Source organism: Schistocerca americana, chromosome 3 (assembly GCF_021461395.2).
Source record: "Schistocerca americana isolate TAMUIC-IGC-003095 chromosome 3, iqSchAmer2.1, whole genome shotgun sequence".
Taxonomy (NCBI): domain Eukaryota; kingdom Metazoa; phylum Arthropoda; class Insecta; order Orthoptera; family Acrididae; genus Schistocerca; species Schistocerca americana.
In genome coordinates this window covers 780596308-780840100 of record NC_060121.1, presented here as the reverse complement: position 1 = coordinate 780840100, position 243793 = coordinate 780596308, and the positions used below count along the sequence as shown (strand labels likewise).

General features: G+C 43.0%; 1 protein-coding gene across 1 annotated transcript; it reads right to left on the bottom strand.

Moving 5' to 3' along the window:
• Positions 1-4471: 4471 nt before the first annotated feature.
• On the bottom strand, positions 4472-226187 carry LOC124605579 (NADPH--cytochrome P450 reductase). Its single transcript, XM_047137360.1, has 15 exons — positions 225912-226187; positions 107723-107908; positions 94693-94882; positions 57449-57598; positions 31174-31298; positions 30271-30459; positions 28887-29014; positions 25733-25840; positions 25239-25372; positions 20533-20730; positions 12782-12942; positions 6666-6769; positions 5799-5905; positions 5568-5689; positions 4472-5478 (listed from the first exon to the last, which is right to left on the bottom strand). The coding sequence occupies exons 2-15, from the start codon at positions 107905-107907 to the stop codon at positions 5334-5336; spliced, it is 2046 nt and encodes a 681-aa protein (XP_046993316.1). The 5' UTR covers position 107908; positions 225912-226187; the 3' UTR covers positions 4472-5333.
• Positions 226188-243793: the final 17606 nt, after the last annotated feature.

Sequence of the window (243793 nt, the reverse complement as noted above, 5' to 3'; positions counted from 1 at the left end):
TGTTACAGGCATTATCTTACATTTATTCATATTTAAAGAGAACATTTGGTCATTACAGCCAATCCCCTTAAGATTGTCCTGATGGCACTTTCCTGTACACAACAGTATCATCAGCAAGTGATCTTATAGTACTGCTAATCCAGTCTGATAACTCACTTATGGATACTGAACAATGGAAACTGCAGGTTGGAATATCAACAATGTTAGCAAAAAGGATAGATTGCTACTCATAGTAAAGACGACATGTTAAGTTGCAGGCACGCACAATGGACTGACTTTTACATATTTAGCTTATAGTCACAGCCTTCTTCAGAAAAGAAAAAATAACACATGCACATTCACAAAAGCAAGCCCACATCATACACACGTGATCATCACCGGCACCTCAGATCGGAATGCAATTGTCACACTGAGTGGCAATCTGGAGTGGGGCAGAAATGGGGGAGGGATAGTAGAGCATGGGTGGGGGAGGGGAAGGTGCTGTCTGGCAGAGGTGAGGGGACTAAAGGGAGGTATGACAAGACTGCCATGTGCAGTGTCAAGAGGCTGTGGGGAAGGTAAGTGTGGAACAGAAAAGGAGAGGAACAGCATAGAGGAAGATGGGTAACTGCATTGGCAGAGGGTGGCACACAATGACAGTGAGGGACATGATTAGGGAGAAAGTAATAGGACAGGAGGGATGGAAAGTGTTGGGTGGAGGGTGTGGAGTTAGTAGGTTACTGTAAACCAAGGTCAGATTTGGGAGCAGAGATTGGGTGTAAGCGTAACTCCCATCTGTGCAGTTCAGAAAAGTGCTGGTCGAGGAGAGAATCCATATATCCCCTGTTGTGAAGCAGCCACCAAAATCAAGCAATTTATGTTCTGCATGTTGAGCCACAGGGTGGGATACCGTGCTCTTGGCCACAGTTTGGCAGTGACCACTCATTCTGGTAGACAGTAGTTGGTACCTGTACCAGCATAAAGAGCTCTGCAATGATTCCAGCAGAGCTGGTATGTGACATGACTTCTTTCACAGGTGGCCTGGCCTCTGATGGGTTAAGACAAGCAGGTGACAGGATTGTAACAGGAAGTGCTGGTTGGTTGAATTGGGCAGGTCTTACACCTGGGTCTTCCATAAGGACATGATCACTGTGACAGGGGTTGGGATTGGGAGTGGCATAGGGATGGACTAGGATGCTGTGGAGGTTGGGTGGGTGATGGAACACAATTGTAGGAGGATAGGATGTCCATTTCAGGTGATAAGACAGATAATCATAACCCCGGCGAAGGATGTTGTTCAATTTTTCCAGTCCAGGGTAGTAATGGGTGACAAAGGGGGCACTTCTTTGCAGCTGTTTCTTGGGGGTGGTGGGAGGATTGGGGGTATATGGGGATATGGCACAGGAAATCTGTTTGCGGACTAGGAATGGGGGTAGTGCCTATCTGTGAAGGCCTTTGTGAGATCTTCAGTATACTGACCAAGGAAGTTCTTGTCAATGCAGATACACCATTCCCTGGTGGTCAAGCCATATGGGATTTTTTAGGTGTGTAAGGGATGGCAGCCATCAAAATGCAGGTACTGTTGGTGATTGGTGGGCTTAATGTGGACAGAGGTGTAGATGGATCCATCACAGGGGAGGTGGTCAATGCCCAGGAAGGTGGTACGCTGTGTTGACAAGGATCAGGTGAAATGAATGGCAGAGAAGGTGTTGAGGCTGTGAACGAAAGAGGATAGGATGTCTTGGCCCTGAATTCACATCACGAAGATATCATCAATGTACATGAACCAGACCAGGGGTTTGGAGTTCTGGGAGGCTAGAAAGGTTTAGCCTAAATTGCCCACAAGTTTGGCATAGAAGGGTCTTATGCAGATGACCATGGCTGCACCACAGATTTGTTTGTTTATCTTTCCTTCAAAGGAGAACTAGTTATGGATATTGAGAACATTAGAGATCTTATTACACTTCCTTGTGCTACACCAGATGTTGCAATTGTTTCTGTGGAACATTTGTCTTTCTATACAGAATATTGCATATTTGCAAAGATATTCCAGAAGATGACATCCTGGCTAATAGTGATGTAGTATGATGTCTAATATTGTTCTAAAATCTGGAAATGGAGAATCTGCCTTTTCTTTTGCATCTGTTTGAAAATTATCATGTATGAATAAAACAAATGTATCAGTTGGCTGCATTATTTCTTGATTTCCGAAAAGCATTTAACTCAGTACTACACCGACTTTTATAAAGAGAAATATGATTACATGAGGCATCCAACAAAATTTTTGACTGGATCGAGGGTTTCTTGAAGGTAAAGATTCAGCATGTTATCACAGATGGGAAGTCATCAGAAGAAGGTGAAGAAACTTCAAGAATTCCCCTGGGAAGTGCTGGGTAGCTAACTGTTCACTTTGTATATTAAGGAGTGAGTGAACAATGATAACAGCAACATCAGACTTTTTGCAAAAAATGTAGTTCTCTATACAGGAAGAACTATATGGAAAAAAGCTGCACAGAAGAATGGCATATTATTGAAGTAGAGAACACTCTGAAGTGCTGGAGTTGCAATAACATATAAAGGTAGCAAACAATGCACATCAGATTATAAACTGCACAGATATAAGTATATAAATCTGCTGGAGAAGAAACTGGCTTGTTTTGTGCATATTCCATTCACCATGAATGAAGGTGGATAACTTTCTTTTGGAATTTTAGGTATTATGAGGCAGAAATTGAAATTTAATTATAGGATATCAATGAAAATAATCAAATCTTGAAAATATAAAGTTACTGGATAGATGTAAAATCTACTCATCAAGCAGCAGCAGGAGGAAACACATAGAAAGGTATTCATGTTTTCAAGATTTCGGAGACTGTGGCTCCTTCTGGCAGAAGGGTTGAAGGGAAAGGACTCGTGAAGTTTAGGGAAAGGGATAGAGTTTGGAAAGTCACCCAGAACCCTGGGTCATGGGAGTCTTACCAGACAGGAGGAGAAGGACAGTCTGATTGATGGGGACTGCACCAGATGAGATTTGAAAATCTGAGAGCTTAAAGCTGGAAGATTGGGTAACATGCAAGACAGAGATTACTGCCAAAACATCATACATGAGATAATAAGATTGGAAAGCTAATTGCATTGTATGTGATAGAAGTGTGAAAAGGGGGGGGGGGGGTAATGGACAGTTCAGGAAATGAAAGATGCAGAAAATTAAAAGGGAGTGAAGAAAGGAACAGTTACTGTGAAGAAATGCTATGCGCAAAGAAATTAATGAAAATTAAGGCCAGGTGGGTGGTGAGAATGAATGACATTTTGTAGTCCTATTCCACCAAGTGTGCCATCTAGATTCTTCCCCCAGACACCAGTTTTTCAGAACTCCGCAGGTGGAAAGTGGCACTATAACATGTCCTTGGTTCTTGCCACCCATATTACCTTAATTTATGTTAATTTCTCCAGTCTCAGCATTTCTTCACAGTAACTCTTTTCTTCACTCCCTTATAGTAGCAAATAAGAGGAATAGGTCCGTAAACACACAATAATTTTTTTGCACTAATGGAAGTGGGTAGGGTTACACCAAGAAGTACTAATCCAGTATTTATCAATCATTGTGGAGTTGTTCATCACATAATTGATATTAAATGACTTAACTTTCAGTCCCTTGAGGACTGATGTCTGTTATCATCAGTAGGAGGTGTGACTGCTGCAGACACAAATACAGTCTTGTATTCACTGTGATACGGAAGCAAACAGCCTCCAAATGTCATCCTGAGGAACTCGTTGATATTCTTGAAATGGATACTGTGTCAGTTCACACAGATTGCTGGCTGTAGGCCCTGATTTCCCCCCCACCCCCACCCCCATACTTACTTGAAACAGGGCTTGACGGACCAAATATCTCTTGACAAATTAATACTTAAATAAATGGACTTTTTCCTTTTGTGCTAAACTACCTTCAAATATTACCTATTACATAAGGTGTGTACATTTTCTACTCCAACAGTACACATAAAACTAAATGCCAGAATTAATAATTGCAGAAGAAGAAAGCACTCCAAGAAACAACAGTTGTTTTGTGGTGTACACAATTTTTCACCCTAAATAAAAATTTTTTCCCCCAAAAACTATCTGTTGCATTACACGAAGGTGTCAACATTGTTGTACACTTATGTTGTAAACTTATGGTATCATGTTTTAGTATATGAAGTGAAATCTTTAAAAGTCCATTAACAGGCTAATTTCATTTTTGATGTGTGGTTGTTTTCTTATAAATGATATAAATTTAAATTTTCAGTAAACAGATGAAAATTTTAATATTATGCTGCCTTGTTCCATTTTACTGTTTTGTCAACTGATCCTTCTAGTGCATCATCATCTCTCCAACAGTGTCACTCTTGTAAACTGGAATACTGGCATGTGCACAACAACTGCAAAAAGTTTCAATATCATTTATTTGGATGGCAATACCACAAGGAAAATAAAACATTAGCATAAAGACTTATTTTAAACAATACTTTAATACTTTAAATATCACTTCCAGTGAATTTCACATAAATATTTTAGCACCCAGATTATTTCTGGATCAATGTTTTTCTTTTTTACATTTGATCAAATATTAAAGCATTTCTTATTCAATAGTTACCGTACTCAAGGGAATAACTTACAGTGATACTTAAAACAGTAGACTGGTGTGATCTTGGCTTAAGGCAAAACTGTTTAGACAAAGAATGCTGCAAAATATATCACAGTTATCTATGCAAAATGTGTCAAACAAGCCAGGAATCTAAAGATTTGAAATTTATATAAAAGCAATTTGATATAAAGACTATAGATCACAGCTGCCTTTGTGAGATATTTTTCCAGTCACCTGAACTAGAAAATTGTTAACACAGGGCCAGAATTATTACAAAGAAATTGAGTAATTGAGTATCGTCATTATTCTGTCAAACCTCATGAAATTCATTTTGAAAACTTGTGCCTTCTTATTCTGTCAAACAACACAAATTTCATTCTGGAACCTTGCACAAAAAACTAAATGGTGAGGTTTGCATTTCTGCAGTATAGACAAAGAGGGTTTCGCAGGTTTAAAGTTGCACATGATTAACAATTCACATCTATTTACTATAAATACAAAGTCTCTCTTCATAAAAAAAATAATTGTAGTTTCACATTAAAATGATCACATAAATGTCTGTCCCTACTGATGAAAATCTGGGCAGTTTCAACATTTTACAAAACGAAAATGCTGCAGACACTGCCACTTTATGGAAACAAAAATGATTCTCATGGGAATGTCACAGTTCATTTCATCTGTGCTTTCTGTAGTGATATCACATGCCTTGACTTCTGAACCAGCAGCTTCAGCTCCATACATCTGAAGAGTATCTTTTCTGGTTCTCCATCTTCTTCACATAGGCCATAGCTTCTGACTCTGACATGTTTCCTTTTTCCATGACAACTTTCACAACAATGTCATGCACATCGCGTGCCATATTCTTTGCATCTCTGTAAATGACAAAAAGAAATGCCTGTAATCGCTTTTTATAACAAATTTACACCAGTATTCTCAAAATATAGTGTTCAGGATTACCTACCCACAAACATATAAGTGCCCATTGTTTTCTCCAATGATACTCCAGATTTCATCTTTGTTCTTCTGTAGTAGGTGGGTAACATAGACTTTCTCTGCTTGGTCTCTTGAGAATGCAACATAGATCTGTGAACAGTTAATCAAAATTGAGCAACCTGACTGATTCAATTTGCTCAGCACTATACCCACAATTAATGCAGTATAAAACCCCCTGAGGTCAAACTATGATCCATACCTTAAGTGAACCATCATTGACATACTGTTCCAGTTCATCTTGATAGATAAAATCTTCAGATTTCTTACGACAGCCAAAATACAGTATAGTGTCACCAACTGGCTTTCCTGTAAAATAATCCAAATATCAATACTCTGTGTTAAAAAAAGTTAATATGAGTAATAGTAAGTTGCACATGGTGAACCTGAAGCACACATTCTGACAAATGGGAATCTGTTTCAATATCAAAATCAAATATTCTCTTTTGAAAAGCTGCAGGAGACAAGCACACAGGCGTACCAGGTGGGATGGCTGCAACGCAAAAGTACTCTATGTCCTGTATTAGAACGAGAAAGATAATGCAGCCACAATAATACCAATATTGTACATTCTCCATAGGTGTGCTTCTTAATGCCTAATGACTCCTTTTATCAATTTTTCTCATGCCAAGATTACGAGAAGTGATCGTGCCCAGTTGCCAATTACCAGCCTGTGTGACAATGTGCTAGGGTGAATCCAAACCTCTCTATAATGCATCTTTAAGTATTGAAACACAACACTGTTAAGGGTGAGTCAACCCATGATTTACTCATCGATGCAAGTTTTGAATTTTTACTGGTAATCTTTCATGTAACCTCACACATCATGAAAGATTGGAATTCCCATTTTGGACACCTCAACTTCAGTATTCATAGTATCTGTGTGTGTGTACTGCCTTCCTGTCAGCCTTATATGTGAACATCAATGCTTTTATTTATCAACATCTAGTTCAACTTCTATACCGCATAAGCTATCATTCTAGCAAAAGCAATTTTCAGTAGTTATTAATTGCAGGTTAACCATAGCAGATAAACAAAAATATCGACAACAACAGATAAGTGGCTCTACCTTCTTTTTTTGAAAGATGCCGTTCTTGAATAAACCCACGGAAAGGTGCCAGACCTGTCCCTGGACCAATCATTATAATGGGTGTCTGAGTTCTTGTTGGCAGCCTGCAAAGAAATACGGACATGAATAATTGTTTCAGATCAATACAGACATGAATGAAAAACTTAATGATTTCAGTAGCCAAGAGACTGAAAAGTCTCCGAGTTCTCTGGGGCTAAAGACCAATGAAACAACTCTACAGAATCCGTGACTGATAAACTGTTATGGTTTGTCCCATCAAATTTGGACTGTGAATGACAGAGCTCCATCTCACTAGGAAGCAACAGTTTTAGCAATAATTCCTGCAGACTCATTTTATAGTTAATATTCACTCAGTATGAGAAATGAGGGGCTGGTGGAAATTAGCACTTGACAAAATTATATATTTTTTCCAAATAAATGGGAAAATTAGCTTTTAGAGAAGAATTTATAATCAGATTAATTGATTGCTTCATTCATTCATTCATTCATTCCATAAATCTCATCATCAAAGGGAGCCTTAAGGATCTGGAGTGACTGACAATATGCATTAAAATTGTCCTGGGAGGAATACAGACAAGACAAGGATTAAAAGTAACTACTCACTGTACCCTTGAAGCATTGAGTTGACAATAGGGACATCAAAAAAAATCATAACTAAGTTTTCAGAACACACAAAACAAGTTAATAACACACACACACACACACACACACACACACACACACACACACACACACACACACACACACACACACACACACACACGTATTTGCTTCATTTTATTGATTAGAAAGAAGATATTCAGCAAAGAAGATATTCAGCAGTCTGTATACTGGAAAAGTTACAACTTTAATATGAACACATGTGTTAACAAGGAAAAAAAAAACCCCACGAGTCCAAATATTCTGATAAATTTCTGTATCTACATCTATACACCATGTCCACCTTAGAGTGCGTGGTGTGGTGGATGGTGTTACTGGTACCATATCGTCCCCCCTCCTCCCCAACCTTCCTTTCCTTGTTTTATTTGTGAATGATAATGGGAAGAACAACTGCAAGCAAGATCTAATTTCTCAGATATTCTTTTTGTGGTCATTTCAGGAATGAAGCAAGTAGAGGTAATAGTTCCCTGATTCTTCTTGGAATGTACATTCACACAATTTCAACAGTAAATCTCTGTGATGCACAATGCCCCTCTTGCAGTGACTGCTGCTGAAGTTTGTGGAGCACCTCCATAACACTCATCCAGATCAAAAGAGCATGTATGAAATGTCACTTATCGTTGATCTTCTCTATCTGTTCTATTAATTCAGCCTGGTACGGGTCTCAGTCTGATGAGCAATACTCAAGAATTACCAGAGGTTGAAAGGTTCTTTTATTTAGAATATGACTGGTTTCAGGTTCCTATACGCCCATCTTCAGGTGGTGTAACTTCATGCTGTGACCCCGAGCATCACGGTGGATAAGTACAGGATGTGGTGAATTACCAGCGTGCGCAGAGCACGTTCACTGGCAATACACTGTGTTCTGTACTTGTCCACCATGGCACCTGGGGTCACAGCACTAAGTTATAACACCTGAAGATGGACATATAAGAGCCTGAAGCTGGTCGTGTTCTAAATAATAGAACCTTACAACTGCAGCAGTATTTTCAACCTCTGGTACAATGCTCAGTTGTGGATATTCCTCCGACAGGATTGATTGTACTCAAGAATTAGTCTACAAATGTTTTGTAAGTCACTTTTTCCACTGAACCTCAGCCTGACCCTCTGCTTTTCCTACAGCTAGGAGTTGTTCCACTCCAGGTCACTCTGGATCATTAGTCCTAGGTATTTTATGGCTGTTACTTTTCTCTCAGTGATTTATAGTTAATAGCATAACTGAAAAGCAATGGATCTCTTTGCTTATTTAACATTCAGTGCCAAAAAGCAAATCCTTGCTTTTGTTGTCTATCCTCTGCAGGTCATCCTGCGTTTCTCTCTGCAATCTTCTATTATTTCAATGTTCTTTCCTGTCAAATTATGTCTTCTAGGAAGTCCTTAATTCAGTTACAAATTTCATCCAGTAATGAGTAAACTTTTATTTTGTTCACTACATTGCAGTTTGTAATTGTACCGAGTACATTCTGGAAGTTTAAGATGATGAAATTAACTTGGCTGTTGTTACACATCATCTTCTGGTGCTCATGGAGGAACAGAGTCAGCTGAGTTTCACATGATATCTATTTGTAGAATCCATAATTATTTTAATGGTGTCTTGCCCCACTCATTACTAATAGGGTGCTATGGGATGCAGTGTTCTCGGAGTGCTATACAACAATTCAGTCAAATAACATTAGGAGTTTTATTCCCAGAAAGCAAATTGACAATACTTAACTTGACTATAGCCAATGTTGCTAGAGAGAGGCGGCATCAAAACAATACAGTCTGATAGTGAAGCACTAAACACACTGCAGGCTTGGGCTGATCTAGGCAGCAGAGGCTAGCAGGAGCTGCGGATATATTCACTTGCTGCAGGGGGCGCGCCTGGTGCGGCACCATCCGATTATGCGCACCATTGGCTGCCCTTTTTTCATCACCTTCTCTGCTCTTGCATGCCACCTCTTCATTCCGGTGTTTGTGGTTACGCCGGAACAATTTTTATGAAGGTAAATGAAATGAGCGTGTGGCATTGATGGCTGGGAGGCCCCAACTAGGGAAGTTTGGCCAACGAGTTGCAAGTCTTATTTCAGGTGATGCCACATTGGGTGACTTGCGTGTTGGTAACAATGAAGTGATGATGAGGACAACACAACACCCAGTCCACAAGCAGAGAAAATCTCCAACCTGGCCAGGAATCAAACCCACTGCATGGCAGGCAGACCCATTACCACTCAGCTAAGCAGGCGGAATTTATAGAGGTGACTGTTGTTTTCTAAAAAGGTCAATGCCTTAGCATAAAGAAGTTCTAACAACTATTCTTGAAAGCTGAATTACCTTCAGTTTTTTTCCAATCAGCTGGTACCCTTGATGTTTGCCAGCAACCTGTTAATGGCTTTTGCACCAGAACATAAAACTCCAAAGTAGTAGGCAGGAATGCGAAGTCTACAGAAACATTCTTAATTTAAGCATTGTGGCTGTTAATTTTACAATTAATGTTAAATTCACTAGCTAACCATTAACCACAAATATCATTAGGAGGTAAATACAGTGTATCCATTTATGTGATGACCGTGTGCATGGGGTTGTGTTCATCATGAACCGGAACCCCACAGCCTGGTCGAATGGGTTCCATGTCTCCCTCTCAATACTGCACTGCAAACACCTTCAGCCTGTGTCATTCAAGCAGTAAAACAAACATCATGGGTGTAACAGTGAAGTCTATGAATGCAGCAATGGCAATACCAAATTGTTCCATTCCACAATGAGTGTTTATTTACAATTTGTATGCCTGTACGGAGTTCAGTCTTACTGTCCAGAGATTGTTTGAACAGAGGTTGCCAGGTGTTTGAATTTGAGTTGTGATGTAATTCACAAATTAATGAATAAACTTTATGATATGGGAAGTTTTCATGACAAGAAGTGTAAATGACGTCGTACAGTGGTCACAGAAGTTAATCTTGATGACATTGCATAATGCCTGGAAAATTGCATTATTAAGTCTCTCAGATGTCTTTCACAGCAAATCCAAATTTCTTACACATCTGTTCAAAGAACAACTAAGTTACTTGGACTAAGGCCATATAAAGTAACATCAGTGCAAGTACTTAAACCTGGTGATTCTGTGCACAGGGTTATATTTTGTGAACGTGTGTTGAAACAAGTGCATGATGGTGAAATGGATCCTCACCTCTTCTGTTTCCAGACAAGGCTTGGTTCCATATACAAGAGTATGTCAATTCCCAAAACTCTCAGAATTGTAGCACTGACAGACCTATTCCATTGAAGCACTTCATGATCAAAAAATAGGAGTGTGGTGTGCAGTTAGTGCTGACAGACTAATAGGTCCAGTTTTTTTTAATAACACAGTTAAAAGTGAAAAATAAGTGCAAAAGATTTTGCAACCATTTTTAATTAAATAAGTGCAAGAGTATGAAGCTTTGCACTTTTTCCGTAGGTTTTGACAAGGGCTCATACAGCCAATTTGCACATAATTCACGATGTGTTCCATGCCAGAGTCATTAGCAACAATATCTGGCCCAAGCGTATTCCCAGTTCAACTCTGTGTGTTTTCCATTTGAGGGGAGCACTAAAGGATAAAGTGCATACAACAAATCCACAGACATTACAGAAACTCAACAATAAGATCTGCAAGTCAATTAATTCTATTTCTCAAAGAGAATTACATCGTGTGATGAATAATTTCTTGAGTAGATATCAGAAATGTGAGGAAAACTATGGCACGCAGTTCCACCACCTCCTTGTATGACATGGGTGAGTACAAAATTTGCATATATTTTTAATTTAGTACTGCAGTAGTAGTGAGGAAACACAGCATCTCATTCACAGGGCAAAAGTGCCCTTACTGCCTGCTATCTACTGTGCTGTACATGCACTCATCGGATAAATGGAACACCCTGTATACTGGCACATGATTGTAAGAACCCCAAAGTCCCTGAAATGCATCTGCCAGATCTTTATTTGATTTACATTGCACACGTACTGCAGACTACTGTATGGTAATAATTTTTGACCTCTGTTACACTGCTTCAAAATATTATGCCATTGGACATTTCTGAGTCAAAGTACGCAAAGTACAATAGCAGTCCCATCCCCAAGTTAACACAATGTGAGATATTTGCAAGTACAAATCAGGTAGAATTGAGCATTTTGACTAACTTATCCAGGCACTGGAATAATGTCAGTTCACTGTAGAAAAATATAATAAGCACAATCTGCTTTCCTTAGATAGTCAGAAATATTTGTTTAATTCAGTTACAAACAGGAATGACTTCAAACAGAAGAACAAAATCACATTCAAAGAGCCCAACCGCATAACAAATGAGGATTGATATGGCTGTAACATTAATACAAAATAAGCCTGAAAGTAATTAAGAAAGATTACAGTTTAACTTCCTACTGAAAACAAGGTCATCAGAGACTGGGCACAATCTCTGATTGAATAAGGAAGAGGTTCGGAAATTGGCAGTGTCCTCTTCAAAGGACCTATCCCAAGCTTCATCCAAATCAATTTATGAAAACTACAGAAAACCTTAATCTGGGTCAGTAGACAGTGATTTGAACCCCAATTTGAACACTATTCCCCCTGAAAGTGACCATCAGCTAAATCACTGTCACCTTGACTGGGTTTTTTGAATATATTTATTGTCTATGCTATCATTAACTAGTATAGCTTTTCTTTAAAAGAGGCAAAGTAATGAGCAAAATTGGAAAATAAAAACTAAGTGTATGTGAAAGGATCAACTGCTGCAGATGCATATTGCCAATAATAATAATAACACTGAATCTAGACGCTACTTGGCGAAGTTTTATCTTTCGGCTGCCAATTTGTAAATCGGTATTTTACCCCTTCCCCAGTTTATGCCTTACATCAGCTCTCCCTTTGTGTTCTATATATGGAGTACAGTGCAGTAAGCTGGTTACCATGTAGCCAGAAAAACCAATATCATGTAGCCAGAAAAACCAATATATTTATCTCAAGTAATCTCAGTTGTTGCTGAAGAATGTTCAGTCATAAGGTTAAAGGAGAATTTTGTTCTCTATGTCTGCAATTTCCTATGTAAACTTATCTCTTTGCTACAGTTATAAAGTAACTATTTACATTCGAAAGAAGGCTACAAGGAGAGATACTGAAGTGAAATGTGAATATTTTAGTTAACTGTGTGATTGCTTATTCCCACAGAACAATTTCAGCTGCCTTGACAATCAAGCAGCAGCAGTAATAGAAGTTAGTTGGAATGTTTTACAGATAAATTTAACCCAAATCACATTCAAGCACAAGTCCTCATGTTAATTTTTAATCAGTTACGAGACCTAAAACAAGAGATGTAACTACATCATTAAGCAGTGAACAGGCATCCAGTTGCTTTGGAACAGATTAAAAAAGAACCATATAATGCTAATTTCACTAGAGCCAGATTAAGCATTTGCACTATTACCTGAACTGTGATCTTCTAATGTAGATTGGAGTAGTGGGTGTAAAATCTTCTTTTGGTTGCTTCTTCTTCAGCCAACTTGTTGCAACACCCTTGTTGTGGCGACCAGTAGGTGTCGTATAATCCACCAACACTGCTGTCACATGCACTGAATTTGGATACACCTAGAAGAGCACACAGTAGTTATTAATATCATAATGAACTAGCAGGAATGTGATACAAATAAAGAGTAAAATTATGATTACATGAAGCTGCATGTGTATGAAATAAATGAAAAATAGTTTTATCCGTGGTCAGACTTGTTTGCTTATTGGTAATTGGATACATACTTCCTGTGATGTACTTGCACATATTAATTTTTCGATTGTACAATGTATCTTTCTCTAGAAATCAGTTTTACTTTAACTCACATCTTCCTTCTTTTATCACTTTCTTATGCTCCATTTGCCACAGGATATTTTTATATTATTATACTAATAGTAGTATTATTAGGTTTTCTTGCACGTAAATTGAGAAGATTTGGATTATTTTCACAAGTGTGGGGATGCTCCCGTACTACTACTACACCAAAACCAATAAATCAGAGCCACTACAGTATGGTACTCTGATAATACTGTCTTTGCACTTTGTTCAACGAGTGACTGTTTTCTTATGGTTTTCCACCTTAGGCTATGTCCTATCTGAGTGACAGAGGCGACCAACAGCGTGTGACATACGGATGGGTGACAATCCAGCTATAGACAGCAGCATCAGGGATTATGCCCTAGTGATCGGTGTGTTAGTCAGAAACTCTGCTACAAGATGGCTACAAAAGCCAACCAAATGATTCTATAAAAATGTGTTCATACATTGTGAAATGTTGTTGTACCTCATAAGTAAGCCAGGAAAATTAGCTTTACTTAGGAAAATAAGGTGATAAAGGAGCACTGTGCTGAAATTTACAACAGGTGGGAGGGGGGAAGGGGGGGGGGGTGCTCTTCATGGAGAATTACATCATTTATATCATTAAATATGAAGATCACTGGACAAATTCTTGAAATATATGAGAATGAGGACATATGTTTAACTATCTCATCAATGAATTAAATCAAGTGTTTCTTACATGACCATGAATGTTCAGCGACCAATAACTACACAAGAATGACTGACCACTGCTAGTAAAGAAGACTGACTCATTAAGCAACAAGTTGTCCTTAGGGTAGCAGTAGCATCTTTGACTAGCAATCTACTTTGCCATGGGTCTCAGGTTTGGGCCTGGTTACACCTTAAATTTTAACAGCCTCAACTATAACCTGTTAAATGTACAAAGTTTTATCTATACACTTAGACTGCATCACAAAATATATTTTTAAGGTCTTATCAAAGTACTTTATCTTTAAGTGTATACACACCTATCCCAATATATCATACACATTAAATTCCTAATAAAACACACTGAACAACCAAGAAGTGTTACTGATTTTTGATTGTTGAGAACATAATTCATCAGCAATCAATGTTAATTCCACGTGTTTCAGTTAATCTAAATAGTCTGCATAAAGAGAAGGTCAAATGTTTTACAAATTGCTTTTTCTAAAAGTAAGGAATAAAATATATTAGAGAAATATTTGATGTATCTTATTCATTGTACACGATTCAAAGGCATTGCCAAGTTTGAAATAACTTTAGGCCTCTGAAGACACCAAGGTAGCAAAGGGTTGCATCCCCAGATGTGTATTTGGAGGTCTGATAGATCCAGATCCTTGAGACAGTCAACAGCATGTATCCCAAATGGCTTGGTCACATGGGGCCGACTCCTGAACAGCCATTCAAAGGCAGGTTGGACCACTGCACTAAATGACAATGACTGAGGTGATGCTGAGATTTTCAATGCCTGTTGATCCAAAAGGATACAGTGCCAAATCCAGAGTGATGGTTCACAAGCCTCTGCACACAGACTCTAAACTGGGCTGGTCCGAAAGGCTCCAGTCGATATACGAATGCTCTCATGGTGGATAGCGTCTAACGTCTTGAGGTAGGAAATATGAGCTGACCTATAGACCACGCTGCCATAATCTAAATGTGATTGACCAAATGCCCTATAAAACTGTAGGAGGCGGGACCTGTCAGCTCCCCATGTTTTTCCACTAAGCCCATTTCAAAATATTCAATGACTGGAAGCCCTTTGTATATAGGTCTTTCAGGTGTGGGAGCGGAGTTAACTGGGAGTCAAATAATAAACCCAAAAAGCACACAGTTTCTTAAAAACGTAAAATATTGTTCCCCACTGTGAGCACTGGTTGGTTAAAACTTCAACGAGCACAGTTAAGATTGACACATGTAGTCTTCTCTGGTGAGAACCGAAAACCAGTTGTCCTGGTCCAGGTTTCCGGCCTTCTAATGGTCAGCTGAAGCTGCCTCATCATCATTATAAGATCAAAGGAAGAGTAGAAGATTGCAAAGTCATCTACAAACAAAGAGCATTGACTGCGGAGGAAATGCCATTGATAGTGATGGCAAACAACGTGACACCAAGTACACTGCCTCGGGGGATCCCATTGTCTGGAACATAGCAGTCAGACAAGGCATCGCCAAAGCAATATTGAAAACACCGGTCCTCAAGAAAGGATTGGATAAGAAGTGGCAGGCGACCATGTAGTCCCCTTTCACGAAGTTGGCAAAGGTTGTTGTACCTCCAGGTAGTGTCTTATACTTTTTCATGGTCAAAAAACCACACAAACCAAACGGTTTCAGCATAAGTAGGAACCCTGTATCACAATCTCCAGTAGAATTAAGTTGTCAAGGGCAGAACAGTAGCACCTGAAACCGCACTGGGAGCAGCTCAGATGACCTCAGGATTCAAGCATCCAGATGAAGTGGCAGTCAACCATACGATCAAGGGCCACACACTGGTAACTGTTGGGAGCAATTCGGTCCTTTCCTGATTTCCAGAATGGAATTAATATCGCCTCCTCCCAAGTTTTGGGGTACTGTCCATCAAACCTGATCTGATTGAAACAAGAGAGGAGCTGTCCTTTCACTTCAGAGCACAGATGACGAAGCATGGCATAATGAATCTCACCAGGTCCTGGAACAGTGTCTCTGGCTGCAGGCAGAGTTGATTCCAGTTCCCACATGGAAAGCTGAAGCTTGTAGACTTCCTCATTATGTGAGACGAAATGAGAGTTCCCTCATCTCTGCAGTCCTATGGAACACCTGAAAAGCAGGAGCTTGTATGGGTTACGTAGTGCCAGCAAAAAAGTGTTCGGCTAAGACCTGAGCCATATCTTCTGGCACATCCACCAAGACCCCATTACTTGAGAAGGCTGTAAGGGGATGTCCACTGCCCTTGCCTGAAATCCACCTTATTGATTCTCAAACTTGCTCAGTGGAAGTAGATCGATTAATGGAAGTCCTTCCAGGAAGCCCTCTTCTATTCTCATACAGATTTGAAAACATGAAGGTTTTTCTGAAGTTGGATGGAGTTTGAAGTTCCGCAGAGCAGTTTGTCTGGCTCTGATTGCCAATCGACAGTTATCGTTCATAAAGGTACAGGCCGTCGTCCGAGATGGTTACTAGACTGGGGGGTGGACTCTGCACCAGCCCGCTGGATCTCACAAGTTATATGGGTCACCATCTCCTCTGCACAATCCTTTTGTTAAAAAATAGCCTATGTAAATCTGTAGCCACTTCCCACTGAACTGAGTCTGCAATAGCTGGGAAACAAAAACAAAGGTCAATGGCTGAGAAAGACACTGTAGCTGTGGAAAAGTGTGTCATCTGACCCCGAGGTTAGAAGGCACATATGAGTCGCTGTTTCAGCTAGAAGTGTTCCATTACAAAGTCGTTTGACACTTTTTAGGGACCCAGCAATACTTTCCAATGCCTTGTGAATATAGAAAGGGGAGACCATCTCAAAGATTTCCCCTGTTTCTTCATTACAATGAAAGTGTTATGGCACACTAATGCTCTTTTACATAATTCTGCAACTTCTTTTTGGGAGGATTAAACAACTGAGCTCTCTTTGATGAGTGGGTGTAGGTACTACCTGAGAATACACCCATCCCATCAGTAGTAGTAGTAGTAGTTTGATGGGACCATTCCATAGGGATCCCATGAGATGCTAGGAAAACAACCCTTGACCAAGTCAGAGCTCTGCATGACTGAGCAATCTTTATACAACTTGGGGGATGGCACGCACACCTTGATGCTGAGGGTTTTCTTATAGATGTGTGTACCTTCCTTGCGGTCCAGGCAGTGAAGCAAATCTACGTTCTGCAAAGCACACAACATTCCACCGCTGCACCACACAGTGGTTGCTGAAGCATGCCTGGAGTTTATGGTAACAGAGGACTGATGGCGTTTACCAGTCCAGAGCTCAGGAACCTGGGGTCACCAAGCCCAAAACCAGCAACCAAATGCTGAGACCCTGGGGGGTACTGACACCTTGTTTGCTTTCCTAGCATCTTCTGTTCCCAAAAAGTCTTACATTTAATATATGATTGGAAGGAAGCCTTTTTGGCACTTAAATATCACAACAATGTATCATTTTATGTGCAAAATAGCTAGGCCTTGAAGAGATGAACTTTTTGACACTTCATTTTCATAGCCAGCAGCAATTGTTTGTGAAATATTTAAATGTTCCCTAACATCACTAAGTTTTTCTTAACTACCTGATTACTTTAAATAACTAAATATTTCTTTGCAAAACTAGACTGGTCAGTTCCGTATCCTATTTGTTTATTTCCCACTCTTTGCATGTATATGAAAATTTGGACAAAAACCCATTGTGTAATTTATAGACTCATGTGTCTGCACTAAAACATTGGGTATTTTTTATCATTTATGAAATGTGACACTTTATATAGCCACACAGTTCTGGATGTGCAGGGATGGAATTTGATGTGCCACAAATGACCTGTCCCCAAATTTTGTGCAGTTATTTATTTAGTTTCATGCAGCATAATTACTATGATGAATAATGAAAAGAGATTCAGCCCTCTGAGTAAAGATATCAATCTGTAAGATGTGAAAGTATCAAATTTTGTCAATGATCAGGCAGTAATATAATACCAAAACTACTTCAGTTTTTCCTTTTATGGCAGACTTACAGAAATGTCAGCGTGTGAGCATTTTGTCATTCTTATGTAGCCTTAGCCTTGAACATCTGAAGTTATGCACCCACAGTGTTGAATGCAACTGGGCATTGTTGACACATTATTAGCTTTGTCACTGACTAAGCACTAGCAGTCCAGGTCAGAGTAAGCCAGGCAAGTCTACACAAGTACCATGGTGTTACTATTAAGTACAAAGTATGGTTTAAATATTCTGATAACAGTGTAGAAACACGTGATGTATTTTAGGTAAGTGTGTTCTAGTATGATCTGATATATAGAAAGTGACTGATTGTAGGAGAAATATGCACTGAAGCACCAAAAAAACTGGTATAGGCATGCATATTCAAATACAGAGATATCCAAACAGGCAGAATATGGAGCTGCAGTCGGCAATCCCTATACAAGACAACGAGTGTATGGCACAGTTGTTAGATCAGTTACTGCAGCTACAATGGAAGGTTATCACGATTTAAGTGAGTTTGAATGTGGTGTTACAGTCGGCACACGAGTGATTGGACACAGCATCTCCGAGGTAGTGATGAAGTGGGGATCAACATGACAGAAGTGTAATCTTTCAGCACATTGCTGCAGATTTTAAAGCTGGGCCATCAACAAGTGTCAGCGTGCAAACCATTCAATGAAACGTCATCGGTATGGGCTTTTGGAGCCAAAGGCCCACTCGTGTACCCTTGACAACTGCACGACGAAAAGCTTTATGCTTAGCCTGGGCCCACCAACACCGACATTGGACTGTTGATGGCTGGAAACATGTTTCCTGGTCGGACGAGTCTCGTTTCAAATTGTATTGAGCAGATAGACGCATACAGGTATGGAGACAACCTTATGAAGCCATGGACCCTGCATGTCAGCAGGGGATTTTTCAAGCTGGAGGAGGCTCTGTAATGGCCTCAGGCGTGTGCAGTTTGAGTGATATGGGACACATGACATGCCTAAATATGACTGACAGGTGACATGTATGTACGCATCCTTTCTGATCACCTGCAACCCATTGTGCCTCCCGACTGACTTGGGCAATTCCAGCAGAACAATACAAAACCCCATTGTCCAGTATTGCTAAACTCTCCCGAGTTTAAACACTTCCACTGGCTACCAAACTTCCCAGACATAAACAATATTGAGCATATCTGGCCGGCATGCCTTGTAATGTGCTGTTCAGAAGAGATCTCCACCCCCTCATACTCCTACACATTTATGGACCGACTGCAGGATTCATGGGGTCAGTTCCCTCCAACATTACTCCAGACATTAGTTTAGTCGAGTCCACGTCACGTCATGTTGCAGCACCTCTGCGTGCTTGTGGGGGCCCTACATCAATTAGGCAGGTGTACCAGTTTCTTTGGCTCTTCAGTGTATATGCACTCTTACTATACAGCCAGACCAACAACAGCATAAACTCTGAAATATTTTTGTAACATAAACAGACAAACAAACTAAAAATTATGTCTATTCAACCATGTCAGGACTGACTGAAATATAATAGGATTTCAATAATCGAACTTGGAACCTCACTCCAATAATGGTCTGCCAATGGTCACCACACTTCTAAATACATTGATGTACCAGCAGCCAAGCCAAAGTATAGCTAAATAATTTGGGAGGAGCACTTTCAGAATATAATGCAAGTATGCCCATAAATTGCAGAATACTATTTAGCACACTTTCCATACAAGTAGTGTAGCGAAACTGCAGGTGTTGTGCAAAAGTGGAATGGCCCGTGGCTTAACTGTAAACTATTGCAAAGATGCATGACTTTGATGAACCATTCTCATCCTCCAGAGACTGTGTACACCCATGCACTTTATTTATAATGCACCACACACAAGTTTTAGGTGCACAGTCCAGCTGCCAAATAATACTTTACTACCATACCAAAAAGGATAGGGAACTTAACACTCCATGTTCAGAAGCAGTTAATACAGTTACAAACATGACATGTTGGGTGAATGATACAGAGTGGTAAAAATGGATGAGAAGGAAGAAAACTAGATGTAGTACAATGTTCGATCAGGCAAAACCCAAAAGACAACTGCAGTGGAAGAACTGTGCTCACAAATTGGATTTACCTACATTTTACAAGGAATGATTGAAGAATGAGTAAATTAAGAAATAGGAGAGAGTGGAATGAGAGTCTTGTTAACCACAATTGACAAAAAGATAGAAACAACATAAAGCTGAACACATAAGGAAAGTATGGAACGCGTCATGTCACTGAATAAGAAACAGCTGCAATATTAGACTATCAGGATGAGCTGCCACAAGTTGTTTGAAACTTGTGATTGATTCCTTTGCATTTTGGCATTATTTCAACCACATCAGTACTTATATCAAAAGGAAGAGAGAGTGTTATTCTGGGGTTCTAAGGATGTCTCATGGACAATTCAGAATTTATCAATATTATGCAGGTATAATAAATAATCTCCTAGTCAAATGTTCATTCCACAGGATACAGTGTATTGAAATTAGTGATTAAGGAGTTAAAACTTTATCCAGATCAGGACTGTAACATGAATTTTTCTACTCTTCACTGTTAGTAGTGTTCTACCTGAATTTTAATCTTAACTAAAGATACAGTTTGAACACACCATTAAGATTCAACTGCATCTTTATTACTACAGTATGTAAATATAGCTCATGTACCTTTGGAGATGATGAAATGGAGTAGTATCTCGCCTGCAGGCGGGGAAGCAGTTCACACAAGTGATCAAGAGCAGGCTTGCAAGAGGGCAGATCTTCCAGTATATGAACAATGTTACGGTTGTCTTTAATTATCCATTGATTGTACAATGACTTTCCTTCAGGAGATGTGCTTGACATTAGCTTCAGTTTCTCTTGTTCCTGAAAAAGAAGAAAATTTATTTTAAATATCTGATAATTAACTGAAAGACTTCCACTAGCAGTCAAAAGTAAACTTCATACAGTTAACAGTTTCTCTTACATGCAAGATAAAAGAGCACAGACACCATAAGACAATAAAGATGTTTACCTTTATGAAATATTGTTGAGTGTCATCATTACAAGCACCAGTTTAGAAGTGTATTGCACAATGGAACAACATATATAGATCTCACGGCATTTGTCTAATCTTAATGGTTACTCATTGTTCATTACGTTCTCTCATGAGCATGACAGTACAGTTTTGAGAATTGGAGTATTTCAAACAAAGACAGTTACAGTGCAGTTTGTAAATGAAGCATCAGTCTCCTATCATTATACAGTGATACACCAATTTCACCCATTTGTATAGTTCATAAAGTAAATACAACAACCACATAATGTTACTTCTGGTTAAATTCATTTCTGTCAACACTGATTGCATCAATAAAATCACCCAAGAATCTTAAAATTTTTTACCTCCTTAATTTATGAAAAAGTTATTTATACTCTTGACTTTTTTCTGGGATTTTTTTTTAATTTGTTGTTGGGCTAGGAAGCACATCTTCAAATACAAATTTACTCTGATGAGTTTACTGCAAGAAAATAATATACTAAACAGTCAATGCAGAACTAGAAGGTATTGCGGTCAAGATACTGCATATTTATTCTGAAAGGGTGTTCAAATCCATGTCCTCTCTCCCTGATTTAGGTTTCTCATTGTTTCTACAAAATTCTGCCAGTGAATTCTGTGATGATTTCTTCAACAAGGTCACAAGTGATTTTCTTTCTCATTCTTGTCCCTTGTTGTACTTCACCTCTTCACCTCTAATTTGGTATACTCCTCTGACAATTGTGAGCAAGATTTCCAGCAACCATCAGAGATGGAACTTTCGATTAGACAGTTATCTCCTCAGTAGCTACGACCTTTCACCAACAGTGGTGTCATGCAACACTATTGCCTTCATCCAGTTTCTCTAAAGGCAATGTAATAATCATTATTAGAGCATCCAATGACCTTGATGTTTAAGTCCATCTTGGATTTCTTCCTTTTAAAAAATGCCAACAAACATTTTGATTATGATTTGTATTCATCCTACAACTCAGAATAACTTAGAGGGGATTTGCATTCCTCTTAATGTAACAGCGAACAGGAAGCATAATAGCTTCTCATTTTGAAACACAATATCTGATCATGTTTAATTATTTAAAGACTGAAACTATCATATGTTTCTGAGACTTTATATAAATTCTTTTCCTTCAAATATATGGGCACTGCTGAAAATACACAACATTACAAGGGTATAAGATCATGAAAAGAATTGCAGGAGTCACATAAATATATGTAAACAAAAGAAATGTAGTCTCATAATCCAGGAGGAAGAGCAGAAGGGGCAAGGGGACAGCAGTAAAACAACTGCTATATGGTCCCGTGTCCTCTGTCATTTCTGTGCAAAAGATGTTTCACAGTTCCATAGAGGAGTTTGGATGCGAATCCGTCCCTTCTGCGATTGTATTTGGTTCAATGATATGAAAGCAATCTTCTCAAAGAGGAAATTTGCGTTACATTGTAGCACATTCATTCTGTTCTTCAGACTGTCTTATCAGCAGTCTACAATATCATTCAGAAGAGTTTTCAGGTGGTTTTCATGTCTTCTAGTAATTGGACAACACTGACCAATAATAGAGCCAGTGTTTTGAGACCTGTTATGTGTCTGACATGTTTACCACTGATAACTGAAGATGAAAATTTTTCCAGTGTAATCCTATAATTTAGCAATACCAATACACTTGAATCCAACAAATAACAGCTAATGCCCCAAAACTGTAATCAACCCATAAAAAAGCTAGATCTTTTTATAATGCTTGTTAAACAAAAGTGCTGACAGCAAGCACTGCAAAAAAAAAGAATGTGTAAGAAACCACTTTCCTCCCAATTTCAGAGTGTGTTTGTTATTACGCATTTCCACCGCTCAGAATGTCAACTCAATAATTAAATAATGTTTGTGGTTTTTTCTGTACAGTATTTTGCAATGGACAAATTTTTGTCTTATCTATACTACTATTTAAAAGTAAGTGATTGTTTAATGTTGATATCAAAAATCTTGAAAGGTTCTCAACCTATTTGTTTCAAAGTTTTTACATGATACTCAAAAAGTTCTGACAGACACAGGCTACATATTTTTTAAACAACAATGTAGAGGTTCTCTGTTAAAACTAAAATGATGTGTTCTGAACATGTGAGGTATCATTTCTTTTCTCACAGTCAGTTCTAACTTTGATAGCTGGGCATTTAAACCATTAGACAAATAGTTTCTCCCATATATATTCTTTCTTCTTATACATAACTTCAAACAAAAGTTGTATAAACAACTGAATGCTGTTTTTTCTCTTTCTTGCAGTTGGTTTTAACAGAAAACAGGAAAGTTGTTTTGTGGCATACTGGGTTATGATTAGACTGCTACTAAGGAATCTGTTCGTACAAAACGGAGTTACTATACATTCACATACTAAAATTATGTGAAAAACTGTTATTGAAGCTACTATTTTCACAGATCCAGCAGCATGAGAAGTCTCTCATATGCCATATACTCCCAACAACCCTAATCACTTTACCCAACTTCAATTCCCAATCAAGGTTATATTAGCAATAATAAACAACGCTCAAGGTCAGAGAGAGGGGAGAAGGGGTGATGGATTGAGGGGGGAGGGAGAAGGAGATTAGGATGTATATATAATTCCCATACATATTTAGCAAGTGCAAAGCACAGTCAAGTTTGTTAGTAATTTACATTAATTGTAGTTGGAATTATTACATTGCATGTATCTTAAGCTGCTCGAGAGAGCTGGGGGAATAGCAAACCCACCTACTAGTGATAACCTGGACCACATAAGCTGCTGGGCACCTACACCATAAATGGGAGAATATCCGGCCTCTATCAGCAGAGGCTGTTACTATTATAATGACTGTAGTGAATTAAAAGACACTCCTTCCTCCACGGAAAATGGCCTACACAAGTTTTTATCAAATAAAGTTGTGACCAGAATTGGCAGATATATAAGGTAGTTTATGTTTATGCTAATAGGTGGGAAAATATTAAAAGGGGCATATTTTAATTCTCATCTCGTATGTAGTGTGAGTGCAGGCGATTTAGTTCGGTGGCAACACCTAAAGATGATTTTTGTTTTGCTTGTTTGAAAAAAATGTGATTAGTAAGATCAGTTTGGATATAGCGAGAAGTAATGTGATAATTAGAAGCTTCAGCTCAACGAAGGTCCATTCATTCATTGAACAAGACATCCTCTTCTGGAGTACTGCTGGATGGTATGGGATCCTTACGAGATAGAACTTATGGAGGACACTGAAACATTTCAAAGAAGGATAGCACCTTTTCTATTATCATGAAATAAGAATGAGCTTATCACGAATATGGTGCACTTGTTGGGACGGCAATCATTAAAACCAACGTGTTTTTCTTTGGGGTGAGATCTTTTCACGAAATTGCTATCACCAACTTTCTCCTATGAATGCTAACATATTTTGTTGGTGACCACCTACATAGGATGATACAATAACCATAATAAAATTACAGAAATTAAAGCTTTCAGTGAAAGATTTAAGCTTTTGTTTTCCCCATGCTTTGTTTGAGAATGGCTTGAAGTTCAATTAACTCTGCCAGTACTTTAGTGTGAATTGCAGAGTATTCACATAGATGTAGATGAACTTAACTGTAGGGGACAAAAATTTAAAATCAAACAACCTCTTTAAAAACATATCTAAAAATGATGCAATGAGAGAAAAAAAATTTATGGTAAAAAATTGAAGGCTTTTTATATGTTTTTCTGGTGCAACAGGCTGTGCGGCAACATCTCAGTATCAAAGATAATATGAAGACAGACAGCCACACAATAAAAAAAAATTATCACTACTCATCTGATAAGACATTCTTTTCTGAAGGCATAAACAATCAAAATCTATTTGTCAGTTCATATAAAAACAGAATTGTTAAGAAAGTATTAATGAGGATGCATTGAAATTTGTGTACCTTGTAATAGCATCATAAAACGATTAATACATGAAGATTCTGTCGAAACAACAACACTGATCTGACTGACTATAACTGTCCCACAGGGGTATCAGTTACCACTATGTTAAATTTGAACAGGGCTAAAATTATTTTTAGATCATGCAGAATTTTTGAAATTTGTCATCATGGCTAATTTGCACAGCCAGAAGTAAGAAAAGAAAATTAAGATTTCTGATATCTGCAAGTAGAATCAACATCCCAACTGAACTTTAAGTATCCCAGTAACCAGAGATTCAAATCTTTGAAAATGCCATACTAAGCTTTCCAATTAACTATGAGAATCACCTTCCAAAGATGGCATATGTAGAAAACACAGCAAGTAATAATAAAATTCTAATCATAATTTCAAACTAATGTGTTACAGATATTTTAAAATAAAATTACCTCTGGATCCTTGGTATACTCTACGAGTTCCTTCAAAATGTGAGTGCGGGGATTAGAAGTGATGTCCAAGTAATGCCTCAGAGCTGTACGATATGAACAAGGACAAGGGAATGGGTGCTTCTTAGTTGATTCCTCTGTAACAGACGTAAGGTACATTGTTACTATTAAATCAAGTTAGCAATAAGGAAAGACAAAACTTTGGAAAAAGTTCCTTTAAGGCAATTTAAGAAGCCAGTTAAGTTTTAATAAGCTATTTTTATCATAAAGAAAGTAAGATGTCTGTAACAAAAGAGACCCTCAACTACACTGAGTAAAGATAATAAAGGGTTTCTATTCACTGGCGGGACCAGGAACAAGGATATAAAATTTTCTGACATGTAATTCATTATATTAGGCAAGCCATCAAGGTCCAAGTAAATATTGAAAAATATAATGAGAATAATAAATCTGAAACCAACAAGAAAAATTCTTTAAGAATATGTAAGTTTACGTACCATCAGTATTTGTCAATGTGATCACAGTGTCCAAGTCAATATTCAACAGTTCACCTATCCTGTTCACAAGTGCTTCATCATTCATGGGATACACAGCCACATGGTCACCTGCAACAAGCACAACAAATGTCGCATAATGTTACAAAAAACATCTACTAGACACTTGAAAGAATTATTGTATATCATTTTTGAAACTGATTTTAATAACAAAGGATTGTATTACTTTTAGATAAATGAATGGGAAAATGAAGAGATGGGAGAACATAGCCAGGTTTAAAAAGAAGAGCAACTAACCGATACCTTCCACATAAATTCTTTTTATAGAAACCGAAGGATTAAGAAACATCCTGTTACCCCATTCCCACTACCCAAAATGCATTGGTGTCTTGATGAATGACATATTTTTCCACTTTAAGGGAGATCAGGATTTAGCTCTGCATCGACATTAAGGTCCTCAGAGACCATTTTCTCATTTAGTGGTAAATGTATCAATTAATCCTACCTTTCAAGACACTTTTGCAGTTTCTCCTGCATCTGCTTTCTTTGCTTACTGTATTATACATATCAACAGAAAATCATCATGCATAAATGCAGGTAATAAATTTGCACAGTACAGGATAAAAATGTGCAGTTTCATAATGAACCATACATAGCATGCATTTAAATGTCATCTTTAAAGGATGGAGAGACCCCAAGACTGTGTTATAATAATGTGCAACTAAGAAGTCAGCTGCGTGATGCATTCCATGTAGAATAGGCGGAGAATACCTTGCTCTGTCATGTTTACATAATGTCATACATAATTAACACTATAGTGGCTAAGTATCCTCACAATACCTAAACCAACATGAAAACCATTGCCAATAGTAGTATGTGCACCTTGCAATGCATGCTATATACAGACAAGATAGAATCTGCTATTGCCTGGAGTGTCATGTGGTACACTGCTCCTTTCTACATTGCAACATCCCACCATCTGCCTTCTCACATGCATACCATTACAGCATCATGCGGTCATCGCAAGTACAAGATAAATGTTTCTTGAAATTTGTGCATCAATACACCACACTGCACTAGGACAAAGTTTGAAACTTTAATAGGTATTCTGTTCATTACTAGGTATGTCCAACTGCAAGACTTCAGTTGATAATCCCATCCCAGTAAACTGCAACAATATTTTTATTAGCATCAAGTACTCTGAGTAATCGATTTGTCTGTAACAACAATTTGAAAATAAGTATAATATGAGTAATATTAAATTAAGTGCAATGAGCTTTTTTGTGTTTCCCAAATATCTTTATATCATTCAAGTGAACTGTATGAACATCACGAGTTGAGATGGTGGGCAGTAATAATCAATTAGGGAAAAGCTGGTAAGGTGGCAGACATATATAAAAGAAATCAAACTTTAAGATAACATCATGGAAAGGGAAGATGAGATTGGAGATTGATCACACTTTAAGAATCTGACAAGAGCACTGAATTCTAAACAAGCCTAAACAACACCCCTAGAGTACACTACATTCACACAGAATTACTGATATTCACAGAATAACATACCATGACAAAACTATTTCACCTGCTATCCAAAATATATGGGACAGGTGAAATATCTTCAGATTTCAATAATAATAATAATAATAATAATAATTCTGGCCCGAGTGGTTGGAGTTGGCGGTCATGTGTGAATGAGGTGTGCTTGCTTATGTAAATGAATGGTGTGCATTTCTCTTTTTTCGATGAATGCTGTGGCCGAAAGGTTATGCATAAGTGTCGTAATTATGCCTGTCTGTAACTTAGTGTGTTATCTTTGTGGTACATAAGTAGCAATCTATCTTCTTTTAGACTGCAATAATTCCGATTCCAAAGGAGACAGGTGTGAATATTATTATACCATCAGTTTAATAAGTCATCATTGCAAACTACTGTCAAATAATTTACAGAAGAATGGTAGAAGCTGACTTTGGTGAAGGTCAGTCCGGCTTCAGCAGAGATGCAGCTACATACAAGGCAATACTGACTCTACGACATAGAAGAAAGGCAAACCTACATTTACAGCATTTGTAGAGTTAGAGAAAACTTTTGACACTGTTGACTGGAATACACTCTCTGAATTTCTGAAGGTAGCAGTGATAATATACAAGGAGTGAAAGGTTATCTCCAACTTTTACAGCAACCAGACTGCAGTTATAAGAGTCAAAGGACATGAACTGGGAGCAATACTTGAAAAGGGAGTGAGACAGGGTTGTAGACTATCCCTGATGTTATTCAAACTGTAAACTGAGCAAGGAGAAACACAGGAAGGGAATTAAAGTTCAGGGAGAAGATATAAAACTCTTTGTGGTTTGGTGATAACATAGAGCAATTCCAGCAGTGCAAAGGATTTGGAAGAGTGGTTGAATGGGATGGATAGTGTCTTGAAATGAAATTATAAGATGAACGACAAAAGCTGTACACGAGTATTGGTATGTAGTTGAATTAAATAAGGTACTGCTGAAGTAATTAAATTAAGGAATGAGACACAAAGTAGAACATGAGTTTTACTATTCAGGCAGCAAAATAACTGATGTCGGCCAACGAAGAGAGGATATAAAATGCAAACAGGAAGCAGCAAGGAAAGTGTTTAAAAGAAGCTGACATTTAAAATAAATGTAAGTGTTTGGAGATCTTTTCTGAAGCTATATGCCTGCAATGTAAGCTTATACATAAATGAAATGTGAACAACGGACAGTATATAGAAGAAGAAAATAGAAGTTTTTGAAAACTTGTACTACAGAGGTACTGCTGAAGAATAGATGGCAGGATCACATAACAAGATATGCAGTTCTAAGTAGATAAATTTATAATAAAATATTCCAATTAAAGTAAATATAAATAAGAATATTGATTATGATAATCATTTTTTTGTGTAACTTCAGCTGTCACATCTTCCTGCCCTGCTAGAACCCAACTGTTTTTTCCTGGTATAAAGATATTTATGAGGTTTTCCTTTCAGCTGAAGTGATTTGCTCCCCCCTCTTCCCACCCTTCCCATCCAGGTCCTGGTTACACCTTTGGCAAAATAAAAGAAGTATTCATAAAGTAATGCACATTTATCATTCAGGGAGATTTATTCGATGTAGTCAATAAAAGAAATACCGAATGTTCACTGTACCTGAATCGTATCTCATTTTGGATCCCTCAATATCAAATTCTATATGCATGCAGGATCGATCACCAGCCTTATGAAGTTCTCTGTTGACTTTAACTGGTGCAAGAAACGGGTTCTTTGCATCATATGGGCTGAAAAATAAAAGTATTCATTTATCTCTTCATCTAATCTTAATATTTAAGTGTTGTTACTATTTTTGTACTGTCATGTACCCATTAAACATTAAAATTATTGTTCCTAACATGAGGAATCAATAACAACACTATTATTATATACGAGGGTTGGAACTTAAATAGTGGCAACTATTTATTCACAACTGATACACAAAATTTACATGTTTTCATCTGTTACTGTCCTTCGAAGTAGTCACCAGCATTGTGTAGAACTCATTGCCAGCGATGTGGAAGGCATAATATACCGTTAGCAGAATCTGTTCTGTTGATGGTGTGAATGGAGCAGTCTACTGCCTGTCGAATCTCTGGAACAGTTCTGAAGCGAATGCCATGAAGTGCTTCCTTCATCTTCGGAATCAAATCAAAGTCACAAGGACTCGAGTCCAGGGAATATGGTGGATGGTACAGTACTTCCCAGTTCCATCGACCAAACAGAGCGGCCACAGCTTGCGCTGTATGTGCCCGCGGACTGTCTTGCAAAATGATGGGTGGATTGCGCAGAAAGTGTCGCCACTTCTTTCGCAAAGCTGGTCGCAGGTGATGCTCCAAAAATGAACAGTAATACTGTGCACTGATGGTCTGCCGTGGAGGAACGTAATGCATTGGGATAACACCATCACAGTCATACACGAGAATCACCATAACTTTAGACCACTCCATTTGCACCATCAATAGAACAGGCTCTGCTAACGGTATACTATGCCTTCCACATCGCTGGCAACTGGTTCTACACAATGTTGGTGACTACTTTGAAGGACAGTAACAGATGAAAACATGTAAATTTTGTGTATCAGTTGTGAATAAATAGTTGCCACTATTTAAGTTCCAACCCTTGTACTTCATTTTTAACATATTGCCATAAAAGAAGTAAAGAAGACTGATGCACCATAAAGTAAGAAAGATCATGAAAGAAACTCATATGTGTTCGTGTTATTACATGAATATGATACGCAGCTTACAGTTTGCATCAAAAGAAAGCTGCAATTGTTGTTCAGACACAGGGAAAGGACACAAGTCACAAAATTGCTGAGCTGGAAAGAGTGTGTTTTGTTTGTACATGTTCCTATTATTACCGTACAACCAAGGAAGCAATAAAGATTTTTAAAATAAAAAATTATGTTTATGTCCTCAGAGGTTGCTCAAAATATAACTTAGCTTATAAACTGAAAGTATTGGAACATTAAGAAACCTGAAAATGAAAATCTTCTACTCACGGTCTCTGGTTTGCAAGTGAATGCAGCCGTGCTACTTCTCCTGTGTAGATCTTATCAGGTGAAATGGAGTCGTGCTCAGTGAGTCGATATTGCCGCACACTAACATCTTCACCAGTGGATTCTATACCAAAGAATTCACAAACAGCTGGCCAAAACTGATCCTTCCATGTGATAAAATCGTCTTCAATACTGTGAGAATGAGAATAAGATAAGATGAGTAAAACAATGTTGGAAATACTTTACTTACCATAAAAATTACATGTTAAGTTGCAGACAGGCACAATTAAAAGTCACAGATGCTTGATAAACTCACTCACTCACTCACTCACTCACCCCCCCCCCTCTTCCCTCCCTCCATGCATTTATCTCACATGATGTACAGTAGCCACAACACCACTCAGAGAATAAAAAGACCTTTCCACTCAGTTAGCCATATCAATCAGACACACACCTGTTTAAAGGTTCAACAGTAAAGTATTGAAGCTCCAGGACTCATTGTTGGATGGTGATCACATTCACTACAGTATGAATAAATGTGGCACAACACCTAAGCAATGTTCCCTTGATCTGTTGTTCTCCATAATTACATTTCAGGCAAGTCACACCAAATGGTTGTATGCAAATTACAGCAGTGAAATTGCAGGTACTGCCACTTCAGCATAATCAGGTACTAACAATGTCCATAAAATGAGGCAGCAAAGAGATAACGTCCAGTTAAAGTCAATATTATTTGTGTAAATTGTTAGCTAGTCATCCTGCGCCACCTCTTAAGCAAATAATGTGGAGGTTCTGCCACAAGTCCACACTCTCATGGCCACTACGTGCTTTAACAATTGCCACCAAAAGTTTGGTGTTCTGATTCGTGAGACTAAGCCTGTATTTTAACAAAGTGATTGTACTCACTTGGCATCATCGTCGCCAAGGCCCATTTCGTAGACACGTGTTGCGCCTAGGTCTTCCAGCCTCTTGTCAATGTACTTGGCCACCTCATTGTAGTGCTCGTATGTCTTATTGCCCAGCCCAAACACCTGCAACAGAAAAGCGAGTGATATAAACAACAAAAGTGCAGAAATCTCTAGGCCAGCTCAAAAAATGGTCAGAGGAAGTTCACACATACTAAATTAGAAGGAAGGAAAAGTATTCAAATTTCATTGATGACAACGAGAAATGTATTTTGCGTGTGTGCACAAGTGTGCAAGTGGTAGTATTTGTGTGCCTGGGCATGTGTAGCCTTGCAAAAAAAAAAAAAAAAAAAAAAAAAAAAAAAGTTTGGTTTACATGCGGGGAAGCAACGAGTGGGGAAACTCATCAAGAAAGAAATCAGAAATGTGAAAAGAGTATGGTTCACAGGCACAAATAATTGCTTCCTTCGATTCTGACCATTAGCAATAAGCACAAAAGCAATAGTTCAACACCGTCCCCTAAGTAACAGAGCTTTTGTTTGATAAGATATGGACAATGATGTGTCAGAAAACTATATGAGATCAGATTTCGCAAGCTTTTGAGTACTAGTTAATACAGAGTAACATAGTATCATTCTATATACTGTAGGTATTGGACACATCTGTTGCTGTTCTAAACATGTGTATTCCATTAGGGTATGCCACCAGTTCCTTGGTCTTCTTGGCACAATATTTTGATGCATAAAACTTAGATGTCATCTAGTGTTCCCTACTGCACTAAATCACAGATAATTTGGCAATCTTTTTATATGTGATGATTACTGGGAGTACCCATTAGGAGTGATTTAAAATGGAATGATCATATAATGTTGATCGTCGGTAAAGCAGATGCCAGACAGATTCACTGGAAGAATCCTAAGGAAATGCAATCCGAAAACAAAGGACGTAGGTTACAGTACGCTTGTTCGCCCACTGCTTGAATACTGCTCAGCAGTGTGGGATCCGTACCAGATAGGGTTGATAGAAGATATAGAGAAGATCCAACGGAGAGCAGCGCGCTTCGTTACAGGATCATTTAGTAATCGCGAAAGGGTTACGGAGATGATAGATAAACTCCAGTGGAAGACTCTGCAGGAGAGACGCTCAGTAGCTCGGTACGGGCTTTTGTCAAAGTTTCGAGAACATACCTTCACCGAAGAGTCAAGCAGTATATTGCTCCCTCCTACGTATATCTCGAAGAGACCATGAGGATAAAATCAGAGAGATTAGAGCCCACACAGAGGCATACCGACAATCCTCCTTTCCACGAACAATACGAGAATGAAATAGAAGGGAGAACCGATAGAGGTACTCAAGGTACCCTCCGCCACACAGTCAGGTGGCTTGCGGAGTATGGATGTAGATGTAGATGATTACCACACACTGCCATTCCCTTTTTGGCATTTCGAGGTCCTGCAGTCACTGTTTCCAGGTGCTTCTGGACCATCCAAGGTTTTCTGCACCATGTCTAATCCCACAGGTGAAGGCTGGTGGCCAGATGAACTGTCAAGAGCTTACGCTACTATTGGAATTATGTGATCTCACTTCTGTCCTTTCAACGATTTTATGGCATAATCCCAGAATTTGCTGAGTTCATACCCACTGTCTCACTCCTATGGATTTCTGCCAATTTGACAAACTGCAACTGGTTACACTAACCCAGAGTGCTGGCATCTGTGCCAGAGATTTTGTTACATTTTAATATGATATGATGAAGCTCTATACCATGTTTACTGACATCTGAACTGCACGGTTGCTCCAGATGATGGATGTGTTCATACACCATACATTGTACCTTCCTCATCCTAGTTGTTAGGTTGATGAATGATATGCTGAACTGTAATTGAATACTGTAAATTGCAACATTTCACAAGTTGAAGTGATTTTTAATATTTAAGGAGATTGCTTGTTTTGTTCAATATCAAATCAACTTCCATGTCAGATATCATCCACACAGAGGTAAGTTTGAACCTGATATTACTGAGGAGGTACTTCCTACAAGGTGCTTTCACTGCCGAAAGTGAGATGTGGAAAGCAATGGCCACCAATGCCAGCGAAAAGTAGAATGAAAAACTGTCATCAGGTCTCATAAACCAGCCCCCCCCCCCCCCCCCCTGTGAAGTATAGACACAACTAGAAGACCTCAAAGAGTAGCCTTATTTGGTGTCAGCTAACACCAGAAATGTTCTGTCATCAGCCCACAGAAAGAAAACAGAAAACAACCAGAATAATGGAGAAACAAGTATTACCAGCAACATCTGAAGGAAGTCATGAGATTTAGTCCTCATCAAAACTCGAAGGTTCAGTACATGGCATTGGTTTTTCTCAGCAGTCGGTACCATTGAACAACCACTGGGGAGCACCTTACGACGATGGTGAATTACGTTTGCAAAATATTGTGCCAAGAAACACTCAAGAAAATGGCTGCATACCAGGAAGACATCATGCGTAGGAGTCATGTCATGTATCACACTTTGCAATTTAATCGGCAGGATTTTATAGCTCTCAAGGTCTTCAATGACATCCTCCTGCTTTACCAGTCTTCTTCTTCTTCTTCTTCTGCAAGAATAATTCAACCATCAAGAATCAACAAAATAATTCCGTCATTTGACAGCGATTGTCTTCAGCTGCAGCTACAGTTCAACAGAATATTCACACTGAGGAAGTTTCCTTGAAGTCTTGATTCAATTTCCCTCCTTTAGGAGAAGGGCCCCCACCCCGTCATCTGGTTCCATCAAATTGCCATTGTGTGAACAGTAGCGAGGGACAGTGCAACAGAAACAAAAGATACGTGGGAAATCTGATGCACTCTCACAGAGCCGGTTCGAATAAATTTTTCCACATAGCAATTTATCTTTTAGCACTAAACCCCCCCCCCCCCCCCTCTTTCTCGCTCGAGCGTCTCGGCTTGGCGCCCGAAGCGTCTGCTTGTTTCGTTTGGACCTTAAACTGATTCGAACCCTGAACTCGCAACAAACAGAATCTTGTGCAGCATGTTTCTGGTAAAGATGGAGTTGAAAATGTCATGGTACAAGTGTTCATCAAAGTTTTATCACGTCGAAAAACAAAAAAATTATATTGTGTGTGGGTTTGCAGGAACATGCGTAAGGTCGTGATAAGCATAGAAATCCAAGCGCCACTGTTCCGTAGCATGGCGCTAGAGCCCAAACGAAACGGAGCACCCCATTTTGTTGAAGTGAAATATCGCGCCGGAATTCGCTTCCCGAGTTTGAAGGTGAAAAACGCTGCAGAAATTCACGCCGAAATGCTGGAAGTGTATGGCAACAACGCGCCATCGTATGACACAGTGGTAAAAGTGCGGGATAAAGCCATGTAGCCAGAGTTACCAGAAGCTGCAGGTCCCGGGCTTGGGTGTAAAAAAAAAAACATGTCAAGATAGATATGAGTGGTATTCTACCTGCCGTCCAATGGAAATACAGCGGTGTCCAAATTTAATTAAAATGAGTACTAACAATTTTAGCTCATTTCAAAATCTGAGCGTTAGCCACATCATACATTGTGTGTCATAAGTCGACACACGACGATACTTAGAAGATGGTTCCATTGATTTCCAGTAAGAAAGTAATTAACGGACGCCGTAGTTATTTCTGTAAGTCGTTCATTACTACTAGGATAAATCTGCTTTTCTTACATTACTTTTGATATGAGTCGTCTAGAGTGTTGGTTGCTTTCTTGCTGGACCTTTGTTGTACAACGTGTTGTTTAGCGGTTCCTGCATTTCTTATGTTTTGTTGTTTCTTTCCAGGTGACTGTGGAATAATAGAATATATACTACCGTTCACCAACAGTAGAAGGTATTAAGACTGTGCCGACGAAAACACGAGAAGCACTGAAGAATAAGGTGAGCTTATTTGTTTTGTTTATATACGTTACCGAGTAAAAACACACAAGTAATTTCTACAGCTAACAGTGTTTGATCTGATGATAAAATGTTATCGTTGTAATTAATTTACTTCAGAATACGATAATAATGACTATCGCTTGGAATGAAACCTTAGAACGCTTCTAAGCAACTAGCGCTGCCTTTCGCTGCAGTAGTCTGATCAAGACACCACGAGTTACAGCCTTTACGAACACACATACGCCCAAGCAATGTGCTTCACATCTGAGACATTGAAGCGAAAGGCAAAGTGCTGACCATCTGTGAGATGGAAAACCTCTTCAATTTAACCTTGATAGCAGAAGAGATATTGAAAAGCACTCAAATTATCGTCAGTGCTTACCCAGTCGATTTGGAAGAAAACTTAGCTGACAAACTGGGGCAGTTCGTTGAGCTGCTCAAAACGGATGTGAGTGCTGCTGACAGCATGAAGCACGAGCCTCTGAAACTGCAATTTTGCAAACTTTTGATAGAAAATTCATTAGAATCTTGTTTCCCAAATGTACAAATAATCTTGCGCATTTACTTGTCTTTGATGATCATTAAGGACAATGGAGAACGTTCTGTTTCAACAAACCGCATTAAAAATGAGTTAACAGTCACCGTCGGACAGGAATGTCTGGATGATCTCACCTTAATGAACATGTAATGGGTTTTGATTAGAGACATTGATTTGACTTGCGTAATCTCTGACTTTGCCCAAATCAAATCAGGAAAAGTCTTTTTTGTTAACTATTGTTTCATTTTATATCCTAAACTTTGAGTGTAAAGCAAATCAGTGGTTTCTTCGTAGCCTTTGCTACAGGCTTCCTGCTGGCTTAATTCGGCACTGAGTGGTCAAGCTAGTCCGAAGAACGACGCGGCAGTCCATCTCTCCGTGAAGAAACGGGAATCGCAAGGGAAGTGGATATCCTGGTGCTCGAAGACCGGCGTATCGTTATCCAGAAGAAGGGGGGAAAAGTGAAAAATCATTACATTTTGAAATCTCTTACATTTTGAACATGAAAAAGGTCACAGTGTTCTGCACTGATCACAGGAAATGCAACTGCCAGGTCAGTCCAAATGACTACTTTGGCCGGACGATTATCATAGACAAGTAAAGAGCCTATCACGAGACGAAGGAGCACAGTAAGCGGCGTAAATCCGTGGATTCGTCACTGACGAAAATGAAACAAGGCCCAAGCTCCGTAGAGAACGGAGATGCTGAGGTTTTTTTTTTTTTTTTGTCTTTTGCGAGAAGTCGTCAAGACAAAGCATCAACAGAACCAGTGTTTTTGCTTCACGACACTGCCACAGTTCATTCTGCACAGAACACACATACTGCTTTCTTTGGGCTTTCAAATCCCCCCCCCCCCTCCTCCCCCCTCCCGGTATTATTCTGATATGGCACCGAGTGACTTTCTTTCTTCATGTGAAGAAATCATTGCGTGGCAGGCATGTCCAAAATGACAACGATATGCTTTTTTGGGTGGAATGTTCCGTGAAAGGTCAAAATGCAGACTTCTATAACCAAGATCCCCGCCAGGTCATCCGTCGTCGGAAAATTGTGCCACACTGAAGGATGGATATATAGAAATGCTCTAACACCCTCACCAAGCTTCATGATCGCAGCTTAATTTTTTTTCAAAGCGATTGTTAAAACTTTGAGTGGCCCTCGTAGAATCTGTAAACCCATCACTTTCGACTGAAAGGGGTGTGCTGATACTGAAAAGAGTACGGGCGAGTCGTCAGAAGCTGTAGTCTAAGGAAAGGTAGAGAGAGATAAGCAGGTCGGGTCAGCTGCGGTCTTCGCGATGGTCAGATGTCTCCTCGGTGCGTTGCCCGAGCTGCCACCGGCTCGCGAGGTCAACGGCTGATGCTTCCTCAGATAGCACACCGGAGCGGCAGTGTGAAACTGTCTGTTTCAAAACTTCTGACGCTTATACTTTAAACGCCGCACTCTTGCCTACAGTAATGTTAATGCGTGTCACGTTCATCAGTGCGCAGGTTATCTTTGCCAAACGCTTAAGCGGGAAACTACCGGTAATCCCGAGGGTACACACTGCGGGGGTGGGGGGTGCCCATTATACGTTACTAACCTGAAGAAACCGTGGCGACCTTAACAACATGCACAATTTGTCATGTCTTTGCAACACTGCTTCCAAAATCGTGACGGCGACTTTTGACACTGAACGTTTTCGAAGGCTTCGCTTTTGGTTCGCACGCATTTAAGAATATGTGGAGAAGTACAATACATTCTAGCATTAGCGTTAGGATTTTAATTTGCTTCGTTTTACTAGAGCCTTTCAATAAATAAGACTTGTAATATTATTCATAATACTATTATTAATACAGTCGTTAATGTACGCAGGAAACATCCTTTTAGGTGCTGATGTTTCTTCTGCAAGTGGGAGAAAGAAACAAGGAAAATTATATGAAAAATCTTGAAAACAGCATAGCAAGAAAGATGCTAGGGCACGCTGCAAGAAAAGGAAGAGCATCTAAAGGTTGTAAAAGGAGTGAAAACTGATATAGCACCAGAATGTGATTATGTGACTGGAGAACTGATTTATTTCCTGAAAGTAGATTGGTTTTATTCAGGATTCTAATACAACATATTACTCCCCCTTCCTTTAGCTACAAAGCACTACTTTTTAACACATCCGATCTGTTCAAGGCGACAGCCTTAAGCCATCCTACTGGGACAGCCTGTATGCCTGCACGTCGATGCTGAGCCAACGGCTTGCTGCATCAATAACGTCCTCGTTATCCACGTAATGCTTCCCGGGGAGTGTATCCTTCCATGGGACAAACACATGGGAGTCGGAAGGCGCGAGATCCGGGCTGCGCGGTGGACAAGGAACAACAGTCCAATACAGATTTTTGAGCTCGTCTCTATTGCGCAAACTTCTTTGAGGCCTTGCGTTGCCATGGAAAAGGATTAGTTCATTTGCGTTTATGTGGCGACGAACACGCTGAAGTACACTACTGGCCATTAAAATTGCTACACCACGAAGATGACGTGCTACAGACGCGAAATTTTACCGACAGAAAGGAGATGCTCTGATATGCATTTAATAGTGTTTCAGAGCATTCACACAAGGTTAGCGCCGGTGGCGACACCTACAACGTGCTGACATGAGGAAAGTTTCCAACCGATCTCTCATACACAAACAGCAGTTGACCGGCGTTGCCTGGTGAAACGTTGTTGTGATGCCTCGTGTAAGGAGGAGAAATGCGTACCATCACGTTTCCGACTTCGATAAAGGTCGGATTGTAGCCTGTTGCGATTGCGGTTTATCGCGTTGCTCGAGATCCAATGACTGTCAGCAGAATATGGAATCGTTGGGTTAAGGAGGGTAATACGGAACGCTGTGCTGGATCCCAACGGCCTCGTATCACTAGCAGTCGAGATGACAGGAATCTTACCCGCATGCCTGTAACGGATCGTGCAGCCACGTCTCGATACCTGAGCCAACAGATGGGGACGTTTGCAAGACAACAACCATCTGCACCAACAGTTCGACGACGTTTGAAGCAGCATCAGCTCGGAGACCACGGCTGCGGTTACCCTTGACACTGCATCACAGACAGGAGCGCCTGCGATGGTGTATTCAACGAGGAACCTGGGTGCACGAATGGCAAAATGTCAATGTCATTTTTTCGGATGAATCCAGGTTCTGTTTACAGCATCATGATGGTCGCATCCGTGTTTGGCGACATCGCGGTGAACGCACATTGGAAGCGTGTATTCGTCATCGCTATACTGGCGTATCACCCGGCGTGATGGTATGGGGTGCCCTTGGTTACAGGTCTCTGTCACCTCTTGTTCTAGCCGAACGGTCTAATGCGCTGCAGTCATGGACTGTGCGGCTGGTCCCGGCGGAGGTTCGAGTCCTCCCTCGGGCATGGGTGTGTATGTTTGTCCTTAAGATAATTTAGGTTAAGTAGTGTGTAAGCTTAGGGACTGATGACCTTAGCAGTTAAGTCCCATAAAATTTCACACACATTTGATTTTTTGAACCTCTAGTTCGCATTGACGGCACTTTGAACAATGGACGTTCCATTTCAGATGTGTTACTTCTGTGGCTCTACCCTTCATTCGATCCCTGCGAAACCCTACATTTCAGCAGGGTAATGCACGACCGCATGTTGCAGGTTGCGGGCCTTTCTGGATACAGAAAATGTTCCACTGCTGCCCTGGCCAGCACATTCTCCAGATCTGTCACCAATTGAAAACGTGTGGTCAGTGGTGGCCGAGCAACTGACTCATCACAATACGCCAGTCACTACTCTTGATGAACTGTGGTATCATGTTGAAGCTGCATGGGCAGCTGTACCTGTACACCCCATCCAAGCTATGTTTGACTCAATGTCCAGGCGTATCAAGGCCGTTATTACGGCCAGAGGTGGTTGTTCTGGGTACTGATTTTTCAGGATGTATGCACCCAATTTGCGTGAAAATGTAATCACATGTCAGTTCTAGTATAATATATTTGTCCAATGAATACCCGTTTATCATCTGTATTTCCTCTTGGTGCAGGAATTTTAATGACCAGTAGTGTAATATGTTGTCAGATTCTTCCCGGAAAGTGCTCTCTCGAAATTTTAATAGCAAACCTCTCCATGATGAACGACGTCTGTTGTAACGTCTGCCACTAGAATCTATTGAGCGTCTCGATGAAGCTCTCGCGCCGACTAAACAAGCGCGCCGCTCTTCGTTGAGTCTTCTCTGTTTCTTATATCAGTCTTACCTGTTAAGGATCCCATATTAATGAAAAGTACTCGAGAACTAGTCGAACAAGCACCTTATAAGCCACTTCCTTGGTGGATGAGTTACATTTCCTTAAGATTGCTCCTCTCTCGGTCTGGTGTCTACTTTTCCTACTATTTTTTTTGTGTAGCCATTCCAGAATGTTTCAAAAAATTCCTCATAATCTCAGTAACAAAGAAAGTCCAAATGTGAAGGATATGTCACCCTGTTTTAGCACATGTCGAAAATATGTTTGAGTAAATATACAGAGTGTTCAAAACAGTGTCAGATATTCCTACAGGGGGCAGTACTGGTCAAAAATGGAAGGAAAATTCCTCAAATTCCTCCGGAAATAAATATCTGCGGAGATATGGGCCGTTTTAGTTGTGACGAGTAATATGTTGTGTTCCGGAGTCACAAGAGGTGGCATACTAAATTACCACAATTCGCACATTGTGGCAGGAGCAAATCCTCGAGAAATAGTGTAAATGAAGCATTACGATCAGTGTATGGGCAGGAATTGTCAGTGGGACTAAGTCCATACACTTTACCAAACAGATTAACAGATGCTGAGTATCACCGATTTCTGCGCGATGAATTACTTGACTTCCCTATGCATCAGACCTGAATCCGTAGGTTTTCTGGCTATGGAGACCTTTAAAGGCTTGGTGTATGCCCAGCCCATCGACAATGTGCAGGCGTTACAAGAGCATGTGAGGCAATCTGAATGGAGCCATGTGTATTTCAAAGAGTGCGTCATTCGTTTTAGGCGAGTAATGTGTAGTATTCAGGATTCACAAGATGGTATACTAAATTGCCGCAATACGCACGTATAGGCAGACGCAAATTCTCGAGTAATCATGGAAGTGAGGCACCAGGGCTGAAGGATATGTCAGGATGCAGCACTACCTGTGATGTATACTACTACGTAACAGACAGACAGGAGTGAGAGAACAGATTGGCCCACATATCAACAAGTATTTATCTCCGGGCATATCGTTATACGAACTTTTCTTCTAGTTTTGATCAATTTGCCTTCTATAGGAATAAGTGGCACTTTCTTTTTACGTAAAAAAAAGTACTCTTTATAATCGAATAGGCAATAAAACTGAACCAAATCCAGTTGAACAGCAGTTTGGATTTAGACGGAAAAGAGGCAAAAGTGAGGCTACAGGGTGTTTCAAAAATGACCGGTATATTTGAAACGGCAATAAAAACTAAACGAGCAGCGATAGAAATACACCGTTTGTTGCAATATGCTTGGGACAACAGTACATTTTCAGGCAGACAAACTTTCGAAATTACAGTAGTTACAATTTTCAACAACAGATGGCGCTGCGGTCTGGGAAACTCTACAGTACGATATTTTCCACATATCCACCATGCGTAACAATAATATGGCGTAGTCTCTGAATGAAATTACCCGAAACCTTTGACAACGTGTCTGGCGGAATGGCTTCACATGCAGATGAGATGTACTGCTTCAGCTGTTCAATTGTTTCTGGATTCTGGCGGTACACCTGGTCTTTCAAGTGTCCTCACAGAAAGAAGTCACAGGGGTTCATGTCTGGAGAATAGGGAGGCCAACCCACGCCGCCTCCTGTATGTTTCGGATAGCCCAAAGCAATCACACGATCATCGAAATATTCATTCAGGAAATTAAAGACATCGGCCGTGCGATGTGGCCGGGCACCATCTTGCATAAACCATGAGGTGTTCGCAGTGTCGTCTAAGGCAGTTTGTACCGCCACAAATTCACGAAGAATGTCCAGATAGCGTGATGCAGTAATCGTTTCGGATCTGAAAAATGGGCCAATGATTCCTTTGGAAGAAATGGCGGCCCAGACCAGTACTTTTTGAGGATGCAGGGACGATGGGACTGCAACATGGGGCTTTTCGGTTCCCCATATGCGCCAGTTCTATTTATTGACGAAGCCGTCCAGGTAAAAATAAGCTTCGTCAGTAAACCAAATGCTGCCCACATGCATATGGCCGTCATCAATCCTGTGCACTATATCATTAGCGAATGTCTCTCGTGCAGCAATGGTAGGGGCACTGAGGGGTTGCCGCTTTTGAATTTTGTATGGATAGAGGTGTAAACTCTGGCGCATGAGACGATACGTGGACGTTGGCGTCATTTGGACCGCAGCTGCAACACGGCGAACGGAAACCTGAGGCCGCTGTTGGATCACCTGCTGCACTAGCTGCGCGTTGCCCTCTGTGGTTGCCGTACGCGGTCGCCCTACCTTTCCAGCACGTTCATCCGTCACGTTCCCAGTCCGTTGAAATTTTTCAAACAGATCCTTTATTGTATCGCTTTTCGGTCCTTTGGTTACATTAAACCTCCGTTGAAAACTTCGTCTTGTTGCAACAACACTGTGTTCTAGGCGGTGGAATTCCAACACCAGAAAAATCCTCTGTTCTAAGGAATAAACCATGTTGTCTACAGCACACTTGCACGTTGTGAACAGCACACGCTTACAGCAGAAAGACGACGTACAGAATGGCGCACCCACAGACTGCGTTGTCTTCTATATCTTTCACATCACTTGCAGCGCCATCTGTTGTTGAAAATTGTAACTACTGTAATTTCGAAAGTTTGTCCGCCTGAAAATGTACTGTTGTCCCAAGCATATTGCAACAAACTGTGTATTTCTATCGCTGCTCGTTTAGGTTTTATTGCCGTTTCAAATATAACGGTCATTTTTGAAACACCCTGTATCTTAATGTTACGAAAGGTTGCTGACAAAATACTGTACTTACGAAAACCACAATTTATTGCATTCGTTGCGCTGTAGAAAGCCTTCGGTAACGTGAACTCGTGAACAAGATGTGCTAATAAAAACTATGTCTGGTAATTCCGAGGCAGACAAATAGTGTAATCAATGCATTAAAACAGAAGAAGCATCATACATACCAATGTTGAAGTACAAGAGGGTGACACACAAAGAAGTATGTCAGCGATTTAACTTATTATCAGTTTTGTTCGGCCTGTGTACTGAGAAGTGCTCTAAGGAATGTAAAAGGGATATGGAAGGAATAAGTTTGATGGAGCCAGAATCAAAATGGTAATATTTGCTGACGATATACCCGTCACTGAGGAGAACGAAAAGAAATCATAAATAAGTTAGCAAAAACGATGTGCTAGTAAGAACTAAATACGAAAATTTAAAAGAAGTCTAAATATGGTATGCTGCAGCAACATAGCGCAGCAGACGGAGTTAATGATACCACTCTGACAAATAAGTACCTTTAACTACTTAGTCAAACAATCTCAGTTGGCAAAAGTTCTGCGGACATAAAGTAAAGAATTGGAAACGCAATAAGGGAGTTGTGTGGAGTGTGCCGTTGTATGACCCGGAAACCCTGATTATTGATGCATGCGACAAGAGATGTCTGGAGGCACTTTAAATGCGGCGCTGGAGGAGGGTGAAAAACAGCTCGTAGGCAGTAAACTTACAAGTGAAGAAAGTCTTAGGATAATCTGTGGAGAAAAGATCTCTACTATCAATGGCAAGAAAAAGATGAGTTCAGTTAGCTGGGCACCTCTACCGACACAAAAATTTCGTAGCTTATGTAATGGAAGAAATGATTCAATGCAAGAGGGGGGAAAAGAAGATCTAGATTGCAGTATTCCACAAAGATCAGATACGATGATTAGCAAGTCCGTACGAGGTAATAAAGAGACAAAAAATGAACATAGTGGAACGAAAAAGAACAACTGCTGTCTGGCAACCAGTCTTCGGATTGAGAATTAAGAGGAGCCGAGCGACGTGCAGGTTTCGTAACTATAGACAGAAGGCGCTGTTTCTGATGTCAAAGGCGTGAAGCCGCATGGATAACGACTCTTGCTCCGCTGCCCTATGGCTGCTGTGCTATTAACATCCAAAAAGATGCTCATCGACTTGTAAACGACAGTGTTATACGCCAGGCCAAGAGCATACAAGGGAGACCTGAATAGGCTATGAGCTTTCAGGGTACGGTTCGGTATTTAACGACTGCACGCGTTACCTGATGAGGGTACAGCTCTTGTTACTCATCAAGGGACACAAAAAAATGTTCGAAAGATTTTTTAAAAATTATTCTTAACAAAACATTGGCCGCATGGGTCTGTAACTGAGGACAAGCTGTGGCTCTTTTTATCGGTGTCAAGCATTTTCGTTTGTGCGACACAGCAAGCGCACAGAACTTTTTTAACTGGTTAGTGAACTTTGTTTCTTGGGGCCTGCAGTGAACAATATATTTTGTAGTGACATAATTAGGATAATGACACACCGTTTAGACTGCTCTTTTGATGAGTTTTGTTTCGTAAATCACAATGAGATCATTTCGGCACATTGCCATCGGTAGGTGTCCTGTAAATACATTAATAGGTGATAGAATATCAAGACTAACCTGTAACTATGATCGTAAAGGCATTATATATCCGATTGATGTTTTTACCTTACGGGCAATATCGATGCCTCTACACGCCGTCTTTCTTGAAATTTGTATTTAGATCTTACTTGGACGTACGATGTAGACGTACTGTTCTATCTGATTTTCAGATATAGATTACTAAGTTTTTGTGCGTTACTTTCCTTCTTGCACCTTGATTGATACGACATCAGCGATATCACATGTTTACATCGTTACCGCTCCAAGTAGGTGATGTGTGGAAATTCGGTTACGTTTTGATTATTTTCTTAAGTTTGTTTCGGATTGATACCTGAAACTTCGTCTGGTCTGTGTTGAGATTATTATGTTATATTTTTACTTAATGAAACAAGGCCCCGGGAATAGACAACATTCCATTACAAATACTGACAGCCTTGGGAGAAATGGTTCAAATGGCTCTGAGCACTATGGGACTTAACTTCTGAGGTCATCAGTCACCTAGAACTTAGAACTACTTAAACCTAACTAACCTAAGGACATCACACACATCCATGCCCGAGTCAGGATTCGAACCTGCGACCGTAGCGGTCACGCGGTTCCAGACTGTAGCGCCTAGAACCGCTCGGCCACACCGGCCGGCCCCTCGGGAGAGCCAGGCCTCACAAAACTCTACCATCTAGTGAGCAAGATATATGAGACAGGCGAAATACCCTCCGACTTCAAGAAGAATATAATAATTCCAATCCCAAGGAAAACAGGTGTTGACAGATGTGAAAATTACCAAACTATCAGTTTAGTAAGCCACGGCTACAAAATACACTACTGGCCATTAAAATTGCTACACCAAGAAGAAATGCAGATTATAAATGGGTATTCATTGGACAAATATATTATAACAGAACTGACATGTGATTACATTTTCACGCAATCTGGGTGCATAGATCCTGAGAAATCTGTACCCAGAACAACCACCTCTGGCCGTAATAACGGCCGTGATACGCCTGGGCATTTGAGTCAAACAGAGCTTGGATGGCGTGTACAGGTACAGCTGCCCATGCAGCTTCAACACGATACCAAAGTTCATCAAGAGTAGTGACTGGCGTATTGTGGCGAGCCAGTTGCTCGGTCACCATTGACCAGACGATTTCAGTTGGTGGGAGATCTGGAGAATGTGCTGGCCAGGGCAGCAGTCGAACATTTTCTGTATCCAGAAAGGCCCGTACAGGACCTGCAACATGCGGTCGTTCATTATCCTGCTGAAATGTAGGGTTTCGCAGGGATCGAATGAAGGGTAGAGCCACAGGTCGTAACATATCTGAAATGTAACGTCCACTGTTCAAAGTGCCGTCAATGCGAACAAGAGGTGACCGAGACGTGTAACCAATGGCACCCCATAGCATCACGCCGGGTGATACGCCAGCGATGACGAATACACGCTTCCAATGTGCGTTCACCGCGATGTCGCCAAACACGGATGCGACAATCATGATGCTGTAAACAGAACCTGAATGCATCCGAAAAAATGACGTTTTGCCATTCGTGCACCCAGGTTCGTCGTTGAGTACACCATCGCAGGCGCTCGTGTCTGTGATGCAGCGTCAAGGGTAACCGCAGCCATGGTCCCCGAGCTGATAGTCCATGCTGCTGCAAACGTCGTCGAACTGTTCGTGCAGGCTGTTGTCTTCTTCCAAATGTCCCCATCCGTTGGCTCAGGGAACGAGACGTGGCTGCACGATCCGTTACAGCCATGCGGATAAGATGCATGTCATCTCGACTGCTAGTGATACGAGGCCGTTGGGATCCAGCACGGCGTTCCATATTACCCTCCTGAACCCACCGATTGCAGATTCTGCTGACAAAACCGCAATCGCGACAGGTCACAATCAAACTTTATCAAAGTCGGAAACGTGATGGTACGCATTTCTCCTCCTTACACGAGGCATCACAACAACGTTTCACCAGGCAACGCCGGTCAACTGCTGTTTGTGTATGAGAGATCGGTTGGAAACTTTCCTCATGTCAGCACGTTGTAGGTGTCGCCACCGGCGCTAACCTTGTGTGAATGCTCTGAAACACTATTAAATGCATATCAGAGCATCTCCTTTCTGTCGGTAAAATTTCGCGTCTGTAGCACGTCATCTTCGTGGTGTAGCAATTTTAATGGCCAGTAGTGTACTTCAGCGTGTTCGTCGCCACATAAACGCAAATGAACTAATCCTTTTCCATGGCAACGCAAGGCCTCAAAGAAGTTTGCGCAATAGAGACGAGCTCAACTGCTCACAACTGCTGCTTGTGTAGGAGAAATCGGTTGGAAACTTACCTCATGTCAGCACGTTGTAGGTGTCGCCACCGGCGCTAACCTTGTGTGAATGCTCTGAAGCACTAATAAATGCATATCACAGCATCTCCTTTCCGTCGGTTAAATTTCGCGTCTGTAGCACGTCATCTTCGTGGTGTAGCAATTTTAGTGGCCAGTAGTGTACTAAGACAAATTCTTTACAGACGAATGGAAAAACTGGTAGAAGCGGACCTCGGGGAACATCAGTTTGGATTCCGTAGAAACACGTGAGGCAATACTGACCCTACGACGTATCTTAGAAAATAGATTATGGAAAGGCAAACCTACGTTTCTAGCATTTGTAGATGTAGAGAAAGCTTTTGACAATGTTGACTGGAATATTCTCTTTCAAATTCTGAAGGTGGCAGGGGTAAAATACAGGGAGCGAAAGGCTATTTACAATTTGTACAGAAACCAGATGGCAGAGCCGAGGGGCATGAAAGGGAAGCAGTGGTTGGGAAGGGAGTGAGAGAGTTGTAGCCTATGCCCTATGTTATTCAATCTGTATATTGAGCAAGCAGTGAAGGAAACAAAAGAAAAATTTGGAGTAGGAATTAAAATCCATGGAGAAGAAATAAAAACCTTGAGGCTCGCCGATGACACTGTAATTCTGTTAGAGACAACAAAGGACCTGGAAGAGCAGCTGAACGGAATGGACAGTGTCTTGAAAGGAGGATATAAGATGAACATCAACAAAAGCAAAACGAGGATAATGGAGTGTAGTCGAATTAAATCGGGTGATGCTGCGGGAATTAGATTAGGAAATGAGACACTTAAAGTAGTAAAAGAGTTTTGCTATTTGGGGAGCAGAATAACTGATGATGGTCGAAGTAGTGAGGATATAAAATGTAGAATGGCAATGGCAAGGAAAGCGTTTCTGAAGAAGAGAAATTTGTTAACATCCAGTATTGATTTAAGTGTGATGAAGTCGTTTCTGAAAGCATTTGTATGGAGTGTAGCCATGTATGGAAGTGAAACATGGACGATAAATAGTTTGGACAAGAAGAGAATAGAAGCTTTCGAAATGTGATGTTACAGAAGAATGCTGAAGATTAGATGGGTAGATCACATAACTAATGAGGAGGTATTGAATAGAATTGGAGAGGAGAGATATTTGTGGCACAACTTGATTAGAAGAAGGGATCGGTTGGTTGGGCATATTCTGAGACAACAAGGGATCACCAATTTAGTATTGGTGGAGGGTAAAAATCGTAGAGGGAGACCAAGAGATGAATACACTAAACGGATTCAGTAGCCAATACGTGCTTCTCCCGGCTGACAGCACAAACAATTTAATTTTTCTCACAGTGTTTTTTGGATTTTCATGAATCCTTGCAATATAGCCTGCTGGACTGTTGGCGGATATTGCAGCAGCATGAAGGCATTGTCTGTTAAGGTTGGTTAATGGATTCTTCCATCGCTGCTCCGTGTGATAGTTTCATACTTATTCGCAGCACGACACAAATTTACGGAATTTTTACAGTACAGATTTATTTCGCTAATTGGTTTTCAGGTTACAATGCAGTCGTTAAGCGATGGCTAGCTTTCTATGGCGTTTTAAACCAAAAGCCAGTTCGGGAAGTAAATCAATACTGTATAATTTCCACAGTTTGTGTTTTTTATTGATAAAGTAATGGTCGGAAGTATGTACACACCCAAAGGTATGCAAAGCGCCCACCCGTTCAGAGCAATAAAGCAATATTACTTACCCAAAAACAGTACAAGGTGTCCCTTCCAAACCTTCCACAGTTCAGACGCCCTTGAAGAAAAGAATAGATATGAGAATGAAACTGCACCATATGCCAGAGCATCTCAAGGGATTTATATTTCCGTGCCAAACGTGCAACTATGTCGCCAGAATGCAGCACGATTACGTAAAATGAAAATGGCGATTCACAGTAGCGCCCGCAAGCAGTAGTACGGTTTGCAGGAACTAAATAGCCGATTATTGTGCAAAGAAACCGTCGCAGGTGATGTAGATGTGAGTTACCGGATCTGAAAACGACTAAGGAATTTTAGTTTCTGGCAATTTGAACTGTTCTGAAATGTTACAGTGTTTCAGAAGAGACAGTGGAGGACATCAGATAAGCTTTTCTAAGAAGCCCACCAAAGTCAATTCGGCAGGCATCTAGCCATCTTAACGTACCTCACGTAACATCGCACTGTGTAGTATGTTAACACCAGCGTATGCTCACTAACTGCAAATTCCGGAGCATCTGATGCCGAACGACAAACCACGCCTACAACGGTTTGCTACGGATATACTGCGGCGTACTGACATGAGTGCCAGGTTTCTGCAAAGATGTTTATTCTCAGATGAGGCAACCTTTGGTGTTTCAGGAAAGGATAATGGGCATAATGTACGGATTTAGGGGTCGCAACATCCGCACGCAGTTATTGACCATGTTCGTAATTGCTCTAGACTGAACGTCTTGTGCGGGATACTGCACGACATGATTGCTGAACCGTTCTTTGAAGAAAACACAGTGAATGGTTCATTGTATTTGGACATGTTGGAGCAGTTTGTATACCCTCAGATACAAGGTTTGGCAACGCAACATCTCCTTTCCACAAAATGGGGCTCCGCCACATTGGTGAACGGCTCTTCCCAAGTTCCTAAATACGAAATTTCCCAATCGCCGGATCGCACGCGGAGGACTATTTGTCTGGCCACCACATTTCCCCAACATAAGCCGCTGGATTTCTACTTGTGAGGGATTCGTGAAGTAACGTATGTATGCGACCAAAGTGGATGCTATTCCTATGTTAAGATGTAGTATTACTGATGCGATTGCAACAGTGACAGAGGACATGTTACGAATAACATGGCAAGAAATTGAATAGACTATATTCTTCGTGCTACAAATGGTTCACGTGCAGTGGTGTACTGATGATTATTTAATAAATTCTTTGGAAAGCTCTAGCACATGGTGCCATTTCATTATCATACCTACCTTTTTTTCCGGGCCTTTGAAATACGGAAGGGTTGAAAGGGTCCTCTGTTATTTGTTGGCTACATTCGAATCTCTGTTTTCCCCTACAGTTTCTTTTACCTCTACAATTCCCTCTAGTAACGTGAAAGCTATTTCTTGACGTCTTTACTGATGTCCTAATAGACTGCCCCTCCTCCCAGTCAGTGTTTACTACACATTCTTTTTCTCGCCGTTTCTGAGAAGAATCTCGTCATTTCTTATAAGCCCACATCTGAACCGCTACAATTTTCTTCTGTTCTGCTTTTCCCACAGTGCGCGATTCACTTCTGTACAAAGCTGTACTCTCCAGGCCGCTCTCTCACAGAAATTTATTCCTACGTATGTTGCTGGTTGATTTCTTTGAGGGAGGGTGGATCTATTTGTCTCAGCTAGTTTGCTTCTCATAGTTGTGTTTACTAGTGTGTAAAGCCCAAAAAACAAACAAAATAAAATGGTTCAAATGGCTCTGAGCACTATGGGACTTAACTTCTGAGGTCATCAGTCCCCTAGAACTTAAAACTACTTAAACGTAACTAACCTAAGGACATCACACACATCCATGCCCGAGGCAGGACTCGAACCTGCGACCGTAGCGGTCGCGCGGTTCCAGACTGTAGCGCCTTTAACCGCTTGGCCACACCGGCCGGCCAAACACAATAAAACAAGGGCTAAGTGAGGGTAGGGAAAAATGTGTCTGGTTATTAATCACGAGACATCCTGCTATACGATTTGACTTAAGTTCATGAAATCAGACTGCGCAGGGTGTAGTGAGTTATGTGCAATAGTTGGTGGGAAACAACTTTCCACTCCGGCAGCGAGAACTGTCAGTTGAGAATAGTGTTCTCTGTACTTCATGTTTGGACTTGATGAGCTACACCCGGTGAACAAACGGATAACAGTAGTGTGAGGGCTTTAGCACGAACTGCAATGTAATTGCACATCACCGCATGACAATCAGCAAAACGTAAAAGATCGGGAATACAGCGCGCGCAGAGAAATAGTGATATTTATCCGTGCTACTCTCTAAATTAAAAACTAAACTCCGTCCGAACAGGCCTCGGAAGGCTCAATGGTGCTGACTGACCTCCGTTCATCCTCGACAAATCGTGGCAGTCAATGAATGCGGGAATGGAGGGCCGTAGGGTCAGCGCACCGCTCTCCCGGCCGTTGTTAGTTTTCGTGACCTGGAGCCGCTACTGCTCGGTCAAGTAGCTCCTCATCTGGTATCACGGGGCTGAGTGAACCCCGTTCCCGTCCTCCCACTGAGGAAGAATCCTTGGGATTATCGACAACCGAAACCGGGTTCTCCGCATGACAGTCGGCCGCGCTGACCACTCAACTACGGAGGCGGACCCGTTTATAGTAATAAAGGCACTCCGTCTTCAGGCCACAAGTGGCCCATCGGGACCATCCGACCGCCGTGACAACTGCAAATTTTAGAGGTAAGAGCAAGAGCTAGCAGGCAAACGGATCGGACGGTACGGCGCGCGAACTTCGGGCCAAGGGTTAATCAGTGTGGTGACATGCTAGGATCGACGTGACCTCTGTTTGCATCCGATAATTGTACACTGAAGCGCCAAAGAAACTGGTATAGGCACGCGTATTCAAACACAGAATATGTAAACAGGTAAATACGGTGCCGCTGTCGGCAGCGCCTATACAGGGTGTTACAAAAAGGTACGGCCAAACTTTCAGGAAACATTCCTCACACACAAATAAGGAAAAGATGTTATGTGGACATGTGTCCGGAAACGCTGAATTTCCATGTTAGAGCTCAGTTTAGTTTCGTCAGTATGTACTGTTCTTCCTCGATTTACCGCCATGATTTCATACGGGACACTCTACCTGTGCTGCTAGAACATGTGCCTTTACAAGTACGACACAACATGTGGTTTATGCACGATGGAGTTCCTGCACATTTCAGTCGGAGTGTTCGTACGCTTCTCAGCAACAGATTCGGTGGCCGATGGATTGGTAGAGGCGGACGAATTCCATGGCCTCCACGGCTCTCCTGACCTCAACCCTCTTGACTCATTTATGAGGGCATTTGAAAGCTCTTGTCTACGCAACCCCGGTACCAAATGTAGAGACTCTTCGTGCTCGTATTGTGGACGGCTGTGATTCTCCAGGGCTGCATCAGCGCATCAGGGATTCCATGCGACGGAGGGTGGATGCATGTATCCTCGCTCACGGAGGACATTTTGAACATTTCCTGCAACAAAGTGTTTGAAGTCACGCTGGTACGTTCTGTTGCTGTGTGTTTCCATTCCATGATTAATGTGATTTGAAGAGAAGTAATAAAATGAGCTCTAACATGGAAAGTAAGCGTTTCCGGACACATGTCCACATAACATTTTCTTTCTTTGTGTGTGTGAGGAATGTTTCCTGAAAGTTTGGCCGTACCTTTTTGTAACACCCTGTATGTATAAGACAACAAGTGTCTAGCGCAGCTGCTGGATCGGTTACTGCTGCTACAATGGTAGGTTATCAAGATTTAAGTGAGTTTGAAAGTGGTGTTACAGTCAGTTACGAGCGATGGGACGCTGCATCTCCAAGGTAGCGATGAAGTTGGGATTTTCCCGTACAACCGTTTCACGAGTGTACCGTGAATATCAGGAATCCGGTAAAACATCAAATCTGCGACATCGCTGCGGCTGGAAAAAGATCCGGTAAGACCGGGACCAATGACGACTGAAGAGAATCGCTCAACGCGACAGAAGACCAACCCTTCCGCAAATTGCAGCAGATTATAATGCTGGGCCATCAACAAGTGTCAGCGTGCGAGCCATTCAACGAAACATCTTCGATATGGGTTCAAATGGCTCTGAGCACTATGCGACTTAACTTCTGAGGTCATCAGTCGCCTAGAACTTAGAACTAATTAAACCTAACTAACCTAACGACATCACACACATCCATGCCCGAGGCAGGATTCGAACCTGCGACCGGAGCGGTCGCTCGGTTCCAGACTGCAGCGCGTAGAGCCGCACGGCCACTCCGGTCGGCCTTCGATATGGGCTCCACCCTTGATGACCGCACGACGCAAAGCCTTACGCCTCGCCTGGGCCCCTCAACACCGACAATGGACTGCTGATGACTGGAAAAATGTCGGACGAGTCTCGTTTCAAATTGTATCGATCGGATGGGCGTGTACGGGTTTGGAGACAACCTCATGAATCCATGGACCCTGCGTGTCAGGTGGGCTGATCAAACTGGTGAAGGCTCTGTAATGGTGTGGCGCTCGTGCAGCTCGAGTGATATGGGACGCCTGATATGTCTAGATATGACTCTGGTGACACGTACGTAAGCATCCTGTCTGAACATCTGCATCCATTCGTGTCCATTGCGCATTCCGACGGACTTGGGCAATTCCAGCAGAACAATGCGACTCCCCACACGTCTAGAATTGCTACAGAATGGCTCCAGGAACACTCTTCTTAGTTTAAACACTTCCGCTGGCCACCAAACTCCCCAGATATGAACATTACTGAGCATATCTGGGATGAATTACAACGTGCTGTACAGAAGAGATCCCCACCCTCGCGTACTCTTACAGATTTATGGACAGCCCTGCCGGATTCATGGTGTCAATTCCCTCCAGCACTACTTCAGATATGAGTCGAGTCCATGCCATGTCGTGCTGTGGCACTTCTGCGTGCTCGCTGGGGCCCTACAAGATATTAGGCAGATGTACCAGTTTCTTTGGCTCTTTCTTCCTATGGAGGCATACATATATGACGACCGTTCCTTATTCCCATTCTTGGCTGTCCCGAGAGCACTTTGTCAGGTCCCACAGCTCCAGATTACTTCTTAGTTTCCTCAAAATTACTCGAATTTTATCAACCTACAATAACTGCCAGTGGCTCCTCCTACGCGCAATGAGCTCTGAAAAGGCTCGAACTGAGTGATGGGGAAAGAAATTTGAAGTTATCTGTTTCCTTTCGGAAGGAATCATCGCTATTTACAAAAACCGCGGTAAACTACAAGGTGGACTGAAAGCTGTTTCTCTCAAATCAGAGTCCGTCTCCTTAACCACTGCGCAACTTCGTTCGACTACGTTCTTGAGGTCTATAAAATACACAGTTGGTAATGCACAACTATACACTGAGGTAACCAAAATCTTGGGATAACTCCTAATATCGTATCAGACCACTTTTTGCCCGGCGTAGCGCAGAAACTCGACGTAGCTTGTACTCAATTAGCCGTTGGATGTCCCCTGAAGAAATATTGAGCCATGCCGCCTCTATAGCCGTCTATAATTACGAAAGTGATGCCGATGCTGGTTTTTTGCACGAACTGACCTCTAGATTATGTCCCATAGATGTTCGATGGCATTCATGTCGGACGATCTGGCTGGGCAAATCATTCGCTCGAAATGACCACAATGTTCTTCAAACCAATCGTGAACAATTGCGGCGCTGTCACATGGCGCTTTGTCATCCATAAAAATTTCATCGTTGTTTGCGAACACTAAGTCCATGAATTGTCGCAAATGATCTCCAAGTAGCCGAACACAACCATTTCCAGGCAATGATCGCATCAGTTGGATAAGAGGATCCATTCCATTCCATGTAAACACGGCCCACATCATTATGGAGCCAGTACCAACTTGCACAGTGCCTTGTTGACAACTTGGGTCCATTACTTCGTGGAGTCTGCACCACACTAACCCACCATCAGCTCTCGCCAATCGAAATAGGGACTCATCTGACCTGGTCACGGTTTTCCAGTCGTCTAGGGTCCAACCAACGTGGTCACGAGCGCAGGAGAGGCGCAGCAGGCAATGTCGTGCTGTTAGCAAAGGCACTCGCGTCGGTCGTCTGATGCCATAGTCCATTAACGCCAAATTTTGGCGTATTGTCATAACGGATACGCTCGTCGTAAGTCCCACATTGATTTCTGCGGTTATTTCACGCAGTGTTGCGTGTCTGTTAGCATTGACAACTCTAAGCAAACGCCCCTCCTCTCAGTTGTTAAGTTAGGGCCGTCGGCCGCTGCGTTGCCTGTGGCAAGCGATAATGTTTGAAATTTTGTATTCTCGGTACACTCTTGTCACCGTGGATCTCAGAATATTGAATTCCCTAACGATTGGAATTACGTAAAGTCCTGTGTCGTTTGCTCTGTGGAGTGATTTCAGTTGCTTTTCTATCCCACGATCTCTAATTTAGATATGTGATTTTGACATTCGTGCGGCTATTACAAAAAAAAATCCAAATGTGTGTGAACTCCAAAGCGACCAAACTGCAGAGGTCATCGTTCCCTAGACTTACACACTACTTAAACTATCTTATGCTTAGAACAACACACACACCCATGCCCGAGGGAGGACTCGAACCTCCGGCGGGAGGGGCCACGCAGTCCGTGACATGGAGCCTCATACCGCGCGGCCATTCCGGACTATTTAAAGGAGAAACTACAGCATCATTTCGCTAAGCCAAACAGTTTTGGAAAAAACTGTTAGTATTTTGACCTTCTGTGTCATCCTCTGTTTCGATGCCATTACAGTCACTGAATGACTAGACAGATTGCTTGGATCTGTTTACTGATATAACATAAGACCAATTATCGTTCAGTATTTTTCGAATACCGGTTCACCAAGATTAGTCAACAGGGTTGAGCTATATGTAAACAAACAGAAATCTTCCGAATAATCTACATGAAACTGCAGTATAAGAAATTTATTAAAACAAAAAAAAACAAAAAAAACCTGTCTGATAAACTAGCGCCGTACGTAAGACCCACTACTTATCATATGACAGCTTGTCTCGGTTGTGCGTCATCACACTGACACATTTCATAACAGCGTGTTTACAAGAAATGTCATGCTACATTCGGCAAATGAACTGATCACAACTGTTGATATTACGTATTTCAGATTTCAACCGTGACGCAGGATACTACTTTTATATGAAATAATGATAATTTGCATGCAACCGGAGGTTTTACCCTGTCACTATAACTTCAATAACCAGTACCTTCTAGCAATGGTGAAGTGTTCAAATGCGTGAATTTCTGAGCGACCAAACTGCAGAGGTCATCGGTCCCTAGACTTACACACTACTTAAACTAACTTATGGTAAGAACAAAACACACACACACACACACACACACACACACACACACACACACACACACACACACACACACACACGAGGGAGGACTCGTACCTCTGGCGGGACCGCGCAATCCGTGACATGGCGCCTCAAACTAGGCGGCCAAAACGTGCGGCAGCAATGTTGACCTGGAGGCTGTGCAGAGAATACTACGTTCTGCAGAGTGCGAGAAGTCCACAGAGAGTACGTTTTACCCCCTTAGAGGTTTTAGTTACTGTGATTAAATTAAGTGAAGAGCCGATTACAGTTTCACTGCACACAAATACAGCACTGACTTGCATTCATGCTAACAGCTTTCGCCGTGCACTATGATTCGTCTACAATGACGTCATAGCCTCACTCCTTCGCACGTGCGCTTTTCTAGCGAGCCAGCGGATGTGTTGGCGAGCCAGAGCAACAACACGTCATTAAGCACCTGAAGATGATGAGCAGCTGTCTCGTTGATATATTGTGCAGCTTTCACAACAGTATCCGATGTGACGCCCGTGAACCAATGAGGCAACAAATTTAAATGTAATCGGAAACTTACTGAAAGTAGGTATAAGAAGCGATGGTCTTGGTTCCCTCCTCCCAATTCCTAGACAAATCTACATCTTCGTTGGCGCTCCACAAGCTACTTGCGGTGTTTGGTCTCCTCAAAAAAGACAGCTTCAGAGTTTTCAAAGTATATCGTTGGGTTTGTGTCGCACCTCATGAACACAACACCTAGAGAGGCAGTCGCATCAATAGTTCTTGAAAATAACTATACGATACGTTAATTTTTTCACTATTCTCTCTACTGTTTTACAAGGAAACCTTTCTGGTTCGATAGCTAATAAAATAAGAAATAACAAACGACTCATTAAGCGAGGAGAACACAAAATAAGACAGGAGCAGAGGAAAGGGCTTTCCTGGCCAAAAGATGTCTGTTGGCGTGAAACATCCGCCTTAATCTGAGAAATGCATTTCTGAGAATGTACGTTTAGAGCAGAGCACTCTACGTAAGTGAATGATGAACTGTGGAGAAAGCGGAGGAGAGGAGAATAGAAGAATTCGGGATGTAGTGCTACACAAGAATGTTGAAAATTGAGTGATCTGGCAAGATAATAAATGAAGAGGTGTGCAGAATCGTTAAGGAGAGAAACACATACAAAACGATGAGAAGAAGAAGGGACAGGATGGTAGGATAGCGTTAAGGCTTCAGGAACAACTTCCACAGTACTTGTGGAAACTGCAGAGGATAAAAACTGTAGGGGAATTCAGAGATTGGCATATATCCGACAAACAATTGAGGACGTAGGGTCCAAGTGCTACTGTGAGATGAAGAGGTTGGCACAAGGAAGGAATTTGTGGTGGGCTGCTTCAACGAATCAGAAAACGGATAAAAAACTACTGAACAAGTATCTTCCCGGAAAGAGCTGTTGCTGAACTGCAATGTATTGTGTTTATTTATTTATTTATTTATTTGCTATTACTTTAGCGGTCGTAGCTCTATTCTCAAGCGGTCATTTCTCTAATCAGTCACCCTCAAGCTGGATAGTGGCATCGACACTGACAACAGCAGGGCTAAAAACTGAGCTTTTGACAGGATGCTGATTACAAGAACGACGGCTTGAGAATATGGCAACGGCCGCTAGCAAAGAAATAAAAATCATGCACTGCAGCTACGGAACTGCTATTTTCGAAAAGATACGACGGTTGTTACGGTTACAGCGAGGTTTTTTTTTCGCATAAAAGGGATATATGCAGGGCACATAGGAAAGGAAAGACAAAAAAAACACTAAGATGAGAAGAAATGAAGGTGGTGTGTGTGACGAGCACTTACCGCGTAGTTGAGGCCGGTGAGGTCGGGGTCTCCGTTCTGCAGCCACTCGTAGAACTCCATGGCGTTGTCCGTGGGGTCGCCCTCGCCGTACGTAGCCATGCAGAACACAGCCAGGGAGTTGGGGATGTCCTTGAGGCTCGTCAGCTCTTCCTGCAAGCAGGACGGGCTCATTTAGCACAAGACTGGCTGACTGAACTAATTCGTTCAATTAGGAGACGCTTCCGTGCGCAGACAATTGAGGAACACATGATTTGTAAATTGCCACGTATCAGCCATTAAGACTGTCAATCGCACTAATATTAAACGTCAGCCCCTACATAGCACTTCCCACTTACTAATGATTCATCCAGCTCTTAACTTTTTTTTTAAGTACAGGGTGACAACTATTGAACTATATGAAAGAAAATCGTCATAACTTCTGAACGGTTTGCATTAGGACGTTCAAACCGCACGGTAGGCCGCGGAGTACGATGGGAATTAGTATGCGCATGCATAGCCTGGTTTAGCGACGAAGTACACTTTCATTTGGACGGGTTCGTCAGTAAGCAAAATTGGCGCATTTGGGGACCTGAGAATCCGCATTTCGCGATCGAGAAGTCTCTTCACCCTCGACGGGTGGCTGGCGCGCAATGTCTATTCACGGAATAACCGGTGCGACATTCCTTGATGGCACAGTGACTACCGAACGGTACGTAAAGGTTTTGGAACATGATTCCACCCCATTATCAAAATGGTTCAAATGGCTCTGAGCACTATGCGACTTAACTTCTAGCCGGCCGAAGTGGCCGCGCGGTTCTGACGCTGCAGTCTGGAACCACGAGACCGCTACGGTCGCAGGTTCGAATCCTTCCTCGGGCATGGATATGTGTGATGTACTTAGGTTAGTTAGGTTTAACTAGTTCTACGTTCTAGGGGACTAATGACCTCAGCAGTTGAGTCCCATAGTGCTCAGAGCCATTTGAACCATTTTTTTTAAATTTAACTTCTGAGGTCATCAGTCGCCTAGAACTTAGAACTACTTAAACCTAACTAACCCAAGGATATCACACACATCCATGCCCGAGGCAGGATTCGAACCTGCGACCGTAGCGGTCGCGCGGCTCCGGACTATAGCGCCTAGAACCGCCCGGCCACTCCGGTCGGCCAAAAGTGTTCTATTTCGGAAACCATTCGCAATATGGCATATGTCCACACGACGTTTCATGCTTCAAATAAGTGTTATACGAAGGCTACGTAAGGCAAATTTTACAAAAATGGTTCAAATGGCTCTGAGCACTATGGGAACATCTAAGGTCATCAGTCGCCTAGAACTTAGAACTACTTAAACTTAACTAACCTAAGGACATCACACACATTCATGCCCGAGGCAGGATTCGAACCTGCGACCGTAGTGGTCGCTCGGCTCTAGACTGTAGCGCCTAGAACCGCACGGCCACGCCGGCCGGCTCTCCACCCAATTATCCAAAGTCACCCTGATTTAGGCAAGATGCGGTTCATGCAAGACGGAGCTCGACCCCCATTCCAGTAGGAGACTGACTGACTGACTGACTGACTGACTGACTGACTGACTTTAATGTCCTGGAGGAGCACTCTGGGGCTCGCACTCTGGCTCTAGGGAAACCAGGAGGGCACTTGCATGGCCTCGATTGGCCGCCATATTCTCCGGATCTGGACACATGCGACTCCTTTTTGTGGGGCTATTTTAGGGACAAGGTGTACAGCAATAACCCCAAAACCATTGCTGAGCTGAAAATAGCCATTCAGGAGGTCATCGACACCATCGATGTTCCGACACTCCAGCGGGTCATGAAGAATTTCGCTATTCGTCTGCGCCATATCACCACCAATGATGATAGGCATATCGAACATCTCATAACCTAAATCCGAATATTTCTAGTGATATCTACTTGTTGAATCGAGTGTTTGCACACCGTACTGTAGCTAATTTAGGTTTTTTCATACCGTTCAATAAGTGTCACCCTGTATCTGATATATAGCAATATCGTTTATCCTTTATGAAGAGATGGGGTGCAAAATGACAAAAAGTAAGAAGAAGGAATTCTGTGGTGCGCTATCTGTGGTCTTCATATTTCTTCTGCTGCGCATCGTGCTTTCCGGAGAGAATTGCATGAGGGGCGCTGTCACGTTTAAGCCCATTAATTTAAGACGGCATCTAACGAGCCAATACGGTGAGAGATGGAGAGGTTGAGCATGGCCTATAACTTGCCTTGCACGTTCACCTGGCCTCAGTTCTCTGGACTTTTCTGTCTAGGGTCATCTCAGAAATTAAGTTCGCGGCACTCCCTTTGAGACTGTTGAATTGCAGCAGCGTGTTGTTCAGTCTTGTTTAGATGCACGAGATAATCTGGAGTGATCTGAAAAAAATTCCTGACTCCGTGCAGAGGCGAGTGGAGAATCACATCAAAATGAGATGACAAAACGGGAAACACCTCCTTTTAAAAGACATGAGTGTACAGTAAATTGTAAAATGCAATGCGATGAAGACATATTTCCTGAAAATATCCTTTTTTCAGTCTGTCGACCGCTGTTTTATTGTCTCAATATTACTGGTTTCCAGCAATGTTCCAAACTTCAGATCATTTTTAGGGTTCCATAGGGGACTGATGACCTCAGAAGTTAAGTCCCATAGTGCTCAAAGCCGTTTTTTAGGGTTCCGTCACTCAGGTGGAAGAAACGGAGCGCTTAGAGACTCACTTTTTTTGTCTGTCTGTCCGACACTGAAGATCCTTTTTCTCTGAAATGGATAGGCGTATCATGTTCAAATTTGCTTGCAGCTTAGGGCAATAAAAAGATACGGCCATTTATGTCAGCTCTTTTGATAGTCGCAAACTCACTCATCAAAACCTGTAGGGTACTTCCCGCTGAACCTGAATCATGAAATTTGGCCGGTACAAGAGTTAACATGATTATTGACACGTATTTTCCAATCTGATACACAATGCAGTACTACGGAGTCCTTATTTCAGCCATCACTTACAAATCTGTTTCAAATATAATAATTAAGCAATCATTTTTATTTAATTTTCGATTTTCATAAGAACTCTGAAACCGCGTTTCACCGCAATCTCAGTGCTGTAGATCTACATTCCGGAGACTGTTTTTGTGCGAAAAAAGGTATTAGTATAATACCTACTTCTAGTTTCGGCGAGAATTTAACTAAATTTCGGAATTCCCCTGTGGTTTGAAGTGAAGTATCAGATGTCAGCATCTATTAGTCAATTTCTCTCATAATTAGATTACTTTTAGTGTTATAATTTAAACGATTTAAATGACGCCAGAGCGCAAAGGATTCCAACAACTTACGTTCGCTGATCTTTACACATTGATTCAGCTAATTCAAACATTCAATAACGAATTTTTTCAATTTTAAATAAGAGATGTTGCTAATTAGCATAGCATGTGAATATAACCCTTAAATTAATCAAATAAATGAAAAATTCCACAAGCGAATGCGAAATTGCACAAATAATTTAAACTTGAAACTCAAAATATTCTCGAAAATCTTGGAATTCCGGGACCGATATCTTGCCAGTAGCGACATCGGTAACAAGCAAAAATTTTAGAGGTTCCCGATTCCCGGGGTGTATTAACTATCAATATACATAATTAAGTTTGTACGGAACCCTCAAAGCTCGAGTCCTACTCGCATTTGGCCAATTTTGTTGTAGTTGGAGCGACCAGTCTTAACGGAAACACTACCACAATACATTTATTTTATTAGGTAGTTAAGTTATAAATTAATTTTAAAAAAACCTTCCCTCCCGATTTTCTGAGTGTCCCTGAGGTGAGAGAGAGACTGGAATTACATACCTCCATACGATCGGTATAGGTGTAAATTGTTAAATTAAAATCAACGCCTGTTGAAGTTGTAATTATTGGAGGTCACAAGATGGCAGTGACCGTTAGACACATTCGTTGGTCTGAAGAAAGGCGCCAGGAGTGCAGGGATACCCTACTGGGAGGTTGTTGGCATTCAGGACCAACAACGTAATGGCAACCCACAGATCTGGGGCGTTCCCTCAGAACTCGCTGTTAAGACGGACACTGCTTCTTGAAGGAACGGCCGTTTAGGATGGCAACAGAAAATCCGCCGTTTCCTTGCTGCGACCGACTTTTTAAATGGGCTCCAGCAGGATCACTCTGCCACACTCGTGTTTGTATGCAGCAGCAGACAACACTCAGCGTCTGCGTAACCGCGTGTCCATCGCGGAGGACCTCGTACTGGCGCCATGTGGTTGTAACACTTCACGCACTTAACAGTCGTAGGAGAGCCTTTGAAACAGAGTATGAAGTTTAATATTCGCGAGACGTAAATGATGTACTTGACTCACGCGATCGGAACACAACATCCGGTCACCGTCTGAATAACACAGCGAGATGCTACGTCCTACAGGCTATAATAAATCACCGTCCTCTTAACACTACCATTTTTTATATAGAGATAGGCGATACCATGTATACTATCGATTCTTGCATAGGTTAAAATTATCTCAGCTGTTTTATTAAAAGAATTCATATGATTTTGTATAAGATGTATTATATTTCAGACTAAAATGTATAAAAAGAAATTAATGTGTTACAGTCGATATATATAAACCGTTAAAACTACTCTTCAAAAATATTTGAAATTACAAAATCTCTGGTATACTTAAAATTCATATTATTAATTCCACAATCTAAATCCAATTATTAAATTTATTTCTGAATTTATTTATAAAATAATGATATAATTTGATGAAGATTCTTCTTTAGTAAACAAAATTTGTAAACTCTTTTGCTTTGTAAACACACTGGAATAATGTGGGTAGCGCAGAATGTAAGAAGTGATGGGCATACCTGTGATGGTGGTAGACGTTTACTAAGTTTGTCACCAACAATGTAATTGTTTTTTATTGAATGTGGAAACTGTAAAAACGGTGTGATGTTGAAAGATGTAACAAAGAATAAAATTCAAGAATAACACAGGCAAATTTTCATTAGTTATTTAGTCATCAAGAACCTACAAAATCGAAATTTCAGCTGCAAGAATGTACTGCTGGACAAGACTGGCTCATCGAAAACAACAAACAGATAATGAAGATAAGTAAAAAGTTATTCGTTTGTATGTCTTACGCCTCTCTAAGCTTCCAAAATTTGTTCACAGAATGAGAATTTTAATAGTAATGTGTGGGAGAGTAAGGCCAATGTCTCTACCCATTGCTAGTATTTCTCTCCCCCTCGTCTCAGCCCTAAAATGGCTGCCTTGATATCGTTTTGTAGCTTTTAGTTCTAATTGATGCTTCATCACCTGATGTTGGATACCAGTGCACTCTTCCTTCTCGATTTCAGTGCTTAATTTTAGTTTTCCTGTATGTTTTCAAATCTTAAATGCACAATACATTTTCGATGATTAGGCAAATTTGGACTCCTCCCATTGTTATGATTGTGGTGCGGCCCTTTCGGTTCACCTACATCTGCATGATAACCTTTGGTTGGTCGATGTTCAAACTGACTGCTTGATTTACGCCTGGAAGTAGCATCGAGTCAGACGCTTTCAAGGCCACGCGTTACGTCATCACACCCTTTGGGTAGCAGGCGACGTGCACCGTAACAAGTGGAACTGCGAATGTTTCTGCAGAACACCGCTTACTCCAACCAAGAATGATCTGAAGATAGCAACAATGTCCAAAACCAATAATTTTGAGGTAATAAAACAGCAATCGACAGACTGAACATGACTGTATTTTGCAGAAATAAGGATCACGAATCACTTCCTCCTGACAAATATGTCCTGTTTTTCTTATGTACTTCTTATTACAGTACGCCATGAGAGAAATTTGAGCCTAATTAGACGGAAACTTAATCAAATACGTTTCTCCAAACCAGCACAATATTTCACACTGAAATTGGTGTCTGCTCATCGTCACACATTCGCACTTATTTCTAAACGACTGCCGGGCGGTTCTAGGCGCTACGGTCTGGAACCGCGCGACCGCTACGGTCGCAAGTTCGAATCCTGCCTCGGGCATGGATGTGTGTGATGTCCTTAGGTTAGTTACGTTTAAGTAGCTCTAAGTTCCACGGGACTGATGACCTCAGATGTTAAGTCCCATAGTGCTCAGAGCCATGTGAACTTTTCAACACGCCCTGATATAATGGTGGCAGTAGAATGGTTGTGCAGTCTGCAGGACATACCCGTTCTCTAATCCTTCTCAATTGTGTTTTGTGCAATGAAAGCCTTCTTGCCGTAAGGGATTCCTATTCTGAGTTCGCGTAGAACTTCCGGAATGTTCGCGTGCTGATGGAACCTACCGGGTACTAATCTACCAGCACACCTCTGAATTGTTTCGATGTCTTCCTTTAACCTGGTCTCGCGTATATCTCGAACACTCGGGCAGCACTCGAAAATCGGTCCCACAGGTGGTCTGTGCGCGGTCTCCTTTTTAGGTGGGGCACAACGTTTCCAAAATCGTTCCGGTAAACTGAAGACGACCATTCGCCTCCCCTGCAACGGATCTTACTTGCTCGTTCCATTTCATCTCGCTTTGCAACGTAACGCCTGGTATTTAATCGACCCGAGTGTAGCAAGCTGCGCAGCACTAACGCCGCACGGTAGCATTAGATGCTTCTTTTTTCCTAGTAGTCAGCATTAACCTACATTTTTTAATTGTTCATTTGCATTTTATGCTATTGGTCACTTCTATTTGTTTTGTGTTTAAAATTACGCAACGCGTTTCGAGCACGTTCTGCCCATCTTCAGGCGTTTATGCAGACAGAAAATTCTTACTTGAAAAGGAGTTGACAAACTAAGTTAACATGGAACATTTTGTTTACTGTTCGTTGCTGGAGGGGCTGTTGTGGTATTTGGACGGAGGGCGGACATTGTTCGGCCAAAAATTGATACACACTGATGTTTTCTGCTTGAGTGGGTTGTGTCTTGTTGTTGATTATGATTGAAACAACACCGATTTTGGCATCCAAAGCTTTCTTTTTTCATCCTTCGTACACCGGCGGAACTGTTGTGTAACATTAAACTTTGTACCATTTATTTTGTCACTTCTTTTGACGAAATTGCGTCAAAAAACTGTGATAAAATAAATATTACAAAGAATAACGTTACACAATAGCGTAACTACGTAAAAAACAGTGAAAAAGTGAGTTGTGCGAGTTTAATGTTACGTAATATTTCCGCCAGAGTACCAAGAACGAAAAACGAAGCTTTGGGACGCCAAAATGGCTGTGGTGTCAATTTTAACAAACCACCGAGCGAGGTGGCGCAGTGGTGTGCACACTGGACTCGTATTGGGAAGGACGACGGTTCAATCCCGCGTCCGGCCATCCTGATTTAAGTTTTCCGCGATTTCCCTAAATCGCTCCAGGCAAATGCCGGGATGGTTCCTTTGAAAGGGGACGGCCGACTTCCTTCCCCGTCCTTCCCTAATCCGATGAGACCGATGACCTCGCTGTCTGGTCTCCTCCCCCAAAACAAGCCAACCCTGTAACAAACAACGAGAGACAGCCCACAAAAGCAGAAGAGATCACTGAACATCAATTTCTCCCCAACCACTGCGCCCCCCCCCCCCGCCCTTTCCTGCCAAAAACCGCAACAGCGCATTCAGCAACCAACAGTGAACAAAAAGTTCTATAGTAACTCACAAGGGGAGGCCACGACGTTTGGAACGCAGATTTACAGCAAACTTCGTACAATGGCAGTACTCCACGAGGACAACAAAATGTGTAAGCAGTAGCGCGTTCTTCTCAAGCGTTATTGAGAAAATTGCAAGATAATTTCGGCCGTCAAACATATACCTGTGAGTGGCCATTTTTACCATGAAGCGCCGGCAGCCGAGTGGTTAGCGTTCAAACCCTGTAATCCCTGGGTCGCTGGATCTAGTCCCGCTCGTCAGTTTTTTTTTTTATTTCTAACAGTCATTTTCTCTACTATTTATATTATATTTATATTTATATTATATTTATATTTATATTATGTACCGACTTGACAGAAAATCCTAGGAAGTTCTGGTCTTACGTTAAATCAGTAAGTGGCTCGAAACAGCATATCCAGACACTCCGGGATGATGATGGCATTGAAACAGAGGATGACACGCGTAAAGCTGAAATATTAAACACCTTTTTCCAAAGCTGTTTCACAGAAGAAGACCGCACTGCAGTTCCTTCTCTAAATCCTCGCACAAACGAAAAAATGGCTGACATCGAAATAAGTGTCCAAGGAATAGAAAAGCAACTGGAATCACTCAACAGAGGAAAGTCCACTGGACCTGACGGGATACCAATTCGATTGTACACAGAGTACGCGAAAGAACTTGCCCCCCTTCTAACAGCCGTGTACCGCAAGTCTCTAGAGGAACGGAGGGTTCCAAATGATTGGAAAAGAGCACAGGTAGTCCCAGTCTTCAAGAAGGGTCGTCGAGCAGATGCGCAAAACTATAGACCTATATCTCTGACGTCGATCTGTTGTAGAATTTTAGAACATGTTTTTTGCTCGAGTATCATGTCGTTTTTGGAAACCCAGAATCTACTATGTAGGAATCAACATGGATTCCGGAAACAGCGATCGTGTGAGACCCAACTCGCTTTATTTGTTCATGAGACCCAGAAAATATTAGATACAGGCTCCCAGGTAGATGCTAATTTTCTTGACTTCCGGAAGGCGTTCGATACAGTTCCGCACTGTCGCCTGATAAAGTAAGAGCCTACGGAATATCAGACCAGCTGTGTGGCTGGATTGAAGAGTTTTTAGCAAACAGAACACAGCATGTTGTTATCAATGGGGAGACGTCTACAGACATTAAAGTAACCTCTGGCGTGCCACAGGGGAGTGTTATGGGACCATTGCTTTTCACAATATATATAAATGACCTAGTAGATAGTGTCGGAAGTTCCATGCGGCTTTTCGCGGATGATGCTGTAGTATACAGAGAAGTTGCAGCATTAGAAAATTGTAGCGAAATGCAGGAAGATCTGCAGCGGATAGGCGCTTGGTGCAGGGAGTTGCAACTGTCCCTTAACATAGACAAATGTAATGTATTGCGAATACATAGAAAGAAGGATCCTTTATTGTATGATTATATGATAGCGGAACAAACAGTGGTAGCAGTTACTTCCGTAAAATATCTGGGAGTATGCGTGCGGAACGATTTGAAGTGGAATGATCATATAAAATTAATTGTTGGTAAGGCGGGTACCAGGTTGAGATTCATTGGGAGAGTGCTTAGAAAATGTAGTCCATCAACAAAACAAAACACTCGTTCAACCTATACTTGAGTATTGCTCATCAGTGTGGGATCCGTACCAGATCGGTTTGACGGAGGAGATAGAGAAGATCCAAAGAAGAGCGGCGCGTTTCGTCACAGGGTTATTTGGTAACCGTGATAGCGTTACGGAGATGTTTAATAAACTCAAGTGGCAGACTCTGCAAAAGAGGCGCTCTGCATCGCGGTGTAGATTGCTCGCCAGGTTTCGAGAGGGTGCGTTTCTGGATGAGGTATCGAATATATTGCTTCCCCCTACCTATGCCTCGCGAGGAGATCACGAATGTAAAATTAGAGAGATTAGAGCGCGCACGGAGGCTTTCAGACAGTCGTTCTTCCCGCGAACCATACGCGACTGGAACAGGAAAGGGAGGTAATGACAGTGGCACGTAAAGTGCCCTCCGCCACACACCGTTGGGTGGCTTGCGGAGTATAAATGTAGATGTAGATGTAGATATTACAATTGATGTAATGGGAAAATATGTGTAATCGGAACTTTTATTAAATTTACAATGTTATTTGGCAGTCTACAAATTTTTATCATCACAAATAATATAATATTCGTAACTACCGACTATTAAACGGCCAAACGCATGAAGTGATACTGAAAATGTATGCTTATGCGTGATTTGAGAAATCACTTATACCCGGAAGGACCCGAAACGACTTGTTACCTCCAAGTTTTGACCGGCACAGACTGCTTTCGAAAGATGTACAATTAATCGTCGCTTTCGACATTACGGGTACAAGTTGCGGGATGGTATTTTTCGTAAAAACATGAAAAACAAAGTTAAACGGCACCAGCTGCATTGAATAAATGCTTGTTTCCGCACACGCGAGGTCTTTTGAGATTTTCCGTGGAAAAACAAACCTCCTAACATTTTCAAAAACCTCTCTTTCAGCCGATAATTTGGAAGCAAACCATGCATAACGCAGCAATTTCCTTAAATATAGGCGCTGATCATTTGTCAAGCAGTATCGAGTGCATTTTAATAGCGTCTTCAAGAGAAGCAATTTCTCGTTCTCTTTCGATTAAATACGAACAATTTTGAAGACACGGACAAGCACACATTTTCAGTATCACTTTATGCGTTTGGTCGTTTACTAGTCGGTAGTTATGAATATTATATTATTTGTGATAATAAAAATTTGTAGACTGCCAAATAACATTGTAAATTTAATGAAGTTCATCCGATTACACGTATTTTTCCTATTACATCAATTGTTCAAATGGTTCAAAATGGCTCTAAGTACTATGGGACTTAACATCTGAGGCCATCATTCCCCTACACTTAGAACTACTTAAACCTAACTAACCTAAGGACATCATACACATCCATGACCGAGGCAGAATTCGAACCAGCGACCGTAGTAGCAGCGAGGTTCCGGACTGAAGCACCTAGAACCGCTCGACCACAACGGCCGGCACATCAATTGTAATATAGATAGTAAAGAAAATGACTGTGTTAGAAATTAAAAAAGAAAAAAACAAACAAAAACTGACGAGGGGGACTCGATCCAGCAACCCAGCGATCACAGAGCTTGAACACTAACCACTCTGCTGCCGGTGCTTCATGGTAAAAATGGCCACGCGCAGGTAAACACTTCACGACCGAAATTATCTTGCGATTTTCTAAATAACGCTTGATAAGTACGCGCTACTGGTTACACATTTTGTTGTCCTAATGGAGTACTAAGAGTGTACGAAGTTTGCAATAAATCCGCGTTCCAAACGTAGTTGCCTCCCCTTGTCAGGTTAAGTCAATTTACTTTTAAATAATAGTTTTCTGTATGCATAAGGGCCAGAAGACGGACAGAACACGCTCGAAATGCGTCGCGTTATGTTAAATTATACTTAATACAAATAAAAGTGATTGGTAGCAGAAAATACAATTAACTATGCCACACAATCACGGTTCGGAAACATAGCCACAATTAACTTTTTTTTTTTCCTTTCAAATTTGGCGAAACTTGTCATTCGTGGCACCAAATCACCCTGTATCTTACAGTCACCCATCGATGACAGCTTCCCATACACTTCCGGGTGCACTACGAGTCTAGGGGAAACAAGAACAGCTGTATATTTCTTGGAATGTTTCAAATTCATGCCACTGCGCGTTATTTCCGTTGTCCGCGCTGCCGTTAGGTGGCATTTTCGTGCGTACTTTGTATTCGGTAGTCACAGGCGTTTAACGTGAGAGCCACGGCGCGGGCCGGGCTACGTCATTGTTGACGGCGCCCGTGTCCAGGCCGAATGGCGGGCGCTGTTGGCCACTGGAGAGGCGAGGCTATTCCGGGAGTGGAGGAAGGTCAGGCAGAGCCCCGGCGTACTGGCGCAACATCCTCTCCGCGCCGCGGTCCCACGCGCTGCGTCGGGCTAGCGCCGTCCTCGCCACGAGCCGCTAGCGTGTCCCTGGACGTGTTTGTGTCGACTCTACGCTGCGAGCGACATCATCATGACAGCGAATCTGCGAGGCGAGCTGACGCTGCTGATTGGGAGACATTATCTCATCACGCGCTGCCTGCAGCACGGTCTAGCACCTAATGGCCGTGAGTCCGCTTTTGCCGGCCTCTGTCTGCGGGCCACGACGCCACGTCTCCGCACAATGGCGGTTATCGCTGAAACAACTGGTTTTCGGTTAAATCTTTTTTTCAATGCCAGTTTAACCAAACTGTAAAAACTATCATATACACACCATCATATACACACCATCATATACACACCATCATATACACACCATCATATACACACCATCATATACACACCATCATATACACACCATCATATACACACCATCATATACACACCATCATATACACACCATCATATACACACCATCATATACACACCATCATATACACACTAACAACGACCTGCTGGCGTAACGCGCAGCGCGCTAACTTGCCGCCCAGCGACGTTAGCTACTACTGGTTCGAATCCACGCGGCAGGATAACCAGAGTAGGCTGGTACACAGGGCAGCAAAAGTGTGGGTTTTAGGCGGTTTCCCACATTCGTTTAGGCAAATGCTGCGCTGGTCTACACCTACATCCACACTCCGCAAGCCACCTGACGCTGTGTGGCGGAGGGTACCTTGAGTACCTCTATCGGTTCTCCCTTCTATTCCAGTCTCGTATTGTTCGTGGAAAGGAGGATTGTCGGTATGCCTCTGTGTGGGCTCTAATCTCTCTGATTTTATCCTCATGGTCTCTTCGCGAGATATATGTAGGAGGGAGCAATATACTGCTTGACTCCTCGGTGAAGGTATGTTCTCGAAATTTCAACAAAAGCCCGTACCGAGCTACTGAGCGTCTCTTCTGCAGAGTCTTCCACTGGAGTTTATCTATCATCTCCGTAACGCTTTCGCGATTATTAAATGATCCTGTAACGAAGCGAGCTGCTCTCCGTTGGATCTTCTCTATCTCTTCTACCAACCCAATCTGGTACGGATCCCATACTGTTAAGCAGTATTCAAGCAGTGGGCGAACAAGCCTACTGTAACCTACTTCCTTTGTTTTCGGATTGCATTTCCTTAGGATTCTTCCAATGAATCTCAGTGTGGCATCTGCTTTACCGACGATCAACTTTATATGATCACTCCACTTTAAATCACTCCTAATGCGTAATCCCAGATAATTTATGGAATAAACTGCTTCCAGTTGCTGACCTGCTATATTGTAGCTAAATGATATGGGATCTTTCTTTCTATGTATTCGCAGCACACACTTGCCTACATTGAGATTCAATTGCCATTCCTAGCACCATGCGTCAATTCGCTGCAGATCCTCCTGCATTTCTGTACAATTTTCCGTTGTTACAACCTCTCGATACACCACAGCATCATCCGCAAAAAGCCTCAGTGAACTTCCGATGGCATCCACAAGGTCATTTATGTATATTGTGAATAGCAACGGTCCTACGACACTTCCCTGCGGCACATCTGAAATCACTTACTTCGGAAGACTTCTCTCCATTCAGAATGACATGCTGCGTTCTGTTAACTAGGAACACAATCACACAATTGGCCTGATAGTCCATATGCTCTTTGTTCATTAAACGACTGTGGGAACTGTATCGAACGCCTTGCGGAAGTCAAGAAACACGGCATCTACCTGTGAACCCGTGTCTATGGCCCTCTGAGTCTCGTGGACGAATAGCGCGACCTGGGTTTCACACGATCGTCTTTTTCGAAACACATGCTGATTCCTACAGAGTAGATTTCTAGTGTCCAGAAAAGTCATTATACTCGAACATAATACGTGTTCCAAAATTCTACAAGTGATCGACTTTAGAGATATAGGTCTATAGTTCTGCACATCTGTTCGACGTCCCTTCTTGAAAAGGGGATGACCTGTGCCCTTTTCCAATCCTTTGGAACGCTACGCTCTTCTAGAGACCTACGGTACACCGCTGCAAGAAGGGGGGCGGGCAAGTTCCTTCGCGTACTCTGTGTAAAATCGAACTGGTATCCCATCATCAGGTCCAGCGGCCTTTCCTCTTTTGAGCGATTTTAATTGTTTCTCTATCCTCTGTCGTCCATTTAGATATCTACCATTTTGTCATCTGTGCGACAATTTAGAGAAGGAACTACAGTCCCCACATTACCATCCGCAAACAATTAAAATACACAGAACGAAGTTTCCACGATTCGCAGGCAGGTGGCACAAACCACTTCCCTCTCTTAGAGGACCTTAATGACTGTGACGTAACGGAAAGCATCCAGCCACAAAATTAAAACATAAAATCCACTAAATCCCGAAAAAGCCGACTTCATACTAGACGGGATAAACTCTAGGGAAAGGAAACAAGAAAAAGACGCGTTAGCGGTGTGGGTTTTTCTATTGCCTTACGTGAAATGATTGTCGGTCTTAGGGCTAGTTATTAGTTCTTTGAACAAGGTTGAGGTGTATTGTTCACCTATCTGTCAGAAGTTACGATTTCGTAGAACTGTGGAAGAGGGCACATTTCAAGCTCCACGCCGCGCGGAATTAGCCGAGCGGTCTCAGGCGCTGCAGTCATGGACTGTGCGGCTGGTCCCGGCGGAGGTTCGAGTCCTCCCTCGGGCATGAGTGTGTGTGTGTTTGTCCTTAGGATAGTTTAGGACAAGTAGTGTGTAAGTTAGGGACTGAGGACCTTAGTAAGTCCCATAAGACTTCACACACATTTGAACTTTTTTTTGTTAAAACTGCTCAAAATAACCGGTTTATGAAATAACCTCCGTCTTTAGGCCACGAGTGACTTACCGGGGCCATCCGACCGCCGTGTCAGCCTCAGAATGCGGATAGGAGGAACGTGGGGTCAGCACACCGCTCTCCCGGTCGTTATGATGCTATTCTTGATCGAAGCCGCTACTATTCGGTCGAGTAGCTCATCAATTGCCATCACGAGGCTGAGTGCACCCCGAAAAATAGCAACAGAGCATGGCGGCCTGGATGGTCACCCATCCAAGTGCCGACCACGCCAGACAGCGCTGAACTTCGGTGATCTCACGGGAATCTGTGTATCCACTGCGGCAAGGCCGTTGCCACTTATGAAATAACCTATTTTCGGTTTTTACGTGCTGCTATTTGAAAGTAGAAATAGAACAAAGATTGAAAAATTTTGTCTCTCTCAGTTTCAAAACATACAGAACGGAATTATCAAATTAAATAGGTAAATGAAAGAAAACTTAGTCCGTCCACTGTTCGCCACTCTTCTAGAAAGGTGATATGGGGATGACTACTATAAAAAAAAATTACCAGTGTTCTACTGATTCCAATTCTGCTCAAAAATCAAGTTGTAATCGCGGATTGGACATTACGAATAGTCAGTGCTAAAGGGTAAAAACTGAGATTGAAGAACTATTTTTCATGTTAATTTGTCCGTTTTCAAAGGCTACAAGGAGATAAAAGGCGTGTTACGTAGACACAGGCACACGATCAGCTGATTTCTGTTTTTATTGTAAACCACGAATGAACTGCTAAGTTTTTAAGTTCTCTCTTCATTTTATGTCAAGTTTTTGTGACCCATCCCGTTTTCAATCGCAGAAAGCGAATAAACTGGTATCGCACTTCGTAAAATACTTCCCAACTAGGGATGGTTCCATTCTGTAATGCAACTGACGTCCGCCGGCCGGTGTGGCCGTGCGGTTAAAGGCGCTTCAGTCTGGAACCGCGTGACCGCTACGGTCGCAGGTGCGAATCCTGCCTCGGGCATGGATGTGTGTGATGCCTTAGGTTAGTTAGGTTTAATTAGTTCTAAGTTCTAGGCGACTGATGACCTCAGAAGTTAACTCGCATAGTGCTCAGAGCCATTTGAACCATTTGAACAACTGCCGTCCGACGACAGTGAGGAACTACCATATGGATCAGATGGGGCAAGTCTTGCTCAATGCTTGCACGCGAGTACCGTTTAATAAACAACGCTATATGTTAACAAGTTCATTACTGTCTCAGCAGTGCCACACCAGTTTTTATGCCACGTGTTTGTCGCTCGTTCTGTCGGCATTGTTATTAAAATAGCACTGATCGCTTTTCTCGTTTTCTATTACAACGCAATATTTGAAACCGATGCAAATTTTACAAATAAAAATTACTCCTTTTTTAAGAAATAAAATAAATGAGAACAAGCAAATACCGAAAAATACAGGTTATTCAGAACTAAAATACTGGTATCGATTTTAACCACTCTATTTTTCTCAGCCCTAACACACTACTTTAACTGAATATGAACACGTTACTTAAACATACAGTAAGCATTAAAGTGGTAAAGAACGGTGTGTGACAGAGGGTGCTCTGTGCATCACTGTCCTCCTCCCCCCCCACCCCACCCCTCCCCCCCGCTTCCCACTACCCAGTCCCCTTCTGTTCCAGTCGCAAACAGTCCGCGGGAAGATCTGCTTACAACCTTTCAGGTGAGCTCTAATATCTCTAATCTTATTATCAATTTCTTTCCGAAATCTCTGTGTACGAAGAAGCAATATTTTTTTCTATTTGGTCCAGTTTCGTACAACAATATTTTACACCAACCATTTAATTTTGGTCTGTGATGATAACCCGAGCGCAAACAAATTGTCAATCACATCGCGCCACATATGTAAATATGGTACAGTAAGAAAGTAATAAGTATTATTAGTTATAAGATTCGCCTGTTATCCGAGACACGGTTTTTTCATATAGACCGAAACACGTTTCAGCACCTCCGTGCCGTCCTCAGTGGGTTTTCTTTATTTCAAAACGGAAAATTTGAATGTTTTAAGTGATAATTAAGCTACGAAAATTAATCCTAAAACAGTTTTGTTGTCATTACCTTAATTTTACATTATGGGATTATGCAGGACCCTCTCTACATTCTCATGTATTGGTAGCTTTGTCATCTGCAACTGAATTTTTTGATTCGTGAGTTAAGTCATCACTTTATATACAAAAGTAATCCTGTTGTACTAAGATATTTGCAGAGTATATTTGCAATTACTTACAAATCTTTTTTTCATCTGTATTCCCTTGCGCAGTTGTGAAGCACACCCAAACACTACAAATATTTGTCCGCACCTAGTTTGTAAATAGCTCCGATCAAACTGACAAAAAATAGTATAAATTGTGTTGTTCTCTGTCTCTCTGTGTGTGTGTGTGTGTGTGTGTGTGTGTGTGTGTGTGTGTGTGTGTGTGTGTGTGTGTGTGTTGAAAATGCATGTTGATCCTGTACGCCTTAGCAGACTGAAGACCTGCAACGGCTCGTATGTGGTGTTTACATTTGCACATAAAACGACGACAACGAAGCTTTTTGCCTTATTACTTTCTGAGTGTACCATACTTACAAGTGTTGCGTCGATGTAATTGAAAATATTCTTCGAGTTGGTCATCCTAGAGCAAAATTAATTATCCAGTGTAAGATATTGCACTCGATAGCTGGAATAAATATCTAAAAAAAATATTTCTGGATTACTATGAATTTTACTGCGAACATCTCCCCCCCCCCCCTCCCCCTCAAGACTCGTGAAGAAGAAATATGAAGCTGACTGTAAAATGAACTTACGCTTTGGGAATTTTAAGACTACATCACACCGTGGATTACCGTGCCTCTGTTGTGACTTGGAGAGCATTTCTGTGTCGCTTTCGTCTTTATTACACTAAAGTCTTAACAAAACGCGCTGCTGTACTTTGAGTCTTCGTCTTCCCTATTAAAAAAAAAAAAAAAGAAAAAAAAGAAAAAAAAAAAAAAGTTCAAATGGCTCTGAACACTATGGGACTATCAGTCCCCGTAGCGGTCGCGCGGTTCCAGACTGTACCGCCTAGAACCGATCGGCCACCCCGGCCGGCTTCCCTTTTTCCTCCACGAATCACACATCGTAAGTTTTCCAGACTGAAGTTAAATATTCAAGTACCGGTACATCGAAGATTTTTTTAACCCCTTCGAAGGCGGAATACGCTTTCTAAGAATTCTCCCTATGAATCTTAGTCTGGTATCTGCCTTCCCTCTGTTAATTTTATGCGATCGTTCCACTTTTCATCACTCCGTAGGGTTGCTCCCATATATTTAATGGCTGTGGCTCGGTCCAGACATTAATCGGCAGTCCTGCAATAGACGAAAAACTGATTCTTCCGCCATTTTAGGCTTACTGACACTACAATTTTATGGCGTTGCAACTTGTCTACATACAACAGAATCGCTTTAGAAAAGAACTATAGAGCTTCCAACGTTATCCAGTAGGCCATCTGTGTGTGTTGTGATCAGTGATGGTTCTAGAACACTCACGTGATGTACGGACTTTTTACTTCTTAAGATTTCTCTGCGTTAAGAACGACGTGTGCAACGGTACTCGGGCTCGTTCACTGCCTATTTTTACACGTGGTTCATCTGCAGAGGGGGTTGGTAGCGAACGGTTGCATTTGCGTCCCTAATACTGAGTCATATATTGGCTAGCCTTTGAACAGCAGTGAATTCAATACACAATTGTCTCTACCACAACCTTGCGAAAATGAGGTACACTATACAAGTTCAGATTGAAACTTATTTATTTAAAAAAGAAACCCTTCTAACTTTGTGGCCATGCGTTTTTAAGTGCACAAATAAATCCGATCTGGATAAATAATAATCGGTGTAATTCGTGTACATGCTTTATTGTCTCGCACCTGCACACTTTCACGGTGTTCCTTCACAGTTTATTCGCATCCACTGGCGTCCATGCTTACAGCCGCGGCACTTTGCCGCTCCGAACTTACCACCACAACGGACAAAGACCCGATTTTCCCGCTCATATCCCCAGCCCTGAGTCGGATCACGTGACACTGCATTAATCAAAATAGTTCCTAAACATGGACACAATTCGTTTACAATTTTATAAGATTTAAATACTTAAACCTAAATACATTACATAATTTTACACACATTTACCACCACATAATTTTATAATTCGTTGCAATTAAAAAAACAGAACACTATGCAACAGAACTACAAACGCTCATCAAAATACGAAACAAGTACATTCATGTCCATTTTGCATTACACTATTTTCACTCTGCATTTAATACATAATTTTATTCTTAAGCACGGAAAATTAAAATCAGTACTAATTTATGACATGCTAACAGATTACATGATTAGGAATAACTCCATGTTTTGGCACAGCTTCACCCCTCTCCCTTCATTTAATGACGTCTTTGCACGAAATATGAGACACACAAATACTTGTCTGGCACTACGAAGATCGAAACTGAATGGTGTCTTCATAATAAAATAACGACTTACTTTGCAGTTGTTCTAAACAGCTTCATAACTTAATTCTACTATGAAATGTTTTGATTGAAGTACACCAGCCCAACATATTTCTGCTGCTGTACTTTAAATTTAAATTACAAACTACTTGGAAGAGCTCCATATTATCCGCCGTTACCTTACACGTAGAGTATTCTGTTCGTTGTGAATTCTTCAATACACTCACAAAGTTGGTCTGACAATCTACAAACTCTTATTTTGTTCATTCCACATTCGTTTACGTCTCAGCATCATCTTAGGTACTGCTAATGACTAAGACACTAATTCTGTTTACAAACAACTTCTGTAAACGTAAAAAAAGCGTTAGGTCTCGAAAGACAGTATGTTCAAATGGTTCAAATGGCTCTGAGCACTATGGGACTCAACTGCTGTGGTCATAAGTCCCCTAGAACTTAGAACTACTTAAACCTAACTAACCTAAGGACAGCACACAACACCCAGCCATCACGAGGCAGAGAAAATCCCTGACCCCGCCGGGAATCGAACCCGGGAACCCGGGCGTGGGAAGAGAGAACGCTACCGCACGACCACGAGATGCGGGCAAAGACAGTATGTCCTTGAACCAACTGTCCCTGTGTGTCTCGTTCAAAACTTTTACTATAATCTAGCCTGACATCAAAAATTGGTTTGTAGATTGTCTGATCCCATCCGATATGAACTACTCGAAAGCCAGGTGTGGTCAAGGTATTTCTTTTATTTCGTTGCTGCTTATACCACCTAAACACACCCTACAGTCTCCCAGCAATACACCATTTTATCACAATCCGTTCTCCGTCTCCGGCGAACAACGACCTCTAACATCCCGCGTCGATTCCACAACAAGCGTCGACCTTGTACTAGTTTATTCCCCGTCATAATGCCAAGGAAGATCTTTAAACATTGTCACTGAGCCGTTCGAGAAACGACTCTGGTTATCGATTCCAGAGAAGTGTCGCTGCAAGTGCTGTTGTGGCTGAGTATTCTCTTCGGACGACGAAGAGGTGGACGTAGGTCGGGGTCGCCAGTCAGCAGTAACTCAGCCGGTGAACGAGAAGCACGGAGTGAAGCCTCTGTGCGCCGCGAGAAAACAGTGGCAGTACTTTACGTAGTGACATGCATCCAGCGCCGAGCTGGTTGGCTGGCTAGCTAGCTCCGTACACAGCGGAGAGAGAGAGAGAGAGAGAGAGAGAGAGAGAGAGAGAGAGAGAGAGAGAGCGTTCTACATAGTCTGGGCACAGAGGACGTTGCGCTGGTGCAAGCTATGCATGTTACCTTCCGATAAGGCAGTAATTATGTAGAAATGACAGTTACATGCTAGCATGGATATCAGCTGTGGTTGCCAGTGGAATTAGCCTACGGAAAGTGGCGGAGTGGAATTTGTTTGCTACAGTGCGATTAAAATTACGCCGGCCACTGTGGCCGAGCGGTTCTAGGCGCTTCAGTCCGGAACCGCGCTGCTGCTACGGTCGCAGGTTCGAATCCTGCCTCGGGCATGGATGTGTTTAATGTCCTTAGGTGAATTAGGTTTAAGTAGTTCTAAGTCTAGAGGACTCACGACCTCAGATGTTAAGTCCCATAGTGCTCAGAGCCATTTGATTAAAATCACTTGACGGTTTGCGTCTGTCACTTGCCGGTAATGTGTTACCACAGCAGCTACCGGTTACCGCTCGGTTTTGGGTGACACAAAAATACGTGGGATCACTTCGCAAATGCTGTTAATGTGTAACTCGGAGCAATGATGAAAGTGGCAGCGGCGAGGTATGACGGAAGTGCGGGACGCTCTGTCGACCGCTGATTTTCAGTCACCGTTGACTGAACTGCGGCAGCCGACGCGTCTCGTAGCCTAAGCTAGCCACAACCTTGTGATGTGCAATATATCCGAGAAAACGGTGGCCAACAATCTGCAGCAGAACCTAAATCACGATCGCTATGTTCACGGCGATTAGAGCTAGCCTTTACGAGCAAATTCAAGGCAGAAGAAAATTAGATTCAACGCTAAAAGCGAACTGTAATTTCCCGCTATCATTTGATTACCTGAAACTAGCCCCATGCTGGCTATACGAGCTGCCCGTTACCAACTGCTGAGCAGTCCTCGTTGGCATTTGATTGCATAATTACAGACGACACAGGCAGCTTTTTTTTTTAAAAAAAAAAAAAGATAGAATATGCTACGCTACAGCGCTGGGAAGTTGTTTTTACAGCTATGGTGAGCCAGTCGCAACGATCAATTGTAGCCTTAAAAAGTCTGGTTCAGGCAATGTCGTGCCACTTTTATCTATCGTAAGCCGATCTCTGTGATTAGAACTGTGTAAGTGGCGCTGAATGGCGTCTTATGCAAGTATCCAGTAGTGTTGGGTCAACGCTGTGATGAAACGTGTGTATTTCATCAGCATCGTTCATTTGTTTTGTTTTAGGTACCAAAACAACTGAGGCCATAAGCGCCCATCATTAGCATGGTGTGTGTGTGTGTGTGTGTGTGTGTGTGTGTGTGTGTGTGTGTGTGTGTGTGAGAGATGAAATACGAAATAAAAGTGTCAGACCCACGATTTGGGATCCAAACACATTCAGTGAGAATGCCGGACAAGGACTTTGAAGCGAACTGCTAATCGTTGTGGTAGTTTGGCAATGGCGAGCGGTTCGCGAGTGACGTTGAGCGCTCATGAAGTGTCCACTACCAAGTAATTTTAATCGGACTACTGTTGGTGGCGCTCAACTGCATTTCAGTGACTGGTAAAGGCTATTAGCATGTTTATTACTGCAGCGGGAGAATGTTATATTGTGCCCGATCAGCTTATGGACGTCTTTATTCTTTAATCATTCGCTTTCTTCACGGCTTTCTTTTTCTTACAAGGGAACATCCCCATCGCACCCCCCTCAGATTTAGTTATAAGTTGGCACAGTGGATAGGCCTTGAAAAACTGAACACAGATCGATCGAGAAAACAGGAAGAAGTTGTGTGGAACTATGAAAAAATAAGCAAAATATACAAACTGGGTCGTCCATGTGTAATATATGCACTATTAAGGGCAGTATGAGACTAGGAGCGCCGGGGTCCCGTGGTTAGTGTGAACAGGTGCAGAACGAGAGGTCTTCAGTTCAAATCTTCCCTCGACCGAAAATTTTAACTTTTTATTTTCAGTTTATGTGAAAAACTCTTATGTTTTCATCACTTTTTTTTGGAGTGATTATTACATCCACAAGAAAACCTAAATCGGGCAAGGTAGAAGGATCTTTTCACCCATTCGCCAAGTGTACTAGTTAGGTGGGTCGACAACATATTCCTGTCATGTGACGCACATGCTGTCACCAGTGTCGTATACCAAATATCAGACGTGTTTTCCTGTGGAGGAATCGGTTGACCTATGACCTTGCGATCAAATGTTTTCGGTTCCCATTGGAGAGGCACGTCCTTTCGTCAACTAATCACACGGTTTTGCGGTGCGGTCGCAAAACACAGACACTAAACTTATTACAGTGAACAGAAACGTCAATGAACGAACGGACAGATCATAACTTTGCGAAAATAAAGAAAGCAAAATTTTTCAGTCGAAGTCAGATTTGCACCAAGGACCTCTCGTTCCGCAGCTGACCACGCTAACCACGGGACCACGGCGCTCCTCGCCTTACATGGCCCTTAATATTGCCTATCTTACGCATGGACGACCCAGTTTGCATATTTTGCTTATTTTTTCGTAGTTCCACACAACTTCTTCCTGTTTTCTCGATTGATCTGTGTTCAGTTTTTCAAGGCCTACCCACTGTGCCAACTTATAACTAAATCTGAGGGGGGTGTGATGGGGATGTTCCCTTGTTAGTTGTGGCCCCGGGCAGGATGGTGTCGTCTTTGGTCAGGTATGAAGTTGCCTCCTAGAATAAAACAGTATCTTCAAGCTGTTCAGTTTAGTGTATTTGTGTGTAGTATAAGTTCTGAGGTGTCCGGCTTTACTAAAAATAAAGATTCTTCCTCGTTCCCCTTTGCTTGTGAATTAGTAATAAGGTTAATGTTTAGTACTGGGTTAATGTGCCGCTACTGTGTGCCTTTTAGGTAGTGTTAAAGAGTGTAATATTTTATCAAAATCATCATTTAAAGTGTTTTTCATATTCAGCTTGCTGGTGGCGCTGATTACTTTTTTTTAAGTTATCATTTGTTTTTAAATATTCAGTGTCCTGTATGGGGATACAGGCTTTCTCGGCGAATTATTCTCGTGTTTCCAGCCAGTTCAAGGCGTCGTTCTGCGGCATCGTTTCAACAAGTTTCCGGGTTCACGTCCACCTCTTATCTTTATGGACGTTGGATCCCAAGTTCCTCTGCCTCTTCCGCAACGGATGGGACATGGCAGAGGGGCATGCGATCCACCGTCTATAAATAGAACCTCCAAATTCAGGCAACATATTACATCCTCCTACATATATATCCCCAAATGACCACAATGATAAAGATAAGAGAAATTAGAATTCACGTGGAGGATTACCGATAATAGTTCTCCGCACACACTGTTCGCAAATGAAACAGGAAAAATGAGGGAGTGTGGGAGAGAGGGAGAATGAATAGTAGTGGTATCGTAGGTGCCCTCCACTATACACCCTTACCTGGCTTGCAGAGAGCAAGTGTAACGTTTTTGAAATCCCACACTGTATTATCATCAGACGTAACAAGTGCAGCAAGATACAATCAACGAGACATGAGCTGCAGCAAAATACAAACATTCAACATAATAAACATAAGAAAAAATCTCAACCTTTCACGAACCAAAAAAATAACACAAATCCCCACAAACACCGTACTTGTTGATGTTCTACTAGACGCTCCAAAATTGTCACGAATTATTAACAGAAGAATGGTAAAGATCAGTTTGGGATCTGACGAAATTCAGTAACACACGAAGCCTTACTGACCCTTCCACTTACAAAATAGATTAAGGAAAGATAAATAACGTTTATAGTATTTGTAGATTTAGAGAATGCTTTCGACAATGTTTACTGGGACACACTGACATTTTGAAGGTAGTGGAGATAAAATACAGGGAATAAAACGTTATTCACAACTTGGGCAAAAATTAGACTGCAGTTGTAAGAGTTTAAGGACATGAAAGAGAAGCTGTAGATGAGAATGAAGTAAGACAGGGTTGTAGCCTTCACCCCCCCCCCCTCCCCACCGCCCGTATTATTTAATCTGTACATTGAGCAATCATTAAAGGAAACCAAGGCGAAATCCAGAACGATAATTAAAATTGAGGGAGAAAAAAAAAAGCTTTAGCCAAAGACACTGTGATTCTGGAAGAGACGGCAAAGGACTTGACAGAGAAGATGAATGGCATAGACAGTGTATTGAAAAGAAGTTATGAGATTTATATCAACGAAAGTGAAAGAAAGGTAACTTGAATGTAATCTAATTCAATCAGGCGGAGCGAGGGAATTAGATTAGGATGTGACACACTAAAAGAGAACACGAGTTTAACTACTTGGACAGAAATATGACCGGTGGTAGGAAAGAGCAATATATTTATATCTATCTTTTCTAAAGGTATTTGTATGAAATGCAGCCTTATAAGGAAGTGAAACGTAGACGATAGGCTACTGAGGAAAGAAAAGAAGATTTTAAAATGTGGTGCTACAGAAGAATGTAGAATATTATAGATGGTTAGATGGAATAATCAATAAGGTGGTAGTGAATCGAACTGGCGGGCACAAATTGTCTAAATGCAGGGATCACTCGGTAGGACACATCCTGAAGCACCAGGGAAACGTCAATTTGGGAATGGAAAGAAGTGTGTGTGTGTGTGTGTGTGTGTGTGTGTGTGTGTGTGTGTGTGTGTGTGTGTGTGTGTCACGAAAATGGAACAGCAAAATTTAGGGCAATGTTATGCAATCAAGTTTTGTATTAAACTCGGGGAATCCGCGAGTATGACCTTTGAAAAGTTGAAATAGGCATATGGGGAACATTCCTTATCAAGAGCACAAGTTTATCGCTAGCACAAATCATTTTTGGAAGGTCGAGAACACGCTGAAGATGAACCACGCTCAGGGAGACGTTCGACTTCGAAAATCGACTATAACTAAGAACGGGTGCGTGCTCTTGTGGGATCAGACAGACGTTTTAGAATTAGCATAACAGGTGACCTGTTAAACACTTTCAGCATGCATCAAATTTTGGCCGAACATTTGCAATTTGCACATGCGAAAGGTTTGTGCCAAAATGGTGCCCAAAAAATCTCAACTGACAAGGGAACCTCCCCATCGCACCCCCCTCAGATTTAGTTATAAGTTGGCACAGTGGATAGGCCTTGTCCAACTGGACACAGATCAATCGAGAAAACAGGAAGAAGTTGTGTGGGACTACGGAAAAAAATTAGTAAAATATACAAACTGAGTAGTCCATGTGCAATATATGCAACATCAAGGAGGTTCTAGCATAAGGAGAGCAGTGGTCCCGTGGTTACCGTGAGTAGCTGCGGAACGAGAGGTCCTTGGTTCAAGTCCGTTCGTTCATTGACGACTCTGTTCACTGTAAGAAGTTTAGCGTCGGTGTTTAGCGACCGCACCGCAAAACCGTGCGATTAGTAGACGAAAGGACGTGCCTCTCCAATGGGAACCTAAAACATTTTATCGCAAGGTCATAGTTCAACCGATGCCTCCACAGGAAAACATCTGATATATTCTATACGACACTGGTGACGGCATGTGCGTCACATGACAGGAATATGTTGTCGACCCACCTAACTTGTACACTTAGCGAATGGGTAAAAAGATTCTTCTACATTGCCCGATTTAGGTCTCCTTGTGGATATGATAATCACTCCGAAAAAAGTGATGAAAACACAAGAGTTTGTCACATAAACTGAAAATAAAAATTTAAACTTTTCACTCGAGGAAAGACTTGAACCTAGGACCTCTCGTTTGGTAGCTGCTCTCGCTAACCACGGGACCACGGCGCTCCGTGACACCCATTCTCCTTGATGTTGCCTATCTTCGCATGGCCTACTCAGTTTGTATATTTTACTAATTTTTTTAATAGTTCCATACAACTTCTTCCGGTTTTCTCGATTGATCTGTGTTCAGTTTTTCAAGGCCTATCCACTGTGCCAACATAACTAAATCTGAAGGGGGGTGGGTTGGTTGGTTGGTTGGTTGGTTTGGGGAAGGAGACCAGACAGCGTGGTCATCGGTCTCATCAGATTAGGGAAGGATTGGGAAGGAAGTCGGCCGTGCCCTTTCAGAGGAACCATCCCGGCATTTGCCTGGAGTGATTTAGGGAAATCACGGAAAACCTAAATCAGGATGGCCGGACGCGGGATTGAACCGTCGTCCTCCCGAATGCGAGGCCAGTGCCTAACCACTGCGCCACCCTGCTCGGTCGGGGGGGGGGGGGGGGGGGGGGGGTAGGAGCGATGGGGAGGTTCCCTTGTGAGCAGAGGGGCAAGCGAAGAAACGTGTGCGTTGAACTTCTTGAGAGTGTTGTCAATGACCACGAATGGTTCAATCGTGCGATCACAGGTAAGATGAATCCTTGATTTTTCAGTACAATCGTGAGACAAAGCGGCAAAGTGAGGAGTGGCGCACTGGGATATCTCCTCGACCGAAAAAATATCCAATGAGTAAATCAAGGATCAAAACAATTCTGATTTCCTTTTTTCCACAGCAGTGGTATCGTACATTACGAATTTGTTACTCCAGGACAAATTGTCAACGAAGTTTTTTTCACAAATTTCCTTGAACGTCTCAGGAAAAGGGAGAATCGAGTGAGACTGAACATTGCAGACAAGTGGATGTTGCATCATGACAACGTCTCATGTCACACAGCCACTTTCGCACGGTCCCCCCCCCCCCCCTCTAAAGTCATGGCTGCTGTTCTACAGCCCCCCTATTCACCTGTGAGTCCCTGTGACTCTTCTTTTCCCAAAAGTGAAAAAGTCTTAAAAGAACGTCATTTTGGGGCTCTGGAGAACATTCAAAAGAATGTGACAGCCATGTTAAAGGACCCAGCAGTTTGAAGCCCTTCAGGCAACTACCAAGAGTGGGAACAACGACTCTGCTGATGTACAGCTCCCGAAGGGAATTACTTTGAAGGAGACAACGTTGTTGTTTCAAAAAATAAAAACTTTGGTAGAAAAGAAAATCAGTTCCATTACTTTTCTCACACCCCTTGTATTCGGAAGTGAAGGTAGATTACTGTGTGGAGCTGCATCAAACCAGTCTTCGGGCTGAAGATCACAACACTAGACGCTCAAGGTTTCATTGCTAGAGAGCATAGGCCACACTTCACGACCGCGGAGAAAGCGGAACGGAACAATTAGGCCAGTTGGACAAGGGCACGACATGACATCAGCCGTAAAATTTATCTGCCGAATCATTCCAGCATACGGGCGAGATGGCTGAACCGCTAGGGAAACCTAGAAAAGCGTGAACCGCTCCGAGCTGGTAGAAATTTGAAAATGAGTGTGGTTCTAGAAAACTGCATGTCTTCCCTATGTTCCCATTTTTAACTAATTTAAATCTATGGTGGATACGTATTTCTGTTTACTCGCAGGCAGATGGGCTGCTCTCGCACACGACTTTTATGTCAGTATGGTCTAATGTCTCCAGATACTGTGTTACAACCATTCTGTTTAACAATTATTTAATTACTGCCCAAGAAATTACACACATACGCTAAACTTACTGAACTCAACAACAAACACCGTCCGAAAAGGCCTTGAAGGCCCAACAGTACGACCGGCCGCCGTGTCATCCTCAGCCTTTAGGCGTCACTGGATGTGCATATGGAGGGGCATGTGGTCAGGACACCGCTCTCCCGGCCGTATGTCAGTTTTCATGCCGCTACTTCTCAATGAAGTATCTCCTCAACTGGCCTCACAAGGGCTGAGTGCACCCCACTTGCCAACAGCACTCGGCAGCACTGCACAGTGACACATCCAAGTACTAGCCGAGACCGACAGCACGTAACTCTGGTGATCTGACAGGAGCCGATGTTACCACTGCGGCAAGACCGTTGGTTGCATATTGTGAACTCAGTCATTCTATTTTCGAGAGACAAAGCCACCATAAGGTGGCCTGCAGAATACAGCTCTAGACGTAGAAATGTTTTAAAACCATGAGTTACGGCATATTATTTGGAAACCTTCGCAGACTCAAGATATCTAACGCTACCACTGATCAGCCTTAACTTCTCGTAAGAGAACACACACACACACACACACACACACACACACACACAGGAGCAGGAGCAGGAGCACCAGCAGCAGCTGTGACTTTCTCACGGGTATTCTATTCACATTACGCAGTCACGTACGACGCGGAATGAAAACATCTTTGTGATGGGATGATGTGAAGCGTAATCCATTACTTATCGTCAGGTACGAACAGTATAAAACACCGAGCAATTACATTTTACTTTGTTCGCCAAGGCTGTAAACAATCGGAAAATTAAGTGTTTTACTACGCGTGATAAAATTTGTGCTGCTGTGCCCTTGCTGTCCCACAAGGAGTGATCTTACGAAAAAATATCCCGTTTATTTCACATGGAATCTTAAGCACGGAGAAACTTTTTTTTTTTTCACAAAGCGTATTGACAAAGGCCAAACACTCATTAAATGTCAGGAAAGAAAAAAAATCGTGAGTCAGAATGCGGATCGAGCCTTGAATCCATAGTCTTGACATGCACCACATGTTGAAAAAATCATAATACACGAAAATAAAAAGTGTAAAATGATGAAGTACAAAAAAGGTGGAGCAATTAAGGTAAATTTTGGATTGAAATGAAACAGAATGCATACAAAGCTAAAGCAAATATGAAAATTACCATCAGATTTTAACGAAACCTACAACCTCAATATAGCAGTGGAGGTCGCCGTTACACTATTGCAGAATCAGTTTAAGGAAAATGGCAATATGACAATAACACACAGCAGCACATTTTAAAATTAACACCTACTGAAAACCATTTGGAATTTTCTTCCTTCGTGTGTGTATTGCTTTAATGAAGTGTTACGGTACAGGTATGAGTAACCTGTCAATTTGGGGATTCCCTGACTTCCAGACACCCAGCTGAAAAAAAAAAGTAACGACAACATTTGCTCTGAAACTTCCTGATTAAGGTTCTTTCATTTGTGTAGGTTGTAGCATAGTGCTGCATACTGCCAATTTGTTTGGATTACCGAAAGCTGAGCACTTCCTTTTCTGCAGGTGTTGCTGGCAGCAGCCACTGGCATAAAATAATTTGAGTGGCTTTGACTTCCCTTCACAGGCACTAGTAAACGCCTTTAAATGCAATTTGCGACGTTTTCTCTCTCTCTCTCTCTCTCTCTCTCTCTCTGGTTTAGTGCACCTCTCCATGTCAGCTCTCCTGTGAACCCGCTCCATCATAATATGCTACATTCTTTTCCGTAACTGTACTTTTAAATAGAAAAATCGATACATTTAAGTCTACCACTACCTACTCTCTACTTAGAAATTCAGTTACGGAGTAAAAATGAGTTGCGAGCGGAAATAATTTAAAATCGTTTTAATACTTTCATGATCTGCGAGCACCTTTAACTCTCATGGGAGTACGTCAATTATTTTTATAGCTGCACGCTTTGCTCATTTCTTTCCAAGAGTAAGGTTAAACTATAGTCAGGGGAGGCAATTTTTGTCCCCTAGTGTTACATTTATAAATGCAACAGTTATTTTCGGATTGCGCCTTATTAATCCTAACAAACTTCATAAGAAAAATGGTTCAAATGGATCTGAGCACTATGGGACTTACCTTTTGAGGTCATCAGTCCCCTAGAACTTAGAACTACTTAAACCTAACTAACCTAAGGACATCACACACATCCATGCCCGAGGCAGGATTCGAACCTGCGACCGTAGCGGTCGCGCGGTTCCACACAGTAGCGCCTAGGACAGCTCGGTCACATCGGCCGGCTACGACCGCTCGCTCGACGGAAGATCCGTACACAAAGACTGGAAAGTTGCACAGGTCACACCAATATTCAAGAAGGGTAGTAGGAGTAATCCACCAAATTACAGGCCCATATCGTTAACGTCGATATGCAGTAGGATTTTGGAACACATATTGTGTTCGAACATTATGAATTACCTCGAAGAAAACGGTCTATTTACACACAGTCAACATGGGTTTAGAAAACATCGTTCCTGTGAAACACAACTAGCTCTTTATTCACATGAAGTGTTGAGTGCTACTGACAAGGGATTTCACGTCGATTCCGTATTTCTGGATTTCCGGAAGGCTTTTGACACTGTACCACACAAGCGGCTCGTAGTGAAATTGCGTGCTTCTGGAATATCGTCTGAGTTATGTGACTGGATCTGTGATTTCCTGTCTGAGAAGTCACAGTTCGTAGTAACTAACGGAAAGTCGTCGAGTCAAATAGAAGTGATTTCTAGCGTTCCCCAAGGTAGTGTTATAGACCCTTTGCTGTTCCTTACCTGTATAAACGATTTGGGAGACAATCTGAGCAGCCGTCTTCGGTTGTTTGCAGACGACGCTGTCGTTTATCGACTAATAAAGTCATCAGAAGATCAAAACAAACTGCAAAACGATTCAGAAAAGGTATCTGAATGGTGCGAAAAGTGACAGTTGATCCTAAATAACGAAAAGTGTGAGGTCATTCATATGAGTGCTAAAAGGAATTCAAACTTCGGTTACACGATAAATCAGTGTATTGTAAAGGCCGTAAATTCAACTAAATACTAGGTATTACAATTACGAACAAACTGGGAAGAACACAGAAAATGTTGTGGGTAAGCTTACCAAAGATTGCGGTTTATTGGAAGGACGCTTAGAAAATGTAACAGACCTACTAAGCAGACTGCCTACACTACGCTTGTCCGTCATCTTTAAGAATACTGCTGCGCGGTGTGGGATCCTTACCAGATAGGAGGCCGTGCGGTTAAAGGCGCTGCAGTCTGGAACCGCAAGACCGCTACGGTCGCAGGTTCGAATCCTGCCTCGGGCATGGATGTTTGTGATGTTCTTAGGTTAGTTAGGTTTAACTAGTTCTAAGTTCTAGGGGACTAATGACCTCAGCAGTTGAGTCCCATAGTGCTCAGAGCCATTTTTGAACCAGATAGGACTGACGGAGTACATCGAAAAAGTTCAAAGAAGGGCAACACGTTTCGCATTATCGCGAAATATGGGAGAGTGTGTCACAGAAATGATACAGGATTTGGACTGGACATCATTAAAAGAAAAACGTTTTTCGTTGCGACGAAATTCCAATAACCAACTTTCTCCTCCGAATCCGAAAATATTTTGTTGACATCGACGAACGATCACCACGATAAAATAAGGGAAATGAGAGCTCGTACGGAAATATATAGGTGTTCATTCTTTCCGCGCGCTATACGAGATTGGAATAATAGAGAATTGTGAAGGTGGTTCTATGAACCCTCTGCAGACACTTGAATGTGATTTGCAGAGTATCCATGTAGATGTAGAACAGAAATTATACAAAGAGAAAATGTTGCTGAACGCAAGTATTTGAGAACGTTTGTAATATGTGGTTTCGAGATCTAGTTCCTGGCATATAGACAAAAAGGAACTTTGAAAGATCAGTTGTACTGAGATGACAGAAGTCATGGGATGGCGATATGAACATATACATATTAGGCTAGTACAGCGTACACATTGTTTAATGGGGCAGTGCATTGGTGGAGCTGTCATTTGTACTCATGTGAGAAAGATTCCGACTCCAATTGGACCGCATGACGCGAATTAACAGATTTTGAACGCAGAATGGTAGTTTGAGCTAGATGCATGGGGCAACCCATTTCGGAAATCGTTAGAGAATTCAGGATTTCGAGATCCACAGTATCAAAAGTGTACGAGAATACCAAATTTGAGGCATCCCCTCTCACAACGGACAACACAGTGGCGGACGGCCTCCAGTTAATAACAGAGGTCAGCGGCGTTTGAGTAGAGTTGTCAGTGCTAACAGACAAGCAACAATGCGTGAATTCAATGTGGGGCGTAAGAACAACATGTCGGCTAGGATGGCGCGGCGAAATCTGGCGTTAATAGGCTAGCAGACGACCAAAGCGAGTGCCTTTGCCAACAGCACGACACCGCCTGCAGCGACTGGTCGTATCAGTTGGGTCCCACACACGACTGGAAAACCGCGGTCAGGTCAGATGAGCCCCGGTTTCACTTGGTAAGTGCAGGTGGTAGGATTCGAGTGTGGCGCAGACGCCATGAAGCTATGGACCCAGGTTGTCAAAAAGGCACTGTGCAAGCTGGTAGTGACTCCACAATGGTGCGGGTTGTATTTACGTGAAACAGAGTTTATTATTGACTGGAAATGGTTATGTTTGGGTACCTGGAGACCCTTTGTAGCCATTGATGGACTTCATGTTTCCAAAAAGCCATGGAATTTTTATGAATCAGAATGCGCCATGTCACCGGGCCACAATCATTCGCGATTGATTTGAAGAAAAATTCTGAGCAATTCAACTGAATGATTTGGTCATCCAGATCGCCCGATATAAATCCCATCGATCATTTATGGGACATAATCGAGAGGTAAGTTCAGGCGCTACATTCTGCACCGGTTACACTTTCACAGTTACGTACGGCTATACAGGCAGCATGGCTCAATATTTCTGCAGGGGACTTCCAACGACTTGTTGAGTCCATGCCACATCGAGGTACTGCACTATGCGGGGCAAAAGGAGGTCCGACACGATATTAGAATGTAACCCATGAGCTTTGTCACCTTACTGTATGTAATTTCCTTTCTCTCGTGCTTTATTGTTAGTTATTGATCCTACATCCTGTAGCGAATTAACTGCAAGTGGGTGACTTTTGTTTAGTTCTCTGTCATCCCATATTTCTATTGTATCTATACGAGTAATGGAAGCCAGGCGTTCTTATAAGCATGGACAGATGTTTTACGCCCTGTCGTTAGAGCGAGGTGCTGCGGTGCTACACCTCGCCGGCCGAGCAATTCAGCTAACCAATGGAACCCAATGAAGATTATGGAAGGCTGTCCCTCGACGCTACTTGCAGCTGTTACTCAAGTCGTCACTCTGATCACTGACTAATCGGTGCTAGAAATGGAAATGTACAAGAACAGGAGGGGCAGTACCACTATCAGTCCAGATTGCACTCTTTCATTGCGGTATCTTTTGCGGTAAGGTTTACAAGGCAATAGAAAACAAATTTTAAGCACTCAAACCGGGAGGACTGAGTGGATTAGTGTGCAGAACACACTATCATACATCAGTTAAAATAAAAATAACAAAAATGTAACCAATGAAGTCCCTGACGGTAGAGACGAGTGAGAGAGACAAATGCTAGCAATGAGGAGATACTACATTGCAGCGTGATGGCGCATTACCTAGCCTGGGAGTGATGTGCCGACAGTGACTTGCATTTGTCTGGGAGGTCAACTGTGATGGACATGTGTCGACTGCCCCGGGGCACCGACAAAAAGACTGACAGTGAGTGACCCTATTGGATGGCGTTTAGAAAACTAGGCCCAAGCAAGAAAACAGCAGACTGTCAGGGTAGGCATTGTTTTATATTGCCACTGTAAACAGCCCTTCCTACACAAAGTTGTTTCTCGCCAGCGCGTTCTGAGACAACTCTCTACATCCTTTGCTTTGCCATTACCTAGCTGGTCTTAACCGCCAACTACCTCCCATGAATACGAGGTGTGGCTATAAAGTAAAAGGGACTGATGAAGTTATAAAGTAAGTATACACGCACGACCAATATCTGTGAAGCGTGACGGCATTTCAGCCGAATGCGAAATCTCTGGTGTCTCTAGATATATCAGCGGGGCCGTATGCTTCGTTTGTGTCGGAGCTGTTATTTTGTTTTGCCGAAAAAATGACAAGTATAATAACGGAATAACGATTGTCTTGAACTTTCACATGAAACTTAGAAAAAACTGCTACTGAAACCTATCTTTTACTAAATTGAAGTATGGGGTGAAGACTTTATCACATACGCCAGTTTCTCAGTGGCTCAAGCGGTTTCAAAATGACCGAGGAGACATTTGTGGTAAGGGCCTATGGCACGAAACTGCTGACGTCATTGGTCCCTAGACTTACACACACTACTTAATCCTACTTAAGCTAACTTACGCTAAGGTCAACAAACACACACACACACACAAAACCCACACACACAAAACCCACACACACAAAACCCACACACACAAAACCCACACACACAAAACCCACACACACAAAACCCACACACACAAAACCCACACACACAAAACCCACACACACAAAACCCACACACACAAAACCCACACACACAAAACCCACACACACAAAACCCACACACACAAAACCCACACACACAAAACCCACACACACAAAACCCACACACACAAAACCCACACACACAAAACCCACACACACAAAACCCACACACACAAAACCCACACACACAAAACCCACACACACAAAACCCACACACACAAAACCCACACACACAAAACCCACACACACAAAACCCACACACACAAAACCCACACACACAAAACCCACACACACAAAACCCACACACACAAAACCCACACACACAAAACCCACACACACAAAACCCACACACACAAAACCCACACACACAAAACCCACACACACAAAACCCACACACACAAAACCCACACACACAAAACCCACACCCATATCCGAGGGAAGACTCTAATCTCTAACGGGGGAAGCCGCGCGAACCGTGCAAGGCGCCTGAGACCACGCGGCTACGCCGCGCGGCCGGAGAAGATATTGTAGGTAACTCACGCCCAGGGCGCTCTCCAATATCAAAAACTGATTAAAATATCGAAAAAGAAGGTAATATTCGATCTGACAGTTGAGTATTCGATCGACTGCTGAACCTGTAGGAACTGCTGATGGCTGCGTAAGGCAAATTTTACATAACATGCTTAACATGGGTAGTGTGTGAGCGAAACTGGTGCCAAAAATTCTCATTTTCGAACAAAAAAAAAAAAAAAAAATACCTGTAAATGTTTGTACTGACACTTTGAATACCACTAAAATGATTCTTATTTTAAGTGATAAAATGTGACGAAACCACAAACTTAGCACCAATCCGTGCACTGGAAGGGCCCAGTTTCACCGAGAGCGAAGAAAGCTCGAATGAGCACATCAAGATTCAAAGCGATAAGGATTTTTTTTCGGTATTTATGGAACGGTGTATCTTCACTGGGTTCCTGAAGGTCAAACTCAACTCCGAGACGAAATAAAAACAAATTGGCCAGGTGCGAGTAGGATCTGCGCACTAAGGATTCCGTGCAAACTTAATTATGTACGTAGACAATTCAAGAAACTACCATTTTTGCCTTTTATCAAGATTGATGCTGGCGAGATATAGATCCCAGGTGTTCCAAGATTTTCGAGAATATTTTAATTTCGATAATATGAATGTCTTGAAGTTATGCAGGAAGCAAGTGACCATCATTGCAATGATCAGGAGTTCTCCAGTCAGGCTGACTGGGTCGCAATGGTAAAAGCCAAGCATCAGGCATGCATGATTTGTTTCACATACAACTTGAAACGCCATATCTACATACAAGTCATTCCGTGCCTGATGTTTGACTTACCATTGCGACCCAGTCAATGTGAACGTAAAAATACTCATTGTTTTAATTTCAAGTTGACGTTGGATAACTAATGATAAAATAAATACTTTTTCGCAAAATATAATTACAAATTAACAATTTTTTCCATTACTTGTACTGTGACATCTTCTTTCTTACCAAATTTCATGATTCTAGGTCAATGGGATATACAATATAGGCTTTGATGAGTGAGTTTACGAGTATTAAAATATGCGACATAAAATGCCGAGCCTTTGGTTGCATTGACTTAACAGCTAAGGGTCTATAGATGGTAGTATGTGATAAATTTTAACTTCACACTGTTCCTGAGAAAAAAGGGGTCTTAACAGACGGACTAACAGACTGTCAGATAAGAAATGAAAAAAAAAAAAAAAAAAAAAAATAATTCGTGTGGTACAGCTACAAATTTACAGTTTCTGTATTTTTTGTTTTGTTGTATTATGAAATATTCCTTCTTGCCAGATTTGACGATTCTTGGCCAATGAGAATAACGTTATAGGTTTTGATGAGTGACTTCGCGAGTATTAAAATATCTGACAATGGCCGTATCTTTTGATTGCATTTACTTAGAACCTTACATTTATAAACATAGTCAAAGGACCATATACCTCAGTACGCGACAAATTTGAACCTAAAACATCCAACCGTTCCTGAGAAAGAGTTTAACAATCGGACGGACAGAGAGAGACAAGAAAGCGATCCCTTAAGGGTTCCGTTTTTACCGATTGAGGTACGGAACCCTACAAAAAAGGCGAGAACGAGTCGTTTGTTCTACATCAAGACAACGCACCGGCTCTTACCACATTATCTGTTAAGATTTCTCGCGAAGTGAAGCATCTCAGTGTTAGATCATCCACCTTATTCGCCTGACCTAGCACCCTGTGACTTACATAGTCCCCAAGGTCAAATCTGCATTAAAGGAAAGAGATTCCAATCCGTTGAAGCGGTACGCGTCATCAAGAAGCTCACATAGAATGACTTCCAGCACTGCTTCCATCAATCCAAAATTCGCGTAGCGAGGAGGGGAATCTACTGAGGGTGACAATAATTAAATGTGTTTTTTTTTTTTAAGAAAATGATTTACAGGAACGGTCCCTTTATTTTATAGCCATGCTTCGTCTATGGTGCCCTTCTTCAAAAGGAGGAGCTTCTCCAATAGTCACTGCTATCTAGGTGACCACCAATAATTACTGGTCAAAGGCGGGACCTAAATTACTCCTGCACAGAGGAAATAAAGTTCAGTAATTCCCGTACAACTCTCGTCCCGAAGCCGCGCAGGGAAGCCGTTAGCGTAAGCTAGTTTAAGTTAGATTAAGTAGTGTGTAAGCATAGGGACCCATGACCTCAGCAGTCTGGTCCCATAGAACTTACCACAAATTTCTAATTTCTCGTCTCGAGATGGTGAGGGAGGGAGGGGGGGGAGGAGGGGTTGCGGCAGGGGAGGGGGAGGAGGGGTTGCGGTAGGGGAGGGGGAGGAGGGGTTGCGGCAGGGGAGGGGGAGGAGGGGTTGCGGCAGGGGAGGGGGAGGAGGGGTTGCGGCAGGGGAGGGGGAGGGGAGAAGAACACGGAAAATATGGAGGCAGGTTTTTTAATTTTAAATTATAGCTTAATTCTCTAATAAAATAGATGTAGAGCCAGCCACAGACCATGTCGCATTCCTCGGGGTCCGCCACCATGCCCTTGAGGCGATAGCGCGCTCCCTCCTTGGCGAGCCGGCCGGCGAACTCCTCTGCGGTGCCCGTCTGGCTGCCATAGAACACCACCAGGCTGCGACCCGACGTCTTCAGCTTCTGGATGAACGACTGGTCGGACGCAGGCGCCGTCATTGCCGTTGGTCTGCAACCAACGAGGCAAGTCACCTTTCCTTCCTACCGCTCACAGAATATATTGGCAAAATATAGGGACGGAAAAAAGTTGCAACACAAAAAAGAAACAATGAACAGAAATGAAATTTCGAATACATTTGTCTAGGTAACATAATTAACTGATTAACACTGCGAGCTCACAGGATTATGTAAGCACGAGATAAGCCACTGCAAATGTGAAATGCTGGTACATTAATAAGTTGTGTAACCGCCAGAATGTTGAATGCAAAACACATGCGGGTGTTCGTTTATGGGATGGAATTCCATGCCTGTTGCGCTAGGTCTGTCAATACTGGGACGGTCAGTCCTGTTTGTGGATGACGCTGAAGCTTTCGTCCGATGATGTCCCATTGTGACCGATTGGAGACGGATCAGATGATGGAACAGGCCAATGTAACATGTCGACACTCTGTAGAGCACGTTAAGTTACAACAGCGGTACGTGAGCGAGTGTTAGTGTGTTGGAAACCACCTCCTGGAATGCTGATCACGAATGACAGCACAACAGATAGAATCACCAGATCTCCGTTCTGATCTGCAATCAGGGTGCGTGGGATAACCACAAGAGTGTGCTCCTGCAGTCATACCAAACAGCACACCAGACCATAAATCCAGGTGTAAGTCCAGTGTGTCTAGCATGCAGACAAGTTGGTCGTAGGCCCTAAACTGGCCTCCTCCTAACCAACAAATGGCCATCACTGGCACTGAGGCAGAACCAGCTTCCATGAGAAATCATAGCAGACCTCCACCGCACCCTCCAATGAGCTCTTCCTTGACATGACTGAAGTCGCAAATGGGGTCCGTGGAATGCACGCTATAGGGCGCCTGGCTCCGAGCTGCTCTTGAAATGACAGATTCGGAACAGTTCGTTCTGTCGCTGTGGTGACAAATACTGCCCTGATTGCTGCTGCAGATGCAGTAAAATGCGCCAGAGCCATACGCCAAACACGGTGGTCTTCCCACCCGATACTGCCACGTAGCTGTCCCGGGACTGGTCTTCTTTTGACCACCGCTGCCGGCAATCATGTACAGTGGCTACATTCCTGGCAAGTCTTTCTGCAATATCGCAGAAGGGACATCCAGCTTCCCGTCTCCGTTATTACGCGACCTCGTTCAAATTCGGTGAGGTGTTGATCGTGGCGTCTTTGTCGCCTTAAGGTCATTCTTGATTAACATCAGCTCACCATGCCCAATCTCAAAGGTAACGACCGTTACAGAGCCTATTAAAAAAACCTGTTTTTCATCCTCATAGCGCCACTCTTGTGCGACTGGCGTGAAATTTGAATAGACACCTTCAGACGTAGAAGCACATCTACCAACTTTTCGTTTACGTCGCGCAAATCCCTCTTGTTGCGATCGTTTTTCCAACAGTGAAGTTTCACCTTCTCCTTCATTCTTTACCATGAAAATTTTATTTCTGATTCCGTAATTGATGAAGTATATTATTAGGAGCATAAGGCCCACGGCTTATCATTATTTTTATTTATATTTCATTCTTTTGACTCACCTCCATTTTCATGCGCTCTGGTATAAAAATAATACGTGAAGAGTAACTTCCGGCATAAAGATACAAATTTTGACAAATTACATTGTAATAGCATTATAATACCAATAATTTGTGGAAAAATGGCGTACAGCATTGTTGGCTGGGAGACCTGGAAGGGCAGGTTCAGTAGCCTAATTTGTAGGGTTTATCCCTTAATCGGGCAGGTAGGTTAGAAAATTTAAAAAGGGAAATGGATAGGTTGAAGTTAGATATAGTGGGAATTAGTGAAGTTCGGTGGCAGGAGGAACAAGACTTCTGGTCAGGTGACTACAGGGTTATAAACACAAAATCAAATAGGGGTAATGCAGGAGTAGGTTTAATAATGAATAGGAAAATAGGAATGCGGGTAAGCTACTACAAACAGCATAGTGAACGCATTATTGTGGCCAAGATAGATACGAAGCCCACGCCTACTACAGTAGTACAAGTTTATATGCCAACTAGCTCTGCAGATGACGAAGAAATTGAAGAAATGTATGATGAAATAAAAGAAATTATTCAGATTGTGAAGGGAGACGAAAATTTAATAGTCATGGGTGACTGGAATTCGAGTGTAGGAAAAGGGAGAGAAGGAAACATAGTAGGTGAATATGGATTGGGGGACAGAAATGAAAGAGGAAGCCGCCTGGTCGAATTTTGCACAGAGCACAACATAATCATAACTAACACTTGGTTTAAGAATCATGAAAGAAGGTTGTATACATGGAAGAACCCTGGCGATACTAAAAGGTATCAGATAGATTATATAATGGTAAGACAGAGATTTAGGAACCAGGTTTTAAATTGTAAGACATTTCCAGGGGCAGATGTGGACTCTGACCACAATCTATTGGTTATGACCTGTAGATTAAAACTGAAGAAACTGCAAAAAGGTGGGAATTTAAGGAGATGGGACCTGGATAAACTAAAAGAACCAGAGGTTGTACAGAGATTCAGGGAGAGCATAAGGGAGCAATTGACAGGAATGGGGGAAATAAATACAGTAGAAGAAGAATGGGTAGCTTTGAGGGATGAAGTAGTGAAGGCAGCAGAGGATCAAGTAGGTAAAAAGACGAGGGCTAGTAGAAATCCTTGGGTAACAGAAGAAATATTGAATTTAATTGATGAAAGGAGAAAATATAAAAATGCAGTAAGTGAAACAGGCAAAAAGGAATACAAACGTCTCAAAAATGAGATCGACAGGAAGTGCAAAATGGCTAAGCAGGGATGGCTAGAGGACAAATGTAAGGATGTAGAGGCTTATCTCACTAGGGGTAAGATAGATACCGCCTACAGGAAAATTAAAGAGACCTTTGGAGATAAGAGAACGACTTGTATGAATATCAAGACCTCAGATGGAAACCCAGTTCTAAGCAAAGAAGGGAAAGCAGAAAGGTGGAAGGAGTATATAGAGGGTCTATACAAGGGCGATGTACTTGAGGACAATATTATGGAAATGGAAGAGGATGAAGATGAAATGGGAGATATGATACTGCGTGAAGAGTTTGACAGAGCACTGAAAGACCTAAGTCGAAACAAGGCCCCCGGAGTAGACAATATTCCATTGGAACTACTGACGGCCGTGGGAGAGCCAGTCCTGACAAAACTCTACCATCTGGTGAGCAAGATGTATGAAACAGGCGAAATACCCTCAGACTTCAAGAAGAATATAATAATTCCAATCCCAAAGAAAGCAGGTGTTGACAGATGTGAAAATTACCGAACTATCAGCTTAATAAGTCACAGCTGCAAAATACTAACACGAATTCTTTACAGACGAATGGAAAAACTAGTAGAAGCCAACCTCGGGGAAGATCAGTTTGGATTCCGTAGAAACACTGGAACACGTGAGGCAATACTGACCTTACGACTTATCTTAGAAGAAAGATTAAGGAAAGGCAAACCTACGTTTCTAGCATTTGTAGACTTAGAGAAAGCTTTTGACAATGTTGACTGGAATACTCTCTTTCAAATTCTAAAGGTGGCAGGGGTAAAATACAGGGAGCGAAAGGCTATTTACAATTTGTACAGAAACCAGATGGCAGTTATAAGAGTCGAGGGACATGAAAGGGAAGCAGTGGTTGGGAAGGGAGTAAGACAGGGTTGTAGCCTCTCCCCGATGTTGTTCAATCTGTATATTGAGCAAGCAGTAAAGGAAACAAAAGAAAAATTCGGAGTAGGTATTAAAATTCATGGAGAAGAAATAAAAACTTTGAGGTTCGCCGATGACATTGTAATTCTGTCAGAGACAGCAAAGGACTTGGAAGAGCAGTTGAATGGAATGGACAGTGTCTTGAAAGGGGGATATAAGATGAACATCAACAAAAGCAAAACAAGGATAATGGAATGTAGTCTAATTAAGTCGGGTGATGCTGAGGGAATTCGATTAGGAAATGAGGCACTTAAAGTAGTAAAGGAGTTTTGCTATTTGGGGAGCAAAATAACTGATGATGGTCGAAGTAGAGAGGATATAAAATGTAGGCTGGCAATGGCAAGGAAAGCGTTTCTGAAGAAGAGAAATTTGTTAACATCCAGTATAGATTTAAGTGTCAGGAAGTCATTTCTGAAAGTATTCGTATGGAGTGTAGCCATGTATGGAAGTGAAACATGGACGATAAATAGTTTGGACAGGAAGAGAATAGAAGCTTTCGAAATGTGGTGCTACAGAAGAATGCTGAAGATTAGATGGGTAGATCACATAACTAATGAGGAAGTATTGAATAGGATTGGGGAGAAGAGAAGTCTGTGGCACAACTTGACCAGAAGAAGGGATCGGTTGGTAGGACATTTTCTGAGGCATCAAGGGATCACCAATTTAGTATTGGAGGGCAGCGTGGAGGGTAAAAATCGTAGAGGGAGACCGAGAGATGAATACACTAAGCAGATTCAGAAGGATGTAGGTTGCAGTAGGTACTGGGAGATGAAAAAGCTTGCACAGGATAGAATAGCATGGAGAGCTGCATCAAACCAGTCTCAGGACTGAAGACAACAACAACAACAACATCTATCCTTCGTGCACAATGGCACCTTCCTTCGCGAAGATGAAAAGTGTGTTGAAGTGTGCCGTACGTGGTAAGTGGAGGCAACTAATGGGTGTGTGTAGTATGATGTCATGTCTTGTGTTGGATGATGATGATGATGATGATGATGATGATGATGATGATGTGAGAAGGGAGCGGGTGAAAACTTGTGCCGGCATGTAGCCTACTCCTCTCTAACAGCACCAAGGATGCAGCCCAGCTTAACCGTCCCCATCCGACGGACGGACCATCTCACTTCATGAGATACCGCGGAGAAGGACACTGGTGCAAAGTTTAGTGTTCAGGAACTTGATGCCAACCCCCGCTCACCCTCTTTGCCGTAAGGACAAAGTGTAAGCAACCAACAGCACGTGGCGTACGCGGGCGATTACCCGTCCAAGCACTGGCCACACGCAACATCTCTGACCTCGGTGAGCGTACGGGAGCCAGTGTACAGGTGTTCCACGAGGCAAGGCCGTTGGCATTTGATTTACGTAACATAAAGAGAGGTTAATCACTACATAGGTATAATGTAGTTTACATGATACATAGTTACATAATCTGCAAGCTAATAATAGAATTTCGTCATAGGAGTAATATAGATACAATACACACTCCGGAAGAAAGTGCAAAGATGTAACAATAATTATAAACCATCTAGTTCTGCTTTGACCAGCAAACGTTAGTTAAAATATTATTTAGATTATGTGGTTTACAGCTAATGTTCCGTCTAGGCAGTTTCACTCCCTTCGAGTCCATGACTACTGTCTAAGGTTTCTACACTACTCTTTGAAGAAAGTGAAACACCGAGATCGAGAGATGGGTGCACAATGAAATTTATTCCACCGATTGGAAGATTAGGATTATAGATCTGTACATGCGCTGTGATGACGAAAATCAGTATATAGTAGCGCCACCTCGTGCTGCAATCAGAGCCGCTAGACGTCATGGGATGAATCAAAGAGTGCCTGAATATGCTACTGACCACGCTGTTTGTAGGCGCGTTCACAAAGGTTGCAGGAGGACCTAAACGGACAAGTTGCTGACCGACTGTATCCGAGACATGTTCGATGGGCGAAATGTTAGACGAACGGGCTCGCCAAGGAAGCAGTGGTGCCCGCAATTCTTCGAAGAAGGTTTGCACATTCCTCGCCACATGTGGCTAGGTATTGTCCTGCTGAAATACGGCATGTGGAACAGTCTGCAGGAGTGGCAGTGTCTCGGGCTGTAAAATCTCCCTGATGTAGCGGTAGCTGTTCAGACTGCCCTCACGACGTAGGAGGCGAGATCACACATTAAAGGCAACGGCGCCCCAAACCACCACACTTCGAGTTTGGCGGCATGCCGCTCAACAATACAGACTGCCCCATTGCGTTCACCACGGCGGTTTCGAATGGGTATGCGGCCATCATTGTAGGACAAGCTGAAGCTGGACTCGTCCGAAAACAGTACATTTTGCCACTAAGCACGTTAGTGTTAGCGTTCACGTGCCCATTATAGTCAGAGGCATTGGTGGGTGCTGGTCGATGGAAGCTGACGCAATGTCATGCTTTCCTCTAGTATAGCGCGCAGAAGACGGCGTCAAACCGTCGACGCAGAAATGCCCACACCCGTTGCAGTATCCCAACGTTGCGCCAATGCTGTAGGCGAAGCTGTTCCGTCCGCTACAGTGTGTCATCCAGTACACTGTCACTAAGTTTACATCCGACACATCTTTCGGGAGCCGGAAACAATTTCGGAAAGCGTTTTTCGCTGTCGTGTTTACTTGTTAAGACCTGAAGCGGATTTTCTAGCCCATTCAAATACGGCGTCTGGAAATCAGCTGTTCCAGTTTCTGATGTAGTCGGCACAATTGCTATTTCTTATATGGATATGGTGTCTGTTCTTTCGGACATGTTCGAAAGAACGGACACCATATCCATGTAAGTATCGGACGATCAAAAAGTCAGTATAAATTTGAAAACTTAAACCACGGAATGATGTAGATAGAGGGGAAAAATTGACACACATGCTTGGAATGACATGGGGTTTTATTAGAACAAAAAAAAAAATTGCTAGCCGCGTGAAAGATCTCTTGCGCGCGTCGTTTGGTGGTGATCGTGTGCTCAGCCGCCACTTTCGTCATGCTTGGCCTCCCAGGTCCCCAGACCTCAGTCCGTGCGATTATTGGCTTTGGGGTTACCTGAAGTCGCAACTGTATTGTGATCGACCGACATCTCTAGGGATGCTGAAAAACAACATCCGACGCCAATGCCTCGTAATAACTCCGGACATGCTTTAAATGCTGTTCACAACATTATTCCTCGACTACAGTTATTGTTGAGGAATGATGGTGGACATATTGAGCATTTCCTGTAAAGAACATAGTCTTTGCTTTGTCTTACTATGTTATGCTAACTATTGCTATTCTGATCAGATGAAGCGCCATCTGTCGGGCATTTTGTGAACTTTTATATTTTTTGTTCTAATAAAACCCCATGTCATTCCAAGCATGTGTGTCAATTTGTACCTCTCTATCTACATTATTCCGTGATTTATTCAGTTTTCAAATTTTTACTGACTTTTTGATCACCCGGTATATAGTTCTGGCAATACCGGCCATGACCTTTTTCTTCTGTGCGGATGCACACATATTCCCCGAACTCTTACAGGACCTGGTAAGAATGTCTTCCACGAGTAATGAGTGTGTTGGGGTGAGACACTACGAATGCTGTGTTGGGACGTACAAGGTGAGAATGTGGGTCTCACGGGAGGCGTGCGCGAGACAGTCCCTGCAGTCGCGCTATCCTCTGTGCCCTCGGTGGCTCAGATGGATTCGGTCAGAGGGTTAGCTTCCCTCTGTAATAAAAAAAACTGAGTTAATGGATCAACGACGAACTGAAACGTGTGTCTTGCGACGTCCGCCCCGAGCAGATACAACGAAAGAAAACTAACAAAATGAGAATAAAAAATAAAAAAAGATGGATAGATCGTCTGCCATGTAAGCAGGAGATCCCGGGTTCGAGTACCGGTCGGGGCACACATTTTCACCTGTCCGTTGATTTATATCAACGCGCGCCGGCAGCTGACGGTATTAATAAAATTCTAATTGCAATTTCTCTTCGGTTAAATATTAGAAGTAGCTTCATGCTCAGTGTAATATTTCTACTTCTCCTTCACACTGCAGAAAGTCGCTCCGTCTATATTAGCCGAATTTTTTTAAAAACAAGTCGTTAACTAGCAGCCCAAGCGCGCTTAAAAAACAATTGCGCTTTTACACGGTAGCGAAAATCGATTTTGGAAGAGGAAAACCGTCAGCAAGAAGCGGATTTCCAGACATTTGGAGGGTTTACATGACCCACCAAAAGCGGTATTGGAAAATCTATTTACGTACTCCGGTGTCTGTAGCCCGTGTAAAGATCAGTGGTGTGTACGGCCCTCTTCCCTCCACTGGTTCTACATACGCCTCACTATTTAAGCACCATGCCCTGTGCGAGCTGCAGTGTTAAGGAAAGACGGACCGCCTCCCTGACCTCAACCATTCTGCCACGTTCGAATGCATTCACATGCAGATATTCCACCCTGTGATGTCGGCGAGGCATAGTGGCAATTGAGTACCCGTTTCCATTTCGTGTGATGGCTCCACATCGGCTGAGCATTGCTTAACACTGACCTCTCTGGTCACAGAAAGAGGACCTTGTTGAACCAACGTGCACGCCACCTCTCTGCCATTTAAACCGCTTCTTATGGTTCCGTTGTTCTACACGCCGTCTTATCGTGGCGTGTTGCAATCATTACTTCTGAGCGTTTCACTTTTTACAAATAGCAGTGTAGCTTACTTTGGTATTCAACAAAGGAGATGTGAGCTCTCTTTTATTCGATATGTCACACTACTATCTGAAAAATATCCAGTGTACAAATATGAAGTCTTCAATGGTCGATACGTCACCCGAAAGAGATTCTGACAACAAGCAAAGTGATCTTTGGTTGTCGGCAGCATTGTCATTACCACTGAAAATTAATTGAAAGTCAGGTGTTGGTCACAGAAATAGGGACGCAGAGGATGTTGCTTTTTGAAGATACGAATTTATAAAGATTAAGTTGAGAAGTGTAAAGATAGTCTGGCGATGTTGTTGCTGAATTGCTTGCTCGCGCGTAATTTACTATCAGTTTGAGAAAGGGAAATATTTAGCACGATTTTTCTTTATCGGTTCGGGTCAGTTTGATGGATTGTTGAGACGTGATTAAACAAAGTTATCTACCCACACAGCTAAGACTCAAGAGTTATAGATTTACCACTCCCTTACCATTTCATTAACTAATTTGATGATAAAATTGTATTTTGTATAAAAAGTGATTTTTCTGACGATGGTTGTGATTTTTATAAGGAATAGATTCACAATACATTTTTGATGATAGCCTCTTTTCAGTCATTGAGTAAGTTCCTCCCGTCATCTCCTCACGGAAGTTTCATTTTCTAGTCCTGTGTTGCCGCATTGCTCCTAGTGGAACACAGTTGCTCACACTTGGTGTATGATGTGGTTAGCATAGTCGCTTTTCCTTGCATTGCACTTCGACAACGTTACTTTCTATAGCTAGTTTGCTGCTGCGTTTAATATTCACCACTTTCGAGCATTATCGAGTTTTCGTAACCACAAAATTTGTTAGCGCTGATTTAATACCAGTGATGCATTGCATTTCAAAATGGTCTTCAGGGTCGATTCAGTGAAGACCAGTTCAGACCACTTTTCTTATGCAGATAATCTTACTCTTACAGTGCAATATTGCATTGGCGCGTACATCATTTAGTTTACGGGATTTTAACCAATTAGTTTGCGCACATAAATTTACAGGGCATTATCACGGGAAAATTTTGGATAGTTCTTTCAGATTCTTATTATGGCTCTGAGCACTGTGGGACTTAACTACTGTGGTCATCAGTCCCCTAGAACTTAGAACTACTTAAACCCAACTAACCTGAGGACATCACACACATCCATGCCCGAGGCTCAGATTTTTACTCTACCGGGCTGTGTGTGTTGGAATTGCAAGACACGCACTGTGATGTCACGCCCTGTAGCACTATTGACTGCACTGCGCAGTACAGCATTTCACAGGACTGTTTCTTTACTATACAGATTTACGTTTTTTATTTATTTTTAAGCACAAGTTAATTGTAACACAATTATACTGTTTCTGATGGATAGAGTTTACGTAAGGTCACCAATTACATTATTCAGGTTCGCATTGCAACACAGACATACCAAAGTACAGAATAGTAAACATGCTTACACACACCACAACTACAGTAATAAAACGGAACTGTTGTTGTTGTTGTTGTTGTTTTTGTCTTCCGTCAGAGACTGGTTTCATGTAGCTCTCCATCTACTCTATCCTGTGCAAGCCTCTTCATCTCCGAATAACTACTGCAACATAAATCCTTCTCAATCTGCATACTATATTCTTTTTCTTTTCTTCCTCTACGATTTTTACTTCTCCAATACTGAACTGTTGATCTCTTGATGTCTCAGACTGCGTCCTATCAACTGATCCCTCCTTTTAGTCAGATCCTCCCACAAATTTCTTGTCTCTCCACTTCTATTCAGTACCTTTTTATTAGTTACGTGATCTACAGATCTAATCTTAAGCATGCTTCAATGGCAACACATTTCGAAAGTTTCTATTGTCTTGTCTAAACTGTTTGTTGTCCAGATTTCACTCCCATTATGCCTAAACTCCATACAAAAACCTACAGAAAAGAATTCCTAACACTTAAATCTATATTCTATGTTAAGAAATTTCTCTTCTTTAGAAACGCGTAGTTAAATTTTTTTCTATGAGTATATAGCTATATTCTTAGAAATAACGTCACTATTTGTGAACTAAAATGTACTTCATACTTTGTATGGATTTATGGTCCATCGTCTATTACACACATTAACGGCGGTATAATACTGTTATAATTTACCAAAATTTGTATCTTTATGCTGAGACTCACTGTTTACGCATTATTTTTATGCAGCAGCGTTCGAGACTGTGTCTGCCACTCCGATGTGCTCACAACGAATGAAATATAAACCATCAAAATAAAAATAAAGGTGGTTGTCGAACTGATGTTGCCAGAAAAAATACAGGCAACGACAAAATTTCTCACCCTGCAGCAAATCACGTGTATCAAACCTACCTAATTGGTATTATGTTGGAGAGTATTTATTTTCTTCTTATTAGCTTTCACTTACTGACAAACCCGACGTTATTAATGACTTAGCACCGTCTCATTTCTGAGAAGGATGGGACAAGAAATGGAATGTAACGCTTTTGATAGAATAAAAATCCGATCCTGTTGCCAGTAACTTCTTTCTTATTGCGCGACCAGTTTCCACGCCTAAGGCTTCATGTTCAGGTGCCGCCAAATAATTATGGAAACATAAACGTGTGGCAGCCGGCCCAGTCAGTTATAACGGGTCACGCCCACGGCTAACAAACGCGTGGGAGCGTATGACCTATAGCCCTTCTTGACAGCCAAAACATCAGTCCTTCAAACTTTTTTCACATACAAAGAGCACATTTTCGGATATGGCTTCCTAATCAAAATTTTAACTACGAAGTTCCTCTACAACCTCAAGGAGCTATTAACAGGAATTTTCAAACACTATGCAGGGTGAATATTAATGAAACCGACAAACTGCAGGGACAGAGTCCTGACTTGAAATGCAAGAGAAAAGGTCCTGTTAACACGTGTCCGGAATTGGATGGTGTGCGTGCAAAGACAACGTATCGTCCTGCAACACAGTACAGAGTTGCATCGCATCCATGTCACAGCAGGTATTCAAAGTGGTCTCCATGGAATGCAGTGCACGCGTTTACCCATCCATCATCGATTGCCGCACTCTTTGCAACGTTCCTGCCGCTCTCCGAATCGCGTTAAGAATGTGAACACGCTGTTGAAGGGTCTGCACACCGGCAACGGGTCCAGCACGCACAACGCTTTTTCAAATGCCCCCAGGAAAAAAAATCAAGGGGGTTTAAGTACGGTGATCTAGCAAGCCACGCTACAGAGGCTCCACGTCCCATCCAACGTCCGGGGAAGGTGTTGAGGTGCTGGCTAACTGTAATACGGAAGCGGGGTGGTGCTCCGTCATTAAGAAATCACATAACCCGTCGTAATGCTAAAGGCACATTCTCCAGCAGCCGAGCAGAATTTTCCGCAGGAAGTCCAGGTACGTTCGTTCCTCCCTCGAGGCGTTGTGGAATAGTAAGCGGCCAAGTATGTAGTCGACAAGAACCCCTGCCTACACATTGACGCTGAACCGATGCTGATGAAAAGCATCAACCATTCCCTGAGGAGCGTCTGAACCCCAACGGTGACGATTATGCAGATTTATGATTCCAGTTCTGGTAAAGGTTGCTTTCTGACTAAAGAGGACTGATGACTTAAATCCTATAATTGTGATGGTCTGGCGCAAAACCATTGACAAAATCCTTCCCGTAGAGATAAATCCGCTGCAGATAATCCTTACGCTCATTGCATGTGATAGGGATACTAGCAGGTGTCATACAGGATACACATAATCGTACTTTGGCTTACACCACGTTGACGGGCCACTTGCCTGCAGCTTGTGCCGGGGGTTCGTCACATTAGCCTGTGCAATCCAGTCTTCCAAATCTAGTGCACGCAAAGTCCTCCGCCTCCCTGTTCGTTCGTCTGTCTCAAAGAATCCATGATCACACAAACGCCAGAAACGGGCTTGAAATGTGTGATGTGGTTGGGTCTGTGAGGGTACTTGTTTTGGTATAGCCGTGATGCTTCTCGACTGCTCCCATCTGCTTGGCCGTACACAAACACCACCTCGGCATGTTCCCAACAGGAATACTGGGCCATTCTGCTGCTTACAGTACGTTGCGCCAATCACACAGCCTACAACACACAAGGAATACACGACACGAGGAACAGTCATTTGTCAGCGCCATCTACCGTGGCAAAGATGCATTTCCAGACATGTTCATAGGACCTTTTTCCTCCATTTCCAGCCAGGTATCCGATCGTGAAGTTGGACAGTTTTATTAATGTTCTGTTGTTTAATCTAAAAATGCACATAATTTTACAATCATTTAACGAAAATGTTCGCATTGCAGAATAAATAAAAGCGAAAACCCACTGATGATGGCACAATGGTGCCGAAACGTGTTTGGGTACTGAGATAAACGGTGTTTTGCATAACTGGCGGACCTCACATCCAAAAATTATTAGTGTTCGCTCTGTATACACTGCCGTGGCGTGTACTCACTGTATGGTGTAGGACTTTGTGGAGAAGGCGGCCAGCTGGGCCTCCTTCTTGGCCTTGCGGCTGCGCAGGTACCAGACGGCGAGCCCCAGCAGCGCGGCCAGCAGCAGGATGTCGACGGCGCCGAGCAGCGGCTCCTCCTCCACCGGCTGCGCACCCAACTCGTTGCCTCCGGCCTCTGCTTCCATCCTGCAACAGCCGCACACACGGACACTTCAATAACGATGGCGACCACGGGGCGGCACTGTATATTATACCGCTATATGCAATCAAAGTTGAATACAGAAATGTGTATCGAAAGTAATCTTTGCTTAGTACTACACTACTGGCCATTAAAATTGTTACACCAAGAAAAAATGCAGATGATAAACTGGTATTCATTGGACAAATATATTATACTAGAACTGACATGTGATTACGTTTTCACGCAAATTGGGTGCATACATCCTGAAAAATCAGTACCCAGAACAACCACCTCTGGCCGTAATAACGGCCTTGATACGCCTGGGCATTGAGTCAAACAGAGCTTGGATGGCGTGTACAGGTACAGCTGCCCATGCTGCTTCAACACCATACCACAGTTCATCAAGAATAGTGACTGGCGAATTGTGACGAGCCAGTTGCTCGGCCACTATTGACCAGACGTTTTCAACTGGTGAGAAAACTGGAGAATATGCTGGCCAGGGCAGCAGTCGAACATTTCCCGTATCAAGAAAGGCCCGTACAGGACCTGCAACATGCGGTCGTGCAGTATCCTGCTGAAATGTAGGGTTTCGTAGGGATCGAATGAAGGGTAGAGCCACGCGTCTGAAATGTAACGTCCACTGTTCAAAGTGCCGTCAATGCGAACAAGAGGTGACCGAGACGTGTAACCAATGGCACCCCATACCATCACGCCGGGTGATATGCCAGTATGGCGATGACGAATACACGCTTCCAATGTGCGTTCACCGCGATGTCGCCAAACACGGATGCGACCATCATGATGTTGTAAACAGAACCTGGATTCATTCGAAAAAATGACGTTTTGCCATTCCTGCACCCATGTTCGTCGTTGAGTCACCATCGCAGGCGCTCCTGTCATGTAGCGTCGGGTAATCGCAGCCGTGGTCTCCGAGCTGATCGTCCACGCTACTGCAGACGCCGTCTAACTGTTCGTGCAGATGGTTGTTGTCTTGCAAACGTCCCCATCTGTTGACTCAGGGATCGAGACGTGGCTGCAAGATCCGTTACAGCCATGCGGATAAGATGCCTGTCATCTCGACTGCTAGTGATACGAGGCCGATGGGATCCAGCACGGCGTTCCGTATTACCCTTCTGAACCCACCGATTCGATATTCTGCTAACAGTCATTGGATCTCGACCAACGCGAGCAGCAGTGGCGCGATACGATAAACCGCAATCGCGGTAGGCTACAATCCAACCTTTCTCAAAGTCGGAAACGTGATGGTACGCATTTCTCCTCCTTACACGAGGCATCACAACAACGTTTCACTAGGCAACGCCGGTCAACTGCTGTGTGTGTATGAGAAATCGGTTGGAAAATTCCCTGATGTCAGTATGTTGTAGGTGTCGCCACCGGCGCCAACCTTGTGTGAATGCTCTGAAAAGCTAATCATTTGCATATCACAGCATCATCTTCCTGTCGGTTAAATTTCGCGTCTGTAGCACGTCATCTTCGTGGTGTAGCAGTTTTAATGGCCAGTGCAAACGCAACCACAAGGTGTAGCGTGGACAAACAAAAAAATAGTTCCAGACTTTTCCTGGTTAAAAATACCGTTTAAAATATACCTTTTCCCGGGTCAAAATACACTATTGGAGTATTTTGCTGCCTACGTAGCAGAATTCCTTAACTCTGTTTACTCCACGATCCCCGATGCTAACTTTTAGTTTCTCGCTGTTGTCAATTCTGCTCCTTCTTATTACTTTCATCTTTCCGTATTCTGTACCCTTTAGACTCTTCATTCCGTTCAACACATTCTGCAATTCTCCTTCACATTTACTGAGACCACAATGTTGTCAGCGAATCTTATCGTTGATATCCGTTCACTCTGAATTTTAATCCTACTCTTGAACCTTTCTTTTATTTCCGTCCATGTTTCTTCGACGTACGGATTGAACAGTAAGGGCGAAAGACTACATCCTTGTCTTATACCCTTTCTAGTCAGAGCACTTCGTTCTTAGCCTTCCAGTCTTATTGATCCCTCTTGGTTAGGAAGTCTGTAATGTCTAAATAGGGACCTTTAGCCGCAGTGCTGCATGAGGAAGAGAGATCAGAGGGTTTCGAAATTACATCTGGTCGAAGAGATTAATTTAGCTCCAAGCGGGCGGATAGATCAGCAGTATACGTAAAATGATGTCTCATCATAAATCAAAAGCCTATGCAGACGACATTTTACTTGTCAGCCAGAATGAGAATGGGCTGAGAAATTTGGCAAAAGGCGTCATGGTAGAGGCGACGAAACTGGGTTTACAGATCAATGAAAACTAGACTGAACAACTACTTGTATCACGCACAGAGCAAGATCAAGTCAGGTCACGCTGTCTTCACACAGACTGGCATGTGTTACTCAATCCTGAGAAATACACTAGGTTCAACGCTATTACACACAAGACTAAACTCAAGACATCCTCCTCATCATTTGCCCAGTTGTTTTCTACGGCGTAGTAACACGGAAAGCGAGGCCCACAAGAAAAACAGACCGTGGCACATACGTCACAGCACGTGACACTGCAGATCTTACGAGTGCTAGCAGCCGTCTCCAGCGGGATCAAGTAACTACTCCAGACGAGTTTAACAATGCGTTTACATGCATGCTAGCTCTCATTAGCACACGACAAAGTGACACGACAAATGGGTATCTTTTCACTGATATTTTGATTTCTCGTGGGCCCTGCACGGAACGGAGTGTTCGCGAGGTATGGTGGACAAGGCGACTGCTGTGACGTCACATGCTCGTTGCGGGGTGGGGTGGGGTGGGGTGGGATGGGGGGGGGGGGGGGGGGTCGTAATTCTCACTGCCTCCGATGGACAGCTAGTAAGGAAGAGAGCAAACGTGTTGTCTTCTTTGTATTACAACCAGGCAGCTGAGAGGACGGCGAGTGGCGTGACGGGAAGTCAGAGGATCATAAATGCATTGAGAAACAAGAGACTCCAGCACATTAGCGTGAGGCGAGAACATGCGAGAACGCAATGCCTGGAGATTTGGCGGGACAGCTATAAAAACCGCTCCTCCTTGACAGTGCGAGAATACGTGCGGGAGAATGGTACAACAAATTGGGCATTTTAAGACAGTGAAAGAAGTGGCCCTAAATCCACACAGGTTCAGGCACCTTGTTGTAACAGTGGATGATCTTTCTGACCGATGATAGCTTCAAAAAATGGTTCAAATGGCTCCGAGCACTATGGGACTTAACTTCTGAGGTCATCAGTCCCCTAGAACTTAGAACTACTTAAACCTAACTAACCTAAGGACGTCACACACATCCATGCCCGAGGCAGGATTCGAACCTGCGACCGTAGCTGTCGCACGGATCAAGACTGTAGCGCCTAGAACCGCTCGGCCACTCTAGCCGGCTGACAGGTTCACGATAATTAAGGTGCCTGTACTTATTTAGCTTTTGACCTCCAAATACTTCGCTACAAAACAGTACACACACATTTCCACCGACGTATGAGTGTGGCTCGTAATGTCGACAGAAGTAATATTTTAAGGATGGATCAAACTATGGAAACAATACGACAAGTACGCAAAGGAAAAGAATTTTATTGTGTAATTAATTCTATTATTTACGAAGATATGGAATGATCTGTTGTTTTGTTCTGGTACTCAATATTTATTACTGGTACTTCAGAGAGACTGTTGAAGCCTACAGCGCAGGGGTGGCTCCAGTGATTTTGCCTCTCCTTGCAGAATTTTGAAGGATTTGGTATTTCCACAGTGAAGGCTAGTTTTCGTGCGTCATGCCTTACCTCTCGCAGCGCCGGCGAGCGCACGCCGTCGCTTTACGGCGGAGGCAAAGTGGTGTTTTTCTAGAAATTAAGGACAGAGCTCTCCGGTAGAGAAACCTTGTACGCTACTGGCTAATAAGGCGACTAGCTATTACGAAAGTGCCAAGAACTTGAATACTTCTGGCGGTTGTTTTTAGTGAAGTGGGAAAACGAGCTCTTTCTTTCGTGATAATCGTAGATTTTGTACGTTCGCATGAGTCTAGAACTTGAGTAATTAAAGTAAGTTCAGCTTAGGCAGCACACTCAAAGGTAAACTTTAGATTAGCAGTTAGGGTGGTGAATTAACCCATGAATTCGTGGATTTAGGACAACTGAAAACGATAAACGGAAGAACTGTGAAAGAAGACAGGAGCATAAATAATTTGTCTTTCGAAAACTAACTGCCGCATTTTGAAGTAATTTCACAATGCGACTGACGTAAGATTTATAGCCAATTTCTGAGCCTCCGTGCTCTTTTGCTAGCATGCAGTGAAAGTTCTCCACTAAACGTCAACTAACAGCGAAGAGGGCTCTCAGTACGCAGAGGCAGACAGATTTTGCTAATCTGATTTATTTGCACTCGCTTCACTCTCTCCGCCATTCTGGTCACAGGCAGGTCAATCGGCACCGACCGATTGCCGTGTCATCCTCTGCCAATGGCGTCAAGTTCAAGTCCTCCCTCTAAGGAAAAATTTCTGGCAGTACCCGGAGTTGAACCCGGGTCCTCCATATGACAGTCAGCCACGCTGACCACACTGCTACCGAGACGGACTAGAGAACGCAGGTGATCAGTTATTTTCCGTTTTTCTAGATTTCCTACTACTCCGTACACTGATTAGAGTGGTGATCGTAAAGAGTATTTCCTCCGAGCCTCTCACTGTTAACTAACAATTCTTCACGAATGAAGGTCAGAATGTAATTTTGTACGGCGGTCATCAAAAAGCGTAAGGTTTTAGCGTTCAAACTCGAATTATAAATCTACCAAGCATTCATTCATCACATAGTCAAGGTACTACCGAACGTGAAAAATGTATTAAAAATAAATAATGGTTCTAGAACCGACCCCAGATTTATAAAGTACGCACGAATTTCAATGCACGGAAGAAGAATTAACCGTTATTCTTCTGTGAGTTCGGTGAAATAAGTCCCGGTGAAGAACATGTTCTAACGCCATCATTGCCCAATGAGTGTGATGGGCAGATTTCAACAAAACACCGTGTTAGGTTGTTTAATGTATGTTAGATAACCTAACTTCTTTGCCCAGCACGCCCTAGATATTTTAAACCTCCATCCTGCTAGATTTTCTGACCATTTTGACAACACTACTGACAACATGGAAGCAGGCACAAAACTTCCAAGGCATTTTAGTTTTCTGCAAGATAAATAAAGGAAGGCAACACCCATGTCTTGAGAAGCAGACGTTGTAAAAGTTGTCACAACAATGTTAAACTAATTGTATCAACTTAGTTATACCTTCGGTCTATATACTTATGATGCTATCACAAACACACACACACACACACACACACACACACACACACACACACACACACACACACACACGTGCTACTCCTAATCCTCTCCTCCTGTGTGTTACGAACAGCTACTGGAAGTTCACTATTTGTGTTTGGGACAGTGAATAGCATACTGATCTAAGTACGGAAAAATTAATCTTAATGCAGATGAGTAGGAAAAACAATCTTTTAACATTAATGGTATGCCGCTTAACACAGTCACGTCGACCGAATAACTAGCCCCGGAACGGTGGAAAGCAACATAAAATGAAACAAGCGTGCAGGGCCGGTCGTAGGGATGGCGAATTGTAGACTTCGACTTGTTCGGAAAATCCTAGGAAAGTGTAGGTCATCTATAAAGAAGACAGCAAACCAAACACTTGTATGACTTATTCTTGAATACTTCACGAGTGTTTGGGATCCCTCCAGGTAGCTTTAAGAAAGACATCGAAGCAGTTCGGAGGAGTGCTGCAAAATTTGTTAACGACAGGTCCAACCAACAACCAGTTACCAGTTACCACGGAGATGCTTCGATAAGACCAATGGGTTTCCCGGTAGCGAAGGTATTGTCCTTTTCAAAAAACACTCATGACGAAGTTTGGAGATACCAGCATTTACAACAGAGTACAGAAAGGAACGATCTTACTGCCACCAGTATTTATCACGCGTACGGACCGCAAGAGCCGATAAGAGTAATCAGGGCTAATGCCGAAGCGTGTATATATATATATATATGTGTGTGTGTGTGTGTGTGTGTGCGTGAATCACTTTTTCCTCCCTCCATTTGCTAGTGGTAGAGGAGGGGGACCGACAAGCAATGGTGCGAGATACACTCGCTCATTCGCCGTATGGTCACTTGCGATAAGTATGTCTTTGTATGTGTACTTGTTTCCCGAATTAAAAGAACTTAAATACACTACTGGCCATTAAAATTGTTACACCAAGAAAAAATGCAGATGATAAACGGGTATTCATTGGACAAATATACTAGAACTGACATGTGATTACATTTTCACGCAAATTGGGTGCATACATCCTGAAAAATCAGTACCCAGAACAACCACCTCTGGCCATAATAATTGCCTTGATACGCCTGAGCATTGAGTCAAACAGAGCTTGGATGGGGTGTACAGGTACAGCTGGCCATGCAGCTTCAACATGATACCACAGTTCATCAAGAGTAGTGACTGGCGTATTGTGACGAGCCAGTTGCTCGGCCACCACTGACGACACGTTTTCAATTGGTGACAGATCTGGAGAATGTGCTGGCCAGGGCAGCAGTCGAACATTTTCTGTATCCAGAAAGGCCCGCAACCTGCAACATGCGGTCGTGCATTACCCTGCTGAAATGTAGGGTTTTGCAGGAATCGAATGAAGGGTAGAGCCACGGAAGTAACACATCTGAAATGTAACGTCCACTGCTCAAAGTGGCGTCAATGCGAACAAGAGGTGCCGAGACGTGTAACCAATGGCACCCCATACTATCACGCCGGGTGATACGCAAGTATGGCAATGACGAATACACGCTTCCAGTGTGCGTTCACCGCGATGTCGCCAAACACGGATGCGACAGTCATGATGCTGTAAACAGAACCTGGATTCATCCGAGAAAATGACGTTTTGCCATTAGCGCACCCGGGTTCGTCGTTGAGTACACCATCGCAGGCGATCCTGTTTGTGATGCAGCGTCAAGGGTAACCGCAGCTATGGTCTCCGAGCTGATAGTCCATGCTGCTGCAAACGTCGTCGAACTGTTCGTGCAGATGGTTGTTGTCTTGCAAACGTACCCATCTGTTGACTCAGGGATCGAGACGTGGCTGCACGATCCGTTACAGCCATGCGGATAAGATGCCCGTCATCTCGACTGCTAGTGATACGAGGCCGATGGGATCCAGCACGGCGTTCCGTAATACTCTCCTGAACCCATCGATTCCATATTCTGCTAACAGTCATTGGATCTCGACCAATGCGACCAGCAATGTCGCGATACGATAAACCGCAATCGCGATATGCTACAATCCGACCTTTATCAAAGTCGGAAACGCGATGGTACGCATTTCTCCTCCTTACACGAGGCATCACAACAACGTTTCACCAGGCAACGCCGGTCAACTGCTGTCTGTGTATGAGAAATCGTTTGGAAACTTTCCCCATGTCAGCACGTTTTAGGTGTCGCCACCGGCGCCAACCTTGTGTGAATGTTCTGAAAAGTTAATCATTTGCATATCACAGCATCTTCTTCCTGTCTGTTAAATTCCGCGTCTGTAGCACGTCATATACGTAGTGTAGCAATTTTAATGGCCAGTAGTGTATGAATCCAGAGGCCGTGACCGCGGAGCGCACGATCCGTCGTAGAGCTAGTTACACTCAAAGGAGAAAAAGATCGACGTAGCACAAAGGAACTATCTGAATGGGTTGGAAGTTGGTAAATGTGATGTACATTTACAGACAAACGAATTATTTTAGTTTCAGAAAAATTGATCATTTATTCAAGAGATGGAGTTTCACAAATTGACCAAGTCGATAATGCATTGGTCCACCTCTCGCCCTTATGCAAGCAGTTATTCGGCTTTGCATTGACTGACAGAGTTACTGGATGTCCTCCTGAGGGATTCTGTTCAATTTGCGTCGTCAGAATTCCGAGCTAGTTGGAGGGCTCTAACCATAATGCTCCAAACGTTCTCTACTGGGGAGAGATCCGGCGTTCTTGCTGGCCAAGTAAGGTTTGGCAAGCACAAGACAAGCAGTAGAAACTCTCGCCACGTGCGGTTCGTCATTATCATGCCGAAATGTAAGCCCAGGATGGCTTTCCATGAAGGGCAACAAAACGGGGCGTAGAATATCGTCGACGTACAGCTGTGCTGTAAGTGTGCCAAGGATGGCAACTAAAGGAGTCTTGCTATGAAAAGAAATGACACCCCAGACCATCACTCCTGGCTGCCGGGTCGGATAACAGGCTGGTACCCCACTGCTGTCCAGGGTGTCTCCAGACACGTCGTCATTGACAGTTCTACTCCAGTGAATGCAATGCCAGGCCGATGACGTGTTTTTTATTTCTGAGTGTGTATTAATTTGTACTCATAGCTACTTATTGCTAGTTTTACTTTATACATAAGCGACAGATCAAAAATTGTTCAAACGGCTCTGAGCACTATGGGACTTAAACTCTGAGGTCATGAGTCACCTAGACTTAGAACTACTTAAACCTAACTAACCTAAGGACTTCACACACATCCATGCCCGAGGCAGGACTCGAACCTGCGACCGTAGCGATCGCGCGGAAACTTTGAAAGAAAGGTGACGTTCTCACGCAACCCTATTGGATAAATCAAGAGAACAGGAATTCGAGGAAAATTGTGCACTAGTTGCGTTGCTTTTCCCATATAATTTGTGTACCGAGGTATATAGGCACTTTCCCTGAGCCCCTGCGTGAATGAATAGGGGTTGAAAATGTCTAATACTGCTAACAAGTACGCTCTGTCTTGTTGCTTGGTGGCTTGCGGAATACGGGCGTAAGTGAAGAAGAAAAATATTTGGAAACAAAAGCAACGCTCACAGGTGTTTAAGAATTCAAAAGATTAAGTAACACCTTAAGTAAGTGTGCAATTTCAGTGCAGGTCTGACGCTACGCTTTCATCAACACTTTTCAAGCGTTGCACGTTCGTCAAGTTAATTCCGCACACGTGCTCTTCACAAGGATGAGCGAGTCGTCGAGCGTCCGGGCGCGTGTAATACGAATGCATTCTTTGTAGCAACACAACTTTCACGGCAGCGGTACTGGTACCTTTCCAGACGTGTTCCTTCCTACTGTACATCAGCAGACCCGGAACTGTATCCCGGGTAATGTTTTGTTGCAGTAATCGAGCGGTACGTGTTTTAAACGAAAAATGAAATGTGAGGATTATAAAAGTCGTACGAGAGAAAACATTGAGCAGATATCTATGTACCAAAAAAATTAGGTTTCCGCGACATTTCGACGCTATTAATGAAACATTCAAAAAGTGCGCCGTCGACTCGGGTTACCACTGAAAGCATATGTCGCTGATACGTTTCCGGTAGCGCACGAATTTTTTACTAAGTGCTCCACAGCTAAGAAATCTTAAATCTAAGGACGAGGTCTAATGCACAACGCGAAGGCCAATATTATAAAAACGAACATATTCAACAAGTCAGGAAGGTAAGCAAGTGAACACTTTGTCCATTATTTACAGTATTGTCCGTAAGGTGCATGTTTTTATCACAGGGGACCATGAGTTTACTTATGCTTTCAACATATACTTAGGCCCCTACTGCACAGAGGTAGTGAAATTTTGTACAATACATTAGCATATATTTCAGCAACCGTAAAAAATAATTTTTTTTTTTTTTAGTCACCAGTCGTCTGACTGGTTTGATGCGGCTCGCCAAGAATTCCTTTCTTGTGCCAACCTCTTCATCTCAAGAGTAGTACTTGCAACTTGCGTCCTCTGTTTGCTGGATGTATTCCAAATCTTTGTCTTCCTCTATAGCTTTTACTTCCAACAGCTCCCTCTAGTACCATGGAAGTTATTCCATGATGTCTTAACACAAGTCTTACCATCTTGTTCCTTCTTCTTGTCGTCAGAGTTCTCCGTATATTCCTTTCCTCGACGATACTACGAAGAACCTCCTGATTGCTTACTTGATCAGTTCATCTAATTTTCAATATTCTTCTGTAGCACCACACCTCATACACGTTGATTCTCTTCTACTCCTTGCTCCGTCCATCATTGGTTATTTTGCCGCCTAGGTAGCAGAATTCCTTAACTTCATCTACTTCGTGACCACAAATCCTGATGCTAAGATTCTCGCAGTTCTCGTTCCTGTTACTTCTCATCACTCTCGCCTTTCTTCAATTCACTCTCTCTGGTGCCTTTACCTTTCCTAAAGCCAAACTGATCCTCATCCAACACATCCTCAATTTTCTTTTCCATTCTTCTGTATATTTTTTCTTTACATCAACTTGGATGTACGAGTTGTTAAGCTAATTGTGCGATAATTTTCGCTGTTGTCAGTTGTTGCAACATTCGGAACTGTTGTAAGGTATTTTCTCTGGAAGTCAGATGCTATATCGCCAGACTCATACATCCTACACACCAACGTGAATAGTCGTCTTGTTGCCACTTCCCCCAATGACTTTAGAAAGCCTTATGGGCTGTTGTTCTGCCTTATTTGATCTTAAGTCTTCCAAAGCTCTTAAATTCTGATTCTAATACTCGATCCCATATCTCTTCTATATTTTAGACAAAACGTTCGTAGCCTGGCTTCTTGAATGGACCGAGAAGGTAAAAAGTCTTGCGTAATCACGTTTCGAGAATGTGGAAAATGTGAGAGAACATTTCACAGTTTGTTTTCTCGGAAGCCTTCATCTGCTTTTATGTACGAACTTCTATGCCCTGCTGTAGAATTCTCTTCCCTGTGACTAATCTTCAAGGCATCGTCGGGTTAACAACGGTAAACAATTTGACGACTGTCACGAAAGGCTCGCGGAAGCCACTACAATTTTTATTGCACATGAGCGAAAATTTTCCCAGACAGCAACAGATCACAAATTGTCCACATCAAGGAGATCACTGGCTAAGCGATTCATTATCTGCAATGATAATTGGCTACACAGAATTTCCTTTGTTCTTCACGCTAACAAAAATTTGAGGCAAGCAGAATTTTAGGAACGATGTGAAAACAAATCTTGAAGCTGCGGGCTGTGACAACTTCAGAAATAGCGCATATATTTCGGAGATTTCACATACAATGTACACCGAAGAAAAAAAAAAAGTGTTGTAAGGTGTGTTTTCCCACCTCAGGATCAGGGCTCTTTCCACCCCGTGAAAGATACTGTAGGTCTGTGCAAAGCAGATGTGTCTATGAGATAACTTTAATTGCTGTGCAGCTTGGTACATGTCGGTCGGACCATGAGGAAGACTGCTGTGTGGAACATTCAAGGTACACACGCTTACAACAGCCCAACAAATCTGTGATTGCGAAACACTACCTCTATATTGCTAATAACATGGAATTTGAGAACACGAGTTTTTTTAGCGTCCGCTTCCGACGACTGGGGCAGCATTATAAGCTAATTTGTTGAAATTAAATTAGTGTGTAGATTATTTAAGAGGGTCGGAGGGGATGGGGACGGATCTGCTCGTGTGCTCTTTCTCTAGTGAAATAGAATAGGGAGGAAGTCAGTAAAGCTCCGTCTATAGCCACGCATTTCGGCGGTAGAGATGGCAGGCCGAATCGCTGGTGTCCAGTATGTGTAGCAGACCATTCTGCAAAGAATCTCATACTGACTATTCCTGCGCAAATCCGCACACCGCGAATTCACATTGCAGAGCACCGGCAGCTTAGACTGCGGTCCACGCCTTGAAAGTGACTTGTGGGTTACTTGTTCCAATATCGGTAGTTGTTGACGAGTTCATCCGGCCACTGTTTTATTCTCAAGTTGCTAGCTTTCAATTTGGATAAAAAATGGGGTTGGGAGCGGGTGTTGAAGAGCTTTTAGTCTGCTATGAAATTCCACCAGGATTAGAAACCCAACTTATAAAAAAAGAGAACTGAAGCCGACAAAAAATGGCTCTGAGCACTATGGGACTTAACATCAATGGTCATCAGTCCCTGAAGCCGACAACTTTAACGCGATGTCTGCTCGTCGTCCCGACCAACTGATAGGTCGACGAATTCAACGAAACCAACGCACAGTGGAAGGGCAGTATGTCTCGTTACAAGCCTGGCTCTTAGATAACGAAGTCTGACGTAAGCCAGCTCGGCTGTATTTGGTGACTCGCAAACATGTGATAATGGTAGTTCAATGATAGGTGCATTCTGGAGGACGACCTAGTTTTACGATTACCACAGTGTCTCAGTCACAGCATACCATTTACAAGACGCTTCGTTTAACTGTACCATTCCTCTATATCTCTAAATCTTTCATCACCATTTGGCTACATTAAGATTAGGATTGCCTCGGTGTCGATTACCGAGGGCTGTAGGGCTTCCTCTGACATTTAACGTGACTGTTGGTTCAGCAGCTGGCTTTCGAGCTTCATGTACGCGGGAACCTGCAAATCGACTCACTTGATTGGCTCTTCCTTGTGTCAGTGGAAAACAGGTCGCTAATATTTCGAGCTGCAATTTCTAATTATGGCTGAAGTAATTCTGGAGCTGTTCATCGCTTGACCGAGACACGAGGTATACGAATATCGACATGCCGTACTGTAAGTGGACCGGACACTCTTCTGCACTTGAAACGGTAAATTTCTGAACTGCAATCGAGAATGAGGCTGAATGGATCATATAATGGCATTCCTTAAAGTCTGTTTATCATGGTGAAATTATCTAAAGGGAGCATTTGGGGAGGTTTTTGTAGCTTACAGTATGAAGTGTCTCACAAACGCACCCGATATAGCCATTCTGGTATATTTAAATGAAAATGTCGGCGCAACCTGAATCTCTGGATGTGTGGCATAAATATTAGAAGCAGTATATAGATATAATAATGACCTGTCTTAACTAACAGTGTGTGAATAGCATAAAAGAGTAAAAAATCTACATTTTTTACCTTCGAAGAACACTAAGTTACGAGGTGTGATCAAAAAGTAACGGGAATTTGTTTTTGTTTAAATAACTTTATTTATTGATCATCAACTTTGGCCCCTTCAAAGTAATGCCCCTCACATATAATACACTTGTGTCAGCGTTTTTTTCCGATCTTGGAAGCTCTTCTGGAACTCACTTTTCGGTATGATGTTCAGCTACTTCAGTGACTCCATTTTTATCGCATCAATGGTGGTAAAACGACGTCGTATCATGGTTCTCTGCAGCCTCGGGAATGGAAAGAAGTTACAGGAGGCTATGTCTGGCGGATACGATGGATAAGGAAATTTAACTTTTTTTGCCAAAAAATCACGAACAGGCATGGAGGTGTGAGCGGGAGCATTATCGTGAAGCAAATTCCTCGAATGCTTTTGCCACAATTCTAGTCGTTTTCGTTGGACTACTTCGCGCATGAGGCCAATAACTTCCAGGTACTATTCCTTACTGACCATACGACGATAAGGTCTGTCCAATTTTAATCGACGAAAACAGTGAGGACAGCCTTCACATGTGATCGAACCTGTCAAATTGCTTTCAGTCTTGGCTCTTCAGGTAGTTTCCACTGGAGCTATTGGGCCTTGCTTTCGATGTCACACCAGCATACCCGTGTTTCGTCACCTGTTACTACCTCCTTTAGAAGTTCTGAATAGTTGTCGACTTCGTTCAGCAATTCCTGAGCGATGTCTGTGCGGCGTCGTGTTTCGTCGAAATTCAACAATTTTCGAGCAAACTTTACTGCTACAAGTTTCATGCCCAATACATCAGGCCGGCCGAAGTGGCCGTGCGGTTAAAGGCGCTGCAGTCTGGAACCGCAAGACCGCTACGGTCGCAGGTTCGAATCCTGCTTCGGGCATGGATGTTTGTGATGTCCTTAGGTTAGGTAGGTTTAACTAGTTCTAAGTTCTAGGGGACAAATGACCTCAGAAGTTGAGTCCCATAGTGCTCAGAGCCATTTGAACCAATACATCAAAAAAAATTGCTTGGCGTGAGCTAAATGATATGCAGACATCATCAGTAACCTCTCCAATGGTGATTCGGCGATTTTCTGGAACTATTTTACTTCTTCCACACTGCCGCCAGTAATTGATGTACCAAGGTGTGCAGGGCAGTCCTCACCTTCAATCACTTCTTGGGCCTCTTCGAAAACTATAGCGCTCGTAAACACTTGTTTTACTCATAGTAGATTCGCAAAAAGCCACAGTCAGCATTTCGAATGCGCTGACTTTTCTTTGTTTCATTTTCAAGCCAATTTTAATGCAAATTCTTTGATCCATGTTCGTTGCAATTAAAAATTCGTGGAGAACTCGAAAACACATGTAACCTTTTCTACTGTCGACGATAAACTAAATATTCAAAACAGGTGAAAATGCAAACATAGCTCACGAACATGTGTACCGACAAGATAAAAGAAAAGGTTTGATAATCGGATGTACAAAGCCTCGGAATTAAATTTCCATTACCTCTGAGCCCATCTGGTATACGGATGACAAATATTACATCCAACTTTTAAAGCTTTCTTCCAATTCACACAATTTGAGGAAATCCTCATGTTTCAGTGAGTGGTGTGGAAGGAGCTGCATGTTGTAATAATGACATGGTGACATACGTTGGCCTCAGCCGCTGATTAGCAACATGGAAACCGAAATCATGGGAAAGCAGGGCAGTTAGCGAATGACCAGCTAGCAGCGGAAGCTGAAATTGCAAGCATGCTGACGTAATTGCGAACCAACAGTCGCTATACACGAATCTGGCGTGTAATTGCCAGCCTCCCGACCCTGGCGGTGACCCTGCATGACGCAGCAACGCGTTGCCAACGGAGCCGCAGATGCCTGCGTTGCTACTCGAAGTCTCGCAGACTCACGCGACGGCTGCCAGTTTTCAGCTTCTCAACAGCGACATTAAGAGTTTCTGAAATGAAAGATTCGAACAGAGCTTTCTTCGACTTCTGAGCACATCTTAGAGCAGTGGTCCCCCAGCTGCGGATAATTACCCCCGAGGGGTAAAATGTAATTTTCTGAGGGGTAAAAACAAAGTAATTATCAATATTTTGTGCGCCTGTAACACACCGAGGAGACAAAAGTCATGGGACACACAACATCGTGTCGGACCGCCTTTTACCCAGGATAGTGCAGCAACTCTACGTGGCATGGACTCAACAAGTCGTTGGAAATCCCCTGCAGAAATACTGACCCATGCTGCTTCTATACGAGGGGCGTATGAAAAGTCCGTGCAAAGTCCGAGAGATGGCACCACCGGTGCGTATCGAGGTCATGTTTAGTTAGTAGCATCTTTGGAAAGAACGTACACCAAGTTTCAGCCATATTAGTCTATTTCTTTGCGTTTGGCATTCGCGAATCAAGGAAGTCGTGTGATTGTCAAAAAATGAACGAAAAAGAATTTCGTGTGGTGATTAAACATTACTTTATGAAAGGCAAAACGCCTCAGAAGACTAAAGAGAAGCTTGATAAACATTACGGTGACTCTGCACCTTCGATTAGAACAGTTTATAAGTGGTTTCAAAATTTTCGGAGTGGCCATATGGGCACAAGTGGTGATGAACGTTCTGGACGCCCTGTGGAGGTTACGACTCCAGAAACCATTGATAAAATCCATGGCATGGTGATGGATGACAGAAGACTTACGGTGCATGTGATTGCTAGTGCTGTGGGCCATCTCGAATAAACTGGTACATAATATTTTGCATAAACATTTGGACATGAGAAAGCTATCCGCAAGATCGGGTCCGAGATTGCTCACGCTTGACCAAGAACGGAATCCTGTGAAGTGTTGCAAGGATGGTTTGCAGCTGTTCAGGAAGAATCCGCAGGACTTTAAGCGTCGTTTCGTCACTGTGGATGAAACATAGATATATTACTAGACTCCTGAGACCAAACAACAATCTAAACAATGGGTTACCAAGGCAGAATCTGCACCAAAAAAGGCGAAGACCGTTCCTTCGGCCGGAAAAGTTATGGCGACTGTCTTTTGGGATTCGCAAAGGATAATCCTCATCGACTATCTGGAAAAGGGTAAAACTATTAGAGGTGAATGTTATTCATGGTTATTGGACCGTTTGAAAACCGAGCGAGCTGCAAGAAAAACGCTGGCGATTGGACCGCAAAAAAGTCCTTTTCCATCACGACAATGCACCAGCACACACCTCAGCAGTTGTGGTCGTAAAATTAATGGAAACAGGATTCCAACTCTTTTCACATCCCCCTATTCTCCAGACTTGGCTCCCTCAGACTACTATTTGTTCCCCAATTTGAAGAAATGGCTGGCGGGACAAAGATTTTATTGAAACGAGGAAGTGATTGCAGCAACTAATAGCTATTTTGCAGACTTGGTCATTTTCTATTATTCGGAAGGGATCAACAAATTAGAACGGCGTTGGACGAATTGCATAAGTCTAAAAGGACACTATGTCGAAAATTAAAAAAGGTTTACCCCAAACACGTAAGTTGTGTGTATTTTTGTACGGACTCTTCAAACGCCCCTCTTAACTGTTCATAACTGCAAAAGCGTTGCCGGTGCGGGATTATATGCATGATCTGGCCTCCTGATTATGCCGCATAAGTGCTCGATAAGATTCATGTTGGGCGATCTGGGTGGCAAAACCAATCGCCAGATCTGTCTAGAGTGTTCTTCAAACCAATCGCGAACAACTGTGACATGGCGCATTATCATCCATAATAATTCCATTGTTGTTTGGGTAGATGAAGTCCACGAATGGCTGTAAATGTTCTCGAAGTAGCCGAACATAACCATTTCTTGTCAGTGACCAGAGGACCCAGTCCATTCCATGTGACCACAGCACACCATTATGAGCCACCACCAGCTTGCACAGTGCCTCTGTGACAAATTGGGTCCATCGCTTTGAGTGGTCTGCGCCACACTCGAACCCTACTATCAGTTCTTACCAACTAAAATCAGAACTAATCTGACCAGGCCATCTAGGGTCCAACCGGTATGGTCACGAGGCCAGGAGCGCCGCTACAGGCGTTGTCGTACTGTTAATAAAGGCACTCGTATTGGTCGCCTGCTGCCATAGCATATTAACAACAAATTTCGCCGCACTGTCCTAACGAATACGCTCTTCGTTCGTCCCACATTGATTTCTGCGGTTATTTCGCGCAGTGTCGCTTGTCTGTTACCACACACTACGCAAACGCCGCTGCTCTCGGTTTTTAAGTGAAGGCTCTAGGCCACTGCATTAACCGAGGTTAGGGGTAACGCCTAAAATTTGATATTTTCGGCACACTCCTTACACTATGGATCTCGAAATACTGCACTCCCTAACTATTTCCGAAATTGAATGTCCCATGTGTCTAGCTCCAACTACTGTTCCGCGTTTTAACTATGTCGATTCCCGTCGGGTGGTCTTAATCAGACCGGAAACTTTTTCACATGAATCACTTTAGTACAAATAGCTCCACCAATGTACTTGCCTTTCATACCCTGTTACGCGATACTATCGCCAACTGTATATCTGCATATCGCTATCCGATGAATTTTGTCACATCACTGTACTGATTACGAAAGTTAACAGTAATTACATTTGTTTCAAATACTAGCCGTTACGCGTGACGCAGTGTGGTGGAGATTACAGCTTGCAAAACCCATGTATGACTATCATCCACCTCACACAGTGAACTCACTACACATAAGTTGTACTTTGTACCGTCTACATCTACATCTACATTGATACTCCGCAAGCCACCCAACGGTGTGCGTCTAAGACAGTGAAATTGAGACACACACATGACATATGCTTAAATACCTGAAGCAAATTCCCTCTACCAGTTGTAAGAAGTTCAGGAATGGACCATAAATTCCTTCATTATTCATGTTGCAACAATAAAAGAACTAAGTGACAGCACAACTCAACAGCAAGTGCGCAATGACTTCTACACTGCGGTAAGGCCTCACTGAATTATTATTATTATTATTATTATTATTATTATTATTATTATTATTATTTCTTTCTTGTCTCAGTCGTTATGTCTAGTTAAAAACAGAAGGTGACGCGGACCTTGATCAAGCGTGACTTCCTTTTAACTGTACGGTATATGTTACATTGCATTTAGGAACTTTCGGGTAATTGAACAAGTGTCAATAATTACAGATTTCTGTAGTTGTATATATACGTTTGGATGTAGCTGTATTGCATTGATGTACTGGTGGATATTGTGTGGTATGACTCCTGTAGTTGATAGTATAATTGGTATAATGTCAACTTTATCCTGATGCCACATGTCCTTGACTTCCTCAGCCAGTAGGATGTATTTTTCAATTTTTTCTCCTGTTTTCTTCTGTATATTTGTTGTTTTAGGTATGGATATTTCGATTAGTTGTGTTAATTTCTTCTTTTTATTGGTGAGTATGATGTCAGGTTTGTTATGTGGTGGTGTTTTATCTGTTATAATGGTTCTGTTCCATTATAATTTGTACTCATCATTCTCCAGGACATTTTGTGGTGCATACTTGTATGTGGGAACGTGTTGTTTTATAAGTTTATGTTGTAAGGCAAGCTGTTGATGTATTATTTTTGCTACATTGTCATGTCTTCTGGGGTATTCTGTATTTGCTAGTATTGTACATCCGCTTGTGATGTGATCTACTGTTTCTATTTGTTGTTTGCAAAGTCTGCATTTATCTGTTGTGGTATTGGGGTCTTTAATAATATGCTTGCTGTAATATCTGGTGTTTATTGTTTGATCCTGTATTGCAATCATGAATCCTTCCGTCTCACTGTATATATTGCCTTTTCTTAGCCATGTGTTGGATGCGTCTTGATCGATGTGTGGCTGTGTTAGATGATATGGGTGCTTGCCATGTAGTGTTTTCTTTTTCCAATTTACTTTTCTGTTATTTTTAGTAATTGGTTGAGTTGTTGATTTGCCGCAGCCAGTAGTGTGATTTTGTGTGGGTATGTTCCAGTAATATTGTATCCATAATTTGTATTATTTAGCATGTTGGATAGTGGGTTCAGAGCAAGACAGAACCAGAAAGGACTTAATGAGTCTCCTTGGTATATTCCACGCTTAATCTGTATTGGCTGTGATGTGATATTATTTGAATTTGTTTGGATATTAAGTGTGGTTTTCCAATTTTTCATTACTATGTTTAGGAACTGTATCGATTTAGGATCTACTTTGTATATTTGCAATATTTGTAGTAACCATGAATGGGGTACACTATCAAAAGCTTTTTGGTAATCAATGTATGCATAGTGCAGCGACCTTTGTTTAGTTTTAGCTTAATATGTCACCTCTGCATCTGTTATCAGTTGCTCTTTACATCCTCGTGCTCCTTTGCAACAGCCTTTTTGTTCTTCATTTATAATTTTGTTCTGTGTTGTATGTGTCATTAATTTCTGTGTAATGACTGAAGTTAATATTTTGTATATTGTTGGTAGGCACGTTATGGGGCGATATTTAGCTGGGTTTGCTGTGTCTGCTTGATCTTTAGGTTTCAGATAAGTTATTCCATGTGTAAGTGTATCAGGGAATGTGTATGGGTCTGCAATGTAACTGTTAAATAATTTAGTTAGATGTGAATGTGTTGAGGTGAACTTCTTTAGCCAGAAATTTGCTATTTTATCTTTTCCAGGGGCTTTCCAATTGTGAGTAGAATTAATTGCTCGGGTGACTTCATGTTGCAAAATGATCACTTCAGGCGTTTGTGGTACCATCTTATATGTGTGTTTCTGCTTGTATCCACCGTGCATGCCTGTTATGTTGTACCGGGTTTGACCATATGTTGCTCCAGATGCGTTCCATGTCTGTTATGTTTGGTGGATTGTCTATTTTAATGTGTGTGTTATCTATTGTCTGGTAAAATTTCTTTTGGTTTGTGTTGAATGTTTGGTTTTGTTTCCTTCTATTTTCACTTTTTTTGTATCTTCTGAGTCGTTTGGCTAATGCTTGTAATTTCTGCTTCTTTTCGTCTAATTGCTCTGTCGCTTCTTGTTGTGAGATTTTACCTAACCTTTTTCGTTTTTTTTCCGAGATTTCATTTCTTATAAATTGTGTTAGCTGTCCGATGTCTTTTCTCAGTTTTTCTATTCTGATCTGTAGCCTGTGTTGCCATGCTGGTTTTGTGGGTTTCTTCTGTGTGTTGGTTGGTTCTGATCTCTGCCTAGTGTGTATATTTAGTGTAGTGAGCGCTCCTATATAAACCAGTAGTTGTAACTCTTCCATAGTTGTGTTTTCATTTATTTTGTTGTGTATGATTGTGTTGATAGTTGTTATTGTTGTTTCGACTTGTGGGTTATTTGGCGGTCTATGCAAGAATGGTCTAATGTCTGTATTTGTGTCTTTGTATTCTATATATGTCAGCTGAATTTTTTCTTCTATATCTAACATGTGTGTCACTTCGTGTTCTATTTGTGCTTGTTCTGGTGGCGGTCTTAAGATTTCGTTTTCCTCTGTTTAATTGATGCGTGTTGTTCTTTGTTTGTTTGCTCTGGGATGTTTGAGTCAATTACTGTATTTTCTTCTTCTTCTGATTTGCACATTATTTTGTTCCAGTATTTGTTGTACTTGTTGTTTGATGTTTTCTAATTCTGACTGGGGTATCCTGTTATTTTTGATTATTACACGGATCTGATCAGCTAGTCGTTCTGTTAAAAATTTTAATTCTGGGTATCTGGTAATAAATGTTGTATATACTTGTGATCTGTATCCAGTTGTGTTGGTTCCTGGGTTTGTTGCTTGGTAATAACAGAACATGAGGTGCCGATTAACCATCTCATCCTCTGTCTTTGTTTTCCTTCTAGGGTGGTTGCAGGAAGCATATCTTGCAAAACACCTCCATTTGGATTTAAATCATTTTCCAGTTGGCTAGCAGTGTCGTTGCCATTGTGGGCGGGCATAGGGTTCAAGCGTCGTCCCCGGCCATGACGGCGCTTGTCCGAGGCTTCTTTAGTTCTACCACCACCACCACCACCACCACCACCACCATCACCATTAGTAGTAGTAGTAGTAGTAGCAGTAGTAGTAATTTGTGGCAGCGGTCAAATACAAAGCATTGGTAGCCTGAAGTCATCTAATTACTGCCTGTTCAGAAGCAAGGACTCCAGTAATCAAGTGATTTAGATAGAACGTGCCTAAGTATGGTGTAAACATTTTAATTTACTTGATTTTAAACGCAGGTGGAGAGTGGGTCAAGAAAATATTGCTTGCGAGATGAGTGGCGCAGAGGGAACATGTTTTGCAACAAGCGCCTACCCTCAGTGCGGATAGTTCACTTTCATTTCTGAGGTGTAGTAGGTAGCACTTGGCAGTGTACTGAGAATTACTTCATTATTCCGTAAGAAAAGCTTTTTACAAATGAGCAGTACGAACTGTGCCAATTGACTCATTACTTCGCGGTTTAATAAAGCACCTACAAAAATTAAATTTAATTTACCTTTTGCAATTTTAAAATGAAAGTATTTTCAAAGAATATTCTTCCTCTTTCTGAAGTTTTGTTAGGCGCTAGTGTTGATCACGGTGGGGGTAGAGTAGGGGGGAGGGGGTGGATTACTATGTAATATCTGATTGAGCTCAGGGGTAATGGTCTCAAAGTTTGGAAACTACTCTCGTAGAACCTGTGCCAAGCGCGATGCACATGGTAAGCTGCTGGAATATCACTATCCATTAACACTTGCACGGCCTGAGAATACCACACCTCTCGGGCAGATCCATCTACTACAGTCGGTTCGGATTTCACGTTGGACTGTGGGCTCCCTTTCCATGGTTAGACAGTTGAGCTAGGTTAGGTACAAGCAAGTCGCAAAGTGGCGTCCAACTGACTTTGCACCGGCACTTGAGACACACGATATTGATAACAAAGACGAGAAAAATCATTGTGACTAGGAGGTGCCATGGCGTAACGCTGAACCCCTTTTACACGAAGGAACAGATGCTGATCCAACGGGACTTTCACGGGGCCACGACATCCTCCTAACAACAATTTACTTACATGAAATGCAGTTATATATACATCGTGAACGTCAATAAAACCGACTAACTGCAGGGGCGGATTCCTGACTGGAAATGGGGGAAAAAAGTTCCTGTGAACACTTTTCCTGAAATGCATCGTTGCCACGGTAGATGGCGCTGACGAATGAAACTTCCTCCTACCACGCGCCGTGTTTTTCTTGGGTGTTGCATCCTGTGTGACTGAAGTAGCGTATTGTATGCAGCAGAATGGTCCGGTATTCGTGTCGGGAACAAGCCGAGATGGTGTTTTTGTACAACCAAGCAGATGGAAACGGTCGAGAGGCAGCAAGGCTATACCAAAAAAAGTAGCCTCACAGGCACCAACTACATCACACAACATTTCACGACCTTTTTGGGCGTTTGCATGACCATGGCTCCTTTGACAGACGAACGTGCAGAGGCGGCGGATTGTGCGAACAACAGATTTGGAGGACTAGGTTCAACAGGATATTGAGACGAACCCTAGTACAAACTCCAGGCATGTGGCCCGCCAATATGGTCTAATCCAAAGTACGATTATGTGTATCCTGCATTTCGACCGCTTCTGTCCCTATCACCAGCAACGAGTGCAAGGATTTTCTGTCATCAGTTCTCTTTACAGATGAGGCAACCTTTAACAGAACAGGCATCATCAATTTGCATACTCGTCACAAAATGGTTCAAATGGCTCTGAGTACTATGGGACTTAACATAGGTCATCAGTCCCCTAGACTTAGAACTACTTAAACCTAACTAACCTAAGGACATCACACACATCCATGCCCGAGGTAGGATTCGAACCTGCGACCGTAGCGGCCGCGCGGTTCCAGACTGAAGCACCTAGAACCGCTCGGCCACATAATCGTCACCTGTGGGCTATAGACTATCCTCGGGGAATGACTGAGGCGTCTCAGCAGCAGCAATATGTGGGCAGGAATTCTGGCGACCACATACTTGGACCGGTTATTATTCCATAACGCTTCGACGGAGGAACGTGCCTGGATTTCCTGCGGAATACTCTGCCTGGGCTGTTTGAGAATGTGCCTTTGGCAATATGACAGGTTATGTGGTTCCTGCATGACGGAGCACCACCGCCCCTCTTCCGCACTAGAGTCCGCCAACACCTCAACATCCTCCCCGGATGTTGAATAGGACGCGGAGTCTCCGTAGCGTGGCCTCCTAGATTACCGGACTTAAGCCCCCTGGATTTTTATCTTTGGGGGCATCTGAAAAAGCGTTGTGCGTGCTGAACCAGTTGCTGAGGTACAGACCCTTCAAAAGCGCGTTCACGCTCAAACACGATTCAGAGAGGGGCACGAACGTTCGAAAGAGTGCGGCAATCGATGATGCCCTGTGCGAACGCGTGAGCTGCATTCCATGGAGACCGTTTTGAATAGCTGTTGTGACATGGATGCGATGCAGCTCTCTACTGTGTTCCAGGACGATATGTTGTCGTTGCATGCACACCGTTAATTTCCAAACACATGTTCATAGGACTTTTTTCTTCAATTCCCAGTACGGAATTCGTCCCTTCAGTTTGTCGGTGTTATTAACGTACATCTTCTATATCAGTTGCCGAAAGTCGTCTCTTGGAGAACAACTTAGCATGAAAAATAACGGTCTCGGTAATAGCATGGAATTCCACTTTTTAGAAGGTGCCCCGAGAGCTAACCCACGTTAATGGGCTTGCAGCGTTAATAGCTAAAGGAAACATTCCAGCCAGCTGGAAGTACCCGTAAATAGGCGGACAGTATCTGCTGCAGTCAGTGACAATGCGACATATTCCTGAATACAAGGGAGCTGAGTAAGACCACGTTTCCCGAAAGTAGGCGGTAAAAACCGAAACAAATAGCGTTCTTCCCAAGTACAGGCTGTCGTAGGCTGTCCGTAGACGTGTATTCAGTGTTAGCGCTATGTGAAATGGTGAGGTCACACTGATTATATCGTGTAAATTAAGACGTTGCTGAAGTTGTGTAAGTCTGTTGCTCTTACAGATCTTCAGTCAATTGTTAGGACACGTGAATCACTAAAATTTTATTTCCCAAACCGAGCTTGTGCTTCGTTTCTAATGAGCTCATCGTCTGTAGTAAGTTGAACCCAAATGTGACACACCTTTTCTTCTTCTTCTTCTTCTTCTTCTTCTTCATGATCATCACCTATTTATTTGTTTTATTTACTTATTTATTTTACTGTCTTCATTAGGCCACTCTTATTTAGCTGAACAAAGGTTAATACAGGTTGTTGTTATTCAATAATGCAATTCAGTTCAATACTAATTCAATAAGACAATTCAATAGGGCGGTCGTTATACAAGGGTTATTATGGTTTATTGTTACAGGAAGGGTGTTTTGCTCTTCTGTCTATCCAACACTTCATTCTTTCAAATATTTTCTTTCTTTCTTAATCCTTTTTACTTTCGAAAGGAGTATGTCTCTCATTTAACCCTTCTCTCGGCGGTCTTCGTATTCTAATCGGTAGCATGACCGGCTACTGACAGAGAACCCAAGTTCAGTTCCTCGTAACAGCATGGGAAGGTCTTTGACACGCTCCGCTCAGTCTCATCTAGCTCACTAAGAACCTGTTTGAATACATAAGAAACATTTCGACACATACCGAACACGTGGAGACAGGCTGAAGGTGTTTGCCTAGAGCGCGTGAGCCACATAAAAACACGGGCGTTCCCCAGAATGACGTAACTGAAATCCAAATCAGTAAGTCTTATCTACGAGTATTACTGTACCACGTCATATATTCTGAAATCACTATATTTCGCTGATATTTGAGTGAAATTTTATCTATGTACGAGAGTTTGAACCGGTTTAAAACGGTTCACGCTCTGTATCCCGATATCCGTATATTTCCGTTAAGTCGTTATTCCAGAGGACGCCTCAGGTACTCTTAAGGTTTCCGAATGTTATCTTTACATTCACAAATACAACCATACAACATACATTCTCCTACCAGACATCTGCACTGCAAATCTATGCGCCTGACGTATTATACCACTGGTGTGGCGGTAGTCGCCGGAGGGGAATAAAGTGGAAACACTTTCACACAGTAATGACTTACGAAGCGTATGGCTGGTAACTGAAGAGCAAATCCTTAGAGTTGACTGTTAATGTAAGAAAAGATTGCGAATTATTCCTCATACCAACACTAGACAGTATTGTTATTGCTGAAGATCGAGACGAAACTATATTAACCATATACACACATTAAAAAGAGTTTTGCATCACCCCGGTTCCCAGAACTCCTGAAAATAGACGTTGGCTGTCTATATTTTATCACAGACACAGTCCCTTTGACTGTTCTGAGATGTCACTAAACCCGCCCAAAGATGCATGGGCAGCGTCTATTAGATGGAGGAGGTACGACAGCCGATCAGTTCCAGTCATTCCACCAGGAAGGAGGTGCACGGCTCATGTTGTCTGTAGTTCAGAATGCCTAGACGGTCAACACCGCGGTTCGACTGCGTCCGCAGTGCTACTTTGTGCCAGGAAGGGCTCTCAACAAGGGAAGTGTCCAGGCGTCTCGGAATGAACCAAAGTGATGATGTTCGGACATGGAGAAGATACAGAGAGACAGGAACTGTCGATGGCATGCCTCGCTCAGGCCGCCCAAGGGCTACTACTGCAGTGGATGACCGACCTACGGATTATGGCTCGGAGGAACCCTGACAGCAAAGCCACCATATTGAATAATGCTTTTCGTGCAGCCACAGGACGTCGTGTTACGACTCAGACTGTGCGCAACAGGGACGAGCAACTTCACTCCCGACGTCTATGGCGACGTCCATCTTTGCAACCACGACTCCATACAGCGCGGTACTGATGGGCCCAACAACATGCCGAATGGACCGCTCAGGACTGGCATCACGTTCTCTTCAACAATGAGCGTCACATATGCCTTCCAACCAGAAAATCGTCGGAGACGTGTTTGGAGACAACCCGGTCAGGCTGAGCGCCTTGGACATGCTGACCAGCGAATGGAGCACTGTGGAGGTTCCCTGTTGTTTTGGGGTGGCATTATATGGGACCGACGTATGCCGCTGGTGGTCATGGAAGGCGCCGTAATGGCTGCACGATAGGGAATGCCATCCTTCGACCGACAGTGCAACCATATCGGCAGCATATGAGCGAGACGTTAGTCTTCATGGGCGACAATTCGCGTCTCCATCATGCACATCTTGTGAATGACTTTCTTCAGCATGTTCTGCAGACACGAACCCTATCGAACATGCCTGGGATAGATAGAAAAGGGCTGTTTATGGACGACGTGAACCAGCAACCACTCTGAGGAATCCACGCCGAATCGCCGTTGAGGAGTGGGACGATCTGGACCAACAGTGCCTTGATGAACTCGTGGATAGTATGCCACGACGAATACAGGCATGCATCAGTGCAAGAGGACGTGCTACCAGGTATTAGAGATTCTGGTGTGTAGAGCAATCTGGACCACCAACTCCGAAAGTCTATGTATGGTGGTACAACATGCAATGTGCGGTTTTCATGAGCAATAAAAAGGGCGGAAATGATGTTTATGTTTATCATTTTTCCAATTTTCTGTAGAGGTTCCGGAACTCTCGGAACCAAGGTGATGCAAAACTTTGTTGATGTGTGTATGTATGTGGTATCCGAAAGAACGGAATTTTGATCCAGCAGCCACTATGAATTAAGACACACAGAAGTATAGACATTGGCTCCATGTGGTCAGTGATTGAAATCGCTGGGGAAGGTGAAAACTTGTGCTGAACTGTGATTCGAACCCGGGTCTCCTGCTCTGTAGGAAGTTGCTCTGACCATTGAGCCATCGGGACACAGTGATCGTCCCATGTGCACGGACTACCCTAGCACGCCTCTCGTCAGACAAATTATCAACTTATCCACACACTGCTAATATAATGCGCCTTGGTCGTTCTCTTCATATAATCAAGGTGGCCGCGCGGCATTAGCGAGCGGTCTTGGGCGCTGCAGTCATGGACTGTGCGGCTGGTCCCGGCGGAGGTTCGAGTCCTCCCTCGGGCATGGGTGTGTGTGTATGTCCTTAGGATAATTTAGGTTCAGTAGTGTGTAAGCTTAGGGACTGATGATCTTAGCAGTTAAGCCCCATAAGATTTCACACACATTTGAACATTTTGTTATCAAGGTGAATACAGCTGCTGACGTCTTCAGCGTGGATGCACGTCGGGCTCGAACTCTTAGTGGAATCGGCGAAATGCCGCGAGTAATAATGATAATGGGCAAGGGGCACTACGTTAATAGTGTGTGACTAAGTTGTGAATTTTGGTCTGACGGGAAGTGTGCTAGGGTAGTCCGTGCATTTGCAATGACCACTATGTCCCGATGTCTCGGTGGTCAGAGCATCTGCCTGGACAGCATGAGATCCGGGTTCGAATCCTAATCTGACACAAATTTTAAACTTTCCCCACTGGTTTCAATCGATGTCCGCTCGCATCCAATGTTTGCATTTCCTTTGTGTCTTTATATCAGTCACACTTTTACATTCCAACTACAGGCAATGCAATCATCTGTTTCCCTCTTCACAGTGTTCGGGCTGTTGTAATAATCTCATAATGTTAGGCGTGATTGCAGTTTATCATCAATTGTCACGCTGCTTTTGATTTCTGCTCAGTACAAGCTTTTAGATAAAGCTTCAAGTTATTGAGAGAATCTGCAAATAGAGAAAGATTTTTAACATTGCCATAACAGTCAACTAAAGTCTTGCTTCCAAACGCACTGAGCAATCATCAAAAAGCAATGTCCAATGTGATGAATTTTCTGGTCACTGTCAGGCTTAAATAAGAATCCTTGGAAGAACTATCACGCAGTTCTCGCGAGAGAGAACCCGTATTGGAAGAAGACAGCTACCAATGTATATCTCGCGATAGGTTATGAGAGATTAGTCCACTGCAGAAGCACTTTTCCCTACACCACAGGCGAATGGAAGAGAGAGGATAATCGTTAACATTCGTACGAAGGACCTCCGAATATGTACCATACACTTGCTTCCGGAGTAAGTCTTTAGATGTAGGCGATATATGACTTTTCTAAAACTGTGTGCGTTATACTCTGTATCAAAAAATAGAAATTTTTCCAGGAAGAAAATAAAATACGAAACTTTCAAGAAATGGTTCGTAGCGCCTATATAAAATCAGAGGAACTAAATGAGTGGACGGAGAAACTTCTGAAGACTTGCAATTACAAGATAGCTTGGCAAGTTGTTCTGCTGCCATAAGTATCAGATAAATTACCTTGGCGTTTAAGGAACAACGATAACATTTATTCAGCTTTGTCGTGTACCTATACTGTCCCTTGAATAACCATGCCTCGCAGAAGTGGAAAATTTCGCGTCATCCACTGCGCAGGAAGCTTCTCGTCCCGTGTTGACATCAAAGGAAACCTCCATAGAGAGTTTTAAAGTCGACGGCATGGTCCATGACGCGTTAATAAGCTGGCTAGACGGGGAAGAGTTACCTGCTGCTGGTATTATTACTGAGAAACACTTGTTTCTAGCCTTGGACGTGGTAGACTTCCACGTTTTGTTTAAATATGGAGGTGTTTTATCAGTCTCAGACGTAAATCTAAAGAAAACTGTTTGGAATGGCTGCTGCAGAGCTGTCGTCTTATATTCTAGTACATCCTTTTATAACAACACCGAGTAATGGCATGAACCAAAGAAAGTACGAGCTTGTAAGAAATCTTTAGCACTATTTACTCAAGTGAACACTCCTTCGGTTCCTAAATGTGAACAGGCCTCTAAACACACACACACACACACACACACACACACACACACACACACACACACACACACACACACGCGCGCGCTGGATAGAAGCTGAGCTATCCAGACACGCCTACGACCCGCCCTCACAGCATTATTACACTTTGCGGTGTGTGGCGGAGAGAGCTTTATGCACCACCGTCATATCCTGTTCTACTCGCGAGCAGTTCGCGGGAAGAACGACTCCCGGTAAGATTCGATGTAGGCTCGAATCTCTCCTAATTTTACCTTCATGGTGTTTCCGCGAGATGCAAGCAGGAGGATACAATATATTGGTTGCTCTTATAGGAACTAACGCTCTCGGAACTTAAACAACAAACACACCGTATTGCAGAACTCCTCTCTTTCAGTGTCTGCCAACGTAGTTGGATGGGCATCTCTGGGACACTTCCGTGCTTACAAAGTGAACCTGTAACAAAACGCGCTGTCCTCCTCTGGATCTTCTACTTCCTCTGCCAGTCCTACCTAGTACGGATCCCAGATTGACAAGCACTATTCCAGTACTTCTATCCCACTTGTGAGGGCGCGCCGTAAATAGTCTGCTCATTCGGTATCGATTGAGCATTTGGCCACCGAAAGGCAAAGGTTCCGGGTTCGAAACCTAGTCCAGCTCACAATTTTTAATCTACCAATAAGTTTTAAACCAGCGCACGCACCACTGTACAGTGAAACTTAATTCTTGAAAAATTAAAGATGTGTAAAAGGTGGCATTAAATATATACAGTTCTTACCAGTGTTCAGACTATTGTGGTAAAGTTTGAGCTGCAGAACTCTTCAACGAGCCATTGCCAGATTTTTCTACATGTGTCAACGTAAACCAATAATAAACGAACGACTACTACAGCATTAGTACCGTAGGTTTCAACTTAGACGACAGTTGTAAAGTATTTCCCGTTGAACGTATTACCATAATGGCTGCAGCGCCACATAAAGACCACTCCGTTAATTCTACTGGGATCAGCTGCCAATAGTGTTTGAGGCTTTCTTAAATTGAATTTCACAAAATCCAGGGGCGTTCTTAATGAGTGATTGTCATTAGAATAGAAAAGAGCCGATGCTTTCGTGAGTTTAAACATTATTGGTCAGCCTACGTCAAACAATGGTTCAGTGTTAATACCTAGAAGGGGGGGAGGGAGAGAGGGAGGGAGAGAGAGAGAGAGAGAGAGAGAGAGAGAGAGAGAGAGAGAGAGAGAGAGAGAGAGAGAGATCGATCCTGTGCATAACCTTATAACCTTAGCTACAACACTGAGGTGACAAAGTCATGGGATACCTCCTGATATCGTGTCAGGCCTCATTGTGCCCGAAATAGTGCTGCAACTCTACATGGAATGGACTCAAAAAGCCGCTGGAAGCCCCCTTTAGGAATATTGAGCCATGCTGCCTCTAAAGCCGTCCATAACTGCGAAAGTGTTGCTGGTGCAGGATATTATGCACGGACTGACCTTGAGATTATGTCCCATAAATGTTCGACGGGATTCATGTCGGGCGATCTGGGTGGCCAAACCCTTCGCAAAAACTGTCCAGAACGTTCTTCAAACCAATCGCGAACAATTGTGGCCCGGTGACATGGCGCATTGTCATCCATAAAAATTCCATCGTTGTTTGGTAACATGTCCATGAATGGCTGCAATAGTCTCCAAATAGCCGATCATAACCATTTCCAGCCAATGATCGGTTCAATTGGACCAGAGGACCCAGTCCATTCTGCATAAACACAGGCCACACCAACTCGGGGCCACCACCAACCTGCACAGTGTGTTGGTGACAGCATGGGTCCATGGCTTCGCGGGGGTCTGCCCCCGGCTCGAACCCTACCGTCAGCTCTTACCAACTGAAATCTAGACTCACCTGACCTGGTCACGGTTTTCCAGTCGTCTGGGGTCCAACCAGTATGGTCACGATCCCAGAAGAGACGCTGCAGGCGATGTCGTGCTGTTAGCAAAGGCACTCGCGTCGGTCGTCTGCTGCCACAGCCCATTAACGCTGGATTTCGCCGAGCTGGCCTAGCGGATACGTTCGTCGTACGTCCCAGAACGATTTCTGTGGCTATTTCACGCAGTGTTGCTTGTTCCTTAGCGCTGACAGCTCTAAGCAAACGCCGCTGCTCTCTGTCGTTATCTGAGGGTCGTCGGCCACTGCGTTGCCCATGGTGGCCATCAGTATATGTGCATATTGCTATCGTAAGACTGTCACCTCAATGTATTAAACACTGCACTTCACGAATTTAAGCCGTTTTCTCATCGCCATTTCGGCTGCAACCTGTGATGATTGTTTATCTCGTTTGGCGTTCAACCTTTCAGGGTATTTCTTTTAATTGTGAAACACCTAACGTCTTTGAAATTAGATCAATGCAACACAGTATACCGAACCATGCAACTTCTTGTGCTAATAGACTAGACTAGTTTTAAGACTCATCATTATTGTAAGTTGTTTTTCTGGTATACTCGTTTCTGCTCATTTCTTGATGAAATATGTACTTTGGTTAGGTTAGGTTAGACAGGGGCCGGATTTTCCCACTACTAGTAATAGTGTTTTTTTTTCGGATACGCTTCTGTGAGCAGTACACAGGTCCACAGTGAGTCTTTCGCAGGGAAAGAAGTGATTCGGTTTTACGCTATCATCACGCGGATAGATCTGACGAAGGCCATCTTCGTGGTGACTTATCAGTATGTATTTGACACACCGGATCCTCTGAATGTTGAAGGAAGAAAAACTGTTCAGTGTTTAACGTCCCGTCGTCATCATTGTAAGTGGTGTGCGCACTAGTTCAAATTGGGGAAGGGTGAGAAAGAAATAGGCTCTTTCAAAGGAACCGCCCAGACAGTTGGGTTAAGCGATAGGGAAATCATGTGGAACATCATTACCTGGATGGCCGGACGGGATGTGAACCTCCGTGCTTCCGAAAACGAGTCCAGTTTCTCACATTTGTGCCACCACGCTCGGTCCCGTAAATGATGTTCTGCAGCGTCACAGCTAGGAATTACATGATATTCTACCACGTTCTCTATTAATCCAGTGAATGTTTATCATCGTCGTTTCGCTTTTGGAGGGTACTGCCTTAATCAAGTATGATAAAGGTTTCCTCGGTGCAGGCAATGTGTGGAGAATTACTGTAACATTACGCGATCAATCTTCTTGTCTCAACTGACTACTCGACAGATTCGTTTGCACGTCAGCACGAAAATTGTGCTTGTTGAGAGAGCTCCGTGCTGTGCAGCTGGGCACCTGAACGGTGAAAAGGAGGTTATGAGGGGGCTATCCTTTTTAGGAAAAAATCAAAATAAACCGGGAGGTCATAATTGAAGTGCAGCTACTCACAGAGGTTCGTTGTGGGCTGTGATTATCGTATGACAGCGAAATGTAGTAGATATTGTAATGCGTTATTGCGGAAACAATTTACGCTGGGAAAATATTAGTTCCAATTTTGGCCACCAGGTGGAAATCTGGTACCGTGAATGCAAGAAAGACGTATAGAAATGTTGTTTCCATGTGTAGTACATTAGGAACGTGACGTGAACAGAAAAGGTCAGACAAGTGAGAAAGGCATAGCATTGATACTGTTAGCCGCCGCTTACACAATTTGTTCAATCTGAGCAGCGGAGACGAGATGTACAGGCCAGATGTGCAATTTGTGGCCAAAATTGGAACTAATTTTTTTCCAGCCTAAATCGATTCCACATTTAACGCATTATAATATCTACCAAATTAAGATGCCATACGATATAATTGCAGCCCACAGTGGAGCTCTATGGTAGTTACACTTTAATTTTAACCACCCAGTAGTAGCAAAATATAGGAAGAAGCAATAATAGAATTTATTAATTAAGAAAGCAAAATTCAAAGTGGAAGTTCGGGTGGTAAATTCTTTACACACCTGTGAAGTGAAAGAATATTAAAAGTGTCGTCCAAACAGTTCAAAACATATACATTTATTTGCTCTAGAAAATACAAACTTGTAAAAGCATCAAACATTATCTAGAGCGCTGTATTCTCTGCAGCTTGTTTTCTTGCTAAGTGCCATATAACCTCGAAAATTACTCTGCTCGTCAAATAACTGACTTTTTCGATGCTGAAATAACTTTGATTTAAAAACTTAACTATTTACGTTCTTATTTATGCATAATGCAGGCTTTTCCTCTGTAAAAAGGAAATTCCTTTCTACTTAAGATATTTCGTCTTGTATTAGAATACTAGTAGGAAATATACCACGACCTCGTGGAACCATTCCAGTGTGTCACGAAAACAAAGCAAACAAGACAGAGATTAAGTAGACATGAAAGCACAAAATCCATTTCTATTATAGCAGTGAGCTCGACAAGAATAGGTTAACTTCGGAAGTTCGCAGCCGCCGCAATAGCCCTCTGTTTCTGAGCATGCGCAGCGTGCAGCATACTCTGAAATTTGTAAGTCCACACTCGGCACAGTTCGTGGATTGCTGACGCCATAGACACACTCGCGGGATGGTTGGCAACTGATTTTCCCGCAGGCGCGAAAGGCGCCCGCACTTAAAATCCAAGGTTATGTAAGAACGGTAGCTTGAGATTGGAATGCTCGACTTCGGTTTACTGGACGGATTTGAGTAAAGTGTGGTTCATCTGTGAAGGAGGCCGTCAATAGAACGCTGGTGCGGCCCATCCTTGAGTAGCGCTCGAGTGTTTGGGATGCACACCAGATCGGATTAAGACAAGATATCGAAGCAATTTGGAATGTTGCTGGTGGATTTGTTAAGAGTAGATTCGATCATCACGCGAGTGCTACGCAGATACTTCGTAAATTCAAATGAGAATCTCTGGAAAGAAGACAATATTCTTTCTGCGGAACACTATTCAAAAACTTAGGGAGAGAACCTGCATTTGAAGCTAGTTGCAGAACGATTCTACACAGTAGGTTAGGTTAGGTTAGGTTAGTGGTGTGTAACGTCCCGTCGACAACGAGGTCATTAGAGACGGAGCGCAAGCTCGAGTTAGGGAAGGATGGGGAAGGAAATCGGCCGTGCCCTTTCAAAGGAACCATCCCGGCATTTGCCTGAAACGATTTAGGGAAATCACGGAAAACCTAAATCAGGATGGCCGGAGACGGGATTGAACCGTCGTCCTCCCGAATGCGAGCCCAGTGTGCTAACCACTGCGCCACCTCGCTCGGTCTACACAGTACTGGTAAGGAACATGGAGATAAGAGAACTTAGGGCTCGTACGGATGCATATAGCAGTTTTTTCCTCGCTGTAGCTGCGTGTGGAACAGGAAAGGATTGGCTAGTAGTGGTGCAAAGTACCCTCCGCCACGCAGCTTAAGGTGCCTTGTGAAGTATGTAGTTTCATATAAATACAGAAATAAGATTAGGTCTGTAATCGGATCGTGATGATCCAAGAAACTTTACTTTGCGACAAAAGACGTCCACAGGAGCCCCGCTTTATCTCAATGAGGACCGAGAGCACTATCTCTCAAATCTTTCCAGCCCAAGACCAGCATACACTCCAAACATCTTTCTCAGCACTTTTCTAGTTATTCAGTAAGCAGCAGCTCACCACTTAGGGCTACAAACCCAAAATATCTGGGTCGTTTTCCAGTGGGTCCTAGGATTTGTTTTTCCACGATTTACCGATTCTTTCATTCTGGCAACGATTAGTGAATGCGGAAAACATTGAGTTGTATCCACATTTACGTGTTACAACTGGCTGGTTAAGTCACTTCGGAGACCGGAGAAATCAACGGCTTACGACCTTCAACAGAACTATGCCTCCTAGTGAAATGCTGTACTCTTTAAGCCAACCTGCTGATTGAGGACCTTCGACAATTACTGAAGCGTGCAGCAAGGACAGTTTCATTCTGCTACAAATCATAAATACGTATATGTTCGAGATGTAATATTCTTAGTTCGTCTCCACAACCGTTACGGAAAGAAAACGTAGGAGGTAGCACAAGTGGTTTCTGGGAAATATTCGCTATCTTGAAAACTGAGCGGGCACAGCTTCCCGTAACGTCTTACAGTCAGTTAACGATATATTACTTTCCGTGGTGGTTCTTCGGTACACGCTCTCTGGAGTTTTCCAGGAAGGCGTCAGTCGAATTTACGTAGCCTAAGATGGAGCCTTCTTTCACAGCTGAATTTCATATCCCAGATATCTCTAAGTCTTGGCTTACTCCAGTGTTGGTTCCTTGAAACAGTAGTGAAAAGTTTCCTTAAAGTCAGTACCGCCATTAGACTTGTTTATTTGCAGTGTTACCGTTAACCGATCAATATTTCTGCTTCAAAGTGCCATTACCAAGAGTTTTAAGTGTTATACAGTGCCTACGATGGCATACTGTCGTATTTAAAATACACGATTAGACGCAGTCTGTCGACATTTCTGGTAAGCCTACTGCTTTGTTTTATCACTGAGTATACCATCTTGAGGATACCATCTGAGTCAAGGTGGTATACTCAGTGATAAAACGAAGCAGTAGGCTTTACCAGAAATATCGACCCTTAGACAATGTGTCTAGACTGGCAATGGCAAGGAAAGCGTTTCTGAAGAAGAGAAATTTGTTAACATCGAGTATGGATTTAAGTGTCAGGAAGTCGTTTTTGAAAGTATTTGTATGGAGTGCAGCGATTTATGGAAGTGAAACATGGACGATAAATAGTTTGGACAAGAAGAGAATAGAAGCTTTCGAAATGTGGTGCTACAGAAGAATGCTGAAGATTAGATGGGTAGATCACATAACTAATGAGGAGGTATTGAGTAGAATTGGGGAGAAGAGTGGTTTGTGGCACAACTTGACAAGAAGAAGGGACCGGTTGGTAGGACATGTTCTGAGGCATCAGGGGATCACAAATTTAGCATTGGAGGGCAGCGTGGAGGGTAAAAATCGTAGAGGGAGACCAAGAGATACATACACTAAGCAGATTCAAAAGGATGTAGGTTGCAGTAGGTACTGGGAGATGATGAAGCTTGCACAGGATACGGTAGCATGCAGAGCTGCATCAAACCAGTCTCAGGACTGAAGACAACAACAACAACAACGTGTATTTTAAGTACGACAGTATGCCATCTTGGGCACTGTGTAACACTTAAAACGCTTGATAATGGCACTTTGAGGCCTAAATCATGATCGTGTAAACGTAACACTGCAAATAAACAACAGCTTAATGGCGGTACTGACTTTAAAGAAATATATTACGTCTATGGCCCCGCATTATGAAAAACTTATTAGTAGTGAAAAGCAAGCCATTGACGAACTCGAGGAAGACTGTTGCTGCTGGATGCTCTATCGGCATGCTGAGTACATTGACGTCACGACTTCTGTGCCAGGAGTGCACACACGTAAATGCAAACAAAAAAATTAATTACGTAACTTCATTTTTTCGTGATGATAATTAAAATTTTTTGATTGCCCGTTACAATTGAGGGAAGTCGAGCATTGCTATAGTAAGTAACAGTATGCTGTCAATTTCTATTCACAAGCCAGCTACATTTTGACAATGAAAGTTTCTTACGTAACAATAAATTAAACTATTTTCTTCCGTGTCGAGATCTGCCATATGCTAGTGACATCGCGCAGGGACGAGAGGTACCAAGTTGTGCGAATTCGTTTTGATCTCATTTCGCCTTATCGTCATCGTCTACAAGCAGAAATCACTAGAGGAACTGGAAGAATGGACATCATTTAATATCCAAGTTCGAACTGAAAAGAAATGGTCAGGTAGCATCACAAAGACGATGGTCGCGGAATGAGAATTTAGGCAGTTCCGTCAGCGACCTACTGAAGTGGTGCCGCCACTTCCGTTTCCCTTCGGTTCACAGTTATCCTCCTCCCCCCCCCCCCCTCCCGCCCCCTCCCACCAACACCACCACCTCGTCCCACGGGACAACGGAGTGCTGAGACCCTTTAAGACCTCCCTTCGGGGCGCTGTGTGCCAACTCCAAGGAGGAGCTTTTCACAGAACTGTCATTCACAACCGGAGAACCCAACGGGAGGTCTGTTTCCGTGAAAAATCGCCTGGGTTCGTCCCGTCTCCAGCTGTCGTGGTTTAACGAAGATTCTTCGACAGTTTGCTCACAATTTTCCGCAAAAATGAGATACTGATTGTGTTCAATCAAAAGTACGGAACGAGGAGTCACAGATGTTAGTACACTAAATTCATATGTGGGATTTTTTTTTTTTTTTTTTTTTTGTCATCAGTCTACTGACTGGTTTGATGCGGCCCGCCACGAATTCCTTTCCTGTGCTAACCTCTTCATCTCAGAGTAGCACTTGTAACCTACGTCCTCAATTATTTGCTTGACGTATTCCAATCTCTGTCTTCCTCTACAGTTTTTGCCCTCTACAGCTCCCTCTAGTACCATGGAAGTCATTCCCTCATGTCTTAGCAGATGTCTTACCATCCTGTCCCTTCTCCTTATCAGTGTTTTCCATATATTCCTTTCCTCTCCGATTCTGCGCAGAACCTCCTCATTCCTTACCTTATCAGTCCACCTAATTTTCAACATTCGTCTATAGCACCACGTCTCAAATGCTTCGATTCTCTTCTGTTCCGGATTTCCCCACAGTCCATGTTTCACTACCATACAATGCTGTACTCCAGACGTACATCCTCAGAAATTTCTTCCTCAAATTAAGGCCGGTATTTGATATTAGTAGACTTCTCTTGACCAGAAATGCCTGTTTTGCCATAGCGAGTCTGCTTTTGATGTCCTCCTTGCTCCGTCCGTCATTGGTTATTTTACTGCCTAGGTAGCAGAATTCCTTAACTTCATTGACTTCGTGACCATCAATTCAGATGTTAAGTTTCTCTCTGTTCTCATTTCTACTACTTCTCATTACCCACGTCTTTCTCCGATTTACTCTCAAACCATACAGTGTACTCATTAGACAGTTCATTCCGTTCAGCAGATCATTTAATTCTTCTTCACTTTCACTCAGGATAGCAATGTCATCAGCGAATCGTATCATTGATATACTTTCACCTTGTATTTTAATTCTACTCCTGAACCTTTCTTTTATTTCCATCATTGCTTCCTCGATATACAGATTGAAGAGTAGGGGCGAAAGGCTACAGCCTTGTCTTCCACCCTTCTTAATACGAGCACTTCGTTCTTGATCGTCCACTCTTATTATTCCCTTATTATTCCCTCTGTGTCCGCCCCCGGTAGCTGGGTGGTCAGCGCGACAGACTGTCAATCCTAAGGGCCCGGGTTCGATTCCCGGCTGGGTAGGAGATTTTCTCCGCTCAGGGACTGGGTGTTGTGTTGTCCTGATCATCTTCATTTCATCCCCATCGACGCGCAAGTCGCCGAAGTGGCGTCAAATCGAAAGACTTGCACCAGGCGAACGGTCTACCCGACGGGAGGCCCTAGCCACACAACATTTCATTTCATTCAAATGGTTCAAATGGCTCTGAGCACTATGCGACTTAACTTCTGAGGTCATCAGTCGCCTACAACTTAGAACTAATTAAACCTAAGGACATCACACACATCCATGCCCGAGGCAGGATTCTAACCTGCGACCGTAGCGGTCACGCGGTGCCAGACTGAAGCGCCTTTAACCGCACGGCCACACCGGCCGGCTCATTTCATTCCCTCTTGGTTGTTGTACATATTGAATATGACCCGTCTCTCCCTATAGCTACTTTTTTCAGAATCTCGAACAGCTTGCACCATTTTATATTGTCGAACGCTTTTTCCAGGTCGACAAATCCTATGAAAGTGTCTTTATTTTTCTTTAGCCTTGCTTCCATTATTAGCCGTAACGTCAGAATTGCCTCTCTCGTCCCTTTACTTTTCCTAAAGCCAAACTGATCGTCACCTAGCGCATTCTCAATTATCTTTTCCATTCTTCTGTATATGATTCTTGTAAGCAGCTTCGATGCATGAGCTGTTAAGCTGATTGTGCGATAATTCTCGCACTTGTCAGCTCTTGCCGTCTTCGGAATTGTGTGGATGATGCTTTCCCGAAAGGCAGATGGTATGTCGCCAGTCTGATATATTCTACACACCAACGTGAATAGTCGTTTTGTTGCCACTTCCCCCAATGATTTTAGAAATTCTGATGAAATGTTATCTATCCCTTCTGCCTTATTTGACCGTAAGTCCTCCAAAGCTCTTTTAAATTCCGATTCTAATACTGGATCCCCTATCTCGTCTAAATCGACTCCTGTTTCTTCTTCTATCACACCAGACAGACAAATCTTCACCCTCATAGAGGCTTTCAACGTATTCTCTCCACCTATCTGCTCTCTCCTCTGCATTTAACAGTGGAATTCCTGTTACACTCTTAATGTTACCACCGTTGCTTTTAATGTCACCAAAGGTTGTTTTCCCTTTCTTGTATGCTGAGTCTGTCCTTCCGACAATCATATCTTTTTCGATGTCTTCACATTTTTCCTGCAGCCATTTCGTCTTAGCTTCCCTGCACTTCCTATTTATTTCATTCCTCAGCGACTTTTATTTCTGTATTCCTGATTTTCCCGGAACATGTCTGTACTTCCTCCTTTCATCAATCAACTGAAGTATTTCTTCTGTTACCCATGATTTCTTCGCAGCTACCTTCTTTGTACCTATGTTTTCCATCCCAACATCTGTGATGGCCCTTTTTAGAGATGTCCGTTCCTCTTCAACTGTACTGCCTACTGCGCTATTCCTTATTGCTGTATCTATAGCGTTAGAGAACTTCAAACTTATCTGATCATTCCTTAGTACTTCCGTATCCCACTTCTTTGCGTATTGATTCTTCCTGACTAATGTCTTGAACTTCAGCCTACTCTTCATCACTACTATATTGTGATCTGAGTCTATATCTGCTCCTGGGTACGCCTTACAATCCAGTGTCTGATTTCGGAATCTCTCTCTGACCATGATGTAATCTACACTCCTGGAAATGGAAAAAAGAACACATTGACACCGGTGTGTCAGACCCACCATACTTGCTCCGGACACTGCGAGAGGGCTGTACAAGCAATGATCACACGCACGGCACAGCGGACACACCAGGAACCGCGGTGTTGGCCGTCGAATGGCGCTAGCTGCGCAGCATTTGTGCACCGCCGCCGTCAGTGTCAGCCAGTTTGCCGTGGCATACGGAGCTCCATCGCAGTCTTTAACACTGGTAGCTTGCCGCGACAGCGTGGACGTGAACCGAATGTGCAGTTGACGGACTTTGAGCGAGGGCATATAGTGGGCATGCGGGAGGCCGGGTGGACGTACCGCCGAATTGCTCAACACGTGGGGCGTGAGGTCTCCACAGTACATCGATGTTGTCGCCAGTGGTCAGCGGAAGGTGCACGTGCCCGTCGACCTGGGATCGGACCGCAGCGACGCACGGATGCACGCCAAGACCGTAGGATCCTACGCAGTGCCGTAGGGGACCGCACCGCCACTTCCCAGCAAATTAGAGACACTGTTGCTCCTGGGGTATCGGCGAGGACCATTCGCAACCGTCTCCATGAAGCTGGGCTACGGTCCCGCACACCGTTAGGCCGTCTTCCGCTCACGCCCCAAAATCGTGCAGCCCGCCTCCAGTGGTGTCGCGACAGGCGTGAATGGAGGGACGAATGGAGACGTGTCGTCTTCAGCGATGTGAGTCGCTTCTGCCTTGGTGCCAATGATTGTCGTATGCGTGTTTGGCGCCGTGCAGGTGAGCGCCACAATCAGGACTGCATACGACCGAGGCACACAGGGCCAACACCCGGCATCATCTACATCTACATCTACATTGATTTAGATGTAGATGATGCCGGGTGTTGGCCCTGTGTGCCTCGGTCGTATGCAGTCCTGATTGTGGCGCTCACCTGCACGGCGCCAAACACGCATACGACAATCATTGGCACCAAGGCAGAAGCGACTCACATCATGGTGTGGGGAGCGATCTCCTACACTGGCCGTACACCACTGGTGATCGTCGAGGGGACACTGAATAGTGCACGGTACATCCAAACCGTCATCGAACCCATCGTTCTACCATTCCTAGACCGGCAAGGGAACTTGCTGTTCCAACAGGACAATGCACGTCCGCATGTATCCCGTGCCACCCAACGTGCTCTAGAAGGTGTAAGTCAACTACCCTGGCCAGCAAGATCTCCGGATCTGTCCCCCATTGAGCATGTTTGGGACTGGATGAAGCGTTGTCTCACGCGGTCTGCACGTCCAGCACGAACGCTGGTCCAACTGAGGCGCCAGGTGGAAATGGCATGGCAAGCCGTTCCACAGGACTACATCCAGCATCTCTACGATCGTCTCCATGGGAGAATAGCAGCCTGCATTGCTGCGAAAGGTGGATATACACTGTACTAGTGCCGACATTGTGCATGCTCTGTTGCCTGTGTCTATGTGCCTGTGGTTCTGTCAGTGTGATCATGTGATGTATCTGACCCCAGGAATGTGTCAATAAAGTTTCCCCTTCCTGGGACAATGAATTCACGGTGTTCTTATTTCAATTTCCAGTAGTGTAATTGAAATCTTCCCGTATCTCCCGGCCTTTTCCAAGTATACCTCCTCCTCTTGTGATTCTTGAACAGGGTATTCGCTATTACTAGCTGAAACTTGTTACAGAACTCAATTAGTCTTTCTCCTCTTTCATTCCTTGTCCTAAGCCCATATTCTCCTGTAACCTTTTCTTCTACTTCTTCCCCTACAACTGCATTCCAGTCGCCCATGACTATTAGATTTTCGTCCCCCTTTACATACTGCATTACCCTTTCAATATCCTCATACACTTCCTGTATTTGTTCATCTTCAGCTTGCGACGTCGGCATGTATACCTGGCCTATCGTTGTCGGTGTTGGTCTGCTGTTGATTCTGATTAGAACAACCCGGTCACTGAACTGTTCACAGTAACACACCCTCTGCCCTACCTTAATATTCATAACGAATCCTACACCTGTTATACCATTTTCTGCTGCTGTTGATATTACCCGATACTCATCTGACCAGAAATCCTTGTCTTCTTTCCACTTCGCTTCACTGACGCCTACTATATCTAGATTGAGCCCTTGCATTTCCCGTTTCAGATTTTCTAGTTTCCCTACCACGTTCAAGCTTCTGACATTCCACGCCCCGACTCGTAGAACGTTATCCTTTCGTTGATTATTCAGTCTTTTTCTCATGGTAACCTCCACCATTGGCAGTCCCCTCCCAGAGATCCGAATGGGTGACTATTCCGGAATCTTTTGCCAATGGAGAGATCATCATGACACTTCTTCAATTACAGGCCACATGTCCTGTGGATACACGTTACGTGTCTTTAATGCAGTGGTTTCCATTGCCTTCTGCATCCTCATGTCGTTGATCATTGCTGATTCTTCCGCCTTAGGGGCAATTTCCCACCCCTAGGACAAGAGAGTGCCCTGAATCTGTATCCGCTCATGCCGGAAGTCTTCGGCCGCCAATGATGATTATTTATCAAAATTTAGGCAATAGCGGGGATCGAACCCGGGACCGAAGACGTTTTTGATTATGAATCAAACACTAGACCAGGGGTACAGTACGAGTAAGGCAGTTCGAAACCCCGTCGGCCATTTAGATTTGGTTTTTCCGCGATTTCCTTAAATTGCTAGAATGGTTTCTTTGGAAAGGACATGGCCAATTCCCTTCCCTGTGCTTCCCTCACCCCGAACTACTGTTCTGTCTCCAATGGCCATATCGTTGTTGGAACGTTAAATCATAATTTTTCCTTCCTTTTTCGCTGAAAGTGTACTAATACCAGCTGCTTCCCATGAAACGGTTGGGAATTGCATATTTTCTGTTTTTATTTAAAGCTTTGTATAGTCTATTTTCAGTTTTCAGTGGCGTTGGGAATTAATCATGGCGAATTATACTAACTTCTTTTTGTACGTCTCTCATACAGTCCTTATTCCAGAACTCTTGTCCACCCCATTTTTTAAATTTTTTTTTTATAGCGTATCTCTGCGACTATTAAAGTTTATGTTAGGTTCTCTTTATTACTTCACAATCTCTAATGGACTGTATTTAAACAAAGCATGTTGGCCCCCGCTTGCATATTATGAAGATATATTGGTGTATATGTTTTTTCTATTTTAAATCCTCTTAGTTCAAATTAGGATTTCATCCAGATATTTGTCCCCCACATTTGTGCTGCTTTCGATCTGGTTTCGCTGGTATCGAGTCAAGTATCCTTGCACATACCATTTCAATACTTCACAAGTTCACCTACATACAGTCCGCCCCGGTAGCTGAGTGGTCAGCGTGACAGACTGTCAATCCTAAGGGCCCGGGTTCGATTCCCGGCTGGGTCGGAAATTTTCTCCGCACAGGGACTGGGTGTTGTGTTGTCCTAATCATCATCATTTCATCCCCATCGACGCGCAGGTCGCCGTAGTGGCGTCAAATCGAAAGACCTGCACCAGGCGAACGGTCTACCCGACGGGAGGCCCTAGCCACACGACATTTCCATTTATATTTACCTACATACTGCCACTTAAAAATGACCCTTTTTAGCATCCCTTTTTTACATTTTGCAACAATTTTATCACTACGATAGATTATCACAAGAGATACAGAAAAATTTCATTCAAAACCGTTAATACATACATTGCTTCCAATATCTCGGTTCTGTTTGGGATTATACATTATCAACCCTATGACATCGTTACGGGAGCTCCTTTTAAGTGTGCACGTTGGCTATGGATTTGGAATACAACACTGGGGCCAAGCAGGGACTCAGACCTACTACCTCCGCCATTTTATCAGCACTGAATTTATGTTTATGGCTTAGTTGTCATACGCGCTAAGACACACAAATCGTTTGCGTCAAACTGTCGGCCTGTCTACAATTCCATGTTACAGCGGTGTCACCGTTACAAATTATACCAGGAACAGAAGCATTTAGGCCTAGAACGGGATATTTAAAAACTACTCACAAAACAGTTGTTATTTACGGAAAGAGTTACGGATTGTTGATAACACATTGTACTTGTGTGGGATTTTAAGGAATAAGATTTTGTTCCTCAGCCAGCAATTCGTATAGGGCATTTTATTTTTCCTGCACAAATTTAGTTTTCATAATACGATAAACAGAACAATCTCCGCTTCCCTTCACATGGAATGTGAAACTGGTACAACAGTACAACATTCAATAGATTCACGTGCCACCAAAAATACATGTTAAGTGACGCGTAACAATGCAAGAAGGAATAACATCGACAAAAGTAGCAAATACTTCCAAAAATTTTTAGCACAGTGCATGCAGTTTGTAGTCAGTTTCATTAAGTTAAATTATATTAAACAATCTTTTTTTGCATGCACCAGGGAAGCTATCCAGACCAAATAACATTTCTACAAGAAATGAGAAAAAAGGTTTGGATAAAAAAAAAAAAAGATAACAGCAAAAATTGTAGTATATCATACTGGTACATTTCAAACAGACTCAAAAATTTTAGAAATGAAAACAATTATCCAATGGTGATGAAACATGTTTTGGTAGAGAAATCAAGAAAAATGAATAAGTTTCCATTCGAGTACAAACATGAACTGTTAAAGTGTCATCTGCTGTAATACCAACAAACGAGGGTGTGCTGAAAAGTAACGCCTCCAAAGTTTTTATGCGAAAACTCTTAAAGCTTCTTAAACAAAACAAATTTTATTCTCATTCTACATCTTTATTCTTCACGTCTACAATTTATTTCTCAACATAGTCGCCCTAACGATGAACAAAGTTCTCCTTAGAAGATGTCAGTTTGTTGATAGCGTTACGGTAGAATTTTTGACTTTGTTGACGGAGCCTTAACCTCACCTGGTTGCATCGCTTCATCTCTACGAAAGTGAAGTCCTTGATGGTGTTCTTTAAGTTTTGGAGACAGAATAAAATCTCATGGGGCGAAGCCGGGACAGCATGGAGGATGACTGATGACAGTGAATCCAAGGCGTCGGATTGCTGCTGCTGATGTAGCGCTCGTGTGCACTGCGATGCTGAAGGAGAGTGTGCTCCATGTGGACGAAGTCTTCGAATTCGAAACTCTATTACGGAATGGAATTTCTCACCCACCAACATAGTTACGTGACACCGCCATGTTACATGCTACAATTCAGAGGCCCCTGGCGGCAGAGGGCTGCAGACATGGAGAAATGAAGAATACAGATGTAGACTGTTAATAGAGTTTGCTTTATTTAAAACGCTTTAAGATTTTTCACGTGGAAAATTCGGACGCCCTCGTGCATAGTTTTAAAGTATGGAGGAAGAATGGACGGACAATTCCTAAAAAACACGGAACTATTTTTACTGCGTTTTCGTGCGTATACAAACTAAATGTACTTAGAACTGGCATCCTCGAGTGCAGGAAAATTCGCTCCCATCAACGCGTCGCGTTTCTCTTACTGTACATCACGGATCCCAATTAAGTCGCCGTGCGCCTTGGCTATTCCACGAACTGTGCTGCGTTCCCGTTATCTCGTCGTGCCAGGTCGCTTCTTCAGATACGGTGCTGTATCTTTCTCGTGACATTTTCCTCGGCATTTACGGTCATTACACCTGCGCACTTTTCAGACTATCCCTATAGCTCTAATAAACTAAAAAGCTGTAGTTTTCAGACAGTTCATGAACGCAACCATTCGATGAAACTTTTGGTTCGATTTGACAGAACAGCTCATATTTTTAGGACAGACATTAGCCTAAAACCTCCAGCATCACTTTCAATTTCGCTGTCTTCGCCCCGAGAGTACCACCATATTTTAATACCTCAGCTTTATCACACGAGGGAGAAAGCAACTGGAGCTTTGGTAATTCGAAAGGAAACGATCAGCGATAAGTAGAAAAGAAGTGCCATGGGTATTTTCAGCAGATGGCTCTTTTTGTGAGTGTGTCTGCAGGAGCTCTCAGACAAGCTAGGCAGAGGGCCTTGCGGATATTCCAGCCGGTTTAGCGAACCCCGGCAAATTAACACGATAACAGCTAGCCAGGATAACAGACTTCCCCATAGCATGCCAAAGCCGCTGCCAAACGAGAATCTCAGCGTCGACACGACCTAAATACGGGGATTGTCAGAGCGTGTCTCCGAAGTTTTGCAGAGGAGACTACGGACAGCAAAATGTAGGCGATATTTACAAACAAATCGGAGGCACTCAATCGGATTGTTTTGCAATAGTGAGAGGGAAGCAGTGAAGCAGTTGATGTTCAAGAACGGGGTAAAAGAGACAGAAGGAGGGGGGGGGGGGGGGCAGACGAAGAGAGAGAGATGGACAGACGACGGGACACGTGATGTGCGCTGATGGTGAGAGAACGATGACGTGGGGCACGAGTGCAGCTTTGTGATCAACCATCCGTCTGACACAAAAGGATGATACTGAACCACTTCATACGTATTAGACGAGTCTGGTTGATCGGAAAATACGCACGCTGCACAAAAAAATTAGTCACGCTATGGTGACTTCACTCTAATACCGTGCAGACTAATCTTGATATGGCCTCGGTTCCTTGAGGAAGAGCGTCCACAAGTTTCTTCGTTTACGCCGTGTAATGATGAAGACGCACTATGATTAGATCCCATAGAACTACCAAAATGTGGGAACAATGACTGCTGACTTTCAGCCACTGTTCCAATATGTTCCACAAATTTTCTGTGGATTAAGATGGGGTAGTTTAGCGGGCCAGTTGCAGTTCGATAGCACGTCTTAGTGGTCATCAAACTAGCAACGTATGCATGCAGAAATGTAAACATGGCTGTTGTCATATTTACAGAAGGGAGTGTCCTCAGCATACTCGTCGTGAAGATGTAGAAGTAACGGCAATCCTGTTATCGATAATGTTGACACACATCCTGCTTCATGTTCACGGTATTCTGCATGAGCCGTGCGAAGCGATTCTGGTAGCTTGAGTGTGAGGTTTTGGTTACTTCTTCCTTTTCAGTTCTTGATGTGATTCCCATAGGAACTTTCATCCCTTAACACAAATTTCTTTATTTACAACTGAGAAGTCAAATACCAAGTTTCATGAATTTAGCATTAAAAATGTTTTAATGTAGCGAAATATTCCCGCAAAAATAATGATTTATATTAAAAAAGAAACTTTCATCCACTATTACACGCCCTTATGGGGTTGAATTTCCAAAAATTCTGAAAGACGTATTTATTATTTTTGTCTGAGAAGCCAAAAACCAATTTTCGTTGTGCTACCATAAAGATTACCTTATAACGACATATTTTCAGAATACCTTTCATCCCCTATTTCATCTACGGGTGGAAGTTCGAAAAACTTCCTTCTTAAATGATGTCTACAATATAAGATCAATTTCTTCTCCAGATTTCAAGTTTCTTTCCTTACCAGTTGGGACTGGACCGTGATGAGTCAATCTGTCAGGACATTTCCTTCTATACTGACTGTCCTAGAATGTTGCAACGAACTTCGAGAGGTTGTAGAAGGCGTCTTGAGGAGCAAATCGAGTATGGGAACCTGTGTCCGGAAAAGTCATCCAAATACGCTACAGAGCGTCGAACTCACAGGCGCCGGCGCCTGCCCCTAGGCAGCAAACATAACTTTGTTCGCTGACAGACTAAGTGGAAGGTCTCGCAATGTTGCTCGTTACTCGGTGATCACGATTGATAGCAACGACCGACAGTGGAGAAGATGGAGACAGCTGCTGCGTCGAGACAAGCCTTGTGTCCTTTGATGCGATGCTCTTTTGCCTTGGTGGATGACTGTTTCCATCTGCAGTTTATTTTCCTCCTGTACACCGAAAACCATTTGAGATTTTAGAGGGTTCCAGGAGAAAAACTGCGGATGGAAACCCATGTCCGAAAACGTCAGTCCACCGAGGGAACAGAGCATCACAATAATATGAGACAAAGTGTTTCTACGCAGCAGCTAGCAATATCTTATCCATTGGCAATCGCAACAATCAGTCGCGATCCCTGAATAACAGACGACATAGCGTGGCCTTCTGCTTATGGTCTGGTCCGTCAGTGAACAAAGTCAAGTTTTCTGCCGAAAGGGTGGCGTAGTGGCAGGCACGGGAGCCCGTGATTTCGACGAGCTCTAGCGTCGTTGGATGTTGTTTCCTGACATGGGTTCCTATCCCTTATTTTTTCCTCGAGGCACCATCTACAATCCCTCTTTCTGACAAGGGAAACTCCCCATCGCACCCCCCTCAGATTTAGTTATAAGTTGGCACAGTAGATAGGCCTCGAAAAACTGAACACAGATCAATTGAGAAAACAGGAAGAAGTTTTGTGGAACTGTGAAAAAATAAGCAAAATATACAAACTGAGTAGTTCATGGTAAGATATTCAATATCAAGGACATTATGAACGCAGGAGCGCTGTGGTCCCGTGGTAACGTGAGCAGCTGCGGAACGAAAGGTCCTTGGTTCAAATCTTAAATCGAGTGAAAATTTTAATTTTTTATTTTCAGTTTATGTGACAAACTCTTATGTTTTCATCACTTTTTTGGGAGTGATTATCACATCCACAAGAAAACCTAAATCGGGCAAGGTAGAAGAATCTTTTTATCCATTCGCCAAGTGTACAAGTTAGGTCGGTCGACAACATATTCCTGTCATGTGACGCACATGCCGTCACCAGTGCCGTATAGAATATATCAGACATGTTTTCCTGTGGAGGAATCGGTTGACCTATGACCTTGCGATCAAATGTTTTCGGTTCCCATTGGAGAGGCACGTCCTTTCGTCTACTAATCGCACGGTTTTGCGGTGCGGTCGCAAAACAAAGACACTAAATTTATTACAGTGAACAGAGACGTCAGTGAACGAACGGACAGATAAGAACTATGCAAAAATAAAGAAAGTAAAATTTTCACTCGTGGGAAGACTTGAACCAAGGACCTCTCGTTCTGCAGCTGCTCACGCTACCACTGGACCACACCGCTCCTCAGCTCACACTGTCGTGATGTTGCCTATGTGTTCCATGGACTACTCAGTTTGTATATTTTTTCACAGTTCCATACAACTTCTTCCTGTTTTCTCAATTGATCTGTGTTCAGTTTATCAAGGCCTATCCACTGCGCCAACTTATAACTAAATCTGAGGGGGGTGCGATGGGGAGGTTCCCTTGTGAGCACCTTGTACGTAGAGATTGTGAGCAATTACCTTTTGTGAGGTAGCAGAGTCCAAACGACAACTGCATGTCTTTCCCTTCGCAATGTTGGCTTGTAAATTGTTCGAAATTAACCTGTATTCACTTTCACCAGCAGTTCCTTTGACACCGATTGTCATCGACTATGCGTGACATTTGTCTACGGTCCCTGTCGATTAGCTTGGTCGATAGCTTTGATTTTTAACTGCGTGGTCATCTGTCCCTTGTTCCACTGAACCAAGTCCATGGGATAAAACGGAAAACAGTGCAACAGTACGCACCACAGGAATTCTAGATGGAACACACCGGGGACAACAGAAGACAAGAAAAGCACAGACACGCAAGAAACAGGCAGAAGAGCTTAAAACAGGAGAGCAGATGTCCTGGGCTGACCGATCACAAGGATAAAAAAGGATGAGACAGCCACTCTGCAACACATTAAAATATCTAGCCTAAAAGAACTAGGGTAGAAAGCACAGGGAGACAAGGGACAGGAAACAAAACTTAAGCCGAAGAATAAAAACCAGCGTCATGTAGAAAAAGTGGAGGCATCGTCTCCTAAAATCGAAGGAAGTGTCAGGAAGATTAAAATTCCGTGGACAGTCCAACAAAATGTGGACCACTGTCAGACGGGAACCTCAGCGACGACATGGTGGGGCCTCACGCCGCAGAAGATAGCCATGCCTCAGCTAAGTGTGGCCGATGCGAAGGCGGCAGAGGACCACAGAGACCCTGCGGGAAGCCCGCAGAGAAGGTTTCCACTCATGTGTGCTCTCCTTGATGGCGCATGTTTTTACAACCACCGTTCTTACGGCGAGTTACATGCCTGGGAGCGGTTAACTATTCTTTGTAGACACGTTGGACAGTCTGCGTTGATACACAAATCGGGTAGTTTCACTCATGGTGGGGTAATGGGAACGTCAAAACGCGATACTCCTTTCTGCCATTTTTTCACGTCAACGTGGACCCATCTTACTGCGCTGGTTCCATACAGTCAACTGGTACGTTAATATTACTTCACTCCCATGACTTCTGTCAGCGGTGATGGACTGCATGAACGCCTGTACCAGCTTTGTACTGCCTATAGCTCTGCCTAGTTACCAGTCAGCTCTTTTATGGGAAGGGTGACTAATATTTCGTCTTGTGAGTTTACTGTGGCATTGAAGCATAGGGAGGGATGAGAGGGCTAAATGGTGCAGCTTTCATCTACATCTACATCTATACTCCGCGAGCCACCTTACGGTGTGTGGCGGAGGGTACTTATTGTACCACTATCTGATCCCCCCTTCCCTGTTCCATTCACGAATTGTGCGTGGAAAGAACGACTGCTTGTAAGTCTCCGTATTTGCTCTAATTTCTCGGATCTTTTCGTTGTGATCATTACGCGAGATATATGTGGGCGGTAGTAATATGTTGCCCATCTCTTCCCGGAATGTGCTCTCTCGTAATTTCGATAATAAACCTCTCCGTATTGCGTAACGCCTTTCTTGAAGTGTCCGCCACTGGAGCTTGTTCAGCATCTCCGTAACGCTCTCGCGCTGACTAAATGTCCCCATGACGAATCGCGCTGCTTTTCGCTGGATCATGTCTATCTCTTCTATTAATCCAACCTGGTAAGGGTCCCATACTGATGAGCAATACTCAAGAATCGGACGAACAAGCGTTTTGTAAGCTACTTCTTTCGTCGATGAGTCACATTTTCTTAGAATTCTTCCTATGAATCTCAACCTGGCGCCTGCTTTTCCCACTATTTGTTTTATGTGATCATTCCACTTCAGATCGCTCCGGATAGTAACTCCTAAGTATTTTACGGTCGTTACCGCTTCCAATGATTTACCACCTATGGCATAATCGTACTGGAATGGATTTCTGCCCCTATGTATGCGCATTATATTACATTTATCTACGTTTAGGGAAAGCTGCCAGCTGTCGCACCATGCATTAATCCTCTGCAGGTCCTCCTGGAGTACGTACGAGTCTTCTGATGTTGCTACTTTCTTGTAGACAACCGTGTCATCTGCAAATAGCCTCACGGAGCTACCGATGTTGTCAACTAAGTCATTTATGTATATTGTAAACAATAAAGGTCCTATCACGCTTCCCTGCGGTACTCCCGAAATTACCTCTACATCTGCAGATTTTGAACCGTTAAGAATGACATGTTGTGTTCTTTCTTCTAGGAAATCCTGAATCCAGTCACAAACCTGGTCCGATATTCCGTAAGCTCGTATTTTTTTCACTAAACGTAAGTGCGGAACCGTATCAAATGCCTTCCTGAAGTCCAGGAATACGGCATCAATCTGCTCGCCAGTGTCTACGGCACTGTGAATTTCTTGGGCAAATAGGGCGAGCTGAGTTTCACATGATCTCTGTTTGCGGAATCCATGTTGGTTATGATGAAGGAGATTTGTATTATCTAAGAACGTCATAATACGAGAACACAAAACATGTTCCATTATTCTACAACAGATTGACGTAAGCGAAATAGGCCTATAATTATTCGCATCTGATTTATGACCCTTCTTGAAAATGGGAACGACCTGCGCTTTCTTCCAGTCGCTAGGTACTTTACGTTCTTCCAGCGATCTACGATAAATTGCTGATAGAAAGGGGGCAAGTTCTTTAGCATAATCACTGTAGAATCTTAAGGGTATCTCGTCTGGTCCGGATGCTTTTCCGCTACTAAGTGATAGCAGTTGTTTTTCAATTCCGATATCGTTTATTTCAATATTTTCCATTTTGGCGTCCGTGCGACGGCTGAAGTCAGGGACCGTGTTACGATTTTCCGCAGTGAAACACTTTCGGAACACTGAATTCAGTATTTCTGCCTTTCTTCGGTCGTCCTCTGTTTCGGTGCCATCGTGGTCAACGAGTGACTGAATAGGGGATTTAGATCCGCTTACCGATTTTACATATGACCAAAACTTTTTAGGGTTCTTGTTTAGATTGTTTGCCAATGTTTTATGTTCGAATTCGTTGAATGCTTCTCTCATTGCTCTCTTTACGCTCTTTTTCGCTTCGTTCAGCTTTTCCTTATCAGCTATGATTCGACTACTCTTAAACCTATGATGAAGCTTTCTTTGTTTCCGTAGTACCTTTCGTACATGATTGTTATACCACGGTGGATCTTTCCCCTCGCTTTGGACCTTAGTCGGTACGAACTTATCTAAGGCGTACTGGACGATGTTTCTGAATTTTTTCCATTTTTGTTCCACATCCTCTTCCTCAGAAATGAACGTTTGATGGTGGTCACTCAGATATTCTGCGATTTGTGCCCTATCACTCTTGTTAAGCAAATATATTTTCCTTCCTTTCTTGGCATTTCTTATTACACTTGTAGTCATTGATGCAACCACTGACTTATGATCACTGATACCGTCTTCTACATTCACGGAGTCGAAAAGTTCCGGTCTATTTGTTGCTATGAGGTCTAAAACGTTAGCTTCACGAGTTGGTTCTCTAACTATCTGCTCGAAGTAATTCTCGGACAAGGCAGTCAGGATAATGTCACAAGAGTCTCTGTCCCTGGCTCCAGTTCTGATTGTGTGACTATCCCATTCTATACCTGGTAGATTGAAGTCTCCCCCTATTACAATAGTATGATCACGAAACTTCTTCACGACGTTCTGCAGGTTCTCTCTGAGGCGCTCAACTACTACGGTTGCTGATGCAGGTGGTCTATAGAAGCATCCGACTATCATATCTGACCCACCTTTGATACTTAACTTAACCCAGATTATTTCACATTCGCATTCGCTAATAACTTCACTGGATTTTATTGAATTCTTTACTGCTATAAATACTCCTCCACCATTGGCGTTTATCCTATCCTTGCGGTATATATTCCATTCTGTGTCTAGGATTTCGTTACTGTTCACTTCCGGTTTTAACCAACTTTCCGTTCCTAATACTATATGCGCACTATTTCCTTCAATAAGAGATACTAATTCAGGAACCTTGCCCTGGATACTCCTGCAGTTTACCAATATTACGTTAACTTTTCCTGTTTTTGGTCTCCGAGGACGGACATTCTTTATAAACGATGATAATGTCCTCTCTGGTAAGCCGTCAGGTATTTTATCGTTTCGCCCAAGGGGGGGTCCCTCTAACCTAAAAAACCCCCGTGTGCACGCCACACGTACTCTGCTACCCTAGTAGCTGCTTCCGGTGTGTAGTGCACGCCTGACCTGTCTAGGGGGGCCCTACAGTTCTCCACCCAATAACGGAGGTCGATGAATTTGCAACCATTATAGTCGCAGAGTCGTCTGAGCCTCTGGTTTAGACCCTCCACACGGCTCCAAACCAGAGGACCGCGATCGACTCTGGGCACTATGCTGCAGATATTAAGCTCAGCTTGCACTCCGCGTGCGATGCTGGTTGTCTTCACCAAATCAGCCAGCCGCCGGAAGGAACCAAGGATGGCCTCAGAACCCAAGCGGCAGGCGTCATTCGTTCCGACATGTGCTACTATCGATAGCAGTGTGGAGAGATGCAACTTTTAAAAAATAAGTTTCTAGTTTTGCATCGGCGCTGTTAAGCGAGGCGAAAACGTGCTCATATTTCGTTAAGAGGACAGTCCAGTTGTTATGAAGTACCGGTAAGTGAATATAATTTTGGAGTTTTGTTTCTACTGATTTGTTAACTTCGTTTTAATTAGTCTATTCTTTTAGTTGCTTTAAGCGTTTTTCTACGAGGGTCGTTCAATAAGTAATGCCCCACATTTTTTTCTCATAACATATTTATTCTTAAGAGCCAGAATTTGGTGATAATATACATCGACATGTCTTCTTCATGTCCTATTTTTCTACGTAGTCTCCATCACGTTCCATGGTCGTATGCCAACGTTCACGAAGAGCTTGTACTCCCTGCTGGTAAAAATTCTTGTCGTGTAGGCGTAACCACGTTGTCACTGCATTACTGACAATCTCGTCATCTTCAAAGTCTGTTCCCCGTAGAGAATATTAACGCGGGCCAAAGAGATAGAAGTCCGAGGGTGCCAGGTCTGGGCTTTAGGGTGGAGGAGTCAATGTTGTCCAACCCAATTTGGCGGGCTCTCAGACTTGGGTGTGGGCGTGCATTTTCGTATTGGAGCAAGATTTCTGATGGATTCTTGTCCGATCGAACTCGACGGAAACGGTTCTATAGTTTATTTAGTCTTCATATATGCCTCTGAATTGATGGTTGACCCTTTTGGCATCTCATTCACGAGAACGCCGCCATCACAATCCCAGAAGACTGTCACCATGACTTTTCCGGCTGAGAGGGTTGTCTTGAATTTCTTATTTTGTGGTAAATGAGGATTATGCCACTCCATGAACTGCCTTTTTGTTTCCGGCGCAAAGTAGTGCACCCAGCTTTCGTCCCCCGTAACGATCCGTGACAGAAAGGCCTCTCCGTCGGTCTCAAAACGCTCCAACAATTCAGATGAAATGGCCTTTCTTGGAATCTTGTGGTCCGCTGTGAGCATTCATGGAACCCGTCGTGAGCACCTCTTTGAATATCCGAGAGTCTCGATCATTGCAGACGCACTTCTAATGTTGACCGACAACTGTAGAGCCAATCGTCGAGTTGTGATGCGCCGCTCGGCGCGAACAATGGCATCCGCACGATTCAGCATTCTGGAGCAGTGGCTGTGACAGGTCGTCCCAAGCGTGGCTGATCATGGAGCTCTGTTTCTGCATTTCCTCAGGCTGTAACTTACTTTACCCATTGCCCAACTGTACTATCAGCTGCAGCATCGCCATACACTGCACACAAGCGTTTATGGATGTTGAACACTGTTTGTTTTTCTGCACACAAGAATTAATTGCAGTACGCTACTTGTCGCATTTAGACGCCATTTTGACGTTGTACTAAGGCTCTGCTATCTGACAGAACGGTTCGAAACTTCACCGACGCACAGAACAAACATCAAATGTGAAGCACCAACAATCACGTTTGTCTATGTACACTAGTGGCTTTTTTAAAAAAAAAAAAGTGGGGCATTACTTATCGAACGACCCTCGTACATTTTCTTGTGGTGGAGCTTGTCTAATTTATTACCTCTCTGCATTTCATCGATCTAACTAGGCGCAGATACTCCAAACTGCAGTAGTCAGACGTCCTGAAAAAGTGCAGGATGTTTCAAAAAGAATTACCTGATTACGAAACTCCATATCTATTGACAAAAACTTACTACAAAATAAGGGCCGGCCGGGGTGGCCGAGCGGTTCTAGGCACTACAGTCTGGAACCGCGCGACCGCTACGGTCGCAGGTGCGAATCCCGCCTCGGGCATGGATGTGCGTGATGTCCTTAAGTTAGTTAGGTTTAAGTAGTTCTAAGTTCTAGGGGACTGATGACCACAGCAGTTAAGTCCCATAGTGCTCAGAGCCATTTGAACTATTTTTGAACAAAACAAGGGCTGAATCGCAAAATACTGAAAACTTTTAGCTTAGCTATTAACAAATGCTCTGTGTGGCCACCAATATGAGAGCGAACAACATCTAGACGATGGCTAAATTCGTAGTAAACTTTACACTATGTGTGTGCTTTTACAGACGGTATGGTGGTGTTATTCTGTTCTTCAATTCTGTGTCACGAGGTAAAGGGGAGATGAAGACCCTTTGCTTCACATATCCCCATAAGAAAAAACCTCATGGGGTCATGTCTGGCGACCTTTGAGACTAAGAATGCAGGCGGGCAGTGTCTAGGGTGTACTCTATTCAGCGTTGAGGCAGAGTCCCATTGAGAAACTGACGTACGTTGTTCCGCCTTTGTGGTGGAGCTTCATCCTGTTGGAAAATGAAGTCATCGGAGTCCTCCTGAAGTCGAGAAAAAGCCAATTCTGCAGTATTTGAAAATGGGGCGCGTGGGGCCCCGAGATACTGCAATTCATTCGTGACCTTCCACATTGCCAGATACGACCCCATGCGATTTTTCCTTGTGGTGATATGTGAAGGAAAGTGTGTTCGTCTCCCCTTTTCGTCGTGACATAGAAGAAGCGAAGAACAAAATAACAGCTGCCATAACTTCTGTAACAGCAGATGAATTTAACTATCATCTGGATGTTGTTCGTGCTGGTGGTGCTGCTGCTGTTGGACACGTAAAGCATCTGTAATAGCGTAACTAAAACTTCAAGATTTTGTGAGTATTTTTCAATACATACCTTGTTTGTCATACGTTTTTATCAATGAATATAAAGTTTTTGATGTCAGGTCATTATTTTTGAAACATCCTGTATATTCGGTTGATGGCCCTGTTTCGTGTGAGCTTAAATGTAGACAGAGACTGACGAATGTCATATAGAATCTATGAGGTTGGTCGGTTGATTGATTGATTGATTGATTGATTCGGGGGATGGGACCAAACAGCAAGGTCATCGGTCCCTCATGATTAGGGAAGGATGGGGAAAGAAGGCGGCCGCACTTTTTCAAAAGAACCATCCCGGCATTTGCCTGAAGCGATTTACGGAAATCACGGGAAACCTAGATCAGGATGACCGGACTCGGGTTTGAACCGAATCTATGAGGTATGCAGACAGCCGAACAGTAGGTGGGTATTTTGTTTGCCGAGTTTTTAACTAGTCTCGAAAAGAGCGCCGCTTTCATCACAGTCGGTACCGTCGTCTCAGCACGAAGGGGGATGGCGTACGCAGAACACATTTAGTGGGTCTCTTACTCAACTTACCGTAATTGGAGGTTAACGTTACAAGGTTCGGAAACTTGTTCCAGTCACGTAGCACGGACCGGTTCGAGAAAATTTTTCCACACAAACGCCAACCCCAACCCCCCCCCCCCCCCCCCTTTCTCGTCAAACACTGTCAATCCTGTCGGTTTTCCCTACTAATCGTGATACACATTCTATACAAATCTTGCACTTCGGTGCCCATGGCGCCCCCAAGCGGCGGCTTGAGCTTTAACCAGCACTGCATGTAGTGGAAAAACTCCGTGACATGTTTGTATTGCAGGTAATCGCGCAAAAACTTGCATGTTCGTGCCAACTGCACAGCTGCCTTTCGCTAGAGCGCTCAGTTTCTTTCCCGAGATTTTCAAAACAACATCACAACTTCGACGTGGGCTTTAGTTTTCATATTATCAGTCGTACTCGTTTGTTTCGTAACATGATCACTTTATAAGCTACAAAAACTAAACAATGAACCAAGCAAAAAAATAAATCAATAAATGTAAAAGTAACTGAGTGCAGCGACAAATTATCCCCACGGAAACATACAAGGAAACATCACAGGTAGGGCTTCATCAGAGTAAATAGTTTGCAAAGCGGCCTAACAGAGTTCACAGCTGGGACCATTGCACTTTAAACAACCGTCTTAGGCGTTACTTTAAATTCTCACATCCGTGAAACGTACAGCACGTTTTGTCTGTCCACGGGGTAGCTCGTTGGCATTAATTGCCACTTTCATTAGCCAGCGAACTCGTATAAATTACGCAACTGATGATTTCTAAATAATTTTACCACCGCATCTCTCAGTCCCTAATGTTTATAAATTATTTAAGTCTGATCTTTACGAAACGTGACTGCCACCAGAAAAGTACATGTGCTCAGTCCTTGAAGGACGAAATATAGCAAAGAAATTTGTAGAAGAAACTGTGAATCAATAAAAACGGGATGAAAACGCAGAGCTTAAGAAACTAAATAAAAATCGTCTTTTACTGGAAACCGAAAACTTCAATGGAAGTGGCGAGCGAAATAATACGAGTAATTAAAATACTATTTATGACAAAATACATATAGGGCGACTGAATCATAGAAACACTGAAAAAACATGTAAAAAAAGGCACCCCAAATTATTTTCTAATGTCAGTTACAGTCCTTAAAAGAATGCAGATTTCGGCTACAGATAAAGTTCACTTTGGGAAAGCAAGAAAAAAAAAAGGGAACATTTGAAACCTGTAGTTCAAACAAGATATTAAAACTCAAATGGACAGAAAATATGAAATGAAGACACACTGATAAGAACTGAAGAAGAAATCAGTTGGGAGATAACAGCAAGAATGTAGATCGTTGATGCATAAACGCACAGTGCAAAGAGCATCCTGGTGGAGAGAAGGGGAGCTTTAAGGATTGCAAAATGTGGTGAAGATTAATAAGGTGATGACGCAGCAGATACTGAGAAATAATTATACTGGCACCGAAAACGTCAGCTCTATGTAAGGAACACCACTAAAATCAACTTACAAAACTTTTTCTTCATTTCATTTGTTAATGAATAGTTTCGGAGACCGAACCCAGTGCTCGACAGGCAATAAGTTCTCCAGCACACACCTATGCTGTTGTGTTTTACATGAAGGGTGAGCAGCCGGCCGGGGCGGCCGAGCGGTTCTAGGCGCTACAGTCTGGAACCGCGCGACCGCTACGGTCGCAGGTTCGAATCCTGCCTCGGGCATGGATGTGTGTGATGTCCTTAGGTTAGTTAGGTTTAAGTAGTTCTAAGTTCTAGGGGACTGATGACCTCAACAGCTAAGTCCCATAGTGCTCAGAGCCATTTGAACCATTTTTGCGTAGGGAGATGGGAAATAATTAGACTAAGAGAGAGAAGTGATTAACAATTCCTCTAGCTCCAGGCGCCAAATCTAATAATTCGTCAGAGCTCGAGGTGAATAACTGCTGCCTGAACGATAACAGTCCACAATATGAATTGGTAGATCAGCGTTATTTATCACAACAACCACGTCACGAATGCTAGCCTTAGTAAGCTACTACTGTACGTCTTTTCGCTATCAGCTCAACGCCTGTCACATGAGTGAGGGGGTGGGGTGGGGTGGGGGGAGGTGGTTGGGGAGAGAAAGGACATGGCAACCATAACTGACGTGGCTGCATTGAGAGGCGAAGAGAAACTGGCCGTCGTGACGTAACTTGACACGGTAGCCTGTGGGCCATGACCGCGGCACGGAACCTGTCCCTCCTGGTGTAGAACTGGCTCGCCTTCCAGTTGTTTCCACGTTTCTAGATGAGCAACCGCCCGGGCGCGCAGGTACCACCACGTAGCGTAATAATTTAGGCAGCTGCAAGACTGGTGGGAGCTAAAACATACCGATCGCAATGTAAACCATCTTCTGGCGCAACCTCTACAGCCTCCCACAATGGCTTCAATCCAGCTGCTAATGATTAAAAATACTCGCCGTATAATATCGGGTGAGATCCTCCGTTAGTTGTCAACTAACGATTTAATTCCTGTCTCTCCTTGCAGCTCTGTGCTCCGTATTTCGATGGAAACTGACTTTAGGAGGAGGAAAACACTCCGTGTAAGTCATAATTTATTACGAGTAATGACGACTTACTGTCATACTCCAAAAGACATTTAAGATCCTGGAATCGGCAGCCAGCCACCACTGGCCCTTCTGCTACTAATTTATCGAACGGAAAGGCCAGCCACAATCAGAGTGTCCATGAATAGTTTATTTTTAATGAATGAGTGCAAAACTTCACAACTACAAAGCTTCTCACATTGTCAGCTTCACAGTCACGCTATACTGCAGCTGAAACGCATGGATGAGTGAAGCAATTCAATCTTTCGCTACAGATTGTGCGTTTTACAGCATCCCGAAGTGGAGCTACACGTAGAATCCAGATGCAATTTGAACAACATAACTGTCAGACAGCCAGATCAATTTTTTTTAATCAAATGAAACTGTTTGGTTCCAGAGGCCTTTTCAAGTCTCGAACATCTATGATGTGTGTATGCAGGCTCAAGCGACGATTGAACATTTGTACCAATCTGGGATTCGATCCCAGGTCTCTTGCTCACTAGGCAGCGCGGTAACCACTACGCCACCGTGGCCTTGCACAACTGCACAGACTACCCTAGCACGCATCCCCCCTCAATCATTTCATTCGTCGATTCAGTCTGCTTGTATAAGTCATTGTTGCTTGAGACTTGAAAATGCCTCTGGAAGCATGTAGGTTCATTTGATTGAAGCACCTATGCCTGGGTTTCAGGCAGGATCCCCCATTTCTTTCGAAGTTGAGGTGCTGTTTCAGTGCAGTTGGAGAGCCTCTGCAATGCTGTTGATGTTTAGGGGTAATACCAAGTGGGCTGAAAGGGAATTGGAATTTGGATTGAGGAAGGCCTGCTAGGGTAGTCCGTGCAGTTCTGCGAGGCCACTGTGCCAGGGTGTCGTAGTCGTTATCGCATCTACCAAGTGAGCAGGAGACCTGCGTTCGAATCCGGGCCTTGGTACAAATTTTCATTCGTTGCTTCAGTCTGCGTATGTAGTTCAGTTTTATTTAAAGAGATTCAAATTCTTCATTTTAGGCCTGTTTGCTCATCTGATGCTTGATTCTGTAACAACGACCACAGTTACTTTTCAGCAGCAACCACTGCAGTTTAACATCCAGCCTTTCCCATACTTCTCCATTCATTATGCTCTTCAGTTATACGCATCCATTTCATTATTACGTATTTCCTAACGATGTCAATGTACTCTACAATAAGTCATCGCCTCGCACTTACCTGTTAGAATAAGCAACTAATTTACTTGTTCCATTTACCATCTCTTCGCCTAGCTGCATACCTGGCCCAACCTATTTTACTTCCGTTACAGTCTTAATGACATCTTTTACCACACATCCACTATGTCTCCTAGTTATTCTCGAAATACACTCTCCACTGTCGACTGGACAACCCTCATTTTTCAGCAATTTCGCATTAAAAACCCATATCTACCAAAACTTGTGGTGTACGCCGATTGTAAACTTCTCGCTGCAGACAAATAGGAAGTTTCGTTTTTAAATCCGGGTCAAATAAAACGAAACATAGGACTTAACATCTAAGGTCATCAGTTCCATAGAACTCAGAACTACTTAAACCTAACTAACCTAAGGACATCACACACATCCATGCCCGACGCAGGATTCGAGCCTGCGACTGTAACGGTCGCGCGGTTCCAAACTGAAGCGCCTACAACCGCTCGGGGTCATATAAACTCATTTATTTGCTTGTTCACCCACTGAATTTGAACTGTCCTAAATACTCAAACTCAACTCGTTCTTTGACTTTATTGCTATTCTGTTCAATTTTCTTTTCGATGTGTTAATTATACATAATTTTACTCTTATTAAAATTGATTTTCATGCCAGCTGACTATATTAGATCACGCACGCACGCATAAATTCACTTTACCACGAACAACACAAAACACTGAGGCGTGCAAGTAAATTAAAGTGTTTTGACTCAAAGATTTAATGTTTTACCTATTGACTTTTATCGCAGTTAAAGAAACAAAAATGTTTTCATTATCGGCCTGTCACATCGAGCAGCTTGTCTAGTAAAACTCAATGCGAACGCCGCACATATCCACTTGTCAATTTTCAGCCAAGTCTGCTCCCCTTCTCCTGCCCCCACCCACTCGAGTAGTTTTTAAGAGGGAGTGTGGCCTCTATAGACTCAAAGATGTCAAGGGAAGTACTGTACCGCGACGCGAATGTTAACGAAATGGAGACCTCTCGACTTACCTTGCAAACGGAAATCCTCTTTCCGTTTCTCTTCATTTTACACTGTCTACATGTTCAGAAAGCAAGAAAGAAAATACTGTTTTCATTCTTCGTCTTTAGCTGACTAAAGCTTTGACCTTGTTAACTAAATGCGGTAACAGAAACAGCGGACAATTAACCAACAAACATTTCAACAGTTAATTTCTGCAGGCAACTTAATACAAAATAGGTTCCAAGAACTACGAAGATGTGCAAATCTTATGTACTTACGCAGATAAGTAGGAACCTGACAACGGGAGTCAATACATTTGACAATGAAATGAAATGAAATGTTCATGTGGCATTGTTGGGCGAGAGGCGCCATCCGGGGAAGTTCGGCCGCCGAGTGCAAGTCTTATTGCAGTCGACGCCACACTGGGCGACTCGCATGCTGGTGATGAGAATGACATTATGATGGGGACAACACTCACACAGTCCACGAGCGGAAATTCTCCAGCCCAGCCGGGAATCGAACCCGGGCCCGCTGCATGGGAGGCAAGCACGTTACCACCCAGCTAAGCAGGCGGACTACACTTAATGTTCCTGTGTGTTACGCAGAAAGCCTCGTAAGTGGTAAAGAAGTTTATTTTACGACGTAATTGGAGTTAAAACAACCACTAAACAATCTTTTAAACCTAGTGACGTGAGTCAAAACTATTTTAATAAAGTGCGCTTGTATTAGAATCGATTCCCCCACCAGCATCATCTTCGTCATATCAATAATAAATAAATCCTGCAAAATAATCACCGCAATTATTTTCTGAACTTACGATTCGCAATGTTTAATTTTCTTGGTTTAAATATTTGCAGAAAGCGATGATCTTTTTATTTTAATCGTAGCTTTGGGAACTTTCAGAAACTGTACAAGAACAGAATTTTCATTATTTGTTCCACAGCTCAAAGCTGTGTTTCAGTCGTAATATCCAGATCGTCCCTGTTTGTTTTGGGAACGGTACAGCATTATGAAAGTTTTCTAGCCCACTTCATGACGCCAATGATGTTACATACGCACAGTTACCACAACGTCACGACCACTGACGCATTTCCGTATTGGTTCATATTAACTGTCACGCGAAGCAGCAGAAATTCTTTACATTACGCGTTCTACAACACCTACCCCTGATGTCGTTGGTAGATGAAAACGTACGTCAATAGAACGTTACTGTAAATGATCGAAGCGATTTCATAAATTCACTATAGTTACATTGACATATTGTCCAAAATGCAGCACTCATACAGAAAAACGCAAAAAGTTTTGTACTGTTTCCATGCGCTGATGCACAGTTTAAACACATCGGGATGCCTCTGCAGTGAATGAAAAAACCTTTGACCGCTTGCGGGCGAGTTTCGCTCATAGCCCACAGAAGTCGACCAACTGGAGCTGAAGTCCTTCCGCTTGCAATTGCTACAAGCCCCGACTACCGATTACATAGTCAGACGCTTTGAATTTTTAGCACCGTTGCAACAGCTTACGGAAGAGGATGGGCTTTGTGAGAAACTTACGACGAAGCAAGACCTTTTTGTGAATGGGCACGATGTCCCAATCTGAGGGACAGAGCGTCATAACGCTATTGTGCAGCAAATTCGAGATTCACCAAAAGTTAATGTGCATGAAATGTATTCAAAGTTCCAAATATGAACAACCATAACCTGTATAATGGAATGACGACAGTGAAAATTTGTGCCGGACCGGGACTCGAACTCTGATTTCTCGCTTATCGCGAGCGGTCGCCTTACCATTTTCTTTTATTTTTTTCTCTTTTTTTCCATTTTGTTCGGTATTGTTCGTTGCGTTTGGTCTGGGCGGACGTCACAAGACATCCGTTCAAGTTGATCGTTGATTCCTTTACTCAGTTTCTTTTATTACAGAGGGCGAGCAGCCCTCTGACCGAACATGCTGAGCTACCGTGCCGGCTCATTTGGCTATCCGATCACGACTCACCGTCAGATCCAAACTTCCATATGTCATCAACCATCTATCTGCAACCTGTACTTGTACGTCCTTTGCCGGCCACTGTGGGCGAGCGATTCTGGGCGCTTCAGTCTGGAACCGCGCTGGTCCTACGGTCGCAGGTTCGAATCCTGCCTCGGGCATGGATGTGTGTGCTGTCCTTAGGTTAGTTCGGTTTAAGTAGTTCTAAGTCTAGCGGACTGATGATCTAAGATGTTAAGTCCCATAGTGCTCAGAGCCATTTGAACCATTTGCGTATCCTTTACGTATATTCCCGTACAGGGGAGACATTTTAAAGTAGCTTCCCATGTGTCTGCGTGTAACTACAAAGCTTTACAAATGATTGAAGCGATTTCACAGCTCTACAATAACTTTATTATTTGAGATATTTTCACAATGCTTTGCACACACATGCAAAAACTCAAAAAGTTTTTTTAGGCATTCAGAAATGTTCGATATGTGCCCCTTTAGTGATTCGGCAGACATCAAGCCGATAATCAAGTTCCTCCCAGATTCGGCGCAGCATGTCCCCATCAATGAGTTCGAATGCATCGTTGATGCGAGCTCGCAGTTCTGGCACGTTTCTTGGTAGAGGAGGTTTAAACACTGAATCTTTCACATAACCCCACAGAAAGAAATCGCATTGGGTTAAGTCGGGAGAGCGTGGAGGCCATGACATGAATTGCTGATCATGATCTCCACCACGACCGATCCATCGGTTTTCCGATCTCCTGTTTAAGAAATGCCGAACATCATGATGGAAGTGCGGTGGAGCACCATCCTGTTGAAAGATGAAGTCGGCGCTGTCGGTCTCCAGTTGTGGCATGAGCCAATTTTCCAGCATGTCCAGATACACGTGTCCTGTAACATTGTTTTCGCAGAAGAACTTTAAAGCGTGAGATTGCACAAAACACGTTAACTTTTGGTGAATTGCGAATTTGCTGCACGAATGCGTGAGGATTCTCTACCGCCCAGATTCGCACATTGTGTCTGTTCACTTCACCATTAAGAAAAAATGTTGCTTCACCACTGAAAACAAGTTTCGCACTGAACGCATCCTCTTCCATGAGCTGTTGCAACCGCGCCAAAAAATTCAAAGCGTTTGACTTTGTCATCGGGTGTCAGGGCTTGTAGCAATTGTAAACGGTAAGGCTTCTGCTTTAGCTTTTTCCGTAAGATTTTCCAAACCGTCGGCTGTGGTGCGTTTAGCTCCCTCCTTGCTTTATTCGTCGACTTCCGCGGGCTACGCGTTAAACTTGCCCGCACGCTTTCAACCGTTTCTTCGCTCACTGCAGGCCGACCCGTTGATTTCCCCTTACAGAGGCATCCAGAAGCTTTAAACTGCGCATACCATCGCCGAATGGAGTTAGCAGTTGGTGGATCTATGTTGAACTTCGTCCTGAAGTGTCGTTGCACTGTTATGACTGACTGATGTGAGTGCATTTCAAGCACGACATACGCTTTCTCATCTCCTGTCGCCATTTTGTCTCACTGCGCTCTCGAGCGTTCTGGCGGCAGAAACCTGAAGTGCGGCTTCAGCCGAACAAAACTTTATGAGTTTTTCTACGTATCTGTAGTGTGTCGTGACCATATGTCAATGAATGGAGCTACAGTGAATTTATGAAATCGCTTCAATCATTTGTAGTAGCCCTGTACTATATTGCAGTGCCTGGGCACTGAAGTTGCTGGTTCAGGCACTGCAATATCGTATTTATCCGCCGACACCGAACACGAGAGTTTCAAATAAAATGTCTCCCCTGTGCGAGAATACACATAATGGATGTACGAATACAGGTTGTAGACGCGCTGTTGACGACATATGGAAATTCGTATATGTATTTTATAATCGTGTTTTGATAGCCAAATGATAAGACGACCGATCGCGACAAGCGGGGAATCCGGGTTCAAGTCTTGGTCCGGCACAAATTTTCACTGTCGTCATTCCATTACACAATTGATGGTTGCCCATATTCGCAACTCCGAATACATTTCTGTATTTCATAACGGCTGTGGACGTCACAGTGCCCGTTCCTCCGGGCATGCATGCATCTCCAGAGGAACTTTGCATCGTAATTCGGAATAACAAAGGCACTGCAGTATCGTAAAAGTTTGTGAGTTCTGTGCAGTCTCACAGTTTACGGACGCACTTTCTTCTGCATAAAGACCTTTGGAGGACACCTGTATCTGGACACGTTGGAAAATTGGCTCATGCCACAACTTTCGTCGTGAATTTTCGAACAGGAAATTGAGAAACCGATGGGTCCGCCATGGTGGGGTTGATGATCAGTAATTCATGTCATGGCCTCCGCGCTAGCCTGACACCGCTATTTTCTTTTCTTTTTTTTGTGTGGTTATGTGAAAGGTTCAGGGTTTATGCCTCCTCTAACAACAAACCTCCAGAACTGCGAGCTCGTATGAACAGAGCCTTTGAAGAGAGTGATAGGAACATGCAGCGCCGAACTTGGGAAGAATTTAGAATTTGATTATCGTCTTAATATTTGCAGAATCATTAGGAGGGGGGGGGGGGGGGGAGGATATGGAAAACTTTCATATGAAAAAAACTTTGAGTTTCTCTATGTGCGACGATACGTCAAATGATACAGCAACAGCAAATCTGATGAAATACATCAAAGAGTTGAAGGCAAAATTAATGTTTATGAAAAGAAGAAAAATGTTTTGTTCAAAACACAAATATTTAAGTCAGAAGAAAACTAGTTAAAAGTTGCATCTGTAAGAGCACTTGAGTGTAAAATGTAGACCTAAAGCAAAAACTAAATGAAATTTTCTTGAAGCGTTGGAGGTGTTAGCTATATATGAAAGGGACAGACGGAACCAGAAACAAAAAAAAAAAAAAAAGGAAAAAAGTCTTTCAAAGAATTTGTGAGGAAATGATAGAGAATACAATTGAACGGCGACGACATGAGTGGTCACATTTTGCGCCACAATCGGTTCTTTGTAAACATTCTACAAGGAATAATTACAAGGAATGAAAGCACGATGAAAGCATTGATTGACATTTTTACAAAACCCAGAAATATCCTTGGACATTTCTGTTTTGTAGCCATTTGTGCGTGGCCTAAACATGTTTCTGTACCTAATACTTCGCCTCCTAATGCTGGAGACGTCCTCAGAGGCTGTAAAGAGGTAGTTAGCTAATTTTTTGAACATAAACACACAATAGCAATAAAACAAATCACCAAGGATGGGAATACCGGCCGCGATAAATCGGACTGAATGATCAAACCATAAATAATACAGGGCTCAATAAGTGTACCGAAATGAAGGAAAAGCTACTAGCCAATCGATAGACTGAGGATGGTGAAGACGGCGCAATCGCGATTCTCCTCCGTCAATTGCAGTAATATTTGAAAATGTACAATAATTGAAAATGTACAATAATTGAAAATGTACAATAATTGAAAATGTACAATAATTGAAAATGTACAATAATTGAAAATGTACAATAATTGAAAATGTACAATAATTGAAAATGTACAATAATTGAAAATGTACAATAATTGAAAATGTACAATAATTGAAAATGTACAATAATTGAAAATGTACAATAATTGAAAATGTACAATAATTGAAAATGTACAATAATTGAAAATGTACAATAATTGAAAATGTACAATAATTGAAAATGTACAATAATTGAAAATGTAATTCAGTACAAAGAAAGAAACCAGCCGAAGTTGCAAAATTTCACCTTATCTTTTTTATTCACTCGATGGCTACTTTCAGGCCGGTACCAATTTTCAAATGATGGTAACAGATAGAGTTATCTGTATTCGCTATAACTTCGTTCGCACATTTTTGACATGATTTTTGCATTTTCTGGAATACCATTTTGACTGTGGTACTATGATTTGAAAACAGGTCGCGGCCCCAAACTGGTCATCGAGTGAATAAAAAGAAGTGAAATTTGCAACTTTAGTTGGTTTTTCGTTGTACTGATTAACAAAAGTTGCTGACCTACAATTATTACAGTATGCTGGAAGTTTGAAAGTGTAATTTCTCAACGAGACTACACACAGTGGTTCATCATCTGAGAACAGTAATCTGCAAAAACGTGTAGTAAATGAGCGCTGCGCTCCAGAATGCATGTGCCTTCTAGCTTTAAGCTCCACTATCAGTTACTACACAGCTTCCAGCTTTTCTGATTTACTGGGCAGACAATGATCTGACACTTACGTTGTTAAGTGAGGCACAGACGTCGAAGTCCGTGTTACTAGACCGGAACCGCAGGGCTATCGCATTCTGATTTTTGGCAAGAACGTTAACTCGCTGCACAGAGTATATAAAATTATTTCTCCGACTGTTCTGCAGTTGTTAACACCTGTCGTACAGCATCAGGTAACCTTCGCGGAGCTGTTCATTCTCAAAACAGAGGAGCGGGCCTAATGCTCCCGCTTACATGTGTATCAAGGCTCTCATTTCCGCTGTCCGAGTGTTGATGTAGAGTCCAGTAGAAGTACAGGTGTGGTGACAGGGCGGATCGCCTGCAAAAACAGTCACTCGTACTGGGGAAACGTCAGGAAAACAGCCAAATGTCACCCGCAAGTCCCAAGAACGAGTCAATGAATGGGCTGTAGCTTCAGTAAGTACTAATTCTCTGCCCGACGACGAATGTGTGACTGGTGAACCCACAAACTGTTCAAGAAAATGAAAATGTGGAAGTCACATCTCACAAGAGAACCTTACACACTAGTCCTCTTCGATTTTGAAGATCAGAGGCCAGACAACAGTTTCCTAAAGCAGTACAATGCACTTAAAGAAATGAGACGAAATGCCAAAGTTTAATAAAGATGTTGCACTGCTACTAATCAAAACGATCACAATAGAACTTGGCTGCTGAAATCCAAACAGCGAAGACTGCACTAGAGAGATAGTCAATCATAACAGCTTTTAACACCGTCGATCTTCACCCAGACCGAGACCTCCACAAGTAGCGACCTGTCAGAATAAAACACCGTATCAGATTATGTTCTACTACGAGCTTGTACAATTCCGACGGACGGGTTGCGTAACGCCAACAGCACGAGTCAAGCGCTCTGACATGACCTTGTCAAACCTGCGATGCAGAGATATCAGCGCTTCTCTTACTGGAATTTTACGCTATGAGGGGTTCCTTTAAACACTTTTAAAGCTTCGAGACGAATAATAAAGTAATCTCAATCTCTATCCATTAACTTCGCTATGCGCACATAAATGAAAGTTACCAGTCACTGCCGGCCACTGTGGTCGAGCGGTTCTAGGCGCTTCAGTCGGGAACCACGCGGCTGCTACGGTCGCCGGTTCGAATCCTGCCTCGGGCATGGAGGTGTGTAATGTCCTTAGGTTAGTTAGGTTTCTGTAGTTCTAAGTCTAGGGGAGTGATGACCTCAGATATTAAGTCCTATAGTGTTTAGACCCATTTGAACGTATCAGTCACTACTTTGACATTTCTACTCATAACATAGGTTTTTCGTAGATGAACAAAGATTCACCATTCCTGATTTAGGAGTTCAACAATTTCTCCTAAATCAGTCCACTGAAGTGTTCGATTGTCCCAAGAAGTGATATAGCCTATTTTCAGTCCTATCCTTATCCACTCCTGTGTTTCCTCCCTGACTGCGGTATTTGCATTATACCTCATACTAAACTGAAAAGAAAAAAACTTTGCTGTAATTCAGGCGTCAGTTTTATTCTGATCACTTTCTGGACAATAAAAGTTCCTAAGCAAGCACGTTGTTGACAAAAAGTAACGACTCCAAAGGACAAACAAAAGCTAGCAATCCAGAAGTAGATGATATTACATCTTGGGAGGCTACGTATACATATAAAAATAGTTAATATGTTACACCATACGAACCGAGACCCGGGTCCCACGTTACTTGAGGCCAACGCCACCTTACACCCAGGTGGCGTTGCTTCGACCTCAGATACAGTCAGACCACTTCCACACTAGTCTGTGTTGAAATATAAAACTACGTCACATAGTGGGTAACTGAAGCAAATGGCTCTGAGCACTATGGGACTTAACATCTGTGGTCATCAGTCCCCTAGAACTTAGAACTACTTAAACCTAACTAACCTAAGGACATCACACACATCCATGACCGAGGCAGGATTCGAACCTGCGACCGTAGCGGTCGCGCGGCTCCGGACTGGGCGAACCGCGAGACCACCGCGGCCGGCAGGTAACTGAAGCCTAGTTACGTTAGTACACACTATGTGAGAGGAGCTGACAGTTACATTGTCTCATTTATAGCTGTAGCCAAGAATCCATTTTAACAACTGAGTGGCTTACTGCAGTCACGGCCGTCACTGACTTCTCAAATAATTCTAAATGTTAAAGCATTTTACCTCCTTCCGTCACACAAGACAGCTACTTAAAACCAGTCTTCAGACTGGAGATCACAACATATGAAGATACATCAATCCATAAACTATCCAATCAATGCGATTTTCATACCGCTGAAAATCAGCAAACGCCATGCACTTTACAATGACTTGTGGAACATACAGGCTGTTCCACAATTCGTATTAGCCTGCAGGCTCCTGGGAGTTTTAGAGGGGACTTGGTACGAGGTTTATTTTTACAACCTCTGATCGGCTGCGAAATTAAAACCACAGCGAAAGTCCGATGAAGCTTTGGGCAGATGGGTTGTACATTTGTCTCTAGGTATACCCGTTGATCGCGTCACGTCGCACTTCCCAGTTCTGAGTGCACAGTGCGCACGTAAAGATATTTACAACAATGGAATCTCCTGCAAAATATTCATAATGTGCAAATGTGTGTGAATTCCTAAGGAACCAAACTGCTGAGGTCATCGGTCCCTAGACTTACACACTAACTAACTTAAACAAAATTATGCTAAGAACAACACACACGCCCATGCCCGAGGGAGGACTCGACCCTCCGGCGGGAGGGACGCGCGCAATCCGTGACATGGCGCCTCAAACCACACAGCCACTCCGCGGGGCTGCAAAATATGAAATGCCTGCTGAGGGGTTCAAAAATGGTCCAAATTGCTCCAAGCACTATGGGACTTAACATCTGAGGTCATCAGTCCCCAAGACTTAGAACTACTTGAACCTAACTAACCTAAGGACATCACACACATCCATGCCCGAGGCAGGATTCGAACCTGCGACCGTAGCGGCAGCGCGGTTCCAGACTGATGCGCCTAGAACCGCTCGGCCACAGCGGTCGGCCCTGAGGGGTTCCGCCTGATTTCATGCAGCCCACCAAACTGTGATGCGTTTCTTTCTTCATCACAATTTTCGGCCGCACACTGCAGCTGCAAAAAAGCCGCTCGTGCACCGTTTCCGATGGGAAATGTTTCATCAACCCCTTCCATACGGCCCTCTTCGCTCGGTTGATCCGCTGGCCATGAGAACAGCATTTTGACACAAAAGAGCTGCAGGCCAGCGTAGGGAATTGGCGGAGGGCACTAGCGGTAGCTTGTAAGATGAGAGCATTGGAAAGCTGGTACCACGATACGGAAAATGTTGGTGGGTTGATTGATTGATTTAGGGGAAAGGACCAAACCGCGAGGTCATCAGTTGCATCGGATTAGGGAAGGATTGGGAAGGGAGGCGGCTATGTCCTCTCGAAGGAACCATCCCAGAATTTGCCTGAAGCGATCTAGGGAAATCACGGAAAATCTAAATCAGGATGGCCGGACGTGGGTATGAACCGTCGTCCTCCCGCATGCGAGTCCAGTGTGCTAACCACTGCACCACCTCGCTCCGTTCGGAAAATGCCGAAAGTCGGAGTGGCTACTATGTAGAGAAGTAGTTGTAGGTGTAACTGAATGTTCTATTTTCAATTTTCGCCGTGGTTTCCATTTAGCTACCGATCGGAGGGTGAGAAAAAAAAAAAAAAGCTCTCAAAGATAAAGTTCTGATAAGGAACCAAAGTCTGGAAATGTACCGTTTGGACGTAAACTATGCTTGAAGACCATAACACTTTCAAATGTCCCGCTTTACGGTACGTAAAATAATGGCAGAGCTGCAGAACGCTTGTTATCATATCGGGCCGCCTCAGTCCATCATCACATACGGCTGCGAGAAACGGGTGCGCTCACGACTACTGACTGTGGTGCCCCACAGACGCGCAGTTTGTTCAACAAACAAGCGGCGCAGCTCCTGTGAAGCACACACAATACCTTCACGGTCCCTTCTACAGCCCCTAACAGACTGCAACAGGAATTGTGGAACACCCTGTATATGTACATATCGAGTCCTGTAATGAAAACAATATGGAACAATTTTTCTTCTAGGGATAGTGCAACATCAGAAAATTTTCCAATAGTTCCTTTGGTTCGGTAACATGAAAATCGGATCTAAATGAAGTGTCACCAAATCCAGCAGCGCTGAAGGTTGCCAGAGATTCTGGTCAAGGGAGGCGGCCGCTATGAGTTGGGAGTACATCAAAACTCTAGCCGCTCCTGGTCAAAGTACGAGCAAACTGAGCGATAGCCTTTGGCTTTTGCGCCGCATCGAGTTTCCACAGCTACAAAAGCTGCCGCAATTCACCACTGCAGAGTTTCAGTGCTCGCCGGCGATGATAACTGAACGAAGTCCAATGTACTACATTCACTATGACAGGATTTAATCTCGCCTGCAAAATGTGCCCATGAAAAAACAACTACTTATCGTCCTATCTATGCTAACCTGGACTAAAAGATTACACATGTAACTCTTCAGGTACATCATGAATTACGATATCTCTCTCCTCTCTAACACTGTGGTCTTGCTGTCTGGTATATGCTACACTGACAGAAGGAACGAGACTGCCCCCACATCTGAAGTTTTTTTTTTTACGCCATCATTGCGTTACCACCAGTCTTCATAATATAAAGCAAACTGTAGTTTCCTAAAGAAGGAAAAGAAATGAATCTGTATCCATGAATATGTCTTTAGCAGTAGGAACCAGTGTGATATTTTAATGAAATATACTGGCGCGAAAAAAAAACGCAGCACCAAGGATATATCCGAAAATTGGTAGACGTGTCTGTACATCCGAAAGATGAGGTCTATTCAAATTTCGCGCCAGTTGTATAAGAGTGGCGCTAGAAACGCCACTACGAGAATGCAAATCAGGTTTGCTTTAAGTACACGCTTAGTCAAGAAAATCTTTAAGGCGACAAAGACGTCTTATCAACACCCCGCTAGTTTAAACGAGGTCGTGTAATAGAGTTACGACAGGCTGTATGTTCTTCCCGCGATACTGCAGAAAGACTTGGAAGTGGTATAGTCACTGTATTGATTGCAAGCAACGATGGTCACAAGAATATACCGTTCAAGAAGACAGGAACGACAGCTCCGAGCCAAACGTCCAGTAACATCCATTCAACTGACCCCCAACCACCACCATTTGCGACTTCAGTGGTGTTAAGCGAGAGCTCACTGCAGGGCAGTCTGGAGGTATGTTGCTTTTTCTGATGAAAGTTGGTGCCAGTGACGGCCGTATGTTGTTTAGGCCTGTACTGCACTATCTTATTTCTTTGTCAAAGTTGATACGTCAAATATTACTGTCAAAGAAATTTTGTGCTGCAATAGGGAATTTTGAGAAATATCGCCTTTCGTCAAAGAAATGTGATCAAATCTAGGGCCTCGCCGTAGACTTGATCATAAAAGTCGGTAGTCTTCTGTTCACAGCAGTGTGAAATGTAACCGCTTGGAGTGCTGGCATCGTTACAGCTATCTGACGTCTGTGTCTGTAAATAAGGCTGCAAAGTTTAGATGGTGTGTTCCCTCGTCCCTTTATAGCGGCTATGCTTCGACAGGGGTGGGAGAGTGACAAGAGGCACAGTGCATGCAGTTAATCGTGTACTAGCGGGATATCCTGTAGGAGACTTCAACTCCACAATCAGTTACAGCCACACAATTCTACTCCGGGAAACACCAAGGCAGCTTTTCAGCAAGCCGCTATAGAAGACGACACACACTAAAATAAAATAAAAATTTCTATGCTCTCCATTCTAGTTTGTCTATTTTTGAACTCTGGGTGCCAAACAAGGTAAAAAGTGCTTGATCTGTTTCGCACATTTTCATTAATTTTGTAATATTTGGAATATTAATTCTATTAATTAAATTTTAAAAAATAGTTCTTAATGCCCATATAGTGCACTAAACGTTTATTTATCTTCAGATACTCCTACTTCAGTGTTCGATTCCCGGCGGGGTCAGGGATTTTCTCTGTCTCGTGACGACTGGGTGAGTGTGATGTCCTTAGGTTAGTTAGGTTTAAGTAGTTCTAAGTTCTAGGGGCCTGATGACCATAGATGTTAAGTCCCATAGTGCTCCGAGCCAGCCATTCCTACTTCAGTGCTTTATAAACCACTTCACACGTGTCTCGAATTATTTTGGATAAATTGAGTGCTGTATGGTAAGAGTACCTGTCTTCTCCACATATAGCATTACTCAAGCGAGTGTTCTTATTTGTAATATCAGGAGCCACTTTATTGAGCAAATACTGAAATGCACTCTCTCCATTCGTGAGTTGTTTATATAAGACTTTACGTCCTCCACTTGCAGCTCTCTTAACAAGTTTTGCTGAAGTGTGTTTCCTTTTTTTCCGGCGCTTCTCTTCCAGATGAATATACAATGCAATTGTTGTACAAGCAACTGCAGCGCATAGTAGCCAGTTATTGTTGCCCGCCATCTTTACTTTGACGAAAAATACGGTGACAGTGTAATGCCCCTTTTTAGCGCCACGTCAAAGATCTTTTGATAAAGATCTTTGGTAAAGAAATTTGACGAATATTTGATCATATTTCTTTGTCAAAGAAATATGATAAAGTAAATCCGGCCGTAGGATGAGGCCAGTTGACAACCTGCAACCAACCTGCCGCCAAGCAAAGAACCCGGGTTCGACTCTGGCACTGCTAAGGATTTTTCCTGGTGCAGGGAGCACTCAGCTTCGTCATGCCGACAGATCTACTTGACCGAACAGTAGCGGCTCCACGGTCTAGGCGATCTCCAAAACGGCCAGCAAGTGGCGTGCTGTCCACATGCCCCTCCGTACCGCTTCCGCATGAAGCCGCAAGGCCGAGCATTTCACGGCACTGTAGAGATGGGTCGAACTCGTTCATTCCCGTGAACTACTTCAGTCATTTCACTCTTTGCCGTGAAGCGTTCAAATGAAGTAGTTCATTCATGAAGTACCGAAGCCTGGCGAAGTTGCCCATTTCGCCGCTCAGCCGCGGCTACGCTCGCTTCGCCTCGCTCGTACAATAAAGCTTCGTAATACTTCATAATTTTACCAACAGATGACCGAACTATGCAGTAACGTGCACGCATCGTTTTACGCTCTTACAGCGTCTGACAATGAGTTAACTTAAACAGAACATGGTCGAATGGGACAAAGGAAAGAAACAGAGAAGCCTGTCACATACAAAGAAGGTTTTTTAATCTTGCTCGACATTTCCTCATGAAGCGACCAAAAGTCTAACTGACAAGTGAAACCTTATTTGTTGTATTCATGGACTGAAAACTAGGGCTACCAACAAAATGCAGTCCAATTTTATGATCCTTTTAAAATTTAATCCAAAATAGAATGAGCATGTTTACCACTGTCACAAACTCTATATACCTACGTTAAGTAATTATTCAGAAGTTTTCCTGTGGATTTTATTTTTGTAGAAGTAGTGAAATTTGGGGTTTCTTCGCCGATTTAGGTGATGGGAAAGCAAAGTGCAACTGTTCTAAATGTATTTCATATAAACGAGGAAATATATATTTAATCTAGTGCGTCATGTTCGAGTGCTGCATCCAACAGTGTCATTGTCAGTCAGGCGCATAGCGCCCCCTGCTCCTGCATCTTTCGATATTTCTTGGACAAATTACCCGGACAGTCCGGAACCAACATCAGCAATTGCCAGAAGCGAACAGAAGTCGGTACCAGAAAATAACAGCATCACTTCATTATCAGACAGCAGACATCAATATCACGGAACATTACCTACGTATTTCCCGAAATCTCTTTCGAACAAAAGAAATCAGGAGATAGATTTCTCACTTCTGGAGACTGTTGTAAAGGATTATTTGCCCTTCAATAAAGTGGAAAGCAAACATTTCCAAAGTTTTGTAGGCAAACTGAATGGTGCTTACAGAATGCCAACTGGGAAGACCATTACCAATACACTACTACAACAACAGTACGCCATGATGAAAGAAATTGTGAGAGTCAAAATTAATTCTGCAGAAGCGGTTGTGCTGACAGTGGATGGGTGGACCTCAACCACGAATGAGAGTTATTTGTCGGTGATAGCACACTACTTTAAAGACCTGGAGCGCTTTTAAATACGACGAAAGGCAACGTCAAAAACTCTCTGAAGAACTGCGACATATCACAAGGGAATGGGGCAGTCAAGAAAAAGTCGTGAGAGTTGTTAGCGACGAAGCTGCTAATATTATGGCAGCTATAAGACTCACAGCCTGGAAACACATCCCCTGCTTTGCACACACACTCAATTTAATTCCAGAATGAGATTTCACTCTGCAGCGGAGTGTGCGCTGATATGAAACTTCCTGGCAGATTAAAACTGTGTGCCCGACCGAGACTCGAACTCGGGACCTTTGCCTTTCGCGGGCAAGTGCTCTACCATCTTTTTTTTATTTTTTATTTATTAATTTATATAATTTTTCCTATCTTTTAATAAAACGGAACTAAAAAAAAACAAGTGCCACCGCCACTTTTCCATCCTATAACAAAAAAATCTGGGCCACTTCAGGCGTTGGCTCCTGACTAAACCTACCCCAGAGAGCTGCCTATATACCAGGGGAAATATGGGAAATCAAGGTTAGGGCTATCCTTACAAACAAAACAAAATCTTCCTTTTTCTGAACGTAATTTTAATTTTTTTTTTTTTTTTTTTTTGCTTTATATTTATTTTATTTTACTTTATTTATTTATTTTCTTTTTTTTTGTGTGTAATTGATCAGAGGCCTTCTGCGCCCCGCTGATAATATGTTGAGTCACGTCTTCTCGAAATTGATGTGTTCCGTTCAGTTGTTCAGAAATGTTCGTTGGTTCAAACAGGAAACCTTCTTCTCTCTTGGCTTAACACATTCCAGCTACGAGGCGGCTCGTGGAAAGCACTCCCAAGGAAGTTTGAGAAAAATTGTCTGTATTTTGGGTGACGGACAACGACATAATGACGGTCATTGAGGTATGTCCAAAAATCGAGTACAGAGTCTACAGTTTGTCCAAATAAGTAGTGAATGGCATGTCCGCGAATCCAATTCACAGCATTGGTCTTTGTCCGAGGAAAATAGTGACGTTCCGGAAATAATAATGAAAGGGGAGTAATCCGATCCGGAATGTCCCGCGTTAGAAAAGCCACAATACGTCGAACCAAGTGCCAAACCTCCGCCGCCGGTCCGCAAACAAACCGATGTTCATCATTGTCTGGCACTCCACACGTGGAGCATAGAGGTGATTGGGCGAGGTGGATACGATGAAGGCGAAATTGGTTGATTTGCTTACCATTGACAGTTATGTACTAGACAGATTGAACATTCGTGTCAAGGTAACATGCGAATACCGCGCGCCATACATGACGCCAGTCAACCTGGGGGAACTTCTGTTCAATCGGGTTAGGTGGACGACCTAATTGGAGGACATTGTATACTGCCTTTGTCTTGAGTAAAAGATATTGCGGAGACATGGCCTAGCCACAGCCTTTCTTTCAGGAGTGCTAGTTCTGCAAGGTTCGCAGGAGAGCTTCTGTAAAGTTTGGAAGGTAGGAGACGAGGTACTGGCAGGAGTAAAGCTGTGAGTACCGGGCGTGAGTCGTGCTTCGGTAGCTCAGATGGTAGAGCACTTGCCCGCGAAAGGCAAAGGTCCCGAGTTCGAGTCTCGGTCGGGCGCACAGTTTTAATCTGCCCGGAAGTTTCACTCAATTTAATTGTTCAGAATGGGCTTCCGCACATTCAACCCATTCTGAATAACGTAAAAACAATTGTTGAATTTTTTATAGCAATTCGCAGGCCTGCACGAAACTGAAAAAGATGAAGGAAGAGTTGAAAGAGCCAGTTCTGACACTAAAGCAGGACACAGTTACCAGATGGAATTCAACCTATGATATGCTGCGAAGAATAATTAAGGTTAAGAATTCCCTAATGACAGTTATCACTCTTAAATGTTCGGATCTTCCAAATCTGACTGCAGAGACATTGCAAGTGTAACACAAGCCTGTGACATATTGAAAGTTTTCGAAGACTGCACCGAGGAAATGTCAAGAGAAAATGTTGCCACTGCTTCTGAAGTTACACTCTTTAGTCGCTCGTTGAAAAAATGGTGTTGCAGGTTTGTTAATAACACTGAAATTCATGTAGACATGCAAAGGATGGTCGAAAAGTTAGCTCAAGACCTAAAACAACGATTTTGAAATATAGAGGAAAATCCCATTTTCGCAGAAGCAACTTCATTGGATCCTCGGCTCAAATTACATGGTTTTCTGATAAAAATTCTGCTGAGAAGGTGAAATCAAAGCAGATCATGCACTGTGAGAAATTTCTGACGAACACATCCACTGCTACTGCAACAATCTCAGTTCCAACCACTGAATCTACTTCTAGTCTCTGGCTCGAATTTGATGAAGTGTTTTCCAGGCTGCAGAGTAATCCACACCCGAGAGCTGCTGCAGTAGTGGCAGTGGACAAATATTTCAAGAGCCCCTGCTACAGAGACAAGGCAATCCTCTTCAGTGGTGGTCTGAACGGCTGTCAGTATACCCCTCGCTCTTTGAACTTGCAAAAATACGACTGTGTATTGTTGCAACCTCCACGCCGTGTGAAAGAGTGTTCTCGAAGGCAGGACACCTTATAACTGACAGAAGAAATCGCCTGACAGGAAAGAAGTGGAACAAATCATGTTTTTAAACGGAAATCTCTGAACATTCGCAAAATCCGTTGGTGTTTATTTATAAATATATTTTTTTAAATTTAATTAGGACAATCCTCAAATTGACATTTAGTGTAATTATTTCAGAAATGTGTACGAGATAAACATTCCTACATGAACGATTATCTTTCAAGCGTGAGTTTCACGCATGCTTCAGTTCCACACTCACAAAGTAAGCATGTTGGCTGTGCGTGCCTCTTCATTTGTATCTTCAATATTTATTTGTCTGCAAGCGTTGCCAACGGTAGGCTACCCGTAGACGCGAAGTATAACTGGACAAATAGTCAAGAGTAATGTTGTCAGCACTGCAGGAAGCAGCTGACGCTGCCTTCCCCTCGCCCCTCACGCCCACAACCCATCCGAAACCTATCGTTCCCCACAAACACCGTGCGATTCGTCGACAGGCAGTAGAGGGAGGACTGAAGTGAAGAGAGAATGAGTGACGTAGCGCCGATGTAGAGGGAGAGGGGAAGAGTGTGACTGAACTAGAAAAAAATGTGGACTGTGCTACCTGTGAAGAGTTTGAAGTACCAGTTCATTGAAATTGAGTGGTTAGTTCACACTTCACTGGAGGGAAGCGTTCATTTGAACGACTCATTCACGAGCTCCCCATCGCTATGACGGCAGCCAGTCGACATCTCTTGGGCCTGTACGGCCTGGAGAGGAGCTCTCTATTTCCGTTGTAATTTATTCACTCTTCTTTCCTGCTACGGCTGCACGAAAGTATAAATAGTAGAATCCACGGACTGTTTTAACACATTTGATACATAACACGAGCATTCAGCAATCTATTAAGACATTTCCTGCCGAATACAGTGACCAAAGATTCTGCTCCGTTGTTGGTGTCTAGTTTTCAAGGTTTTGTTTCTCAAATTATTGTGTAGTGTGGTCGGTGGTTAACTGTTTCATAATAAACCGAAAGCGATAAAAAATTTTAAGAAAATGAAACGTTCTGTATGCAGTGACTTTAACATAAATACCGATACAGGCGCCATCATACCCATCTCACACTTATTCACCTCTTTTACAAATGCAATCATTTAAGCTAAATCCCTTCTCTTTTCTCCAGACAACCTAGGTTCACAGTGTAGAGTTTCCAGCTGCACTTGTTGAACATGTCACTTCAATTCTTCTACTGCATTGGGATTTGACAGAACTTACAGTACCCCTAGTCGTTCAGCAGTCATTGTGCTTTTGAAATATGCACATTGGTGGACTTCGTGTTTTTCAGCAGCTGACAAAGTCGTAAAAATCTCTTTCTTGCGTAACAGTAACCGTGCATGGTGTTGCGCGCGTAAATTCAATGATGAGACTAACAATCTTTCGGAACGTCACACACAATTGGTCTCTTTCGTTTGTCAATGTGAGCAGAATCACGATCGCAAGACAAAAGAATGTCCTTTCACCAACAAGTTGTTTTCTGTTTCCGTACAGTTACCCTTTTCTGTTAGGTAAGTAAAAGACTCCATGTAAGTAGTGAACTATAACCTCATAATCAGAATGACGATTTTTGTCGAAACTAAATTCCTTTCAATGATGAATTAAGCGCATTAAAATACTTTAACCCTACTTACGTAGATTCCAAGGTTTGACAGTCAAGATCTACCTGGTGCTTGTGGCCTCTTCAGCTGGAACTAAAATATTGTCTTTTCGAGAATATACCTTTTCTTCGTTGCCTAGTTTCTTCTTTCACTCTGAGCTCTACCTTCACCTCTCTTCCTCCGTTATGGTGCAGTTTTCCTTTCCATTTTGCATTACTGTGTATTATTTACAAATAATAATTACTTCAACAATGCCCTACTGTTACAAGCAAACCAAAGAGCAATTCATTTGTAAGCAATTCATACAAGTGCACGCCAAAGCACTAACAGTGTTGTCACATGACTCATCTGAACGTCGATGTTGGTCTTAGACACGAATGTCATCTTCAGACTGCTTTATACACTGTTTCCCGTTGTTCTGGCTTGTCTGATTATGACTGTGGCCTTGGCATTTACGCGGAATTTCACCAATAACTCACGTTTTCCTTTTCTGGCGCTTGACCAGTTATTTACTTACATGCCACAATTCTGGCATAGGGTGCAAATAACTTGGAAGATCATCTGAACGGGATTTATTTTGTCTTGAAATGTTACAAGATGAAATTCAGCAAAGCTATTGGAATGTAGTCTAATTAAATCAGGCGAAGCTGATTAGTAAAAGAGACGTTGAAAATGGTAGAACAGTTATGATATTTGCGCAGCAAAAGTAACTGATTGCAGAAGCGAACAACTAACATAGCAAAGAGAGCTTTCTGAAACAGAGAAATGAGGTGCCATGAAAAGTAAAGTTAAGTGTTTCGAAGTCTTTTCTCAAAAAATTTGCCTTGAGCATAGCATCACATGGACGCGAAACATTGACGACAGACGATGCACAAAAGAAAACTATGGAAGCTCTTGCAATGTGATGAAGATTAGATCGGTAGATAGGATAGCCAATGACGTGGCAATGGACGGGTCGCGGAGGAAAGAACTTGATGGCACAATTTGACTTAACCTAAATAAGTGACAAGGTGTTAGGACAGATCCAGAGGCATCAATGAACAGTTAATTTAATAATGGATGGGCGCAGGCGAGCGCGCGCGCGTGTGCAGGGGAGCCAACGCAGGGCTACAGCAAGGAGGTTCGAAAGGCTGTAAGCTGCAGTAGTTACGCACAGATGAAGAGCCTCGCCACCCTAGACCAGCCTGGACAGCTGAATCAAACCACTCTTCGGTGTGAAGTTTATGACGGAGACAGTTGTGGCTGTTGTCTTCAAAGGAGAGTCAACACACGTATGCAATCGTTCGATCCACGGGTCACATCTCAACCGTTATTCGTGATGCTGCAGAAATGGCTCTGAGCACTATGGGACTGAACATCTGTGGTCATCAGTCCCCGAGAACTTAGAACTACTTAAACCTAACCAACCTAAGAACATCACACACATCCATGCCCGAGGCAGGATTCGAACCTGCGACCGTAGCGGTCACGCGGTTCCAGACTGAAGCGCCTAGAACCGCACGGCCACACCGGCCGGCGAGGCTGCAGAACACCTCCATAATTTTTTGCCTTCCGTCAGAACACAATAACATGTGTACAGAGTATTGCTCGTCCAATGCCACTGGGTAGATCGAGTTATATGCAGTTAGTCATAGCGTGGCGACAGTTCAACACAACGCACACTAACACACGGCAGCAAGTAGTTGCTTATCAGTATTAACAGCTTACTCTATGTCGAGGTCCCATATCTTGGTGTCACGCTAAACGCAGTATCTCCTATTAATGAAACACACACAGAGCGTAATAAAAATACGTCGAGGAAATACCAAGATCGCAGGGCCCTCCCAAGTTTTTTTTATTAAGCGAACTCCACTGGGCTGCACTATTACCATTATTTCCAAGTCAGTCTGTTACCGTTGAAAAATGACTGTTCAGAAATTGGCCGATTGATTGGTTTAGAATGAACGTCTAAAGAAACAGTACTACGGAAAGAATGGAAATTGCACTAGAAGGTTTTCGTTGGTTGCTGCTTTTTTCCCCTGATTTATACGAACGGGCAGAAGGAAGACGAAAAGATGCGGTTTCAATTGTGGAATGCCTGTTTGTGAGGCAAATAAAAAAGGCCAACTTTTTCTTATTTCCAGCAGACAGAAAATAAGAAGGTAAGTACTGATGTACTTATACCTGAACATGTTTATAAAACCTGTAATTCATTGTATAGCTGCACGTATTTGCTTTCCAAATGTAACAGTTTAACATGCAGAATCTGATCGCGTTGGTATGTAAATGGCGAACTGGGGTAGGTGCACTGAAAGGTAACAGGTGCGCACCCTGTAGAAAAGAAGCAGACGTCAAGAAAAAGGCAATGGATGAAAAGAAACACCAGAGTGGACGCGAGAAAAAGACTGGCAAAGCTGTGAAGAAGTAAGGAGGTTCCACAGTGCCTCGGAAGGGGTGCGACTGGGCGCCATGGGAGAGGCCGCGATGTGCACGCACGCAAGCCGTCTGGGCCGAACCGGTGCACCTGCAGCCAACCGCGTTGCCGACCTTGAGTGCAGTTCAGTAGCTGACAGCCGCTGTTGGCCGACGGACGCTTCGGCGGGAAATGCCACCTACAGGATACACTGAAATGAGATGAAGGTATGGCACTGCTAGCCAGAAGTCGCAAGTGTTTTCAGCTGATTCCAGATTACGCAACTTAGGTATCGATGAGATGATGATGGCGACAACATAATACCCAGTCACCGAGCGGGAAACGTCCCCGGCCCGGCAGGGAATCAAAAAAATGGTTCAAATGGCTCTGAGCACTATGGGACTCAACTGCTGAGGTCATTAGTCCCCTAGAACTTAGAACTACTTAAACCTAACTAACCTAAGGACATCACAAACATCCATGCCCGAGGCAGGATTCGAACCTGCGACCGTAGCGGTCTTGCGGTTCCAGACTGCAGCGCCTTTAACCGCACGGCCACTTCGGCCGGCACAGGGAATCAAACCCGGGCCCGCTGCATGGCAGGCGCAATGACCACTCAGATAAGAGACGGACAAAGGATACGCTGACGAGCTGAACCGTAAGCTTTCTTGGCGTAATATTTCTTGGGTAGTGTCGCCGGGTTTGCTGCCGCATCCTAAAATCAACGTGACTCCGCTGGAAACTAGGGATTCATTCGAGCGAAACTAGTCTGTGGGAGCAACCGAATGAAAACAGTCTGCGCAGTCTGACGCGTTCAGTTCTGAGCTGAAACATTCGATCGTTTTGCCACAGATAAATCATTATAATTGACTAAGCTCTGTTATCGCCTGTCGTCGCTGTTATCGCCGATATCTGCTTTTTACCGAGTGCCAATAAGTATCTATTAATTCAATTTTCGGTCCGTAACCTTCTTAATAGTTAACTTAGTGTGTGGATCAGAATTCTGAGCGCTCAGTGGCGCGGGCATGAAAGAAATCATAAGACTGGATGAAAAGCGATCAAGATAAATTCAATGAAGACAAATATTGCTAGCAGAAAAAGAAAAAACATCCAGGAAGTAATAATAAACGCATAAAAACTGTGTTACCAAACCACTGAAAAAAATGTATAAGCTTTCTGTTCACTTCACCTCAACAGTTACGGAAATAAAATTAGCGGTGACAGATGCAAACTAGATGGAAGGAGACAGAGGTTTGATAAATTTCAGTAAATAGTTATTTTAATATATTTAAATGTAAAATTATAATGTAGCACCTGTTATTAACTTTTTAAACCAACTAAACACACACATTCAATGCCAAAAATTCGTATTTATTTAAATAGATAAATTTCGAAAACACTTCAGTTTTGGAAATATACGCTTATTCGTCTCACGTTGATGTAAAATCGGTATTAATCTCAGAAAACGTTGGCAACCCTAGTATAACCGTAAAGGCTGAGAAAGAATGTAAATGAAACCACTCTAACCCACACACAGATTGAAACTATTCACACAGGTGACATGGCCGCGGAGACTAGTTTCATTCGGTTGTTTAAATCGAGTGAAAAAAAATCGACTGAACGAAAAAACAATCGACTGGTCAATCGGTTGTTAAAAGCAACTGGTTGTCCCATCATTAATGAAAACTGACTGACGGTATGTGCGCCGCTCATCATAGGCTCTGCTTGTAGCGCCTGCGTCTGAAAAATCGGCGGTAGCGGAACATAGCATAAATGAGGGACGAGGCACTGATAGTTCTCCGGTACGTCCGGTTTCTGGGACAGGGTTTATAAGGAGGCACTTTAAGTTAGGCTGGAGAGAGAACTTTATTAATCGAGACAAGCATTTTCTTCTTAGATGGAGATGGAACCATGTGCTACCTCGCACCAAAATATGTTGTTCGGTGCTCTGGCCAGAGTCTTGAGTGCGATATATCGTTGACGCCGGTGTTCTACTGCGGGCGGCGCAATCACCTCAGGCTTTAAGGCATCACCTGTGGTGGAGACACACGCCGTGTATGGTACGGGAACCTACATACACTACTGGTCATTAAAATTGCTACACTACCAAGATGACGTGATACAGACGCGAAATTTAACCGACAGGAAGATGATGCTGTGATATGTAAATGATTAGCTTTTCAGAGCATTCACACAAGGTTGGCGCCGGTGGCGGCACCTACAACGGTACATGAGGAAAGTTTCCATCCGATTTCTCATACACAGACAGCAGTTGACCGGCGTTGCCTGGTGAAACGTTGCTGTGATGCCTCGTGTAAGGAGAAGAAATGCGTACCATCACGTTTCCGACTTTGATAAAGGTCGGATTGTAGCCTATCGCGATTGCGGTTTATCATATCGCGACATTGCTGCTCCCGGTGGTCGAGATCCAATGACTGTTAGAATATGGAATCGGTGGGTTCAGGAGGATAATACGGAAAGCCGTGCTAGATCCCAACGGCCTCATGTCACTAGCACTCTAGATGACAGGCATTTTATCCGCATAGCTGTAACAGATCGTGCAGCCACATCTCGATCCCCGAGTCAGCAGATGGGGAAGTTTGCAAGACAACAACCATCTGCACGAACAGTTCGACGACGTTTGCAGCAGCATGCACTAGCAGCTCGGAGACCATGGCTGCTGTTACCCTTGACGCTGCATCACAGACAGGAGCGCCTGCGATGGTGTACTCAACGCTGAACCTGGCAAAAGTCATTTTTTCGGATGAATTCAGGTTCTGTTTACTGCATCATGATGGTCTCATCCGTGATCGGCGACATCGCGGTGAACGCACATTGGAAGCGTGTATTCGTCATCGCCATACTGGCGTATCACCCGGCGTAATGGTATGGGGTGCCATTGGTTACACGTCCCGGTAACCTCTTGTTCGCATTGACGGCACTTTGAACAATGGACGTTACATTTGAGATGTGTTACGACCCGTGGCTTTACCCTTCACTCGATCCCTGTGAAACCCTACATTTCAGCAGGATAATGCACGACCGCATGTTGCGGGTCCCGTACGGGCCTTTCTGGATACAGATAATGTTTGACTGCTGCCCTGGCCAGCACATTCTCCAGATCTCTCACGAACTGAAAACTTCTCGTCAATGGTGGCCGAGCAACTGGCCCGTCACCATACGCCAGTCACTACTCTTGATGAACCGTGGTATCGTGTTGAAGCTGCATGGGCATCTGTACCTGTACACGCCATCCAAGCTCTGACTCAATGCCCAGGCGTATCAAGGCCGTTATTACGGCCAGAGGTGGTTGTTCTGGGTAAAAAATTCTACTTTCTGGAAGTTGTGGTCAAGGTAAATCTGACGTGGCCGTTCTGAATCATAATACTGTCAAACGCACGAAGTGCAAAAACACACAAGAAATTGGATGCATGGGGTTTTCACCTATCTATGAGTGTTACCGCTTACCGCCTTCCTCTACAGATTCGATGTAAGTAAGTATAATTTGATACCGAAATACTTACAAGAAGCTGATATACAGATTTAAATTTTGTACTACAAGTTCAGTTGGATCAAACAATCTTATGGAGACAGCCAGTTTAGAATAATGCGCTGTACCTGATGCGTTACGTATTATCGGTTTACCAACAGTGATAGAAAAGGTGTACCAAAGCATACATTGCTAGAGCGAGGGTTTAGATTTCGACATAATTGGAGTGATTAAAAAAAGGGGATCATAATAATTGCTACAAAGCATGATATGGGCGAAGCGTGTAGTCGTTAAAGACATGTTTGCCTTGTAAGCATCTGCAGTTTCAGTGTAGATCACAAAGATTGATTAGATGACACTGTCTAATTACCAAACAATGCGGACTTCTGATAGAGGGAGCTGCATATGGGGCAAAAACCATATTACAGATGTGTCGAGGCAAATCGGATATGTCATTAGCGAGCGCAAATAACGTTGTGTAAGCTGTCGCACGTTTATTTCAAGTGCTTTAACATAAAAGCAGAGCATACAAACGTAACATTTAGATTTGACGATATTTTCCTGTTGAAAAGACGACAGCGTGATTCCTTTGGAGTTGTCCGATTTTATTCCGTAGTATCATATACGCTACTGCCTGGGGGCTGAGGATGAGACTGTACCGTTGGGCCTTCCAAAGCCTGTTCGGACGGAGTTATACATGCCTGGGAACGTAATATTGGCGCATATGAAGACAATGCATGCTAATACAAGTCTGATTCAACATAAACGAATATGTCGCAAATTCCCAGAGGGTTTAATAGAATTTCAACCATCGAAAGGGCTTTTAATATTACTGTTGTGCAACAGTGTTCTCGTAGTAGTACAATGATCATGCTCAAATTTGATTAGTTTTATATGTAATGAAATGGAATATTAATATTATCCCAATTCAAATTATTTCAGAAACTTATGATTATACACTTGAAGTAAAAGCCAGCAACGCAATTCTTTTTTCGACTACTTTCCTGGAGGTTCACGCTGTTTTTATTTATATTCGGCGACCGGTTTCGGTTATGTAACGATCTTCAGGCAAAAATGTCTGGTTTCCTTCATATATGAATTTATACCTTATACTATTTATCAGGCAGTTGTCTAAAGCAAACAAGTTGCAACTAGGGCTGTATTAAGATCGGTTTTCATATTCATCGCCATATTTCCTTAGACGCTGTGACCGCATACCGTTTAACGTTGAGCGATGTACATTTAACTGGCCATGCTATATGATCTACGATAAAAGTAATTTATCGATTGTTATTTTTTACGTGTTTTCCTTATACTTTGTTAGTGGTAAACGTCTACAACAACATTAACAGAGAGACTGATGACGCACTGCTTGAACAAATCAAAAAGAAAATTAATGTCTAAGCCGCAACAGTAAAAACTCCTTTGCATCGTCAAGGGGATGCTTCCCTAGCTGCTGTCACATGTCTACTTCTTTGTAAAGACTTATTTCAGAAATACGGTAAATCATCCTTAGCTGTTCCTGATGAACCCATCAAATTCAGCAGAGGCAGGTGTGAGTAAATAACAAGTTACTGTCTCGCTCCTATCTGTGCAATAATTCAAATTTTACCTGATGCAAATTTTGACACGTGACACTCCCTGTCTGAAAGTTCGTCTAAAGTTTCAGGTTGACATTTATGGTGCCAGTATAGATGAAAAATTGTTCTTGTTGTATTGTTACTTGCGTCCTCGCAACTGAAGTCACGAGTTTTCCTAAAAACAGGAAACAATGATGGAAACATCGAGAAAGAACAGAATATAGTCATGGACGATCAACGATTGAAAGTTTACGAGATAGTTGACATCATTGGCGTATCAGAAGGAAATAAAACTGAACAATTTACACAAACACTCACTATCGAGAGGGTTTTGTGCAAGATGGGTGGCGCATTTGTTCAATCGAAATGCATAAAATAACTTCGCATTAATTTTCTAACTGTTTATAAGTACCTGTTTCGTAGTCTTAACTAGTTATGGTGCATGAGAGACGTGGACTGTCTTCTGGTATGAGAAAGAAATCTTTCCTATTGATTAGGTCATAAAAGTATAAGTCGATAACTTGTGAATATTACGCTAGTTGTATGAGCTAGCTGGCGGAACAAAGACAGGCTTGTATTACAAAAAGAAGAAACTCATCAGGACCTTGAACTTTTCCACAAGATGCTTTGGCGCTGGATAATTTTCCGTGGAAGAATATATATAATGGAAAACCGTTAGACAGTCCTTTGACCTAACAGGGGAGTACGTCAAACATACTTTTTTTTTGTTTTGAGACAGAACTAGTGTCACTTCCAAACGGACAATGTTGCACTTTGCGTTTGTATGGCCAATCAGGTCAACCCAGATGAGCTAGTCTTCAGGTTCGAGGAAGGCTACGGCGTCTCACGTCCAAAGAACCTTACCTAGTAAAATAGGGTGATATTTAAACCAATTTTCACAATGATGACTGCTCTCCATTGCTTTGTGTATATCATTATCTTTTCAAAGCCGAGACACTTTCGTGACAACCTTATAACCAAACCAAGCTTACCAAAGCTCTCACATGGTCACGTAACAAAGCCTTCTAGATGCGGGTGGTGTTGCATGTAATGAGCGGTCAGTAAGTTAGCGTGTCAAATCTTATCACATCGAAAGTACAAGGTGCTGCTCTTTTGAAATCTCACGCGGACTCCTGATATTCTCCTCCTTCGATACTACTTACAAGCGACCTTACGCGACTAATTGCCTCCAAAAGATAGAAGAGAAGATAATTATCCTCAGCTATCAGTTTCAGTTATCATGCTGTGACAATGAAGTAGTCTGTGACAGACTGAGTTACGAATACGCAGTATCTAAATCAGAATGTCTGATACGGATGATTAAGTCTAACTTATTTTAGTCCAGAAACGTGGCAAAGTCAATTGCGTTTTCAATGAAATCGCGAGTTTATATGCATAGATACTTTCATGCTATAGCTCGAGTAATTGCAGTCATTTCACTTCTCTCTCTCTCTCTCTCTCTCGCTCTGTGTGTGTGTGTGTGTGTGTGTGTGTGTGTGTGTGTGTGTGTGTGTGTGTGTGTACATATCTGTTTATCCCCGCTAAAGCAGTATCATCATATGAAAATTATTGTGTGTACCTGTAACCATATGTAAAATCCTACTAAAGGTAGCCAGCCGGGGTGGCCAAGCGGTTCTAGGCGCTACAGTCTGGAACCGCGCGACCTCACGGTCGCAGGTTCGAATCCTGCCTCGGGCATGGATGTGTGTGAAGTCCTTAGGTTAGTTAGGTTTAAGTAGTTCTAAGTTCTAGGGGACTGATGACCTTAGAAGTGAAGTCCCATAGTGCTCAGAGCCATTTGAACCATTTACAAAGGTAGTCGCTTGTAATTTTTATACTCCTTCCTTCTAAGTACAACTCCAGTGCACGATAATTTATAATGACACACTTCAATTACTCGAGAACAAACACGAAATGACTTTCAACACAGTCCTATAAAAACTACAACTACAAGGAATGCACAAGAACGTACCACAACAAAACCTTAAGCCTCGTACACCAGTGTTCAGATATACCGTACTTTGCAACAGAGAAGAACAGCTATGAAGCTATCGAGCAGTGTTACACGATATTTACATGAAGCTAACTACGGATAAAAGTTGCTGATAAAGGGTAACGTACGCATTTTAATCTCACCACCCCTTCAGGTTTGATCCATATTCTTCCTTTACATCTCCACAGTGTAGCCATGTATGGAAGTGAATCATGGACGATAAATAGTTTGGACAAGAAGAGAATAGAAGCTTTCGAAATGTGGTGCTACAGAAGAATGCTGAAGATTAGATGGGTAGATCACATCACTAATGATGAGTTATTGAACAGAATTGGGGAGGAGTTTGTGGTACAACTTGACTAGCAAAAGGGATCGGTTGGTAGGACATGTTCTGAGGCATCAAGGGATCACCAATTTAGTATTGGAGGGCAGTGTGGAGGGTAAAAATCGTAGAGGGAGACCAAGAGATGAATACACTAAGCAGATTCAGAAGGATGAAGGTTGCAGTAGGTACTGGGAGATGAAGAAGCTTGCACAGGATAGAGTAGCATGGAGAGCTGCATCAAACCAGTCTCAGGACTGAAGACCACAACCACAACAACAACATCTCCACAGATGAAGTTACTGATCCTCGCTACGGCAACCGTTTTCAGTCCACATGTAACAGATTCGAATCCTGGCAATTTGAGTTATTATAGTACCGCCAGTATTAGGCCGGAAAAGTGAGAAGATATGGTGGCATGAAGTAATGGTAACCATACTACGTACAGAACTACTCTTCAGTGTCCAATTGAGCGAGGATATGTGGCACTGTAGATGCTGATCCCACATCCCTCTTCTGAATCTACACCTATAAAGGGTACTACTGGTAACACTATGGTATCCTTCTCCTGTTCTATTTGCGAAGAGCGCGTGACAGGAGTGGTTGTTGGCAAGTTGACTAATATATATATATATATATATATATATATATATATATATATATATATATATATATCTCCCTCCCTCCCTCACTCACTCCCTCTCCCCCCCCCGCTTTCGTTGCGGTCATTTCGCGAGACGTATGTGGAGGAAGCAATTATTTTCAATAATAAACAATACATGAAGCACAACGCCTCTCTTGTAGCGTCTGTCACCGGAGTTTGTTGTAGATCTTTGTAACGCTCTCGCGCCGACTAACCGATCACGTGACGAAACGCGCCGTTCTTCGCTGGATCTTCTCTACGTCGTCCGTCAATCAACCAGGTAACGGTCCCAGTAATACTGAAGAATCAGTCGGACAAGAATTTTGTGAGCTACTTCTTTGACGGATGAATCAAATTTCCTTAAGATTCTTGGTACGAGTCTCTGCCTGGCATATGCTTTTCCTACTATTTGTTTTATGTAGCCATTCCCATTTAGGTCGACCCGAATGGTTATTCCTTGGTGTTTCGTGGTAGTTACTGTTTCCAGTGTACAGTAGACTATTTCTTCGCCACTTCATTCGCGATACGTAACATTTATTTTCTCTCGGGGTCACCTGGAAGTCCCTCCATCAATGGTCAGTTCTTTGCTGACCATCCTGCAGTTTGCTGCCATCTTCTGGCGTTGTCACCTTCTTATAGACAACCACATTGTCTGCGAAGAACGATGTGAAGCTTTCCACGTTATCCACTAGATCAGGCATCGGCAACCTGTGGTGACCCGCACGCCTGATTCACATACAAGTACTTAAGACAGCAGTCTGGCTCGTCGCGTGACGCGGCAACAGCGTTCCTAAGGTCAAAACCGTAGCGCTCGCGACGTTGATGTCTATGGAGTAACGTACCGATACGAATTGCATCCATTTTCCGATACGACACGACAACAAATTGGGTCTCAAAACACGCGTTTCTGATGGTACATTCGTATTATGTTCACCTCATCTTCATATGTTTACATTTAACATCTTTAAAATATTGTTTCTTTACTATTGCCACGGAAATTTTTAAGACAGCTATTGTACAACATCGTAAGTGAAGGAACAATGTTCACGACGAGTATATAAATGTAAACATCTGAAAATGGGATGCCAGGCATCCTGACGGTTGTAGCTTTCTCACTATAAATTATCTTCAGTTTCAACAACTGCAGCGTTCTAATACGTCCACAATGGACAAGAATTATTTACTAACATTGATACGAAAAAGAATATAAAAATAAAATACGACAGGCGGTCCCAGTCCACAAGTGATTAGAGGTAACTTCGCGATTTTTGGCCACTGAGAGGTCATTAGAGTGTTTGAAATTTAATATCCACAAACAGTATTGGCATGCATTTTAAAGTATTTGTCGAATAATAGTTCGGATGACTGGGAACAACAGAATGATGAACATCCGAAACTGTGTCACGGACGAAGTACAATGTGAGCTCCTGTATCTCTTTCCCATGAATTTCTTCCGCTGGCCTGACAAACAGATCACGAGACGGTTACATCCCGGGGCCGCCTGTTGCCTACCCGTACACTAGGTCATTTATATCTATATCGTAAACAGTAACTGATTTGTCACAGCTCCTAGAGATACTCCTGAAATTACATCAGCCTAATTTGTTCCGTTGAGAGCGACGTGCTCAGTCCTATCTGAAATGGAGTTCTGAATCCAATCACAAATCTGGTCAAACACTCGGCTGGCTCTCTGTTTATTTTTGTTTTTCCGTATTCGGCAGGAGCAGGCTGTATGCGAGCTAGTGTGTGTGTGTGTGTGTGTGTGTGTGTGTGTGTGTGTGTGTGTGTGTGTGTGTGTGAGAGAGAGAGAGAGAGAGAGAGAGAGAGAGAGAGAGAGAGAGAGAGAGAGTTTCAGCCTTTTTTTCACATCTATCCATAATAAAAATGGAAATGATTGTATGGCATTGTTGGCCGGGAGCCCCCATTCGGGGGAGTTCGGCTGCCGTATTGCAAGTCCTTTTGAGTTGACGCCAGTTCGGCGACTTGCAAGTCAATGATGATGGACACACAACACCCAGTCCCCTGCCGAGAATCGAACCCGGGCCCCCTGCGTACCGCTGCGCTAGATTCTGCACAGCGTTGCGTTATCACTCAATTGTCATCTGCAAGACACAGTTGCTTCGAGCTCTTTCACCACCAGCTGTTTCAACGCTCTGCCTCAGTTGGCCCTGACCGTGTTCATTGGCCATTTCATTAGCATTACACAAGTTTGTTAACAATATTGTAATCTAGTGACATTTTATAGCATTCCCACACCAAAATGGGTTTGTCTACCGACACACGCGAAGAACATTTAGCATTACTGCAAAGTTCGGAGTAAAACAGATCTCTCTTACTGTCGCGAACACAAATTGGCAGAATTCTGTTGTTTATTTATAAGTCAGTGAGTAATTTTCACAACCCATAATCTCATTTTCAAGTAATGTTAACTCAACAATATTTTTGTGGTATTTATTAGCAAGACGCGTTTCGGCAGCATGCTGCCATCATCAGGTGCATTTACAGTTACTTTTACTTAGTCTTGCGTGTGCCAAATTTTTCAGTCGAATTCAGACATCAGATTACAATAGAGACATGCGGTGAATTTCTTGTTTACTTCACAAATTCTCGTCATCTGACTCAACCAACAGTGCTTCCTCCAAGGCATAGCCGGCCGTTGTGGCCAAGCGGTTCTAGGCGCTTCAGTTCGGAACCGCGCTGCTGCTACGGTCGCAGGTTCGAATCCTGCCTCGGGCATGGATGTGTGTGATGTCCTTAGGTTAGTTAGGTTTAGGTAGTTCTAAGTCTAGGGAACTGATCTCAGATGTTCAGTCCCATAGTGCTCAGAGCCATTTGAACCTCCAAGACATATCTCGTGGAAAGGCCGTGAAGGTAAAAACGAGACAGATTCGAGCTCACATGGAGGATTGCCAGCAATCTTTCTTCCCGCGAAACCTTCTCAACTGGGAACGAAAAGGGAAAAATGGCAGTGGTAAACGGTACTCACCACCACATAACACACGAGAAAGCAAGTTAATATTGCATTGTCATCCCATTCCAAGCTATGTTTAAAATTTTAAGACTAACTCACTGCAAGTTAGTTTAAAATCAATAGCAAAATTTTTACCGAGCAGACAGGCAAGCAAACAATGTCAAGAAATCATAGTAAAAACTGTTGTCTGGCTCTACGACGTCATTGGCAGTTTGTTTTTATCGACCGCTGATTGCATATTATTTTAGTCTTACTGCAATTGATTTTATAGTCTCTTTAAAATTAATTCTAATAAATCCTTCCGTCTATCGTTGTATTTCATCCACACTATGGAGCCAAATGCATAATAAACATCAGCAGAATGAAAGATATACAGATGTGATCCATTAACACGCTTTTTTTCTTAGTTTTTTTTTTCATTTTATGAATCTCCACACTTGCTCTACGGTAGCTGAAAATAATTATAATAAGGAATCTCCTTATCTATCCGGAATTTCCCACAATCTTGCTGAAGTGAGATGATATAACAGTCTTCAGAATATTAACGCTAAAGGAATGAATTTCATGGTTCTTAGGAGTCGTCGGTAAAGGTTTTATTGTAATTTGAGCCTCAGGTTTTCTCAAAACTATGAATACCAAGCCAAAGTGGTAATAAATACTCGCAACACCGTTCCGTAATTTCGTTTTAGACTTGCAAATTGTTGATAGCGCTGTATACTCTTCTATGACCATCTTTTTCCCTTGGTGGATTAAATGCAACTTCTCTCTGAACATTAGGCTATGGGTGATTCTTAGTGGATGTCTACTGCGCTATGGAGTAGAGGCTGATGTGTCGATACTTTGTTTTTTTTCCTATTGTCTTTCTTACGAAGTAAAACAGTTGTTGCATAGTTCAAGTTGGATAGTTCTACAAAATTCTTTTTATCTCTCCGCATTTCCGGAAATGATAGGCAGGACACATGTTTCATGTTAAAATGTTTCCAGCTGGCCAGATATTACAACTTTTTTTATAGTTTTGTCACTTCCATCAGTATTGTGACACTGTCCTTTCAAAAATATTCCATGCAGCGCTTAATTTTCCCACGTTTAAGCCCGCAGATGGGAGTGTTGATCCCCGGAACGCTGAAATGTTAGCTCAGTAAATGCACGATACGGTCCTCGTTATCAGCACTTATCGCCACCTGACCATGGCCAATGGCCACAGTGATATGCTATCTGCACTTCGGTGCTTGCATTCTATCGTCCAGCCCATATCTGTGTGATGGACCACTTAAAACCCTTGACGCATCCTACACCTTACCTCTTACGTTGCGTCTGAACGTAAAAGCAAGCATTCAACAAAATTTTAACTGAACAATTATTGGTGACACCACGATAAAAAGAAGAAAGGTTTTTAACAGATCCCGAATTGTTGCATGGTTGATTGCATTTTTGGTCATTTGTGGAGTAAATCCGTATTTCGAAGATTTCATCGACATAACGGCATTAATTTAGACATTTATAATGCGTATTACATCATTTTTCTCGCCTCAGTAATATAATGCAATGAGTTTCACAGCAGCACTTTTTATTGGTGTTTTTTTCGTATGAATTACGACAAAAATTACGACGAAAGTACAGAAAATGAGTAATTTTGCGAATTTTTTTTTGAACTTCGTAGTGAGCTCAAGCGCCCTCGTTCGGCTCAGTAGACGTCGGTAAAAGTCAATATACTTCAATGCCAGTAAATTTAAATAAAGCAAGGTCCTATTGTTCAGTGATGCAGCCTGCATATGATGAAGGCCGGTAAGGAATTAAAATATTATATCCTAACCTACAATGAAATGACGAAAGTCATGGGATACCTTCTAATATAGTGTCCGATCCCTCTTTGCCGGGAGTAGTGCAGCAACTGGGCGAGTCACGGGAAAAATAATTCGTTCGAAGTTCCTTACAGAAATATTTTGCCAAGCTGCCTCTATAGCCGTCCATAATTGCGAAAGTATTGCCAGTGCACGATTTTGTGCACGAACGTACCTCCCGATTATGACCTATAAATATTCGATGGGATTCATGTCGGGCGATCTGAGTGGTCCAACTATCCGCACGAACTGTCCAGAATGTTCTTCAAAATCAAAAGCGAATAACTGTGCTCCGGCATGGCGCATTAACATGCATAAAAATTCCATCGTTGTTTGGGAACATGATGTCTATGAATGGTTGCAAATGGCCTTCACGTAGCTGAACATAACCATTTCCAGTCTGATCGGTTCAGTTGGACCAGAGGACACAATACATTCCATGTAAACACAGGCCCCACCATTATGGAGCCACCATCCGTTTGCACAGTGCCTTGTTGGCAACTTATGTCCATGGCTCCGTGTGGTTTGCGCCACACACTAACCCTGATCTCACCTCTTACCAACTGAAATCGGTACTCATCTGACCTGGATACGGTTTTCCAGTCGTCTAGAGCCCAACCAGTATGGTCACGAGCCCAAAAGGGGCTGCAGACGATGTCGTGCTTTCAGCAAAGGCATTCGCATCGATCTTCTGCTGCCACAGCCCATTAACGCCAAATTTCGACGCACTGTTCTTACACATACGTTTGTCGTACGTCCGACATCTGTTTCTGAGGTTATTTCACGCAATGTTGCTTAGTGCTGTCAACTCTACTACGCAAACGCCGCTGCTCTCGTTAAATGAAGTCCGTCGGCCTCTGCATTTTTCTCTTGGGGTGATTGGCGGGGGGGCGGGGGGGGGGGGGGGGGGGGTCGTAGACCCTTTCGAAACCATTAGTGCGGATTGCATTAAACACGGCCGGCCGAAGTGGCCGAGCGGTTCTAGGTGCTACAGTCTGGAACCGCGCGACCGCTACGGTCGCAGGTTAGAATCCTGCCTCGGGTATGGATGTGTGTGATGTCCTTAGGTTAGTTAGGTTTAAGTAGTCCCAAGTTCTAGGGGACTGATGACGTCAGCAGTTAAGTCCCTTAGTGCTCAGAGCCATTTGAACCATTAAACACGAAGAAGTGGCAGTCAAGAAAAGCACATTTGAAGCGAGACCTAATTTACATAAAATAAAATTTTGCGCACAGTTGAAAGCCACAGGTTGGTGGCATATCTCCATTACTGAAGAGGTTGAGAAATCTATGTAGTCATCCTACGGAGAAGGGATTGTTGCAGCAAAAGATAAGAAAAGAATCGGATCAAATCCCGATTCTGAGTTTATGAAGCCGAAAACAACTATTTTCTGGCTAAAATATAGAAGACTTTCAACTTGATCGGATTGTCTGAAATTTCTTCACTAAAGAACTCACGTGTTACGACTAGTGACTTAGAAAGGTCATTTTCTGTGTGCGAAAATATCTGCCTGATACACGGCTGAGCCTAAGTGAAGAAAGTCTGGAGAAATTAGTTGCGTACTGTTTTAGAAGAAAATATTAAATACTGAAATGAATTTTGATGCCGCATGTTCTTATTGTTTTGCTTCGCCATTTTACATGTTTAATGATAATGGTACTGCATGAACGCATGCATGTTTCACGATCTGACAGTGCCTGACATTCCGGGCTCTACTTATTACGGTTTACTGTACCACTGAGGGCGTCGTCATTAGAGCCAGAGCACAAGCGCTGACTGGGTTAGGACAGCGAAGGAAATGAGAAAAGGGGCGTCTCCTTTTCAAAGAAACCCTATTCTTCAGTCTGATAATCTGTATGGTGGTGACCATAGCACCGAAATGTTTCGTAAAGTTTCTGTAGTTTCTTAATGTAATTTTCAACATGCAACCATGTGGTCGCGCGTGCGAATATTCCTGCGTGCCGTTTTTACAGGTGGCTCGAATGAGCTACAAGCCTCTTAATTTCAAAGTTTTCTGCCTTCCGTACAGTTATTTGGGTGCGCACAAGAGCATAATACAGTATGAGCAGTCGAGTTACAGACCCGAATGACGATGACCTCGATGTGCCGCGCTGGCTGCGTGGAGTGATGCAGCGGTTTAACTCACAACTGATACTAACGTCAACGTGGCAGGGACACGCTCGTTTCCGGCGCTTGTTTAGCTCGCCGTAACAATAGACTAACGATTTAAAAGTCCGCGTACGTACAATGAATATGCAAGCGATTCCAACATAATGAGGATGCGACTATTGTTTCCCGTAGCGTAATAGCGCTACTTCGTTACTTCGGAAGTGTAGGAAACGAACTGGCCAAAAACGAACTGTTGGTCTATCTCTCAAGTGTAGGTATTAATTAGAAACTCAGCGATACAAGAGACAATTACCTCGAGCCATTTCGCACGTTGACGTGGAATTGTCGAAGCGGAAGTTCATTTTTGCACTACAAGATAAGGTCATCCTCATCGTCATTCACTGACTCGGAAAAGATACACTATCGAGGAAAAAAACCGCAGCACCACAGAATAATTAGCGTCGAGTAATGAAATTTCGAGAATACATTTCTCTAGGTACCATGAAAGTGGGTAATATTGCAATATCACAGGTTCATGTAAGCGTGAGATTAGCAACTGCAATTTTGAAATGCTGATACATCTACATCCACATGGGATACTTTCCGAATCACATTTAAGTGCCTGGCAGAGGGTTCATCGAAGCACCTTCACTATTCTCCATTATTCCAATCTCGTATAGCGCGCGGAGAGAACGAACACCTGTATCTTTCCGTACGAGCTCTGATTTTCCTTATTTTATCATGGTGATCGTTTCTTCCTATGTAGGTCGGCGTCAGCAAAATATTTTCGCATTCGCAGAAGAAAGTTGCTGATTGGAATTTCGTGAGAAGATACCGTCGCAACGCAACACGCATGTTTTTTGACGATGACCACCCCAAGTCCTGTATCATTTCAGTGACAATTTCTCCCCTATTTCGAGATAATGTAAAACGTGCTGCCCTCTTTGAACTTTTTGGATGCACTCCGGCAGTCCTATCTGGTAAGGATCCCACACGCGCAGCACTATTCTAAAAAGAGGACGGAGAAGCGTAGTATAGGCAACCTCTTAGTAGATCTGTTACATTTTCTAAATGTCCTACCAATAAAATGCAGTCTTCCGTTAGCCTTCCCCAAAACATTTTCTGTATGTTGCTTCCCATTTAAGTTGTTCGTAATTGAAATTCCTAGGTATTTAGTTGAATTATGGCCTTTAGATTTGACTGATTTATCGTGTAACCTAAGTTTAACGAATAAATTAAATGGTAAATTAATAACCTGTATAACCGGCAAAATATTGAATGAAAGCATCCAGACATGAATGAATTGTGTTGTACAAGTGCCGGACGTCAGTCCCTTGGTCGAGTTCCTTGCCTGTTGCACTTCCTCGGTCAATGCGGGGACGGTTAATGCTGGTTACGGATGACGCTGGTGTTGTCCGATGATGTCCCATATGTGCTCGACTGGAGACAGATCTGGTGATCGAGCAAGCCAAGGCAACATGTCGACACACTGTAGAGCATGTTGGGTTACAACGGCGGAATGTGGGCGAGCGTTATTCTGTTGAAAAACACCCCCTCGAATGCTGTTCGTGAGTGGCAGCACAGCAGGTCGAGTCACCCGACAGACGACAATTTTGCAGTCGAGGTGCGTGGGATAACCACGAGAGTATTCCTACTGTCATACGAAATCGCACCCCAGACCATTAGTCCAGCTGTAGGTTGAATGTGACTACCACGCAGACAGGTTTGTCGCAGGCCCTGAATTGGCTTCCTCCTAACCAACTCAACGCCTTCACTGGCACTGAGGCGGAACCAGTTTTTACCAGAAACAACACACCACCAGCCTGCCCTCCAATGAGCTCTTGCTTGACACCACTGAAGTCGCAAATGGAGGCGGTTTGAGGCCTGTGGAATGCACGTTACAGGGCGTCTGGCTCAAAGCTGGCCTTTAAGTAACCGACTTTTAACAGTTCTTTGTGTCTCTGTGGTGCCAGCTGCTGCTCAAATTGCTGCTGCAGATGCAGCACGATGAGCCAGAACAATCCTCCCAACACGATCGTTATCCTTTCCCTCTTGCCAATGCCAACTGGCCATCCGGAGCCCGGTCTTCTGGCGACAATACATTCCCGTAATCACCGCTGCCAGCAATCAGGTACAGTAGCCCTATTATATGACCTCGACCAAACTCGATGATGTGTTGTTACTGCCATTTTCGTCTCCTTAAAGGCATTCTTGACTAAAATCACCACGTCCGATCCCAAAGGTAATTAACGCTGACGGCCGTTACAGCGTGTACTTAAAGCAAATCTGATTTGCATCCTGACTGTGGCGCTACGAGCGCCACTCTTACGCAACTGGCGCGACATTTGAGTAGACAACTTCAGATGTAAAAACACGCCTACAAAATTTCGATTGTGTCGCATACCTACTCCTTGGTGCTGCATTTTTTTTACCACCAATTTCACAATATATATAAATGACTTAGTAGATAGTGTCGGAAGTTCCATGCGGCTTTTCGCGGATGATGCTGTAGTATACAGAGAAGTTGCAGCATTAGAAAATTGTAGCGAAATGAAGGAAGATCTGCAGCGGATAGGCACTTGGTGCAGGGAGTGGCAACTGACCCTTAACATAGACAAATGTAATGTATTGCGAATACATAGCAAGAAGGATCCTTTATTGTATGATTATATGATAGCGGAACAAACACTGGTAGCAGTTACTTCTGTAAAATATCTGGGAGTATGCGTGCGGAACGATTTGAAGTGGAATGATCATATAAAATTAATTGTTGGTAAGGCGGGTACCAGGTTGAGATTCATTGGGAGAGTGCTTAGAAAATGTAGTCCATCAACAAAGGAGGTGGCTTACAAAACACTCATTCGACCTATACTTGAGTATTGCTCATCAGTGTGGGATCCGCACCAGATCGGTCTGACGGAGGAGATAGAGAAGATCCAAAGAAGAGCGGCGCGTTTCGTCACAGGGTTACTTGGTAACCGTGATAGCGTTACGGAGATGTTTAATAAACTCAAGTGGCAGACTCTGCAAGAGAGGCGCTCTGCATCGCGGTGTAGCTTGCTCGCCAGGTTTCAGGAGGGTGCGTGTCTGGATGAGGTATCGAATATATTGCTCCCCCCTACTTATACCTCCCGAGGAGATCACGAATGTAAAATTAGAGAGATTAGAGCGCGCACGGAGGCTTTCAGACAGTCGTTCTTCCCGCGAACCATACGCGACTGGAACAGGAAAGGGAGGTAATGACAGTGGCACGTAAAGTGCCCTCCGCCACACACCGTTGGGTGGCTTGCGGAGTATCCAATGTAGATGTAGATGGCCGGCCGGAGTGGCCGAGCGGTTCTAGGCGATGCAGTCTGGAACCGCGCGACCGCTACGGTCGCAGGTTCGAATCCTGCCTCGGGCATGGATGTGTGTGATGTCCTTAGGTTACTTAGGTTTAAGTAGTTCTGAGTTCTAGGGGACTGATGACCTCAGAAGTTAAGTCCCATAGTGCTCAGAGCCATTTTTACCACCAGTGTATATACAAGTATCATTATCACTTGTTTCACGATTGAAAATTGTTTGCTACACCATGCTTCAAATGCCATATGCTGACGTAATGATTCAGAAGTATTTCGTCTCTCTTCTAGTTTGGGCTTCCAGCTTCCGCTACATTCTCAGACAAGAACGTAGAGAAAAAGTAGAGGAGGCGGGGGAGGTAATATAGAAACTCAGAGAGGTACGAACGACGTCAAAGTAATTCCGAAGTGTGCTGCTTCCCTCCTTTAAACAACATGAGTTTTTTTGGAAATTGTGAAGGAACTTAAATGAGGCTTAATGGTAGACGAAAGCAGATCGTATTTCAGCAGCCCGCTGTAAAAAAAACTGTCACTGGAAATCTGTACACGCTGCGAAAATATTCCACTATATCCATTTCATATTTCGTAAAGGACGTGAGTGCAGAGGGGGTGGGGGGCGGCAATCAAAAGGTTTGCGTTTGAGGGCGTTGCTGCGGCGTATACGCAATGTAGAGCGACCCCGATGCGGGTATATAAGCAGAGACATACGGGCAAGAGCGCCGCCAGTCAACGTGATGGGCGGACCGGAAGCACCCATGGACATTGAAGTGGAGCAGCCTGCTCTCCCTCCCGACGGGGAGGTCGAGCCGCGGGCACACGACGAAGAGACGCACACTGTGACAGCACCACTTGCTGAGACGGTGACTGAATGCCTGCCGCTCCCCACGGAGCACAGCGTTCGGCCTGTGCTGCAGAAGATCGCCGCGTCTCTTCGGGACGGCACCTACCCGCACCTTGACAACCCCTACCCATTTACTCCGCCCGACAGGACGAAACCGGCCCTTCCTCACCAGCCTTACGGACCAGTGAGGAACAACAAGGGTCTTAGGGGACTGGTATCGAGGAAGGACCTGGCCATCATCAATCAACACCCTGTCTTCACGCCCGCGGACTGGGAACACATCTTTGTGGTCTCAGCCTGGGGCGCGGCGGCTGGGGATGTTCGCCCAGAAATACAACAGCATCCAGCATACCAGCAATTCCAAGAGCTCGAGAAGAACTTCACTATGGAAGGAATGAACCGATTCATTGAACAGAATCCAGACTTCATGCATGTATTATGCCAGAAACCGTCTACTTCGCCAGTCAAACCAGCGAAGTAGCAAGAGGCCCACCCCATCGAGAGGCCATCCTGACAACACCTGAGCAGTCTAAGGAGGAACAGCAGCATCGCTGCTTAGCCTCCGTCACCACCGGACCGAGGAAGTCCGTGATCTCGAAGACTGTGCGAGACTGTGCAAGAGATCAGTGTGCCATTCCTGTCTGTCCGACTTGCGTGCGGTAAATGTGGAAAACATGAAGTACACCCATCCATCGGAGAACGATGAATGTTTACGGAGCTTCATGTCTGTCGAAAGCCACCATTTTGGAATGGTGAGCTAAGTTAAGTGTTGGTCGCGATTCGACTCAAGACGCGCCAAAATCGCAAATGTCGTAACGCAGAAGTTAGGCAAACTTAAGTGGGAGACACTCGAGCACCCGCCCTTCTGTCCTCATCTCTCCACATGCGAATACCATGATTTCGGTCCCTTAAAAAAAGGGTCTTGAAGGGTCGACGATTCCTATCGCACGAGGATGTGCAGCTGGCAGTTAACGGAATTATTTACGCAGGAGGGCACGTGTTTAAGCAAAACGGCATCCTCAAGCCGGTGCGTCGGTGAGATGTTTGTCTCAATACTCACGACGACTTTGTCCGATTGGCACACCGATCCTGGTCTGTACACCCCTGTGTTACTTCGTGATATAATAATAATAATAATAATAATAATAATAACAATAATAATAATAATAACAGACGTTAATGGTGGTGGCTTTTGTCAGAACAATGTCAATATTGATAACTCACAGATGTGTAGAAATTCTGTCGAATAACTATTACAGTAAATAGGAAAAGAGCGTCTTGGTGTCGAATTAAGTGAACAGATAACTTGCGTATTCAGCTCCCTGCCAATTAAATGCCATTAAAGCAGCCAGGTGAGCTTTACGTCACATACAACTGGATGAATTTCATTTTTTTTGATGACGTTGACAATTGAGACGGTAATGACGTATTTTTATTTCAAAATCTAGTGTATTTATTTAAATCACAGCAGCTAAATGATTTAAGTGGCTGGTTTCGGGCATTAGAGGCCGTCCTGAGATCCCGATTGGTTGGCTACACTGCAACACGTTACAATCGCCGCTCTAATTTACAACTGACATGCCGTATAGTCACCAAACAACTGAGATCGCATGATGCTTTTTAATGGCCGAAAACAGCCATCATGGCCTGTATCATTTCGTGACCCTTAACAAAAACAATTTAACGTACTGCGCGTAAACAGAAGAGCCTCCTATAAATGTATGATTACTGGAAGCAGCCACAATCATCTACGTATCAAATGGTTCAAATGGCTCTGAGCACTATGGGACTTAACTGCTGTGGTCATAAGTCCCCTAGAACTTAGAACCACTTAAACCTAACTAACCTAAAGACATCACACACATCCATGCCCGAGGCAGGATTCGAACCTGCGACCGTAGCGGTCACGCGGTTCCAGACTGTAGCGCCTAGAACCTCACGGTCACTCCGGCCGGCTATCTACGTATCCTTACAGCGAGCACGGAAGGGTGTTTATGGACAATTTGCCTCCATTTGCTCTATCTTGACACACTGCTGTTGATATTGTTTCCCAGTTTTCTCTTCGAGTCCTCAGACCTTCCTTAATACGATCTAGTCATCTATTTCTGCATCGTCCTATACGAGGTGTGTGAGAAAAGTAACGAGACTTATTTTTTATCTGCCTAAGTTTTTATTTATTTTTTCAAACAAAATATTGTTTCTTTAAAAGTAGTTCCGTTCGGCAGCTACTCACTGGCGGAATCGTCGTTCCCAGTCTTGGAAGCAGCGCTGAAATGCTTCAGTCGGTAGGGCTTTTAACATGTTTGTTACATTCGCTTGACTGTTCTCCAGAGTCCCAAAATGAAGTCCTTTTCAGACATTTTCAATTTTGGGAAAAGAAAAAGTCACAAGGACTCAGGTCAGGTGACTAGAGGGGCTGTGGAACAACAGGCATGTCTTTTGAGGTCGAAAATTACGTGACGGAAGTGGCCACGTGACATGGGGCGTTGTCATGATGCAGCACCCACTTGCCTGCAATATCCGGTCTCACCCGATTCACCCTTTTCCTGAGCCTTTTAAGTACATCACCCTTATTGTTAAGCGTCGCCTTGATGCCACAAGAGCACGCACGAGTTCAACGTTTTCGTCGGTTTTTAAGTCAAAGGTCTCCCATTTTCATCGTGTTCAAAGCCTTTCAAAACAGATTTGTACCAGCGAAAAACTTGTGTTCTCGATAACGAATTTGCGCCATACACCTATTTAAACTTTTCAAAAGTTACACTCGCGGATTCCCCGAGTTTAACACAAAACTTTATGGCATAACGTTGCTGAAAAGACCGCTGTTCCATTTTCGAGACACAAAACAAAAACAACTTCACTGCTGACTTTCTCAAAAACCGCGTGATGTTCGTACGTAGCTTAAACTCTAAGCATCAGGAAAGCATGACGAACATAGGTCTACACAAGAACAACACAGAGTTGCCAGGTCTCTCACGGTGTTGTTAGAATCTTAACTTTTCTCACAAACATCGCAAGTATTTTCCTCTGCACATTCATATGCAAGTATTATTTTGACAGACAGTTACCCTTCATCCTCTTCACATATCCAAACCTCTTGAGCCGTGCAGTACTCAGTCTCTCAGTCACTGACAGATCCACTTGCCTCTCTCCTCTGATGTCTTCCTTCCTAATTTTATCTCTTCTACTCTTCTGCAAAGCTGATCGCAGAAACTTCATTGTACATGCTTGTAGCTTGCTCAGATCTGCCTTTTTAATTGCACAGAGTTCAAAGCTGTATTTCAGTCTTCAAGAGGTATATAAACGTGGTCTGTTTGGCTCTCACAGGAACCCCTTTGTCCCACCAAAGTTCTGTCGTTGATGAAAAAAATTAGATCCATTTCTTACTCTGTTTTGTGCTTCTAGTTTGTCAGTTCCATTCCTTGACATTGAACTTTTCAGGAAACTGAAAGCTTCCGCACATTCAATTTTTTCCCCATCTGGCATCAGATTGCCTTGGGCAAAGGTACCGCTCAAAATCATTGCTACAGTTTTGTCTTGCTTACTGTTAGCTGGTACTTCTTAACCTCTGAGTTCCAGTCATCTAACCTTCCCTGAACTTCTGTTTCTCACCAAATAGCTTCATGGTCAGCAAAGATTAAAGCACTGAGATCACAATTCTCTCTCTCTCGGTGATTTCCATTATAATCACACCCATGAGTGCAATAAAAAGTGCACTACACAGCTGCACTCCTCTATTTTTTGAAACAGTCCGATCTCCCATTACCCAACAATACACAGCTTTTGCAGCCTTTATGTAGCATTTGCGCCTTCCTTATGAGGGAGTTTGGAATCATTAGCTTTTCACTGTCATATCTTCACTATGGCACACTGTCATACGCTTTTTCCAATTCCGTAACACGATGTGATCTCTTCCGTTTTCCCAATACTTTTCCAGTAACAGTCTTATTGCAAATATGAGGTCTGTTGCTCTTCTGCTGGAATGTGTCACACCTATCAAATAGCAGAGGAGTGTGCGTACGGAGCTCTATAACGTTGAATGACCGAAAGCTAATCAAAGGAAAGACATATGTCATACAGCTTCATTGGAAAAAACCCTTCGGATATTTGATCATTGCTCGTCATTCTGGTCGCCCCATCAGATAGAATTGATAGATGAAATAGAAGATTCAAAGAAGAGCATTGCATTTCGTCACATGTTCATTTAGTAGGCGCGAAAATGTCGAGATGCTCATCCAACTCCTGTGGCAGACGTTACAAAAGAGGCGTTATGCATTACGGAGTGGTTTACCTGTTCAAATTCCGAGAGCATAAGTTTCTAGAATAGAACCAATATATTGCTTCATTTTAGGCATATCTCGCGTGAAGATAACGAAGGTAAAATTAGAGATATTCGAGCTCACATGGAGACATAACAACAATCGTTCTTCCTGGAGACCATTCGCGGTTGGAACAGGAAAAATCAAATGGTTCAAATGGCTCTGAGCACTATGGGATTTAACTTCTGAGATCATCAGTCCCCTAGAACTTAGAGCTACTTAAACCTAACCTACTTAAGAACATCACATACATACATCCCCGAGGCAGGATTCGAACCTGCGACCGTAGCGGTCGCTCGGAACAGGAAAGCGGGGGCGCAACAGTAGTACACGAAGTACCCTCTGCCACCATCGTAAGGTAGATCCACCTGGACTGCGGCAAGTGCCTTACATAGGAGTTGTCTAGGCGTTTGCAATGTGCCGAAGGAGATGATGTGAACGCAGCAATTCTGCATGCTTAACGGATGTTGATGGCTGAGAATAGTTTGCGCCAGCCCCAGCCAGAGGGCCGTGTCATGCTGATTCGATGGGTTATCCTGGCGAGATAGTCACTGCACCTCACGTGGTTGGAGTGTAGTATCCAAGCCAATCTCATCAAGCACTCGCTTTACTAGCAGCTTCTTACTGAAGATGGTACTCCCAGTAGACTTAATCCACCTCCTCCTAAACCACCGGATCGATTTCAACCAAACTTGGTTCATATATCACATATTGCATGGAAATCATTTCTGGGGGCGGGGGGGAACGAATCATTTATCAAAGGGGTGAGGGTGAAAAAGCAGCATAGCCCAGGACGCGCAAGTGCCTATACTTCTGTCATCCAGTATTTGAGAATGAGAGCACTAAGAGATCTCAACAAACTTTACACACAATTTCAAACACTTACGAAACTTTTTCTCGCTGACGACCCCAACAAAATGAAAGTAAAAACGTTTAAGGCTGATTAAATTTTCGCTGTACACGCAATAAAACTGACGCATGAAGCATGACGATTTAATTTATTGCTTCTTTACTACGAACTTTATTCGCAACACGTTTCACAAACAGTATCTACGTATGTTGCTGAATGTACCTCCAAAAATGTATCGTTGTACGACACACACATTTCAGGAGATATGATGTCAAATAGTGAGATGCGTGAAAACTGTCGCACCGTGAACGATCTTTTAACGTACTACTTCTGTATTTTTAAGTCTATTCACAACACATTTTGCAGACATTAGGCAGATATACCACTAGATGTACCTGCAAAATTGTATCACTGTACAGCATATAGTTCAGCAGATACGAAGTCATAAGTTTTGAGCTGCGTCAGATACAGGTGAAACATGTGCACAAATGCGTTGAAATATATTAAATGCCGGCTGTTGCCTTTTGCTTCGCTCGCATATCAGTGGTTTTGTTATGATAACTTACAGTGAGTAAGCAAGCAAGTAAGTAATTTTTCGAGACGTCTGCATATATACTGGTTTAGAGACGTATGTATAAGAAATGTAGGTACATAATGAATGTGTGTATTACTTTGCTGTATGTCGAATCTGAAAGCATTGTATTTTCTAATTACATTTAAGACAGGCCTCGTTTCACTACATTCGTGCAGAAGTAGAGTTACAGGAGTTCCTTTGGTTCGCCTGGTACTGGATGTGAGGTTTTGCCACCAGAACAGCAAACGCCAACCACTTCTTCCTTCCATTTCAGTGCATTATAACGTCTACATTTTTACATTTTTTATCCTTCCCTCAGATGACTAATTTATGATTAACATAGTCAGTTAATAGATGCTAGAGAAATGCAGTCTGACAAGGGGCTCCCGACGTTCCACATATAACCGCATGGCTCTTTTTAGGTCTTCACGCGTCTCGGAAAAGATGCGCCTGACCCTCAGCGTCTAAAATGCGACCGCTCGTGACTGTTCTAATGTCTGTGAAGCCATTAAAGCACCTGATGTTCCGAATCTAAGTTCCGGCAGACATCAGATTGTTCTGAGGTTTACAGGATCCGAGTAACATTCGCCGCTTGAGTTCTTTTGAAACCATGCTGTTAATCACACTTACGTTTGCAAGGCTCACAGTATTAGTTTTAAATACAGTTCTCGGGCTCACCGTCCTATTTTATTGTTGTATCTGCAGCAGAACTCTTCAGCAATGCCAAGTGGTGTAGCACATCAATATCATAAACCACGCTCTCAATAACAAAGGTTTCTCACTGGCACTGAATAATCTACAAAACCTAAGAGTTACCGACCAGCGCGCCAGCGTCATCTGCGTCCTACTCACGTACACCACATTTGAAAAGGTGAATAATACCCAAAAAGATACAACTTTATAAAGTGGCCTAGCTCTTCCTCACTGTTCAAGCTATTCTTATACCAAATTTAATCGGAATCGGTTTAGCGGTAGAGTAGCGAAAATTTAACAGAGCTACTTTCGCATTTATAATTTAATATGGATGGCATGAATTAATTACGTTGATGATTACATAAGCATTGTACTCTAGCTGTTACCCACTGCTGCGCTCGCGAAACAGTAAAATAAGACGAAGTGTGCGTATGGCTTTACTGGCCAGGCGATACCGGTTGGGATGTTCGGAGAGAGAGAGAGAGAGAGAGAGAGAGAGAGAGAGAGAGAGAGAGAGAGAGAGAGAGATAGAGAGGACCGGGAAGGGATCGAGCCCGGCAACGCATGAACGACAAACAGGAACGCTAACGACATGACCACAACCTATTCGCACGTGTTTGACCGAATCGTGGAAGTTACGAGAGACACATGACGCTCAGCGGCTAATACGTGACGGACTTGTGAGTGATATTAGTATGAAAGTATCGGTTAAACACGTAGAGGATTGTGTAAGCATTACATTGAATCGTATTACGTAGAACACAACCAATAAAAGCATCTTCACAAACATGATAAAGTTCAAAAGTCAAATAGTAAACACTTTTTCAATGAGCAATTTTTGTTCCATATTTTGCGTTATATTCTTCAAATCCTCAGCGTTCAAGCTATTCCACTACCAAATTTTATGGAAATCAGTTCAGGGCTTTAGTCGTGAAAGCGTAAAAAGACAGAGCTACTTGCACATGTATGAAGACGCGAAATACGCTTGACATGTGCGTAGGCGCGCAAAGCCATGGATAAAAAGCTCATCCTAAACGCCTGAACAATTTTAACCAAATTTGGCACACATATTAGTTACAATTAGAAAAGAAATACTGTGGGGGTAAGAACTACCAGCCTCCTATTGGGGTTAGAGTGATAACGTGGAGAGATTCGGGGCAGGAGGAGATGGACAGACAGTAAGAGTGAAGGAGGAGATGAGCATAGATACGGGGCGGGAAGAAAAAAATGGTTCAAATGGCTCTGAGCACTATGGGACTCAACTGCTGAGGTTATTAGTCCCCTAGAACTTAGAACTACTTAAACCTAACTAACCTAAGGACATCACAAACATCCATGCCCGAGGCAGGATTCGAACCTGCGACCGTAGTGGTCTTGCGGTTCCAGACTGCAGCGCCTTTAACCGCACGGCCACTTCGGCCGGCTAGGGGCGGGAAGAGAAGGTCAGATTGGCGGTGGGGGAGGCGCACAGAGGGGGGGGGGGGGGGGGGAGGAGGAGGAGATGGACTAATAAGAACATTGGAATAAATATACACCCGGGCAACGCCAGGTATACAGCTAGTTCATGAATAAAGCTCTGCTGTAGCATGAGGTTCCGGACATTCGTATTGAACGACAAAGCCTTAGTAGCTGGGCTACTGACACCATAGGTCCTGTACAGTTCAGTGAGCTTATTGGCGGACGTGACCAGGAGCCGCATGCCTCACCCTGTGGCTGTCAATCGGGTTCAACGCAGCGGCCGGACGAGCAGAGCGGATATTTCCGCAGACGCGTGCATCCCGAGTTTCGGGTGTGCAGCGTTGCCACGCCTGCTGCCCAGTGCTAGCCAGTGGCCAGAAGCCAATGGTCAGCAGCCACCGGCCAGCGATGTCCAGGCGGGCCCCCGCGGGCGACACCTCACTTGACTGCCCTCGGCGTAACTGGCTGCCTCCCTCGTACTCTGGGCGCGACGCCCAACCACTGCCGGCGTTGCAGACTGGAGGAAACATTCTGAGCTACGTGGCGTACTCCTTTAGTTTCATTTCGAGATGTGATTATGTCGTACCGAGAGAATTTTCTCAAGACACCTGGACTCGCATTCTGGAAGAGCGGACTTTGAAATCCCGTCCAACAACACTGAGTGGCGTTTTCCGTGGTTTTCCTAGACCCTCCACAAGGATGCTGGAATGGAATAATGTGCTCAAGCGTGTGGGATGCACAGCAGGTTCACTAACAGCGATCAACCGGTCTACAATGCGAAGGACAGAGCAAATGATTAAAGGGTTGAGTCACGGGATGTTCGGAGGAATGTTAAAACGTCGACTGGCAGGCAAATACTCAGGAAAACATGTTGAGAAAATTCCAAGGAACTGCTTTCAGGGTGGAATCCACGAATAATCTTCAGCTCCCCACAGACTGTTTCAATAGCGAATGAGAAAGTAAATTACTTGTCCAACGTTCCATCCGTGAGGGAAACTAAAAAAAAAATCTTAATATGTGACAATGAGAAGTACCGTCTGCAACGCAGTTAAATATATATTGTGTGTGCGTACGCGCATAAGCCAATTAACGTCTTCAAGTTATCGTTTTGTGTACTCGCTTGAGAATAGTCAAAAATCACCCCTCAAAACTGTATCTGACACCTCTACATAGCATCAGTTCTGAAGTTAGACGCAGTTCTCCATGGTATCCTCACGAAGTCAGTGTTTCTTGACTGTGTCACGAGGAATAGTTTCTCTGTCACAAACTAAAACAAATACGTGCTGTAATGAAACTTCCTGGCAGATTAAAACTGTGTGCCGGACCAAGACTCGAACTCGGGACCTTTGCCTTTTGCGGGCAAGTGCTCTACCAACTGAGCTACCCAAGCACGACTCACGCCCCGTCCTCACAGCCTTAATTCCGCCAGTACCTCGTCTCCTACCTTCAAAACTTCACAGAAGCTCTCCTGCGAACTTGCAGAACTAGCACTCCTGGAAGAAAGGATATTGCGGAAACATGGCTTAGCCACAGCCTGGGGGATATTTCTAGAATGAAATTCTGACTCTACAGCGGAGTGTGCGCTGATATGAAACTTCCTGGCAGATTAAAACTGTGTGCTGGAGCACATTCGAAAAAGTGTGTGGGGGGGGGGGGGGGGGGCGCAGAGGGCGGCAAGTGCTCCTCTTGCTCCCCATCCATCCCCTTGCGGACACCTATGCACTCAAGTTAATAATGCAATAAAAAATTTATGCGGCACACAATGGAACAAGCAATACCCCAATCAAAAACAAAATGAGTGTAACAGTAAAAATGAACAATGCAAAACAGAAATAACAATCTTTAAATTGTGATTTGCAGCTTCGATATGCTGTACTACAGTCAGTCATGTGGTTGTATGCTAGATGACGCCGTGCCATGGAATAGGCCCACTTGCTTCCAGTGTTTTACTTGCATACTTGGAGCATATCGTAATCATGGGCAGGTAGTTCATTCTACTTTGACCTGTAAAATGTGTCAGATGGTATTCGTCAGTCGAAGATAGTCGTAGAAGGATGAAGTTTTGCTACAGATTTGACGAATTATTGAAAAACTGTTTTTCTTACAACAGAAATAAGACTTTGCTTCAGAGTTTTAAAACAGCCCAACCCAGATTGAATGTAGCAGCAGAATTACCTCGGAATAAATACGTTTTACGGAGTGTGCAAGTTCCTCGGCGAAAAGGACTTCCGCTGGTCAAAACCTGGTAGACTTAATTGAAAAAACTACTACAAGAATGAAATGTTAGATCAGGTACAGAGGGTCGGTTACCTACATTGCCACACGCTAGCCACTCATGTAATCAATGCGCAGTACAGGTGGAAAGTCGACAAATAAAGCACAATCGGAAGCGGAAGTGTCTCCTATGGAAGTAGGATGAAATGTGAAGTGAAAGTTCTGAAACAGGTCGCCGCCTCAAAAGTTCTCTATCAGAAAATAGGGAAAGCTACACACAAGCACCTCAGCTAACTACATTCATAGGACAGACAGATTAACTTTGTTGGCATGTTTGCGGCTACTGAACGGTCGAAACTTCGGGAAGCTCATATGTATTGATAAGCCTACCTACACGTTGGTACACCTCGTGTACAAAGTACAAATACTTCTACATATGGGACACACTTCAAGTAGACCACGACAAGCCGTTTGTCTGTCTTACTACGGGGAAATTTCAGCGATATTCATCGCAACACCCGAAAGTCTCAGCAATATATTAATATAATTATAATAAATATTTATATAGATAAATACATATAAATATTTATATAGAACTGGTTAAAGCAGCACCGTCAAAACTCAGATATTGGCAATGATTTTTGACAAATGCCTTAGAGGTGACGAAGCCCCAAAGGAGTGGAAAAAGGCAACAATATTTAAGAAGGGCAACAGGAGGAATTGTGCAATTATCGTGGTATTAGTGTGATGCCATCCATGGCGAGAGTCTATGGCCGTATCCTAAAAAGGAGGATAGAAGAAGAAATAACTGAATCTGAAGAACAAAATGGATCCAGATCTGGTCGCACCTGTACTGATGGAGTATTTACCCTCAAAAACCTAGTGGAGAAAAGGACAGCAAGGGGCCTTACAACCCACCTTGTCTTTGTAGACCTCCAGAAAGCTTATGACACAGTTCCACAGAACAAGATATGGTCAAGTCTAATTGATAATGGTGTGTCACCGAGCTATGTGAAAGCTGTCAGACTCCTCTACCAAGGTTGTACGGCAATGGTTAAAGTGAGAAATCAACTATCTCAGGAGTTTGAGGTGACAAATGGAATACGCCAGGGATGCACACTTGCCCCTACACTCTTTAAGATCTACCTAGAGGAGACACTAAAATCATGGAAAAGGAAATGCGGAGGAATGGGTGTCCCTATAGACGACGAGGTCTTGTTCACTCTGTTTTGCTGACGACCAAGTGTTAGTAACTGGAGATGAGGAAGATGCAAATTACATGCTCCGCAAATTAAAAGAAGAATATGAAAAATGGGATCTTGTCATAAACGTATCTAAAACAGAATATCTGAAAGTGGGAGAAAATACTGATAACGACTTACAGCTCGGTTCTGATTCTGTTAAAGGGTGTCATATTTTTAAGTACTTGGGAGTGACACTGTCATCCAATGGTAGAAGTATGGATGATGTAAACAATAAAATAGGCCAGGGCAAGCGAGCCATAAAACAACTAAATGGTATTCTCTGGAACAAAAACATAACGCGCTGAACAAAACATACTATCTACCACACAATGATTGAAAGTATCACAACATATGATGCAGAGTTGTGGGAACTAACTCAGAGGCAGAAAGATCGCCTGCTGGCTGTCGAGATGGATTTCTGGAGACTGAGTTGTGGATACTCCAGACTTGACCATAATGGACATGATAGGATCAGAGATGTTATCAATGTCAAAAGCACAATCTTAGACTACATAGAAAGGAAGGGCCTACTCTGGTATGGTCACTTACAGCATATACCAGACACAAGATGGCCAAAACGGGTATGGCAATGGACTCCGCATCAAAGACGAAAGCGCGGTAGACCTGCGAGATGCTGGAAAGACGACGTCAACGAAGCAATGGCGGCGAGTGGTCTTAATGAAGAAGACTGGAATGACCGTGAACGATGGAGATTGGGATGCGAGAGGCGGCGGCAGCCGTAGAAACCTCGCTCATATAAAATAAAAATAAATATTAACAGCCAGCAAACATTGCAGATAATGTTTAATATTTTCGTTCAGCTTCGCCTAACAAGGGAAACCACAGACCACGTATGGTAGTACCTTTCATCCCTCCCACAACATGGCTCAATTCCATGGCCGGTCTGAAGTGATCTTGCTTGCTACTATTTTTCGCTCTAACTCAACTCACTACTGCTCAGCTGAGTCGAATTTATGGCTGCGAGTCTGTCATCTCTCACACGTCTCAATCCACCACTACGGTTCTCGCATATGACTACGAGCATATCCCTAGTCTCAAGGGCTATTAGGCATTTTTTCGTCAACGTTCATGTTACAGAGGCGGAGCTCGGCGACTGTACGTGGGTTACGCAACAAATGCAGAGTTTCGGCAGTCTAATGTTGATCCTAGGATAGTTTCTGGCTCTAACATATAAACTTACAAAAGCTTAACGCCATTTACATTCCACATTGTCTAGTTGGTGGAAAATGTGACGACTCGGTGGACACTACTACGCCTCTCTCAGTCGTTCTTAATGATCGCGAAATGCCACGAAAGTAGAAAAATCGCTTATCGAACGAATGCGTTATCACATAGGCTGTTTACAAGGTTGCTTGTATATGTGAACGAGCTTTTTTTTTCGTGATGAGGCCTTCTCATTAATGGGAAGCACCGGATGGTTGTGATGTTTCAGTGTTATCACTAATGAATGACCACAAAGCGTCACTTTCACTTTCTGTCAGTGTTCCAATTTGTGCCTCAGTGTTGCAGCGAAGAAGCGCTTCTTAATGCGTCTGTGCCACTGGAAGGGAGAGGCACATGACCCTGACTGTGCGCCGCCGTGTCACCTTGAACGCGGGACCTCTGCGTTCTGATAGCTGCGAGTCCAGCACGTGCTAAGGCACAAGATTCCGCGTAACGCTCGACCAGACGTCACTTGGTGACGACTGGCATAACTAAACGCTGCTCACAGTGTAGGCATGCCGCCGCAAATAGAGCTGTCCGACTTGCAACGAACACCTAAAGAGGATTAAGTTCTGTTTCACTTAAACTAGTACCCCTGTCTTCTGCTCAGAAGTATTTTTCGGAACACAAGATTCATCGTTCAACGACGAAGAGAGGAGGGAAGAGGAAATAAGTTCTTAATGCAAGCAGCATTGCCAGTGGTGAAAGCCATTCATAGTGTAAGCTACAACGAACTGGCAGAATGAAGCCTTAGAACAGGTTCCCATTAGTGCTTAGTAGTTCTGTAAGTAGTAAAACACAGTTCGAGTCCCGGCCCGATAAAATGTTTCAAGCGTCAAAGAAGTTCCAGTTAAGCTTTCCGCTTCTCCTCTTACCCACCAAAACTATATAACATCACTCTCTCATACACACTGATGAATGCAGTTTTATTTCTTTACCTAATATTTGAAAATTACACAACAAACATAAACGTTTGAATCTGATTTCGTACGCGCACTTTGTATATTGCACGATTCCCACCTAATTTACGGGGCTTTTCCCAATAGTCTTAGGGGCAGACACTTCATAGGTCCCTCATGAGACATTCGGAATTTGATATTCTGTCTCATGGGTGGGAAGGATAAGCAGTGTCTTCTGCATAACGGACTATTGTAACAATGAAATGAGTAGTTTTTTTACAGCGCAGGATTGTCTTCTCTTGCACTCACTCTATGAAGATAAGAGGATAGTAATGGGTACATAGTCACCCAATAAATGAGGAATACCTTCCACGCTGCCTCGAAAGTAGTAATGACATGATTGATAGAAACAGAAACAAATTTACTGACTGACCAAAGCACATCAGAATTCGATAACAACAATCATTTTAAGAATAGAGGTATTCGACGCAGTAGCTATTTCGTAAAATTTAAGACTTGTCCCTACTGCACAGTTCAAAACTTCCTTGTAAGTGAGAGGTAAAACATGCTATTCCTATTAAGTGAATGAAATGTCCCCCCATACACAGCTTCCAATGTACAGAGCTAACATAGCAACTCAATGTCTCGCTTAGCTAGACAATGTCACGTTAAGCATGAACACTTCTAAGGTTTGAGTTGCCCCAGGCAGTTATAAAACATTTTATAATAAACGGAAATATTCTAAATATGTTGAGGTGTTGTTTCTTTCTCAAGACTAGTAATAATATGAAAACAATGACGAGGAACAAAAGTTGCCGAAGGTAGTCGTTTGAGCACTTCAGTATAATTGTTTCTTCTTCAACACGCACACAGAAAAAAATTGAACCACTGCACCTTATTTATTGACTCCTATTCATATGATTCACCTGTATGGGAGTTATTCTATTTGTTGTTTGCGAGCGAGTCCATTTTTAATTTCGAGGACCTACTTAATAATTCTTTGTAACACATTTTTAACAGTTTCTTTTGTCGATTTCTCTCTGACGGCATTAAATACCATGCAAAATTACTAACTCTGCTCGATGTATGTTAAGTAGGTCATTCACATTACAGGCTATCTCGTGAAAATCAAATGACATTGCACAATAGGGGCCAAAAGAATGAGGCTGTGCAGAAGAATGGAGTTTGCTCCGCCTAGCCATCCGATTTAGGTTGTCTACGCTATTCCTAAATAATTTCAAGCAAAAACCATGATGATTCCTTGATCAGAGGCACGGTCAACCACCCGTCCTATCCTCCTAAAAACATACTTGTATACTCTATATGTGTATTTTGATTATTATGACGAAAAATTCTAGGTCTTTGTGAAATGAACTTTGGATGAATAAATAAATCAAATATACAGTATAGAACAGCTATCACTGGACTCAAAATCGCCCCTCCATGATTTTTAAAATTTTCTGCCCATCCAGCATTACTTGTACCGGTACTCAGCGCAAACCCGTTTGTAAAAGCATGAATTCTACAAAGCTTACCTAGAGTATCCCGATGCACACAAACGCCTTTGGCAGATCGGGTACAAAACAACTAACGATAACGATGACGGTGAAATGCCACCATCAAAAAGAATGACGTCTGTATCCCCTTGCTCATCTCCGCGCAATTGGCTTCTTAGCGGGGATGTATGAAACAGCTTGGTCCCCGTATGGTCGACATTCAGTGACATACCGATTTGCAGTCTGCCTGATACACGAATATTGTCGAACATCCTGACTATAGATGCATCCAACTGTTAATATGAGATTAGAATGAATATCTCCGTGGAATGGTAACTCGAGTTGTAAGTTGATCTCTGATTGTTGTTTGCTTATACAAACTGTTTAAGTCCGCCGAGACCAGACTACTTTGTTTGACAATTTAGAGCTTATTATGTAAAACTTTCCTTCGGAATTTTATCTCAGCACAATGTACACAGCCTTGGTACTTTGCAGCAGCAGATTAGAACGATCCTAAATTACTGCTTTTTTCTCCCATGTGAGATGTACGTATCAAAAACTGTCGACACCACCGAAGTCACTAGAGAAGATTTATAAGTCTGTCAGAGGGCAGTCCAGTGGAATTGCCTGAACACAGCAAACCCAACTCTACTAAGTGCTCCGAAACTGAAGGGGGAAACCGACAAGAAAAATGGCAAACTGCTTTTCTCGAAAATAGCTTTACTCAAAGTAGTTCATCCACTTACTTTCACTTTCAACTCGCTGTCTCGCTGTTGTACAAATAATCTTCCAAGAACAGTTAAGAAACTAATACAGAATAGATTCCGGCAAAAATTAAATTCGGGACGCAGATATAGATTAAGTCAAGGGCAAATCTTACGCGGGCAGACATGACGCGGGGAAAGTGAAAGATGGGACCAGGGGTAACTTAAGCAACAAGCAAGCGACTAGGCCAGTTCCAAAAGTAATCATTACTCGTAAACAAGCAAGTAAATGTTTCCACGTGATTTTTTGTCCTAATGCCAAAGAGACGCTTTGAAAAACTACGATTTAGCATACAAACATTTGCACGCTCTGTGGGACAATGTCTACGGGTTCCAGGAACTATGCTGTTGACAAATGTTCTCCAACAGTGCCGTAGTCGATTTTCTTCTCTCAATTTAATACAAAATATTTGCGCTGTTCGGCTGGTAGCTAGACAAGCTCTCGATTACGTAACATGTTACCTGTTTCTCGAATGGTCTTCGTCACCTACTTCAAAAAAGTTGCTAGCGCAAAGGTCTCCAGGGAACTGAAGGATTCAACGATTCACTATGAAAATTTCGGTTTTTGTAGCAAAAAATTATATTGACGTGAGAAAGCCTTTAATTCTGAGCCCAGCTTACTTTCATATTATTTCGTAGCCCTGTGGAATAACAGTAACTATAAGTTAGTATCCTGCTTTCTCCACGGGGAGAAAGTACCGAACATGGACTGACGCCAGATTGAATTCTCTCGCGTACAACAGCAAGTGGTACGTCGGTGTCTTTCTACATTTCGAACTTCGCGATCTACCTCTTTTCTTGCTACAAATGTTGATGTATCTAAGTGGCAACCGGTACAACAATATGAAGATACCAAGTTTTCGCTCACATTATAATACAAAGCATCTGCAAATTTTAAGACAAACATATACAGGAATTTAATATATTCATGTCAAAAAACTTTTATGCTGACAAATATATCGCCTTGTTTCCTACTACACTTCACACTTTTTATCATTTACATACACATAGGAAGAAAAACTCTGTTATTCTCAGGACTATAATAAACGTCAAGTGCTTAATGTATGGAACAGGATGATTGCTCTTCGAAGAACTATCAACGTACATGAGCGTAATTTGTTAGGTTATGTTTGCACATATTGTTACAATTCAATACCCTTAAACCTTCCGTAACTGTTAATTACAAATACATTACCTAAGATGTTGTTTGCTCTTCAGTATCAAAGATGTTCCCCACGTCCGGAGAGTGCAATCTTGATATGCTAATGTTACGTCGTTGACTTTTGTTTGACTTCACTACTGTCCGGAATTTACGGGCTAGAGACAAATAACAAAGAATTTACTACCAGTCCCTCCACGCGTAAACACGCACTAGTTAAGCCGCACAACTCCACAACTTCCACCACCAACGACCTACAGATATCGGCACTGAAATGCCTCTCCGCTATCAACGACTTTGCTTTTGCTTGCAACAGCTGGCCTGCAGGCGGAGCTCGACGGCAGTGCCTCACACGGCCGCTCGAGGAACTACGGTAGCATCTACGTCATCCAAGAAAATTAGCGCCGAGTTCGAAGTTCACGCGGATAACTACGCTTACGCTTTATGCAAATTCATCCCTATCTCAACGAGTGCGGTCTCCTCGCACAGCACTGGACATGCCGTTGTTGAAACACAGTAAGTGTAAACGTCAAATGGAAGAAAATGAAGCTGCCTAACCAAACACAATGTAACAACGGGTTTTATAACTTGTAGGTGCTCGTTGGCAACACTGATAACAGAAAGATCGTTGAAGTTCGCAAGCGCCGCTAAATTCGATATTTTAGTGACAAAAAAGTTTATTTTTAGTGCATCTGTAGGTGTAGTTTTAGCATATGCTTCTTTACAGTTAAAAACATTTAAATATTTAACCCACAATGTCTGAACACATTTCTTCAGGGACTACAAAAAAAAAAAAAAAAAAAAAAAAAAAAGTCGCTCTAGAAACACCCGAAACGCTTAGGACATGGCAGCTCACTTCAGAAGCGTTGGTAGCTTCTTGTAGAATTTGCACCCACTGTCGCTGGCGCTCGAAAACAGTCAATCTTACACTTACTAGCCGCACTGGTATGATGCGTATTCGCGACGAATACGCGACGCCCGGCGGTACGGGGTTAATAACATAATATTTAGCTAAATCAGTGATATTTGTATATTACATAAACGCATTTCTTCTATAAAATTACCCAATTGTTTACATTAAATTAACAACCAAATCTCGCGTAATCGCTGTTTATCGTTGAACATCTGTGTCGACTAACAAAAATATCTTCCCAGTGAATAAATGTGGAAACTACCGCTGAGGAGTAAGAGAGACTGTCTACAGTTCTTGCATGTTGGATATTGTGAAGCAACCATCTTGCATGGCGATGTGACTAGACGTTGATCCTGTAATAATTGCTCTTATCAAAAAATGGCTCTGAGCACTATGGGACTCAACTTCGGAGGTCATTAGTCCCCTAGAACTTAGAACTAGTTAAACCTAACTAACCTAAAGACATCACAAACATCCATGCCCGAGGCAGGATTCGAACCTGCGACCGTAGTGGTCTTGCGGTTCCAGACTGCAGCGCCTTTAACCGCACGGCCACTTCGGCCGGCAATTGCTCTTATCGCTCCGCGATTATGGAGAAGAAGCAACTGATTTTAAAAGTCATAGCTGATCTGGCAGCGTTAAGAACAGAATTAGAACAGCTGAGAGCTGCACTTAACAGCAGTAAGCTTAACTACAGGGTAGATGATTGGACTGTGATCAGATCTGTTAAATAAGGCACGTGGTTTGAGAAAAGATGCAAGTCTGCTTAAACTCAGATTAGACGTTTCCATCAGCTTCACTGCTCTGGAGACTGTCGACAAAAGTGTAAAGACAACCCAAGACGTTGGGAAACACTGTCGAAACAGGAAAAGAACGCAAGTTAAAACTATTAGTAGCCATAAGTTTCAAAAGACCAAGAAGCAGGTTTTTCATGGAAAGCAAGAAAATGTCCAAGTAAGTAAGAAATGCCCAATCTGGACAGGGATTACAAGGTAAGTGGTATTTTTAAAAGCATTGCAGGACTTAGTGATGACATCTGTTATTTAAGTTCCATGGGGAAATATCTTGACAAAGAAAATAATTTAGCTATTATTAGAGGCGTTGGGGATAGCCTGAAACACATGTGTGTGATATGATTCGCCTCTCACACGGTCGCACCACATACGCCATGGTCTACATCCGTATGTTTACAATAAGAAGTTACTTGCAAGACTAATTTCCAGGAACATTTAATGTGACAAGGGCACTGTGTGTCCGAGCACCGTGATTACCAATATATTCACTAGGCATTTTTAGGGTATGTTTTTCTGAAAGACCGAGCTGCTAAACAACTATCGACACATTTACAAAATAAGTGTAGAAGCAAAAACCAACCATTTGGATAGCACAAAAGGCAAGAGTCATAATAAATTTGGACTTTTGCAATACAACGTAAGAAGCTCGTTGAACAAGTAATATGAATTAATATTTAGCTCAGCAGCAGAGTGTGCGCTCTTTCGAATCTTCCCAGGAAAGTGACGTTCTCACATTACTAAAAGTAAGCGAAAATTCCGAAAGCTTTTTTTTTCTTTTTTTTTTAATTTGTGGTAAGTTCCTATGGGAGCAAACTGCTGAGGTCATCGGTCGCTAGACTTACACACTACTTAATCTAACTTTAACTTACGCTAAGGACAACACACAGCAATGCCCCAAGGAGGACTCGAACCTCCGACGGGGGGAGCCGCGCGAACCGTGGCAAGGCGCCCTAGACCGCGCGGCTTAAAGATATTTCTGCAGATATTATACGTGTAATAGATATCATGTGGAAGTCAAACTTTGTGTGGATGCACCTAGGCGGGTACAGTTAGTTGTAATATGAGGAATGAGGTAGCGCCTATATACACAAAAAATGGAATAAATTCCCAGGCCACAAACCAAAGTGAATACTACATTGAACGGCTCTTTGAGTGCTGTGCTTTAGTAATAGAAAAGCATACGTTAGTCGTTACGTGAGTTTACAGGTGCACTAAAGCAAATGTATGAAACCTCATTAAGCAATGAAACTAACAGGGCAGTAACTGTGGGCGGAAATTTCAATGCTGATCTTATGTTGTGCTTTTGATCGAAGGCACTGCCCATTCTGGTTTTGATTCCGACAGTAACATTTCTATCAAGAAGAATAGGACACAGCGCAACTGTAATTTACAAATTATTTCTAAATCCAAATGTCTTACATGAAATAGATGTGAGCCCGATAATAAATGGTTTCTCTGAGCATAGCGGTCAAATGGCAGTAACAAATTATCCCCTTTAATCTGGTTTAACTAAGAAGGGAAAGTAACATTTCACAGAAATGAAAATGCCGACTCAGTTACACTATTCAGTTAGAATTTGTAGGGGCGAACAACGAGAATTATTTTTCTAAGGATACACAATAGATGGGAATTCTAATTCTTTTTTATTAAAAATATTCTGACAACAGTATGAATCCAGTTCCCTTTACAAAGAGTAAGTAACAATTGCAGTGGAAGTCTAGAGATAGGGTGACAAGCATCTGAAATTACAGTACCTTGTACCAAAGGACGTGTAGCTCTAATCAGAAATTAAAGAGACGTACTGGCAGTGTTCCAACATCATTTACCATGCCATGAAAAAGGCAAAAACCAAGCACAAAAAAAATTCGAGAGCAGTTTGGAGCATTATTAGGCATGCAACCAATACACTCAGTAAGGTAGCTGATATTCGGTTCCCTGGCGAAAGTAGCAGTGAGAAAACTGATTTTAATTGCATATAATAGGCTACTAAATCCAATGAATGCTTCCAGACAGTAACTGAAAACCCAGGAACAATATGTGGATCAATGAAAGGAGATCTACAAGATTTACTTAAATGGGCATTGCGAACTTCGATTTTGGGAAATATACTGTAAAAAAGACCACAGAAATAATTCGGTTACTGAAAAGCAATACCTCTTCTGGCTAGAACGCTATTTCAGCCAAAGTACTAAAAGCTTGTGCTGACTTGGTACCACCTTCTTAGAGCTAACATTTACTCGGTTAGTCAAGGCGTATTTCCTGATAGACGGATGTAAGCAGTAGTAACATTCATTCATACAAGTGGAGCTACGAAAGTGACCTCAAACTACACTACTGGCCATTAAAATTGCTACACCACGAAGATGATGTGCTACAGACGCGAAGTTTAACCGACAGGAAGAAGATGCTGTGATATGCAAATGATTAACTTTTCAGAGCATTCACACAAGGTTGGCGCCGGTGGCGACACCTACAACGTGCTGACATTTCTCATACACATACAGCAGTTGACCGGCGTTGTCTGGCGAAACGTTGTTGTGATGCCACGTGTAAGGAGGAGAAATGCGTACCATCACGTTTGCGACTTTGATAAAGGTCGGATTGCAGCCTATCGCGATTGCGGTTTATCGTAACGCGACATTGCTGCTCGCGTTGGTCGAGATCCAGTGACTGTTAGCAGAATATGGGATCAGTGGGTTCAGGAGGGTAATACGGAGCGCCGTGCTGTATCCCAACGGCCTCGTATCACTAGCAGTCGAGATGACAGGCATCTTTAGCGCATGGCTGTAACGGATCGTGCAGCTACGTCTCGATCCCTGAGTCAACAGATAGGGACGTTTGCAAGACAACAACCATCTGCACGAACAGTTCGACGACGTTTGCAGCAGCATGCACTAGCAGCTCGGAGACCACGGCTGCGGTTACCCTTGACGCTGCATCACAGACAGGAGCGCCTGCGATGTTGTACTCAACGACGAACCTGGGTGCACGAATGGCAAAACGTCATTTTTTCGGATGCATTCAGGTTCTGTTTACAGCATCATGATTGTCGCATCCGTGTTTGGCGACATCGCGGTGAACGCACATTGGAAGCGTCTGTTCGTCATCGCCATACTAACGTATCACCCGGCGTGATGGTATGGGGTGCCATTGGTTACACGTCTCGGTCACCTCTTGTTCGCATTGACGGCACTTTGAACAGTGGACGTTACATTTCAGATGTGTTACGACCCGTGGCTCTACCCTTCATTCGATCCCTGCGAAACCCTACATTTCAGCAGGATAATGCACGACCGCACGTTGCAGGTCCTGTTCGGGCCTTTCTGGATACAGAAGATGTTCGACTGTTGCCCTGGTCCACACATTCTCCAGATCTCTCACCAATCGAAAACGTCTGGTCAATGGTGGCCGAGCAACTGGCTCGTCACAATACGCCAGTCAGTACTCTTGATGAAGTGCGGTATCGTGTTGAAGCTGTATGGGCAGCTGTACCCGTACACGCCATCCAAGCTCTGTTTGACTCAGTGCCCAGGCGTATCAAGGCCGTTATTATGGCCAGAGGTGGTTGTTATGGGTACTGATTTCTCAGGATCTATGCACCCAAATTGCGTGAAAATGTAATCACATGCCAGTTCGAGTATATTTGTCCAATGAATACTCGTTTATCATCTGCATTTCTTCTTGGTGTAGCAATTTTAATGGCCAATAGTGTATATACCCATTTCTTTCACTCCCTTCTTCTCAAAAATTTTTGAAAAAGTGGGTTACAACAGAATATTGAACCGTCTCTGTGAGAATAACCTTCAAACAGAAGTTCAGTTTGATGTCCATAAGCACCTCTCTCCTGACAAAGCGATACACACGATCCAGTCAAATTAATGTGACTGCCGCTTATGTTCGACGTCAACGTGCAATAACCACTCACAGACGGAAGGTGGCAGCACTAGCAGTCGAAGGAATATAAAGCGTGTTAAGAGCGACGCGGTAAACAGTGCAGTCGCTGTCTTCGTGCGGAAACGTAGCGAATTATCTATCATCTGAGAGGGAATGATCATGGCCTTCGCGCCAAGGATGGAAGCGTTTCCGAAATGGCTAAGTTTGCTAACCGTTCGCGTGCCGCCGTGGTTAAAGTATTCCGAGCATGGGAAAAATGGCGCTACCCAAAACCGCCACCGAGGCAATTGTGGTGCACCACGGGCCCTAGATGACACGGGTGGACTAAGGCTGCGAGATGTGTACGGGCGAATAGGTGTGCAACTGTTGAGCAGCTGACCGCCCAGACAAACGAAGCGGCTTCCAACGGTCTCCCCCAACCGACCGTTCAGTGAACGTTGCTGCGTAAGGGCCTCTGCAGCACAGGAGCCTGGTTAAAGCGTCTATGCTGACCGTTGTTTTTCATAGGCGACGAAGGCTAGAATTTGCACAGCGATGCCGCAGTTGCACGACCACTGAGTGGCGACAGGTGGCCTTTTCTCACGAATCACGTTTAGTGCTCAAACGGACTGATCGAAAACACACTGCAATAATCGTCGGAAGGGTCCAGGGCGGAGGAGGGAGCGTTATGGTTTAGGGAACATTTTCATGGAATTCACTGGTTGGTCTCGTCATTCTGGAAGCCACAGCGGATCAACACAATTATGCACCTATCCTTGGGGACCGTGTCCACGCTTACATGCAGTGCGTTTTTCCTTTGCACGATGGCACTTTCCAGCAGGACAATGTAACGTGTCACACAGCTCGCAGTGCACGTGTATGGTTCGAAGAGAACCACGATGAGTTTACTCTACTGCACCTACGACCAAATTCCTCGGATTTGAACAAAATCGAGAATCTGTGGGACTACTTCGATAGGGCTGTTGGTGTCTTGGATGGCTCCACATACCTCTCGGTACCTTCCAGAACTTCACTGACTCTCTTCCTGCACGCCCTGCAGCGGTCCACGTAAAGTAAAAATATTTATAGTTGATGGGTCGGAATAAAAGTGGTACAACTCCTAGCCAATTTAGTTAGCTTCGTCGGAAACAAAGAATCATGCCAATCGTTTCAGCAGATTTGAAGTTACCATACCGCGCGATAAAAAGAGTCATTTCGAGAAAAACGCGTTTGAAGTTTTGACTGCATATAAATGCAATATTTTGCAACTTACGTTCGATCTGCTATTCCGGGTCCATAAACTAGTCCTTCCTCTTCCTCATAGAGGGCATTCTGCCGGCTGGGGTGGCCGAGCGGTTCTAGGCGCTACAGTCTGGGACCGCGCGACCGCTACGGTCGCAGGTTCGAATCCTGCCTCGGGCATGGGTGTGTGTGATGTCCTTAGGTTAGTTAGGTTTAAGTAGTTCTAAGTTCTAGGCGACTGACCTCAGAACTTAAGTCCCATAGCGCTCAGAGCCATTTGAACCATTTGAAGAGGGCATTCTGCTCGATCTGGGGCATCCTATGCTGCTGCAGAGCCGCTCGTACGACCGGTGACAAGCGGTTTTCGGCCTCTTGAATCCGGTGGTCGTCCGAATGCTTGGCGAATTGCGTCGAATAGAGTCCCAGGGTGACGTCCATCGTCGTCATCGTCTTCAGAATTGCTGAATACCCTTCGTTGAAGCTGCTCACTGCCAGGAAAGTCGCCATCTCCACAGTCTTCACACCAGAATGCACATGCTTGGGGGACTCTGAGCACAATGTATTTGTTATGAACCGCAGATCAAAACTGAAGAAATTGGCAAAAGGTTGGAAATTATGGAGATGCGACCTGGATAAGTTGAAAGAACCAGAGGTTTTTGAGCGTTTCAGAGGAAGCATTAGGCAACTGTTGAATAGAAATGGAAAAAGGGATACAGTATAAGACAAATGAGTAGCTGTAAGAGATGAAATAGTGAAGGCAGCAGAGAATCAAATAGATAAAATGACAAGGCCTTGTAGAAGTCCTTGGATGACCCAAGAGATATTGAATTTAGTTGATGAAAGGAGAAAATTTAAAAATTCAGCACATGAAGCAATCGAAAGGGAATACAGACTCCTAAAAATGAGATTGACAGGAAGTGCAAAATGGCTAAGCAGGAAAGGCTACGGGACAAATGTAAGGATGTAGAAGCATGTTTCACTAGGGGAAACATAGATACCACCTACAGGAAAATTAAAGAGGCGTTTGGGGAAAAGAGAAGCAGCTGTATGAATATCAAGATGGAGATGGACATGAAAAACCAGTCAGCAAAGAACGGAATGCTGAAAGATGGAAGGAGTAAATAGAGGGTCTACACCAGGGAAATAAACGTGAAGACAATGTTATAGAAAGGGAAGTGGACGTAGGTGAAGATGAGATGGTAATATGATACTACGAGAAGAATTTGACACATCTCTAGAAAATGTAAGTCGAAACAAGGCCCCGGGAGTAGACCAAATTTCGTGAAAACTACTGATAGCCTTGGGAGAGCCAGCCATGACAAAACTATTCCATCTGGTGTGCAAGATGTATGAAAAAGGCGAAATGCCCTCAGACTTCAAGAAGAAAGTAGCGACACCAATTCCAAAGAAGACAGTTGCTAACAATTGTGAAAATTACCAAACTATCAATTTAATACCTCATGGTTGCAAAATACTAACACGGATTATTACAGAAGAATCGAAAACTGGTGGAAGCCAACCTCGGGAAAGATCAGTTTGAATTCCGGAGAAATATAGGAACATGCAAGGCAGCACTGACCCTACGACTTATCTTCGAATATAGGTTAAGGAAAGGCAAACCTAAGTTTACAGCTTATGTAGACTTAGAGAAATCTTTTGACAATGTTGACTGGAATACTCTCTTTGAAATTCTGAAGGTACACGGAGTAAAATACAGGGAGCGAAAGGCAATATACAACTTGTACAGAAACCAGACGGCAGTTAGAAGAATCGAGGGGCATGAAAGGGAAGCAGTCGTTGAGAAGGCAATGAGACAGGGTTGTAGCATATCCCCGATGCTATTCAATCTGTATATTGTACTAAGAGTCAAGGAAACCAAAGAAAATTCTGGAGTAGGAATTTAAGTTCATGGAAAAGAAATTAAACCTTTGAGGTTTACCGATGAGATTGTGATTCTGCCAGAGACAGCAAAGGAGTTGGAAATGCAGTTGAATGAAATGGACACTGTCTTGAAAGGAGGGTATAAGATGTTTATCAACAAAACTAAAACAAGGGTAATGGAATGTAGTCGAATTGAATCAGATAATGCTTAGAGAATTAGAATAGGAAACGAGACACTTAAAATAGAAGATGAGTTTTGCTATTTGGGCAGCAAATTAACTGATGATGGCCGATATAGACTGGCAATGGCAAGAAAAGCATTTCTGAAGCAGAGAAATTTGTTAACATAGAATATAGACTTAAGTGTTAGGAAGTCTTTTCTGAAGGAAGCTGTCTGGGGTGTAGCCATACATGGAAGTGAAATATGGACGATAAACAGTTTAGACAAAAAGAGAATAGAAGCTTTCGAGATGTGGGCTACAGAAGAATGTTGAAAGTTAGACGGGTCGATCACGTAACTTATGAGGAGGTACCGAATGGAACTGAAGATACAAGAAATTTGTGCCACATGCTGACAAAAAGAAGGAATCAGTTGATATGTCATTTTGCGAGACACCAAGGTAGTGAGGGGAAGGGGGGGGGGTCTGAAGTCGTAGAGGGAGACCAAGAGATGAATACAGTAAGCACACGAAGAGGCTCGCACAGGATAGTGTAACACGGAGAGCTGCATCATCCCAGTCTTTGGACTGAAGACCCAACAACAAAAGTATAGTGACGTTAGTCGCACGATATGACAATAGTGTCATACGTCGTTATGCAATAGTAATTAATTTTCTGCCTCAATTTCGCGGTTATTTTAGTGAGTACACGGAGCGTAGCTACTGGAAAGGCAGCCTTCCGGTCACCATGCCGGGGCGGTGTGACACCAGAAACGTCTGTATGGCCTTTCTGTCGGTAGAAGACCATCTGTGAATCTCGTTAGGTCAACAGGGCTTCCTCTGAGGATACGGGCAGTTTGGTAGAAGTTGGGAAGCGACCATCTCTGTGACTATTGAATGCTGGGCAGGCGCCTACACCCCTTGTGGTTAGTGAATATTGCGGTCACCCCAAAGCAGTAGCGGGTCATGAATGAATTTATAGAACAGAAGGATAAGTCTAAATTATTGCTTCATCTTGGTTTCATAGACTTTGTAAAAGATGTTGACTCCGTATCAGTAAAATATCTCTTAGCCACCTTTGAGAGACAACGCCTATGTTAGAAAATGGCTTACATTATATGTAATTAGGATAGTGCGAAATTCAGAACTGCAAGAGGAATCAATCAAACAGTGCTGTTCACAACAGAACTGAGAGAAATTTTATGAATTTTGATCTGGGAAATTGAAGGAAAACGTTAATAGACTAGACTAGAACTTAACAAATCAGTATTGTAAGGAGATCAGAAAATTAACGTCACTGAGCCCCACTGCTCTATAACCAACACATATTGAAGAACATTATAGAGGTTAACAATGAATTCATAAAACTTGTTGATGAGATTTTAGATTTTTTTAGCGTAGCTGAAGACAGTGATAGAATGGCCAGGAAAATAATACTTAGAGGAGTAAAAACGGCCTGGAAAGCATTTTGTAAACCAAACAGAGATACTAAAATAAAAAAAGGTTGTCATTTTCTTTGAATGCAGAGTTCACAGTTAGTATGTATAACCTACACAATTTGTCAGTTACTTGAATGCAAGATAGAAAATTCCACATACTTTACTTCGTATTGACTCACCTATGAACTATAATAACATGTTATTGTTTGAGATGCAAGTACAAAAAAAAAAAGGTTCAAATGGCTCTGAGCGCTATGGGACTTAACTGCTGAGGTCATCAGTCCCCTAGAACTTAGAACTACTTAAACCTAACTAACCTAAGGACATCACACACATCCATGCCCGAGGCAGGATTCGAACCTGCGACCGTAGCAGTCGCGCGGTTCCGGACTGAAGCTCCTAGAACCGCTTGGCCACCGTGGCCAGCATGCAAATACAAAAAGTAACCAAAGCCAAGTACTTGGCCTACCTTCCAGATAATTGTAACTTAGAAATTTGAGAGACCCTTGATATGTCTTTCGCGCTCGAGTCACCTCCACTCTGCCACTTAGTTCAGGAAGCTTTTCTTGGTAGGTGCTTCGTAATTGTTTACCGTTTTGGCTCACAAAGCAAAATTTACTCATCCACTTCTCCATATAAAATATTTCCGATACCAAAATCTGTGACAGAAACAATGGCATCGAGAAAAGTGTGCTTATGTTTCTGTCACGATCACGAAACACTGCATTATCTGTGTGAAGTAAGTATGACTTTTTTCACGTATTGCTTCCTGCGTTGCCTGTTCCAAAGAAACGCAATACCCGATAGCGTCAGAAGAACCAATTATTTTATTACAAACTGAAAAACATGTGGCAAGTTGAGGTGCGTCTAACATTGCAAAACCCATTTTTTCCTACAAGCAGAACTTTACCTATCGATTTTAGACCATTTGCGAGGTATATGCTATTACCTAATTTAAATGTCATGGACGTGGCAGAATACCTACATTTTGAAAATTTTACCTGCCTCGCAATGCCCATTCGAATATTTCACATTTTATGCTTTAGAAGAACATCTGAACACTTATTCCACTGTACCGTTGACCAGATAAATTTCTTCTGGCTCTTGAATTACTGGATGGTTGTAATTAAACTTTCGCTACTTAAGAGGGCCTCCATGAGAAACGAGTGATAATAGTACAGTGGAACTTTGTGGAAACGTTGGTAGGGACGTAGAGAACAGAAATAACGATTAAACCATTGAAAGAACGCATTTTAATTTCCACGTGAGAAGTTAACATTTGTTAACTATGTTCCACGTTTAAGTTCCAGGTTACAAACATTTCTCAATGGGACGACCATCCGCATCCACGTCAGTCTGGAACTGCCCTAGAGATTCCATTTCACAAATGTTCGCAGCACGTTTCGGAAGGTAGACCATGGGACTTTCAACTGTCGCGACACAGTTCGTGCACTACTCGAAGATCGCACATTGCGTCCGGCATTCTCACCCATCGCAACAGTAACTACTGCGATTATCTGTATCGCAACTGGCCGTCGGCCTCTACCCGGAGCAATTCTCAAGTCGCCAGTTAATTCGAACTTGCGAATCATGTTCTTCAGCCCAAGTACGGGCCGGCCGGGGTGGTCGACCGGTTCTAGGCGCTACAGTCTGGAACCGCGTGACCGCTACGCTCGCAGGTTCGAATCCTGCCTCGGGCATGGATGTGTGTGCTGTCCTTAGGTTAGTTAGGTTTAAGTAGTTCTAAGTTCTAGGGGACTGATGACCTTAGAAGTTAAGTCCCATAGTGGTCAGAGCCATTTGAACCAAGTACGGAAAGAGGACCATTCCGTATTCCTTTAATATGTTGATACTGGCAAAGAGCAGCAGCACTTCTGCTGTTGTTTTGATGTAACAACTTTACAAGTAAGGCCCTGCTCACCGTGTCCAGACCCGTGGTTCAAAAATGGCTCTGAGCACTATGGGACTTAACTTCTGGGGTCATCAGTCCCCTAGAACTCAGAACTACTTAAACCTAACTAACGTAAGGACATCACACACATCCATGCCCGAAGCAGGATTCGAACATGCGACTGTAGCGGGCGCGCGGAGACCCATGGTGAATGCCACTATTCACTGAGGTGACAAAAGTCACGGGATAACGACATACACATAAACAAATGGCGGCGGTAATATAGAGTACAGAAGGCATAAAGGGTCAGTGCATTGGCGAAGCTGTAATTTGTACTCAAATGATTCGTGAAAAGGTGTCCGACGTGGTTGTGGCCACACCACGGCGATTAACAGGCTTCGAACGAGGAATGGTAGTCGGAACTAGACGCTTGGGACCTTCCATTTCGGAAATCGTTATGGAATTCAGTGTCAAATGCGCGCCAAGAATACCAAATTTCAGGCATTATCTCTCACCGCAGACAACGTAGCGGCGGACGGCCTTCACTTAACGACCGAGAGCAGCGGCGTTTGTGTAGCGATGTGGGACGTACGAAGAACGTATCCGTTAGAACAGTGGGCAGAAATCGTTAATGGGCTACGATAGCAGATGGCCGACGGGAGCGTCTTTGCTAACAGGACGACATCGCCTGCAGTGCCTCTCCTGGGCTCGTGACCGTATCGGTTGGACCCTCGACAACTGGAAAACCGTGGCTTGGTCAGATAAGTCACGATTTCAGTCGGTAAGAGGTGATGATAGGATTAGAGTGTGGCGCATATCTCACGAGGTCATGGACCCAAGTTGTCAACAAGGCACTCTGCAAGCTGGTGGTGGCTCCATAATGGTGAGGACTTTGTTTACGTGGAACGGACTGGGTCCTCCGGTCCAACTAAACCGACCGTCCTGGTCCAGGTGAACCGATCATTTTATGTTCGGCTACTTGGAGACAATTTGCAGCCATTCATGTGCTTCAAATGTTCCCAAGCAACCATGTCATGTCACCGGGCCACAGTTATTCGCGTTTGGTTTGAAGAACATTCCGGACAATTCGAGCGAATGATTTGGCTACACAGATTATATGGGATATAATCGAGAGGTCAGTTCGTGTACAGCATCCTGCACCAGCATTACTGTCACATGGCTCAGTATTTCTGCAGTTGCTGCACTACGGGCGAAAGAAGGTCGGACACTATATTAGGAGATATCTTATGAAATTTTTCACCTCAGCGTAATGTATGATGCTTGCGTTTCAGCCCTACGTCGCCGTACTAGTACTGTCGGCTAACGGCAAGTCATGACACTAATACTACTAACGACGCAAATCCTACAGCGCACAGTCTGAACATCATTCCTAAAAAGTTGGGTTCCGATATGGTAAATAGTTTTCCGTTTACACTGGCTCACGCATTAAAAGTTTAATTTAACCATGCTGCAGGTTATACTATTTCGGAAGTTTTCTCCATTTTCGATATGCTAGTCAGAGCCGTAAACAGAATGAAGTTATTCTTCCTTTATGCACTCGTGACTTGCTTGTAATCGTCAACAGACACACATTTAGGTCTTTTTACTTCTTTTTTACCAGTAACTTTGTTAATACAGGTATGCTGATTCCGTCTAAATCTCGCCTTAGGGGAAAACTTCTTCATTCTTAGCATCGTGGCACTGGAATGAGTGGGGGTGGGGGGGGGGGGGGGTGGAGAAAGCGACAGGAAGGGCATCCGCCCACTTTCCACTTTCTACAACCAAACATTGCCAAATCCAATTTAAAATGGAGATCCCGCAAAGATACGGGAAAACGTCACTAAAACGGAGACCCTCGAATACAGATTTATACGATAGCCGCTCTATTGTCACTGGTTTAGAAATATAGCATTTATTACACACATCATTTCCTGTGTTATGTAAAAACTTTTTAACCTTTCGCTTCATCGGTCGTATGAATAAAACGGAGAATGTGCTTTATTCTCGGAATTTCGGAGAACATTCTAAGGTTCGCTAGTATAAAACGAGTCAAAAAATATACCTCACCTGACAATGTTCTCAATTTCAGTAAAAGGATGGAGGAAATCGCTCAACGCGGAGAACATTCTCAAACTTCGCTTGAATGAAACTACAGAAGTTCCTCACAAGCGGACAACATTCTGGGTTTTTTGAAATGAGCTCTGTAGCGTACTTCGAGCTGTTGGCCTTGTTGAGATTAAGTTTTACCGAGTTTTTTTTAGTAAAATGGCAGAATTTCTTTTGGTCTGAAGCCAAAAAGGATATACGTAGGCCGAAGTAATACCCAAGAGGGAAACTGTATTAGTTTATACAGGTTTAACATCAAAAACGCTATTTGGGTGGCAAACTTCCTTAGCGAAAATCGTGAAAGAAGGCCGGCTCACGTTTCAGACGAAGCGAAAATGAAAACATTTTTGTCCTATTTAGCAGATCGATGTTTTTACACAGGTGTAGGAGAACAGTTAAGCTATATCTTATATTTTATTACGTTAGAAATAGTTAGGCGATTCAGAAAAAATAATAACAGTTTTATTACAAACCCAGCGATCTGTCTCCTGTAATAAAAGCGCACGGGCGATCCCTTAAATACTTGAGGTGTCAGCGAATTGTTATTCGTCTTATTTAACCAAAATAATCCGATAGTAGAAAACTTTGAGAGTTTCGGTTTGTAGTAGACGAAAATGTGATGTATAGTTAAGATTTATTTAGCATAATCAGTTCTCCTAACTTTAAAAACAAAGAAGTTTCCAGCATGTCGAAAATTCTGTAACATCGTCAGAAAACGCATTTTCGTAAAATGTCCGTAACTTCTTAATAATTTGCAGCCGCACTTACAACTGAAACAGAAACGTAGAGCAGCTCTTCCAGAACACACTGATGCCAGTCCCGTATTTGTACAACGAATAGTTTGCCTGTTTGAGCGAGTTGAACGAAATTAAGATAACGCGGGCGTAGCAGACGACACACACCAAGGACCTTCTCCAAGGAGGAGGGAGGTAGTGAGAACGAACTCCCTCGTCAGGGAATATGCCTCGAATTTTTTATTCATGCGGAATTGAGAACTTCCTCAGAGAATGTTTTTTGCTCTGATATTCTTCCTCTAAGAATGATCTCGTTTTTATTCATACAACCCCATGTATAGCGACGAAAATCTTTTTAGTGAATAATGGGTAAGCCTTTATTGGTTCCAACTCCTCTTTACCTGTCTTTTGGTTGCAGCCTTCAGTGACACGTGGAATGGAATTGTGTGTTCTATGAGCGGTATATTATCTTATCTCTGTACTGATATGGAGACATGGATACTGACGCAGCAATCACGATTTCAAGGCTTTTCTCTTACGGCTCCTGCATGGTGTCGTAGGTGTAGCTTTAACGAGATACTTAGCGACAGAACGGCAGGCTATATTCTGCAGCGCTCACTTGGAAGCAAAGTTTTTTTAGAATAAGTGACTAAGACCAGAAACGACTTCTGCATAGAAACGTCTTCTGCATCTCTCGCGAGCTGCTAGGTTCGCACATTCAGTTACTGACATCGACCACAAACGCTGCTACATTGTCAGTTCCTTTTCAAGAATGCCTATTGGAACTGATGTACTCACTGTACATGGCAAAATGTTTTTTTCTTGGAGGAAATACACAATTTTAAGGAAACGCACTCAAAGTAACATAATGTTCACGCCCCATCATTTCCATAGTATTTGCCAAGTAGGTCTCACACAGTGCATGTTTGTTGTGTGTCCACTGCTTTATGTTCACGTACCGAACATAATTTCTTCTCAGAAAGAAGCAAATAATTATACGTGATGTTTTCTTTATTAAGTAAATTCCGTAGTACTACAGAATGAAAATAATTTCTACGGCCATTATTATGGGAATAAATACAGCTTTCTTTCTATTCATAACACTGAGGCGCCAAAAAAACTGGTATAAGTTGGCGTATTCAAATACAGAGATATGTAAACAGCCAGAATACGGCGCTGCGGTCGGCAACGCCTATTTAAGACAAGTATCTGGCGCAGTTGTTGGATCGGTTAAAGCCGCGCGGAGTGGCCGCGAGGTTAGAGGTGCCGTTCACGAAGCGTGCGGCCCCTCCCGCCGCAGGTTCGAGTCCTCCCTCGGGTATGGGTGTGTGTGTTGTCCTTAGCGTTAAGTCAGTTTAAGTAGTGTGTACGGCTAGGGACCGATGACCTCAGCAGTTTGGTCCCTTAGGAATTCACACACATTTGAACATTTGAGATTGGTTACTGCTGCTACAATGGCAGGTTTTCAAGATTTAAGTGAGTTTCGATGTGCTGTTATAGTCAACGCACGAGCGATGGGGCACAGTATCTCCGAGGTAGCGATAAAGTGGGAATTTTTCCCGTACGACCATTTCACGAGTGTACCGTGAATATCAGGAATCTGGTAAAACATCAGATCTGAGACATCGATGCGGCCGGAAAAAGATCCTGTAAGACCGGGACCAATGACGACTGAAGAGAATCGTTCAACGTGACAGAAGGCAACCCTTCCGCAAATTGATGCAGATTTCAATGCTGGGCCATCAACAAGTGTCAGCGTGCGAACCATTCAATGAAACATCTTCGATATGGGTTCCACCCTTGATGGCTGCTAGACGCAAAGCCTTCGCGTCGCCTTGGCCCCTCAACACCGACATTGGACTGCTGATGACTGGAAATATGTTTCCTGGTCGGACGAGTCTCGTTTTAAATTGTACCGAGTGGATAGAGGTGTACGGGTATGGAGGCAACCTCATGAATCCATAGACCCTGCATGTCAGCAGTGGACTGTTCAAGCTGGTGCAGGCTCTGCAATGGTGTGGGGCCGTGTGTAGTTGGAGTGATACGGGACTACCGATACGTCTAGATACGACTTTGACAGTTGACACGTACGTAAGCATCCTGTCTGATCACCCGCATCCATTCATGTCCATTGTGCATTCCAGCAGAACAATGCGACACCCCACACATCCAGAATTGCTACAGAGTGGCTCCAGGAACAGTCTTCTGAGTTTAAACATTTCCGCCGGCCACCAAACTCCCAAGACATGAACATTATTGAGCGTATCTGGGATGCCTTGCAACGTGCTATTGAGAAGAGATCTCCAGCCCCTCGTACTCTTACGGATTTCTGGACAGCCATGCAAGATTCAAGGTGTAAATTCCCTCCAGCACTACTTCAGACATAAGTCGAGTGCATGCCACGTCGTGTTGCAGATATTCTGAGTGCTCGCGGGGGCTCTACACGATATTAGGCAGGTGTACCAGTTGCTTTGGCTCTTCATTGTATAAATAGATTTCATTCCTCATCATCTGGTGACAACTTTATAGGTGTTCCATCCCGCTACCATTGATTGGAGACTAGTTCAACTGGTTCAAATTGCTCTGAGCACTATGGGACTTGAACATCTGAGGTCATCAATCCCCTAGACTTAGAACTACTTCAATCTAACTAGCCTAAGAACATCACACACATCCATGCCCGAGGCACGATTCGAACCTGCGACCGTAGCAGCAGCGCGGTTCCGGACTGAAGCGCCTAGAACCGATCGGCCACAGCGGCCGGCATTGGAGACTAGTAAATTACCGTCCCATGTATATAGCACCATAGTGCTACATTTGGAGTGGTTCTCTGACCGAGGAGCATCGATTGCTGATGAACAGTGACGCATTGTGTTCAGCGATGAAT

Coding starts and splice junctions, on each gene's coding strand:
- LOC124605579 (XM_047137360.1), bottom strand. CDS start 107,907: ATGGAAGCAGAGGCCGGAGGCAACGAGTTGGGTGCGCAGCCGGTGGAG. Junction 29,015..30,270: donor TCACTTGCAAACCAGAGACC/GTGAGTAGAAGA, acceptor TTTATTTTTCAG/CCCATATGATGCAAAGAACC. Junction 25,373..25,732: donor CACATTGACAAATACTGATG/GTACGTAAACTT, acceptor CGTCTGTTACAG/AGGAATCAACTAAGAAGCAC.